At 46.4% G+C, this 288358-nt stretch overlaps 3 protein-coding genes and 1 long non-coding RNA gene across 18 annotated transcripts in view; 1 reads left to right on the top strand and 3 right to left on the bottom strand.

Moving 5' to 3' along the window:
• WWOX (WW domain containing oxidoreductase) overlaps positions 1-16063 on the bottom strand; it is a 1024395-nt gene extending 1008332 nt beyond the window's left edge. For 12 of the 14 annotated variants that reach the window (XM_089320572.1, XM_089320573.1, XM_070062786.2 and 9 more), the window contains exons 1-4: positions 13166-13463; positions 7082-7146; positions 6243-6300; positions 1763-1941 (exon numbers count right to left, since the gene is read on the bottom strand). In XM_089320572.1, coding sequence (XP_089176698.1) covers positions 1763-1941; positions 6243-6300; positions 7082-7146; positions 13166-13272 — 409 coding nt within the window. In that variant the 5' untranslated portion in view covers positions 13273-13463. Of the gene's footprint in view, positions 1-1762; positions 1942-6242; positions 6301-7081; positions 7147-13165; positions 13668-15846 lie in introns of those variants that run through there. The other 2 variants (XM_089320578.1, XM_002711692.6) reach the window with 2 other exon arrangements.
• A 35187-nt stretch (positions 16064-51250) lies between these two features.
• On the top strand, positions 51251-155996 carry LOC149121026 (uncharacterized). 2 transcript variants are annotated; one of them, XR_016224858.1, is made up of 3 exons: positions 51251-51409; positions 52997-53124; positions 155042-155996. It is a non-coding gene; the product is annotated as an uncharacterized LOC149121026 (long non-coding RNA). The 2 variants fall into 2 exon arrangements; XR_016224859.1 differs by lacking the exon at positions 155042-155996 and adding an exon at positions 72614-72894.
• On the bottom strand, positions 57888-67824 carry CLEC3A (C-type lectin domain family 3 member A). The gene is made up of 3 exons (XM_002711652.6): positions 67642-67824; positions 62460-62543; positions 57888-59554 (listed from the first exon to the last, which is right to left on the bottom strand). The coding sequence occupies exons 1-3, from the start codon at positions 67754-67756 to the stop codon at positions 59163-59165; spliced, it is 591 nt and encodes a 196-aa protein (XP_002711698.1). The 5' UTR covers positions 67757-67824; the 3' UTR covers positions 57888-59162.
• Positions 107309-277245, bottom strand: VAT1L (vesicle amine transport 1 like). The gene is made up of 9 exons (XM_008257643.5): positions 276414-277245; positions 249632-249761; positions 242279-242494; positions 194078-194220; positions 184128-184231; positions 181518-181573; positions 177799-177993; positions 111605-111688; positions 107309-109841 (listed from the first exon to the last, which is right to left on the bottom strand). The coding sequence occupies exons 1-9, from the start codon at positions 276644-276646 to the stop codon at positions 109743-109745; spliced, it is 1260 nt and encodes a 419-aa protein (XP_008255865.1). The 5' UTR covers positions 276647-277245; the 3' UTR covers positions 107309-109742.
• Positions 277246-288358: the final 11113 nt, after the last annotated feature.

The raw sequence follows: 288358 nt of genomic DNA, 5'->3' as shown, positions 1-288358 counted from the left end.
AACTGGCCTCAACACCCACCTCGGCCAGCGACACCTCCTGCCGTGTCCACAATGCAAATCACGGACATCAGGGAGGCAGGCCTTAGGGAAGGAGCCGACTGTCAGACGCAGGGAGTTCTCAGCGTGGCTCCAGAGGTTTGCGGGCCTTTCTAACCAATGCTCCTGGTTCTTCTCCACCCTGCAGATTCTCCTCTCTGTCCTGATCACACAGCCGACTGGACACAGCTCCATCAGTCCTGAACGACAGTGTCAAGATGCCGGCTTCTCAGTCTTGGAGAGCGCACTAGCTGCCTTCCCAGGACTACTAGCAGCAGGCAGATGCAGCAGTGTCAACACTCAGGTAGAAATAACCTAAGTCACACACACGACTCATTAAGAAAATGGTCTACCAACATGATTCAAGCCAGGAGGTCCTCCAGCTGAATGTCAAACAAAAAAAGCATCGTGCCTAAGTCCTTTCCTTTCTCCTCAACTACTCTGTGCTACACAGGTCCACGCACGCCCACGTGAGAGGGCTCCGTTCATTCCACACGCCACACTGCTCACTGGATGACAGCCTCCAGTCACGAATTCTAACAGTGCATCTCTAGTTCTGATGTTGACACCGATGTAGAGAAGGCACCTGATGTACAAGTGCACAAAGCAGGACTGAAATACTCTCAGCCCAGGATGATGTCCGAGCGATGATTTTTAAGTAAGTCCACTTCAATTTACAAAAAACTTCCATTTGTTTCTGTACCTTATTAGACAAGTAGAGTCAAAAGTCCTGCTCTGTTAGACTTGTGACCCTGTACTATACAACAATGGATGCTGTAAGAATGGATTTTTACCTCCCGTGTTTGCCCTGATGATGCCAGGGAATGCTTGCAGGCTTGAGGAGGAGTCATTCAAAAGAAAGAAAGAGAAACAAAGAGTGCAGGGGATAAAAGCTATGAGAAAGGAAACCAATGAGGGGGAACTGAGGGGGGAGGAACTACGGGGGTGGGAGGTGACAAAAGGACAGGGAAAATGTGACACAAGACAGCAGAACGCAACCCCACTTCTTCTAACAGTAAACCTGAAGATGCAGATCCTTACTCAAAGCAGTTGGTTCTCACTGATTCTGATATTCATGCAAATGGGCCAAACAAAATCAAACTCTGGACAGTGACATGTGAGTATCTGCAGGGCTGCTGTGCCCCCAAAAGCACACGACGCTGAAGGCAGGGCACCCTCCTGAGCCGCCTACCTCACGATGGTCACTGCAGTTCATCTCTGGCCATTAAGAGGGTTAATTTAGAGGGTAAGACAAGGACTGATCTCCAGTTTTATAAAGAAATAAGATCCTATTCCCAAAGGAAAATGATATGCTCACTGACCAATCGAAACCCACAGTACCCTTTGTTCCAAAGTCATGACAGGTTGCTGCTCCCCGTATCCCATTACCAATCAATTCTGGTTTGAATAACCCAGGTAATTGGAATATGTCCGTACACCACACAGACCAGGTCAAAAACTCGGACAGAGCCTCTCGTCTCTAACCCCTGAATACCAAAATAGCCACGATCTTTGCTGAGTGCTCAGCTTGCAGAGACTTCAAGGTCGGCCCTACAAAGCCTTCCTTGGTAACACCAGGATTTAAAAGAGGCTGTGATTTTAATGAAATGATAGCTGGAAAGGTTGTAAATGCATTTTTAAATTAGAGAATTACTGTACAAAATTTCATTACAGTTAGATTTAAGTGGATTTCATTAGATAACATATCCATACATTAACAGCCTACCTATTCCTGAATTAGCTCCAGTTACCACGACCACCTTGCCAGTGAAGTCCCGGCCCTGGAGGATTTCCATGGCCGTGGTGCTGCCATCATATCTCTGTCGGGCGGTTGGCTTTGTTGGATTATCATCCACAGTGAATGCCAGTCTTGGGTCCAAGTAGGTGGTTCTTTTATTTATATGACTGCAAAGAAAAAGAAAGAGAAAGCAGTGAAGACTAGCACTCACAAAAAATAAGATAACCTCATAGTTGAGGCATCATTTCTGATGTCCTAAAGGACTTCTTGAACCACAGAGAAGTGGGGCCCAGGCCATCTGCATTCGGGCCTCTAGGAGGATTACATTCCTCCGGGAAGCAGTTACAGGGTCCTCTCCCTCGGAGCTGCTGTGGGATTCCACCACCACTTCATGGCCACTGCCTCATCACCTCCATCCAACAGAGGCTTCCTGAGAACGCTTCAGGTTTCTACCAAGTCACGTAGCTGTGGCTGGGAGATCTGTCAGCCACTCTTTGGAGGAGATGCCAGTTAACTCTCTGAGCCTGGGACTGGTTAAAAAAATAAAGTGGAAAACCCAAAATAATAAAAGTCTTAGCAAACTGGAATCTGCATAATAAAATGCTGACAATTTTCATTTTTGTGAGTATGCTCACACTTTCTATAAGCACTCTAATTTTGATTGGAGGTGATATAAACCTTGTAGAAGCAATATTAAAATATATTGCAATATACAAAGAGGTTATTCTTTGTAATACTTCTTTTGCACTTGAAATCTATTATTGTAATTTGAGATAAAGACCTCAAACATCTTAGACACTATTAAGGATCTTCCAGAAACTGATTTGATAAGTTAAAATGTATTTTACTATGTGTGTGTAATATCAGACAGCTTAAAATCTGTATCCATTACCCTATAAACACCAAGATCCAAGAGTAATTACACTTGTATGTTAAATACAAGCACAGGCTTCCCGAGGAGCACCAGGAGCTCAGTGCGGTACCTGGACAGCAGCACGGGGCCATGCTGGAGCAGGCTCACATACTCACAAAAGCCAAAGCACTACCTCTTCCTCACTCCTCAGGGACATCCCCTCCCTCGGTGGTTGCAATTGGCTTTGGCACAAGGATATGCACCACAGAAGCCAATGTGGGCTTCTTCCTGCCCGCCAAGAGCTGGCTCTTCTATTAACCCCTGCAGTGGGCTCACAGGAGTGATGGCTAGCAGTAGGTGCTAGTTTTGCTCCAAAGTCCTTACCTGTTCCTCTAGATCAGACCAGGAGTTGGCAAACTATGGCCAACTGGCCCAACCTGGCCTGCTGCCTGTTTCTGTAAATACAGTTTTACTGGGACACAGCAGTGCCCAGCATTTATATATTGTCTATAGCTACTTTAAGCATTTCAATGACAAAGTTGAATAGCCGTATGGCATGCAAAGCCTCCATCATTATCTAGCCCCTGCTGTACAGTGGACTAGGGGCTATTGACTAGAGCACATCAGAGTGCTCTGGAAAGCTGCGAGAGCACAGCCTGGCGGTCCCACCCCAGAGCAGCTCCTTCCAAAGGTGCAGGTGCGACCTCTGCAAATGTGCCATTCTGACTGATCGCCAGGTGATCCTGATGCTGCTGGCTCAGCAGCTACTCTTCAGAACTTCTGCTCAAAGCCAAGAGCTGGAGAGTAGCTGTCCAGACGTTGTGTGTGGAGACCAAGACTACACAGCAGAAACTGGTGTGATCACAGCAAAGTTTTAGAAATTCTCTGACGACTTTACTTGTTAAAAGGCCAACCATGTTAAGAGAAAAATGTGGAAGAAACCATTCATAACATTCACCAAAAGGTCAATATCCTTTATTTCTTGAGCAATCAAACTTGTATACAGCAAGGTACACAAAGAGTTTACAAACTAACAAGCAACAACACACATCCGCTCTATCCAACAAGCCAGACTATCTCTTCTTCCTGGGCTGCCCATGATGGTCGAGAGACTCATCTCAAGATAATGGGTAAAAGTTTTCTCCTGCAGTGCCAGCATCCCATATGGGCACTGGTTCAAGTCCAGGCTACTTTTTTTTTTTTTTTTTTTTGACAGGCAGAGTGGTGGACAGTGAGAGAGAGAGACAGAGAGAAAGGTCTTCTTTTGCCGTTGGTTCACCCTCCAATGGCCGCCGCGGCCGGCGTGCTGCGGCCAGCGCACCGCGCTGACCCGATGGCAGGAGCCAGGTACTTCTCCTGGTCTCCCATGGGGTGCAGGGCCCAAACACTTGGGCCATCCCCCACTGCACTCCCTGGCCACAGCAGAGAGCTGCCAGGCTGCTACTTTTGACCCATATCTCTGCTATGGCCTGGGAAAGCAGTGGAAGATGATCTAAGTCCTTGGGCCCAAGCACCCGCGTAGGAGACCCAAAAGAAGCTCCTGGCTTCGGATCAGTCCAACTCCAGCATAATGGCCATTCAGGGAGTGAACCAGCAGACGGAAGATCTCTCTTTCTCTCTGCTTCTGCCTCTCTGTCTCAAATAAATAAATCTTTTCACAAAATGGAGAAAAAAAAAAAAAAAGCCAGGGCCCAGTTGCTCCCAACATTGCAGGCCCATCAAGCATTCAGGTTTATTCAAAAACTACCTGTGCCATTTGAACTTGTTACTGTAACTACACTATTTAATGAACCATTACCATGTGGACTGTTAACATGTGGACTGTAAACAAACTGTCAGTCTATGAAAATACCACTGAATGTTCTGCAGAGCCTCAACCACAACTACCAAAATAAAAAAAAATTGAGGGACCAGCTTTTGGAGCAACAGTTCAATTCCAGGCTGTTCTACTTCCAATCCAGCTCCCTACTAATGCATCTGGGAAGGCAGCCAATGCTTGGGCCCCTGCCTACCATGTAGGAGACCAGGATGGAGTTCCAGGCTCCTAGCTTTGGCCTGGCTCAGCTCTGGCTGTTGCAGTCATTAGGAGAGTGAACCAGTGGGTCAAAGATCTCTCTCTCTCTGGCACTGGCACTGGCTCTGGCTCTCTCTCCTGTTGCTCTGCCCTTCAACTATGTATTTTTTAAATAAAGTTTTGGTTCAATTCAGTTCAGTGAAAAAGCTTAAAATTTAAAAACTCTAGAAAGATATAGCATTCAGATTCTTTGAAATGTAAATTTTTCCTCAACTTTAAAGAGGGCAAAAGCAGAAACTGCAGATCATATACTAGGAGAATGCATGGGAAAGGAGGGCCATACTACGACCCAAGGAACAGACTCTCATTCCAAGAGTGGGCCTATCCTGTCACCAAAGGCCTAATAAACTTGAATCAAATATTAAATGTTAATATTATATATACTTTCAAAAAAATCCTGCTTCAATCAACTTCTATTAACCAACGAATCCCAGTCCTACCAAATATGCCAACCTCTGACTGAAATATTGACCACCATGAAACACGCATTCCCTTCTTAACTCATGTGGTCCAGAGAGCAGAACCTCACGCAATTGCTGGGCTCAAACCCTGGTCTGTCATGAGGAGCCGTGGGACCCTGGACACTCATCAGCAAGTAACCAGGGACCATAACGAATACTATCCACAGAGTACTGTGGTGCTCATGAGCTCATACTGCAAAAAAAAAAAAAAAAAAAAGTCATCAGAACCACACCTCCGGCCAACGCCACAGCTCACTAGGCTAATCCTCCGCCTGCAGCGCCAGCACCCCGGGTTCTAGTCCTGGTCGGGGCACTGGATTCTGTCCCGGTTGCTCCTCTTCTAGTCCAGCTCTCTGCTGTGGCCCAGGAGTGCAATGGAGGATGGCCCAAGTGCTTGGGCCCTGAGCCCGCATGAGAGACCAGGAGAAGCATCTGGCTCCTGGCTTCGGATAGGCATGGTGCACCGGCCGCAGGGGCCACTGGGGGGTAAACCAACAGAAAAGGAAGACCTTTCTCTCTGTCTCTCTCTGTGTCCACTCTGCCTGTCAAAAAAAAAAAAAAAAAAAAAGAAAAAAAAGAAAAAAAAGAACTACACCTCCCTTATGCCGTGTATAGGTGGTTACAATTGCTGTTACTGGAATTTATTCTAAGGATGCAATCAGAGATGTGTGAAAAGGTTTTACAGATAAGCATCCTCAAAGCATTACTTACAGCCATAGACTCCCAATAGCAGGACTTTAACCTCCATGCCCAATAGACACTGATCAATTGTATCTATAAAACGTTAAGACTCAAGAGCCACTGAAGTATCATCTTCCTAACAAACCAAGATATGAGAAAATGCTCACACTACAGTATTTGGGAAAGCAGGTTACTAAATAGTTCAGATAGTGTATTTCCCACTTCTTTAAAAAATAAAGCATGTGCACAGAAAATATATTCAAAGAATAAATCCAGAAATCGTTCAAAGCAGTTACTCCCGCTGCTAAGATTACAGGCATGCACTACTTTGTATTTTTCTACAATGTGAGATACATGTAATAAAAAATGGTCAAGAATTCTATCTACATAGGCACTTACTCAACAAAAAACACTTGTCCGTTCTCATCGGTTTCTTGTTCCCATCCATACGGCAAATCTGAAACACAGGGTAGACAGACAGGTCGAAGTGCGGCCAGGTGAATGGAGCCCCAGCCCCCAGGCCAGGACCAGAGGCCCCTCTCCAACCCCTGCTCCCTGGGTCCATCCTTCCCAACCAACGGTCGCCTCAACCCATCTCGGTCACACGTTCCAATGGAGGCAGCTGCTAAGGGTCCATCACCCACAGCCAGGCTCCGCCTCCCCGTCTCTTATTTTAGCCAAAACCCGTTTCTTTCCTGGTTAGTTCTGATTGCTCCCCCCAGCTGCTGCTCTTGCTGTCAATCTTACTTGACGCCAAACCATCATGAATACTCCCTGAACTGAGCCCACAGAATGTGTTTCTTCGTACGGCAGGCAGCCGCCATCTTTCTTAGGCTGACCCGTGACGCCTCACACAATGCAATAGAGCACTTCCTTTGTATTCCTATGTGCAAGCTGTCTCCAGCTAGACCCTCGACTTCCTCCACGGCACAAGCCAAGGACAACTTCACCAACAGTACAGCTATGGCAAAACTTAGTAAACTGTGAGTCAAGAGCCCGAATTACTGTAATTCTTTTGTGCTCAGGTAGAAAGTCATCCTCACTCCATGGCACCACCTCAGCACCCCCTTGCCAAACCTCACAAGCTCTCAGAGCAGGAGCCCAGTTCCTGTAGGGTTCTCTACCCGACAGCCTTCCCAGACTGACACAGTGACCCGCCACTCCCTGCCTCGTACATCTTCCCTATCTAACGCATGTTTCAAACACAAGACTCTGCTCTATCACAACAACATACAAACCTCCTGCTACGCGTTTTCTTTTTCCAGTTTTCGGATGCTCCCATTGAGTCTTCTCCTCAGTGTGGCTGTCAAAGAAAAAAAAAATCCACCATGCAATCGTAAGTCAAGGTTCACACGTCTAAAAAGTAAGCAACTGTGTTACACCATTTCTCCCCCAGGTAAGTCTCAGTGCCTGCCTGTCTCTCTCGGTAACATCATACACCAGGAGCAGAAATCTACACAACATGAACTCTCCTGTGTGCCTCAAGTGAGATTCCCGAGGTTGGACAAAGACGAAATCCTGCACAGGTGCCCTGTGAGCCTTGGAAGGTCGGGTGTGAAGGCAGAGGGAGAGTGTTGAGTGAGTGCCCGGCTGCAGTGAACTGGAGAGCCTAATCAATCACTCCCCACTCCCAACAGTCAGCACTTTGTCTTGTGGTTGTTTTAGTTTTATTTCAGGAGACAGGGACACAAGCCATGCCCCATTTAGAATGCTGGTATTTAGATACATTTCTGTATGATGCTGACTTTCTTCCTACAGAAGTAACTTCAGAGTGTGCTCCTCGGCACTGATTCCTAGAAGTAGTGAGGAATGCCCTCGGGCGAGGCACTTGGCACAGCAGATAAGACACAGCTTGTGGATGCCAGCAGCCTCCACCAGAATACCTAGGATGGACTCCCAGCTCCACCTGCAAGTCCAGCTTCCTGCTAATACACACCCCAGGAGGCAGTTGTTGATGGTTCAGGTACTTAGGTCGCTATCACCTACATAGGAGACCTGGGTTGGGTTTCAGGTTCCTGGCTTTGGCCTGGCTCAGCCCCAGCTGTTGCTGGCATCTGACCAGTAAACCATTAGATGAACAATCTCTACCTGCCTCCCTCCCTTCTCCATTGTTCTGCCTTTCAAACAAATAAACCTTTTTTAAAAAAACGCAGTCAGGCAGTCCTGTGGGTCACCGGCCTGTGCACCTCTCTCCAATCACTCCTCCTTGGAGGCTCCCTGTTTTCTCCAGTAAGAAGCAAATGATCTTCACACTGACCTCTGGGGTCTCCAAGAGCAACCTGTACACGAAGGCCTGCACAGAGCACTCCCAAGTGCTATTATTTGGAGGTGAGTAATTACACAAACTAGCCTGATTTCTGAGCTAAACTCAGAGTTTTATGCTAGAACAACACAGCAGAGTTTTAACATAATGGGCCAATGACCAGAGGCAATAAGGTATGCAGGAAAATGTTCAGTTCCTTTAGAAGGCAAGAGGCGGGGCCGGCGCCATGGCGCAGTAGGTTAATCCTCCGCCTGCGGTGCCGGCATCCGATACGGGCACCGATTCTAGTCCCGGCTGCCCCTCTGCCAATCTAGCTCTCCCTCTCACTGTCCGTAACTCTCTCTCTCAAATAAATAGATGAAATCTATAAATAAAAAAAAAAAAAGTCAAGAGGCCAGATGTTTCAAGGGACATTCTAAGGGGAGCTGAATTTCCTGGAAGTTCACATACTCATGCCAAAAAAGGACACAGTACCATTTCACCACTGACATACCGGGGGCAAAAGGTAAATCTCCCCTTCAGTTATGTTAAAGAAAGGGAATACAGAAACCATAAATTTTATGTAAAATTTTGAAAATTGCAGGTAAGGCCTTTTTATAAACTGCTGGCTTCCAATCCATTTTTTGCCAACTCTCCATGGCTGGGCCTTGTCACGGCACAGGGACAAGGACTTAGGAGTCACAACGCCTGAGTTCCTGGTACTCGCTTGGTCACGGCGCAGGGACGAGGACTTAGGAGTCACAACGCCCGAGTTCCTGGTACTCACTTGTTCAGTCTCCCTGGTGCTACACCCACCTCCCAGAGATGTTGAAAAGGCGAGATGCACCTGACACCTGTGACCATGCTTGGAGGACAATTAAATCGTTATAGGAGCAGACACTGTGAGTAGCAGAGAAACTCCTCCTTCTTATATCAAGCAACATCTAACCCTAGTTGTATGAAGGGTGGCTCAGACTTCCCAGGAAGTACTATTAGGCACAATGGGAGCACTTATATCAGTATACCAAGACATCGGCAGAAATACGCAACTTTGCTGTTCCTAGTCTCGCTAGGCCTCATGCTTGCTCAGGAATCCTCAGAGGGTACAGCTACCCCTGCCCTGACACCATAGCTGCCTTGGTCTCAAGGCACGCAACCACGGGGCCTGCAGCCCAGCTTCCACAATGTCTGCCACCCAAATACCACAAGGCTGTGTTTTACCTTGACAGCAGAACGCTGAGACTCTCAGAGCATCCGGGTCTAACAGACCCTCAGACGCCATGCGGCACTGTGCCCGGCCCACAGTGGGCATGCAAATGCAAAGAGAAAGAAGGAATGCTTCCCAAAGCAGCTATAAAACTCAAATAGTTTTATTTATCAGAAAGACATCTGAAGAACAGAACAACCCACGTTCTTGACCTATACCCAGGTTTCTTGCAACTTGGCACCATGGTCCACTCTTCTCAGCCATGTCCCTGCAGGTGGACCCAGAGCTAAATGCGGGGAAGAGAGCAGAGTTCGGTCCTGCGGACTCCGCAGCCGTGCTGCCCCTCGCCAGCCACGGGCCCCGGGGGAAGCTGGCTAACGTTCCTGTGTCTGTGTCCTTGTCGCTCAGATGGGGATAGTGACAGCCTTTCCTTCTGGGAGTTGCACAGGACCCAGCGAGCACGTGCAGAACTAAGAAAGGCATTCTTCAACCGCATTTAAATACGTAAACATGAAGATTCACTCAAAGGTGTTCATCTTCATTGTGACCTTAAATGACGTCTTAATGAAGAGGAAACCATGGCCGCCTCCCCATCTTATTCTCCCCTAAATAGAAGCCCACTATTTTTTTCCTTTCAGTAAGTTTGTCATTTGAAGACATAATTAACTGTAATCTTAACTTTAAAACCAAAGCAATCAAAATTTAATTTATACTACGTTACAGGAATTCCACTTTCAGACATGCTCTCGCAGGGCTTGGGGGTTTGTGGGCATGGTTTAAAAAGAGCACAGAGGGGCTGGCACCGTGGTACAGCAGTTTAAGCCTCTGCCTGCAGTGCCAGTTCAAGTCCTAGCTGCTCCTCCTCCAATCCAGCTCTCTGTTAATGGCCTGAGAAAGCAGGGGAAGATGGCCCTAGCACTTGGGCCCCTGCACCTATGTGGGAGACCTGGAAGAAGCTCTGGGCTTCAGATAGGCCCGGCTCTGGCCATTGCGGCCATTTGGGAGTGAACCAGCAGACAGAAGACCTTTCTCTCTGACTCTCCCTCCCTCCAACTACCTCTCAAACAAACAAACAAATCCAGAAAGACCTAGCTCCAAGAGAGGGGAAGCAGCCGTGTGGACAGGGGAACGAACGGTCTCCGGCCAGGACCAGGCCGGCCAGCACCCTAGCTGCCTCGAGGCCTGAGCTCTGGGAGAACACCCAGGGGACCCAAGAGGCTGCAGCAGCCCTCCTGGCCCTGATCCTCACCCTTCTGTCCCCATCCCCCAAAGGCACTGCTTCAGGACTGTCAGGGGCCAGGGAGCAAGACGCACAGCCGCAGCGGTGGAATGTTCCGGAGACGCCTCCTGCAAGCCCAGCCTGGTGAGCTTCCGAGCCATAACACACGTGCCTTTGTGGCCTGTGAGTGCACCCGGGGGCACGCAGGAAACCAGGAGGGCCCAAGCGCACCTTCCCCAGGTTACCAACAGGGGTCTTCCTAAGACCCCAAGGTCTCAATGCAGACCAGCCCTGCTGCAGGAGGAGGAAGACCATTTAAAAGAACCAACAACTGGAAGGGTGGGATCTCAGAGTCCATTAGCAAAGTTTCCCAGACCCCCGCAGAAAACCAAGTATCACCTCCCGAGTCAGAAGGGAAAAGTTCAGCACGCTCAGCAACAGGAGAGACCAACAGGGACTGCGGGGGACCCAAGTAAGCATCAGCCAGAGCTTCCGTCAGCCCCAACACCAAGAACAGAGGGTGGGCAGGACGGAGAGATGGGCTCTCCAGCAAGGACCCAGCTGGGGCCAGCCAGCAGTCCATGTAACCAACAGGGCCAGTCAGGCCACTCTGAGTCCCGAGACACTGGTGGGGGTCGGAGGAAGGACTTTCAGAAGCCCAGTGCCCCCCTGAGTGCCCAGGCCATGGGCCATCCAGGATAGCAGCAGAAGGGAAGAGCCAAGGCCCTAAGGTAAGGCTGGGGGTAAGAGCAGAGGGGAGAGGCAGGCTGTAGCGCGGCTCCAGGACAAACCTGAAGGAAGGCAGGAGGGGCTGTAGGGCGAGGCAGTCCGCGAGGAGAGGCCCCACTCAGGGAGGGAGCCAGGAGGGGACCCAGAAAGCAGTCGAGAGCACCTCTGTACCCCCAGAGCCCCACACGTCCTCTGCCCACAGGCACCTGCAGCTCAACTCCACCAGGGGATTTACCAGCACCCCCCCACACCGTGGGTACTGGCAGGTCCCCAGGGGCTAAAGGCGGGAGAGACAGGTGAGCAAGCGGAGGTCGGAGGTCCCTGCCCTGAGGGCGCTCACAAGCTGGAGGAGGGAGAGGAGCCAACAGGAAGGTGATGGATGCCACGGGCTGGGGAGTGCCCAGGCCAGGAGGGTCTCCCATGAGCAGTCGCAGCGCAGCTCAGCTCCAAGCGGTGCAAACTGCCCTGCCCACGGAGATGCCCCGGGCAGAGGGAACAGCAGTGCCTGTGCGAAAGCTCGCCTGGACCCCAGCGACAGCCCAGGGACCGCCTGCAGCTGCCGCTGCCCCTTTAATTCTCCAAGACCGCTCCCTTGTGCAGACACAAACCTCCACACTTGGGGGGCCCCTGAGCCTGATGGCACAACCCAAGCTCCACGGAAGGGACTCCACGGACCGGGTTCTCCCTCCCCTGCCTGCATCCTCACGCTCCTGCACAGGCCGGGCCTGCGGTCTCTACTCCCCCCTCCCCGCCCCGGGCTGCCCTGCTGCCCCCTTCAGCCACCCCTGCTTCCACCATGCTCTATGATCAGGCTCCCAGGTGGCCGCCCCAGGTGACCCGCCCAACGCGTGGGGGACAGACGGGCTGCTGCTCAGGACACACCCAACATTGTCTGTCGCTCTGCCCTTGGAGAGGGGAGCTCCTTACAGATGAACACAGGGCCTGGAACTCAAGATCGCTGTGTGTCCTAGAAGAATGAACTCAGCCGAGCTTGTCTTGCTCTGCTCTGCTCCCCACCTGGCCACGAAAGGCAGCGGCGTGTCGCCGTCTTGGGTGGAGCAGACTCGCTGGGAGGATTTCACAGCCTACCGGGGTAGGGTGGGGGGGATGGGCCCAAATGCATTAAGTCACCATCTCTGGAATCAGGGACCCGGGAGAAACTTAGTTCTCCACGCCGCCAGGCGACGGGTGATCCGCCGCACCTGCAAAGCGCAGACAACACAGCTCCCCGGGAGCGGGGAGTCCGCTGAAGTGCGTTCTCTACAGAGACCCGAAATGCCCCAGGTGCCCCTAACACCAGGCCAGGGCGGGTGCTGGCACAGCCGCAAAGCCACCAGCACAGGCTGCTTCTGAACAGAGTCTCTCAGGCCCCGTGCGGACTGCTGCAGGCGCACGCCCTGGACTATGGACCCATTCTGCAGATGACACAACTGAGACTACAGCCTTCCTTCAACGGCCCGCGGGCACACAGGTCTCCCAAATGCTCCCCGGCGACGAAAGCTGAGCTGCGCAGGCCATTTGCGGGGAGAAACACACACACTCCTGGGCTTGCAACCCAGATCTCCACGGAGGGCACTGGCCATTCGCCATTTTTGGCTGGGGGGGGGGGGGGGGTTCATGTTTTTTGTTTTTTTTTTAACGTCTCCATCTGTCAGGGGCGGGGGGGGGGCCAAGCCCCAGGGGTCACTGCTGCCCCTGCAGTGCCGCCGCCTCAGCAGCAGAGGGCGCGCCCGCACGCTGCCAGGGGCACCCCCGCGGGACCCCCGCGGGACCCAGGGCCCACAAAGGGGCCCGGCCCCTTGCGCGGACCCCGCGGACTCGCGCCGGCCTCTGCGAGGCGGAGCGCGGGGCCCGCGCGGGCGGCGTCCCGGGCGCCAGAGGCCGTCAGGGGTCCCGGAGCGTCCCAGGCCCGGCGGCCCCCTTACTTGGCATAGTACACCCAGCCGTCCTTGGTGGTTCTCTCCTCCCAGCCCGGGGGCAGCTCGTCCTCGCTGTCCGTGTCGTCCAGGCCCGCGTAGCGCAGAGCCGCCATGGCGGACACAGGAGGCGCGCGCTCGCCCGGTCCCCTCAGCCGCCGGGTCGCCTAGCCCAGGAACTCACTCCCGCTTCAACCGAGCGCCGCGCGCGTCGGGGCCCGACCGCTCGCGCCTGCGCCCTGCGCCCCCGCGGCCGGCGAAGCCGACTCCGCAGCTTCGATCCAGCCTCCCGAGTTTGCCGGCTGCCGGCCCCGGAGCCTGAAGAGAGCAGCGGTTGGGCACGGAGAAGGCGGCCCCGCCGCTCGGCTGAAAGGAAAAGCCGGAGACCGCTCCGGGAGGCAGGTGACGGAGCGGAGCTTCCTCATCCACCTGACAGCAGGGAAGGGGCGTGCGCAGCCAGTCAAGGGCCAGGACTTCGCCCGTTGCTGGGCGACCCGTAATCACTTCCGCGTTGTCCTGACCAATCCTGCAGGAGCCCCGAGCCGTGGGGCATTCTGGGAAATGTAGTCCAAAGCCTAGCAGGACTGGAAGGTGGTGCAGCTTCCTGATGGAGTGGCCAGGGTTCTAGCCTCTGAGTGTTTCAGAGCCTTAAGGACAATAAACGTTTCTGGTTAAAAAACCAACCAGGGCTTCTCATGACCCAGAATGATTCACAGGATTTTTCTGTGCCTATAAACACAATTTCATGGAACCTGGAGGACTTATAATCCGAATTCCTCTTGCAGCCATAGCACGGTTCTACTGATAACAGTGGATGTTGCTTATGAGGCATTTAGTGCAGGGTCTGGGCCACCAAATCATGAACTATGTCTCCCACATACCCACACTTCTGTGACGTGGGCACAACTCAGGAAGGGTGGACAACACCCAAGGAGGCATGGCAAAATGATATATTAAAAAAAATAAGACGGGTGCCACAGCTCACTAGGCTAATCCTCCACCTGTGGCGCCGGCACCCCTGATTCTAGTCCCGGTTGGGGCGCCAGATTCTGTCCCGGTTGCTCCTCTTCCAGTCCAGCTCTCTGCTGTGGCCCGGGAAGGCAGTGGAGGATGGCCCAAGTGCTTGGGCCCTGCACCCGCATGGGAGACCTGGAGGAAGCACCTGGCTCCTGGCTTCTGATCGGCGCAGCGGGCCGGCCATAGCGGCCATTTGGGGAGTGAACCAACGGAAGGAAGACCTTTCTCTCTGTCTCTCTCTCTCTAACTCTGCCTGTCAAAAAAAAAAAAAAAAAACCTTGGTTCCCAGAGCTGTTACAGGGACACCTACCTTTAACCATGATTTTTCTACCCTAAGTTTCAGAGAATGAATATTCTAAGGAGCCAGGTGTGTTGCCTTATGTCTTAAATCCCTAACGTGGTTTTGGTTATCGGATTCTGCTCTGCCTGCTCTTTGTGAGACAGCCTTGCTTCGCTGTCCTTGTCTAAACAAAAGCTCACTGGATAAATAAAAAGCACCTTTTCGTTCTACCACGCCGGCCGTGTCATCTCGAACCTGCCGTAGCACGACTTTTCTTAGGTCCCTGTCCGTTTATATCGGCTACCATTAACTTGCTGTTCTGCTTACTTGACTTCAATCTCATTCCCTTATCCCCTAAGCCCACCTCTTCCTGTGCTACAAATAGGAAATCAGGCCACAAGGTTCCCTGACTATGGGGATGGGAGTGAATGAGGTCTAAATGATTAGCCTCAAGTTCTTCAGTCACCTGCACCCTCTGACTGTTTAGATTTACTTGCTTTGCCTTGGTACCTGTTGCCTGTGGCTTGGCCTCACACCAGACAGTGGTACAATATGGTGTCCCCAAACCTGGTAGAATTCTAAGCTTCTGGACCAATCCTTTGCTGCTCTTAACACATTAACAGTCCCCTCCACTGCAATGAGACTTTCTCAACCTCAGTGTTACTGATATTCAGAGCCTGATAATTCCTTGTAATCCCATGGATGTTAGGATTCTTTGCTATCCTGTGCATTTTAGGCTACTGAACAGCACCTCTGACTTCCAGCATTTTCCTCTCCCATTTGTAACAACCAAGGATGTCTCCAGAAGTTGTCGATTTGGGCTCCAGCTGAGAACCACTGATCCCCACTGATAGTAATTCAGGGAATCACTAACTTGTGAACCAAGAGAATGAGGCTGAGAAGCACCAGAGATCCCATTTCCAGCAGAAAATTCACGTGGGGCTACTTGGACCTTGCTGGCTGCCAATCAGGCTCTGATTGTCCAGTTCTGTAGCCTTGTCTGGGTGCACCTGCCCCCCAAAGTTTCAGCCCACCTGCATGTCAGAGACCAGAACGGCAGAAGCCCAGGTGGCAGATCCGGGCAGCAGTAATAGTCCCAGGTGAATATCATAATCTCATTATCAGCCCGCCTCTTCCCACAGCTCATTGGCTGGGCTGTGCCAGGTGATGAAAGATGACATTACAGACATTTAGGAACTTCCAAGGGCTCGCCTGCCAGATTTCATACTTTACAGTCTTTTGGCTTCACTGAAACATATTGCTTGAGTCAGGTGCCTTTGCTTGCAAAGAGCACAGACGGATCTAAGGGCCAGAGTTCACGGTCAGAGTGCACATGAACTGAGCGAGTGTTACTAGGGCTAAGGTATGAGGGGGTGTAGGGACAGCTCTGTACCTTTCCTCCCTGTGGCTTCATGAGCTCTTGCATCCCCTCCACACACAACCATGGGCTGCAGTTTTTGCGCGCTCCTTCCCAGCTTCCTTTATCTCCTCGTAGCCTTGCACAGGGCTTTAACTTTCCTCTTGTGAGGCTCCTTCAGGAGACAGCCCTAGCCTCTTGATTAGGAAGATTAGAATGGTTTGAAGAGACATGTTTGAGAAGAACATAATGTCCGCCAAATGAAAGCCTCAACCCAACTGAATCACGTTGATGATAAGCAAGGACATTAAAAAAAAATGCTCAATGTGTGTTTATACCACTGCACACCAGATGGCCCCATGTGCTCACGATTTTAAACACCAAAGCCAGTTCCCAGTAAGGATTTTCACATTTGAACTTTCCTTTTTAATAGCTTGCTTACGCAATAACTGAGACTTTATGGGTATCAGATTGATCAGCTTTTAGCGAATGCAATTTGACGTAACTCAAAAGCATTGCATGCGGGGGGCCAAGTTCAGTGTAGCATTCCTGGAACCACATTTCTTTATTTTTCTTACCGTGAAGGTACTTGTTTCCCTCCCCTGACACTCTCATACCCAAAACACGCCACTATGTCAGCAAGGCTGATTTAACTTAAATCACCATTGTTTGGGGAACTAAGCCTGCTCTGTTTGTGCCAAACTCAATATACTAATGAAATCTGTGGGAGTTCCTGGCTCTTCTGATAAGGTTCTCATTGAGAGGCAGCAACAGGAAAAATATTGAGCAGGATTTGTAGGACAAACTCTCTTAGTGTGGCTTTATTCAGGTTGATTGTGTTAATATTTCATTACTCATGCAAACACAAAATGTCTTTGATAGGAGGCAGACGCCTACAACACAGAAATACCAGTCAGTTAGAATAAGATTGGCAGGTACTCAAGGAATTAGGGTGTGAAAGTGCTAAGTTCAAGCCAAGACCTATAGCTATACAGTGACTGGGAGAGGTTTGTGTTTTAGGGTTTCTTGTAATTTTTTTCTTTGAAATCCAATGAATATCAATTACATGCTGTACAGCAGTAGCCAAGTTCCTTACCTTCCCTTATCTTCCTAAAGAGGAAAATAATAATGTGCCTACCTCAGAGCCATGTTGGGAGATTGAATGCGCCAACAAATGTCAGGGTCACATCAAGAAAATAAAGCAGTATTCACACATTTGGAATTTAACAGAGGGAACTCATTACACAACGTGTGGAAGAGCTGAGAGGACAAATGCAGGTGGGAGATGGACAGGAGCCCAGGGAGGACATTTTTGTAGCTGCAGGGTATGGCTTAGGTGCACAGCCACAAGGATGTGGGGACACCCTGCAGGATTCTGGGAGAAGGGACAGCTACTGGTGCTGGTGGTGGGGGAACCCTCCAGAAGTCATCCTGGTGGGAGAATGGTCCTGGTCCCCCTTCCTGTCCTCCAGGCTCCTGTCTCAGGTGTGTTCCCATTGAGTGAACCCACCTGGAAGCCACAAAGCTTGGGAACCTGGGAAGCAGCATGTGTGGGAGAAGGGTATGAAGGCAACAGGTGGGGAAAGGGACTGGACCAGCATCGGGGCTTCAGGTGCTCCAGGTGTTGGCTGCAGCTGCTGGTTCCAGGATGGGGGAAGAGGGGAGGAAGCAAGAGGATCACCTGGAGCCAGCAAGGTCAGGGGCCCTGTAATTAATTAATTTCTTTTTTTTTTATTTGACAGGTAGAGCTATAGAAGACAGAGAGAGAGGTCTTCCTTCCATTGGTTCATTCCCCAAATGGCCACTACGGTCAACTGATCTGGCCGATCTGAAGTCAGAAGTCAAGTGCTTCTTCCTGGTCTCCTATGCGGGTGCAGGGCCCAAGCACTTGGGCCATCCTCCACTGCCCTCCCGGGCCACAGCAGAGAGCTGGACTGGAAGAGGAGCAAGCGGGACTAGAACCCTGCACCCATATGGGATGCTGGCGCCACAGGCAGGGGATTAACCTACTGAGCCACAGCGCCAGCCCCAGGGGGGCCCTGTAATTTCAAACTCCAGAGACATCTGTGGAGGGAAGGGCAGGGCATGGCAGGGGAGGGGGAGTTAGTGCTACAGAGAATTACTCTGGGTGTGCTCCACTCTGGCCTCCTAAGAGGTTTTCTTCAGACTCAGAACAAAGGGAGCCTTTGCAGCTGGGGAGTGAGGCAATCAAATGTGCAATTAAAAAAAAAAAAAAAAGCTTTGGTTATTCATTTGAAAGGCAGAGGATTAGGCTCTGCCCCCTCCCCTGCCTCTTCCCAGCTGCTGACTCAACAAATTTTGCAAACGTCCTCCCTTCCAAAGAAATGCACCAGCCAGAAGGGAGTTGAGACAGAGGTCACCTCGTGGTCTGGATGCTTGTCTTCGGACAGCAGGACGGGCACCTCCCTAGGGGCTGCGTTTGTCTGCTCATTTGTACCTTTCATTCATTTGTTCAGCTAAACAACAACCACCCAATCAAAGTGGAGAGCAACACACTGCAGACAGGTCAAGGACTGATCCCTGCTGCTGGCCCTCAGGGAGACAAAGGTGTAACTAGCCCAAGGCCTGGAAGGCAGAATAAAAAATGCTAAGTGAGGGATGACAACCCATTTTAGGAGTAGAATGGAAGAAGTGATTTGCTCATTGTGATTTTGATGGAGGGGATTATAGAAGGGGCAGAACCTTGAGCTGAATGTGAAGGTGGGGAAGTGAAAGTCTGACACCTTTGGGACCTTGGGATAAGGAGCTTTCTCCAAAACCTTGTTAAAGACCCCCTTAAGAGGGACAGCACAGTGGCGCAGTGGGCTAAGCCAACACCTGCAGCGCCTGTGTTCCATATGCATGCTGGTTCCTGTCCTGGCTGCTCCAATTCTGACCAAGCTCTCTGCTATGGCCTGGGAAGGCAAGGGCAGATGGCCCAAGTGCTTGGGTCCCTGCAACCACTTGGGAGACCGAGAAGAAGCTCCTGGCTCCTGGCTCCTGGCTTTGGATTGGCCCAGGTTCTGCTGTTGGAGCTATTTGGGGAGTGAACCAGCAGATGGAATAACTCTCTTTCTCTCTGTCTATAACTCTACCTCTCAAATAAACAAATTTAAAAAAGAAGACCCTCTACTGCTCACTCTGTGCCACTCACTTCTCTGAGCACTTTACGCCTTTGTCCCTTCTCATCTTTAGAAAGCTCCCTTTGCTGGGGGTGTGCCACTTACACTGCCTGTATTTTTAAAAGGAATCTGAGACATGGCGGGATTAAGCAGTTTGCCCCACATTGCCAAGAACGGGTATTGGAATCTGTGTCTTAACCACCACACAATGTAGCCTCTTCTTACCCGAGCATTCACTCCTGGTGATGAATTCGTCTCCACATCCTCCACCTGCCTCCATGTCTCCATCCCTCATCACACCTTAGATTGGGCATCTCAATAATGTCAACAGTAGTAGTGAGGTTGACTCGATTTTACCCTTGCTTTGCAAAAGAAAGGAAACATAGGAGAATTGTGTATTGTAAATTGTAAAACCTGGACTACTCCCCCCCACCCCCATTAAGCTAAAATTGATTAAGCAGAGAATGCTCAAGTCTGGTGTGAAGAGGGAATACAATGACGGCAAATAGTTCCCTGTTTACTGCAGTATGTCTGCATACTCCTGCCTTGGCTAGGTTTGCACATTGCATTTCTGGGTCTGCATCTGGCGCTGAAGTGGGCAGATTGCTTTGGTTGAGCAGTGGATGAAGTGGAAGAGCCTTGGCTTGGAGGTCAGCTCATCTCCCTACGCCTCCCAGCATTCATAAACGCTGGTCAGTTACGGGCCAGGCACTGGCAAAGGCTGTCTTCTACTGTGTTTCTTCCACAGCCCTCTCCTGCTGACGCTACCATTTTTCTATTACTTCATGAACATGCAAGCCTGCTCTTTCTTAATCCCTCCACTGTGTGAAGTAAGTTCTGGCGTGCGTCGGGCTTGTCCTGGACTCTCTTCATGATCAGCTTCCCATCAAGTGCAAGCCTTATTCTCTGGAATATTATTCTCTTCAATATTCTGTGGAATATTAACACTAATTTTAACACTACAGCTGTGAGCCAAGTCCATCGGGGGACATGGGTCCTTGCTCTGGCCTCCCTGTAGTTGCTGTGTCGCCTTGGCCAAGTCTCTCCGCCAGAAGTCTCTGCATTGCAGCAGGCAGAATTGTGCAGGCCTGCACCAGTGTCCACGTGCTGATCCCCAGAGCCCCTGCATGTGTTGTTCCCTGGCCCAGGGGAATTACGGTGGAAGATGGAGTGCAGCTTGCTCCTGGGCAGACCTCAAAGAGGCCAGTTGCACTGGGTTGTTCAGGGGGGCCCAGGTAAGCACAGGGGTCCTTAAACGTGGAAGAGAAAGGCAGAGGAGGTTCTAGGTCGTGTGAAATGGGAAGGCTGTGACCCACTACTGCTGGCCTTAAAGACTGAGAAAGGGAGATCTTTGTAAGCTCTGGGTGTTGTTTAAGCCACTCTATTAGTAACTGTCACAGCAGTGACATGAGATGAATACATGTATCACTAAAGAGATGGGATTTTAGGGGTCAGTGCTGTGGCACAGTGAGTTAAGTCGCCAGTTGGGATGCTGGCATCCCGTATCAGAGTATTGGGTCATGGTCCAGCCACTCCATGCTTCCCGCTACTGCACCTGGGAAGCAGCAAACAATGGCTCAAGTATCTTTGTCCCTACCACCCACATGGGAGGCCTGGATGAAGTTCCTGACTGCTGGGTTCAGCCTGGCCTGGCCTAATCTCTGCTATTGTGGGTATTTGAGGAGCAAGCTAAGGAGGAGATGAAAGATCTCTGTGTGGGGGTTGGGGGATGGGGGTTGTCTCCCTCTCCCTCTGTCACTCTGCCTTTCAAATAAAGAAATACTTTCTTAAAAAAGAGATGGGATTGTATATTTAACAAACTCTTAAATATATGATTTTATAAACTTTTTTTTTTTTTTTTTTTTTTTTTTTTTTTTTTACAGGCAGAGTGGACAGTGAGAGAGAGACAGAGAGAGAAAGGTCTTCCTTTTGCCGTTGGTTCACCCTCCAATGGCCGCCGCTGCAGCCGGCGCACCGCGCTGATCCGATGGCAGGAGCCAGGTGATTTTCCTGGTCTCCCATGGGGTGCAGGGCCCAAGCACTCGGGCCATCCTCCACTGCACTCCCTGGCCATAGCAGAGAGCTGGCCTGGAAGAGGGGCAACCGGGACAGAATCCGGCGCCCCGACCGGGACTAGAACCCGGTGTGCCGGCGCCGCAAGGTGGAGGATTAGCCTATTGAGCCACGGCGCCGGCCTTGATTTTATAAACATTAACAAAAATTATTAAACACCAAAGAATCTGCAGCCACTGTTTTCCCATTCTATAGCTTGACAAAGGCAACTTTCTGGGTACATGCTGAGGGCTCATTCAATAATTAATGCTATTATTAATTATTGAGAGTCATTGTGGGCTTTCATCGTCAGTGCTTGCATCTAATGTACTAATACCCCCCACTGAATGACAAGGGCTACCATCCGACAGACACCATGTTGCAAGCACTATGCTAACCACTTACCAGGAATTTTGTAAATCTGCTAGGCACCCTATGAAGCAGGTACAGTTCTTATCCTAGCCCTACTTGGCAGTTGTGCCTAACAGAAGCAAAATTTGCTTCTGAATCAGAGAAGTGGCATCACCATTCTAGAACTTTCATTCCAGCTTTGTACCACGGTACCATACATGCCCCAGGCTCCAAACAAGACAGTGTTTGTGCCCTGTAAATAGGAAAATACCTTTCCCAAATGAAGGGTCCTTACTGCTCTTTGCTGATGTACCAAGCTCAGAGGGGCCTTTGAAAGGGCAAGGGGTCGAAAGGAGATTGCTCTATGGGAGAGACTTTACGCTGCCTTTGGTTTAGAAGACTTGTTTCATTTTGTATCCCAGCTCAGGATTACAGAAGGGTTTTCGGCCTCCCTTATGCCAATGAGAACATCAGAACTAAAGGACATAAAATGTCACGACTATGGTTTTCCCCTCAGCTAATCCTGGAGTCAGAATTCCCAGTGAGTGCTTACCACAGCCCTAGATGTTTTGGGCTCCAAATTTCCAGGAGGAAATTTCAACTACAGCATTTATCTAATAAATGCCAGTTACTTGGACTCTGCTTAATCCTAGAGATAGATAATAAGATAGCTTATTCAACCCAGATAGCATCTATCCTTACTATAGAATGAATCTTGGTTCAAGGGCATGTGATTATAACAACCTAGAAGCAAAGTGTCTTTAAAGTCAAGTGCATACCTGTCTCACCCCTCCACCCCACCCCTTTCCTTACTTCCAGCTGGAACATGAATGTGGTGCAGAAAACGCGATCAGCTTTCTTGGACCATGAGATGGGAGTCACGTATAATGGAACTTAAGAAATCTAGGGTAAAGCCACCACCTGCAGTGCCGGCATCTCATATGGGCACCGGTTTGAGTCCCGGTTGCTCCTCTTCCGATCCAGCTCTCTTCTATGGCCTGGGAAAGCTGTAGAAGGTGGCCAGGTCCTTAGGCCCCCGCACCCACTGTGGAAGACCCACAAGAAGCTCCAGGCTCCTGGCTTCAGATGGGTGCAGCTCCGGCCATTGCAGTCAACTGAGGAGTGAACCAGCGGATGGAAGACTTCTCTCTCTCTCTGCCTCTCCTTCTCTCTCTGTATAACTCTGACTTTCAAATACATCTTTAAAAAAAAAAGAAATCTTGGAAGAACCTAAGTCCCTGAGTTTAGGGAACCTCCACGCCTTCCCTTTACTCCTCAGTTTCAAACTTACACAGGAGAATAATAGTGGATGTTTAAGTTACTGTGAAGTTGAGCTCTCTTCCACTTGAGCTAAACCTAAATAAGGAAATTACAGCACATGCACTTCTTGTATTTTCTTTTTTTTATCTATTTTTATTTATTTTGAAAATCAGTTAACAGAGAGAGAAGGAGACACACACACACACAGAAAGAGAGAGAGAGCGCCCACAGTTGTAGCCATTGTGGCCAGGGCTGTGTCAGATCAAAGCCAAGAGCCTGGAGCTTCTTCCAGTCTCCCACGTGGACACAGGGGCCCAAGGATTTGAACCATCTTCCATTGCTTTCTCAGTTGCATTAGCAGGAAGCTGGATCCAAAGTCAAGTAACCAGGTCTTGAACCGGTGCCCATAAGTGATACCAGCATCACAGACTCTGGCTTAACCCACTATGCTACAACACTGGCCCCAAGTTTAGATTTCCAGATTCCAGAATGTTCTGGCTGTAATTATCTCTCCTGTTCTCTGTCCCTATGTGTGTATTTACCAAAGCAAAATACAAACTACTGCACTGAGTCATTATCACAGCTTTCAGGAGAAGGTGGCTATAAATGTAGGTGTCCAGCTTCCTTCATTAAATTTTTGAGAAAGTTAAATAGAATAACAAATAGGGAAGTCCTAGTATAATGCCTCACAGAGTACAGGCACATAGTAAATGACAGTAAATATGATACTCAGGTTATCATTGTTGTTGCTTTATCCGAAATGTTTTGTCTGATGCTCCTATCTACAAGCCACACAATGCAATTTGGAAAAAAGAAGGACTCCTACCATGTGTATAGTTTGTAGCTACACTAATCAAAATAACATATATTCATTGATTAGCTTTTCATAAATCAAGAGGATATTTTCAGTGACAGGGCATTTAAAATAGCCCAACTTAGTGCCTCTAGGCAACAGAGTATGTTTTATTGACCTAGAAAAACTCAAATGCAAAAAGCCTTTTCTCTGTCCATTTCCACATGGGCGAGGTGCTCAGAACTGTGATGCAATTGGACCATAAAGACCAGAGAGATGGGCACTGGGCCTATTTCTCACTGCTGGAGGCTGGGGGCGTTCACACTGCAAAGTTAGGGGAGGGGGATGGTGTCATGAGTTCGAGAGTCAGACCAACTTGCTTTTGAACTTTCATGCCACCTCCTATCTGCCGTGGGTGCTTGAGTAAGAATCTTAATTCTACAATTCACACTAGTTCCACTGGAAAAAAACGACGACGAGCTTGCTTCCTGTATCTTGAACATTCCCAGTCTCTGTTCATCTTCCCCTAATCTTTCCGTGTCTGCCATTATTTTAGTCCCTGAAGCATTCTGCCTGTCCCACAACTGCTGAAAAGAGCTCAGTTGGCTCCCAGCTGGGGCCAGTAGAAGTGGACAACTGTGTGCGGGTCTGGCAGTGCCACTAGCTGGGGAGCTTCCTCATACCTTAGTTTTCCCATTGGGAAAATGGGGGTAATGTTTTCTTCTTTTGGATGAAGGGTAATGTTAATGGCTCCCTCTTGTGGGTGTGTAGATTTTATGAGATGATGTAAGTGTTGGGCTCCTGAGAAGGGAGGACCCAGCAGGCCACCAAAATACTCCATAGTATATAAGAGATGAAAATTTCATATGATCATACTATTTTCATTTATTTCAAAGGCAGAGAAACATACAGAAAGAAAGAGACAAAGAGAAACCTTCCATCTGCTGGTTCATGCCTCCGAATGCCCACAATAGCCAGGGCTTGGTCAGGCTGAAGCCAGGAACTCCCACTGGGTTTCCCATATGGATGGCAGGAATCTAAGTACTTGAGCCATCACCTGCTGTCTCCCATGGTGTGTATGAGTAGGAAGCTGGAACAGGAAGTGGGGTCCAGACTCAAAGCCAAGCATTGCAATATGGAATGTGGGCATCCCAAGCAGCATCTTAACTATGGCATCAAACATCAACCCCAAGATTTTAAGACACTTTAATACAGATAAAATTATTTTTATGTGTTTCTGATTGTCCCTCCCACAAGGGAAAAACCCTATGAAGTGTGTGCTGCTGTTTCCGTCCTCACAGAGATGAGCTGAGACCCAGAGAGGTTAAGCAACTTTCCAGAGACCACATAGTAAGCAGAGAATATGCCTTGAAATCAGGTCCCCCAACTTGTAATTACAATGGTAAGCTGCCCTGCCCTTCAGGACTGCACAATCTGCGAGGAAAATGGATTCTACCTGGTGGTCTCATTGCCTCCTGCACACAACTCCACTTCTTTGCCTCCCCCTGTCCCCAGAGAAGTTCCCGCCCCTGTTACCACACAGCCTCCTCCCACCAGAGTAGATGGATTTTAATTAAATTCACAAGTTATATTGAGAACAGTTTAATCTAGCTAAGACTCTCTTTGGCAGACCTAGAAGAAGAAGGCGCCTAAATTAACTTTTCTGACACACAGAGATTATTTTGTCACAGAACTCAAAAGATTTTATGGATTAGCAAAGGGTATATGTCACATGCTCACTCAATTTTTCAGATAATTGGTCTGAGAAATTTTCTCCTAAAGACACCCATTACAGACATTTTTTCCTGGAAACCAGAAAAGTTACCTACACCCTACAGAGAACACAGCTGTACACTGTATCATCAAACACTCAGATCTGAAAAAGAAGGGGGAAAAAGAATTTAGTGATAACATAACAGCACATTTTGCAAGGGATATTTGTGTCATTAGAGATTGAAGGCTCTTCTGTGGACAAATGTCAGGGATATCTAAGTTGAGGTCTCTGATGGTACATTACATCATGCTAGTGCAGACCCACTGGGACACCCACCAAAAGCTGTTCCCCTCATCCTGCTAAAGGAGCCATGAATTCCTCTGGCAACAAAGTGCACCGCCCCTGAGAAGTGATCCACCATTAGTCCACAGTCAGTCAAAGCAGCCTATTCCCTTTACTGAAGATTTGTCAGTGACAAGGCTTGGAACCCAGTTCTGGTCAATGAGATGTTAGGGAAGTCTTCTGGGAGCTTTTGGGGAGATTTTTCTTCCTGGAAAGAAGGAAGCTTTGGGAAATGAGATTTTTTTTTTCCAGTTGGAACACTCTTAAGTAAACATGTGGTGCAGAAATAAGACAGGCAATGTGGGAGTGTGATCAAGACATTTCTGATACACTAATCAGTAATCAGGACAGACCGATGCAAGTCATGGTAATCAATGTATTTTCTGGTTGGGGCCACATTGCAATGGCTACACAGCCAGCGTTCCCCAACAGATATGCATCTCCTTTGATGGAACACAAAGAGGTAGTCTTTTAATGCATAGAGTCTGCCTCTCCGATTGGCAATGAAAATCCCATATGTCAAATCAGGGTTTGGCATGCCTTTCTTGACCATCAAGCACGTTTGAGTAAAACACAACACATTGTAGTCAGATATAGTGAAATGCAAGCACTTTTAAAAAAATATTTATTTATTTTGAAAAAGTAGAGTTGGTTGGGGCCGGCACTGTGGTGCAGTGGGTAAAACTTCCTCATGCAGTACCGGCATCCCATATGGGTACCAGTTTGAGTCCCAGCTGCTCCACTTCCAATCCAGCTCTCTGCTATGGCCTGGGAAAGCAATGGAAGATGGTTCCAATTCCTTGGGTCTCTGCTGCCACATGTGAGACCCAGAAGAAGCTCCTGGCTCCTGGCTTCAGACTGGCCCAATCCCCAGCTGTTGTGGCCAATTGGGGAGTGAACCAGTGATAGAAGACCTCCCTCTCTCTCCTGCCTCCTTCTCCCCCTGTGTAACTCTGACTTTCAAATAAATAAATAAATCTTAAAAAAAAAAAAAAAACACCTAAACTCTAACATTGTGGAGTAGTGGGTAAATAGTGGGTAAAGCCACCACTTGCAGTGCCGGCATCCCATATGGGCACCAGTTTGAGTCCCGGCTGCTCCACTTCAGATCCAGCTCTCTGGGAAAGCAGTGGAAGATGGCCCAATATCTTGGGCCCCTGCATCCATGTGGGAGACCCAGCAGAAGCTCCGGTCTCCTGGCTTCAGATCAGCACAGCTCCGGCCATTTCGGCCATTTGGGGAGTGAACCAGCAGATGGAAGATTCTCTCTCTCTCTCTCTCTCTCTCTCTGCCTCTCCTTCTCTATCTGTGTAACTCTTTCAAATAAATAGATAAATCTTAAAAAAAAAAAAAAAAGCTGAGTTGAGAGTAGTAGTTGATTTAAGTAATGTGAGAACCTTGGAAGTGCTCTAAAGTGCCAATGGTTATTTAGAATGAAGGAATGGTCCTCAGGTCAAGGTCACTGTGGGACTGGATTGGTGTCCTCTCCAAGGCCACAGATTGCCGCAAAGGAAAGACTGTCCCTGTAGAAACACACACTGTGAGGGACAGTCCTGCCCAACTTCCCATTCAGGAAGTAGCATCCCATGATCCCAGCCACAAAGCCATGAGCCCCATAGCCAAGGTTGACTCTGAAGATTCTGTCCCCAAATAGCTGTTGAATCTGCCCCAGCTCCAAGCCCTCATCATTCTTCACCTTCAACAGCCTCTCATTTTTTCTCTTTTCCAGCAGGATTACCCATTAAAGCTTAAATCAGACCTTGGTCCTGGCCTTCTTAAAACTGCTGGCCAGCGCTGTGGCTCACTTGGCTAATCCTCTGCCTGTGGTGCCGGCACCCCGGGTTCTTGTCCCAGTTGGGGCATCGTATTCTGTCCCGGTTGCTCCTCTTCCAGTCCAGCTCTCTGCTGTAGCCCCGGGGAATGCAGTGGAGGATGGCCCAAGTGCTTGGGCCCTGCACCCGCATGGGAGACCAGGAGGAAGCACCTGGCTCCCAGCTTCAGATCGGCGCTGCGCGCAGGCCGTGGCAGCCATTTGGAGGGTGAACCAATGGAAAAAGGAAGACCTTTCTCTTTCTCTTTCTCTCTCTCTCTCTCTCACTGTCTTAACTCTGCCTGTCCAAAAAAAAAAAAAAAAAAAAAAAAAAAAAAAAAAACAATAAAACAAAACTGTTTGCTGTTGTGCATCAGGTAAAATCCAAACATTTGGTGATGACTCTGTGCTCTGATTAACCTGGTCTCTGTTTATGGCTCTCACTTATTTGGTAACATTCCTCCCTCCCCCCATCCTCCAATCACTACACTTTATTCTTTTTAATTTTTTTTTTTATCAATACCTGGAACACTCCAGGCTGCTGTTACAGCTTAGATCTCAGTGTAAATACTGACGCATCAGAGAGACTTCCCAGCGTCCTCAGTGCAGTTCCATCTGCCGAGGCCCTCTTCCCAGACAGGAACCCCGGCACATTCCAGGGTTAGGAGGTGGATGTCCATGCCACACACCACTCCGAGTGCTGAGATTTCCCAGTGAGCAATGTGAATGCAAAGTCCTCATTGTTCAGGGCTGGAGATGGATGTGAACTAAACCGACGTGATGCCTGCGTTTGGGGTTTGCAGTCCAGACAAGCACTCCACTAGCAACACGCTGTGACATGTGCCATGAAGGAAACACACACGTGTCTGAGGTGAGGAACAACCTGGGGACTTTCTTTAGATCGGGAGGGTCAGGAAGAGCCGCCAGTCCCTGACGTCCTGTTTGCTGAAGGCACCCATGAATGAGAGATGGCTTTCTCCTCACAGACGTTTCCATCTACCTCCTTTCCTGGTTTCCGAGAATCACAAGGCAATTCATGTTCCCACTGCAGCCGTCACAGTGCGGAATCGGGCCCGATTCCTCGAAATGGTAGATCACTGCCCAGAATTGCTTGGTTAGAGGGTGACTCATGCTCTGATGGGTCCTTGTGATACACACACACACAAACACACACACTGATGGATCCTTGTTACACACATACATGGCTTTGATGATCCTTGTTACACACACACACACACACACACACAGAGCTGTTTTGGCATGGAAAGGAGAAATGTACAACCGTTTTGATTGAAAAACATTGCGTTGCAAGGAGCTTTTGTCTCTATTTCCCTATAAAACCCGTACTCTTTCTAAAGGACAATTGTTTCTGGTGGTGGTGGGGTTGAGTGTTTATAGTGGAAAAGGCCACTTTCCCAGCCTGTTGTCCCAACAGGTGCCTTTGACCTACAGTCAGCAGGCAGTGCTCCAGGGTTAGCCTACCTGGGTTAGATCCCTGAATCACCAATTATGAGCAGGATGTTTGTGGCAATGTAACCTCCAATGCTTTAGTTTCACTGTCAGTAGAATACTGCCTGCTGGGTAGGGTAATTGAAATTGCATATGCAAACCACTCTGCGGTTTGCTGGGGGTGAATTTTGTTCTACCTGTCCCAGCTGCTTCCTGTGGATTCTGCCCTCCCTGGGACAATCAAGACAGTAAATGGCCACAACTGCTCCCTGCACAAGCCCCTTGTCAAAGGGCACAGCCCAGACCTATCTCTCCTAGTTCTGCAGCTGGCTCCTCCTCTTAGACTGACTCCAGGTAGATGGGGTCACTTGGTAACACATAAATTGATGACTAATGTGGAAGTTTATATTCAAATCTCAGGAAACTTGTCCTTTAAGGGACAAGAAAATTTACTTGATTTACTGAAGTTGCACCTGTAAACATTTTATATAATCTCTGCATTGAGAAAGCAGAACTACTAATTTTTTTTAAGATTTATTTATGGGGCCTGCGTTGTGGTACAGTGGGTTAAAGCCCTGGTCTGAAGTGCTGACATCCCACATGAACGCGGATTCTAATCCTGGCTGCTCCTCTTCCAATCCAGCTCTCTGCTTTGGCCTGAGAAAGCAGTAGAAGATGGCCCAAGTCCTTGGGCCCCTGCGCGCACATGGGAGACCTAGAAGAAGCTCCTGGCTCCTGACTTCGGATTGGCTCAGCTCCAGCCATTGTGGCCATCTAAGGAGTGAACCAGTGGATGGAAGGCCTCTCTCCCTGTCTCTACCTATCTCTGTCACTCTGTCTTTCAAATAAATAAAATAAATCTTTTAAAAATAGATTTATTTATTTGATTCAAAAGTCAGATGACAGAGAGAGAAAGAAAGATCTTCCATCTACTGGTTCACTCCCCAAATGGCCGCAACAGCTAAGATTGGGCCAGGCCAAAGCCAGGAGCCTAGAACTCCATCTGGGTCTCCCACATAGGTGGCAGGAGCCCAAGTACTCATGTTTTCTTCTGCTGCTTTTCCAGACACATTAGCAAGGAGCTAGATCAGAAGAGGAGCAGCAGGAATTCAAACCAGCTCTCCAACATGGAATGCCGACACCACTGGAGGGCAGCATAAACCAGTGCTCCTCAATGCCAGCCCTGTTAATTTTGTTGTATTTGGCAAGCAATCAACCCAGTTGGGTTCAGATCACTAATTTAGTCTTACCTTCTGTTTGCACAATTCCACAATCAGGTTGGATGTCAAGGTACTACTTTTAAATGTGTTCTTGACATATGCAACTCCAGGCTGAGCCCAAGATTTGTGTCGGTTCATACACAGAATAAGGGTATCTCCCTTCTTCATTTCTCTTTTTTCCAGAATTTTCTTTAGTTCCCAAGGGCCCATTTTCTTAGTCCTCTGGCCAGAAAAACAGGACTTGACAGAACTACTTTTTAAAAAAAGAAATACACAAATATAATTCATCTATTTTAATATAGTGGCAGTATTAAAAACTTGTATTTCAAAATAAAAATACAAAGTAAATAGTTTAAGATACTCTATGATTAAAAAAATCCTGACACCCTAATGTTACCTTACGTGGTGACAAACACTCTCCCTTGACCAAAATGCTGGTCAGGTTCCTCTGGGTCCTCTGCTAGACAGCAGTGACCTTGGGCTTTCCTTTCTGTCCTTGCAGAATGCAGTTTGAGAGAGAATCCTGCTAAATCAGTGAAGGAAAGTGGAAAATCACCTCCCTTGAGTCTCACCACCTTTGCTATCTTATCTAATCCAGGTCTGTCTTCCACAATACTCCTATCAAGTCAGTTTATCCTTGGTATTTCCTCTCGGTAATTTTCCACTCACTGACTCCACCCTGCTCCTTGGTGACAAATCCCATTTGTCTTTGTTGAAGTCCCTCTTGTCTCCTCCATTGCAAGATCCTATTGCACTGGGCCCTATACCTATTGCCACAGCGCTCCTTGAATAAACTGTGCCTCACCATTTTTGGCAAGTGTCATGAATAATTTTTCTTTAACAACAGTAAAAGGGTCCTTGCAATTGTGATTAAATTAAGGATCCTGAGATTGGGAGATTTTGCTGAGTTATCCAAGGTAATCACAAGGGAACTTGATAAAATAGAGAGAAATAAGTTAGGGGCTAGTGCTGTGGCGTAGTGGGTAAAGCCACTGCCTGCAGTGCTGGCATCTCATATGGGCTCCAGTTTGAGTCCCAGCAGCTCCACTTCTGGCCTAGCTCTCTGCTATGGCCTGGGAAAGCAGTAGAAGATGGCCCAAGTCCTTGGGCACCTGCACCCGTGTGGCTGACCCGGAAGAAGCTCCTGGCTCCTGGCTTTGGATGGGCACAGCTCTGGCTGTTGTGGCCATCTGGGGAGTGAACCAGCAGATGGAAGACCTCGCTGCCTCTCCTTCTCTCTCTGTGTAACTCTAATTTTCAAGTAAATAATAAATAAATCTTTAAAAAAAAAAAAGAAAGAAGTCAGACTCATGGAAGCACATGTAAGGGCAGAAGCAAGAAGGTGAAGTGATTGAAAACAGAGGCATGAGCTAAGGAGGGAAGTGATCAGTAGAAGCCACAAAAGGCTAGAAAATGAGGTCTCTCAGAACTTCAAGGCTGGCGCTGCAGCTCACTTGGCTAAGCCTCCGCCTGCGGCGCCAGCACCCCAAGTATTAGTCCCGGTTGGGGTGCCAGATTCTGTCCTGGTTGCTCTTCTTTCAGTCCAGCTCTCTGCTGTGGCCTGGGAAGGCAGTGGAGGATGGCCCAAGTGCTTGGGCCCTGCACCCGCATGGGAGACCCAGGAGGAAGCATCTGATTCCTGGCTGTGGATTGGCGAAGCGTGCTGGCCGTAGTGGCCATTCGGAGGGTGAACCAATGGAAGGAAGACCCTTAAAAAAAAAAAAAAAAAGAACTTCAAAAAGAACCAGTAGTGCCGGCATCTGGATTTTAACAGATGAGACTGATTTCTACTTCTGAGCTCCCAAACTGAGATAGTAAATCTATGTGTGGTGGAGCCGGTGCTGTGGCATAGTTGGTAAGGCTGCCGCCTGCAGCGCAATAGGAAACTAATACAGCGATAGGAAATTTTTTATTTAATTTATTTGACAGATAGAGTTAGATAGTGAGAGAGAGAGACAGAGAAAAAGGTCTTCCCTCTGTTGGTTCACTCCCCAAATGGCCACCACAGCCGGCGCTGTGCTGATCCAAAGTCAGGAGCCAGGCACCTCCTTCTGGTCTCACATGTGGGTGTAGGGGCCCAAGCACCTGGGCCATCCTCTACTGCCCTCCAGAGCCATAGCAGAGAGCTGGACTGGAAGAGGAGCCACTGGGACTAGAAACCAGCGCCCATATGGGATGCCAGTGCTGCAGGCAGAGGATTAACCAAGTGAGCCACGGCACAGGTCCCAGCAATAGGAAACTAATACAGCTGGCTAAGCTTTCACAGTGAGTGCAACTATTTCCTCATTCATAAAAGTGAGGGTATTAACAGTTTTCTCTTTAACCAGGGCTAATATGAGGATGACAAGTGAATCCATGTGCAGGTCATAGACTGGTCCCTCAAAACTCTCAAGGAACTATCTCTAACAGAGGCCTCTTTCTGACCATTGGCAGACTTTCTCATCCAGTAACAAAAATCAACCCTACAGAAAATTATTTAAGTGGCTAGTTTCTCAGTCCTCCCAAGGATTGTGCACAGCTAATATCCGAGATGCCAAGTGGGGAAGTTGATTTACTTCGCAGCTGGGGGTGGGGGTAGGGTTTAATTCTTCAGGGATACTATTTAAGAAGGGTTGCATAGAGGATACGAAGATGAACAAGCCTCCCTGTCATAATCAGCTCACGGTTACAGATGGATATTCGTCTGTTTCCCATGGCTGTAACCAAATATCTGAGACTAGGTAGGTCGTAAAAACCAGTAGCTTATTTGGCTCGCTGTTTTGGAACTGCAGGCTCTTGGAAAGGCCTCCTTGGCTGGATCACATCATGGAGGATGGATCCATGGAGGTAGAGAGCAAGGAAAATACGGGATGCTGGTGAGTGAGGAGGCACCAGTCCTGCTCCTCTCTGGCAACTAACTCATGTGAGAACTTACTCAGGGTCCTCCTCTCCAAAGGCAGCGCCCCCTAGCAACTTCTCACTGGGTTCCATCTCTTAAAGGTTCCATACCACCCCAAAATATAGCCACAGTGGGGACCAAGCTTCCAACACATGAACAGTGAGGACAAACTACATCCAAACCATAGAAATTTTGAGGTCACATAACTGCTCCCTCAATTTGACTAAAAACAGAGCTAATAGTAACAACAACAACAACAATAATGATAAAGAGTTGACAGAGCCTGGGTGGCAAGTTGAAATGCTAACCCAGGACAGGCACATAGCATAAGTGAGTGTAGCTGGCTGGGAGTGGCTGTTGTTCAAGCGTGGGGATAACAAGCATACAGGCAGGTGTTCAGACTCACAGTGGCCAGAAAACAGCGATTGTGGGGCCTACAGAGAACTGGGGAGCTGATGGTCACCTAAGGAGCCAGTGTTTCTCCACTCTGGCTAACTGGGCTCAGATCTTCCAGGCCTTTCAAACATGCTCCAAACCTAATGGAGTACACAGTTAAAGCAAACCAAGCTCTTTTCCCAATTAGACTGAGACTAGAAAGTGTTACTGGGAAAGCAAAGGGTCCTTGTCTTTATGCAAGAAAGAATTCAGGCGTGAGACGGAGGGCAGTGGAAAGCAAAATAGCAAGGTTTATTAGGGTAGGGACACCTGTAAGAACAGATGGGCACCTCTCCAGACAGAACAGTTCACATTTACGCTGGGGTCTTTAAGGAGATGGGTCTTGCCTTCTCGCCTTTTCTCTCCTCCTCTCCTTCTTCTCCTCCTGAACAAAAGACTTATTCAGTGTAAATATGAAAAATTCCTTTCTGAGTTTTTCCCCTGAAGTTATCAGACAGAGGAAGGATGTTTATCAGGCCAGGTAGAAGGGGCGGGACCCCCCCCCCCCCAAGGTCACCAGGATCTGGACAAGACTTTGAAGTGCAGATACTGGACTGTACCTGGAAGGTTATTGGGGTGACTTTGAGATGCAGATGCTGGACTACTGTAGATGTTAATTCCTTAGGCCTTTGTCACACACACATAAGCTAATTTCTGACTTCCTACCTAACAAAAGGACCAAGGAAACTTTGAAACAGGGGACCCTTATATGATTTGTTTTACTCCTTGGGAAAAACATCAGGGATTGTTACCCAGCATGATTGTATATTGCCTTATAGTCAATAATGGAAAATCAATAAAAACAGAGAAACCAATTGCCTAGGCCTACCTCTAAAAATTCTAATATAAATGATCTGGACGAAGAATCAGACGTTGGTGTTTTTAAACGACAACAATCTAAATTGACGTGTAGTATACATATGAAAAGTTCACAAGTCAAACACACAGCTTTTTGAGTTGTCCCAAAGTGAACACCTCAGCAGAATCATGGTTCAGGTTAAAAAGCAAACAAAAAATAACCAGCATCCCAGAAACCCTGCTTGGAGAATTCATAGCTTTTAAAAGCTCTCCAAGTGATTGTAAACTTCAACTGGGATTGAGATCTATCACTTTAGGGGCTGGAAAACAGAGCATTTTCATATGCGCACAGCTCAGAGTAACACCTAGAAAGCAAAGGTTCAATAACGATTCAAGGAATGGATGAGTGGATGGTTATAAATGCACATAAAGTGGTAGTACAGATACTCAGGTAACAACAGCCTCCATGTTTCTTGACTATAAATTGATTATAGTAATGCTTGCTTTCACAATATGAAAATGGAATAGAGCATTATTCTTGTCCCTATTATATCAACTATTCAGTCTCTGCCCATTTTTTTTAAAGATTTATTTATTTATTTGAAAATCAGAGTTACACAGAGAGAGCAGGAGTGGCAGAGAGAGAGAGAGAGAGAGAGAGAGAGATCTTCTATCTACTGGTTCACTCCTCAGTTGACTGCAATGGCCAGAGCTGTGCCAATCCAAAGCCAGGAGCTGGGAGCTTCTTCCATATCAGAGCTATGCCCCATGTGATTACTTTCTTTAAAAAAAGATCTTATTTGTTTACTTGAAAGTCAGAGTTACAGAGAGGCAGAGGCAGAGGCGGAGACAGAGAGAGAAAGAAAAGTCTTTCATCCACTGGTCCACTCCACAAATGGCCACAATGGCTGTAGCTGAGCCCATCCAAAGCCAGGACCCGGGAGCTTCCTCTGGGTCTCCCACACAAGTGCAGGGGCCCAAAGACTTGGCCTTCTTCCACTGCTTTCCCAGGCCACAGCAGAGAGCTGGATCAAAAGTGAGGCAGCCTGGACCTGAATTGGCACCTATATGGGATGCTAGCACTGAAGGCGGCAGCTTTACCCACTATGCCACAGCGCTGGCCTATAATTATTTTTGGATGCTGGAGTTTTCTCCCTGGTTGAGATAAATTTACAGAAATGTAATTATTGAATCAAAGGGTAGCAATAAAAGTAGACAGTTGGTACCATGGCCCCAAATTGTTCTCCAAAAGGACTGTTAAAACCACAGAGGCCGAGTGCCTTGAATGCCTCTAACTTGGAGGTCACACCATCGTGAGTTTGAATCCCAGCATCCATGCTCACTAGCTCCATGACCTGGAATAAAGTCATCTATTTAAAATAAATAATAGATGTACAACAGTAGTGTAAGGAATTAATAATATTCACAAGACCTCAAAAATTATTAAGATTAAAAAATAGGCACAAGGTTCATTTCTTTGGGTAATAGTTGATTTGACAATTTTTTTTCTGATTGCCCTTTCTAAATGTATTTATGTTATGTGAGAGGCAGAGAACTAAAGATAGCTCACTACAAAATACCCCAGACAGGTAGAGGTGGGGCTGGGAAGGTGCAAGCCTGGAGCCTGGGACTCAATCCCCATCTCCCACGTGGGTGACGGGGACCCAACTACTTGAACCATCTCCTGCCGCCTCTGAAGATTACATCAGTAGGAAACTGGAATTGGAAGCAGAGCTGGGCTTGAAACCAGACACTCAGGTAGTGGATGCAGTCGTCTTAATCACGAGGCCAAATACCCACACCCCTCCCCTCTGTGCGTTAAAAAGCTAAGAAAAAGGCCAGGATTTGGGGTAGGGGAGCTTGGAAGAAGCCTCACTGTGGTGGGGTTACACAAATTCAAGCCCTGCTAAGAACTGGGAATACAGAGGGAAACAAAACAAAACAGGTAAGGAGATAGCATGAAATAAAGAATTACTAAACGATTAAATCACTGCTAACCGTGACGAGTGGTGATGTAGGTGGTAGTACCACCAAAGGGTATGAAAGGTCTCCAGACTGCTAGGACCATCAGGGCTCTTAGCCTGAGAAGGGGCACACAAGTCAGCAACCGCTTGGGAACCGTGCTTTCATTTGCGCTGCCTACCTGCTGGCCTCAGCGCGCGTCTGGGAGCCACCAAGGTGCGAGGTGGGTTCAGGACCCCCGGAAAGGAGGCGCGGGGACCGCGGGGACCGACGGCACAGAGGCGCAGGAGCTGGACCCAGTCCGCACGCGGGACCGCGCGGCAACGCTGGTGGCCAACAGTGGACTCGCCGGACGCGCCACTGCGTTTGCCGCTGTCCGCTCGTGCGGGGTGCTGAATCAAGACGTGCGGGACGGCCGCAGCAGGTCGTGCTGAGCCTCCGCAAGGCCCCCTTTCGCCTCCAGTCCCGGGATGGACCTCGACATCCCTCAAGGCTTATGGAGCAATGGGACTTTTCACTGGGACTGACGTCTTCCAGGAGCCCTGGCCCCGCTTTCTGTAGAGGAAGGGTCAGTCCCCTGGCTTCCTGCTTCTTCCGGGGACCACGGAGAGGAAGGGTCGAGGGAGAAGGATAGTGTGACTTGCCCCGTCTTAGCTTCTGGACCCTCAAATATCGGATGGTGACAACGGATGGACACTGTGTATCCTCTCCCTCCCTGGAATTTAGTAAAGCCACAGACATCGAAGCAGCTTTTAGACTGGGAGCAAGCAACTCACATGTTGAAGCAGTTTCATCATCTGTAAAACGCAGGTACTATTTCAGAATTTCTAGAAAGTGGAACAATAGTCTCACTTCACTAAAATCTTTGTGACAATCGAACAAGACAATGCAAGGAAAAGAATGCTGCACGGTCTCAAAGGAGATGCTTAGAAAATGATATGTACTACTATCAGCTGCCAGCTGATTTCTAAGAACTGGAAGGTTAGACAAATCATTTTTTTTTAATAAAAGCAACTGCTCAAAAATTAGGTTTCAAGTGACCATCGGAAAAGCAGATAAATTTTCTGAGTACTCAACAATGTAAAGTAAATTAAAATGACAGTACCTGTTCAAGGTGTAGATTTAGCCGGAAGGAAAAACCTAAATCAGCCCTGGAGTTTCCGTTTGAAGAATGGACACCTCCAACTTTAATATTTGATGCCTTTTAGCATGATATCTGCTGAAGAAAAAACAAGGTATTTGTAAGTCTTGTAACAGTTTTGCTTTTTCACTTGTGAAAAACTACATGGCGGGCAAGGGTTGTGGCATAGTGGATAGCTTGCTGCCTGCAATGTCAGCATCCCACATGGCCACCGGTTTGTGTGCAGTCTGCTCCACTTCCTCTTTCAGTCCAGCTCCCTGCTTATGGCCTGGGAAAAGCAGCAGAAGTTAGTCGAAGTGTTTGGGTCCCTCCACCCATGTGGGAGAACTGGATGAAGCTCCTGGCTCCTGGTTTCAGTCTGGCCCAGCCCAGGCCATTGTGGCCATCTGAGCAGTGAACAAGTAGATGCAAGGTTCTCTCTCTCTCTTTCTCTCTTTCTATTTCTCTCTCTCTCTTTCTGTAACCCTGACTTTCAAATAAGTAAATCTTAGAAAAAGAAAGAAAGAAAGAAATCCAAAGGACTCTTTTCCTAAATCCAGAAATCACCACAGAGAAAAGCATGGCCCTATTTGCAGGCATCCTCAAAGAAGGACATTCTTCATAAACAGAATCTTCAACTTCAGAAACAGGAAATTCCCCTTCATGTTTAACATATATCCTTCATGCTAGCTCTGAACTCCTACATTTCCCTATTGTCTTTGGAAAGTTTCTATTGCTTTCTGAATTTCAGAGTATTTTTTATGTTATTTTAACCTCTCAATATCCTCCTTTATTGAGAAAGTTTTGTGTGTGTGTATGTGTGTGTGTGTGGGGGGGGTGGGTGTAAGTGTGCGTATCTCAAATGGGTTGACTTCTGTGTAGTACCAGTAATGAGAAAGTGTGAGAAACTTAACTTGTTCTTTCACCAAGTGGGAAAAGAAATCAAAAGTGATGGCCAAGTTCACCTTGGTATGATAGCAATAACCCAAAGATATCCAAGATCGTGTTGGTCATAAACGTCTCTTCACAATGTCATGGGCACAGGCCAAACTTTTATGAACTCTAGACATTTATTCAAGCATGCCTAGTTTGGTTGAGTTTAGACATTTTGATATTTGTTACAATTTTCTACATTAAGAAAGTATTCTTAACCAGATTAACTTTGCAGTCATCAAAGGTCAAACAACTAATTAAAATTAGCAGCAGCCCTAAATGAATGAGTAACAATGACAAAATGAAGAGAGAGATTATCTCGGGTTGGCAGGCAGCTCTCTAAATAAAAGAGCTATGTCATTAAGCAATACAATTTACTTGCCTAGACTGCCCATAAATAAAAGGTTCCTGTGGTTTAGCAGTTGCTGGGTTGTTGGAGACAGAGAGAATAATCACTCTCAACATCAGGTGCAATGCAGCAAAGTAATTAAGGCTCTGAGCTCAGACAGATCTAGGCATGAATCAAGAATCTTTTACTTATCAGCCAACTGGAAAACTTTCCTAAGTCAGCCTGGGCAAGTTGACTTCTCCTAGGCTCATCTCCTCTCTGTAGGTAGGAATTATCACAGCACCTACCTTCAGGTTACTATGAGGATTATAACAATATTCAGAAACCCCCTAGCAGGTGCACAGAAAAAAATGCCAGCAATTTTTATCTCCTTTTCTTGCATAGTTTTCCCAATCGAAAAGATGACCCCCTTCTCTATCCTTTACTCCAGCTGTCTGCTGAATTCTCCAAGGGGGATAGAATAAGAGCAAGCTCCCTGGAGGTTGGATTCTCAGATCCCATGTCCTGTGCACTCAGTTGCCATGATGAACACTTGGAGGCAGTGTGCTGTAGAGGAAAAAAAGTAGGAGTCAGACAACCTGAATTCATAAGGGCTCCACCAGTGGCTACAGGTGAAATTGGACAAATTTCTTAACTTCTCAGATATTTAGCATCCCCCTCTAAATATTGTGCATATTTTCTCATGTTCAAATAATTATTGTTGAAAATTGAATGGGATGAGAAATATAGATGTACAGTGCTTGGCACAAAGTAGATGTTCAGTTAGCACCGGGTTCTTTTCTACAGCCGATTGTTGGGGTTATCTTTTCTGAGCTCTCCCCATACAGGCTTGGATAGGGTAGTGTGATAGGCAAAAACCCATGCAGAAGGTAACAGTTTCTACTGAGGCACTGCTATATAGGATGCAGGTGAGAAAGGAATGGAAAGGGGATACCTTGAACACTAAAGTACCTTTTCACATCTTCAGTTTCCTCCCAGGGAAAGAAAACATCTAACTACAGCATTTCTCTCAAGCCCCTCAACTCTGAAAATTCTGCCTTGTTGGTAATAGCTAATCTCGCCCTCCAAAGCAAATGGAATGGATGTGGGAAGGGAAAGGCAGACAGCCCTTGCTTCAACTCTCTCTTCTTGTCATCATCCTCCTCTGATAGTTCCAACCCTGAGATAGGAACCGTCCCCTCTCCCATATGTAAAAAGAATGTCCTTAACCATTTACTGCAAATTCCTTAAGGGAAGAGCCCCAGTGCATAAACAAGACCAGGCATGTGCATGGGATTTTCCAATATACATCACCCGTATCTCCTGTGTGAGCAAGGATTTGTTCTTCAAATTCTCCTAATTTGGTTGGGCATTTGGTGTAGCAGTTAATAGGCTGCCTCAGAGTTTCTGGATTTGAGTCTTGTCCCTAATTCTAATTCCAGCTTCCTGCTAATGTGCACCCGGGGAGGCAGCAAGTACTTGGGACCCTGCCATCCACATGGGAGACTCACATTGTGTTCCAGCTCCCGGCTTTGGTTTGGTTCAGCTCCACCAGGCATTTTGGGAGTGAGCCAGCAAATGAAGGATATCTCTGTCTCTGTCTCTCTCTACCTGGGTTGATTCCATATGTTAGCTATTGTGAGTTGAACTGCTCTAAACACGGGAGTACAAATAACTCCTTCATATGCTGATTTCATTTCCTTTGGGTAAATTCTCAGGGGTAGGCAGGGCCTCATCAACTTTTGTTCAGAATCTCTAATGTTTTACACTATTTTTATTAATCTAAAGAGAACAGATTTCATGCTTTCCATAGGTACAGTTTCAAGAAGACAGCCACATTTCCCTCCTTCCCCACCTCTCCCCAAACTTCCCTCTCTCCCTCACTCCACACTCTTTCTGTTATCAGTTTTTGCAAAGACATAATTTTTTAAAAAAGATTTATTTATTTTATTTGGGCCGGTGTCGTGGCTCATTTGGTTAATCCTCTGCCTGCGGTGCCTGCATCCCACATGGGTGCCAGTTCTAGTCCTAGTTGCTCTTCTTCCAGTCCAGCTCTCTGCTGTGGCCTGGGAAGGCAGTGGAGGATGGCCCAAGTGCTTGGGTACTGCACCCGCATGGGAGACCAAGAGTAAGCACCTGGCTCCTGGCTTCGGATCAAAGTAGCTCCGGCTGTAGCAGCCATTTGGGGGATGAACCAACAGAAGGAAGACTTTTCTCTCTTTCTCTCTCACTGTCTAACTCTATCTGTAAAATAAATAAATAAATAAAAGATTTATTTATTTTATTTGAAAGTCAAAGTTACACAGAGAGAAGAGAGGCAGAGATAGAGGGAGAAAGAGAGAGGTCTTCCATCCGATGGTTCACTCCCCAGTTGGCTGCAACAGCTGGAGCTGCGCTGATCTGAAGCCAGGAGACCGGAGCTTCCTCCAGGTCTCCCACATGGATGCAGGGGCCCAAGGTCTTGGGCCATCTTCCACTGCTTTCCCAGGCCATAGCAGAGGGCTGGATGGGAAGAGGAGCAGCCGGGTCTTGAACCAGTGCCCATATGGGATGTCGGCGCTTCAGGCCAGGGTGTTAACCTGCTGCACCACAGCGCTGGCCCCGCAATGACATAATTTGAATCCACTCTACATTCATAGGCTTCATTCACCACTAACCATAATATTCAACAAGTAAAAAAGTAGGAAGAATCTCCAATTTAAGCCATCTAATCTCCATGCCTAAACCTTGTAGCCATGACAGATGGTTGTTAATTCTTCATGGACTTCTGGCAAAACATGTGCAAATAGTTAAACTGCACAGATTCTGGAATTCAGCTGTGTCTTCAAAAGGAACTTCAGGCTTCTCAGATACCAAGGTTTATACCCTTGCCACACAGTCTGTATAGTTAAGACCTTTTTGCTATGTTGCTTGGAAGGCCTTTGAATTTTCCAGCTGGATCCGTGGGGAAGAGCAGGTTTACAGACCTCTCACCTAGCAGTGAGGCAAGCTGGGGAGGGTCATTGGAGGGATGCCACCTCTGAGAGCCCAGACTGCCAAGGCAGAGTCACACTTCTACTTAAGAGAGTAGGAAGGGGAAGCTTTAGTCCTTATTTCACAGGTTGTTTCTAAAACTCTGGATTCTTGAAGCCCCAGTGTGATATTTACTCCCCAAGACATCAAGCTGAGATGCTCCAGGAAACCCAAGTCCATTGTTGGGGAGCAGCTGCTGCAGATGTCATCCAGGGATGATTTGGGAAATCCCAACTCAGTGCGGGTCTCTGCAAATGTGTGAATTTTGCACAGGTGTTGAGAGTGAGGAGGTTGCAGTGAGGCTGAAGGGTTCAGATGTCACCCTTGGTCATTTACTATCTGCAAGGGGAGGAACTACCTTGTAGTAGGTGCTGTGATGCAGCCTAGACTCCCCTCCTAGGGTGCAGGTACTCCTTCCTCCAGCAGTGACTCCTGGTTGCTCACAGCTGAAGACCCATCGAGGAATTGTCCTTGAGTGAAGGAAGCTGCTTCACCAAGACTGCACTCTCCCTAGAGAGCCCTGCATCCTGGCATCTGTGATGAAGGGCAAAGACTTGGTCTGTTGCCTCACTTCTGGGCCTCCCTGAAGGCCCATCTGAGCTTAGATCCTCCCACAAGAACATTTGAAGCTGCTGTTGTGACTACGTCTTGTTTCAACTTCTCTCCCCACCCATCATCACGGTCCCCATTCCCTCATAGGTGTGGTTCCTAAAGACACTCCCCAACAACCCGGCTCTATGCCAATCTTATCCATGAATGTATTTCTCCAGAAAGTTGACTCATGACATTCAAGACTTCAGTGTGTTATTCTGTATGTGGCATGACTGTATCTACATCAAGGGGTCCTTTGAGAATTCCGTATCAAATCCATATCAAAATCCAAGGTGACTTCTTTGCAAAAAGAAAAGCACCACAGAGAAAATGGCAAGTTGACCCTGAAATTCACAAAGATACAGAATAGACAATCTGGAAACATAAAAACAAATTTGAATATTTCATACTTCCCGACTTCACAACTGACAACAAAGCTAGAGTAGTCAAGACAGAGTGATAGTTGCATAAGGATAAAGAGATCAATGGAATGACATTCAGAGTGCAGGAATAAACTAGTGTTTGTGGGGAATTGATTTCTGACAAGGATGCCAAGCTCATTCAATGGGGAAAAATAGTCTCTTCAACAAATGCTTTTGAGACACCTGGACATCCTCATACATCACAATTAGCTTGGACCCTTTCTTCTTGGACACAAACACAAACATTAGTTCAAGATAGATCCAAGTCCTAAATACAAAAGCTTAAGTTATAGAACACTTGAAAGAAAACATATATGTAAATTGTTGTAAATTTGGAATAGGCAATGGTTTAGACAACAAAAAAGGAAAATTGAAGTTCATCAAAATTAAAAATGACTAGGGCTGGCAATGTGGTACAGCAGGTTAAGTCACTACTTCCAATGTCAGCATCCTTTTTGGAATATTGGTTAGAGTCCTGGCTGTAAACTTTTGATCCAGCCCCCTGCTGATGTTCCTGGGAAAGCAACAGATGATGGCTCAAGTACTTGAGTCCCTGCCATCCATGTGGGAGACCTGAGTGGAGTTCCTGACTCTGGTTTCTTCCTGGCCCAGACCTGGCCTTCATGTCCACTTAGGGAGTGAACCCAGTGGATGGAAGATTCTGTCTGTCTGTCTCTCTCTGGTCTACTCACTCTCTCTTCCCCTCTCTTCCACTGTGGCAGATGGTTCCCATGGGGAGATGTGCTCTCTACAGAAACTCATTCTGGACTACGTGGTGGAGTCTTGGAATGCTTATGGGGTTAATGTTGCCATCACAAGACTGGATCACGCACAGGTAAGCCAAAGAGGATATTTCATATTCCATTTTTTCTCATTTGCCCTGTTCTCAGCTGAAAGATTGATCATTGGCTTCCTGATGATTCACAGATAAGGCTTTACTGCCTCCTGGAAGTCTGCATTCAGAGAACTCTCAGCTAGGTTGTTTCCAGGATATATCACCTAGGTGACCTTCCCACCTGGCTGCACAATGACATCTTGGCAGGCTGAGTCATCAGCATAGGGAGTGTGGGAGCTGTGACTTCTCTAATCAGTTTGTGCTAATGCAGTGAACATACCTTGGCACTAAGCCAGAAATGCTCAATCTTTGGGTAAAACATCGATCATCTCAAATAAAATTGGAGAATCCATTATGCTTTGTTCTAAAACTGATCGGGTGTCTTACACACATTAGGTAGTAACTGGAGCAGTCCAAACTGAGAGATGGCATGTGCATCAGTCATTTTTCAACCAGGATAAAAAGAGAGCCAAACCTTGCAGTGTAAAATTGAATTACCTGGGCCTACCCACCCTATCTGAAAATATCCTTCTTGAAGTCTCACTTTCATAATCCCACAAGCTGTCTAGGAATCACAAGATTTTACATAGTCCAAAGGACTAGGATGTGCCAGTCGGGCTTCCATGTTTGTCTTCATGGAAGTCCTTAAGGCATGTGTCTTAGGAGTCTTGGTCACTTTAAACCTGAACATTGCAGAAACTAGGCTTTCATCACTAGAGTGTCCCCTAGGGTAGCTAAAACTTATAGACCATCAGCATGAAATTGACTGACACAACTGAGCACAGACGTTTAAGTTCGAGGACCAATTCTGTTTTTGAAATGTTTGGGTGTTGCCAGGACATCTCTAAAAGACTGTGCATATTGGTCTTTCACAAGATTTCTGTAAAGGATTTGTAGGTTATTCATGCCTGGGTAGCCTGGCCCAAGATATCTGGCAATGAGATAAGAGTTGAGACTTCCAACAGCAATTCTCAGACAATAGAATTACTGGTCCATCTGTGGAGGAACAAGATAGGGAGCCAAGCCGGCACCGCGGCTCACTAGGCTAATCCTCCGCCTGTGGCGCCGGCACCCTAGGTTCTAGTCCTGGTTGGGGCGGCGGATTCTGTTACGGTTGCTCCTCTTCCAGTCCAGCTCTCTGCTGTGGCCCGGGAGTGCAGTGGAGGATGGCCCAAGTGCTTGGGTCCTGCACCACATGGGAGACCAGGAGGAAGCACCTGGTTCCTGGCTTCGGATTGGTGCAGTGTGCTGGCCGTAGTGGTCATTTGGGGGGTGAACCAACTGAAAAGGAAGACCTTTCTCTCTGGCTCTCTCTCACTATCTAACTTTGCCTGTCAAAAAAAGATAGTGAGCCACATTGCCAATGGCCAATGATAAAATCAATCAAACCTACATAATGAAACCTCCTTGAAAACCCATGAACAAGGGGGTTTGTAGAGCTTCCATGTTGGTGAACGCACTGAGACGTGGAGCAGGTGATGCCAGGAAGGAACATGGAGGCACCACATCCTCTATTGCAGACCTTACCCTGCGCAGCCTTTCTCTTCAGCCATTCCTGATTGATTGTAAGAATTTTCCTGAGTCCTTTGAGTCACACCCTGGAGACAGGTAGGTGTCCTCAGACATCTTAAATCCGTAGTTGGCTAAGCATGAGTATGGGTAGCCTGGGCATCCCACTTGTAGCTAATGTCTGGCATTTCCGAGAGTCTGAGGTCATGGCATGGAAGTGATTGAAGGCTGGTGTTGCTCACATCTCAGATTCGATCTGGTGCTATCTCCAAAGGCTCATTTTCCTCCATAGATGGTATTGAATAATTTCTGAGTTTACTCACCATTCCAACTGAAAAAGTTCTCATAGACTGCTAGCTAGTGGGTTAAAGTTACACCCACAAGTTGTTTTTAAAAATGGGCGGAGACAGGGGCTGGCACTGCGGGTAGTGGGTAAAGCCACCTGCATTTTTTTTTAAAGATTTATTTCTTTATTTGAAAGTCAGAGTTACACAGAGAGGAGAGGCAGAGAAAGAGAGAGAGAGAGAGAGAGAGAGAGAGAGAGAAGAGAGAGAGAGAGAGAGAGAGAGAGAGAGAGAGAGAGAGAGGTCTTCTATCTGATGGTTCACTCCCCACCTGGCCACAACGGCCGGAGCTGTGCTGATCTGAAGCCAGGAGACCAGAGCTTCCTCCAGGTGGTACAGGGGTCCAAGGTCTTGGGCCATCTTCTACTGCTTTCTTAGGCCATAGCAGAGAGCTAGATCAGAAGTGGAGCAGCCAGGACCTGAACTGGTGTCCATATGGGATGGCAACAATGCAGGCAGCTTTACCCACAGGGCTGACTCTGTGGCACAGTGGGTTAACTAACGCCCTGGCCTAAAGCGCTGGCATCCCATATGGACTCTGGTTAATCCTGGAGATAGATAATAAGATAGCTTATTAAACCCAGATAACATCTATCCCTAATACAGAATGATATCTTGAGTCAAAGGTATGTGATTATAATAACCTAGAAGCAACATGTCTTTAAAGTCAAGTGCATACCTGTCTCACCCCTCCACCCCACCCCTTTCCTTACTTCCAGCTGGAACATGAATGTGGTGCAGAAAACTCGATCAGCTTTCTTGGACCATGAGATGGGAGTCACGTATAATGGAACTTAAGAAATCCCAGGGGGCCAGCACTGTGGTGTAGCAGGTAAAGCCGCTGACTGCAGTGTTAGCATCCCATATGGGTGCCGATTCAAGTCTCAGCTGCTCCACTTCTGATCCAGCTCTCTGCTATGGCTTGGGAAAACAGTAGAAGATGGCCCAAGTCCTTGGGCCTCTGCACCCACGTAGGAGACCTGGAAGAAGCTCTTGGCTCCTGGCTTCGGCTCAGCACAGCTCCGGCCTTTGTGGCCAATTGGGAAGTGAACCAGCGGCTGGAAGACCTCTCCCCCTCTCTCTGCCTCTTCTCTCTCTGTGTAACTCTGACCTTCAAATAAAATAAATAAATCTTTTTTAAAAAAGTAATCACACACAAAATTAATCACAAAGCTGTTCATCAAAAAATTAATCCTAGGGATATTAATTACAGCATTATTTGAAAATAAAAATGTAAATAAAATTTCCTTTTGTTTAAATACTTATTAAATATTTATCTTCAAATGTTTAGATTAAATTTCAGTCATCAGTATAATCAAAACATTGCAATCATACGTGTATAGAATACTGGGGGGGGGGCAGTGTTGTGGCATTGTGGGTTAAGCCTCTACCTGTGATGCTGGAATCCCTTATGGGTGCTGGTTTGAGTCCCAGCTGTTTCACTTGTACCTGGGAAAGCAGGGTAAGATGGCTCAGGTCCTTGGGCCCCTGCACCCACATGGGAGACCTGGATGAACCTCCCAGCTCCGGGTTCAGCCTGGCCCAGCCCCGGCCATTGCAGTGATCTGGAGAGTGAACCAGCAGATGGAAGAAGATGTCTGTCTGTCTGTCTCTCTGTCTCTCTCTCTGTCTCCTACTCTCTCTGCAACTCTGACTTTCAAATAAATAAACCTTAAAAAAAAAAAAAAACAACCACCTGTGGAACTGAGGTTGGTGTTGGTTGGTGTTTGAGACACAATGGTTAGTTAAGTTACCACGTGGGACACCTTTACTCCATATCTCAGTGCCTAGTTCAAGTTTGGTTATTTCGTGCTTCCATCCAGCTTCCTTCTAATGCAAACATGACATCCCTTTACTAATTTACTGTGTGTTCCCTAAAAATATGTTTCTTACATAAAGAGTGTAACTATCAAAATCAGGATGATCCAATACATTACTCCTCAAGGCATGTTCATGCTCCACACATGCCCTTGGTAACGTGTGAAGTGTATATTTTAGGGCTGTTCAGTATTCTGGATGTTTGTTGCATTAGGGAAGAGTGTGAAGCTCTGATCCTACTCAATGTCATTTGATAGGAATTAAGGGTTGCAGCCAGCATTCGGGCACAGACTGTTAAGGCCCTATTTCCAATGTTGACATCCCGTATTGGAGCACTGTCTCCTATCCCGCTTCCTGCTGATGTGCCTGGGAGGGCAGTAAATGACAGCCTGAGTGCTTGGGCCCCTGTGACCCATAGGAGAGACTTGAATGGAGTTCCTGGCTCTTGGCTTCCAACTGGTCCAGTCCTGGCTGTTATGGGGGAATGAATCAGAATATCAAAGATCCTTCTCTGTCTATTGCTCTACATTTCAAATAAATAAATAAATAAATATTTTTTTAAAAAGAATTAGGGCTTTCCTTCTCCCTGGAGCCACGCGCTGATGTTGAACTCCTGCAGTTCACCACCTTGGTTGGGTTGCCTGGCAATAGCCAGAGCTGTGCTGATCTGAACTTCCAGCTTCCTGCCCAAGTATCACATTCTTCCTTGGTGCCAAGCACAGCTCTGATAAAGGGGAAGCTTGATGATAATGACCTATATCTTGAGCTAATGTTTCCAAAATTGAGCATCTTCACCCAACATTAACCTGAAAAATAGCAGAAATCCTTCTGAGAAGCTGTAGGTTAAGTGTTCTTTAATGGTAGTGAAATATGAGACTCTTTCTCTCGCTGCCTCGTTTCCATAACTTCTTTTGCCATTTCAAGTAAATTTGACCTGGAGTCCGTAGAACACCTTTCAGGGAAACTATCTATAAATGGATGTTCTTCATTTGTTATGAGACATTTCTTTGTCTACTAAGGGTTACCATTTCATGAGTCTTTTGGACGCTTTTTTCATTTTTGTCTTTTCCAATTCTCCTCTGACTCCTGTTGCAGCAAATGAATTCATTCCTCTGTCTGAATGGTCAGGGTCAGGCCCGTTTCAGTTGTTACATAAATGAGTGGGGACATCAGAATCAGCCTATTCATTTCCTACAACTGCTGGAAGAAATGGACAAACCCTGGGTAACTGAAGGCAACAGAAGTTTATTCCTTCACAGTTTAGGAGAACTACTCGGTTCCTCTCTCCGAGCTTCTGTTGTTGGACATCTTTGAGGTGCTGCATGGATCGTAGTTGCATCTCTTCCATCTCTGCCTGTCTTTGTGGTTTTTTTTTGGAAATTTTTTTTTCTTTTTTCACTTATTTGACAGAGTTAGACAGTAAGAAAGAGAGAGAGACAGAGAGAAAGGTCTTCTTTCCGTTGGTTCACCCCCCAAATGGCCACTACGGCTGGAGCTACACCGATCCAAAGCCAGGAGCCAGGTGCTTCCTCTTGGTCTCCCATGCGGGTGCAGGGCCCAAGCACTTGGGCCATCCTGCACTGCACTCCCGGGCCACAGCAGAGAGCTGGCCTGGAAGAGGAGCAACCAAGACTAGAACCCGGCACCCATAGGGGACGCCAGTGCCGCAGGCGGAGGATTAACCTAGTGAGCCATGGTGCCGGCCCCTGTGTGCTTTGCTTCTTCTGATACCTGTGTCTCCTCCTCCTCCTCTGGTTCACTCCCCAGATGGCTGCAATAGCCAGAGCTGTGCTGATCCGAAGCCAGGAACCAGGAGCTTCTTCCAGGTCTCCCACGTAGGTGCAGGGGCCCAAGGACTAGGGTCATCCTCCACTGCTTTCACAGGCCATAGCAGAGAGCTGGATCAGAAATGGAGCAGCTGTGGCCTGAGGAGGCAGTGGAGGATGGCTCAAGTGCTTGGGCCCCTACACCTGCATGGGAGACCAGGAGGAAGCACCTGACTCCTGGCTTCAGATCAGCATAGCTCCAGCCGTAGTAGCCATTTGGGGGGTGAACCAATGGAAGGAAGACTTTCCTCTCTCTCTCTCTCTCTCTCTCTCTCTCTCTCTCTCTCACTGTCTAACTGTATCTGTCAAATAAATAAATTAAAAAAAAAAAAGTGGAGCAGCTGGAACTTGAACCAGGGCCCATATGGGAAGATAGTGCTGCAGGCAGCTGCATTACCCTCTACGCCACAGCACCAACCTCCTCTTGTCTTCTTCTAAGTTGTCTGTTACTGGATTCAGGCCCCATCCTAATCCAATCTGACCTCATTTTAAAAGTATTGTGGGTCGGCACCACGGCTCAATAGGCTAATCCTCCACCTAGCAGTGCCGGCACACCGGGTTCTAGTCCTGGTCGGGCGCCAGATTCTGTCCCGGTTGCCCCTCTTCCAGGCCAGCTCTCTGCTATGGCCCAGGAAGGCAGTGGAGGATGGCCCAAGTACTTGGGCCCTGCACATCATGGGAGACCAGGAGAAGCACCTGGCTCCTGCCATCGGATCAGCGCGGTGTGCCTGCTGCAGCGTGCTGGCCGCGGCGGCCATTGGAGGGTGAACCAACGGCAAAGGAAGACCTTTCTTTCTGTCTCTCTCTCTCTCACTATCCACTCTGCCTGTAAAAAAAAAAAAAAAAAAAAAAAAAAGTATTGTGGACTGAGTTGTGCTGCCTCTCTCTGCCCCACCTCCAAATTCCTATGCTGAAGTTCCAACCTCTGGTGTCTCATAATGTGACTGTGTTTGGAGATAGAGCCATGAAAGAGGTGAGAAGGTAAAGTAAGTTAACATAGGTGGGGTCTAACCTAGAACAACAGGTGTCCTTATAAGCAGAAGAGATTATAGAGACAGAGAGTGAGAAGGCCAGGACCAACACCAGAATATGATGTATGTAAGCCAAGTAGAAAGGTCTCAGAAGAAACCAACCCTGCTAGCACCTTGATCATGGACACATAGCCTCCAGAAATGTGATACAATAAATTCCTCTTGCTGCAGCCACCCAGCCTATGGTAATTTGTTTGACATCCAAGCAAACTAATATGGTTTGTAAAAACCCTGTTTCTGGGGTCAGCATTATAGCACAGTGGGTTAAGCCATGGCTGAGGAAATCTGTATCCCATATAGGAGTGCTGATTTGAGTCCCAGCTGTTCCACCTGTGATCCAGTTGCCTACCAAAGCAGCAGGGTACTTGGGCTCCACATAGGAAGCCCAGATGGAATTCCTGTCTTCTGGCTTCAGCCTGGCCCAGCCATGGACATTGCGGCCTTGTGGGGAGTGAACTAATGGGTAGAAGATATCTCCCTCCCTCTCTCTCCCTGTCACTCTGCCCCTCAAATAACGATTTTTTAAAAACTTGATTTCAAAATAAAGTTATAATCAGAGGTTCTGGATAGAAATGAAATTTGGAGGTCATTAAGTGGTAAACTCACCCTATTAACATGGAATAATTATGAGAAATTAGTGAGAAATAAGTTCAGAAATAGTCTTTAAAAAAAACCAAAGATTTATTTATTTATTTGAAAAACAGAGTTACCGAGAGGCAGAGAGAGAGAGAGTGGGGGTGGTGGGGGGGATCTTCCATCTGTTGGTTCACTCCACAAATAGCTGTAACAACTGGAGCTGGGCCAGTCCAAAGCCAGGAGCCAGGAGCATCTTCCAGGTCTCTCACATGGATGCAGGGACTCAAATATTTGGGCCATCCTCTGCTGCTTTCCCAGGCCACAGCAGAGAGCTGGATGGGAAGTTGAGCAGCCAGGAATCGAACTGGTGCCTATATGGGATGCTGGCACACAGGCAGTGGTTTTAAACGCTATGTCACAGCACCGGCCCCAGAAAGATAGCGTTAAGATCAGATCCTGGAGAGCCTTGAATCCCAGAGTGAGGGGTTTGGCTTTTGTTCCAGGTGTACCAACTCTGCAGAAGTGAGAAAGAAACACGGGAGAAGTTTGGAGAGGAATCTCCACGGTATAGATGGAAAGTCGGTTACAATTCCTAGATCACTCATCCTTTTGAAGACACCCAAGGTGTGTCAGATTTAGGGACTCGATGACCTAGAGTGGGTGGGGAATTCCTTCAGGATGTGCCCAGAATTGTGAGAAAGGTCTTCTCCTACACTAACCCCTGTTACTAGGTGGTGGCTGCTCAAACGTGGCTCTTGGAATGCATGCATTAGATTAGTGATGTCTGCTGTGGGTGAAAGCGGGGAGACAGGGGGATGCTATGGTTGAATGTTTGCCCCCTCCAAAACTCACGCTACTCTAATAGGATTGGAAGGTGGTACCTTTAAGAAGTGGTTAAGCTGTGAGGGCCTGCCCACACAGGTGGGGTTAATGCCATTATAAAAGGTTGAGTTTGGGCCCCTTTCAAGCTCTCTCCCTATGCTTGAGGTTCTTCTATGAGGTGCTGCAGGAAGAATGACTTTCCCAGGTGCTGGATCCTCAATCTTGGACACTCCAGCCTCCAAAACTGTGAGTCAATTCATTTCTGTTCCTTATAAATGACTTAGTCTATGATACTCTCTCACAACAGCACAAAACAGACTAGGAGACACAGGTGCCAAGTATTTGATCTGATTCTTCAACCCATTGGATTGGTTCTTGTACACCTGCCACAGCTTGTTCAGAGTCTAAGTAATTGTGGTACAAGCAACCGTTTTTGCTATAATGTTGAGAATTTTGGACAACAACCTTTGAAAATATTCTGTAGACATTTATAGTGAGAATTCTCATCCCTGTACTTGGTTGATTCTGAACAGTGGCCTGGGTGATGCAGGGTTAGAGGGGCTTACGTGAAAACCACTTCAATGAAGGTGTTTGAGTTATTTCCTCCATTTCAGGGGACATTGAAAGGTTTGTGGGATAATACAGTTAAAAGATAAGTTTATTTTGGTGCAAAATTTTAGAAATCCATGCATAGTTTCTTTCACAGTATGTTTCTTCCAGAAGCTTTGGAAAATACCTTATGAGCTCTGAAAGTTTTTACTCACTGCAAAGCTTTGAGCGGCCTCTCTTGGCTCAGCTGTTAGTTGTTGATTCTTGAAACTTGGTAGCCATTATCACCAAGAATGTATCCCAGGATAATGCACCAGGTTGGGGCTATAATGGGTGAAGTTTTGATACAATTCTGTGGTTCCTTTTCTTTTTTAATAAATAAAACTTTTTAGGCATGCAAAGGGCTGGACATAAATAACAGATTTATTTGAGAAAACAGGAAAATTGTTTTTGAAGCTTTGTGTTCTTGGATAAAATGATTTAATCAAATTATTAGATTCCTTTATTGTTTTAGTATACTTAGTATTATTCTCAGAACCTGAGATATGGAGGATAGAATTTACACCTTAGCCTTGAAAGCAGGAAATATTTTTCTTTATTCACAAATGCTTTAATGCATTTATTCAGTCAACAACTTTTTTATTGAACCCCTGCTAAATGTGGGCTCTATCCTGTGGATAGAAATTAATAAGCAAACATTAATACATTAATAATAAATAATAAATGAAGCAAAAATGAATTCTCCAATTCCTGACCTCTTGGACAGGAGAGATAAATATAAAATTTCATCCGTAAAAACAATTGAAACGGCCAGCACCGCGGCTCAATAGGTTAATCCTCCACCTTGCAGCGGCGGCACACAGGGTTCTAGTCCCAGTCGGGGCGCTGGATGCTGTCCCAGTTGCCCCTCTTCCAGGCCAGCTCTCTGCTGTGGCCCGTGAGTGCAGTGGAGGACAGCCCAAGTGCTTGGGCCCTGCATCCCATGGGAGACCAGGATAAGTACCTGGCTCCTGCTATCGGATCAGCGCGGTGCGCCGGCCGCAGCACACCAGCCGGGGCAGCCATTGGAGGGTGAACCAATGGCAAAAGGAAGACCTTTCTCTCTGTCTGTCTCTCTCACTGTCCACTCTGCCTGTCAAAAAAAAAAAAAAAAAATTGAAACAAGTAAGAGGTTGGTGGTGCTATGGAAACTTAGAGCAAAGGGGCGGGGGGACTCTGACTCTGGCAGAGTCTGCTATTTAAAATTTTCTATTTCCTCCATTTCCTTTTCTTTCTCATTAACAGAACCCCAATTCTATTTTGGGTAACAAAATACACAAGAAAAATGACCCTTTCCCAGCCATTCATGGATTAAGGTATGCACCCAACAGAGTTACAGCCACAGAGACTCAGCCAGCGATCTGCTGAAGGAGGTCAGTTACAAGAGAACACAGCAGGCTGGTGATGCCACTCTGCCTTCCCACCTTGGTTGTGAATGTGCTGTCTGGGGCCATGGCCGACAATTTGTGATTCTAAAGAAAGGCCCACGGAATTGTAGAAATGTTGATCCTGACTTGACTGAGCTGCTGAGACAATGCTAAGAATTGCCCACAGTAAGAGTTTTTTTTCATAGCCAATAGAAACCCCAGTTTGTTTAATCCACCCTAAGTCATAGTTTCAGTTACCTGCAGCCAAGTGTGCCCCTGAATGCTGCCATTGGAGCTCAAAGTTTCCCTGACGAAGTTTTAATTAACTAAAGCCTGAAGAATGTGCAAGATTTAGCTAGTTGAGCATGTAAGAGCTTTTCAGCAGAGATAAAAATGAGTGCCCTATCTTGTTGTAGGAGGCAAAGTGATGCCTAGAAAGGTTGGGAATAAATCTAGAGAATGCAACATTAAGGAAGGAGAGGTGGAGAGGGATGAAACGCAAGACTTAAAGCCTTTCCAGGTCATATTAGAGTTTAGTTTGTTTATTTAAGACTGAGACAGACTAATGGGGGGGAGGAGAAAGGGATTTATTTTTAATATTTTTAGAGATTTATTTATTTGAAAGGCAGCATTACAGAGAGGCAGAGGCAGAAAGAGAGAAGAGTGGAGAGAGAGACAGATGACAAACCAACCTTCCACCAGCTGGTTCCCTCCCCAAATGGCCACAGTGGCTGGAGCTGGGCCAATCCTAAGCCAAGAGCTTCTTCTGGGTTTTCCATGTGGCAGCAGAGGCCCAAGAACTTGGGCCATCTTCACTGCTTCCCCAGGCACATTAGAAGAGAGCTGGATCTGAAGTGGAGCAGCCAGAACTCAAACTGGCTCCCATATGGGATGCCGGCATTGCAATTGGTGGCTTTACCCGCTACGCCACAATGCTAGAGTTTAGTTGTTTCTTATTCTTTTTTTGAAAATTTATTTATTTATTTGAGTTACACAGAGAAAGAAGGAGGCAGAGGGAGAGGGAGAGAGAGAGAGAGATAGATCTTGTGTCTGTGGTTCACTCTCCAATTGGCCACAACAGCTGGAGCTGGGCCGGTCTGAAGCCAAGAGCTTCTTCCTGTTCTCCCATGTGGGTTCAGGGGCCCAAGGAGTTGGGACATCTTCCACTGCTTTCCCAGGCTATAGCAGAGAGCTGGATCGGAAGTGAGCAGCTGGGACTGGAACCAGCGCCCATATGGGATGCCAGCACTTCAGGTGGGCTTCACCTACTATGCAACAGTTTAGTTTTTAATCTAAGGAATTGGAAAGCCTCTGAAAGGTTAGAAGTAGGAGAGATGCATTTGTCCATTGTTAGACAAATGCAGTAAGTGTTGTGAATCATTTAAGGTATTATGACGGCACAGGGGAAGGAATGTCTTTTGGCAGATGTCCTATTGTGTAGAATCTTAAAGAAGGAGGGGAAATTCACCAGAAATGTAAAATTCATCAATGATACAAGTGGATAACAATAGTTCTACACGGAGGAAAGAGAAGGACAGTCAGAGTTCGGCTGGTGTGAATCACTGGAGTGCAACAGGTCCTCACGAGTGGCTTAGATTAAAAGCAAAAGAGGTAGAAATTTAAAGTGGAGGCATTGGTAAAATATGCATATCTGTGTGAGTTGGGATGGTCATATATAATTTTTTATCCAGACTAGGAAACTTTCAGAGGGAAGAAAATGTGTTAAAAATTCCAGAACAATTGGCAGTCACCAGCAATGCCCTGGGTAAATTGGAATGTAACCTAAGGTTACTCTATTCAGTAAATGAGATATATTGAGCAACTAGAATAACTGGCTTTTAATCAGACATAATTTGCATATGCCATCTCCCTAGATACTTAAAAATGCAGTTCCCACTTCTCTAGAAAACTCTCACAGATGCCAAGAGCCTGCCTTTGGAATTGCACATAATAATTCCAATCTGTACTGTTGAAAAGAGTTAAAATTGACTCCAGTTTTTGAAGCCATGCAGTCAATTTCCATTTTTTTACAGTGGACTTCTCTTTGTTCATGGAACTCTACTTCCTATATCTGTGAACCCACATTCTTCCATTGGACTGCAGATCTTTCCAGCCCCAGCTTTCTTCATAGCTGTGTTAATCAGAGTTGTTTCACTTGTGACAGAAACCCAGCCATGGGAGGCACTTTCCGGCTCCCCAAGTCAAGCTCTCCACCTCTCGGGCATTTGGAAGAACTGCACTTGCAAGTCCCCCTGTGAGTGGAAGTAATTCTAGGGCTGCTGAGCTTTGTCCAGAGCTCTCTTATCCTCTGCTGTAGAAGCTGATGGGATTTTACAGAGGTGCTGCTCCAGCGGCTCCCTCCCAGAATAGGTACAATTATGAGAGTCTTAGAGCAAAAACATAGGTACAACAACAGAGTGTTCTTTTTTAATGCATAATAGATTTGAAAATTGTGAAATAAACCATTGCTGTTTGCAGTCACTTGGGATTTGAGATTGTTACTGTGTCAAAACCTAGCCCATTCTGGCTGACATACCAATTCAAAGTAGCTGTAATGAAAAGAGAAACTTGTATCACTTGGAGGGTTTGTTGGGTAGCTCATGGAATCCACAGAAATAGAAGTCAACGCCTTAGGGGTTTGGAATGATAGACTAAGCAGTAAGTAAACTAACCCTCCACCCCCTTTATTTCCTTGCGCCTTCATTTCTCATTACTGATTATCTTTGTTTTGTTTGCATTCATCTAGAAGGAATAATTCTATCAAAAGCCTTAAATTCACTTTGTCCTGATGTATCAGGTTCATTGTAAAGTGTTTCATTGCCCCCAGTGTTCAGATGATAACCACCAGAAATGATTCTAATTGGCTCTGCGTGAACTGTGGATGCCTCCTGGAACCAACCACGGGAGGAATGGAAGTGTCAGCTTTGCCTACTTGGCTGTGTACACAGGCTTTTGACTATTGGTGTGTGTTCAATCTGTAGTTCTTTGCAGAAATTTGTTGAAATCATAGCCTACTTTATGGATTCCCATTTAGGAAAAATGAGATATGAAGAAGATGCAAATCTACTTCACTGCCACATGTTCTTGGAGCTGATAATATTGTCTTAGTAGGCCCCCATAGTCCTGCTCCCCCTCTGAGTTCTAGAACTTAGTTTGTCTCTCATGTAAGCTAGCACAGTGCTTTACAGTCCATCAGAGTAAATAAGATATTTATCTAGCTAAAATTTGGCAAATGTTATTTACAATGGGCTCCAAAGACTAAACTGTGTGGATTTCATTGATTAAACGTACCCTTTCAGGTGATGATATCAAAGTTCTAACTAATCTGAGAGCACAAAAGTCTTTCTAAGTTTAGATAAGAAGTGCTATTCAGCAGTACTAGGGAAGAGAAAGGCACCATCAGGCCTTGCACCAAGCAAGTTCTCCTTCAGATCACTAAATTGAGTCTATAATTGGTGTTTAATTTAGTTGGTTTTTGCTCTAAGCCTCTCATAATCATGTGACTGGAAGCATTGGTGGAAGGCTAAAGAACTTCTATCTGTGTTATTATTCACACAGATGAGCTGTAGATCCTGCTAGATCCTACCCTTGACTTTTGTGCTAAAGGGAGGGAACACTGCTGGAATCAGAGACTGAAGATAAATATTTAGAGCTTTGCTGTTCACACTTCGATCTGTGGTCCAAACCTTTGGCATCTACTTGAGGCTTGTTAGGAATGCACAATCTAGCCTCAGCCCAGGCCTATGGGAACTGCAGTAAAGGAGAACACTGGGTGCTTTATAGGTTTGTAAGATAAATGTTTGAGAAGCACTGCTCTACAGAGAATCAGTTTCCTGGTGAGGTGTGCAGGGTCCCAGCTCTCTGAGTTTTGAATATAACTGACATCTGTCTGCAGAAAGCCAAGCCTTGGCCCTTGGGATGACACTTGTGTGACACAATTGTCGCTGTCCTCCTATCAGGAAGTTATAAGAGACATTGCTTGTTGCTTATGGGCAATTTCTGTCTTGCTTCAGGATCCTCCTCCATACAATTGCTGGGAACTTGGAACTCCCTCCAGGTCTCCCATGTGGATGGCAGGGCCCCAAATACTTGGGCCATCTTCTGCTGCCTTCTTAGGTACATTAGCCAGAATCTGGGTTGAAAGTGGAGCAGCCAAGACTTGAACCTGCACTCTGATGTGGGATGTTGGCATCCCAAGTGACAGCCTAATCCATTATGCCACAGCAGCCCCACTACAATATTTTCTTTTTGGATTTATTTGTTAATTCAAAAGAGTTATGGAGAAGGAGAGCGAGAGATTGAGATCGAGATCTTTCATTCTTTCATCTACTTGGTTCACTCCCCAAATAGCCACAACAGCCAGAGCTGTGCTGATCTGAAGCCAGGAGCCAGGAGCTTCTTCCGGGTCTCCCCATGGGTGCAGGGGTCCAAGGACTTGGGCCATCTTCCTCTGCTTTCCCAGGTGCATTAGCAGGAGGTGGTTCAGAAGTGGAGCAGCTGGAACTTGAACCAGTGCCCATATGGGATTCCTGCACTGAAGGTGGCAGCTTTACCTGGTACGCCACAGTGCTGCCCTCTCTCCAGTGCAGTTCTCTTAGAAGTTGTCTTCTTGTCCCTGAATTGCATCTTTTATTGCTTGGTAAGCTTATTCTCCTAGTACATCTGAATCATGATTTTGAAAACCAGGGGGTTTTCCCCACAAATTCTGCCAGGTTTCCTGTAACTCCATGAAGCGTCCACAACATAATCAATATGCAAACACATCCACCTTGATAGGAACCCGGGCTTTATTATCATACACTGAAAACAACTGAAACTTAATTCCAAGCACATGCGGTGAATGCTGGCAGGGAAGGTTATTACTCACAAAACACATTTAAGATTTAAAGAAAAAACGATATTTACTTGAAGAATAGAATATGTTTAAAATTATTTACTTCTAAAAGTCTATTTCCCTTAAGCCTAAACTGCAATTTCATCTTAATAAAGTTATTATATACAATCTAATCAAACAGTTTAATGGGAATAGAATTTGGCAGAATTAAAAATTGCATAGATGTGACTCCAAAATAGTATGATTTAAATCTGATTTTCAAATTCCAAAGATAAATTGTTCCTAAAAGACTTAAATATATTATGATGATTGAAAAATTCATAAGTATATAAAGAATATAAAAAAGGAAACTAATATATATTCATACAAGTAAGTTTTCTCTCAATTTTACATAGAGAAGAGAGTAAGGAAGCTAAAACAAAAGAAAAATAGCTTTTTCCTCCCTCTTTATCCATACAGTCTGCTGTCCACGCCCTGCCTTAAGGTAATCCATTTAGGACAGAAGTTATAATATAATGCTGGGAATAGAAAAAAAAATGCTATCTTGTCATTTCCTGATGAACTATGATTGGGAACTTCCAATGGGTTTAAGAAAGCATAGTTGGTTAAGTCACAATCTCTTCAGACCTCTGTCTTCTGCTATGGCAGATGAGACACAAATCTCGCTTGGAGACTCCGCAATTTAGAGAAAGGGCTGTGGACTGACAAGTATTGTTGCCAAAAGGGCATACACAGGCTGGGTGTCAGGCAGAAAAGTCTTTGGATGGTATCATACCCAGAATCTCTGGTTGAGGGAATTCTCATCAACCAAATATGTGTTACATTTTAAGAAGTAAATCTCCTGGGTATTCCCAAGCTTGCTTTCCTGGATTGAAGAGATGTGTAGCTATTGTATTTTTAAAATTAACTCAGTGTATGCAGGTGAATGGGACTAGGAAAGTAAAAGGAGGATTTCATAGCGTGATGTGCAGAAGCTGCTAAACAGTGTGCACTGGCTAGATTGCTATTTTCTGATCCCCTGTGGCCCAGGGAGGGCAAAATGGCAATGCAACGTGGTGGCAACATCAGCTGACTCTGTTGAATTGCTACAGACATTGGCTTCCATGTTGTAATTTTTCAATTAATAATCATGAGGTTGACTTATTCTTGGGTCCAATCAGACTATAAGTCACAACCCATCTTGCTTGGAAGATTGTTTTGACAGGGCTTCTTAAGGGATAGTAAACTCACAGATGTACCTCTTAGTGCTGCGACAGACCTCATCACTCCACTTCCCCTGAGCTGACTGGGAGAACAGGACACAGTTTTCCCGCTTGCCACCATTAGGCTGTGCACGGTCCCAGTTGATGAAGGAGATGGTGGCTCCATTGACGTCAACAAACTTGCCATCTGAGACCATGTCATTGATGCCCAGCCAAAAGTCATTGACCCCTGGCATGCTCCTTTTACCATAGTCTCGGAGGGCGTTGATTTCGTCAGAGTTCCTGGGGATAACCAAGGTCCCTCCCTTGGAAATGCAGTCTTCATTGGCTTCATGGTAATGCTTCAAGCCTTCTGAAGCAAGGTAGCATTTCTTAAGATATTTTGTTCCTCGGAGACAGACTGTGAGGATTAAAAATTTGACATATTAGGGTCTTTTTGGTGTGCAGTATGCCTAGGATTGGACTTGACCAATGGCAATAAATATTTGGGTAATGAATGACGGATGTGATAATGATAGATATTTATTCAAGAGTTTGTGTGTGAGACATTGTGCAGGTGCTTTACATGAATGAACTCGTATAATAATCACAAACAACCCATGATGTGCTATTTCATTACCTCCATTTAATAAACAAAACTTTTTCCTCCCTCCCTCTGTCTCTGTCCTGCTTTCTCTCTTTCTTTTTTATATTCTTAGAATTGTAGCTACGAATCTGTACTTTTTGTATTAATATCACATTAATGTGAGAAAGTATCAGATGGTAAAAAAATTTAAAAAAATTTTTTAATTAAAAATTTTTTAAGAGAAATTGCTGAGACTGAACTCTACAACTGGCTGGGATTGGGCAGGCTCAAAGCCAGGATCTGGGTACTCAACCCACTTCTCCCATGTGGGTGACAAGGACCCATGCTGCCTCCCAGGGTCTGTAGGGACAGGAAACTGGGATGAGGAGTGGAACTGGGAATTGAACCCAGGAACTCTGCTGGGACTGTCTTAATGGCTAGGTCACACATCCTCCCTGCCTCCTCCACACCCATGTATGACATGGAGGCTCAGAAAATTGTGACTTACAACACCTTGGCATGCCAATTGTAACTTAGATGGCTTGTAAGGACTGCCTCACCCCCAGATCGTGATCTTATGTCTTGGGATTCTTTGATACACATATTACTAATATTGTGTAGATCCAAATGTGCTGAATTTCCCTGAGATTTTGGAACTGGATGGTAACTATTTTTAAAATTACAAAAAATAACAAGTCCGAGTATATGTGAATGAAGTGGTTTCCTTAGGCAGATAACTGAACCCTAGTAATGTTGTTTAGGTTTCTAGAATTACCCACATATAAAGGAAGCTTTAGGGGATAGCACTGGTGAGAGAAGCTTCACAGCCATGGAGTGGATGAGCCATAGGGCTCAGGTCTCATCAGTGACTTTGACCAGCTGTGCCTTAGTTTCATCATCCGTAAAGTGAGCATAGTAGTAATAGCGCACCTTGTTGGAGCAGTCAGCATAAACTGGATATGCAGTGGAAGTTGTTGGAGGATTAAAGTCTCAAAGTTAATAAGGTATTTATGGTGTACAACTCGAAGTAGGGGTTTAAAAACACTTTTCCTCTTCTGCATAGACATTGCATTTCTTTTTTTTTTTTTTTTTTTTTTTTGACATTGCATTTCCATTGGATTTTCTTTGCCTGGACTGAAACAAGAGTATGTCACCTGTGTGATAAGGCAACATTGCTTACAGTAAAAATGGCCGCAGGTTGGCAATGTATGTGTGGCTGGAAGTTAAAATAGTTGCCAGAAGCTGTGTAACGCCAGTCTTTGCTCAGGATGGGGCAGAGCTCCTGCGGGAGCCCTTTCCTCTCTACTTTGGGAGTTGCTGCTAGGGAAGCTGGCTCTGTGGGTAAAATCTTTGTAACAGGGTTGTTTCCACACCAACCAGTGTGGATCTTGTTTCCTCACTCTCGAGGGTGAGGAAGAAAGCTCCCAGATCTTAGAGTGTACGGCTGTGTAGGCTGCGGAGAGCTCTTCAGCTGTGCAAAAGGAACAGCAAACACAGCCTTGCCGGCAGGCTGTGGTTCTAACAGGTGTTCTTCCATGAGCACCTGATGGCAAATGTGGCCTGAGTGAGCCTCGTGAGTTTGTTCTGCTGAAGCTCGGTGGATCTTCCTGTGGGCGTCTGGTTAACATCGACCAACGTGAATCCCTTCAGTCACATAGTGGTATCTTCATTACTCATTAGAGAATAACTCCTGACTGATTTTTTTTTTTTGACAGGCAGAGTGGACAGTGAGAGAGAGAGACAGAGAGAAAGGTCTTCCTTTGCCGTTGGTTCACCCTCCAATGGCCGCCGCGGCCAGCATGCTGTGGTCGGCACACCGTGCTGATCTGATGGCAGGAGCCAGGTGCAGGGCCCAAGCACTTGGGCCATCCTCCACTGCACTCCGGGGCCACAGCAGAGAGCTGGCCTGGAAGAGAGGCGACCGGGACAGAATCTGGCGCCCCGACCGGGACTAGAACCCAGTGTGCCGGCGCCGCAAGGCGGAGGATTAGCCTAGTGAGCTGCAGCGCCGGTCCTGATTTTTAAAAATACGTTCCTGGTATATCTGTGAAATATGAAGGAACTTCAAAAAGTTTGCAGAAAAATGGAATTAAAAGAGAAGTTGGGGCTGGCACTGTGATATAGCAGTGCCAGCATCCCCTAAGGGTGCCAATTTGAGTCCCAGGTGCTCTGCTTCCTATTGAGCTGCCTGCTAATGCACCTGGGAAATCAGCAGAAAGTGTGTGGGCCCCTTCTCCATGTGGGAGAACCCAAAGAAGCTCCTGGCTCCAGCTTTGGCTTGGCCCAGCCCCGGCTGTTGCAGCCATAAGGAGAGTGAACCAGTGAGTGGAAGATCTCTTTGTCTCTGTCTCTCCCTCTCTGTCTCTGTAACTCTGCCTTTCAAAAAAAATAAAATGAATATTTTAAAAGGTAAGTTGATTTTGCTGCCAAGCATTTCACATGCCCACATGTTTTCTATGAATTGCATTTTTTGTGAACTTTTTAAAGATTGCCCTGTAGGGGTGGATTTAAAAAATTGTTTGGCACCAAAATAAGCTTATCTTTTAATTCTGTTTTCTATTAACTTTTGGAAGTGCAAATATTAACCCACTGTACCACAACACCTGCCCTATCAATGTTTCTTTCAAAAAGATGTCACCCAGATCTTGACACATGGCCTAGACTAATGAAAACCTCTGGCAACCACCAGTCCGCTCCCTCTCTCCTTTTGGGGCTAGGCACCTATGCAGTAAGGTCTTACCTGTCTGCAGGGCTTGCATTTCCTTGAGGGCATTGACTTCTCTCCAGAGCTTTTCAACTTGGGTTTTCAGGTCTCCATCCTTTTCTGGGAGGAAGTTTAGGGTAGGCAGAATGGAACGTATATGATTAACGTCAAATAAAAGACACAGAAATAAAGCTTTGGAATGCAGAATTAAAAGCAACAGTGGTTTTGATGGACCTGAGTCTAGTGTGCCTGAAGAATAATGTATGAACATAACTTGCCAGAGAAGATGAGCAAGGGCTTGGTGGGGATCCTTCTGCAAGTTTAGGGCTCCTGTCTGTCTGTTGATCTCATCCTGTGGCTTCAGGCTCCCTGACTTGCAGATGCATCTGAGAGTGAGCTCTCTCTCAACTTCCCTGTGTGTTCCCTGGATGATGCTTTCCACAGCTCCTCCCTGTTTACCAAGCTTAGTTGTTGCCTTTTCCGAGGAAACTTCTGATTACGATGTCAATCAGAGTCCCTTCTGTGGACCTCTTTCACTCAAGCTTGCTTGGTTTTCTTCAGAGCCCCTGATCCAGTCTGTACTTTATGGACTTTGATCTGTCTTGCCATCCCTGGTGCTGTGGATGCTTCACACAGTGCTAGGTGATAGTGCTCATCACAGTGGTTGAATGAATAAACAGGGTGTACAAAATACTTTCACATTATTTTCACTTTATCTTAAAAAAAAAAAAAACTGAAGGGAGGAAAATCAGATCCCCATCGTAGAATGAGGATGAACACAATGAGCTCAGTGGCCTGGCAGAAGTGCTGTAGAACTCAAACTCAGACTTCTGTGGGACCCCTGTCTGTACAGTCCCCACGTATGTGATGGATCAGGCATAGTGGTTTCTAGCAGGGTTAAGAGATAAAGGACCATGTGAAAATATACCTATATAGGTATATAGCCACTTATTTAATCTTGAATATCCCTGGATGAGTCTAAAGAATCATTCTGGATGTTCATGGCCAATCTTAGCTATAAGTAAGTGGGGGAGAATGAGCAATATTGGCTAAATTGCAATTCCAGACATGATGGGGACTTGGAAATTGACAGCTTGTGAGATTCTCAAAGTCAGGAATTATAATAAATCATAATGAACAATAAAAATATTGTCATCTACCATATACTGTGTGCCTGGGGATTCTTTCAGTATTCCTCTGCGGTAGGCACTTTATTAGCTCTGTTTGACAGAAGAGGCAAGAGAGGCATAGGAAGCCAAGTGAACCTGTGGGAGTCACCCACCCAGCTAAGGCGGTGCAGAGTTATTATTTAGATTGCCCTTAATCCAAGCCTATTCCTTCCCATCTGTCCAATCTACATAGATCTTCTTGGTCCCTTCAGACAGAGAGGGTAATTAAATCTTGTGAACTGTCCCCAGCTGCCTCTGTGGGACTACCATATGGAGAATCTGTTTTCTGTCTTAGGTTTTCCAGGACAGTGTGAATCCAAATGTGTCAATGGTCTGTGTCCTTCAACCTAAGTTTTACTAGCCAGATGTTTCTACACTAAAGTTAGGAAATATCTTCTGAAGTCTCCAGGAGGAGCCCCTGTCACTGTTTAGCTTCATGCTATGCATCAAAGCATCCAATAACTCAGCTCAGAAATGGAATAACCCAAGGATGTTCTTGTGAGGTCATTCAATCCAGAATAAAAACAAGAGTTCATTTAGAAAGCAAAATCACCAGCTGTTGGGGTCCAGGTGTGCGAAGCTGCTGAAGACATGCTTCCGAGCTGCAAGTTGCCAACTCTACAGGTATTGTGTCCATCCTGTCAGGTTCTTGCTTATGGATATATGTGTATATGAGAGGGAGGAAGGAAGGGAGAAGGGGAATAATTCAAATCAATTGGTTCATTCCCCAAGAGCTGTACTAGCTTGGGCTGAATCTGGGAATGAGGAACTCACTCTAGGTGTCCCAGGGACCCCATTATTTGAGCTGTCACCTGCTGGCTCCCAGGGTTCACAGTTGGAGGAAGTGGGATTCGAGAATTGGGATCTTGGACTCAAACCCAGGCACTCCAGTGTGCAAGGCAGGCATGTTAACCACTAGGCCAAATGCCTGCCCCCATTCTGTTTAAATAAGTGGCCTCTACTGGGAGACCATAAACATTGTAATTAGCTTGAAGGCAAATTAGTTAACATTAGACTCCTGAGAGATCATTAGGAAATCATTATCCAGGTGACTTGTCTTCAGCTTTCATCCTTTGCAGCTAAGTGAATGTGTTTTGTCTATAATAAAGGAAGGCAATACACAGAACAACTATTAAACAGTAAAAATTACATTTCATTCATTAATGCAGCATATAATTTGTTGAGATCTAGCAAGTAAGTACCAGGGAAATTTTGGTTTGGAGTTAAATTGCTCAATTGCCATTTTGAGTCCCATAAAAGGCTCCCTTTCATTTTATGATGGTTGTTCTCAGAAGTAGGTACAGTGTAGAAATGCAAAATCAGTCCCTAGAAGCAACAACCAACAAAACCGTGATAAAATGTTGAGTTGTCAAGGTGTGTTGAAAGCATTCTCACACAATGAAGACAGTGCACGGTTTAGGGTTAACACTGGGAGAAACCATTAGGAAGTGTTACCAACTTGGAATTTTCCTTTTAGCAATGTCCTATGTATGCATAGGGGCCGGCACAGTGGCTTAGCGGGTAAAGCTGCCACCTGCAGTGCTGGCATCCCATTTGGGCACAGGTTCGAGTCCCGGCTGCTCCACTTCTGATTCAGCTCTCTGCTATGGCCTGTCAAAGCAGTAGAAGATGGTCCAAGACTTTGGGTCCCCGCACCCACATGGGAGACCAGGAGGAGGCTCCTGGCTCCGGATCGGCACAGCTCTGGCCATTGCGGCCAACTGGGGAGTAAACCAGCGGATGGAAGATCTCTCTCTCTGTCTCTCTGTCTCTCTCTCTGCCTCTCCTACTCTCTCTATGTAACTCTGACTTTGAAGTAAATAAATAAATCTTTTTTTAAAAAAATAAGTATGCACAAAGCAGCTCATTGGGGATGTTAAGTCAAGGGGAAATGTACTGGAAACCACAGAAAATTTCACTAAGAACAGATTAAATCATGACTCACCCAAACAGTGGAATATTATGCAACTATTAAAACGAATGACAGGGCAGGTATTTGGCACAGCAGGTGGGGTCTGTTTGGGATCCCTGCATCTCACATTGGAGTACTTGGGTTCATGTCCTGACTCTGCTCCCAATTCTAGCTTCCTGTTAATGCATACCCTGGAAAGCAGCAGGTAATGGCTCAAATACTTGGATTCCTGCCACCTGTGTGGGAGACCTGGATAGAGTTCTTGGCTCCTGATTTGAGCCTGGCTCAGCCCAGGCTGCCATGGGTCATTTGGGGAGTGAATCCATGGGTGGAAGATTTCTGTATCTGCCTTTCAAGTAAATAAAAATAAAAAGAATTAAGATATTCTAGTTGGAATCTAAGGGAAACTAGTTCTCCCCTTAAGAAAAACAAAATGCTAAGAAATTCCTTACATTGATTGCTGTCCAGGATTTAATAACAGAATTACTTACATGCATTTTATACAACCAGTTTTTATTTTGTTACAAGTTTTGTATAGTCAATTCTGTTTGTATTTACAAAAGTACAAATGTTAATTGTGTACTTAAGAATCTCCAGGCATGTTATCATCTAGCAGTTAAGTAAAGAATGCTGTGTGAGAACAGAGCAAGAGGGAGAAAATGGCGTTCAACTCTGAGTTAATAAATTTTGGATTTATTTCAAGGTACTTAAAATAATAGAAAGGAGAGAGGGGTAGGGAAGAACCTCTGGGCAAACAGACCTACTGGTTTACTTCCTGTAGATCTATTTTCTTAATTTTGACTAGCGTCAAAAGTCAGCAGACATGGATCCTAGGGTGGTGATTTCTAAGGTGTGCACACAGTGGGTTAAAGAAAAAAGTATGTACAGGCATGTGTGTAAGCGGAGGGGAGAGAACACATTTTCCCTGTTCATTCCCTTTCCTTGTATCCCTGCTGAGTGGTCACCATTTCCCAGTACAAACATCCACAGAATACTTGCTCCTTCCCCTGCCTTCATCTTTAGTATATACGTGAAGTACTCAGGTCATATTTTTAATCTTTAAAAGAATAAAGTACAGTATCCATAAGGAAAAAGTACTCAGGAAACCTTGCATCAGACCTAAATTTTGTAAATCAATGCCCCATAGAAATCACCAGAATACAACAGAAGACAAGCCCTCTTTTTACCCACCCACCCTTTGCTGTGTCTGTGTCTCAGCAATAAGACTTGTACTTTGTTGGGGATTTTTCTTTGTTTACTCTTTAATGAAGTGGAATTAATAAGAGTATAGTTCCATAATATTTGCATTGAAACATGTTGCCATGATGCAGAGGGTGAAATCAAACATCATCCTGTGTCTTGATACTTTTTAAATTTGCTTTGGTTTCAACATATTATAGATAATTTGCCATCATCTTCATTTTTTGCAACATTTTTGGAAGCTTTTTAACCCAGTTGAAGCCATTAAAAATTTTAAATTGGCTTAGAGACTCAATTTCCTATCAAAATGCTTTCAAACAGTTACTGACATATTGACATTTTTTTTTAAAGTTAAATAAAGATTCAGTTTCTTTTGCATGTAAGTTTCACGACATATTCTTACAGGACCAGGAATGTGGCAACGTAATGATAACCAATGACAAAAAAGAACTTCACAATGACCAATAGCTCAATCCTTGCATACACATTCCATAAAGCTATACCTGTCTTAGAAATAAATTAGAATGGAGATGTTCAAATGCTACATTGAAACAGTGCACTCTGATAATCCTATGTTCTGCCTGCCCCGATATCCGTAATACCAGTGTTCACATACCCGAGTTCACTCCCTCTGAAGAATGTGCGACGTATGAAATCCACCTGATAGTGGACACTCCCTGTAGAAGTTTTTTACATTATGAAGTATTTGTGTGTGTGTATAAAAACCCCAAGCACACACACAAACATACACACACACAAATCTTGCCACATGATTTCCTTAAATATCAGACTGTCCCTAAGAAGTGAAAGACCACCAGCCCCCTGCAATGCGCCACACACACAGCAGCGAGTGCTGCCACTGAGGACGTGAGCACGGCCCAGCCCCTTCCCACGCTGAGGAAGCCTAGAGTTCTGCTAGACTGAAAAGTCCCCTTACCTTTCACTCGGCGTTTGCTGTGCTTCCTAGCTTTTAATCTGGCCGCGTGGCTGGTGGTCTGGTCCAGGAGTAGGGTGATCACCAGGATACAAATTACAAGTCCAGTCTTTGCCATGGCTCTCAGGCAAGTCTGCCAGCCCCGCTGAAGCTGCTGTGGAGTAGTAGGTGGCACAGCCACATGTCACTCTGGAGTGCCCGGGGCCAGCTTTATAAAAGTGGCTGTGAAGGTTGGCTGAGGTCCTGCTGACGAAATGTTTGAGTGGCCCAGCCGGCTGCAGCATAAGGTAGCTCTTTGTTCTCATCTCACATATTGGGGTTTTTATTTGTTTTTTATTTCTTCTACATTTCCTAGTCGAGTTGCCTTCTCAGAGTGTATCAGACTTAACTAAGGATTTTTCCTTATTTATTTGTTAATTTAATTTAAAGCCCGGGAAGCTTAGGGTCTTTGGCCCCATATTCTTTGACTTGAGGTTCTGAAATTTACTAAGTATACTGTAAAATCGATATAATTTCACTTCAGGGCAAAAAAAAAAATTACCAAAAAAAAAAAAGGGTGGGGGGGAAACACATCCAAAGCAATGCATGTGTGTGCGTGATGTGTCATCACCCTACATTTACTTAAACCAGTGTCCCACACACACTTGTGTCAGCATAGCTCAAGTGGACTTAGGGGATTGTTTGCTCAGTGGGATTTATGGAGACAGTTAAAGTGGATATTCCACAGTAAAATCTTAGACTCCCTCCACTGGGGTTTTGTGAACTCACCAAGAACTACAGTCTTGGGACAATATATCTTACAGTGAAAAGAAAATTAAAAAGATAAGCTACTTCTATAATAGCTAATATGTAAATAACAGTTATTTTTCATATCCCCTCCATCGAACAATTTTTTTCCCTTAAGTTACCCCTGAAACATTAACTTTGACTTCCAAGTATATTATAAAAAATAACAGCAATGTGATGAAAGACTCCATATTATTATTGTTCACACCTTAACCATGGGCTTTAAGGCTAAGGCCTAGGGGCCAGATAGGCTTTTGCTCCAAAAGCTGTAGACTTTCATGCAGGTGTGTCGAAGGCTGGCTGAGTTTGACATACAGCAAAGCATCAGTGGACTCCATGTGGTTGTCTAGATGAGTAGGGGTGGACAGGGGCCAGCGGTTGCAGCAATGAGAGGTCTGAAGTGAAAGAATCCAGGGGTTACTTTTTCCTTCTGAATCTTAGTAAAGAAAACCATATTCTCACCCATCTTCATTTCCTCAGCTAGAATGACTTTGTAATCTATCTGTGTATTAACACCACTGTCAGGACTGGTGCCGTGGCTCACTAGGCTAATCCTCCACCTGCGGAGCCGGCACCCCGGGTTCTTGTCCCGGTTGCTCCTCTTCCGGTCCAGCTCTCTGCTGTGGCCAGGGAGTGCAGTGGAGGATGGCCCAGGTGCTTGGGCCCTGCACCCCATGGGAGACCAGGAGAAGCACCTGGTTCCTGGCTTTGGATCAGCGCGGTGCGCCGGCCGCAGCGCGCCGGCCACAGTGGCCATTGGAGGGTGAACCAACGGTAAAGGAAGACCTTTCTCCCTGTCTCTCTCTCTCACTGTCCACTCTGCCTGTCAAAAAATAAAAATAAAAAAATAAAACCACTGTCAGAGTACTGAGGTAAATAGTATGACATAATTTAGCAATGTGAGTGTGAAATGAAAATGATTTTTTAAAAGATTTATTAATTTATTTGAAAGGTAGAATTACAGGGGGCAGAGGCAGAGAGAAAGAGAGGGAGAGGTGCCTTCCATCTGCTTGCTCACTCCCTAAATGGCTGCAACAGCCAGAGCTAGGCTGATTTGAAGCCAGGATCCAGGAGCTTCCTCCAGGTCCCCTACGTGAGTGCAGTGGCCCAAGCACCAGACCATCCTCCACTGCCCTCCCAAGGCCATAGCAGAGAGCTAGATAGGAATTGGAGCAACGGGGACCCGAACCAGTGCCCATATGGGATGCTGGTGCTGCAGGTGGCAGCTTCAGCAGCTACACCACAGCGCTGGCTCCATAAAAAAGATTTTTACTTGTTATTACTTTACCTATAAGGGTAGCCTGTACAAAAGCATTGAGAGCATTGCGGAAACAGGCTGGTCTCTGTTCACATCACTTCCTTCATTTATTGACCATGTGATCTTAGTCAAGTCAACTCTGAGTCTTTATTTATTTATTTTTTTGACAAGCAGAGTTAGACAGTGAGAGAGAGAGAGGAGAGAGAGAGAGAGAGAGAAAGAGAAAGGTCTTCCTTCCATTGGTTCACCCCCCAAATGGCTGCTACTGCCAGTGTGCTGCATCAATCCGAAACCAGGAGCCAGGTGCCTCCAGGTCTCCCATGCGGGTGCAGGGCCCAAGCACTTGGGCCATCCTCCAGTGCCTTCCCGGGCCACAGCAGAGAGCTGGAATGGAAGAGGAGCAATCAGGACAGAATCTGTTGCCCCAAACAGGACTAGAACCCCGGGTGCCAGTGCCACAAGCAGAGGATTAGCCAAGTGAGCCACAGCACCAGCCTACTCTATTTTTTTAATAAAGATTTTATTTATTTATATGAGAGGTAGAGTTACAGACAGTGAGATGGAGAGACCGAGAGAAAGGTCTTCCTTTCACTGGTTCACTCCCCAGATGGCCACAACGGCTGGAGCTGCACTAATCAGGAGCCAGGCGCTTCTTCCTGGTCTCCCATGTGGGTGCAGGGGCCCAAAGACTTGGGCCATCTTCTGCTTTCCCAGGCCATAGCAGAGAGCTGGATCAGAAGTGGAGCAGGCAGGAGTAGAACCAGTGCCCATATGGGATGCTGCGCCGCAGGCGGATGGTTAACCTACTGTGCACAGTGCCGGCCCCATGAGTCTTTATTCTTGACAGTTGGGCTAGGAATGCTTGCTTTAAAGGGCTGTCGGAAAGATGGCATGAAATAATGGTTTACAGAGCACTTAGCACAATATAGACTATATAATAAGACCCGTAGTATTAATTATAATAGTGTATACAATGTATGGAATTACAAGTAATTTAAGTCTTCAGAGTAAGCCTGTAGGATAGGCATTTTCCTCATCTTACAGGCGGTTGACAGTGAGCCTAAGAAAAATTAAATTGTTTTGTCTGATGATAAGATCCCAAGGGCATTAGATATTATAATCTAGTTTTGATTGACTTCAGAAGATCTGGGCTGTGAAAATGTGCTTTGGTTTAAATAGAGCAACAAGATGAATGCTTTCCAATTGATCTCATGCTTGACCCAAAAATGTTCTTTACCATTCTCCCAAACCCTTCACTAAGAAAAGATGTCGGGTAGAAAACTCAAGGTTTCTCCTGGGTGTTTGATCTGCATTGTACTCAAGCTAGACTTGCAAGGTCAAGATGTCTTTTTTCTTTAAAATAAATCTATATTATTTTTAAGCTTTTCTTCCTTTATCATAAAGCTTCTGGCACTTTTTTTTTTTGACAGGCAAAGTTAGAGACAGAGAGAAAGGTCTTCTTTTCTGTATATTCAACCCCCAAATGGCCGCTATGGCCCCTGCACTGTGCCGATCAGAAGCCAGGAGCCAGGTGCTTCCTCCTGGTCTCCTGTGCGGGTGCAGGGCCCAAGCACTTAGGCCGTCCTCCACTGCATTCCGGGGCCACAGCAGAGAGCTGGACTGGAAGAGGAGCAACCAGGAAAGAATCCGGCTCCCCAACCTGGACAAGAACCCAGGGTGCCGGCACCACAGGCGGAGGATTAGCCTACTGAGCCGTAGCACCAGCCTCTGGCACCTTTTTGATTTGTTCTTCTGCAAGCCATATCCTAAAGCCTATGCTGCATTCTTAAATTAACAGACTTGATTTTTTACAATAGATCTACGTTGACAGAAAAAAGGAGCAGGAAATAGAGGGCATTCCCATATATTCCTGCTTCCCACCCTGACCCCTCCCACTCTTTCTTGTGTAATCAGCATCTTGAATTAGCGTGGTGTATTTGTTACAACCAATGAACAAGTATTGCTGTGTTGGTATTAATGAGAGTCTGTAGTTTACATTCCTGTTCACTCTTGGTAGTACCCATTGTGTGGGTTTGGACAAATGTCTCATGACCTGTATCTACCGTTAAAGCATCCTACCGAGTGGTTCCCTGAAGCTCACATGTTTGTTCTGATTAAAAGCTTGACAATTTGCCTCTTCTTCACCTTTACTGCTGGGTGTTCCTATTACTTGAATCCTCTGGACTCTCACTAGATGATCCTGTTCCTTTTTTGTGGCCTCAAGTTCTCTGTCTGGGGCTCCCACAGTTACCTCCCAAGCTTGGCTGGCCTCTCTTCAGACTCGGTTCCCCTTTCCCATGTGACACTTCCAGTTGGGTGTCTCAGATACATGGCAAACCCACAAGTCAATGACTAAACTCTGTATTCTTACCCCACTAATGTCCTTGAGCTGTCCATGTCGCAGTTTTGTTTCCGTCATCTAGAAAGTGGGCAATTTGGAAACCTGAGGGTCATCTTTATGCCCTTGCCGTCAACCCCCCTCTCTATAGCCTTGTCAGCAGCAAGGGCTGTGGTTCCTCTCCCCATCTTCATGTCAGTTTGCCATCTTTGTTCTCTACTGCTCATCCCAACCCAAGTCACCAAGATCTCTTGTCCTAGCCCATGTCACCTCAGCTCTATCCAACACAAATGAATGCTCCATGCATCAGTAAAGTGAATTGCCACTCTTCTCCTTAAACCCTCCAGATTTCTTCATCATGCTTAAGATGAACCCAACCTTAATAAGGTTTATGAGGCCTTTGTCCTGATGAGGCTTTACCTGGCTCTACTTGGTGATATTCTCTGGTCACAGAGACCTTTTGCCATCTTTTGAATTGTACCCAAGTTTCTTCCTCTGCCCTAGTAGTGTCTTTGCACATGCTTTGCCTCTGTCTCTGCATGCAGTGCCTCCCACACTTGAACTTTATGTTCATGTCACTTTTTGTCTTTCAGGTCTGACCTGATGTGTCCCTTCCTCAGACAGGACTTTTCCACCTGCATAATCTCCACAGGTCCTACCCTGCTGTTTGCCTTCAAAGTGCCCCGCTTTCTTGATAGCCCTTATCACAACTGGGTACTCATTTAAGATTTCATTGACTTAATCCATTTATGTGCTGGATATTGATTCTCCAAGCTCCTGAAGGGAGGCTATGTGATGCTTGCTCAACTATGCATGTAGTTATGGTACTTGGCACATAATATTTGCCCAATAAATATTTGCTAATGTGTAGCAGGGAAGATTTGATTTGCTTCCTTCCATTCCTACCTCCTCTTGAGACTCAAGCGATAAGGCACTTGACCAACGAAGGGAAGCAGCAAGTCAACCCATGGAAGAGTGAAGGGACTCACCTGGTGCAGCGCCACTTGGAGTCATGCTAAGAAACCTTCCTTCTCAGCACAGGGGAGTCTCTGATGTCGTGTAGGTGCTTGACCTCGAGATAGACAGGGATGGGGACTTTCCCTTAACATCTCTTTCTTTTACAGGGATTCCAAGTTCAATCCAGTCTCCTTCATGGAAGAAACAAAAAACAAACAAATAAACAAAAAACCCATGAAAAACAAAAAATAAAAACCAGAAACAAAATAAACAAAAAAAAAGAAGAAAAGCTAATTGGCTGATATGGTTGGTTGGGAGAAGAGGTAGGGAGTGGAGGGTATTGGGGGTACAGGTGAATCTGAGAACATTATCAACAATCAAAGACTGCTGTCCTTGTTACAAATGCTGACTGACATTTGATGTGGCCTGCTCCATTTAGGCGAAGCCCCTCCCTCAAACAGTCAACAAGAAAAGCTGTGGAATAGCAGCAAGCTGAACAAAACTGCATCAAGAGCTGTGCACGTGCACATATGCCTATACACACACAGAGCTACATACACACCACAGGTAATGAGAGGGGGTAGCCCCTTCCCCACCTTGCCTTTGGGGAACACAATCTTCATTTCATTTTCCTGGATGCTGAACAATTCATTTTTTGTAGAGCAGGATGATGTCACTAGCTCGTCTCCTGGGCTGGATCTGGGTTTCTGAAAGGGCTATTTAAGAAGAAGCAGCACATTTTTAGCCAGGGAATAGGAACTGTAAAAATACTGCTTTTAGACAAAAAATGTTTTGATGAGGATTTTAAAGCTGTCACCAAGGTTTTATTTTCTTTAATAAATTGCTGTTTGCAGCACAACCCCTGGCCACCCTGTGTAACTGGTGTGTTTATTTCACTGTTGCTATTTTAAAGTTGCTCTAAGCTGTTTTCCAGAGTCTCCAATCCAACCAACAAATCCATCCGGCCTCACTGCTATTTGTCTATTAATACTCAAGGCTGAACACATTTGCAGGCTGTGGTCAGAGGTTCAAGGACAGAATTTAAGAGAGGTGATAGGTCTGAACTTGACTATAGCACAAGGGAGACTGAAATGCATGAAGAAAATATCAGCCTGCGATATGTGCAAAATGGCCTTGTTTTCACTTGGGCTGTTACAGCTATGATTTGCTCAAAGTGTCACAGAATTTAAAGACCATGTTGGTGACAGGTTTTAGGAAAGTGGGTAATGAGACACAGCTAATTTGAAGCAGCATTGACTAAAGAGCAAGAACTGGTGGCTTTTGATTAAAAGTTCAGATGTCACTTATTAGTTGTCACTTATTAGTTGAGTTCTTACAACTAAAGCCTATATAGGAAATGTGCAGAGAGCCACATCTCATCACAGTAGGTGGCCAGAGTGCTTGGGCTGCCTTCAGTGTTGTCATACAGATACATGAGGCATTGCACCTGCATAAGGGTCTCAGACTCACTCCTGCCATGATGCCAGTCCTACAAAGTGGGTTTCAGTTACACCCATGCTAAGCATACTCCTATGATAGAACTTCTAACACATGCAATTCTTTCACCTGCCCCATATTAAACCTTGCACATAGACTTGTCTTCTTCCCTGATATCTGGATCAGTGCTGTCCTCTTGAAGTGCTCATTGGGCACATGTGGCTGGCTAGTGGCTGCTGTGTTGATAGCACAGTTCCATGTTGAACAGAATGGCTGATGTTTAGAGGGGCCCTCACAAATGCGCTTTATGTGAAATGGTTTGACTAGGAAGTTTCAGAGTCAGGAGGTGACTCAAATTCAGTTATTCTTACTCAAGACACTATGGTAGAGGTAGAATTTTTGGGGGTCAGTTCAATAAGTAAGCTATTAGTGTGTAACCTTGTAAGAGTGAAATGACTATTCTTAGACTTCTCAACATATTTTTTTTTATTTACTTATTTGAATGGCAGAGAGAGAGAGAAGGGTGGAGGTGGGGGAGAGAGAGCGAGCTCCCTTTACTCATTCACTTCCCAAATGGCTACAAGGGGCTGGGCTGGGCTGGGCTAGGCTGAAGCCAGGAGCCCAGAGCTTCTTTGGGGTCTCCAACATGGGTATATGGGTGACAGAGGCCCAAGGACTTGGGCCAACTGCTACTTTCCCAGGTGCATTAACAGGGAGTTGGATCGCAAGTGGAGCAGCCAGGACTTGAACTGGAGCCCACATGGGGTGGGGGAGGGCGGTGCCAACACTGCAGGTGGTGGCTTAACCTTCTGTGCCACAGTGCTGGCCGCAGATTTCTCAACTTCTCACTTGGATCTTCTATTAGAGTTGACTGAAGGAGGACACCCATATCTTGGGGAAGGGGATTTGAGGGTTTATGGGCTTACCCAGGAGATCAGTGTGAAAATTTCTGGTAAAGCCAGGGCAGTGGGATTAGGATGGTGAAATCTCAAGTTCAAGAGAAACAGGCAGTCATGAAGTTCAGCTTGATCCTTGAGTTCCTGATATAATATACCGAAACATCTCTGTTTTGAACATTTCCCACTGTGGGGAATTCACTACCCAGAAAGGCAGCCAGTTCTGTTCTAGAAAGTTCTGTCTTACATAGAAAGCATTTGTCCTCACTTCTCCCTTCCCCTCCATCTCACTGTGACCCACCCTCTTTCGTGGCAATGGGTAAGGAAAGATTGCTGTACCCAAGTGAATTCATGAAGGAGCTTCTGCCCGGGTCACTGGGGCTCCACTCTGGGGACATGCAGCTACTTCTGTGAGTTTGTTTCCATTTTGATCTCATCTTGAACCAGTTCCCTCCCCTCTTCAGGACTCAGTGTTTCTCTGGCTCCTTCCCATCTTGTCTGCTTGTGGGGTCTCCCAGACATGGTGATGAAGTTGCCCTGGAACAGCCAGACTCCTCATTACTTCTTTGCTTTCCACAGCCACTTGCAGTAATGGAAAGTGCACCAATGACACCATCTAAACCTGGAGTTGAATCACAGTTCTCTCCTTTGCCAGCTCGGTGACTTGAGCAGCCTCATTAATCTCTGTGGTTCTCACTCTCCTATAAATTGGGGATCACAATGACTATTTACCAGCAATAGTGGGAAGATTAAAATGCTATGAAAATAATCAGTGTAATGACTTATACCTGTTAGAGATGTTTGTGGATTCACTTCTAATAATTTCTTCTTCTCCTTCCTTCTCCTCTTCTTCCTTCTCCTTCTCCTTTCCCCGCCTCCTCGTCTTCCTCCTCCTCCTCCTTTATCATCATCACCATCATCATCTCCTAGCACTCACCAACTTCATTTTGAAATCCATTTCTTTCTTAGCACCTAACTGACCCCATCTGGTTGCATCTTCTGTCCCATTCTCTAAGCACTAACTGCAAGGAACAGCCCATTTTTTTTAAGGAAGGCAAACATTCAACCTGGTTTTTTCCTAGGTGTACTGACATTGCAAATTTATTGTGAGTTTGGCCTGGCTGTTCTGCCAAGATTGTCCGAGAACACAACTAAGTTAGTATTCACCCCCTTCCACCAAGGGCAAGGGCAGCCCACAGTGGAAAAATCACCACAATTCCTCTCTGTGGGCCTCCCAAGCTGGACCTGGTGGAAACAGCTTTCAACGTTCAGGTGACAACAACAAGATCCTTGTTCTTCCTTGGAATTCAGAGACTTGCTGACTTTGCCTGTGCTTGGAGCAAGATCAGTGAAAATTGTAGAGAGAACCATTGAAAAGGGTTACCTTTCTCAGGATTAACTAATTTTTTTCAACTTTTATTTAATAAATATAAATTTCCAAAGTACAGCATTAGGATTATAGTGGCTTTTCCCTCCATAACCTCCCTCCCCCGCCCAACAACCATCCCATCTCCTACTCCCTCTCCCATCCCATTCTTCATCAAGATTCATTTTCAATTATCTTTATATACAGAAGATCAACTTAGTATATACTAAGATTTCAACAGACTGCACCCACACACACAAAGTATAAAATACTGTTTGAGTAGTAGTTTTACTGTTAATTCGCATAGTACAACACATTAAGGACAGAGATCCTACATGGAGAGTAGGTGCACAGTGACTCCTGTTGTTGATTTAACAATTGACACTCTTATTTACGACGTCAGTAACCACCCGAAGCTCTTGTCATGAGCTGCCAAGGCTTTGGAAGCCTCTTGAGTTCACACACCCCGACCTTATTTAGACAAGGCCATAATCAAAGTGGAAATTCTCTCCTTCCTTCAGAGAAAGGTACCTCCTTTGATGGCCTGTTCTTTCTGCTGGGATCTCACAGAGATCTTTCATTTAGGTCATTTTTTTTTTTCCACAGTGTCTTGGCTTTCCATACCTGAGAAACTCTCATGGGCTTTTTAGCCAGATCTGAATGTCTTATAGGCTGATTCTGAGGCCAGAGTGCTGTTTAGGACATCTGCCATCTATGAGTCTGCTGTGTATCCTGCTTCCCATGTTGGATCATTCTCTCCTTTTTAATTATAGCAGTTATTATTAGCAGACACTAGTCTTGTTTATGTTATTCCTTTGACACCTAACCCTATCATTATGATCAGTTATGAACTTAAGCTGATCACTTTGACTAGTGAGATGGCATTGATACATGACACCTTGATGGGATTGAATTGGAATCTCTGGTATGTTTCTAGCTCTACCATTAGGGGTAAGTCCATGTGAGCAAGTGCCAAACTGTACATCTCCTCCCTCTCTTATTCCCACTCATATATTTTACAGGGATCACTTTTCAGTTAAATTTTAACACCTAAGAATAATTGTTAATTAAAGAGTTCAACCAATAGTATTAAGTAGAACAAAAAAAAAATACTAAAAGGGATAAAATAGTAAGTTGTTCTTTGACAGGACAAGTGCTAATCAAGTCATTGCTTTTCATTGTGTCAGTTTCACTTCTACAGGTTTCCTTTCAGGTGCTTGGTTAGCTGTCACCGATCAGGGAGAACATATGATATTTGTCCCTTTGGGACTGGCTGATTTCACTCAGCATGATGTTTCCCAGATTCCTCCATTTTGTGGCAAATGACCAGATTTCATTTTTTTTTTTTTACTGATGTATAGTATTCTATAGAGTACATTTCCCACAATTTCTTTATGCAGTCTTCTGTTGATGGGCATTTAGGTATTTTGGTTGATTCCAGGTCTTAGCTATTGTGAATTGAGCTGCAATAAACATTGAGGTACAGACAGCTTTTTTATTTGCCAATTTAATTTCCTTTGGGTAAATTCCAAGGAGTGGGATGGCTGGGTCATGTGGTAGGGCTATATTCAGGTTTCTGAGGAATCTCCAAACTGTCTTCCATAGTGGCTTTACCAGTTTGCATTCCAACCAACAGTGGGTTAGTGTCCCTTTACCCCCCACATCCTCGCCAGCATCTGTTGTTAGTTGATTTCTGTATGTAAGCCATTCTAACCGGGGTGAGGTGAAACCTCATTGTGGTTGTGATTTGCATTTCCCTGATGGCTAGTGATCCTGAACATTTTTTCATGTGTCCATTAGACATTTGGATTTCCTCTTTTGAAAAATGTCTATTGAGGTCCTTGGCCCATCTCTTAAGTGGGTTGTTTGCTTTGATGTTGTGGAGTTTCTTGACCTTTTTGTAGATTCTGGTTATTAATCCTTTATCGGTTGCATAATTTGCAAATATTTTTGCCATTTTTTCGGTTTCCTCTTCACTTTCCTGACTGTTTCTTTTGCAGTACAGAAACTTCTCAATTTGATGCAATCCCAGTTATTAATTTTGGCTTTGACTGCCTGTGCCTCTGGGGTCTTTTCCAATAAATCTTTGCCTGTGCCTATATCTTGCAGGGTTTCTCCAATGCTCTCTAATAATTTGATGGTGTCAGGTCATAGATTTAAGTCTTTAATCCATGTTGAGTGGATTTTTGTGTAAGGTGAAAGGTAGGGGTCTTGCTTCATGATTCTGCACATGGAAACCCAGTTTTCCCAGCACCATTTATTGAATAGACTGTCCTTGCTCCAGGAATTGGTTTTAGATCCTTGATCAAATATAAGTTGGCTGTAGATGTTTGGATTGATTTCTGGTGTTTCTATTCTGTTCCATTGGTCTATCCATCTGTTTCTGTACCAGTACCATCATGTTTTGATTACAACTGCCCTGTAGTATGTCCTGAAATCTGGTATTGTGATGCCTCCAGCTTTGTTTTTGTTGTACAAGATTGCTTTAGCTATCCAAGGTCTCCTGGTTCTCCATGTGAATTTCAGCATCATTTTTTCCAGATATAAGAAGAATGTCTTTGGTATTTTGATTGGTTTCACATTGAATCTGTAAATTGCTTTTGGGAAAATGGACATTTTGATGATGTTGATTCTTCCAATCCATGAGCATGGAAGATTTTTCCATTTTTTGGTATCCTCTTCTATTTCTTTATTTAAGATTTTGTGATTCTCGTCGTAGAGATCTTTGACATTCTTGGTTAAGTTGATTCCAAGGTATTTGATTGTTTTTGTAGCTATTGTGAATGGGATTGATCTTAGCAGTTCTTTCTCAGCCGTGGCATTGCCTGTGTATACAAAGGCTGTTGATTTTTGTGCATTGATTTTATATCCTGCTACTTTGCCAAACTCTTCTATAAGTTCCAATAGTCTCTTAGTACAGTTCTTTGGAGCCCCTAAATAAAGAATCATATCATCTGCAAAGAGGGATAGTTTGATTTCTTCTTTCCCAATTTGTATCCCTTTAATTTCTTTTTCTTGCCTCATGGTTCTGGCTAAAACTTCCAGTACTATATTGACTAGGAATGGTGAGAGTGGGCATCCCTGTCTGGTACCAGATCTCAGTGGGAATGCTTCCAACTTTTCCCCATTCAATAGGATGCTGGCTGTGGGTTTTTCATAAATTGCTTTGATTGTATTGAGAAATGTTCCTTCTATACCCAATTTGCTTAGAGTTTTCACCATGAAAGGGTGTTGTATTTTATCGAATGCTTTCTCTGCATCTATTGAGATAATCATATAGTTTTTCTTCTGCAGTTTGTTAATGTGGTGTATCACATTGATTGACTTGCAAACATTGAACCATCCCTGCATACCAGGGATAAATCCCACTTGGCCTGGGTGGTTGATCTTTCTGATGTGTTGTTGCATTCTATTGGACAGAATTCTATTGAGGATTTTTGCATCTACATTCATCAGGGAAATTGGTCTGTAACTCTCTTTCTCTGCTGTATCTTTTTCAGGTTTATGAATTAAGGTGATGCTGGCTTCATAGAAAGAATTTGGGAGGATTCCCTCTCTTTCAATTGTTCTGAATAGTTTGAGAAGAATTGGAGTTAGTTCTTCTTTAAATGTCTGGTAGAATTCAGCAGTGAATCCATCTGGTCCTGGGCTTTTCATTGTTGGGAGGGAGTGTGGGGAGCAACCCGGACTAGACTAAGTTACTGGAATTAAGACTTATTCTATGCATCTGCTCTCCCACAATATGGCGCTGAGAAGGGAGAAACAGCTTCTACGCAGTTGCCTCCAGTTCAACCAATAAACTGTAGGACCTGCTCCTGATTGGAGGAGAGCAGCGTACTCGGCGTGTGGGTAGCAGAGTTGGGATTGGTGGAAGAGGACTATAAAGGAGGAGAGAGACAGCATGCACCAGGAACATCTAAGGGGAACACCTGAGGAACACCTGTGCAGCCCCAGAGAGAGCCGGCCGGCGGTGTGCCGCTCCCCTGCGGAAGTGGGGAAAGTGGCCAGGGGGAACCGCCCTTCCACGGAGGTGGAAGGGTCAGTAGCCAACCCGGGAAGAACCAGCAGCAAACCTGGGGAGGGCCGAGCAGACGAAAGAACAGCGCAGGGTTTAGTGTCGTTCCTCCACGAAGACGGGGAGCGACATAATGGTGCCGTGACTCGGATATGAAGCCTAGGCAGGGTTTAGTGTCGTTCCTCCATGAAGAGGGGGAGCGACAAGGGAGGATTAACTAATTTTCTTCCTATTAATCTTTTGTCCTCTGTGAGCTGGTTTCTTTTGGTCTAAATGGCACAAAAAATGTGCTTTCTGAGGCTGAACACCTGAATGGGTAAATCATGGAAATTGTCCTTAAATCATGAACCAAGGAAATTGTGTCCATGATCCATGTTTGTTGTAAATAACAGGAAAATGAAACAGAAAGGTGAATTATTCATAATTAATCATTATTAAAGAGAAATATGGGAAGAAATGGTAGGCAGAGGCTGTGGAAACAAGTTGACTATTACGTTCAATGGTTTGAGAGTTTCAGGGGTCTCACAGGTGGATTTGTTCAGCTGGAGACTGTAAACAAAGATTAGGCCCATGGGTGAGGTACAGGAAGTTGTATTAGGGAGTCCATAATTTGTTAACGGAGAATAGATAATGTATTAGTAGTGGGGAACTCCTGTGATGAGTTTGAAGCCAGGACATGCACCTAGGGAAAAGAAGAGACACAGAGAGAAAGTCAGAGACCCACATATTTAAGGGGCAGGTGGAGACTACAGGGAAAGAAAGTTGGTAGTCAGAAAAACTGGAGAAAAACTTCACTTTCCTTTGTGGACTCAGGAATCATTTTTTGAAGGTAAAATATGTGTTTTTAGGGAGCAGGGAGGAGACAGAATTGGCAAATAGGTCAGAAAACTGAAATTTTAAAGAGACAAAAATACAGGTTGGTTTGAGGAATTAGAAAATGACCTCAAGTGATTTGTAATGCATCAGATGGTGGAAGCCACATTGCAGTAGAAATTAAAGGAGTTAATTTTAAAGGCTGAAACGACAATACATAATATTTTCATGACTTGGGATGGAGATGACTTTCTTTCGAAAAAAATATATTTTTTTATTTATTTGAAAGGCAGAGTTACAAAGAGAGGAAGAGAGACACAGATCTTCCATCCATGGATTCATCCCCCAAATGGCCGCAAGGGCCAGTGCTAGGCCAAGCTGGAGCCAAGAGTCTGGAGATTTTTTTTGAGTTTCCCATGTGGGTGCTGGGACCCCAGCACTTAGGCCATTCTTCTGATGCTTTTCTCAGGCCATTAGCATGGAGCTGGATGGGATTTGGAGCATCTGAGATGTGGATGGCAGCATTACATGCAGAAGGCTTAACCTGCTATGCCACTGGGTGGGCAAATGGCAGCATTCAGATACTTCTGCACTTTCTGACCATGATGTCACCTGTGCATATCCCCAGTGCACTCAACACAATGTATCTAAAAGGAATGTGTTGGGACTTGCATTATGGTGAGGCCAATTAAGGCACCACTTGCCACAACAGCAGCTGGTTTGAGTCTTGGCAAGCCCTCTTCCAGTCCAGTTCCCTGCTGATGTACCTGGGAAGGCAGCACAAGACGGCTCAAACATTTGTCCTCCTACCAACCACATGTGAGACTAGGATGGGGCTCCAGGCTCTTGGCTTCTGCCTGGCCTGGCTGTTGCAGCCATCTGGGAAATGAACCAGCAAATGGAAGGTTTCTCTCTCCCTCCTTCCCCATCTTTATCACTCCCCATCTGTCACTCCCTCTGTTGCTCTGCCTTCTAAATAAATCTTAATAATAATATATAAATCTTAATAATAATCAAAAAAAGGATTATGCCAATCTTACCACCAGGATAAAAATGTAAGAAGCCAGTTTCCACTTTGTGTCTTTGCTCAGGGGGTGGAGGAGTACTTCAGACCAGGGAGAAAGCTGCAGGCCTAGTGGAGAGTTGGGGTAGTATCCGGAAACACTGCTCTTTTTCTCAGAGACAGAGCTTTTAGGGATTTAGAACATGAGCCAGCTTTTCTTTCCTTTCAGGAAACCAGCAGCTCATCCCTGTCTGGTAAACAGCAAGGGAGTCAGCGTGTTATTAGTGTCTAGTTTTCGTCCCAAGACTCCTTGTCGGCTTCTGGTTTTTCCCCCATCAGCAGAGGAGCCATCCAATTTGCATTGGATGCTGCTTTTGGCTAAAAGGTCCCTTTAAGTGGAAACCAGACACAGGAAGCACTCTCAGGACCAGGCTGTTTGGATGTGGGGAAGCGAGTTCAGGGGACTGGCTGATGTCCCTGAAAGACCTGCATTCACCATGCCTGCTTCTTTCTGGAATTTATTTCTGCTTGGGCAGACTAGGCCACTTGTAAAACACACACCAGAGAGCTGGGATTATTTTGGAAAAATCCAGCACTTGCCTTGAGTGTCCCTTACTGGGATTTATGGAGCAAACACAGTCTTGGACCCGAGTTTATCAACTGTAGTTTAGAAGGAGTCAGTAAAATAATTATTCCTAATAAGCAAAAATTGAAGAAGGGTTCCTCAAAGAGGATTGATACATTGGACTTTGAAGCCATTATTAAAATTCTGTTGCAAAAGGGCATTGATCGACATGGAAATATTCCTATTATATTTGTAAAGGGAAAAAGCTAGTTCATAAAACAGAATGTATGTGGTGGGAAGTTCTGAGTACGGGCATGTGGGTAGGGGAGTAGCCCCAGAAGAGGGGTGTGTTGAAAGAGTAGTAATGGCGTGCTAAGTTGGTATCTTTTCCCTGCTTTGGTTTTCTAAGTGTTCTGCATAAAACGTAGATGAATGTGTTGACTCTAAATGCAACACTTTTCTCGTTGGGTTGTTAGTTTGGATATTTAATGCTGCTCAAAGGCCCATGTGTTGAAGGTTGGTTTCCAGAGCCCTGTGTAGGGGGTGGAAATTTCTTCCTCCCTCCCTCCCTCCCTCCCTCCCTCCCTCCCTCCCTCCCTCCCTTCCTTCCTTCCTTCCTTCCTTCCTTCCTTCCTTCCTTCCTTTCTAGATTTATTTATTTATTTGAGAGCTAGAGTTACAGACCAACAGAGAGGAGAGACAGAGGTAATAGTCTTCCATCCACTGTTTCACTCCTCAAATGGCCGCAGTAGACAGAGCTGGGCTGACCCAAAGTCAGGTGCCAGGAGCTTCCTCTGGGCTTCCCATGTGAATGCAGGGGCCCACGGATTTGGGCCATCTTCTACTGCTTTCCCAGGTCATCAGCATGGAGCTGGAACGGAAGTGGAGCAGCTGGGACTCAAACTTGTGCCTATATGGGATGCCGGCACCACAGGCAGAGGCTTAACCTACTGAGCCACAGTGCTGGCCCTGAGGGTGGTAATTTCATCTCATTATAGTATTCAGGAGGTTGGCATGTTGGGGGCTCTGGGGGATAGGACCTAGGAAAGGGGTTCTCACGAGAGGGTTAAGCACTCTCTGTGTCCTGGCTCCTCTGCACACTCTCGACCACCCTCACCAGACACCAGGCCAGCGGTACCACTTGACCTTGGACCTGAACCTCCAGAACTGTGAGTTAAATACAGTTAGCTTCTCTCAGGTATTTTGTTGCTGACTAATGCAAGCACAAAGAAGCAAGCCAAAATTCTAAGCGTACCGCTTGCTGGCTTTTCACCAAATGAAAGTGGCTGTGCTGCTGGGGCTGAGATGATGGAGCAGGATACTCCCAGCATCCCAGGTACTTCTTTGTAACCTCTCTGAGTCAGGACGCCCCAGAGGGTAAGCTACAGTGGCTGTTGAGGAGACAGTTCAGCTGGCTTCAGTGACCGGGGTGCTTGAAAAAGTTCGTGGAAAATTGAATTAAAAGATAAGTTTGTTCTGATGCCAAAAATTTGAAATCCAAGTGTATTTTATGAAAAAGGTATGCATGGGTTTCAAAATTGTTGGGCAGCAAAACACCTTTTAATTCCATTGAAGTTTTTGGAGGATCCTTCCCCAAAATCTCCTTCCTAGAATGCTTCCAGTTATGGTGAGATAGCAGCTTTTTCTGTGAGATCTAACAACATCCCAGTAGGAGGCAGTGAGAGACAAGGGAAGGGTTCTAGCTCATGTCCTGGGGTTCTCTCTGTTGGGCTTCGCTTCCGCTTGATTTCCATCTTCCTTTCTCTATTGCTGGTCCTGTGGACCTCAAACAACCTTACAGATTGTTCCCCTACTTACATGAGCTCAAATCCCTGTAGTAAACCTGTGTGTGTGTGTGTGTGTGTATGGGTGTGTGCCTTCACTGATGGAGCTGGTACCCAACAGGAAGATGGATGATGGTGGCCTCCATGAAGGTTCCCATTGGTTTGTCCTTTCTGATATTCATACGTCTGTCAAGGGCCCCACTCTATTGAGCAGAACTGATCTGCATGAAAGACATATTATGGGAATGGCAGTGTGTGGCTTCCAATTAGGTCATTAAAGACATTATAACTCACTTTGGTCTCCTGGGTTTCTCACTCTGGGAGAAGCCAGTTGCTTTGATGTTATTTCTTGTCAATAGAAATCATTTCTGAAAAAGCCAGATTTCTAGCTTGTCATGGACTTTGCTAAATATGTCCCAGGGATGCTCAATTGACCTGTTGGACAAGACTAATAAAAAGAGGTATTGACTATCCAGCAAATGAAATGTTCCACTCCGAGTGAGAAGTCCCATGACGGGAGTTGAGATTTCTCCTTTACTTTGTATAACTGGCAAGGCTCGATTACGTATTAATCAGAGTGTTGTGGAGACAGGGCCAGAGTATGGTGACACAGTTGTGGCTCATACATAACCTAGGGGTGATGTCCCTTGCTGCTTCCTCAGCAATCAGAGCACCATTCCTGCCCACTCCCTTCCCAGGATCGCTTGTCCCGTCAAGAATAGGTGGATAGCAGTGAGAGGAAGATGCTCTGTTGGACCGTGCTGTTGGGCCAGAATGGAAAAGACCATTCATTAATCTGGATGAAATACAGCACCTACCTACCTGTGCTTTGAGATTTGTGCATTTGTTAAACATTCATGGGTCCCACCATGTGCCAGGAAGTGTTCTAAGTGCGAGGATTCAACAGTGACGACTGAGACAGAAATCTCTGCCTTGTCACACTTGAATTCTAGTGATTGCTGGCACCACTTTGAGTGTTATTCCCCATAATCTCCATCAAAGCTCAAAGCAGCTGTGAGAGGTGATGTCTGTATACTGCTCCCCATGGTGGACCCAGCACCTCTTAGACTTCTAGCAACAACGCATCTGCTGTGAAAAACAAATTCTTGAGGGTTTGGGTGGACAGGAATGGCTTCAATTCCAATATTCCAGATAAAACCACCAAGAAATATCTTATCCTCGGGCCAGGCTTCAGTCCTCTCTGGGACTTCGCAGACAGAACTCTCAGCAAGACTTGATGTCCCCCTGCTGGGACTGCAGAAGAGACAGTCCCTGGCACCCAAAGATTCTCAGGCTGTCTGGCCCCCACCAAGAGTGTGCGGCAGTAACAATGATGCCTTCAGAGGCCTTGGCTTCATGGGTTGTAAACTCAAGTGTGTTATGGGGGGGGAGGGACACACCTACTTACTGCTTGTCCCATGGCCCTCCCCTTCTGCTTCCCTCTCATTCCTGACTTTCAGTACATACTTATTGGATATCCTGCTTTCCATGGCTCAGGAATATGGTCTTACTAATCCTCCGCACAGGGTCTTAGAAGGCTGGAGTTGAGGCAGTGGCTGGGATGTTTTCCCCTGGAGGCTTGGCTGGGGAAGGTTCTTCCAAGCTCACTTGGGTTGTTGGCGGGATTCCCTTCCATGTAGTTCTATGACCAAGGACTCCATTTTAGTGCTGTCTGTTGCTCAAGGTCACTCTCAGCTCCTATGGGGTGCTCATGGTTTCTAGCCATGTGGCGCACTCATGACACAATTCCCTACTTCTTCAGAGCCAGCAAGGGAGGATCCCTTGGCGCAGTCTGCCAAGATGGAGTCTTCTATATAGTCACCCAAGCTAGGGAATGACAACATCACATTTGCCATGCTCTCTGGTTAGAAGCAAGTCACAGCTTCTGCCCACATTCAGGAGGAAGGAATTATATAGGGGTGTAACTCTCCAAGGGTCATCTTAGGGTATATATGCCACAAATCCCTGCTCTATGGACCAGATGCTATGCCCCACACTGAGAAATAACAAAGAACAAAAGAGGTATGGTTCATGCTTTGTTGGAGCTTGCATTCTTACTTGTTAGGAGCTTGTGTGCTTTGTGAGCCCATGCTCCTATCCCCTGTTTCTCTGTTTTTCCTTGCTGGAGTTGGTGTTCTTAGCAACAAAAAAGAATCCTGGCTGATACAACCTTAACTTTCAGGTAAAATAGATGTATAGATGTTGGAAGGCCAGGATTCTATCACAGGGCTCTTTCATAGAGGGGGTAGGACTTTGGGGTGAATTGCCTCTTATTCTGGGGTGAGACTATATGGGCGGAAATATCTCTTATTGTGGTTCCACTTTTAGCAAAGCATCTGGCCTTGGGCAGAACTTCACCTTCTGAGCTCCACTTTTCTCCTCTATGAGATGATGAGTGCCGGCCCTTTCAGGATCTCCTGCACCCTTCCCTGAGGTGTTGTGGAAGGCAGAATAATGACCCCTCAAAGATGCCCACAGCTTAACCTGTGGAACCTGTGACTGTGAGGACAAAGTGGACTTCCCAGATGCACAGAATACATTTAAGTTAGCGATCTTGAAATGCGCATCGCCCTGGGTTATCCGAGTGGGTCCAATGGAATGGCAGGGTTCTTTTTTTTTTTTTTTTTACAGGCAGAGTGGACAGTGAGAGAGCGATACAGAGAGAAAGGTCTTCCTTTGCCATTGGTTCACCCTCCAATGGCCGCCACGGCCAGCGCACTGCGGCAGGGGCACCGTGCTGATCCGAAGGCAGGAGCCAGGTGCTTCTCCTGGTCTCCCATGGGGTGCAGGGCCCAAGCACTTGGGCCATCCTCCACTGCACTCCCTGGCCACAGCAGAGAGCTGGCCTGGAAGAGGGGCAACCGGGACAGAATCTAGCACCCCGACCGGGACTAGAACCCAGTGTGCCGCCGCCGCAAGGCGGAGGATTAGCCTAGTGAGCCAGGGCGCTGGCTTGGCAGGGTTCTTACTAAAGATAGAAGCAGGAGGTTGGAATTAATGGGAAGGTGGTGTGATGGCGGAAGCAGAGGTCCAAGACATACCATTGCTGGAAGCAGGCACAAGCTGAGTTCAGGAGGCCTCTGGAAGCTGGAAAGGCAAGGAAACAGATTACGGCAGCCAGTTCTGCTAAAATCTTGCTTCTAACCCAGAGAGATCCAAGATGAGCTTCTAATCTCCAGAACAGAAAGATAATAAATTTCGTTTAATTCATGTTGATAAATTTATATTGATTTATTATAGCAGTAATTGTGTATTATTCAGATTTTCAGTACTATAATACCAGAGATAACTAACTTTATAAAGAGAAGAGTTTTATTTAGCTCAGTGTTAGGGAATTCAAGTCCAAGACTGGGCAGTGCCATTGGTTTAACCTCTGCGAGGGTGCCAGGGCCATGTGTGGAGGAAGACACACTGTTGATGACAGAAGGGCCTCCCACTGAGTCCCAGCCCCTCCTTAGCCCAAGTCTTCAACATCCTGGCTTTTAGGGAACACTTAATGCTCAGACCATACGAGTAGCAAATCAAACTAATCCAGGGCTGTTCTGATGCTCGGTCGCACTGTGTAAATGTATGGCATGAGTGTGTGTAGGGATCAGCTCCTGCCAGCACTCAAGAACAAATTCGTAAGTATTTAGAAATTTTGCAAGTTCAATGTTCAGTCCTTGATAGCATAAAGTTAACCATGGTGGGATCATTTATACCACAGAACTGTAGCTACGAATAAGAGCTTTTATTCCAGAAACTGGATTTGCCATCATACCACTGCATGTATGGGAGTAACCAGACCTGAGTAGGGGTAAACGTGAGGGTGAATTTCAGAGGACAACACGGGAAGGCAGGGGCTGTTTCATGTTCACATCTGAAACAGATCTTTCCCTATGTTTTGCCAGTTGTGGATTCTCAATGTAGTTAAGGGGGAAAAATGTAGTATGCTATCCTTTAACAACTGGCACAGATGGAAGTCAATCGTCCAATGCTGGCTCACGTAGAAAATCAGCCAAGAAGCCATCCAGGGGCAGGAAGATATGGGATTGCAATTGCTCAGAAATTAGCTATGTGACCCTGCAGAATGAGCACGACCTTTGTGGAGTTCGGCTGCCTCAGCTGCAGGATGGGGATCGTGCCTACATAAGATGGTGTGAAGATCAAAGAGCGATAGAGCAGAAGTTTTGTAAAGTGTGAAATTCCACCTAAATAGGCCACGATCATACTCAAAACTGGCTGAGAGCCTTCTGATGGTTTTTAATGGTGTGTGTGTGTGTGTGTGTGTTTCAGGGAACACCCAAATACTGTGGAATTTAAAGTATTTTTACTTTGAGGAAGCCCATTCTAGAATTTCTCAATATGAAATTCCAGGAATGGGCTCCTAGATGAATGTGTTTTCACACACCCCACCCCCGTGGTGACTGATTGATAATCAGCCCTGTTATATGGCGGGAAGCGTCTTTATGGGGAGTTACCAGCCTTGATGTAGGACCACGTGTAAACCACTTCCCCCTTGGCCCTCAGTTTCAGCACTGGAAATGACCTTACTAGTGATCAGCAGGGTTCCTTTCAACACCATCAGGCAGCAAAGTTCCTGGCCACACCAGACGTAGGTGCAGTAATTCTTTTGCTGGATCAAGGAAGGAGAGTGGAGTGGAGATGCAGACAAATTAGCAGTGTGTCCTTGACTGACCACCAGGTGGCAGGAGGCTCCTGACAAGTCCAAGCTCAGGCGAGAACCTGCCGTGATGAGTCCTGAATGTCCTTCTGGGCTGGGGGTCCTCCCTGGTTGGGAGAAGCCAGCAGGTGCCTTTCACAAAAGACCTCCCATTTGTGTTTTTCAATTTATCTACACATGCATTTGATTAGATAGGACTGAAACAAACTTCCATGCAACCACGTATCTGTACACTTTTTTATACCATTAGCATGTGGTTTTTAAAATGTATGGACAATCTCAAAAGAGAATTGGCAAGCTGCACCCTGACCTATGCAGCCAGGTGTGTGACAGGGCCTTCTCCATGTGAAACGACACAGAACCTCCCAGTTCTTTTTATTTCCACCATAAGAAGAACCTGGCTCCTGAAAAGAGTGTTCCAGAATGTGCCAAGATCACAAGGGCCTGGTGCCTGTGCGAGTACAGGATCCTTGGAGTCACCAGGCACCCTCAGTCAAATCCTTGGAAATACACCAGTCATTATTTCCACTGACTTTTCACAAGCTCCACTGCCATCCACACACAGAATTCAAGTTTGAGAACCACTCCCTTGGGCGCTCTCAGCGGCCTTTCAGGGGCTCTCAGGAGTGCCCTCCGAGGTCCAGAGGTGCCCCAGCCACCCTCAGCTTCACACACATGTACATATGTGTGCATGCACACAAACATGGCTTGTTTGTGTTGGTTTCTGGATTAGGATGCATGTCCATTGTAAAAATCCACAGGGTATAAAAACCAATGACAGAGAAAATAGAAATCTCTGTGGTGTTATGGGCCAGGAAGAACTGCTATTAGAAATTGGCATTTTAATGGCTCCAAACCCCCACGTCTGCTAAAATACAGCAGATGTTTTCTCCAAAAGATCTTCATAGAGGAAAACAAGGCATTCACCCTCATCTAACAAAGATCTCCTGCTTGCTTTATGATCAGACGTATTTTTCCCTCCGGGCAGAATCAAGCCTCAGTCCATCTCAGTGTGGATCTGCAGCACTCAGAGATCAAATTGTCCAACCCCTGAGGTCACAGGGCTCCTAGACTCATTTCAGGCAAGGAGGTGTAATAGAATCCACATCGCAGGTCAAGTGCTTTGCTTATCACATCAGTACGCACTGTGGAGAGTCCAGAGTGCAAGTTCAAGGACTTTGTGGAACAATTCTCTTGCTTCACAATGAAACTTGAAGCTTGTGAAATATATACTTGTCACTCTGTCTTTTGAGACTTGCTCCCCTTAGTGAAGCTGAAATTGTCCAGCTATGCTGGTGGTGGTTGTTTGAACTTCTATGAGCCAAACACTGAGCTAAGTGCTTGGTGTACATGATCTCAATTAACTCTCATGACAGCCAGCTGGCTGGTGGCCATTGTTAGCCTCATTCTACATGTAAGGAAAGTGGTGTGGTTACATAAGTTTACACCAGTTTTCCCAAGGACCCACAGATAGTCAGTTAGTGGTTGGGCCAAAATTTATGAAGTCCGTGTAGTTTGTGTAGCTGTGCCCTTAGTCAATTCAGTGCGTTGGCCATTCAGTTGTTCTGTTGCTTGCCTGTGGACAATCATGGTTGGTTTCTGCTGTTCTTCCTAAAGGAGAGTAGACACTGCTTGGCTCATTATGTAGGATTGATTACTTAATTCTCTCAGCAGTATTGTAAAGTGGGTGTTTGTCCTATTTTGTAGTTTGATAGGAGAAATCCAGGTGCAGGTAAAGGAACTTTCAGGTGAAGTTCTAAACTGATTGGTCCAGCCTGCCCTTCCCCTCGTGAGTCCATCCTCTGGGACCCGAACTGTTGAATAATCTTCCTCTGGGCAGGAGTGGGGCCTGTGATTTGCTTCAACCAAACAGAGTACCACAAGTGTAAGGGGATTTTGCAGAGAGTTAAAACCTGTGACCAGGTGACATCGTATTAATAAGCAGTTTATCAGATTATGTGATCTAATCTGGTGAGCGTTTAGAGACAGGGCCCAGGCCCTCCACACAGGGAGAAGTAGGCTGCCATGGTGAGAGATGGCCTGTGGGCCCATGTGCATGGGAGAGGAACCTGGGTTCCAGAAGGGAATATGGGCACCGCCTGCCGATGCCTTTAATTACAGTGGCAATGTCCTGTGCAAAGGACCCCACTACACCATGTCCAGGGTGCTGACCTATGGAAGCTGCAAAATTATAAATGTGTGCTGTTTTAAAGCCTGCGAGTTTGTGGTGATTTGTTAAGCAGTAACAGAAGAAGAATACAGGGAATGTCTGCCAACTACTGAAGATCACTCATCACACAGCCAAGTAGCAGAGACTCCAGACCGTGTGTGCACAGCTCCAGAGACCAGAGGCTCAAGCCCAGCCATCCCCCATGGCACAGGGCACAAATGAAGCTGGTGTTTGAGCCATGTCTGTCTGTCTCCGAGGAGTCAGTCTTTCCACCAGGCTCTACCTCCTTCTCACCTAACGCTGTGGGTCATGTCCACCACAAGGGCGATTTGTCTGTGATGTAAGCACATGCTACCTTTGAACTGAATCTTCCACTAGCCAACAAATCTGCAAATATTTACTGAGTGTAGCTAGAGTCTCTTCCCGACTTGAGAAAATAGACAAAAATATGTAGCTTTTGCCATGAAATAGACAGGTGTTGTGAAAAATAAGAAACTTTTTGCTCATGAAGCAGTTAGGATGATGATGTGGGGTAAACTTGGGTGATAGGGTGCATGTGCGGCCTGCTTGCTGCACTGGGGACTTTAACAAAGGGTGCTCTACCCCACGTACCACTGGACACCTTGGCTGTGAACTGAGGAAATGAAGTTCACATTCTAGTTGTTTTTGTTTCATTATGATTTAAACTTAATTATATTTCAAAATTGGATTATAATTCATATGGCATCAAATTCATCATTTTTAAAAAAAATTCATTCATTTATTTGAAAAATAGAGTGAGATTTTCATTCACTGATTCAAACTTCAAATGGCTGTGAAGTCTGGGGCAGGCCAGCCTAGTGGTCAGGAATTCCATGCTTGCCTTCCATACATATACTTGAGCCATCACCCACTGCTTTCCAGGCACATTAGCAAGGAACTGCATTGGAAGAGGAGCTGGGATGTGAACCTGACCTCCAATATGGGATGCCTGCCTGGCAGATAGTCGCTTAACCTGCTGTGCTGTAGCAATTGCCCCAAATTCATTTTAGCATGTATGAGTCCATGATTTTTAGTATAGTCATAAGTTATACAACCATGACCACTACCAAATCCCAGAAGATTTCACTGCCCCACAAGGAAACCCATGCTCATTGGATGAGCCCCTTCCTTGTCCATGGTCTGTCTATATTTCTATAGGTCTGCTTGTTCTGGGCATTTCATATGAATGCAATTGTACAATGGATGGCTTTTGTGTTTTGTTTCTTTCAAGTAACATCAAGTTTTCAGGGTTTATTGATTGGTCCAGTTGGGTTTAAACTTCAGGATGCATCAGAATCTTGTGTGACGATCTTATGAAAATGTAGTTTTCCTGGCTCCTCCCCTAAAATTTTTGGTTCAGATGGTCAGGACTTGGAGTCAAGAATCTCCCTGTTTGACAAGTTCTCATGGAGGTCACTCAGGTGACAAAGCTCAGTCCAAGGCTTGTCCCAGGTTTTCAAGACTTGAGCCTCAGTCTTCTCTGTCTCCTCACCAGACTGTGGGATTCTCTAGTATCTTTCTAGAACTTTCTAGAACTCCACCTACTGCCCCCAATTCTGAAATTAGCAAGAGGGCATTAAGTATAAACACTTTTTTTTTTGACAGGCAGAGTTAGACAGTGAGAGAGACAGAGAGAAAAGTCTTCCTTCCATTGGTTCACCCCCCCAAATGGCCACTACGGCCGGTGTGCTGCACTAATCCAGGAGCCAGGTGCTTCCAAGCACTTGGGCCATCCTCCACTGCCTGCCTGGGCCACAGCAGAGAGCTGGACTGGAAGAGGAGCAACCGGGACAGAATCTGGTGCCCCAACCGGGACTAGAACCTGGTGTGCCGGTGCCACAGGCAGAGGACTAGCCTAGTGAGCCGCGGTGCCAGCCAGTATAAATACTTTTGGGATTGATTCCAGGACATGTGGGTCTCAGTGGTGTAGCTGAGTCTGGTAGCCTAACAGTTAAGTCATGGGTGTTGTGAGTTTGGGTCTGCCAGGCATAGGGTTTCCAAATTTAGGAAATAAAAATGCAGGATGGATACCAACTTAATTGGAATTTCAGGTAAACAACAAATATTTCAGTTTAAGCATGTCTCACACTATATTCAAGACATGTTTGCACTAAAAAATTACTCATTGTTTGAAATTCAAATATTACTGACCTTGTTGCAGCTGAAAACCCACCAAGGTGCCCCTTCCATTACTGTGGGGCAGCGTAGCTGAAATACTGACAGTGTTTCAGCATATTGACACCAGAGTCTGGATTCTGGCACCATGTTGCTGGCTGTGGGACCAGGGCAAGTTTCTTCTTCTAGTTTCAGTTTCTCCATCTACCAAAGGAGAGCATGTAGGCTGGCGAAAGGATGAAATGAAGAACTCATGCAGATGGCTTAGCTGATGAATAAACGGTGTTGGGTATCCCTAAGATCCTAGTACCACAGTTGAAAGTTCAGTGGTGTGGCTATGGTATTGCTGAAGTCTATCCTTTTCAAAGTACCGGAACCATCTTGGGAGACCCCTGGGGGAATTCTATCTTGGTTTTGGGACTGCAGGTACTTGGCAGCTTGGAGTGGCGGACAGATGGTTTCTTTCTACATCCAAGTCTCCTGGTGTGGGGAAAACAAAACTTCTGTCCTGATGATTCATTGTGGAAGTTGGATCTTGCCAGCATTTAAATAGAAACAGCTGGCTGGAGAAAATATTGTCCCCACCCAGCAGTAAGATCTGTTTCAAAACTGTTGGTCTTACAGACAAAACCAGGGTATTCAATTTTACGCACTGGCACGACTTCTCAGCCAAGAGCCACGCAGGGAAGTCAGATGCCCAGGCCTCCTGCCTCCCTTTGCTTCCAGTTGCTCAGTGGATTGAAGTTGTTTGAGTCTTGGTGCTCAAAGGCAGCTTTTCCCAAAGTGTGGATCTCATACCGCTGGGGCACGTGCATTACAGAGCATTGATCACCCTGGGAGAGTAATCCTCCCTTCCCAGTGCTCTTTCAATCTTGATTATGCTGTCAAGCAGGCAATTTTAATTCAATGTTGGCATATCTTTTAAAATTTTTCTAAAGCTTGCTAATCTCTTTTTTATTAACAAGAAACTGGTCTCACAATCAGAGGCTTCAACAGGCAACAGTGTTTAAACCAGATTCTAAGTTCTATTAATTTTGTTAGCGTTCTACTAGTAACTTTTAAGTTTAATGTGATTTTCAACTACAGAAAAGTTGTAAAAATAGTAGAACTCCTTTAGACCATATTCCTAAATTCTCCTCCTACTTAGATTTTGCTCCATTGGCTGTATACTCTCCATTCTCTCTCCATATAAAAATTCTTTGAACCCTAAGCGAACATTCGCAATATTGTTCTACTTTATATCTAAGTACTAAAGTGTGTGTTTCCTAGAAATTGATGACATAGACATAATGCACTTAGAATCAAGTAACATGATACTTGTACAATGCTATGATCTAATCTGTATTTCATATTCAGATTTCATCAATTGTCCCAATAGTGTTCCTCCTCCCTCCCTCCCTCCCCAACCCCGCTCCACTGCCTCAGTCAAGGACCCAGTCCCAGATCACATTTTGAATTTGGTTGTCATCTCTCTACTCTTTACTTTTCTTTAGTTTGTAATAGCTTTTCAGCCTCTCGGGCCCTCTTGACCTTACAATTTGTGAAGAGTACAGGCCAGTATTTTTGCTTTAGCTTCACTTTTTAGAATGCTCCACTTTTAGATTTTCCTCTTAGATATCCTTTTAGATATTTCCTCTTGAGCCCGTATTGGTGGTTTGTGTGTTTTGGTGATGTTCCCTTTGATCCCTTGGTTAAGGTATAGCCTGTGAGGTCTCTGAACTGTAAAGCTACAATTTTCCACTTTGAGATTAGGAAGTAAATTGCAGGGACATGTTCTGAGACTAGGTAAATGACATGTTTCTCAGCAGACTTTTATGTGCAGTGGATTTCCTGACTCCCTGGTTGCTTCTGTATTTATTTGTCGGTATTCAACTGTAATTTATAATTTTTTGGTAGACTTAAGGATTTTTATATTTCAGGAATTCATGATTGATTTTGATGCTCAAATTTTTCCCAGAGTTGATAAGTGGGAACCCCTAACCTGGCTCCATTGTATTAATGTTGATGATTGAGTGCTTTAAATTCATAATAAGTGGTATTGGTTTTTTTTAACTGTGGTAATAAGTTTTAAAAGGTTTACCAGCAGTAAAAAAATACATTGAAAAGCCAGTTGACTTAAAAGAAATAATAATTATATTGATGATAGAGTGGGTCCACATATGACAAAAATCACAAAAAGTCGGTATGCAAATGATATAAATTTGGAAACTACTTCTTTTGTGCATAGTGGCTCTTCCTTATCCCCCTTTTGGGATACTTCGAATATTTGATCACTGTGTTCCAACTAACAACTTAGAATGTTTCACATGTACCTGTGTTTCGGCATGCATGCTCTGTCTCTGCCTCTTACTTCTGATCAATGGTGAAAATCCTTTGCTGGGTTACACATCCTGAACTTCTTTGGGCAATAGAAGCGCTGGCTGTATGAGTACAGTCAGGAAGCTGAACCATCCAGAGCTACAGTTACCAAGGTATTCAAGGTCGGGTTTAAAGGATCTCTTAAAAGTCAGATGGGATCTTGGGTTGTCTGCAGCAGAAATCAGGTTTGGTTTTTACAGAATCAATTTTGAATATTCAGGCTTGGGGAGGACTAGAGACCTGGTCAATTCTGGGTCCTGGTATCATGGACTTCTGGGAGCCTCCTGAGGATACCACCTGCAGGCTGAACAGGCTTTGCTTATTTTCCCATGTTCTCATCTCTGCTTTTCTTAAGCTTCAAATGACTGAAACATCCAGTTGGCCTTTGCTGGGTCAGAAGCCCCTTTTGAGTGGAGGAGGCAAGAGATCCTTGGTTCATAGAACCACTAGCATAGCATTCAAGTGGGAGAAGTCAATCCCAAAAGGAAGATATATTTGGGGAGATTTCTTTTTTTAACTTTTATTTAATAAATATAAATTTCAAAAGTATAGCTTTTGGATTATAGTGGCTTCCCCCCACCCCCAATAATTTCCCTCCCACCCACAACCCTCCCATCTCCTGCTCCCTCTCCCATTCCATTCACATCATGATTCATTTTCAATTATCTTTATATACAGAAGATCAACATAGTATATGCTAAGTAAAGATTTCAACAGTTTGCACCAACACAGAAACACAAAGTGTAAAATACTCTGAGTACTAGTTATAGCATTAATTCACATAGTACAACACATTAAGGACAGAGATCCTACATGAGGAGTAAGTGCACAGTGACTCCTGTGGTTGACTTAACAATTCACACTTTTGTTTATGGTGTCAGTGATCACCCTAGGCTCTTGTCATGAGTTGCCAAAGCTATGCAAGCCTTTTGAGTTCGCCAACTCTGATCTTATTTAGACAAGGTCATAGTCAAAGTGGAAGTTCTCTCCTCCCTTCAGAGAAAGGTACCTCCTTCTTTGATGGCCTGTTCTTTCCACTGGGATCTCACTTGCAGAGATGTTTCATTTAGGTTTTGTGGGTTTGTTTTTTTTTTTTTTTTTTGGCCAGAGTGTCTTGGCTTTCCATGCCTGAGAAACTCTCATGGGCTTTTTAGCCAGATCTGAATGCCTTATAGGCTGATTCTGAGGCCAGAGTGCTGTTTAGGACATCTGCCATTCTGTGAGTCTGCTGTGTATCCCGCTTCCCATGTTGGATCGTTCTTTCCTTTTTAATTCTTTCAGATAGTATTAGCAGACACTAGTCTTGTTTATGTGATCTCTTTGACTCTTAATCCTTTCATTATAATCAGTTGTGAACTGAAACTGATCACTTTGACTAGTGAGATGGCATTGGTACATGCCACCTTGATGGGATTGAATTGGATTCCCCTGGCATGTTTCTAACTCTACCATTTGGGGCAAGTTCGATTGATCATGCCCCATACTGTATCTCTCCTCCCTCTCTTATTCCCACTCTTATATTTAACAAGGATCACTTTTCAGTTAAATTTAAATACCTAAGAATAATTGTGTGTTAATTAAAGAGTTCAACCAATAGTATTAAGTAGAACAAAAAAATACTAAAAGGGATAAAGTATTAAGTTGTTCATCGACAGTCCCAACAAGGGCTGATCATGTCACTGTTTCTCATAGTGTCCATTTCACTTCAACAGGTTTCCTTTTTGGTGCTCGGTTAGTTGTTGCCGATCAGGGAGAACATATGATATTTGTCCCTTTGGGACTGGCGTATTTCACTCAGCATGATGTTTTCCAGATTCCTCCATTTTGTGGCAAGTGACCGGATTTCATTTATTTTACTGCTGGATAGTATTCTATAGAGTACATATCCCATACTTCTTTATCCAGTCTACTGTTGATGGGCATTTAGTTTGATTCCAGGTCTTAGCTATTGTGAATTGAGCTGCAATAAACATTGAGGTACAGACAGCTTTTTTATTTGCCAATTTAATTTCCTTTGGGTAAATTCCAAGGAGTGGGATGGCTGGGTCATGTGGTAGGGCTATATTCAGGTTTCTGAGGAATCTCCAAACTGTCTTCCATAGTGGCTTTACCAGTTTGCATTCCCACCAACAGTGGGTTAGTGTCCCTTTTTCCCCACATCCTCGCCAGCATCTGTTGTTGGTAGATTTGTGTATGTGAGCCATTCTAACCGGGGTGAGGTGAAACCTTATTGTGGTTGTGATTTGCATTTCCCTGATGGCTAGTGATCCTGAACATTTTTTCATGTGTCTGTTGGCCATTTGGATTTCCTCTTTTGAAAAATGTCTATTGAGGTCCTTACACTTATCTTGTGCTGGGCACTCATTTGAGCATTAAATACACTGAAGCCTGATATGTTTTAATGCTTCCTCTTTACAGAGGAGACAAGAAAAGGCTCAGAGGTTCAGTAACTTGTTTGAGATTGTGCATCTGTTTTTTAATTTAATTTAATTTAATTTAATTTAATTGACAGAGTTAGTGAGAGAGATACAGAGAGAAAGGTCTTACTTCTGTTGGTTCACCCCCCAAATGGCCGCTATGGCCAGAGCTATGCTGATCTGAAGCCAGGAGCCAGGTGCTTCCTCCTGGTCTCCCTGCAGGTGTAGGAGCTCAAGTACTTGGGTCATCCTCCACTGCCCCCCCCCCACCCCCGGGCCATAGCAGAGAGCCGGACTGGAAGAGGAGCAACCGGGACTAGAACCCAGTGCCCATATGGGATGCTGGTGCTGCAGGCAGAGGATTAACCAAGTGAGCCACAGCGCCAGCCCCTGAGGTTGTACATCTGTTAACGACAAGTCAGGATTCAAACTCAGTCCGTATGTTTCCAGAGTCCCTACATTGGACCACAGAGCTGTTAGTAATGTACCATCAGTTCTTGGTAGGCAAAACTAGGAGCCCACTCCACCTTCATACCATAGAGAAATACATACTTTCATTCATTCTCATTTTCTCTCTCTATCTCTTTCTATTTCCCCTTCTCTCTCTCTCCCTTTCTCTTTCTTTCCCTTTTAGGCTTCTAGGTTTTTCTAACAATTGGTGTCCCTGTCTGATAGCACCTTCTAGCAGTGGGATTTTCTTGGTTGTTTATCTCTGAATCCTTCACCACATGTAACACAGGACCATGCACAAAGGCCAACCTAGCAAATATTTGTGGAATTGAATTGAATCTCCTTAATATTGCAGAGACGAGGGTGGGGGAGAGAGGGAGAGAATGAATCAATCCTGAATAAGAACAGGAGCTTCTGATATACTCTCAATTCATCCAGTTAATAACTAAATACTCTGTCAATCTGATGTACTGGATTTTGTGCCTTGCTGGTTGATCAGTTTCAGGGGCTCATTGGGATACGCAGACTTTGGCCCCCGAACAAAGGCTGTAATCAGAGCACCCCTACCATCAGCAGTCAACTTGACTGAAGCCTGTTGTGCAGTAACAGGGATTTGAGCCTGTTTTTGCAAATAGTAAAGAAAACAACTATATTGTGCTTCTTGGTATTGGTCCGATTCCCTGTTTCCCTGCACAGCCCTTTAACTCATCAGGGCTGGTGGGCCCCTCCCACTGGCCTTGGATGGAGTTCTGCAGAGTCAGGAAAACAGAAATAATCCCTGTTCCTCCCTGAGAACTGAGAAGGGCGGGCCCCAGAAGTCATTTTAATTGTGACACTAGCCTAGCTTTTGAATAGTGTTTTCCGACTTGTTAAGTAGTAGTGTACATTTTCAGTTGCTTGGGCATTGGAGTGAGCATGGCTGTCTTTCTGGGCTCAGATGCTGGAAATTGGTTGCTAGCTTGGTTTAGGCATTTTATTGAACTTCTTGGAGCTTCTTTTTCCCAGTAAAATGGGGTTAGTACCATGTACTTTATTTTTAAATTTTACTTTTATTTTATTTGAAAGAGAAAAATGTTCCATCTGCTGGTTCACTTACCAGTACCCGCAGCAGCCAAGGCTGGGCCAGGCTGAAGCCAGGACCCCAGAACTCCATTTGGGGCCCCTGAATGAGTGGTAGGGATCTAAGCATTTGAGCTATCATCTGTTGCCTCCCAGGGTGCACATTCGCAGAAAACTGGATTGGAAGCAGAATAGCTAGGGCTCAATCTTGGAGGTGGGTTTTTCAACTACTGCACCACATTCTTGGTCTGATACGATTCACTTTATAGGGTGCTTTGTGAGTGGTCAGTAAGTTAATATATGTAAAATGTTCTTTTTTAAAAAAGATTTATTGGCCGGTGCTGTAGCTCACTTGGCTAATCCTCTGCCTGCGGCGTGGGACACTGGGTTCTAGTCCCGGTTGGGGCGCCAGATTCTGTCCCGGTTGCTCCTCTTCCAGTCCAGCTCTTTGCTGTAGCCTTGGAAGGCAGTGGAGTATGGCCCAAGTGTTTGGGCACTGCACCTGCATGGGAGACCAGGAAGAAGCACCTGGCTCCCGGCTTCGGATCAGCACAGTGCGCTGGCTGTAGTGGCCATTTCGGGGGTGAACCAATGGAAAAAGGAAGACCTTTCTCTCTGTCTCTCTCACTGTTTAACTCTGCCTGTCAAAAAATAAAGATTTATTTATTTATGTGAAAGGCAGAATTATAGAAAGAAAGGAAGAGACAGAGAGAGATCTTCCATCTGCTGGTTTATTCCCTGGGTGGCCCCAACAGCCAGGAGTTTCTTCTGTATTGTCTATGTGGGTGTTGGGGGCCCAAGTGCTTGGGCCATCTTCTGTTGCTCTCCCAGGCCATTAATAGGGAGCTGGATCAGAAGCAGAACATCTGGGACTTGAACAGGTGCTCACATGGGATGTCAGCATCACAGGCAGAGGCTTAACCTACTATACAACAGTGCCAGCCTCAAGCTGCTATGTTTATTTGGGTTCCCCAAGTACTTCGCAAGCAAAGAACATGGGTGGAAGCGGTTTATTTGGAAGGTGATCTCAGGAAGCAGGAGTCGAGACTGGGAGAATAGGAGGAGGTAGGGAGGAAAACTACCCAGGTCATGCTAATAACTGAGTAACCATTAAGGGGAACCAGGCTCAGTGCTACCAAGGGGACTCATGTGCAACACGCATCAGACTGTGACACAGTAGGACAGGAAGCAGGGGCTTTTATCCCACTGGCCCCTGTCCTCTGTTGGTTGAGACTGCCCTTGAGGATGTTGTTTCCCAACTCCATTCTGCAGAAATTATGGGTTTGCCTTATGCTAAATAAGCCCACAGGCACAGAAGAAGAAATATCAGTGCGGGTACTTGAGGTGGAAAGCTGTTTGCACCCAGGACTGACTACAGGTGAACTCTGATGTACCAAGACCTCATGTGGTGGCTTTTGAGGAGGACTGTTGTGCCGGCGCCGTGGCTCACTAGGCTAATCCTCCGCCTTGCGGCGCTGGCACACCAGGTTCTAGTCCCGGTCGGGGTGCCGGATTCTGTTCCGGTTGCCCCTCTTCCAGGCCAGCTCTCTGCTGTGGCCCAGGAGGGCAGTGGAGGATGGTCCAAGTGCTTGGGCCCTGCACTCGCATGGGAGACCAGGAGAGGCACCTGGCTCCTGGCTTTGGATCAGTGCAATGTGCAGGCCGTGGCAGCCACTGGAGGGTGAACCAACGGCAAAGGAAGACCTTTCTCTGTCTCTCTCTCTCACTGTCCATTCTGCCTGTCAAAAAAAAAAAAAAAAAAAAAAAAAAAAAAAAAAAAAAAAAAAAAAAGGAGGACTTCAGATTGCATCTGACACAAGATAGGAGTTCTGTACTATGGTGGAGTGGACTCAGGGTGGATGGCCCAACATCTCTTCCACGAGGGGCTATCATTATGCTACTTGTTCTGGTAGTATAGGCTTGTCAACCAGGTTCCTTGTTAGGGTTTGAACACCACTGGGCTTCCCACACTCATGCAGACATTGAAACTCCCAAATCTTATGTTAATGGTAAATGGATTAATGGTAACAGTTGATGGATGAAGGTGGTGCTTGATCAAATTATGTGTCAGAAGGTGAGTTCCTTGGAAGGTGATTGGATTGGAAGAAGTTGCTAGCAAGAGGCCCATGATGGAATTATCATGGCATTCCAAGGAGATTCCAAGGGTAGATGAAGAGTGTGTTTTGTGTGTCTCTGCTTTATGGTTCACCATTCAATCATCTTCTGCTAACCTCTGTCTTCACTAGATGCCAACACCAATGGGACTGTACAATCTTGGACTCTGAACCACCAAATTGCAAACTAAAATATACCTTCCTTCCTAAGACAATTCTCTCAAGTATTTCGGTTGTACTAACAGAAAGGTGACTAATACATTGCCCATCCCACCATGGCCAGTCACATACAGAACTGGTAACAAGACCCAGGCAGGCCAATCAGGATAAGCATCCCTCTGCTTCAACAGTTGGCTTCCAGACAGGCTTGTGACCCAAGGTGGACTAATCAGAGCCTTCATGAAAGCACTTTGATTGACCCTGGAGCTAGTGAAGAGTGAGTTATTTTTCATTGCCAAGAGGGAGGGGATACTGTTGCCAGGAGGATATTAGTGAGAGCTGCTGGCCCTCATTTTCCTCTGCTGCTTGCTGTCACATGGAGTCCCGGGTTCTAGACCGGACGCCTCTGCTTTCTTACTGAGCAAACATGGGCAGGTTCCCTAATCTCTCTGAAGTTCAGTGCTCGTCTCTGTAAGAGCAGATGATACCAATGCTTACTGCTCAAGATATTCTTGCATTTCAGTTGGGGTATGTGTACTAGTAAATGCTAGTGTTGTTAATTAAATTTCACATGAATGAAAATGTGACTCTGACCTGCAGCAGTGTTTGGAAATGACCCCAGTCTCTCAGGATGATTGTGAGCATGGCAAGTGGGATGCTGCCTCTCTATGTGATCGTTTGTTCTCCTGGGGCCTCCCATGAAAGACTTTTCAGCTGCTGGTGAAAATCCAGGACCTTCAGTACCTCCTCCTCCCCTGTTCACTGTTCCTGAAAGAGAAAGCAGTTCTTTTCCTCTAACTCCTGCCAATTTAGTGGTCATCTTAACTCATGACCAAATAGACTATGGATGGACTTTGGAAAACTGGCTAGTGAACTGTCGCTACAATATGGTACACCATCTGTTACACCTCTCACAGCTGGGCCAAGTAAAATGGTGATGTTCATTTTGGGAAAATTTCCCATATTTTATTTCTTGACACCATTCTCCTATTAACTAATCCGTCTACCTTTAGTATGAAATCCAGAACCCTTGAAATAATATGTAGGGATTTCTAAAATCCAGTCGTAACAATCTCTTACCTGTTGATGCGTGCAGTAGCTACATGGACCATCCCATGAATCTGCCCTGTGCTTCCCCACTGACAGGCCTTAAAGCAGCTCTGCTTAGCAGGTATTAGGAGCTTTGCTCATTCTGCTCATGCCAGTGAAGGTGCAAACACACCCGCACCTGTGGTCATACATGCACACACACTTTGCCACCACAAACAAATGGAAGGAAAATACTGGATGCTATACATACTCTGTTTTCAAAAAAAGGATGAAAAAAATCTTAAAAAATATTTTAAAAAAGGTTGGAGGAGGGAGCTGTTGAGCATTTCCCAAGCATGCCATAGTTCCCAGCACTGGCAAGTGACAGTAGGGAAAAGGAACTGTTCATTGAGTGCTTACTGTGTACTAGACAGTACACTGTGTGATTTTGCTTCCTTATTCTTGTGAACATCTGTGCATCTTTGAAGACTTCACTCAAGCATCGCCTCCTCTAGGCCACACTTTGCTCACCATCTCCTTCCACTGTAGGGCTGGCTCCTCCCTGCTTTACATCCCCACTCTGCCCTTTCACATGGCCTCTTTGAAACTATATTGTATGTCTTGGTGTCCATTTCTGCCCTGTCTCTGGAATTGTCTGTCTAAAATGGGAGCCACCAGTCACAGGTGCTACTGAGCGTTGGAAATGTGCTTATTTCAAATGGAGTTGTACTGTCAGGAGAAAATATACACCAGATCTTGAAGTCTTAGTGTGAAAACAGAAGGTAAACTAGCTCATTAATACTCTTTATGTGGATTGTCTGTTAAAACAATAACATTCTTGATTCATTGGATCAAATACAATGTATTAAAACTAAATTTGTTTCTACTGTCAATGTGTTACTTACTAGAAAGCTTAACTTGGCATGGGGCTCACATTAGATTTCTACTGGATGGAATAGCTCTAGACTATGAATTTTTTGAGGAAGAGTCTGTGTCTTATTTCCTTTCTATTTCTAGGACCTGGAATAGGGTCCCATGCTCAGTGTATGCTCACTTGAAATGTGGTGAACAGACAGTATGGTATGACAAAGAGCCCAGATTCTTCTAGTTTCAATGAAAATGAGACCTGAAATTTGGCAAGATGGTGCCAGTGAAGTGTTGCATCCTGGTGGCTGGTGAGGTGTTCCGTCTGTCTCCTCTGAGCATGAACTCCAGTCTACAAGTGAAGAGAACAGTTAATCAGACATAAAAGCAAAACAGAAGGGGTGGTGTGAAACAAGGGGATGGCAGGTCGAGGGAGTGGTTTCCAAGGCTGGAATATAATTGTGGAGAGCCTCAAGAGCTTCCCCCTGGCTTCAGAAGAACAAGTAAGTTCCCAAGACAAGTTACACTAGGAGCTGTGGGCACCACTTCCCCCTCCCCCTCCCCCAGCTCCTAGGCACGCCAAATGGCCCCTACGGCTGTATCTGCAGCCACTGTCTACTTACAGCAATGTGCTGGATGCTTGGTTCACACAGGGGCAAGACAAGAGTGGCAGGCAGGCAGGCAGTGCCTTTGCTATGGGAACCTTCCTCAACCAGTGGCGCATGGGGACTGATGGATGAACACAATAGCTCGCTCATCCTTCAAGTGCGACCCTTTGGACGTGCTGACTGTGGCCCGTAGTCTCCTGTGGTGGCAACCGTCTCATCAACACATCCGAATCGGCTTCCTCCGTTTCCTCTCTCTTTTCTGCTTCCTATTTGTGCCGCTTGGGATCAGCTTCCCAGCCCTGTTTACGTGCAAATCCTGGTTTCAGTGTCTGTTTCTGGAGGAACCAAACCAATGCTAGGGAGGTCAAGGTCACTGCCTTTGGGCTTGTCTCACATCTCTCCTCCCTTCGCACCCTACATTTTCTATCCATCATCATCTCCACATCCAGGGCTTCAGGCCACACCATTGCAAATCTTCATTCCTTTCCTTGGAGATCCAAGATTGTAAGATCCAAAATTGTAAGATTGTAAGATTCAAAGCTCCTCCCTCCCCTCCTCTCCAAACCTGCCACCAGCTTCTCCTCTTGTCTTTTACTTATTCCTAGGCACTTATAGTTCAGCTATACTGTTCTACCCCTTCTTCAAATATGTCTTTGAAGATTTCTCACCTCCTTGCTCTTACACAAGTGTTTCTCGATGCCCAGAGTGGCTTTTGTTTTCTTTAAAAGAATTTGTTTGAGAGGTAGAATTACAGGCACAGAGGGAGAGACAGGGAGAAAGGTCTTTCCACCAGTGCACTCCCCAAGCAGCGACAATGGCCAGAGCTGAGCCCATCTGAAGCCCGGAGCCAGGAGCTTTGTCCGAGTCTTCTACGTAGGTGCAGGGGCCCAAGCACTTGGGCCATCTTCTGCTTTCCCAGGCCATCAGCAGAGAGCTGGATCGGAGAGGAGCAACCAGGACAAGTACTGGCACCCATATGGGATGCCTGCATTGCAGGCAGAGGCCTAGCCTACTATGCCACATGTCAGCCCCCAGAGTAACTTTTAAGTGTTCACCCCCTTATCCAAAGTGCTGGAGATTATTATTTCCAACTGTGAGCAGGCCTCCTTCCCTTTCTGAGAGTTGTAAGTGGAGATGTGGATTACAGTTTTGATTCCAGTTTTTGTTGCTGGACTGCTTGAATGTGACAGGGGCCCCTTGCTGGCTGTGTGCAGCCACGTTTAAACAGAACATGAGCATTAGACAGTACATACATGAACATGGAATGACTTCATCAGAATTTCAGTGACAACGGGATGGACTTTGCTGTTTTGTAAATTCATGTTTAGATATGTGGCATCTTAGTAACATGGGGTGTGGCTCGAGTTTGTTGACTTCCTGTTGAGAAATACGGTAAAACACAGGACAGCCTCCTCAGTCCCGAATGTCTCTTTCATGAAATCCTTGCTCTTGGAAATTTACTTTTATGTATCTTGTTGATAACCTTGGGGATTTTACATCATGAAAATGAAAACCATTGAGATGTGTGAGTTTTAAAATCAACACTTCATGGAACACTTGGATGGAGGGACAGGACAAAAAAATGCTGCCTCGACATGCATATTAGCTGCTACAAAGCAAAACAAATTTACAAGCACAGCCTTGAAATTGGAGGGAAGCAGGATCCCTGAGGGGTTTCTAGAGAGCAAGGGCTGACCACTTGAAATGCATGGCAGGTTGCTTTTCTTTTACCCTTTACTGAAAGCAGTAGGCCCGCACTGTTATGAGCATGGTCTGAAGTGGCAGAGGTGAGGCTTGAACTTGGGGAGTTCAGGCTCTATTACCTACTACCCGTGTGATCTTGGGTGAGTGCAGGTGCTCCCCAGCACATCAGTCTTGCCACTGTATCTTGGCAAATGGAAGATTTTTTTCTCCCAAAAGCTATCAGGAAGACAGGTGCATTAGCACATGCATAGCTCTTTCAGCAGCACAAGGTAGGTGCCTTATAAGTGTTAGCGGTTGCATTTCTTTTTAACTATGCTAATGTACATCATCATCATCAGCATATGATGTTTGAATAATTCTTTTATCTAGTGGTTCTAATGCTGGAGCGAAACGGAAGTTCTTTTACATTTTTTTTAAAAACTAACTGACAAAAATTGAATCAATCACATACAACATGTTGTTTTGAACTAGGTACACATTGTGGAATAGCTAAATCAAGCTAATAACACACACTTCACCTCACATATCCATCACCTTGAATGCATTTTTAAACGCTTGTTTATTTCAGCTTCTATTTTCCCCATGGGAACTTTAGTGTCTCATTTAGGAATGTGCTCTCAGGTTTTAATTTTTCCTTTTCAGTTCCCCCTTGTTTGCATGTGCATAGCGGGGTAGCTCATCCAACAAGTGTTCATTGCAGAGTAAACAATGCCAGCCGGGGTTATGCTATGCTGAATACTTTATTATATTTTATGTAAACATAATTTGCTTTGTAGGCACAATATAACAAAAGCTCTAAAGCCACAAATACATTAGACAATGTTTCAGTTCACTCCAACGAAGCTTAAATTACAGAGAAGCCTTCCCAGTTCTTTTAAGGCAAACTGAGACGATCTTCACACTTGCGAGAAGAAAGCCACCGTGAGGCGGGAGAGAAGGGGCTCCACACGAGAGGATGTGAAATGACTAATTTCAGCTTCCTTCTCCCCAACCTTCCTGGCAGAAATTGGTCTTACTGGCCAAACTCTAGCTGTCTCTTTCCACATTCTGAAAGAGGAGAGGTTTGTTGGTTTTCTAACCAAGTGGCACGTGTCTGGGTCCCGGATTAACTTGCTAGTTAAGCGGATCGGGGAGAAATGACTTTCCGTGCTTCCGCTCTGGACATCAGCAAGGTGGAATTCCCACTCCCCGGAGGAGGACAACATGGTTTTACATTGCTTCAGCCCTAGAAGATAGATTTCTGACCACCTCCCTAGGATTGTCCCTCGGGTATCTTTGTTCCAAAGACTCCCTTTGCTTTTTGGCATGGACAAAGGAAAAACACAACCAATAATACAGCATTGGGTGAAGGTGCTGGGTGGATAAGTACCCACCATCTCTCTAGAGGCCCTAGCATTGGGATGCCGAGTCCTGGGGTGCAGAAGAGGAGGATGGTGTTGGTGTCCTTTCTGAAACTCTCTCATGCCTTGGCTCCCTTAGGGCAGTACCCTCTCTTGTCATTGTATTTCACATGTACACTCACAATGAGGAGAAACTCCCTTTAGATAAATATTTGGCATAAATAAGTCATCACCCCAAGCTTAGGAGAGGAACAAGGAACTTGGTGCATGAGATGATGTTTGTTACAAAAGGCTTTGGGAGCCAAACAGGTGACTGTTGAAACACATTTATTCCCATCACTTGGGGGAAGAGGTGGGTCCGCCCTAAAGCTTGTTGGAGGAGAAACTGGGCAGTGCAGAGTCTCCCTAGTGTTTTCTGGAATGCAGAGAATCTTGGGGTGCTAACCGCATGAGCTATTAATGTTTCCAACTGGGTTTGTGAGTGAGGCAGTCAGTCTGGCCCTTTGGCAAAAAGGCCTGGAAGGAGGGAAAGAGTAGCCCCTTGAAGACACGCGAAGCCCAGTCAAACGGGGCGGGGGCGTTTCTTAAGGGTCTAGGAGCCAGGCGATTGAACAAGAGCTTGCAGTCAAGTAATCTGGTCCTTGATTTCCAAGGCACAGGGGCCCCGTGGTGTCTGCAGATGGTTTTCTCATCAGAGGAGGGGGCACCTGCACATTTGGCATCAGGTGCTGAACAGCAACCTTTTCTGTCACTGGAGTTTGTTACCTGTTAAAACAGGCTTTGGCCACAACCGGGACAGAATCCGGTGCCCCGACTGGGACTAGAACCCCGTGTGCTGGCGCCGCAAGGTGGAGGATTAGCCTCGTGAGCCGCGGCGCTGGCTGGCAAGAAAAGAGAAACTCAGGTTTTTCTCCAAACATGGCCTGCAAGGGGGCTCTTCTTGGGGGACCCATTGTGTAGGTGGCTGTTTAGTGCCAGGGATTGAAAAATAGCAGAATTGCTGATAACGATGGCAAGTACGCAACACAGGGGAGTCTCGTGAATGATCCCACATGTGGTGGGACTTCTTAAAGGGGGGTTCTGCTCAGGAGACACGGTTTCCAAGTAGAAGTCTCTGGTTGGTTCTCAGATGTGTTTGGATCAACCCATCTTCCATCCCGAAAACACCCCATACCATTCTTGCTATGCTTATGAATAAGAACCAGTGAAAGAAGCAGCCCCCAGAGGGTGAGGGGAGAGTAACTCAGACCTCTGATGGTGAGATAACCCAACAGACGTAAGGGAGTCACCTCTCAGACCGAAAACAAGTACTACTTGGAGAGTTTCAAAACCTATGGGCTCAGGAAACATCTCCTGGCCTGCCCTCTTTCTGTCGGCCAAATTGGCAAGTGCTCTTGTTAGAGGCATAGGTGGCCGGCAGCCGAGAGTGTCACTGGCCTGAACAGCTCCTGGACGGCCCTGTGTGATGACACCTTCCCGTCCAAACTCACCTTTGCCCGTGTCTGGCCTGTGGGCTTTTGTTACTTTGCAAGACTGTTCTAGAACTGTCGAGAAGGACCCAAAGATGGACAGCTTTGATACGGGGGAGAAGGGAGAGTGTAACACACAGGGCGCAGAGGGACGTAATACTGCGTGGGATGGGTTGGCACTTGATTTCAAAAACAACAGTGATCAACAGCTTTTTAGCTCAGCTGACTGCAGACAAACACAACACACACTGGACTACAGCATCAGTTCACCGAGCGCAGAACAGCTTTCTCAGCCAGGTCCTCATCTCCTCCACCAGCCTACTCAACCTCCTGCCTGGGTCCTGGGCTACTGGATGAAGGGCGTCCGCTCCTTGTTCTCGCTGTCTCCCTCGTGGTCCTCCTCCTCTTCACCGGCCTCGCTGGTCTCTGTGCTGTCGTTGGCCATCTGTAATCCAACAGGGCTTGTTAGGGCAGCCTCTGCTAACTGCCACCCCCACCCCCAACTCTGCCTTCTCTGAGCTTCTGACTTTGCTGGAGGAGAAAGTGCCTCTGTGGACCTTACTGGCCTGGTCACCCTAACCCTAACCCTAACCCTAACCCTAACCCTAACCCTAACCCTAACCCTAACCCTAACCCTAACCCTAACCCTAACCCTCAGCATCTGCTGAGCTGAGCAGAGAGCAGTGCGTTCCTGTGGGGCCTGAGCCTTGTTACTGTCTCCTTTGCCATCGGGTGCCAGCCCCAGGAATGACCTCCCTGGAGCCAACCTGGCCTGCAGGGTGCTCTGCACTGAGTGTCTTCCCTCCCTCTCTCCCTCTCTCTCCCCATCATGTCTCCTCTTCCATTGGGATGGATGGTGGTCTCAGATGCTCCAAATACCCACTCTACCCCCTCTTCTTTAGGTGCCGAGGTAAAAGCCATGCTGAAGTTCAGAAACAGGAAGGGACATATGCCCAGGTGGGTTCCTGAGACCAGGCTATAACCCTTGCTCTGATGAAAATCCCCCCAAAGACTCAGCAGGCTCTGGGTGGGTTCAGGCACTGTCTCAGCAGAGGAAGTTGGTGCCAATTATTTTGGTTAAAATCAATTAAGCTTCCCGGCATGGTTCCAGAGCCTCTCCTGCGGCTGAAATAGACTTGGTCATGTGACTAAAGGCCACATCATGGGAGCCCAGGAGACCCAGGACACCATACCCCTTTTTCTTCCTGCCCTTATCCCCTCATTCCAACTTCAAACAGTCCTGGGGCCTATCAAGCATTTAATAAACCATATCCACACGGTTATTGGTCACTCAAACGCTGGAAAATGCCCTCTTATTAAACTGTCCTTCATCAACCGGGATGGGGATCCTGCCTCACTCCACTCTGGTTATAGAAGCCAAAGAAAGGTTTGTAAAATTGCACACTTTGGACTGAACTATGCAAGACATTTCCGACTTTTGTCTTTTCAAAAGGAATGGTACAGCTGCAAGACACACGGGTCAGCCAAGAAGAAAAGGCCTTTTTCTAAGAACCTTCTTTGTTAGGCCTCGCCTAGAGGTTGGGCTGTCATTCTAGCTGACTTGTGGGGACATACCCACCTCCATGTCACAGGCAGGGCACCAAAGCTCGGGCAGCAAAGTACCGTGGCCTGGTTATTACCTGGAGCTCAGAGCTGGGCTTGGAACCCATGTAGTGTGCTGGTCTGTGCATTGGTCTCTGCACCAGGCACTCCCCTGCCTCTGTAGCAGGCCTTGTGAGAGCAGACAGGAGCCATGCTGGCATGCTGCCCTCTGGTCGTGGCTCTCAGAGATAAGGGTTTTGTTCCAGTAAAAGAAATGAAACTCAGCGGCGTCATGGCGTGGAGGGAGCAGTGGCAGAGGCAGCTGGCACCGTTCTGTTGGGCACGTGGATGTGGATTTGTCACACTTTATCAGGAAATCATCCCACCTCGGGGAGCCAAGACCTTGCACCTGTGATAGGCTGTTCTATTTCTCTGTCCTCTCCTGTATATGCCCGTAGATTACTCTTAAAACGCTATCAGGGAAGCATCTGCTTGTCCTCATTAGCGCTCAAGCTGGGGCTGCTTCCTCATCTGTACTCATTGGTTTGCCCTGGTCTCCCCCACCAGCCCCCCAGCTGCCTGTGTTGCCGTCTGTCCCACCTGTGCTGCAAGCTGCAGACCCCTACCTTCTGTGCACCTGACGGGGTCCCTCTGACTTTGACTCACCAGTGGCGTCGGGGTCTTTTCCACATCCAGGATTAACTTGCCGATGTTCCCTCGGTCGTGGATCCGCTGCATGGCCTCTTTCACCTGAGAGAGGCCGGGAGAAGCAAACGCTGGTTAGGCCAGCAGTGACCCAAGGGAACGGGGCGCCCGGAACGCACACCGACCTGCACCCGCCAGAGGGCGCTGCGGCCCAAGCCAAGAGGCTAAGCCGGCGACGTGGGCGCGATATGGGGGTGCGCACCAGCCTGGCCGTACCTCTCAGATGCTGCGACCCTGTCCAAAATAATTTAAAAAAGTGAGGTGTAAAGGTTGTCCAGAGTTACCGAGTATTGCACGGTGCAAGGGGGCAGGGCATTATCAGTCATACTGAATTTCGAATGACCACTTCAGGGTGTTAACTTCCATTCTGAGCCTGGCTAACCTGACCCAGACAGTCCAGAAAAGGGAACTGTAGGGGGCGCTCTGAGCGCCGACGGGCGGGGGTGGGCTCTGCAGGGCCAGGTGCTGCGCCCCTCTGCCCGCCACAGTGGAGTGAAATCTAAGTGAACCCAGCGTCCCCTGACTAAAACAGCAAGGGCAGAGGGTCTTCAACAGACGCGGCCTAAGTGTTTGTTCTGCAGCCTCAGCTTTTAACATATTTATATTCATTCACCTAGTCCACAGTCAATGATTTACAAAACCAAGGGGGAGGTACAGGGCCTGCCTTAGAGAGCTCAGCCTGTGGCTGCAGCAGCCGTATTTGCTGATAGAAAAGCTCAATTTGATGGAGCCCTGAAACTGTTTATACTCTGCTTGCTTTTCTGGAACTTCCTACTGAAGACATAATTCAATTTATGGGAGAAAAAAAATCGCACAAAGGGTGGTTGGTCACAGCACTGCTTTTAGTGGCAAAAGGTTGGGACAATTCATACGTCATAGAGACGTCCCAGTAAGGAGACGATGGCTCTGGTCATCTACTCGGGGGAAATGCTGTGCAGCTGTTAAAGGATATAAAGATAGAAAGTTCCTAACACTCACACACACATGGATGAATGGGAAAACAGACACACATTTCATTTACATCTCTAAAAACATGGAATTTTCTGGAACATCTAGAAAGGGATATGGAGATATGACAAAGAAAGTAGGTAGGGAAAATGAGTGTTTTTTAACTCCAGTGTCCAGATACTGTTATTTGGCAACATGGTGTAACATCAGCATTTAGAATAAATTAATGCATCTTTAAATGCAGTCTTTGAGTAACCAGGCGCCGGTTAGCATGAAGACTGATGGTTTTGTGTGGCTGCTAAGCTGCCTTCCCCTGAGGTACAACCCAGTGCATTCCCGCTACGTTGCTTATGCCGTGGTGGTTGCTGTTGGAAGAGCTTTCACACTCTGTCCTGACAACACCCACTTCAGTTGTGGGTATCCATGGAAGACGCTCATGTGTTCCAAAACCCGGATGCCCAAGTCCTTGATAGAAAATGGTGCAGCCTGTATGTGAGGCTTCACAAAGTTCCTGGAAAATGTGCATCTTCTTCTGATTGCTTTTTTTGTATGAATTTTCTGAAGACCCCTCATATTTGCATCTAACCCATGCACTTCCTTCTAAATGCCTGATATAATTTACAGATAACTTGCAATACCTAAGATGGCATAAATCCTATGCAAACCGTTCTTAGACGAGTGTGTAGGGAATCACAACAAGAAAAAAGTCTGTACATGGTCGGTACAGATGCAACTTGGGTTTATAAATATTTTTGATCAGCGGTTGGCTGGATCCATGGCTGCAGAATGCGCAGAATCAGAGGGCAGACTGTCCTCGCTGAGGGTCCTACAAGTGTGGCGGATGGCTTCTGCGGTGGCTCTTGGAGATCTCCACCTGCTGGTGCCCGGGCCCCGAGGGGACTCTGCTCTGCTCTGCTCGAGTGTAGCTGGACCTGGAGACTTCCTCCACTAGAACCCAGCTAAACGTGACGGGAAGTGACTTCCGGGAGCAGGTTATTAAAGACTGTGGCTTCCATCTTTCTGTGGGTCATATTGTGTCCTTGTTTTGAGGACAGAAGCAGCTGTGTCATGAGCTGCTTTGTGGAGACAACACATGGCAAGGAGCTGAGGACTGTCTCGAGCCAACCGGAAGTGATGGCCTCAGCCCCAAAGCCTTGAGGAGCTGGATCCTGTCCACAACCACCGAGAGAGCTTGCAATCAGCCTCTTATAGCCAAGCCTTTTTTTTTCTCTAAAGATTTCTTGTATTGATTCATTTTTAAACCATCATTAGCTTCAGATTTTTTTTAAAGGTTTGTTTTATTTATGTGAAAGGCAGAGTTAGAGAGCAAGGGTGAGAGAGAGAGATTTCATCCATTGGTTCACTCCCCAGATGGCCACAATGGCTACGGCTGGGCCTGACCTAGGAGCTTCATCTGCGTCTTCCACATGGGGTGCAGGGGCCCAAGCACTTAGGCCCTTCTTACTGCTTTTCCAATCTGGCTCCCTGCTGATACGCCTGGAAGTGGAGCAGCCAGGATTGCTCCATATGGAATGTCTGTGCTGCAGGCAGCGGCTTAACCCGCCATAGCACAATGCCAGCCCCTCTTATTTATTTGAAAGGCAGAGTGACAGAGAGAAAACAGAATCTTCATCTGCTGGTGCAGTCAGACCCCCAGTGGCTACAGCAGTCAGGTCAAAGTCAGAAGTCTAGAACTCTATCTGGGTCTCCTACAAGGGTGTCAGGGACACAAGTGCTTGGGCCAGCAACCACTGCCTTCCCAGGCTCATGAACAGGAAGCTGGATCAGAAGCAGAGCCACTGGAACTCCAACCAGTGCTCCCGTATAGGATGACGATGTCACAAGAAGTGGTTCAATCCACTGCACCACAACACTAACCCCTAGTCCAGCCTTTAAATGAGACCACAGCCCAGCTGGCATTTTGAGTGAAGCCCGGTAGGGGCCAAAGACCCCAGCCAGGCCACCCCCAGAGGCCTTGCCTTTAGAAACCGGGGGCATCCTAAATACTCCTTGAAGTGTTGGGGACAAGTGCGGTAATAGTAGCTAATACACTTGCACACGTAATTATTACCTTGTAAGGTATCCTGGATGTCCATTTTACAGATAAGTACCCTGATGTTAAAACATACAAACAATGTACCTGATGATTACATGGCTGCTGGTGATAGATCTGTGGTTCTGACTCCGTTCTGCCAGACGTCACAACTGACGTTTTTTCTCCTCTCCTCCGAGACTGTGCCGTTTGATTTGCTACCCAAAGGAGGAGCAAAGCGGGAGCTACTGTCTCACATAAGGGCTCCCTGGAACTCAGTTGTTTATCGCCCTGGCAAATCATTAAACACCTGGGAACTCCGAGGAGATTAGGTTCTGGTTTTTAAGCTGCTTCTCCAGTCAGAGCCCAGGGAAAGGGAAAGCTGTTTTCTCAGCAGTAGAAGCTGATTGTGATGCTAGGGGAAAAGCCCCCTGCAGGGCTGCCTCTAATCTGCATACTTTTGGGACATTTCTTTCCAAAATGAACTGACTTGAAGCTCCTTGTGTGAGGAACTGATAAAGGGCCAGGAGTGTTTGAAGAGACCGTTTGTGTAGCCTGTCCTGCTGTCTCACTATCAGAATTTCCATCATCTTAGTCCCCTTGGGCCGAGCTTCGAGATGTCAAGGAGCCCTTTGGATGACAGCGTGGGGTGGGGGGAGGAAACTCCTGCTTTTGATCCTTCCTTCTCCTACAACAGGGCCTGTAGTATTTCCGATGTTGCTTCATTGTATCCACACCCTAAGCCTTTTGGGCAAATACTTGCTGCAAGCGAGGAGCCCAGAGATGAAAAATCCAGTGGTCTGGCTCCAGCTGCCACCTGAAGGGTGGGAGAAGGCTGAAGAGCCAGACCCGAACCTGGCACAAGGCTCTGCTGGCTGCACCCCAGAACCACCCCCGACAGCCGAGGGCCAGGGTAAAGGCTGCGGGAAGAGGCTTTGCTCCTACAGTGCCTGTTTGTAAAACAGACGTAGACAGAAGATGGTGGCGACAGGCTGCAGAAAAAGCTGTAACACCTGGGAAGACTGTCTCCCTTGTGGCTGCACAGAGATCTTAGGAAAGCACCGGTCCGCTTAAAACCTGCTCCTTTGTATTGGTAAGAGAACTGTGCTAGGTCTGCACGATCTAATCCAGGAGCTCTCAGCAGGTGGGGCACTTGAGCACCTGCAACCAGACTGGTCCACGCCTCTGTGCAGCGCGGCAAGATACATGGGGGGAGGGCAGGTGTTTGGTGCAGTACTTAAAAATGCTGCCTGGGATGCCTGCACCTTATACTGGAGTTGCCTTGGTTTGAGTTGTGGCTCTACTCCCACTCCCAGCTTCCTGTTCATGCACACCGGGGTGGGCAGCAGAAGACTGCTCAAGTCCTTAGGTTCCTGGCACCCACAAGGGAGAAGGGAGACCTGCGTTGAGTTCTTGGCTCCTGGTTGCTAGCTCTGGCCTGCCTGGCTCAGTGGTGTCGCTTGTGAGCATTTGGACGGGAGAGGTTTCTGTCTGTCTCTGCTTTTCAAATAAGCAAATACAAATTAAACAACACACATGGGACCAAGATGTGGTAATCACACACACACACGAATGATAAAGATCAGTAAGAATGACCGACACTGTTGAAATGACAACATTTTAGATGTATCTAATATGACACATTAAATGCTCTGGATCTGGCTGCTGGAACACTGAAAGCTTGGCACGTGGCTCGCATGGTGGTGCTGCTGGACCACACTGGACCAGGCGTTTCCGGAGCTGATGGCCATTGCCTTTGCCAGCTCCACTGCTGTCCTTCGGCCCCCCACCCCCACTCCCACCACTTCAGATGTGCCAGGCTCACCGGACTCTCGGCTTTGCCCTTGTGTGTCCTGGTCTCCCTGTAGTGCTGTGATCTGGAGTTAGCTCAGATTTTTCTGTCAACTTAGACCCGAGCCTTTCCAGGCCTTTGCTGTGTGATTCTCACTGCTGACTTTGGCTCATGTACTTCTTCTCTGGGCTCTCTTGCCACCTTGGGTGTGCTTGCAACATCAGTGGTCTGCTACCCTAGGCTATTTAATTACTTGAGAGTCTTAGAGGGGGAGAGGCACACACACACACACACACAGAGAGAGAGAGAGAGAGAGAGAGAGAGAGAGAGAAATCCTGTCTGCTGCTTCATCCCCCAATGCCTTTAATAGCCAGGGCTGGATGGAGGCCAAAACCAAGAGCTTGGAATACAATCTAGGCCTCCCACATGGGAAATTGTCTGGCAGGAAATACTCGCACTGGAGCTAAGGAGAGAGGATGGGGGTGAAGAGGCCCAACCAGTATCATCCTGAGTTGAGTGAGTGACTATTCGAGAGTTTGCCATGCACTTGTATGTAGGTGAGTCCGTGAATGATCCAGGCCACAGTGAGAAGGGGAAACCTTGGGGAACTTTCATTTCCTCTCCTATCTCCATTCCTAAAACATAGGTAGGAGACTGTAACATGTCCAGGGATCTCAGAGGCAGGGATAGGGCGAGCTGGGGAAGCATGATGGCCATTGAACCTGGACATGGCAACTTAGGGCAGATCCAGAAAAGTGGAGTGGACAGAAGCTGGGTCACTGTGCTCCAAGGACATCCCTTTACCAGCATTCCACAACTTTTGCCACCTATATTTTTTGTGTCTTTGTTAACAGTCTCATAGCCAAGAAATAGTCTCATCCCCCAAGCCCATCCTCTTTGTGGATCAAGCTGTCACCCTCAAGGTTAAAGACAGACCTCAGCATGGGGACCACAGCATCCTGGTCTAGAATTTATTGAAAAGCTTTTCAGCCTGTGTAACTGGGCTTATTAGAGCAGAGCTCCTGACTTGTGCAGTTAGCCCTGATGGGTTGCCACTGGTTCATGCTCTAAACAGAGTCTGTGGCCATCTCAGAATCTGAGCATGAGCCATGGGGAAAGTGTGATTGGTTCAGACCACATTAGTGGAGGAGCAGTAGTTAGGGTCGCTCTTACTTCCACCTCCAAGGAACTAGGAGAGGTGGGCATTCTGGAAGACTCAAGGGCTACAGTCTTGGGGTTCTGGCCATTCTCTGTGGTGCTCCCTTCATCCATTCTCTGGATGTCTCTGTTCATTCCCCCAGTTTACTGCATCTGCTTGGCCCTTTGTCTCCTGGCATCCAGCTGGACCTGGCTACTTGGAGATCCTGGCAGGAGGTGAGAGGACAGGAGCAGGGAGAGCTTAGGTGTTTCCTTCTTCATCCCTGCCTGAGACAGGTGTCTGGTGGAAGTCACGCCCCTTTGCAACCACAGCTCCTACTCAGGGTGGTTAGAACATTCTGACTGCTTCTAGCTTCTGGACATCTCAATGTCCCTCTTGATTCCCCTAACCCTGATGCATCTCAGCAAATGCTCCCTTCATGCAAATGTTTTCAAAAATCCTACAGAAGTGTGCTGCTTGTTCCTTGTTAGACACTGGTACCCATATCCATGATGTTCTTTTTTCATTCAACAAACATATTGATCATATATTTGGCATTAAGCCCTGGTAAGAAGATGGTGAGAAGAAGAATAAACAAAAGATCCCTTGCTCTTACATTTCATGGATTCAGATTTAGTCAAAGAAGGACTCACCGATTGTAAGAGCCACTTGATAATTGTTTGGATGGTGCCGTGAGAATGTGGATAGGGGATTTGTGCTCATCAAGAAGACCAGGGAGAGCATCTGTGAAGAAGTAGTTAGGTTGGGACTTGAAGGGTGAAGAGGAAGTCAAGAGGGCAACAGGGCCACACCACGCACAGGGAGCAGATGTGGAAGGAGAGACTAAAAAAATGGCAGTGACCTTGGGATCGTTGCGGATGTGGAGCAAGGTGCTGGGCAGTGAGCCTGGGGCCTCGGTGCTGCCTTATGAAGAGTCTGCAGAATGCGGTCACCCACAGTGCATTCTAGGTTGCTACTATGCACTGGTAGCATGCTCCACTCCCCTCCACCTGAGCTGCTGGCTTACACTTATGCGATGAGGGTTACCAATGCTCAGTCTTTGTTTGGGGTCTCACTTAATGCTTCATAATATTCAATTTCCTTTCGAACGGTGTGAAAGGCACAAAGTCATTAGGATACAAATGACACTACTTAATAACCATAGCGCTTGGCTTGTGCTGTGAATAGTAATAAGCACAGCCACCTAAAAGAGGGAAAAGCCAGAGACAGATAATTCCACAGATCACTGTGCCTTTTAGGTGATACATTAAAAGCTTTGAGAAAGAAGAAATGAGCAGTACTATCATGAAGATGCCCATCCAACAAAGTCATCTTTGGAATATTACTCATGAATGACGTCCACCCTGGGAAGGACTGACAATTGCTGAAAATATGAAGTCAGTGTTTAAAAGTAACACGTTTCGGGGAGGTATTTGGCGTAATGATGGAGACAGTACTTTGGATACCAGTGTCCCTTTCTGGAGTGCCTGCTTCAATTCTTAGCTCCACTTACAATCCAGCTTCCTGCTAATGCAGCTGCTGGGAGGCAGCAGGAAATAGTTCCAGCTCAGTGTCTCGGATGACAGTGGTGCGTGTGTGCATGTGTGTGTGTGTGTGTGTGTGTGAAGAGCTGAGATATCTTCCATCTGCTGGTCAACTCCCCAAATGCCCACAATGCTTGGGCTGGGTCAGGCCAAAGATGAGAGCACAACATGGGGGTGGACGATGCTCAGGCACTTGAACCACCCACCTGTTGATTCTTGGGATGCACCCTGGGAGGAGGTGGATCAGAACTGAAGCAGCCAGGGCTCAAACCAAGCATTCTGATATTGAATACAGATATCCCATGCTGTGGCTTAGCTGCTGCAACAAAATACCCACCCCTCAAACTTAAAATACATATTTTAAACTGGTTCTTGTTTTGAATCTTTCAGCAAAGTCCATAGGTTAGAAAGTGAGGCTATTTCTGCTTGGAAGACCCTAGTTCCTTAGTAATAAGGTAACCAGCTTGCTTCCCAATGAGATTGATTTTATTTGTTCATGGATAGATAAGTATGTCATTCCATGAAACCTGAAGGTTTTTCCCTGGAACTGTCAAATGGAAGGACATGTGGAAAAGAGTTACAACTGTAAGGAGCACTAAGACCCATCAGAGCCTGGGAACTTCTCCTGTGGGTTGCCATCACTTAAAGGCATGAAAGCCACACCTGCTGACATTAGGGAAGGCATAACCTGGAAGGCAGCAGTGACTTCCTTAGGCTTGGTGACAGTGGGTTGCATGGATTTGGGGTATCTCAGTACTTAAGGGAATTGAGACACATTGGCCATGTCACCTAGACAAATGCAAGAGTTAGTGGGGCTTGTACACAAAATTAGAGGTATCTAACAGAGACTGCATCCAAGCCTGGGGTGCACTGGGAACTGAGAGTGGTTTAAAGTACACAGTGGACTTAAGTGTGAGACACATTTGCAACAAGAATACCCCTGCAGGGAGCTGGCTGTCCCCTACTTGGATTAAAGAGCAGTTCTATGGAATCTTTCCCCTGAAAGAGAAGGAAGGAGAGTGGTGCAGCCTCTCTCACACTAAGAACGTAGTAATTTGAGAGTCATACTCACCCACAGGTTGTATTAAGAGAAGGTAAGGGTCTGAAGGAAAGTGCTGAACCCCAAATCAGGTAACCATCAAGGGAAAAGCAGAGGTGGTGAATCCATGGGGTGGTGGGGAAGGTGGTTCACCGTCATCACAGCAGCTGACACATAAGTGCTATCAGGTGCTGCACAAAGCACCTTCCAAGCATGATCTCACTTCATTGTGTCAGCCCTGCAGGGTAAGTGGGAGCTTGTCAGGCTGTCAATCAGGGGTACATAAAAATACCCCCCCTTCTGCTTGAGTCTCTATTCTCATAGAGGGGAGCTGAGATGAGAATGAGGTTTAGTGAAGCCAACAGCTTACTCAAGGTTATAGGAAGGAATCCGAAGAGGCTGGGGTTCAAACCAAGCTGGGTTCAACTATGAAGCTCGAAGCACTGTTGCTAGGTGTGGGATGGGATGGGATACAAGCAGGGGCGAGGGAAGAAGTGGGAGAGGGGCTGGGTCCTGTGTGGAAGCCCAGTCATACATTATTTCCTCTCGACATTTTTTTCAAGATTTATTCGTTTATTTGAAAAGCACAAATAGAGAGGGAGGGAGGGAGGTTGGTTGGTTGGTTGGTTGGTTGGTTCCATCTGCTGGTTCACTCTCCAAATGGCCAAACAGCCTCCCACATGGCTGCAAGGAGCCCAAACTCTCGGGCCATCTCCCACTGCTTTTCCCAGGCCACTAGCAGGGAGATGGATTGGAAGTGCAGCAGCCAGGACACAAACTGGTGCCCATGTGGGATGCCGGCACTGCAGGCGCCAGCTTTTCCAACTTTGCCACAATGCTGGCCCCCCTCTGCACTTTCCTTGTTCCTGGCTGGTGATTCTTACTCCATTCTCTCCTAAAAGGTTTCCCAGCATAGGAACTCAGGGAATTTGGCATCTGATAATTCCTCACTGGGGGTGGGGGGAGGCATCTAGTACAGTGCAGTAACCTTGGCTTCTACCTACTAGATAGATGTCAGTTGTGCCTCCCAGTTGTGACAAACAAAAATGTTTCCATGCATTGGCAAAAGTTCCTTGGGTGCAAAATTGACCTCCATTGAGAATGACAGTTTGATGAGAAATTTTTTTCCAACTCCATCCCTCTTGTTGGCAAGGGCAGGCACTTGCCTTATCTCCCCCAAGCCACGTAACTTGGATGGGGACTTGCCCATAGAGATTTGGTCCTGTTCTATGCTCAGTGCTGGCAAGAATGTGCAGTACACAGCTCAGAGATGCTCAGTACCAGAAGCGCACAGCATGGCCTCTGAGTTAAGATGCTCACTGGTTATAGGGCCGGCATTGCAGCACAGTGGGTAAAACCGCTGCCTGCGATACTGGCATCTCATGCAGATGCTGGTTCATGTTCTGGCTGCTCCAGTTTCGATCAAGCTCCCTGCTGATGGCCTGGGAAAAGCAGCAGAAAGATGGCCCAAGTGCTCGGGGCCCTGCAACCCACAAGGGAGACCTGAAAGAAGCTGCTGGTTCCTGGTTTTAGCCTGGCCCAGCCCCGGCTGTTGCAGCCATCTGGGGAGTGAACCAGAGGATAGAAGGCCTCTTTCTCTGTGTCTCTCTGAAGTTCCAACTTTGAAATAAAAAAATCTTTTTTTTTTTTTTTAAAGCCCTTTGGTTAGATTTGTTCTTCTCAAAATACAGGTTGAAGACTGCATACATTAGAATCACATGGGCTTCTTTTTTAAAGACTTTTTTTTTATTTTTTTATTTTTTTGTGGGGTAGAGTAAGCTTACTCTCAAATGCTCACAGTAGGCAGGGCTGGGCTGAAGCTGAAGCTGAGAGCAGGGAACTCAATCCAGGCCTCCCACACGGCTGGCAGGGACTTGAGCAGCCACTGCTCTTCCCAGGGGTTGCATTAGTAGGAAGCCGAAGTCAGGAGCCAGAGCCAGGACTTGAACTTGGGGACTCCACTGTGGGATGCAGGCACCTTAGCTGCTGGGCAAAGTGCCTGCCCTACATGTACTGCTTTTCAAATGTGAAGTGTTGGCCTCACAATAGACCAATTTGTTGATACTGGCAAAGCACCTGCTTTTGGTGCTCAGGGGCTCTGAGGGTTTGAATCTTTGAATTCAAACAATGCCTCCTGTAACTAATACTGAGTGCTCACCAGGAGTCCCCCCATCGTGCTTGGGGAAGTTGTGGGAGGAACAAGAAAGAGAAGCCGGCTGCTTGGCTGACATGCTCAGGAGAGGGTTTACAATATTTCACTTCTGCATATCCGGGTAGGGCCCTGTTCAATATTTGGACTGAAAAATCCCAGCATCTAGGAAAGCAGAGAGCCGCAGCTGTTCCATTCTAGGGCCACAGAGAAGGCAGCGGATCTTGGAGTTGGTTCTGCACAAGCATCCAACAACTTCGCTTGTGCTCAGCGCATGAAGAAACCTTCAGGATAATGTTTTGCCATCAATGAAACCCACTCACTGGGGTCCCACACTCTGGGGTCCTCCAAACGACCCAGTGGCTGAGCTAGGTCTGCTGATGGCAGGAGGGGCTGATTTCCATGATGCGGACACAGGACATGGGTGAAAAGGTGGAACCAGCAGGCTACCAAAGCCACCCACAGCCCAGGGCATCTTGGGTGTGAAATGAGTAGAAACCTCAGAAGCAGAGCGTAGCAGCTGGGCCTGTCTCGTCTCAAAAGGAGACAGCAGAATCTGGTGTGCACCAGTGCCTAGTGGAGAATGCACATCCTTAAGAAATGCAAATCAGTACTGTGCCAAGTGAAACACAGGTCCAGCAATAAAAACTGCATTTGTGGAGCTGGCGCTGTGACGTAGTGGGTAAAGCCACCGGCTGCAGTGCCAGCATCCCATATGGGTGCTGGCTCAAATCCTGGCTGCTCTGCTTCTGATCCAGCTCCCTGCTATGGCCTAGGAAAGCAGTAGGTGATGGCCCAAGTCCTTGAGCCCCTGCACCTGCGTGGGAGATCCAGAGGAAGCTCCTGGCTCCTGGCTTCAGATCAGCCCAGCTCTGGCCTCTGGGGCCATCTGGGGAGTGATCCAGTGGATGGAAGACCTCTATCTGCCTCTGTCTTTATGTAACTTTGTCTTTCAAATAAATGAATATGTCTTTAGGGGAAAAACAAACCTGCATTTGGCTATAACTACAGCCAAATAAATAATTATCTTCTTATGGAGGAGAACCCAGAAATAATGCCTTGGAAAATTAGACCCAGTCTATAGCTAAACTAACCATTCTTTCATTTTTTAGAACAATTACACCCACGTGGTAACGCTGGGGAATTACATTCACTTCTGGGGCTGATGTTCCAAAGTAACACTAACTGGATGACTTAAGACAACAGAAATGTTCTCCATCACAGTTATGGAGGCAAACTGCATCCATAGAGTGGCTAAGGGGATTTATAGGATCTCCCTGTAGGATCACTTCTTCCCGTTTCTTACTGAAATAATAAATTGTATAAGTAACTGCATAGCTAGTGTGACAGCATCTATACAACACACACACAAATAATATCTGCAAGAAATAATGTTGTTAAAAATGAACACGAGTGGCCAGTGCTGTGGTACAGTGGGTAAAACTACTGCCTATAGTGCCAGCATCCCATATGGGCACCGATTTGAGTCCCAAGTGCTCCACTTCCAATCCAGCTCTCTGCTATGGCCTGGAAAAGCAGTAGAAGATGGCCCAACTCCCCTGCACCCATGTGGGAGACCTGAAAGAAGCTCCAGCTTCCATCTTCTAGTTCACTCCCCAAATGGTCACAAGGGCCAGAACTGGGCTGACCCAAAGCCAGGAGCCAGGAACCTCCTCCGGGTTTCTCACGTGGATTCAGGGGCCCAAGCACCTGTGCCATCCTCTGCTGTTTCTCAGGCCATTGGCAGAGAGCTTGATTGGAAGTGGAGCAGCCGGTACTGGAACTGGTGCCGCAGGTGCAGGATTAACCCGCTGTGCCACAGTGGCAACCCCACCACCAACTTAACTTTGATCACCACCACAGGGAGGCAAGGTTGCAGAGCCAGGACTGAGGGAAGACTTGTGGTAGCGCAGTCTGGAGATGTGTATGGAACTCCACAACAAAACCAACAAGGAGCACCAAGCTTCACAATGGCCAGGACAAACATTGCCTTATCCTAGTCAGCGGCCACACAGCCCAGGTCAAGATGCCCTTCCTGGGGTGCCCATTGCTACACAGAGAGAAGGAGTCTAAGAAGAAACGATCTCTCCCACTTCCTCCTCCTCTTTAATTTCCCCTCTCCAGGCCCCCAGAATCCACACATGATCTTTGCTTGCAGAAGGACGCCCCCTGCTGTAGCCAGTCAGCTGAGGTCTTTGTGCTAACTTCTTCGTGTGTACCGTCTCCCCTCTCAATACCCATCCAAGGCTGCCTCATTGTCCCCACAGGATTCTTTTTCTAGTTCCCACTGGGTCTCTGGGTTCCAGCTTCTGCATGCTCCCCTCTGCCCGATTCTGCTGCCTCATTCTTGATTATTGGTAGCCACAGTCTTACATCTTTCATGTCCTAAATGCTTGGGACTGTGTTGTGAAGGCAGTGAAGACAATGACAGTGCTGTTGATGCCTGACACTGATCACTTGCACATGAACTAGCTTTGTGCTCTGGGTCAGGTGTTTCCCATGGACTAGTCTGTCTGCTCCTCATCCTAACCCTGTGATGGATGAACCTTAATGATTCTCATCTCACATTTATGAGGGTTGTGGAGGCCAATAAACCTGCCTCCCACCACCTGCATAATAGGTGGAAAGGCTAGATTTGAACTGATACTGTGTATGAAATATTTACAGATAAAATTATGCTAGGTCTGGGATTTAACTTAAAAGGCACCAGAAAGATATGGGGAAGGAAGGCAAACAGGGAACCACAATGACTGCCGGTTACTCATCCTGGAACCGTGGTGATGGGTACCTGGTGTGAAGGCAGAACTGGCGAGAGTGGTGTCAGGATTCTAATAGCACTGCTCTTGATCATACTCTGAATTTTCCAGAAAAGAATTTACATAATATGAATTGGACCCTTTCTTCCTCAAACAACTATAACAAGAACTCCAGCACCCAAATGCTGACCTGTCATACTGTATTGCCAGGACCCAGGGTGTGTGTGTTTGATGACATTTTGTAGCCCAAGGCATTTGGGTTCCTTAGAAGCTTGGTCTTGGAGAAGTTGAGAGTGTCATTCCAGTCTCTCCAGGTGGGAGAAGATAGCCTTTCCATCAAACAGCCCATCTTTGCAGAAGTAAAAAGTCCTACCTGCTACAGGCCAGGCAGCCTGCAGAGACGCTAATGCACAAGCCCTGCCCTGGAGAAGCCCGCAGGCTCAGAGAGGAGTGAAGAGGCCTGGAGATAGTCCCAGTAGAGCAGAGAAGAGCTGGGCTCTAGGGACAAATGAAGAGGCGGTGGGCTCAGGGGAGGACGTGACTCAGCTCAGAAAAGTGGCATCTGCACAGTTTTGAAGAGTGTGAGGCATTTTTCCAGGGAGAGAAAGTGTACTCTCTTGCATGAGAACCAAGTCCTGGGGAATTGAGTGGGGGACATGGTGCGACCTGGGCACCGTGTGGAGCTGTGTCCCTTGGGCTGTCTTCTGCAGGTGGTAGGGGGTAGGGAGTGGTCTCTGCATGGACTTAATCAGAGCTGGGCCCCGCGCAGGCATCCTGGAGAGCAGGCAATAGAGGCAGAGAACCTGGAAACAGAGGTTATTGGCAAAGGGAACAACCACACTGGAGGCGGGACGGTGAGCCATGCTGTTGCATCCTGCTTCATCTTTAAGGTCATTTGATTCCCTAATCGGTGAAGGGATTTTCTCAAATGATCTGTGTTTGGGGAGATTCTCCATCAAAGAGAGATGGCATCGTGGTCCTTTGATTTACCTTCATCCATTCTAATTAGTGATGGAAGCAGGTGGTCGAGCCAGCCCTGGAATCTTCCGTGTGTTCGCTCTGTCCCAGCCTGTGTGACTGTAAAGTCCGATGCTCAGTTATCTTTGCCCGTTTGCTGAGGCACACGTGGGAAGAGAAAAGGGCTCCCTTCATCTTTCTTGCCTCTTTCCTGCTTGCTGTCAGCTGTGGTTTTTCTCCCCCTAAGCAACGAGGAATATTTATTAGCCTTGAGGTTGTGTTGCCATGGCAATGAGACAAAAACAGTCTCAGTATATTAAGGAATAAAAGTAAGTGGCCAAGGGAGGCAGCGTCTTCCAGCAACTTCTGTTCCTGCTCTGAGGCCGACTGGGCGATGTGTAAGGGAGAGGAGTGGGCAGATTTCATCACTCTTATTCCACACTTAGGTTCATGGAGGGTCAGATCGGGTTGATCCCCAAGTTGTGGCTTTGTGTGATGGTTGGATCCTCTGGAGTCACATGACAGGCTGGGTCTGGGAAGATCCCGTAACAGATAAGTAGTTTCAAAGAACTTGAGGAGGCAGTAGTGATTTCCCCATGCTAATAAGGAACTGAAGTCATGTTCATGCCAAATAGTAGGAAATGTTTGCAGAATCTTTAACAGATTTTTTAAAAAGATTTATTCATTTGTTTGAAAGGCACAGTTACAGAGAGAGGGAGGGAAGAGAGGAGGGGAAGGGAGGAGGGGAGGAGAGGAGAGGAGAGACGAGACTTCCATTTGCTGGTTGACTCCCCAAATGGCTGCAGTGGCCAGGGCTGAGGCACAGCAAAGCCAGGAGCCAGGAGCTACTTCCAGGTCTCCCATGTGGGTGCAGAGGGCCAAGCCCTTGGGCCATCCTCTGCTGTTTTCCCAGGAGCACTAGCAGAGAGCTGGATTGGAAGTGGAGCAGTCTGGTCTACAACAGGTGTGCATATGGGATGCTGGCACTGCAGGCCATGGCTTAACCTGCAGCACCATAGCACCAGCCCCAAAAGATATTTTTTAAAAATTTATTTGAAAGGCAGAAAAGAGAGAGAGAGAGAGAGAGGTTTTTTTTATCTGCTGGTTCACTCCTGAAATGTCTGGGAGAGCTGAAGTGTGTTAGGCTGAAGCCAGGAACCCAGAAATCAATCCAGGTCTCCCACGTGGGTGGCAGGGACTCAGGCACTTGAGTTATCACCCACTGCCTCCCAGGGTGCACCACAGCAGGAAGCTGGAATTGGAAGCACAGGCATCCCAAGCAGTGTCTTAACCACTGTGCTGAGCCCTAGCCCCCAGGGCATACTTTCCACTACTTTTATTGAAGCAGTGATAGTTTATGGAAAGAAAGTGACAATTTCAAGTACCTTCTGTCCAAGTGGATACACAGTGATCTCACCAGGTACAGATAACATGAGTCACAGTTTTTGGATTTTCTGTGTGCCAGAGCGGTTCCAAGCATTGTGGGAGGAACAAAAGCAAGTTCTATGGCATGTGCCTCCACAGATTGGATGGATTAGGTCTGTTAGCTTCTGGATGGTTATGAAATTGAACACCTTGAATGGCCCTGTTACAAGCCAGGTGCTCCATATGTACACCCGCCAGACAGGTCTTTGTAGAACGTGAGTCTATAATTAGCCGCCTCCTTCTTCATGACTTGGGATTCCATGCAGGCTTTAGAGAAATTATCCCAGGGATGAAGGAAGCTCAGGAGAGTGTTTGGTTTCTCCGTGTGTGTGCAGGTGGGATCAGCTGAAATCTAGCCCCATCAAGGTCCCATTTGCTGGGGTTTTGCATTGTAGTCCTTTCCTAGTGTTCACCGGTCTGCACAGGGTCTTTGCATAAAGAAACGACAAGTACAAGTGCCTCTCAGCACCCACGACTACTTAAGAAACTGAAATAGATCTGGCGTAATAACGCTGATGAAAATAGCTGAGCTCTGTCTCCTGTAGGCAATAGTGATAGTAATGATGCCAATGACTGTGTTTATTGCATTCTGAGAGTGAGCCAGCAGCAGCCAGCTGACTGGTTTACAGGCATCCTCTCCCTTAAGCTTCACAATAGCTTTGTACAAGCTTTGTAGAGGTGCATACCTTACAGGTGATGAAATCAAGGATCCTAGAACTGAGCAAGACCAAGGTCCCACTCAGCTGAAAAAGAGGGAAACAGACTGCTTACAACAGTCTATCATACTCCCCACAATTGGACACAGTGTTGCTAACAAGCCTGAGACACCTTGGGCCTTCTGCTGGGGGAGTGTGAGATTTAGTTACAATCTCTTGGTGCTTGGGCACTGCTCAGAATGCGAATACAAGGAATTTCTCCAGTATTCCAGTAGCATAAATGCATTTTCTAAAAGGACCAGCTCACTAAGTTCTGAGAGCAGAATTTTGCTCCTTGGCTAATTCTTGGCTGTGGGGCTGCCCCTGTGTATTGCGTGAGATGTTTGGCACAATCTGTAGTTACTACTCACTAGATTCCAGTAGTACTCCAATTGTGAGAGCCAAAAATGCCACCAGACACTGCCATCTGTCCCCTGAGGGACAAAATTGCTCCCAGTTGACAAGCACTGCCTTTGAAGTAGATGTTAGAAGTAGGAAGTTAGAGGGGCCGGTGTTGTGATGGAACAGATTAAGCCATCACCTGCAGTGCCAGCATCCCATATGGTGCCGGGTCTAGCCCTGGCTGCTCTACTTCTGATCCAGCTCCTTGTTAATGTGCCTGGGAAAGCAGCAGCAGATGGCCCATACATCCATGTGGGAGACCTGGAAGAAGCTCCTGGCTTCAGTCTGGCCCAACCTTGGCTGTTAGAGCCATTTGGGGAGTGAACCAGCACATGGACAATCTCTGTCTTCCTCTCTCTCCTTTTCTCTCATTTGTAACTCTGCCTTTCAAATTAACAAAATAAATCTTTAAAAAAATGACATAGGAGATTGGAGGGGAGCCAAGTCTGTGGCTAGGCATCGGGTAGACTAACGCTCTAGAACCAGAGCTCTCAAGTGACACCAGCATTAACGCTTCTCTTTAAACAGTGTTCACTTATTTGCCCTGGTTCTGCATCAGCATTAATGCTTCTCTTTAAACAGTGTTCACTTATTTGCCCTGGTTCTGCAGACGTGAGGGGGTAGAAACAGATCCCGACAGCGCACCAATAGCTGCCATTTGCTATTTAGGAACCCATGCCCCTTGCAACTGGGAATACTACTGCTTTGGTGGTCAAGTGATCTAGCTGAAGACACGCACCCAGAAGGGCCAGCAGGGCTGAGATAAAATCCAAGATGGCTGCTGAATCTGAATCGTGGTCTGGAATTGTCCACAGGTTAGTGAGCCTGGGACCTCCCTTAACTTATTGGATGAGGGGACCGAGAGGGCTGTGATGCAAGGTGCTTGTTTGTCCAGAGGATTTCTTCAGAGATTCTACATCACTGCTGCCACTGCCGCCGTGACATGTGGGGGCTACTGATGTCTTCACTGTTTGTCCCCTGCACGGTGGTGGAATGTTGTGCTTAATTATTGATCGCATGAAGAATTGGTTCCGATGCGTCACTAGCACTTAAGTAAAGGCTCCGATGCTAAGCTGGTAAGCTACTCATCTTTCTGTGAAGACTGAAGCGTCTTCTCTTCGTCTCATGGTAACCCCACGGTGACAGCCAATAAAGAACATGAGAGGGGGAATTATCAGGGAGAGGCAGGGAAGTTGCTGAAGCACACAAAAACCTTGGACAGGAACCCAAGTTTGTCTGGCTTGGAAAGCCTGACTCTTTTTGTTATTTTTGAAGGGCTGAAGTCAGTGTGGAGGCTCAACATTGCAGGCAGTCTGACTCGAAATGACTTAGAAGGAAGCCTTGGTCAGTCTTCTTAAGCAGCCACAGTTCAGAGGAGGGAGAAACAAGAGGGTCTGGCCCCCGTGAGACCTGCAGTACAGTCATGACTTTGACACTGGGAAGGGATTTTGACCTTTGTAAATCACTTCACTGTCAGCCGGCACCGTGGCTCAATAGGCTAATCCTCCACCTGCGGCGCCGGCACACCGGGTTCTAGTCCCGGTTGGGGCACCGGGTTCTGTCCCGGGAGTGCAGTGGAGGATGGCCCAAGTTCTTGGGCCATGCACCCACATGGGAGACCAGGAGAAGCACCTGGCTCCCGGCTTTGGATCGGCGCGGTGCGCCAGCCGCAGCACGCTGGCCGCAGCTGCCATTGGAGGGTGAACCAATGGAAAAGGAAGATCTTTCTCTCTGTCTCTCTCTCTCACTGTCCACTCTGCCTGTCAAAAAAAAAAAAAAAAAAAATCCTTTCACTGTCTCGCCCTCAGCGTTTCCACCTGAAATAGCATGAGGGGTCACCTGACCCCAGGTAAAGGTGTTTAAGACTGACTGGAAGATCGATGGGTTGTTTAAAGATCCATGGGAACTCTCTTGCTTCCTCCTCTGTGGGGTTCTAGCACCTTCACCTTCCCTGCCACAGTGGCTTTGCTAGAAATGATTGCCTTTGGGGAAGCTTGGGCAAGCAGAGTGCAGCCAGCTGGCCACCGTGTTAGACCCTGGATGGCAGAGACTCGGGCTGGAGACCACGTGATCTTTCTGCATGTAGCTACAGGAAAGCTTGTCTTCCAAGAGCCTGTCCCCAAAACAGAGCACCTGAAAGGATGATTCAGAAATACCAGCCAATCAGCATTGATCCCATCCACATAACACGTACAGAGGCACACCTCGTCCATACCTGTCAAAGCTCACTGTTAGGGAGAACAAGGCAAGGACTGCACAGAGCAGAGAAGTGGAGGCTGCTGCAGGCACATGAAGTGACCACTGCTGGCATCCCAAGAAGATGGTCCCCAGCTTTGCATGGGGAGATGGGATTGAGTTTTAATTCCTAGGGGCTATATATACCACACCTTCTCAGGACGGGAATCCCAAGGCCCACTCTAGGATCTCAGTACAATAAGCTCATCTGCCCGAGTGACCCAGCTCAATAAATTCTGGGAGCGTCTTTGCCATTGAGAGTACACGGCTCCTTCTCTTCCCACTGCCCATCCCCCCTGCACCTTGACAGACACGAAGAGATCAGTATTTGGCAAATCTGGGCTTGTGCTCAAGCATGGGATGGAAAGAGTTTAGTGGAAATGGGCTAGGCTTTGGAGCTCCTATCCCCATCTCATCATGTCCAAGCAAGCTGCCCTTCAACATGTCACTCAAACTCTCAGCCTCAATTTTCCCATCTGTAAAGGGGTGCAACAATGCCTAACTTGTGAAATGGTTGTGAGGACAAAAATGAGATAAGGGGGTAAGGCCACAAGCACAGAGCCATGCACACAATAGGAACTCAATAGGTAACAGGTCCTCTCCTCTCTTTATTGTATAGGAGCAGGATGTTCAATGTCATGGCCAACATGAAAGTGAACATTAACAGCAGAGATGACTGGGTCTTTCCAGACACTGAACAAGGAACTCAGGAAACACCTGGTGGACACTGATGTCTTTGTTTCCCTTTTTCCTCTTGAATGCTACGTGGATGAGTTTGGGGGCAGAAAGCGTGTATGGGGAAAGAAGAAAGGCAACAAATGCACAAAGGGTGTTTCAGGCCTCAGGTGGTGGGCGGAGAGGAGCTGCACTCCTTCAGCTGGGCGACGACGCGCTTGCTGGAGTGTGTGAGGGTGACCCGGCAGTGGGGTGGACACGTGGACTTACACCTGCGTGTCAGTCTCATCACCGCCACTTCACAGTCCTGTGACTTGCCGCTCAAAAGTCACTTGTCTACAAAATGGGAAGCTGTGGTGTCTAGGACCTGCATGGTCCTCCCATATTGTCCTACAAGAGTGGTGGCTGAATCTGCCGGTGAACTAGCGCTTGTACTGGTTCATGATTCACGGACACTGTGCTTGTTTCTTCCCAATTCCGAGCTCAGGGAGGCCGGGTTGGTGGCCCCACATCAACTGTGGCGGGAATATTACACTGTGGGAATTAGCATTGATAAAAAGAAAGTAGCAGACACAAATCAGCGTCTGATGACAGGTCACTGCTTGAATCTAAGTATGTGTGGGTGAACAGGATGAATAAGAACAGAGACTCTCATGGGTAGAGAGTGACTGCAAATGCAACCACGCTGTCTCCAGGCCTTCCTGTCCCCTGACAAGCACCACCACCCCAACCCCACAGGAGGCGAAGCCTCATCTTCTGAGGACCACAACTACAAGGGCCTTTGCTTCATCCAGGTGGCACCTCCGGAGAAGAGACACGTGAAATAATACACTAGTAACACATTTAAAAGAATATCCTGGCTGGCGCCGCGGCTCACTAGGCTAATCCTCCGCCTTGCAGTGCCGGCACACTGGGTTCTAGTCTCGGTTGGGACGCTGGATTCTGTCCCGGTTGCCCCTCTTCCAGGCGAGCTCTCTGCTGTGGCCCGGGAGTGCAGTGGAGGATGGCCCAAGTGCTTGGGCCCTGCACCCCATGGGAGACCAGGAGAAGTACCTGGCTCCTGGCTTCAGATCAGCGCGGTGTGCCGGCCGTGGTGGCCATTGGAGGGTGAACCAACGGCAAAGGAAGATCTTTCTCTCTGTCTCTCTCTCTCACTGTCCACTCTGCTTGTCAAAAAAAAATAAATAAATAAAAACAAACAGAATACTACTTATCCATCATGAACAGCTGAACGTAAAAAGTAAAATAAAAAGAAATGATTACATTGCATCCTATCTTGATGCGGCTGCCTGCCTGCTGACTCTAGTCCCCGGGCCTGTTCCTGCTTTGTTAAAAGGAAGTGGCAAGAGGGTTAAAGCAGATTAGCAACCCACTGGGAGTCTACTGGCGATCTAATCAGGAGGACTGGAGGAGAAATGCCAAGGAAATAACTTTCTCACCGGGTGATTCAATGTGAGGCTCTTCCGTGACCAAGCCTCTCCCCAGGAATCACACATGAGAATGGAACGCTCCTTGGAAAACACATTAGATGATGCTGGAAAGTTTACAGGTAAAGAGAAAAGCCATTATTATGTTTTAGTTAATCACGGATGTATGACTGAGCTAAATGCAGGACAGAGATGGGTGTTGGAACTGACTTGGACTAACAAGAAATAAATAGTCAAATTTTCAGGAATTTAGCAGGTCTGTTGGTAGCACATTTGCCAGACTGAGATTGGCCGTGATGGGAATATTTACACCATGGAAACTGATGGGTGTTAACCAGTTAGAGCTCGTCCATCCCCAGTATTCGCTGGCATACCACTGGCTGAAGCTCTTGGGACTGGGAGCTTGTTTAAGTTCTTCGGGCGCTAGCCTTGGACTTCTGGAGCTGTCCATCCTCCTCCTCCTGCCTTGGAGAATTTTTGTGGAAAGACTTGAGAAGCACTGAGCAAGGTTGTTAAGTCTGATGATCTCATTTCCATGATTGCATCTTAAAGAAGAGTGATAGTAACTGTTGCCGAGCGACGTGCTGCCATTGATTGTTGTATATAAAGCAGACTAACAAGCCTTCCTTCCCGCCCACAATCTTCAATGAGCTATTTTAGCACTGGCCCTGCTAAATGCTTGAAATTTAAAATGCCCTGGGAACCCATCCATTTCTGAGGGTATAATGACTATCAGGAAATAAAACCAAACAAACCAAGATATAAGACGATAAATTGAATGCTGAGTTTTCAACCTTTTATTCCCTCAAGGCACTACTGTTTAATTTCAAACCTTTCTGTGTATTGGAGGGGAGAGGGTGTCCAGAGTCTGAAGCCCTTTGGTTTTTATTACTCAGGAATCAAGAGAAAGACTGAACCCAGTTGTTAGGTGTAGGGTAAAGGGTGGGCTCAGGAGGTATGTTCCTGTGTGACTGTTGTTAGCAAACAAGTGGTATGGTGGCAAATATGCAGCATCAAGAGCTCTGAGCGAGACCTGCTTTGTAGCACTTGCTTCTGATTACAGTCATCGGTGTAACTACTTCCAAACCTGCTGGTTCCGGGCTATGAGATAACATCACGGATGCACAGCCAGAAGGAAATGTATGTGAGCCGTCAGCTCCCAGGCCCTGGCGTATCCTAGCTCTGACACGCCCCTGAGTGTTGTTCAAATAAATCTCTTCCATTATTTCAGAGAACTGGCTGGTGCTCAGCCCTACAGAGAGGTAAAGACAGGTATTTCCCCCAAGGTAGCATAGAGATGTGGTGGTGAATACCAGTCTGCAATGCACAGGTTACCACATTGCACACTGTGGGTGGAGCCTGTAGGAATCAGGAGTGGCAGCAAAAAGTGCTCTCAGGGCAGGAAGCAGCCAGAAGATGCGGGGTGTCCAGATCTGAGCACCCCAGGGACGCAGGTAGGAGATATTTGACCTGTACCTCCAGAAATGGGGAAGGGATCCTTGAATGCACACACCAGCCAACACACCCCTCTCTCCAACCTCATACTCAGCTTCCCCTTTTACCTTCCTCTGTTTTTTTTTTTTTTTCCTAGTAGACCACCTTCTAACATAAAAACAAAAACCAATTCACTTATTACATTTAATGACTTTCCTTCCTCACTCATGCACCCCACACAATAGAATGTAAGCTCTAGGAAACAAAGCGGGTTCTTTTTCTTTGGTCGGTTTTGTTTTTGGATGTAACCCAAAGTGCCTAAAATAGAGTCTGGCACACAGCTGGAATTCAGTATCTGCTGAATCAGGATCCGGTGGGCAAGAGACAGAAAGCGGCAACTTCGAACAGTGGTTCCAGCTGCAGTATGCATCAGGGCCAGTAGGTGATCTCCAGTGACTTCTGGTCCTTTAGGGCCAAGGTGGACCTCAGGCACTGGCCTCAGTGGTCTGCACTTAGAGATACCCAGGCTCTAGTCAGAGGGTGTGAGCCACGGAACGCAGTGGAGGATGGTCCTTATGATTTAAGTCCACCCTTTCTGGGTTATGGCAGAAGCTGGGTGCATCTGCCAGGGTTGCTGGTCCAGGAGACGTGGACCAAGCTTTATCTCTTCCCTGGGAGGGTTCAGACCCGCTTTGGTGACAGGTGGATTTCCTGGTGGCTGCCACCACCACCAAGTGGACTTGAAAGTGAAAGCAGTGACCATCCTACCTATTCAGAGCAATGTCTTTTATTTTTAGAATCATACCTTTTCCCAATTCTCAAACCTCTGGTGGCTTAGCATCTCATTTCAGAACTCTGGTTCTGGCCGGCGCCGTGGCTCAATAGGCTAATCCTCTGCCTGTGGCGCCGGCACACCGGGTTCTAGTCCCGGTTGGGGTGCCAGATTCTGTCCCAGTTGCCCCTCTTCCAGGCCAGCTCTCTGCTGTGGCCTGGGAGTGCAGTGGAGGATGGCCCAAGTACTTGGGCCCTGCACCCGCATGGGAGACCAGGAGAAGCCCCTGGCTCCTGGTGGACATTGGAGGGTGAACCAACTGCAAAAGGCAGACCTTTCTCTGTGTGTGTGTGTCTCTCTCACTGTCCACTCTGGCTGTCAAAAAACAAAACAAAACAAAACAAAACAAAACAAACTCTGGTTCTGTCCCAAATATTTGGGCAGGCCCCTTAGACTCATTGTCATCCTCAGCTCATGGGATATCACTGTTAGTTTAGGGCTCCAGTGGGCTCCTGGCATAGGATCAGCGCGGTGTGCCGGCCGCAGCGCGCTGGCTGCGGCGGCCATTGGAGGATGAACCAAAGGCAAAGGAAGACCTTTCTCTGTCTCTCTCTCTCACTGTCCACTCTGCCTGTCAAAAAAAAAAAATATATATATATATAAATAAATTTTAAAAAAAAGAAGAAGAAACACAGGTAGGATGCTCTGGAGAATGGAGTATCTTTGGATGTCAGCGATGTGTTAGTGCCGAGGACCTCAGAGTTTCACATCAGAATGCCCAACAGCCCTGCAAACCTGTGTTACTACTCCAGCGTGGTGGCTGGCAAAACTGAAGCTCAGGGGGCTCAGATGTTCTGTCCATGGCCCCAGGCAGTGAATGCCCCAGGTGGGCTTCACGTTCCAGGAGCCAGGACTGATCTCTGAGCATGTTTTTCTGCAGCCACGACTGTGGGTACAATCGGCCAAGTCCCAACCTCTTTCCCATATTTCTCACTTGCCATTCTCCCCTTCATTCTCATTATCTCTCCCTTCATCTTTTTGTACGTTTGTGAGATTTGAGAGAGGAGTAGGATTTTTTTCATTAACATCATAAAATGTGGAGCAGAGGAAGCACTGTGCACGCTGAGAACTCAGTACAAGACTCCTGCTGATTAAGGTGTTAAAAAATCCCGGTGTTCCAAAGAGGCTGCTTGCTTCCGCTTTTCCAAAGCGTTGTAATTCTGTAGAACATTCATTCTATTACCTGTACTGCCAATTTATTTCATTACCCATAATAAACACTAATGACATTTCTTAATTACACTCCATAAAAATCTCAGTTATCACTCTAGAATTATGTCGGATTAGACAAAGAGACATTTCATACAACCAAAAGAGATTTCACTCTGCAAATGAGTTTTTTACTATTTCTTTTTAAGAAATGCCATATATGCAGGTGAATCATTTTGCTGATTTTGGTCCAAAGTTAGAACCCAGTGGGATAAACTAAACTGGATGGGCAGATAGATGTGAGAAGAAAGGGCTGCCTGGAGAAATAGGCCAGGGGGTCCCAAGGGAACCAAGTACAACACCTTGCTCTTTTCACTCAAAGACGAAAACTGGTTCAGGGACCCTTTCAGAGGGAAAATTAGAGGAAGGTCTGTTAAGCAGCTGTGAAATTGTTCCCCAGCCTGCAGATTCATCCCTCATACCTGGGCCTGCACAGCACTTCATGGCCAGACACAGGACCTGCCATCAGCTAGAATCTCCTGCTTGTCAGTGAAACTCACAATTAAGTACTTTTCCATTTTCCAGTTGAACAAATAAGCCGATCCTTTCTCCCCGCGTCTTTTCTGCTATAAATCTTCCATGGTCGGCACTGAGCAGCGCACGTTTCAAAGCACTGTTCCACATGCCACTGTGTTCTCTTCCTATGGTGCCAGAACAAATGGCCACAAAGGCAATGCCTTACCCCAACACACGTTTAGGATCTCGCGGGTCAGGGATCAGAAATCCGTGATGGCTTACCCTGGCCTAAAATCAAGGCGGTGTCGCCTGGGCTATGTTCCTTCTGGATGCTCTGTTCCTTTGGATTCCTCCTGTATTCTTTGTCTTGTGGCCTCTTCCTGTGCTTGCAGGGAGGCCTGGCTCTAAATCTCTGACTCCCACACCCAGCTTCCCTATCTCAGGGACTCTTGCGAATACAATGGGACCACTAGAGTAATTGGCTCACATCTCAAAGTCCCTTTGTCATGTAAAGGAACCCATTCACAGGTTTCAGGTATGAGAATGTGAGCACCTTTTCTGGGGTCTGGGGTGAGGTAGACCTTCGCTTTCTCGCTGTCTATAATAACCATAATCATGCTGTCTATAATAACCATGATGCACCGTTTGTTCAGGCTCTCTTTTCCCCTCCATCTTTTAAACAATCCACTGTTAAGTCTGACTGGCTGAATGTCCAAAGGAGAATCTGGATCTAACCACTTTGCCCCTGCTTTTAGACCACAGCTATTCTGGCCACCACCAGCTTTTGCCTGAGTGACCTCAGTAGCTCTCTAATTACTCCCCCTCCTGGTACTGTCCTCTCCTTCCCCAGAACAGTCTACTCTGCACAGAGGAACCAAAGGACAAACGAAGAAATAAATAAATCAGGCCAGGTGAATTCATTGCTCCAAGCACTCCAATGGCTCCCTCACCCATTCACGCCCTGTTTAGAAAATTCCCAGGCTCCCTGCTGTGCCCCCTGCCCTCAGACTGTGCACCAGCTGCCTTCTTCTCTGACCGTAGCTATGGTTGCATTCCTTGTTTACTTCCTCACTCCAGCCTTGTTTACCTCATTGTTGTCTTCCAGATGGACCCAGCCCTCTCCCACCCTAGGACCTCTCCCTCCTTATCCAGCTCTGCTCAATACTGGGTCTGTCTACCCTCAGGTTCCTGTCCACATATCACCTCTTCAGGCTGACTCTCTTCCCAGAAACAACTGCCTTGCTCTTCACCTGTCACTCCATCTCCTCTCCTGCTTTTGCCTTCTCACCCTAGAATATGTCACCAACTGAAATGATCGGGCTGTATGTTGATTGTTTTATCCCCAAATGAATTCAAGTTCTGCGGGCAGTGTCCAATGAATCCCCCCCATTCAGAATAGTGAATGGGGCATGGAGGTGTTTAGTATACATCCAATAAATGGAATTTGGATTGAATCAGCCCTCACAAAGCCTTGTAAGGTGAATACAGTTTTTGAAATCAGAAAGCAAGGGGTTTAACACCGGTGTTGTCACTTACAAGATGAGGGAATCTGGGGCAAGTTATTTATCCTGTGCTGTAGTTTTCTCAATTACAAAGGGGCACTAAAATGCATTGCAGGCTTACTTTTAAGTTCAAATGAGATGGAATGATGACATTTCAAGGTTTATTGAACAAGGTGACAGTTGAACTGTTCTATCACGTTAGTTTCCTTTTCCTCTCTTGGCCACTGTAATGAGTGAGAACTTAAGGGCTTGAGATACAGACACTTGTGCTTACCCACTTTTGCTTCTCCTCCTTTCTGGACTCTTGGGAAGACTACATTTCCCAGTCTCCCTAGTTAGGTGGGGTCATGTGACCAGTTTCAGCCAGTGAGATGTGTGTGTGGCAGAATACTTCCCAAGTCCTTGAAATCACTGCAGGGTCCCTCTGTGAGCTGTCTCAGCGTTTCCTGTTGAACAAAGACCCTCTCTGTTATTTCCCTTTGGAATTCTGTGAATCCATGGAGACCAGCAGGAATGCGGGTTGGTGGGCAGAGCAGGGAGAAGGGAAATTTGGGAGTGCTATGGCCAGTATTAAGTATGAGTGACTACATCTCAGGGATGGCTCTGCTGGTAGGCGGCAATGGCCACTTGTTGACTTCTCTAGACTCTGTCTCCACTGTTAGTTTTAAAAGGTAAAAACTGTCCTGCTCATCCCCCAAATTTCAGTACTGCACAGTGATATGCTTGTAAAGAACTTATTATCCCAACTGTGCTGGGACAATTGTGCTTTTTGAAATTTTATTAAATGAGATACAAAGAAAAACATTTTCATAGTCAGCTCTGGGAAAATGCTATATATCCCATCAATAAGAAGTCCTGCAGGAATGACTTGGTTTACCCTAGTGTTTCTTAATCTCTATTTCAAGCTTAGCGGATGCATTTTCTGCTTTCCTCTTCTCACTTTGCAACAAAAGAATGAGACTCTAAACATTATCCTGTACCAAACGGATCAGTGACTGAAACTCTAAGCAAAATAATGCACAATAACCCCCTGTCAACCAGCTAAAACAGACATGCCCCCAAACTTCTCGGTAAAGTTACAATTTCTGCACATTAGGTCAGATTTTTTTTTTCTTATTAGTTAAAGTCCACAGTTACTTAGATATAAAGTGATAAAGTGTGGACTTCCCCCTAATATTTTTAACTTAAATTTATTGGTTTTAACCCTACCATGTGCCAGAATACACTCAAACCAATGTATTTCTTTTTGTCGTGTGATTTGCATATCCCCTTGGAGATTTATAAGCTGTCACTACATATGCAGACTGTATGATTTCCTACTGGAGTTCTACTCTCTAATGGTCTGCATTTACATTAATAAATTTTCTTCCTCTATAAAATCAATTTTTAAAAAGTGCATGGAATATGCTTTCTTGCATAGAATTTCTTTGTAAAATCGTTAAGTCTCATATAACTGGTGAATTTTATACATTAGTAAGCATAGTATTTTGACCCCAGGACCCTCCCTCCCTCCTTTCCTAAAATACCTTTGAACTTCTCATGGCCTCCTGCTTCATGGAACACACACTGCAAAATCTGGGGTAAAGGTTAAATCTATGTAGGCAGCCGTTACGTGTTCCCCAGAGGTAACATGCGTGGTTGGGGGCAAGTTATTTCCTCTCTTTGGGTCTCAGTTTCCTTATTTTGAAGAGGTTTTGAATTCATTAAAGCCCAGAACCTTTTACTTCCGACACTGTGTCATTCTGTGTGGGCTGATGTCATTTCATACGAAGCTAAGCTGCGTCAGTCCGAGCCACCCCCTCAGCAAAGAATGTTCTTAAGAGGCAGTAGGTGAGGTGAGGGGAAATCTCATAAAAGGAGATGATTCTCTGGAGGAGAATGTTCTAGATTTGAACTGCAGCTCCCCCACAGAAGGGCTGTTTGCCCTGGGCAAGTGGCTACTTTGTGACATCATCTGTGCACTAGGTGGTAGCTTTGGGACCCACAAGGAGGGAAGGCACACACTTCCGGGAAGGGAGAGGCCTACTTCTGGGGAAAAAAGTCCTTGTCAAGGTACCTGCGGGTGCCTAAAAGTCAACCAATGAGGATCAGACCCGCCTCAACCTTTAACCCCCATGCCCTGAATCTATAAAAGGAGCTCTCCCAATCTCTGACACATGACTTCCCCGGCCCCTGCTGTGTTGCTCTGTTGGGACCGGGGAACCTCGCCGGGGAGCGGAACCCCAATCAAAGCCTGAAATGAATTGATTTGTCTGCCTGGGAAGATTTGTTATGTGCCGGACACCTTGAACTAGGTATGACACCATTAGCACCCTCTAGAGTTCTGAGAGTTACAATGAGATGAAATTCACAGCTCTCGGTTTAGTGCCCGGCATATCATGCATACACCATACATGATGTTGGTTACTGCACTGGATCCTGGCGAAGCCAGAGGACCCAGTGTCAGGAGAACACACAGTTTTCCAGCCACTCTTTCTGGACCAGAAAGGATGCTCATTTGCATGCTCCCTTGGACACTGTGATGTTGGGCAGATTCACCCCGAGAGGACGTGTGAATCTCCCAAGAACGAGAGTGAAGGGCGTTCTTAGTGGTAAAGGTTTTTAACATCTGAGGATCAAGTTGGCCCAAGTACTGAAGGGTGCTCCATGCTTTCCAGAGGGTTTTCTTGAGTGCCAGGCAACTTAGCGAGATGCAAGTGGGGCACGAGCCCTGAGACCTCTCTTGCATGCTATGGCTCAGGTGATTCTCAAAGCATTACCTACATGCCATGGCTGAGAGCCATTCAAAGGACACTGTGGTGAGGGACAGGACCAAAGGATGGAGTAGGAAGTGGTGGCCATTGTGCAGCAAGCAGCTGTAAATGCATCCCCAAACACCAAAAGCAGTGACACTGGGGAAAACCTAACGGCAGCCCTGGAGGCTGTGCCTGGCTGGGGAAGACAGGCACCACGGGCTGGGGGTGGAAGTCAGTGGTTTATTTCAAGAATATTCAGGAATACAGAAGGGGGTGGGTGTTGGTGGGTCATTCCAGGGAAGGATAGGGCAGCTGCGCTCTGGGAAAGAGGAGTTGTTGGTGACTCATCCCAGGGAGAGTAATGAATTTGAGCTAGGAGGTGGCTCACTCCAAGGACAAGAGTATGCATGGGCTGTGAGTGTGGGCTGCGGGGACAGTGGGAATTCAGGTGGCTTTATGGGAAAGACGTGTAAGAAGCAGCACTGTGTGCGCTGGCCAGGAGGCTGGCTTGAAGGGCAGTTTTGGAATCACTCTGCCAACTGAAAACTTACCACCTGAGTCTTCTCAGACAATCTGCGTAACTGCTAAGTGTTTCCCACACTCTGTGATGGGGAGAAGTACAGTACTTGCCTTGTGTCATCTTGTGGGTATTGAAGCACTTCGTAAGAATGAGGTGGCTTCTGTTTCCTTCTGTGTGGCGTCTGCCTCTCCAGAGTCCTCATGAGTCCTGATCTGCTGCCCTCTCCCTCTGAAGATGTCAGTGGCTTGAGATATGCTGGCTATTTGGGGAAATGGGGCTCTTTTCTTCCACTTGAAATTTACTTTCATCTCTTAGATGTTCTCTGGAACACATCCATGATTTTGCTGGAGCTGAGAATTGCTGCTAAGGCTTTATTTATGAAGTATGAAAGGCTGAGGGAAATTCAGCATGTCTGGAAAGTCCTTAGGGAATAATACGAATCTATGTATTTAAAAACACACGTGCAGAGAGCTCTCCAAACTCCTGTTTCTACCACTGCTGACCAATGTGGCTGATCTTTCTCTCACTAATGACCCCAGCCTGGAGAAGAGTACCCCATTGTTCAGGTGGCACTGAGTCAAGGAACTAATTATTGAAGGAGAGGGAGGGGAATTTCTGGAGACAAAGATGTCACATTCCATCCGTCCACAGAATGCAGAACGCAAAATGCAAATAAAGAGCATTCAGCATGCATCAGCATCACCCTCAAGTGACCTACAGGACTTCAGCTCTCATTGGCAAAAACATTTCTTCCCTTCCTGATGCCTCTGCCAATTAAAGACATTTTGCACTGTCATTTTTATAATTGATTTTGGTGACTCATGTGATCCACGTCATTGAATGGGGGTTGATGTCAAACCTTACTTCCTTGTTCGTAACTGTTTCCTTAAATAAGAGTCCCTTTCCAGGTCACATGTGGAGGGAGAGTGTCCCCCCACAGGGCGACTGCAAGAGGAGTGGGGCACAGCTGTGTCTCTGGGCTGACAGTGAAAGCTTAGAGCTCTGGGCAGAGAAGTTGTATGGTTGGAAGAGACATTGGATGTGGGGAAGGACTTGAGAGGGCTGCAGAGTCAACCTTATTTTTTTATCTTGAAATGTCTTAGAAAATCTGGCCGCATTTCTCTGTACTTAATCAATCACTGCATCTTTCAGTTGGTCCCCCAGTCCCTTACTTTTTCAACAATGGACCACGGCAGGAAAGGATCACATGAACCTGGACCATTGATCATCAAAGAAGCAAATAAAGTATCCAGTCAATTTCATGGTCAAGGTCATTCGAAGCAAGGAGTTGGGGAGGGTGGGTTGTGGATTAAAGAAAGACGATGCTTCAAGATTTTCAGGTTGTTTTAAAGATTTCTGAAAAGGCACCATTCTGTGACCCAGCAACAACTCCACAGTCCCACAATCTCTTCTATTCTTTCAATTTCCTCTAGTCTCTCCTTGAGACTTGACGTCATCCACGGGGCCAGGGAAAAGCAAAATTGATTTTAGGCAGAAGAACTGTGAAAAATGGTCTGGGTTGGTCTCATCTCCTGCTGAGTTCATTTTATTAAATGAAGCAGAGAAAACACTAGAGCCTGGAAAGCTGAAATGGGGCCTTTTTTCAGATATTGACTTTGAGCAGAGAAAAGCAGCTTTTAGGGAATGAAGTGCTATGCATACATGGACACACACTGTTAATCCCTGCGACAATCCTTTCCATTAAGCAGTATTAATGGCCTGATTTTATAAATAGGAGGCTGAAGCTCTGGCAACTTGATCAAGGTCAAATAGTGACTATTTGGGAATGAGGGAAACCAGATTCAAGTAACTAGAAGGCATAGAGAGTGCTGGTCACTCCTGTAGCAAGGGCCAGGATTAGAATAAGGCCAGAGAGAGACTGAGGGTCACAAATTTAAGGAAGTGCTTACCTAGGCAGGAATACCTTCAATGTTGCACCCTGACCACCTGGTTTGCCCTCCCCTGGTTGTCCCTGGCCATAACCGTTGGCTGGTGGTAGGCTAGTTAGCTGTTAACTCAGAATCTTCTCTGAGCTAGATGTTGCCAGGACCACCCAAAACTCCAAACACATCGTGAGAGCAGGCGGTTGCTGCCAGGGTACACACGAATAGCTGTGTATCAGAATTCTTGTTATGGGGGAGGCCGATTGGTTGGCATGGAATCCTTCTAGTAAAGTAAAACGGGACAGAGACTGATCCCACTCTTTCCCTACCTGGAGCTTGACTGTTTGCTGATACCAGGTCTTGAGGCAAAGGAAGACATTTCTCTGCTAGGAAGAGGGAACTGAATTTGAAGGTCTTGGAAGCTCAGTTGAGGGGATGTGAAAGAAGGGGAAGTGGGGGGAAGCTTTAACAAAGCTGAGGGCAGATGCCCAAAGGGCATGGTATGTGTGTTGGGGAGGGGGCATCTTATGGAACCCAGTGGAGGAGGTGCACTTGCTGCTGGAGTGGTCCTGGCTGAAACAGACCCTGTCCATGGGCACGAGGAAGAAACCAGATCATACACCCTAGGACACAGCAAATACTGAAGGAAGAGTTTCAGACTTTTGCAGATCACAGGATTGGCTGATGTGCCTGAGTCCCAAGGATTAGGGGAACCCCAGCTGATATCAGTCTCAGGTACTAATAGAGGCAATGAGGTTCCCAGGGGTTGAGTAGGTTGCCTAATGTCCCGTGGCTGGCAAGAGACAGTGGGGCCCCACCCCTGGACTGTCCGGTTTCAGAGCTGCATATACAGAGATCCTCATGTGCACAGGGGGAAGGGAAGGTGGGACGAGAGAACCAAGACCATGAGGGACACAGCTGGGATTGTGCGAGGGGACCAGCGGGACAGATGGGTCCCCTCCATGCCAGCAGGTGGACCAGTAGCTCACACTCACTGTCCTGGAGCAGTTTTCACAGTAGTCATCTTTTATATTGCTGGCAGTGTTTGCAAAAGCTGCAATCGCCAGTCAGGATGGCCACTCTGAGCCAGAAGGGGCCTAGGGAGATGTCCTTGCCCAGCCCTCTCATTTTACAGATTGGGATACAGGCCCGGGGGAAAAGCCACACTGGTTTATGGAAAATGCCCAAGACACAGCAGAAAGCGGCTGACAAGAGGGCAAGTTGGTATATTTTGTACATATGCATCCTCCTGGGGACACAGATCTAATATCTGATTCTAGCCCACTGGAGTGGGTGCTGTAGCCCCCTTCCAGTCCTCAGACCTCAGCTACTGCTGGCAAACGACCTCACAGCTATCCCTTCCCCCAGTGTTGTCCTCCAGGGGCTGAGGCCCAAGAGGATCCAGGCTCCAGGGCCCACTGCGGGGGGAGGCGCTGAGAGTTGAGAACTTGCCAGAGCCCCGCACGGAGGCCAGAACCGCTGGCTTTGTAAGGCTGCAGTAGCAACGTGTGGTGGTTCTCAAGATGAGGTGGATAGAGAAATCAACCCAGATCCCGGATGAGTAGGTCTGGCTGGGGCTGGAATGTGCATGCTGGAGCTGCCCAGCAGTTGCAGCCCAGGTGGTTCACCCACCACACTGTGGGGAGTGCTAGTGCAGTGACCAGTTCATGGCTTGGGGAGCCCAGCTGAGCTCCGGGTGTGGGGGGGATTTACCCCGCTCTGTATCAGTTTCTTCACCTTTCCAGTGGCGAGTGCTTGGGGTGTGCACGTTTAAGGAGAGCCCCTTACAGGTGCCCAGCCTGGTGGAAGAGCACCATCAACTTGCACAGCCTGTGCCCCTGTTTTGGGTGCTGCTTTGCTGCTCCTGCACTCCTACACCCTGCGCCACTGTCACACCCCATGTCACCCCTCCTCATCATATTGTTAGCTGTGACAAGCTGCTGGCAGCTGCTTGTCTCTTCATCATAAAAAATCCCTCTCCTTTCATTCTGAAGCCAAGGCAAGAAAAGAACACTCTCTTGCAGTCATTAATAAATAGCAGGTTTCTGACAATGGCTTAGGCTCCCTTTGTCTGCTCAACTGAAATGTGGCTAACTCTGCAGCCTTGATGGGACTGACCTTGGTAATCACTGTAATTCTGTGCCTTCAAATAGCTAAGCCTGAACATGGTGCTTTTAATCCTGAGACTTAAAGAGAGTCATGCGGATTTTATATATGCATGAAACACATAGGGCTGTACACACAGATGCACAGAGCCATACAGACATGGCCATAGACACAGACACAGAGACACACAGATGTATAGACACACACACAGACGTACAGAAACACAAAGAGATACATATAGTCATACAGATGTAGGCACACAGAGACATGGACAAACCCACAGACACATAGGTATAGATACACAGAGACACACATATGTATACACACACACACACACACACACACATACACAGATTCATCTTCATCAAATACAGCATTTCACATGCTGAAATTTACCAGATAATAACAACTCAGGGCTGCTAGGTGTTAATCTGAGTTTTTCCCTAAGGTACATACAATTCCTGATTGCTACTTAAGTAGGATTTGAGGTGACTTAGAGAAAACACAAATGCCTGGAAGTCTCAAAGAAAATGACTGAGGTAGGATAAAGAGAAAACAACAGAAGAGACATAAAGTTAAGTCAGGAGTAAAATGAGCAGGTAGAATACACACCAAAGGCCCTGTGTAGGCCCCCATGGAAGCCCAAGCCTGTCTCCCACAGCCCAGGCAAAGGGTGGACCGTAACTCAATCTAGGATTTGTGGTCCTCAGAACGGAGCAAGTGAGAGTTCCCAGAGACACACAGCTCTGGCTCCTGTTCTCTTCCGTGGGTGCTCACCAAAGGGATCTCTGAGGAGGCGCCAAGTCTGCAGATACCCTTATGAGGTACACAGTGGAAGTCTTCTTACCACAAAATCTCTCTGTGGAAGATGGGGCGGCCTCATCGCTGTGCAGTCTAGGAGGTAAGGCCTTGTTTTACAGTGTTCTTGGGTTCTAACTTGCTCCAAATAGGAAACAGCAGGACTCTGACAACCATCTTAACACTCTCATCCCTGACAGTAATAGCCACTGTGACCTCTAAGATAAGGGTTGGCCCCTGAATCCTTCCTAACACAGATTCCCACTATCAACCCACCGAAGTGGCACATGAGATAAAACTGGCTTGTCATTACTGATCTAGAGTAGTGGATATTTGTGTTAACATCTGATGAACTCACTCCATGTATGTATGTATACATCAGTTTATGCACAAGCAACACACATGTACATATTTACATTCATATACATATCACGTGCACATGATGGTATTTCCAAAAGTCCATGAAAAAACGGGAATTAAAAAATGATTGCACTTGCTGTGAACTGTTTGAAGTCCTCTCATATGCACACATGTATGTCTTTTATGTGTACGCATGTATTTAGATCCTCCGTCTTCTGACTTTTGTTTAGTGTGGGGCTTCACGTGCTGAAGAGGTCTAAGGAATGGCTTTGCTCCCCCTAGCAATGGCAGCTGTGCACTTTGGCATCTACTCAGCTTCCTCCTCCTCTTGCTGTACGAGTCCAGCAGGTGTCAGTGTCCATGCCTGTTTCCCCTATCTTTGGGACCTTTAGAGCCCAGATAACATCAGAAGCAGTCAAATCTGCACAGAGCAGGACTGCAGGCGGTGCTCAGTGAGGCACATGCTTTGGGAGCCCCCAGCAGTCTCTGCTGTGATCACTCAGCTTTTCCTTCTGTGTCTGGATATGGTTTACATTTTAGATAAACGAGCTGTACTGAACCCATCTCGATAGTACCAGGTGCCTCTTGCCTTTTGAGTTCTTACTTTCAGAGCCCTTGTTCTGCAAACCCAGGAACCAAGGAGCTTGAGAACCATGAGTACATGGTTTCCTCTGTCCTCTATTTCCCACACAGACTCCCTTCAGCTCACGCTACATGAGAACCACCCCATGAAGAAGCGAGACCCGAGAAGGCAGCTCAAGTTCATCCGAAAACACTTGCATGTTCTCACATCCTGTTCGTCCCACCCCAGCCTGGGGTTGGCCAGGGGAAGGGAGTAGGTGTTCTTCAGCCCCAAACAGCACATCTCCAATTAATTCCAAATAAGCCACTTGATGACACTGTTGTGGAACACCTCACATTGCAGCACCAGCCTCTATTTCTGTTAATTAGAGGATGTTTGGTTTCAGCTCATAAACCTGGCATGGTTTCCAATCAAAATAGTCTACCAATACGAGTACAACACCCTGGAAAGCCCGGTCTGGTTTGCAATTCAGGAAGCACAAAGGGGTTTTGTGTTTTCCTCCCTGGCAGCAGGCAAAGCATCCGGAAACCCACACACACCCCTCTCAGAACTACAGAAGGACTTTTGGCCATTTATTAGTGGCTGCTTGGTTCCAATGTCCTTCCATTTCCCCCACTGACACAGCCTCTGCTGCGAAAGGTCAGAAGGATGCCTTGGTGTCACTAGCCGAGACTCTCTCGAATAAATAAGAAGCTAGATAACAAGGAATGATGGATGATTCCTGCTTCCCGAGCAGCTTAATTTCAACTAAGAGTCATGCCAAGGTGCAGAGAGGAGAGGGAGAGGGAGAAAGAAAGAGGGGGAGAGACAGAAATTCCACGGAGCATGCATTTACTGGGAGTCTATTTGGGGCAGGTATTGTGTTATACATTCTGAGCCCTGAGTTGAATAAGGGAAGCTCCCTGCTTCCAGGGAGCTCAGCGTTGGAAAGAAGAGATGCAGGAGCGAAGTAAGAACCGCCCATGCTGAGCGGGGAGAGCAGGTGCGTTCCCTTCCCATTTTAGACCCTGTTTTCAGGAGTGGACCTGGATGTTGAGAAATGACTGGAAGAGAAGATTTTCTCTCCGTCTTACAGCACAGTCAGCGAAGTGCACCATGGGTAGTGCTTAGGCTCAAGGCAGGCATGGGGACCTGCCATTGTGTTGAGAGTCACAGATGGACAAGGAGAGCAGGGGTCAAGAGAGGGGATGGGGTCTGAGTAGGATAAGCCTTTGCCTGTGGCGCTGACATCCCATATGGGTGGTGGTTTGAGTCCTGGTTGTTCCTCTTCAGATCCAGCTCTCTGCTGATGGCCTGGGAGAGCAGCAGAAGATGGCATAAGTGCTGGGGCCCCTGCATTCACACGGGAGACTTGGAGAAAGCTCCTGGCTCCTGGATTTAGATCGGCCCAGCTTTGGCCATTACGACCATTTGGGGAGTGAACCAGCAGACGGAAGACCTTTCTCTCTGTCTCTCCTTCTCTCTGTTTGTAGCTCTGCCTTTCCAGTAAATAAAAAAATAAACTCTTAAAAAAAGAGAGAGGGGACAGGCAGTACAGAGACAAGTGGTCTGTGAAGAAGTCTTAACTGAGGGAAGACAGAGGGTGGAGTTAGAGCAGTGGCTTTGGGAGCGAGAGAATAACTACATTCAGGAGAAATTGAGCAGGAAGAATGGACAGAACTGAGGCTGAACATGTGTCTGCAGAGGAGAGGTTACTACCTTGGCTTCCTACACGGACAGCAGTACCGTTAATTGGGCTGTAATGAGAGGAACGTTTCTAAAAGTCTGCATCAGTACTTAGCTTATTGGGCTCAGCGCATCACCTTTTCATGGCCTTTGAGACACCTGCAGAACAAACAGCTTGCTGGGCCAGCAGGGGTGGGGGTGACGGAGGGAGGCAGAGCAATTTCTTGAGCCAATTAGCAAGTCCCTTCATGCCTCTGCATTGCAACTCCACAGCTCCCCGTTCACACATTTATTGGATGTGAAATTCTTCCAAGTGTGTCTTTTTGGTAGAAAACATTCAGGCACATGCCTCTGCTCTTTATTTGCCTGATTCCTGCCTAGATGAATGGTAACAGTGGAAGGTTTCTTCGGATGATGGGGCCAGGCAGTCTCGACCTAGAAAGTCTTGGATATCCCGAACTTCAGTGTCTAGCTTTAGGTGATTGCCATCCCTGGGGCTCCCCCAAGCATAAACTGGGCGACACCCAGGGTCTTGGAGCCCTTGGAGCCCATGCATCTGCCCTCCAAAGGCAGAACATATAACACACCCACTTCGTCTCTTCTACCTTCTGAGAAATTCAGTGGAACCAGAAAGTCAGGGAAGCTTAGTGAAGGGAATCTCGGTTTGATAAACAGATCCAAATTTCTGTACCATGGTATAACAACCCTTCTGAGCCTCAGTCGATCTTATCTGTAGCCCTGTAAACCCTCTACCAAGAATCCAAATGCAATGCAACTCTGCAATACTGCTCCGAGCTGGATTAAAACCACCTTCTTAGCTGCAACGATTCAAAGTTGAACAGGGATCTCTGGGAGTGAATTAGGGCAAATTTAATTATTCCTGTTAAATTTGCAGTGGGACCTGGGTCCCTTTAGCAATGTTTATTTGCCAATATCAAAGGCGATATGATTAAAGGCACAGCTTTAATAAAAGGGAATACCACTGAAACGAAAAAGCACATGCACACTTTTCTATATCAGAAACACATCTTAGAGCTCAAGACGGCTTAACCCTCCCTTTTTCATCTTTTCCTTCTCTCCCGGTTCTGTTCCCCTCTTGGTCCTACCTCCTGCCTGTCATCTCACTACTAACTAGGAAGAGCAGCTTAAACTCCCTCCCCCCTCCCCCTTCTCCCTTCTCATCCTTCCAAATTGGTCCTTAATCAATGTAGCGAGGCTGCCATGATAGCTGTAAGGATTCAGCTCACACTTCAGAGGCTCCATGTGGCCACGGAGATAAATTACTCAATATTATCTCTTATCTAAATCCTTGCCAGTGCTGGTGGATGAATAATAAACGTTGATTCATTGAAGTAATATGCAACGATGATTTTTTTAAAAATCAAAGCAGTGTTCGTTAGGGCTCCTGCCTGGCATGGCTATTACTGTGAGAATGACTAATGTCACCATCATTGCAATCGCCACTCATCAGAGGGAGCTCTTTGCTCAGGAGGCCAACAACAAAGCAGAGAAATGGTGGAGGTCACTTTGAAGATGTGCCTGTCTTAGCAAAGAGCAAAACTAGATGTGGCATAAGAAAGATCCCTTTAGAAGACTAAAAATAATAAATAAATTAATTTAAAAACAACCTTGCCGTAAGTTTGATGGAAAACCTCATTCTTTCTTTGTTGACATTTCTACCCGTGATTTAAAAAGCAAAATACCAATTTATGGAACTCTCTTACCTATATTGTTCATTTTCAGAACCCTAAGTGCAGAGTAATACGATCCCCATTTTACAGGAGAGGAGACAAGAACTTTCTGAGCTTTGTAGTCATAGAGTGGCTAAGTGGCACAGACGGACTTGAACTCTGATCTTCTGACTCTGAGTCCCTGTGCTTTCTGCTGTGCCAGGTGGTAGGGACCCTAGCACAGGGTGAGGTGCTGGGGACGCCTGTCTGCCCAAGAACATGCAGTGAGTTCCTAACGCTGAGTATGGTAAGCTCCAGTTGACCTGTGGGCATAGCGGGTGCTCCCAGCGGTCTGCCCGACCCCACATTCTTGCCGATCCCACAGTACAGACAGCCTGTTTCTTCGTCTCAGACTTTCTCTTGATTATGGTGCCTGCACAGCAAGCTGCATGTGTCAGGAAATTAATGTTCCCCACCCTGGAACAGCTCTTAGCCAGTGACTGCCAGTGCTCTGGTCTCCTGGGTGGGATTCCTGCCTCTCATGGTACCCCAGTGGGATTCATGGCCCATTAGCCACAGGGGGAGCTGACTTGATAACATACCTTCTAGAGACTGGCTGCCTTCTCTCCCTCCCATTCCCATCCCTTCTACCAAGTGTGCTTGTGAGCCCTGCTTGTACATCCTGCTTTGGCAGGCCTGTCTCGGGGCCTGTTTCTGGTTGCTGAGCCCCTCTACGTGGCTGCGTCTCTTTTCCACTTCACTTACCATTAGCCCTCCACTCACTCATCCCTTCCCGCAGGCTGGGTCTTGCAGTTCACGTTCTGATGGTTCATCAGCAGTGCCTTCTCCTGCCCCTAAGCCTTTGCTGTTTTCACGCACACTCGCTCTGTGCTCCCTTCATGGTCTTGTTGCAAGCCAGCTCCTCCGCAGGGCTTTCCCTGATGAGTCCCCTACAGATCCACTCCCACGCCTTTCAGGAAAGTCCTCACATTGCCGGTGCCGCGGCTCACTAGGCTAATCCTCTGCCTAGCGGCGCCGGCACACTGGGTTCTAGTCCCGGTCGGGGCGCCGGATTCTGTCCCGGTTGCCCCTCTTCCAGGCCAGCTCTCTGCTGTGGCCAGGGAGTGCAGTGGAGGATGGCCCAGGTGCTTGGGCCCTGCACCCCATGGGAGACCAGGAAAAGCACCTGGCTCCTGGCTCCTGCCATCGGATCAGCGCGGTGCGCCGGCCGCAGCGCGCCAGCCGCGGCGGCCATTGGAGGGTGAACCAACAGCAAAGGAAGACCTTTCTCTCTGTCTCTCTCTCTCACTGTCCACTCTGCCTGTCAAAAAAAAAAAAAATCCTCACATCACCCACCATTTCCCCCTCATGCTTCTTTTACCCATGTGACTTGATCCCCCCCCCCCCCCCGCCCCGTCCAAGTAGACTTGAAGTCCCCGTGTGCCAGGGAAGAAGCAGGGGGAGTGACAGCAACTATTTAACAACAGACTGGCTGGGAAAAAAAGTATCCACATATGTATTTTGCAAGTTTATGATGAATTTTAACATCATAGAGAACGTGTAGTAACCCATGTGCAAATGAGCATAAGACCTACCATACTTTTTAAAATTATCGCTAATATAAAGAGAACAGATTTCACACATTTCCATGATGATAACCATACTTCTCTTCCTCCCTCAAGCCCTCTCCTTCCTAGTCCACATAATCAGTTTCTTCCCAGAGACTGCCTTTGTTGATCTTTGCCAAACTCTTTTATTCATAGACAACCTGTGGGTACAATTCAATCATGATCTGACAAATTGAGTTGGAGCCCCATCCGGTTCCTCTTTATGCAATAAATTTGGTGTCATTAAACCTGATATGTGATTGAAACAATTACTCGCTCTCATAGAAATTCTATTCACTGAACTATAATCTCAGCTTCAGTCCTAGAGGAGACACATTTTAAAATTTAATTTGCATTATTCACATTTTCTCCATTATTTTCTTAAGCCTAGAAAATAAACAAAATGTTTAAATCAATTCCTGATTGTAGCATTTGCCATTTTCCCTGGTGTAACTACTCCTACCATAGCTCATTGTCAAGCTACTAGAGGGACATCATTGAACATGGCCCTGGGATACGATCCATGGTAGCACACTATTACGCTTCTACCTAATAGTTCCAATAAATGCAAATAACCTCAAGAGCATAGAGTCAAAGACAGTGGATTAATTAGGACGTGATGAGTTTTAAATGTATATCACCTTTGTTCTTATTAAGTGGTTTAAATATGTTTGCATAGTGTAATATATAATAGCTTCAGTGTGTGCCTGACTCACAAAGTTCCTGACCACTTAACAGTTTGGCTCTTGTGAGCTGGTTTGGGCCACTCTGGCACAACACTGTGTGTTTTGTAATTCAGAGTCTAACATGTTCTCGATTACAGCAAAAGCTCTCTGAACACTTGCTGTGTGAGTGAGCGGCTTTAGTTTCAAAAAGGCAGCTGGCCAAAGAGCTTGAGAACATAAGGCGGCCTCCAAGCATTTTTTCAGCAAATGTTGTTGCTGAACAGTGGCCTCTCTGCAGAGGGAGTCCCCCTGAAGTTCATAGAATTGATCCTGGATCTTTTGCCCTATTTGTCCTACATTCCAAAATTTGCCACATTCCTCCTCACCTCCTGATTGTATTTCTGAATAGGGTCTCAAACGTTCCCTCTGGCTCGGTTGTCCAGTGTTGTCATGGGCAGCTCCTGGTCTGTTTTCCTTTACTCAGGAACACATCTCCTGCCAGCCTAGTCGGAGAATGACACATCCTGTCTACAGCGTTCCCACGGGAGCCACTCTCAGGGAAGGCTGAGTTGACAGGCAGACACGTGCAGGCATGGAATGGGTCAGAATCCCAGTGCTGCGGGTACAAATCTAAGCTCCTCCATTGAGTGGATCGTGGTGTTGGACAAACTACTGAGCCTCTCTGAGCCTCTGCCTCCACAGTCAGATTGCGTGTGCATAGATGGATGGAGTAGATCCTGGCAGAGTGCCCAGCACTTAGTAGCTCTAGAAGTCTGTTCAATTCTCACTGTAGACAACCAAGGAGGTAAGAATTGCAAGAAATCTACAACCAATTCAGAAGGAACTGTCATCACTTGGTTTAAATAGAACTGTTTAAATGTAAGCTATTTTCTTCTCTTTCCTGTCTGACTTGGTGATTTTGGACATGCTACTTTACTCCTCCGTGCCGCACTTTCGTCTCTGTGCAGTAGGGATAAATGATGCCATCTGCTTCATACGGTAATCAGTGAAACTTGGGTGCTTCATAGAACATGGTCCAGGAGCTGGTGTTGGGTGAAGCAGCCACCTGCAATGCAGGCATCCCATATAGGTGTCAGCCCATGTCCCAGCTGCTCCACGTCAGATCCATCTCCCTCTAATGGCCTGGGAAAAGCAGCAGAAGATGGCAAAAGTGGGGTTCCTGCCAACCATGCAGGAAATTTGGATGAAGTTCCTGGCTGCTGGTTTTGGCCTGCCCTAGCTCAGGCCATTGCAGCCATCTGGGTAGTGAACCAGTGGATGGAAGATCTGCCTCCCGATGTCCCCCCTCTCTATGTGTTTCAAAACAAATAAATCTTTTTCTTTTTTTTAAAGAACAGGGTCCAGCACACAGTGCACGGTTATCATGCTTATTGTCATCTATTCTTGCTGTTATCACCATCTGCTGCCCACAGCCTTCTCTGGTTCTCCTCTCTCAATTCCACTCTCCTTTTCTTCTGTCAAGCCAGGGAAAGGTCAAGGCTGTCAGACGGTGTGGGAAGTGTTCTCAGCTGGCTTTTTCTGAACCCCGCAGCTTCTATTATCTGGGCTTTTTCACTTGACAATTAATCATGGAGAGCCTTGCGATGGCTTCTCTATTGTTGTCTGAAGCCATTATTCCAATCTTTCATTGCTACTCTATGCTTTTATTACCATTCTCTCTAAGCAGGCACTAAAATCATTGATGGTGAGAAACATAGTTACGGGCTTTTGCTTTTGATAGACTTAAATGGCCCAGCTCAGGGGCAAACATAGTACTCGGCACCGCTTAGTACCCCTCTCTAAGGGTTGGGGAGAAGAGCTAACATTTATGAAGTTTCAGGCATTGAGCTAGGAAATTAAGAGCTGGGGACATCCAAGTGAACATGTATGCCCCTGCCTGTAGGAAGCACGTAGCTTGATAAGGAATTGGACAGGAAAAACAGTTTCATCTGCATTTTGGAAGTACACAGGGTACTGGGATTATACAAGAGGGAGCTGGGAGGTAGATAGGAGCTGATTAGAAAAATGAAAAATGATGCTGAAGTAGTCCTATGAAGCGTGGAGCTCCTGAGACAGGTTTTGCCTGCATATTGTTTTTCTAAATAGTCTCTCCATAAACATTCCCGTAAGTTCTGATATATTTTTTTTTTTTGCTCCAGGTATATTGCATCAGAAGGTCAAGCATGCATATAACCCAGGCTCCTGCACGTTGGAGACGAGCCAACGTGAGCTCTGTGCCACTCCCCATGGAACTTGGGTCTACCAAGGGCGCTTCTGCATTTTCAATGACATCTTGTTGGTAACTTGATATTGCTCATGGGAGGACTATTTATACCATGGAAATTGTCAATTACCACACATCAGCACTTTCTATCTCAGGGCTGGTTGTTAAAATGCTTACTAGCATATCATGGTGTGTAGCTCCATTTGGGAGATTTCTCTGCTGTCTTCTATATGATATAACCATCCATACAGGTCTTCCTCTCTTCTCCCACAAAAGAAATTTCCTATCTGCTATACTACATACCTCCTGTATATAAATTTAAATCTTCTGAGCCCCACTCAGATTCCAGCTCCTGCTGTTGGGACCAGTTCCACACAGACTTTGACCAGCATCATGCAGGTGTGGTCTGATAGTGCCCTGGGTCCTGTCTGCACCTTTACTTTGCCCAAAGCTGTCTATGATTTGAGAACCCACTCACAGGCATGCACAACTCGGGAATAGTGGATGGTAGTACCTCCGGGATCATCCTTTACTAGTGAGAATTGATGTTAATGACACATGCTCCCCCCTTGGATTTCCCAAGAGGACAACTCTGAGCTGCATTTCCTGTATCCTCTGGACAGGGATCAAGCACCAATCATAGCAGTAGTTGACTTTGATAAGACATCTTTCTTTCATTTCCTGAAAGCTCTCCTTCTCACTGTTTCTCTCTGGGATCATGTCTGAGATGAATTCCTGCACATTAATCTGTCTCCCAGGATGCTAGGCTAAGTAAGTCATCCTCGCTATGGGTCTGCTGTTGCGTCAATCACATGTCCATCCTGCCTTGCTAACCACAGTGATAAGGAGGAAGTGGCAGAACCAGGTCAAGTGCAGCTTCCTCTCTGAGGCCTTACCTGTCTCCCCCAGACCTGGTAATATTTTACTCCCCCCGAAACCCTTTGAACATACTCATCACATTGTGTTATAATTAACACAAAGATTGACATGTCAGCTCTCTCTCCCTCCAGATTCTCAACCCTAAGATAGTGGGTCTTTGTCTTCCTCACCTATCTCCAGCACAGAGTAGGCACCAATAAAAATTTGATGAGTGAATGAAGGAAGCACTTTAAAGAATGTGTTAGCATCTCTGTGGAGAGTCGTTCATCTCAACACTTCTTGCTGGGTATAAATAATGGCGTAGTGAACTCCTGATGTGAGTCAAGTTATCCAAAATTCCCCAAGAGTGATGTTCAGGGAAAAGTCCAACAACACATGCAAGGAAAAAAAGAAAAACCTGTAGTAAACACCAACTCAGACCTCCTAAATTCAACCAGACGCTGGCAGGGTCACGGAGAGAAGCAGCAGCCGCTGCTATGGACTATTGCTAACGACTGTTTTTTAAGGGGCGTGTTTTTCAACACTGCGGGCCTGTGATAAACTCATACACACTTTAGAAGCTGCCAGAACAAGGGTGAAGAAAGTTAGAGAGTGAGTCATGTTTGCAAAGCACTGAGGGATGGTACCTGTAACACAACAAGTCTCAATTGCATCTAATGATGTAAACAGAGAGTAACGAGGCAGAGAAGCCTGCTGCCCTGGAAAACAGAACACAGACAGCCAGGCCCTGAAAAATGGTAGCCAAATGGAAATGAGAAACAGGAACACAGGTGTGAAGAGAAACGAGGTCTCAGCAGGGTGGGCAGAATGAGTCCAGCTTTGCTCTCAGCTGCCTCCTCCAAGGGACGTAGGGAGAAACCTGCTTGTCAAATTTTTAGCTATAAAAAGTAAGGTTATATCTTGGAAAGAAAGAAAAGGTAAATAAGAAAAACTTCAGCATCTCCTGGTGCCACTGCTTTTTCTTGATTTTGCCTCAAATTCTTTTCTTCTGTAAAGAGAATGAAGCCATCCCGACAAAGCTAGTGTTTCCTTTTCTTGCTACAGGAAATTATTTCAAAACTCAGAGCACCTATAACATTCAATTGTGTGCCTTAGTTGCCAACAAGAAGCATGCAAAGAAAGCGTGACCCGTCACTGAGTAGGAGAGTTTCCAAGCATCTTTCATAATGACACAAAGCAGAGTTAAATTGCTCTCGTTTTCCCAGGAACCACTCCCTGTGTGGTGCTTGCAACACCATACTGTATCATGAATTGATATTCTCCTGGAAGATGCATTGATTTTCTTTCTCCAGGTCCTTGCCCCCAAATTTGTTTAAACAGCAGGTGTTCAATAACAACAATATATAAGTGAATGAAAAAAAAAGCAACCATATGTAAATTATAAAAAAAAGCGGGGGAGTATTTTCTTAAATAAAAAATGAAGGAAGGAGCGGTGGGCATTGTGTCACCCTGGGTTAAGTGGCTGCTTGGAATGTCCACATCCCATATCAGAGTGCCCAGTTTGGGTCCTGGCCGCTGTGCACATCTGATCCAGCTTTGTGTGATGCACATATTGGGAGGCAATGAATGATGGCTCCATTGCTTGCATCCCTGCCACCCAAGTGGGAGACCAAGATGGATCTCCAGGCTTCTGGCTTCAGTCTGGCCTCGGCCGGGCTGTTCTGGGCATTTGTCGAATGAACCAGAGGACAGAAAACCTCTCGACAGTCCCTCCCTCTCTATTTCTGTCACCTGCCTTTCAAATAGAAGTTTTCAAAAAGTCAAGGGAGGAAAACAGAAACAACAAACAACACCAAAACAGCAGCTAAAGCACATATGTCCTTACCCAGTATTCCTACATAGTTTAGAAGGGAAGAAGACTGATCTAAGTCTCTTGCTAGGTAAAATTTAGAAAGTATTCTAGACTGAATGACTGTGTAAGTCATATGTTGAAACCCTGACCGCCCATCCAGAGACAACAGCACTGGGGGACAGAGCCTTTGGAGATATGGCAGGGACTCAGGGTTAGATGAAGTCATAAGGGCTTGGCCCTCCTGTCTGACTCCACTATGGGAGGACACGGTGGGAAGGTTGCCACCTGCAAACCAGAGAGACTCTTAGCTAGGAACCACATTAACTGGCACCATGATTGGCCAGGACCCAAACCGGGCACTTTTTATAGCCTCTAGAACCTTGAGAATCCTTTTGTTTCAACCACCCAGTGGATAGCACTGTGTTTTAGAGGAAGTCCAAGAAGGCTAATGAAGGGAGGATATAAAATGATAAGCCAAAGATAATGTTAAAACTAAAAACTGTTAGAAATAAAGCAGGGTAGTCTGGTAAATGAATCCCACCTCTGAGCAGATAAACCACTGTATTGTTAATGAAAAAGGAGAACGAATCAATAACACCAGGAATAAGAGAGATAATGCGTATATAGAAGCATGTTTCTTTTGATAGGGGAATATAGTTGTTATGTGTTAATATCCTTTAAATCAAGTGGTATTGCATAATTGCTTCTAAAAATAAAAAATACCCAGAGCTGGTGCTGTGGCTTCGCGGGTAAAGCTGCTGCTCACATTGCCGGCATCCCATATGGGTGCTGGTTCGAGTTCCAGCTTCTCCACTTCTGATCCAGCTCTCTGCTATGGTCTGAGAAAGCAGCAGAAGATATCCCAAATCCTTGGGCTCCTGCACCCACGTGGGAGAACCGGAGGAAGCTCCTGTCTCCTGGCTTTGGGTTGGCCCAGCTCCAGCTGTTGCGGCCATTTGGGGAGTGAACCAGTGGATGGAAGACCTCTCTCTCTCTCCCTCTCTCTCCCTCTCTCTCTCTCTGCTTCTGCCTCTATGTAACTCTGCCTTTCAAGTAAGAAATAAATAAAGCTTTAAGAAAATAATAATAAATACCCAAGTTAAACCCCCAGGAATCAGGATGGCAGGACTAGATCAAGTGGCCATCAGCAACTCTTCTGGGAGACATCTGGGTTTGCTTTTACCATTAAAACAAAAAAGATTTATTTATCTGAAAGGCAGAGTTACAGAGAGGCAGAGAAAGAGATCTTCCATCCACTGGTTCACTCCCCAAATGGCCGTGATGGCCGGAGCTGAGCCGATCCGAAGCTAGGAGACTGAAGCTTCTTCTGGGTCTCCCACGTGGGGGCAGGGGCCTAAGGAGTTAGGCCATCTTCTATTGCTTTCCCAGAGAGCTGGAACAAAAGTGGAGCAGCTGAGACTCGAACCAGTACCCATATGGGATGCCGGCACTGTAGGTGGCGGCTTTACTTGCTACAGCACAGCATCAGCCCCTGCTTTTACAATTTTTGTGGGCCCTGACCCAATCCAACGATCCAGTGCTTGATTAAGAATAGGTCTTCAGTAAACAGTAGTGTTCTTATTTTTAGTTTCCATTAGCAGTTCTATTAGTGAGCTTTTCATCACTGTCAGTAAACCTCTGACACAGGCTGCTTATACAAGAAGGGAGCTACTTTGATTTGTGGGTTTGGAGGTTCCCAGTTCAAGATCAGGCAGGCCCCACTGATTCAACTGTCTCATGAGGCTGGTGGACAGCAATGCTGGAGGAGGAGGAGTGGTGACCAAGCCAGGAAGCAGAGAGAGAGCAGCTGGGCCTGACTCAGGCTTTTATAACCAATCCTTTCTTGAGAACTACCTTCTGAGCACATGCCCCTGTGACCCGAGGACCTCCTAGTCATCCCACCTCCTATACACCACAACTGGTCTGGTCTTTACTCTGTTATCACCATCAGCCCATGACTTTGGACTTTACCATCTGCATGACTTCAGGAGCAACATTCTATTTACGACATGGCTATAGTGTATGCTAATTTTCACTCTCAGAGAAATGCAGGTTCAGACAGACTGCATTGTATATCCTAAGTACTTACTGCAAAGTATATCCCCAAACTTATTATCTTAAAAAATCAATTTGTTTTATTTGAAAGAGAGATAGAGACAGACAAAAGGAGGGAGAGTGAGTAAGAGACAAAGACGTCCCATCTACTAGTTCACGCCCAAATGCCTGCAGCAACCAGGAATGGGCCAGGTGTTCCATTTGAGTGCCAGGGCCCAAACTCCTGGAGACACCACTCGCTGCCTTGCAGGATGTACATTAGCGGGAAGGTGGGTTGGAAGTGGAGGAGGAAGGAATTGAACCAGGCACTCTGATATGGGACAGAGTGTATCATAACCACTGCATCAAATGCCCACCCTTTCCAACATCATTTATAGAAGCAAATCCATCTTTAAGACTTGAGCTCTAAGTGGAAAAGCATGGCACACAACAAAGGGGGAGCATGCATGGTGGAGGGGACTATGGGTTTCTCTCCGTACTTATTATGCACAATATCTGTTGTAATTCACTCAAAATTCACAGGTGTGGAAACTCCAGCACAGTGAGGCTACATTTCTTGCCAAAGTCACACTTATTAACAGACAGATCTGAGACCAAACCTAGGAGATGTCAAATAAGAACACAGATACATTGTTCTTAAAGAATTTTTGAATAAAGGGAATATCATACATTAAAAGCATTATCAACTACAAGAATATAAGGCATAATCTTTTTATTCCTTTGATGTGTTATTTTTCATTTCTGTTTTTGCCAGCACTTTTTCAGACAAGGTCATCACTACCTTCTATAGCATGGTGAGGGTCTTAGACTTCTCCAGTAAATATAATGCATTTGTTTTTAGCTTCATTTGAAAGCATTTATCAGGTTAAGAAAAAAACTCGGTGATTGCAAAGAACAAAAAATAGCTGTTGAACTTCACCAAATGCCTTGGTATCTACTGAGATAATTTCACGGTGTTTTATGGAAATGTGATAAATTACAGAAATAATGTGATTCACTATTGTCCCGTGACATGCACAGGTGAGGTTAGTTACTGAGAATTATTCCCATGCATTTCTTATTTCACCCATGGTTCCCTGCTCCCTTTGTACTGAATAGAATGCAAAGAACAAAAAGAGAGAAGATAAACTCACTGGCCAGTAATTCTGGCAGTTGTGTATGCTTTTTTGCTTCGCAGTTAGGATGTCAGTAAATTACACATAGATGCTGAGTCCTCCGTATGCAGAGGTCCTGTAGCTGTGGGTTCAGCTAATCATGGATCAAAAATTTTTTTAAAAAAAGATCGTATGCCTGTACTGAACACAGAGACTTTTCCCCTCAGCGCTGTTCTCTAAACAATACATTAGGAAAAGTATTTACTATTTTACATTTATATGTCATTAGGTATTATATGTAAGTTAAAAGTGGCTTGAAATATATGGGAGGATGTGCATAGGTTATCTGCAAACACTACACTATTTTATATAAGGGAAGGAGCACCTGCCAGTCTTCTGGGGGTCTGTAGAAGCCCTGGAACCAATCCCCTGTGAACACTGAGAGATGACTCCACGTAAGAAACTTGGATGTTTTTAGTAGCTGCAAGACCTCCAAATAAATGGTGTGATATTATGTGAAAACATCGTCATGCACAAAGCAGAGCTGGGAAAACTGTGAATGTATTTGGATTGAAAAACAGTGGCTGACAGCTTTTCAGAAATGCCCGTGAAGACAGCCACTTCCTTGGCAACCATAGGGGAGGTAAGAAGTAGCCAGGAAACGCCCCAAACAAGAACACTCTGGAGAACCCTTCTTAAAATCAGCAGCTTCCCTTGCTTAGAGTACTCGAGGTGGGCTGAACATGGGTTAGGGGCAGGGATGGCCAGTGTGGTTCATTTGCTGTAGCCCCTATGCTTGGGTAAATGGGATTGCCTGTAATGTTGAGCTGAAAGAGATCTGACAGTAAGATGAATCCTGTGGAAATGACTAGGGTGGGTAAGTGGTGTCTGCCATAGGCTTTGGCCAAAGTACTGATGACACCTAAGCTGTGGAGTTTGCCACACCTTGTCTCAAGGGAGGCATATTCTACTTACTGTCACAGGAGAATGAGTAAGCAGAATCTGGTACAGGTGTTTGATAGAACTCAGGCAATAATTCTTTCAAACAATTCTGTGACCATGGAGGAACAGAGCAGAAAATGCATCAGATGCAGAATGCCAGGTAAACTACAGGACAGGCGACATTCACAGTCTCATTTCTGTGTCTCAGAATCACATCAGCCCCATCCCTGGCTCCTGTGGTTGTCACCCTGCTAAGCATTTCCAATTCCAGCCCATACTTCACCCACTAAATGTGATGCTTCCACAGCCATAAACTTGGAAATGAATCTAGTTCCTCCACTTTCCTCCACAAATCCAAAGCAAATATTGCCTCTATTTGTGACCCTGATGATAATAAACTCTTAATTTGCACACACAGGCTCAGGAGCAGAGCTGGGGCTCTTACAGTGACAACTGCAGGAGGGAACAAAAAAAGATACAGAGTAACAAAGCCAAGAATGAGGCACATTAAAAACAATAGCAGTGGTTTTGCTTAGGATGACACAATCATGGGTGATTTTCATCCTTTGTTTCTCTTTTCTAAATATTGAATATTGTGGTTGTACACTGTGTAATTTATTCTTTTAATTGCAAGAAGCAAAATGGTGCTTAAAAAAAAACAACATGCTTACACAAACACACATATGTAGCAGCACCCACAAGATCTCCAGAATATGAAACTTGGCTTGGGGGACCAGCGCAATGGCACAGTGGGTTAATCCTCCACTCGCAGCGCTGGCATCCCATATGGGCGCTGGTTCTAGTCCCAGCTGTTCCTCTTCTGAACCAGCTCTCTTCTGTGGCCTGGGAAGGCAGTGAAGGATGGCCCAGGTCCTTGGGCCCCTGCACCCGCATGGGAGACCAGGAGGAAGATCCTGGCTCCTGGCTTTGGTTCGGCGCAGCTCCAGCCGTTGCGGCCATTTGGGGAGTAAACCGGCAGATGGAGGACCTTTTTCTCTCCTTGTCACTGTCTATAACTCTACATCTCAAATAAATAAATAAAATCTTTAAAAAAAAAAAAAGAAACTTGGCTTGGATCTCTGGCTCAGCTATGTCATATGAATTACTTTGCTTAGTCTGAATGAAAATCTAATTAGTGGACAAAGCACCTGCCCTGCCTATCTCTGTGGGTTCACTGTGGGGCCTGATCCCTGCAAAGGCAATAAAATGCTGTGTAAAAACGGATGTGTAGTGGGCTATGGCCCCTTTGAACTGTTACCTCTGCCCTTCCCAGCACAGCTTTGCATGCAATGGCATGTAAGGTGAGAGTTTGTTTGGACTATGTCCATTTGCTGGCCTTTATGCCACTAAGAAAAGGCAGTGAGAGCTGGGCATTTGGCCCAGCAGCTACAATACCAGGTGGATGCTCAAGTGACTTCCACTCCTGTTTCTGGTACCTGATTTCAGACCCTAGAAGAACATGGTAACAGTTCAGACAGTTGGGTCTTTCCATCTCCATGGGAGTCCTGGATTCAGTTCCCATCTTGGGCTTCAGTCTCAGCCTAATCCCAGATGTTGAAGGTGTTTGGGGGAGTGAGCCAGTGGATGGGGACTCTACAGACCTGTCTGTTTTTCTTCAAATAAATAATTTTTTAATGTAGTGAATTAGAATCCAAATAGCTGGTCACTCGTGCTTGGGGTGAGACCAAGAGGACAGCGGTGATGCTGAAGCACTGGCCTTGAGTCGAGGGGATTTGTTCTCCCACCTGGAGACGTGCGTCCTGGAGGAGGCGGCAGCTTGCCTCACCTCAGACTTCTCATCTGAAATACGGGCATAGTTTCCCCATCCTCAGAGGCTGATGTGAGCATCCCGTGGCACCAGCTGCTGATCATGGGAATAAACCCACGAGGTGTTCACTGAGCAAACTCACGAAATGGAAATGCTTAGTTGTGCATGTGCTAGGGAAGCTATGAGGCTGACACATGCTTGGGAGGAGACAGGGAGAGGAAGAAATAAACTATAGTTGTAGCAAGTACACCCCCGTGGTAGCATTTATATCCATCATGCGGTTTGCTGCTTAGACATTGCTTGCAGTAGTCTTTGGCACAGGTAGGAAAAGCAAAGGTTATCATTTCCATTTTACAGATGTTGAAACGAAGGCTTGAGGCTCAAGGTCTCCCATCTGTAATCACAGAAGTCTTTTCCCCCATGAGCCGGGATGCCTCCGATCACAGAGACGGGGCGACCAGGATGAGTGGCTCAAGACAGAGTCATCTAGCACACTGTTGGAGGGGTGGAAAGCCTTTGTTTGATCCTGGCCTCAGGAAACAGCCACCATGAGTCCTGTGATGTGATCTCATAGATCTTGGCTGTGTGACCTCACCCAGCTCACTTTGCTCTCTTCAAGCCTCAGTTTCCCAGTCTGTAAAATGGGGGAAATAATAGTTCCTCCCTTACAGGATTGCTGTGACTTCAGATGCGCTAATGCCCAGAAAGTGCTCAGCACATTGCCTGGCTCAGGGCAAACACGACTTTAGCCACCGTGGTTATTTGTCATTCGTCCAGGGCCCTGCAGGCAGCTGCTCGCTTAGAGTTTATTAAATGACTAACAGGAGCTTGGCACTTTCCTGGCAGCGTCTCCCAAAACAAACTAACAGTTTAGTAATCAGAAACGAAATGGTTGGAGAATTGGAGGAATCCAAACACCAGCATGTGTTTATCATTTGTGCCGTTAGGAGCTTCTGTTCCATAAAGCAGCTCCCCCAAATGCCTTTGGAAATGAGCAAAAGCATAAGGAAAGAGCACAGTGAGTCTGTTCACATCATGGGGGCAGGAACTCAGAGCAGAAAATGCCAGACGAAAGAGAGGCAGGGGCTCCACCATTGCACGCCTTCCGAGATGATACTGGAGACGACTGTGTCAGGGCTGTGCCCTGAGAGCTCGCCACAGGCTGCCTTGGGAGGTCTGCCCAAGCACCCACTCCATGATCCTGTGTCAGATGCTGGAAGCGAAATCCAGGACAGAAAGAAATGAGCTAACTTTCCCATGGACACACAGCCGTAGCTGCAGGAGGAAGGACTTACTCGGGAACCTGCCCTTTTAACCCTTGGGCTGAATTTTGTCTCTTTAGCCCTTTACAAATCATTTTCCCTTTTTGATTGCATCCAACTCAAATTGTATCTGGATTACACTGTGTCCTTCCTGTGAGCTGGTGTTGTGGTGTAGCTGCTAAAAGGTGCCTGTGATGCCAGCATCCCATATGGGAGCCACTTTGTGTCCTGGCTGCTCCATTCTGATCCAGCTCCCTGCTTGTGTGCCTGGGAAAGTGACACAGGACGGCTTAGGCCTTTTCACCCATGTGGGATACCCAGAAGAGGCTCCTGCCTTCGCCCAGCCATTGTGTTTTTCTGGAGAATGAATCAGTGGATGGAATACTTGTCTGTCTCTATTCTCTCTAACTCTGCCTTTCAAAAAAATAAATCTTTTAAAAGGTTGTGTCCTGGGCTGGCACTGTGGCTTAATAGGCTAATCCTCCGCCTTGCGGCGCTGGCACACTGGGTTCTAGTCCCGGTCGGGGCATTGGATTCTGTCCTGGTTGCCCCTCTTCCAGGCCAGCTCTCTGCTGTGGCCCGGGAAGGCAGTGGAGGATGGCCCAAGTGCTTGGGCCCTGCACCTGCATGGGAGACCACGAGAAACACCTGGCTCCTGCCTTCAGATCAGCGCGATGCGCTGGCTGCAGCACGCCGGCCGTGGCGGCCATTGGAGGGTGAACCAACGGCAAAGGAAGACCTTTCTCTCTGTCTCTCTCTCTCTCACTGTCCACTCTGTCTGTCAAAAAAAAAAAAAAAAAAAAAAAGGTTGTGTCCTTCCCCTCCTCCCCAAATCCACACATTGAAGACCTAAGTCCCAGGGCCACAGACTGTGACCAGGAAACAGATGTTTGTAGATACAATTTGTTAAGAGGAGGTCATACAGGAGTAGAGCAGAACCTACTCCAGTATGACTGAAGTTCTATGAAAAAGGAGTCAGGGAGAAATCACCCCACCACTGTCTGAGAATGAGGGTCAGTCGTTCTAGGAAAATGAGGTCACAGGGTCCGGACAGCAAGCTAAGAGTCCCCACCTGTTGGTTCACGTTCTTATCCCATCTATTTAGGCTCACACTCTGTAGGAGATGAACCCACTGGGACAAGAATAACAGAATCCTGGGCAGCAGCCAGGGAAGTGGTGGTACTCCCAGTTTTCAAGGATGAAACAGATGCTCCAGAAGGGAGTGGGTACCGGAGGGGGAGAGCGAGGCAGTAGCCTCAGCATGTGCACCTGCCAGGATACAACCTTCTCCATGCATTCGGCGATTTAAAAGTAGGTGCTCATGTTCAAATGCAGTGTGGCTCTTCTTTTAGCCAATTTAGTGACTAGGGAAGAACCTGCAATTAACCTATCAGTACAGATACCTTAGAAAATACTGGAAAGCAGGCCTCTATTGCCTTCTTGAAAATGAGATCCATAAAGCGATTTCTCCATCACCTTTAAAGGCAAATAGATCATCTCAGCATTTGGAGGTGGTAGAATCCTGGCCTGGGCCACACAGCCAAGATTAGCTTGCATTGATTTCATCCCTGGCTCACAAGGAAATCCAGTTTGGATGTATTTCCAGCCAAGTGACATTTGTGAAGGCAAGAGCGATTGTTTTCCTCCTAACAGGAATCTGGAGCTGAGCTCACAGACTCCTAATAAGGAGTGCTGAGTTGAGAATAAACCTAATTGTGCAACATAGTCTGGTCGTCAGTGTAGACAAAACGGTCTGGTTAGAGCCTCAGTGGGAGATGCCGCACCAGTGATGGAAATGCATGGCTAAGGCCCCAGAAATGTTTTGCATGACACAGCCTGTGTTCTCCTGGCTTGCCCTGAGTCCCTGACACCAAAGATCCAAACTCTAGGCGGGGGTGGGGAGGATATGCATCAGCCGTGCATTGTGAAAATCATCGCTGCTACCTTTCAACGTTGACTCTCTGTGCCTTAGGAATCCCTCCAGTTAGGAACGGAAGGACCATGTTGACATTCTTGCTGTCTTGCGTGAACATGTCAGGCCAAGAGGCACGCCCCAGGGTCTGAGAGTGGAAATTCCCAGCTCAGGGTTGGGGTAAGAGGTGTGTGTGTGTGTGTGTGTGTGTGTGTGTATTGGGGGGTAGAGGAGCCAGTGTCCTGCCCGAGTCTCGAGAGGTGACTAGAATTTTTTATAGGCAGAACAAGTTGGAGGGACAAGAGGCAGAGCTGACAGCACTGACACAGGCAGGGAGGCGTGGAGGCGCGGGTTGCTGGAGAACAATGGGTCCATCTGAGTAGATCCCGTCTCCCCTCAAGCCTGGCCTCCCCAGCTCTCAGTGCTCGGGCTGATGTACCTTTGATCTGTGCTGGATGCACCAGCCCCCCTCGCTCTTAGCTCCAGGCCTCTGCCCAGGCTGTGATGCAAGCCTGGGTGTCACCACTCATTCATCTCCCTTCTTGGCTTTCTTTCTTTTTCTTTTTCTTTTTCTTTTTTTTGACAGGCAGAGTGGACAGTGAGAGATAGAGACAGAGACAGAGAGAAAGGTCTTCCTTTGCCGTTGGTTAACCCTCCAATGGCCGCCGCAGCCGGCGCACTGCGGCCGGCGCACCGCGCTGATCCGATGGCAGGAGCCAGGTGCTTCTCCTGGTCTCCCATGGGGTGCAGGGCCCAAGCACCTGGGCCATCCTCCACTGCACTCCCTGGCCACAGCAGAGAGCTGGCCTGGAAGAGGGGCAACCGGGACTAGAACCTGGTGTGCCGGCGCCGCAAGGCAGAGGATTAGCCTAGTGAGCCGCGGCGCCGGCCCCCTTCTCGGGTTTCACTCACTGCCTGTGCAGTTGTCCAACTATTGAGTTCTGCCATGGCCTTGTAAATGGTTGTGCGTTGTCCACTGAGGCCTCTTCCTCTCTGATGTCCCCTCTCATGTCAACTCTAACCAGTCCTATGCTCTCTCTGTTTTTCAACGACTAATGTGCCTTAGAGGGGCCTTCAGCAAGTTCATGGGAGATACGAATGGTACAAATGCGTACATGAAAAAGCCGTGCATGTGTTTTAAAAATTTTCTAAAATTTTTATTAGAGCGAGAGAGAGAGAGAGAGGAAGGAATGGGGATGAAATGGAAGAGACGGGAGAACATTCCCACCTGGCTGACTCACTTCTGGCTAGGCCTCGGCTGGGCCTGGTCAAAGCTGGAGACTGGGAATGCCCTCCAGCTCTCCCACGTGAATGGCAGGAAACCAACTACACGAGCCATGGTCACTGCTTCCCAGGGTGCAGGAGGCTGGAGGTAGGGGCCAGAGCCAGGAATTGAACCTTGGCATTCTCATGTACATTCAGGCATCTTAACCAGTGTTTTAGCCACTAGGTTAATAACTGCCCTTGAATTTCCAATTTTTTTGCATCAAAACAAGCTTTGCTTTTATTTTCATTTTCCATGAACATTTTGAAGTGTTTGTAGCTGTATCAGCAAATAAATGATATCTGTAAATTGACTTTAGATGTAACTCATGTATATAGACAATTCACTAATTTAAAGTGTGCAATTCAATGGTTTTTTAGTATATTCACCACACTGTGCAGCCGTCACCACCATTCATTTTAGAATATCTTTATCCCTCCAAGAAAAGCCACATGTTAGCAGTCCTTCCACATTTCCCCAACTCCCCCGGCTCCAGGCAAACACTGGTCTATTTCTGAACAGACCTCCTCCGGGGACACTGCTCCTCTTGGCTGTTTTCCAAGCATTTGTTCTGTTCAATACCAAATGGGAGGCTTACGCTGGCGGTCAGCCTGTCCTGCCCACACGTTCCCTTCCTGACCTTTAGCATTCGGACTTCTGTCCTCATTCTCCTGAGAGGGCATTCAGAACATCAACAGTGACCATGGCACAATCCAAAGGCTTTTCCTCCAAGCCAACACTAGGGAGCTGTCAGGTGGCCAGAGTGGTCCCTTTACTACTGCCCATGTCTGGACACCTGGTCCTCTGCTTGCTGCGTGAAGGAGGCGCTGAGGTTAGGGTTCTGCCCTCGTCCTCCACAGTGGAGAGGTTCATGTAAGGGCTTGAGAGCCTGCCTGTCTAGCTTTCAGTGCTGGCTTTGCCATGTACTAGCTGCATGACCTTGGGCGACTTAACTCATCTCCATACCCTTCCATTTCCTCGTTTGTATCGGTAGCCATCACTCCATGTTATTGTGGAGACGAAATGAGCTAAGGAAAATTCAATTATAAGCAGGGAGGTAGGGCCCGTATAACCTCCAAAGCCTCACTTGCACCACCTGTAAGACAAGTGATACTAGCACCTGGGCCTTGGGGTTACATGAAATCAACACATACAGCACTTAGAGCAATGCCCGCCGAATCGTGATTCATCCAGTGGTGTTACCAGTAGCAGCAGTCCGCCGGCCCTCTTCTCTCACTGTGGCTGAGGGTTTGGGTTGCCTCTGGACATCTCCACATGCATATTGTATCATCACTTTAAATCAAACTCCCAGCAACACCCACTTATTTCCTTACGTTTGCTCCTGTCACGGCTACATACATGGTAAGGCTGGCATCCCTGCTCACGGTCTCTCCGGTTCAGCAGCCCTTGGTCGTCTCTGATTCTTGCTTCTTTTCGGTCTCTCGCTTCTGCTCTCCTTTCTTTCCAGTGACTCAGATTCCTTCATTTTTTTCCCATACCACTGCTCCCCTTCCCCCCACACCTTGGTCATAGGCTTTCCAATTCAGGCCTTAAAAATTCCTGTCCCCAGTCCATCCTCCAAACCATTGTGCACCTGACACAGTGCACATTGCCTGCTTCGGGGTGAGGCTTTGAACATACTCCCCCTACTCTGAGCTGTGCCCAGGCAGGAACTTCTAGATCTGTAAGGGAGGTCCTGCCAGCTCCTTGCCATCTGCCATGGTTCAGCTGGGTTTCCCAGCCCGCTAGCTTGAGTTGGGCCCCCTGTGTCAGATGCTTAGCACCACCCTGTAACTTCCCAGTCTGGTGTTGGCGTGGAAGCCTGTGGCATATTTGTACCTGACAGTGCCCTACACACACACACACACACACACACACACACACACACTGTCTCCTGAGGCATTCAACTCCCTTTAACTGGTGTTCCACATTAATCTACCTTTTCATTAAAGGACCGTCTCAAATCCAACCCCAGATTCCACCACCCCACTTCAGACAGACCTGTCTCTGTGTATAGATGTTGTGATGGCTTAGAATAAAACACACAAACATCCTTAAAGCACAACTATTAGTGTGGAGGTAAAAATGCAGGTGACACCAGATGGGGAATTAGGAATGCCTAAATTAAAAAGTGATTGCATTTGGGCACTGATGTCTACCATGGCCAAGGCAGGGAGACTTGGAAGAAGGAAAGGTATAATTAGCATAGTTTAGTAAAATGTAACCAATCAAGCCAGGTTTTCAAGGGGTTGCAAACTGTCCTACCCTTAAAGAGAAGGATGACATCATCTCCTGGAGCAGCCCCATTAGGACTTTGTGCAATAGGAATTTCATCTATGGTTGTGCTGTCCAATTTGGCAGCCACGAGGCACATGTGGTTTTTAAGCACCTGAAATGTGGCTAGTGACACTGAAGAGCTGAAGTTTTAATGCTTCTTAATTTTAGTAAGTTGAAACAGCTTCATGTAACTAGTGTTACCAGAGTGGAGTCATGGGCATTCCACAGTCATGGACTTTGATGCAAACACTGTAGAATACTACAGATACTGTCTTTTTGCAAAAGTTTCTAAAAATTGTTAGGGTATACACGCAGCTGTTGGTGTATTATTTTTAAATCACTTATTAGAGAGACAGAGACAGAGACAGACAGATAACGGTCCCATGCATTGGTTCATTCCCCAAATGCCCACCGTCTCTGAGGAACCAAGGCTGGGAGCTAGGACTGCAATCCAGGTCTCAACATGGGTGGCAGGAACCCAGTTATCTGAGCCATCACCTGCTCCCTCCCGAGGTCTGCATTAACAAGGAGCTGGAGTCAGCAGCAGAGCTGGGGGTTGAACTCAGGTACTCTGATAGGAGATGCGGGCACCTGAACCTCTAGGCCAATGCCTGCCCCTCTGTGCACTACTCAGCAGCAGATGGGCTGTGGCAGTGTTAATCAGAGGTCACAGCTGTCCAGCCCAGATGCATATCTTTACAGGGATCACATTAGGGGCCAGGGTGGGGGTCAGGGAACTGAGAGGAGGGAACAGTGCCATGCTGCTTACACCACACTCTCCGTCAGCTGTCCCACACCCAGGCGGTCAACTCTCGCTCTTCCACCTGTCAGCAAAGGTGTCCATTATTTGAATGCATTGCTCAAATCCACCATTCTTCTCTCATCCTCAGCCAGCAACCTCTGCTTGGGTTAGCCCAGACTTCTCTCTCCACCCCGCCTACTCTGTACGCACTCCCGCATCTGTGATTTTGCTCACACTCCTCCTGCTTGTAATATCCTTTTTGTAACTCCGAAATTACTCAAGCAATTTCTGTAAACCACCTCTGAACATCTGTTCCTCCTCAATGTGGTTCTTTCTCATTTTCAAGATTAGTTGCCATTGAAACAGTTTCTGTGATGGACTACTAAGCTATTCTCTGTTTCATAAGTTTTAGCTTTCTCTCAAATCATAAACTCGTGGGCAGGAAGCATGTTGTCTCTGACTTCTGTAGACTTTAAGTCCTAAAGTAGTATGAGCACACAGTAGGTGCTCAACAAAATTCCTGCTGCTTGGTTGACAAACAGAAGTGTGCTTTGCCCCTCTCCCACCTGTAGATCATGTGGAGAGGTTAATTTGTTTTCGCCTCAATGTGCAGTTACATATTGGATATGTGGTAGCACACCTGAGGCTGCAGTATTCCCACTCTGCTTTCTGTATTAAACTTACAATAAAGTCAAAGACGGATGGCTAAAAAGAAACCCTAATTGTCTCTGATATTATTAGATCTTCTAGTTTGAGGGCTGAGAGAGCCCAAGAGAATCTTCTTTTAATACCTATGGGCTTTATATTCCACAGCTGAAATTATAGAGATGGCTGTGCAGCAATTTTGTGCAATCATTTACCAAAGGGGAGAGAAAAAAATCATTCTGGTCTTCTTTCTTAGGTTTGCAAGTAATAAGCTTGCAGTACTCTCTTCAAGCCCGGAAGAGCTGTGTGGGCTTCATTACTAGTGCTGTATGGTCCAACTGTAGCTCTAAACAGATGCCTATAAATATTGCAGGAAAGAGCCCTCAGAAAGTTGGTGGGTGTTACTAATGAATGCCTGTGAATGTTTTTGTTGGCAAACAGGTAGCAGCTGTCTATCTCTTCTCTCTGGAGGACTCACCTGCTATGAGAATCTGTATTCCTTTGGTTTTCGGGTAATGGTTTTTAACTCTTGTTTGCTCATCGGCAGTCCGTCTGTCCGTCCGTCTATCTCTATCTATCTATCTATCTATCTATCTATCTATCTATCTATCTATCTATTTATCTATCCATCCATCCATCCATCCATCCATCCAACTATCTAGGAAACAGAGAGAGTGAATTCCCATCCACTCATAATAGCCAGGTTAGGGATGAGGCTGGAATCAGAAGCCCAGAATGCAAACCAGGTCTCCCACAGTGACAGGAACTCAATTACTTGAGCCATTATCAGTGTTTTCCAGGGTCTGCTCAGGAGCTGAAGCCAGAACACAAACTCAGGTACACTAGTATGGTATATGAGTGTCTGAATTGCTGGGCTCACTGCCTACTTCCAGGGTTTCTTTGGAAGCAAGTGGTCCTCATCCAGGTGTGATTTTGTCTGTTTCCACTGTCCTATGCACTTGGTATTAGACAATGTCTGGAAATGTGTTTTATTACCTTAAGTGGCAATAGAGGATGCTACTGACATCTAACAGGTAGAGATCCATTAGGTGTAGAATGCTAACCATTCTAAAATGCCCAGGGCAGCCTCCCAACAACCAAGAATTATTCAGGCCAAAATAGTAATTGCATCCAGGCTGAGAAACCCTATCTGAAGGGAACAACTTAAATTACTTAGGATAGCTTGTTCATTCATGCATTTATTCATTCACTCACTAATTATTTCCTGTTAGGAAATATCTACCTAGTCATATTCCTGTGCATTGATGGAGTCAGTAATTCATTTTTAGAATATCTATCTATTAAATGTTATTTATTTGAGAGAGAGGGAGAGGCGAAGGGGGAGGGGGAGAGGGAGGGAAAGGGGGAGGGGGAGGGAGAGAGGGAGGGAAAGGGGGAGGTAGAGAGGGAGCGGGAGAGGGAGGGGGAGACAGAGAGGGAGAGGGAGAGAGAGAAAGGCCCCATCTACTGGTTAAGTCCTCAAATTCCTTCAACAACTTCCTGCTACACCTTAAGCCAAGAGCTAGGAACTCAGTCCAGGTCTCCCACATGCGTAGCAGGAACCAAATCACCTTCACCATCACTGCTGCCTCCCAGAGTCTGCATTAGCAGGAAGCTGTAGTCAGGGGTGCAGCCAGATACTGAAGCCAGACACTATGAACTGGGACATGGGTATCTTAACTGTTGGGCTAAACCCTCAGCCTGTGTAATGTGTATTTATGCAGCATCTACTGCATGCCACGCAGCGAGATCTAGAACATGAGTCCAGATCTTTTGCAGCACAGAGTATGCTTTCTAGTGGAAAAGAGACCAGGGTCTGAATAAGTGAACAAATGAATGGGCACAGTGATCTCAGGCAGTGGTAAGCACCATGGACAGCATCCAACAGAGTAAAGGGAGGGAATGACCAGGGCTGAGCTGGCTGCACATGCTACCGTTTTCAAGAGGCTAGGGTGTGAAGAATGGCCTCTCTGTATTGGTCATATGGAGCTGAGACAGGAGTGATGAGGAGCAAGCAGCCTGGCCACAAAGCTGGAGGAGAAATGTTCAAAATACAGAACACGACAGGTTCAGAGGCTCCAGTCAGGGAAGGCTTGGCTGGGTTCAACGACCAGAAACACACCTGGCTGAAGCTCTAATGGAGCAGGTGAAGTGGGTGCAGTGAGGTTGATGAGAGAGGCAGAGTCCGGCTGGACAGGGCCTCACAGGCATCAGTAAGGAGTTAACTGGAATTTCAGGTTCAGAAAGGAACCATGGGAGGCACGGATGGAACATGAGATGGTTTAAGCGATGGGAGTCCATGGGAGCTGGGCAGAGAATCCCCTGCAGAGGGCCAGGAGGGAAGTGAGTACCCAGTCCTTGCTGGAGGGGTCCAGCTTAGACAATAGTACTAAGAGTGGCGATGGAAGGAAGGAAGCGGATTCAGTGTCAAGTCCTGGACTTGCCTGCATGTGACACAGGACCCCATAGAGCAAGCTGTGGCCTGGGTTTTCCTGGCTGCAGTTGGTATAGAGTTCCTAGTTAGCCCTGGAGTTTTGGCTCCGTATCCTCAGTGGACTCAGTCCTTGAGCCTGTTCTGACTTTGCTCCCACGCACGTGGAGCTGTGTTTTCCTCTAGCAGGGGTGGTTGAGAGGAGTGCTGGTGTCTTCTGTGTATCACACATCCTGGTCAGACGCTCCCTATGAGAGCAAGGCTGCCCCTTTGGCTTGTGGGTCAGTGCACCCTTGGATTGAGACCATCTTTGACTGCTTGATCATTGGACCCCTGCAGTTGCCCAGGACCCTGCCTCACAAATTCTGCTTCTTCCATAGCAGAAAATTCTCTGGGAACTATGTAGTGTCACTCCCTGCCTCTGATCCCTGGGAGGCCCCCCGTGGCACTCAGAGTAAAACCCAAAGTCCTAGTCAGGCTGTCCTCGCGCCATTCCCTCCTTGGCTCAAAATAACGCATCTTTGGAATTCACTGTCATCTTTCTTCCCTCATCCTTTGCTTTTGAGGTCTTTTTCCTTCAGCATTGTACCTCCATGTGCGAGTTCAGAGGACAGCTACCCAAACACCTTCCTTCTTTAAATCAGTCAACAGCATGTATTCCCAAGGGGCAGGATATCTTTCCCCCAAAGATGGGAAAATTGGCTCTTAAGAGAAGAAAAAAAGTACTTACTCTTTTAATGTAAAAGGCACATATAGAACATAAACATACACACACATGCAGAGTACTTCAAAAAGTTTGTGGAAAATGAAACGAAAAGATAAGTTTACTTTGATGCCAAGTTTTAAAATCCATGCCTAGTTTTTTTTTTATAATAAGCATTTTCCAAGAACTTTGTGAAGATTCCTTATGCTCAGACTTCATTTTTTTTCACATCAAAATAAAGTTATCTTTTAATTCTATTTTACATGAGCTTTTGGAAGTACTCACAATCTCCCTCCCCTTCTCACTCTTAAGATTTCATGGGGAACCAATGAGGCAAAAAGATACATATAAAGCTCCTTGAGGGAGTCACAATGAAAGAAGTTGAAAAGCTCTGCTCTGTAGAAACTATGTTTCTACGCTCCACTTACTCTTTACCACATACCCTAGTTTATTTCCTTTCAAGGACTTATTATAGACAGCAGTTACCCTGTGGACTTGTATTTGCTTAGGTATTTTCTGTTCCTTCCAGCTCTTCTGAACTTAAGCTCCATGGTATCCAGGGATCTCGGCCATCTGTTCTCCATTCTGTCTCCAGCATCCACACAATTCTGGGCACACACCAGTCATTCCCCAAGTTTGTGATTCAGTAACCACCGTGATCAAAAATGACTTCTAATATTAGAACAATAACCCACAGGGACAACTGGATCCCTCCTGGATTTCAGTCCTCCCTTAAATGCAACCGGATTTGTTGGGCTTGTTTGGGCACTGAGTTTAAGTCTAAGTCCTCTTCCCTGCCCCATGGACAGAATTAATCTCTTAACCCTGGACTCATGCATTCCTAGTTTTCTCTCCTCCCTAACCCTAGAGAAGCCAGTTTCCATGGTGCCCAGTCCTACCCTGTTCCTCTGAAATACTATGGTAAATACAGTCTAGATGCTGGGGTTGATATCATAAAAAAAAATATTTCGAGAAAATTTTAGCAATAGTCTAACCATCTTGGCTATTACACAGCAGAAAGCATGGATGAGTATCTGATTTGATTTAGCAATAAATTGAATCACAGCGAACAATCAGCAATAGGAAAAGACTGGAAGGAAGTAAACCAAGATGCTAATGATGTTACTCTTCCCTGCACTGTGGACTGGCTGTTTATTTTTTCCTTATGTTTCTGGTTAGTTTATGAATTTCCTGTAATGAGCTTGCATTCCTTTTATCAAAATAAAGAATTCTGGTGGATGGGTTTTTGTAGTGTTAGAGACATATACAGGCACGTTGCGGGATCAAAGTTCTAGGACCAGTGTATTTGATTACACATTGATCACCCCAAAAAGACTTTCTGGGGAGGATTTCTGTGTGCAGAGAAGCCGCTGGATTTGGGCCCACTAAGTCTAGCAGGCAAACAGCAGTACTCTTCTTGCCAGAAATACACCCACCATCTGCTCCATAGAACTCTGCATTTGTTAGATTTTAAAAAAGTCTCCGTGACTCCCCAAAACACACCAAGAATTGTTATACCATAAGGCAACTCATCCATACATACTGCAAAGCAAACAAACAAGTGCATTTCTACATCTTTTGTGTATTTTTCAGGGCCTTCATGGCTCCTTAAAGCCAGGGTTACAAAATCATGACGTACAAGGATTTCCTGAGGGATCTGCCTCCTGAAATCCAAGCTACTTCCCTATTTCTCCTCATAAGCAGCTGCTGTTATTTGACATCCCAAATGCTCAAGTCTCCCCCTGCATCCTGAAGGGTTTTCTAGACCCTGCCTCCCCCTAGTGAGCCTCACACGAACCAACACAATGCATTCATGCTTCAGTATCTATGTGGGCTACATTAGGGGTTCTTAATTCTTTTGTAATGGAGGGCTGCTTCCAAACAGAACTTTTGTCAGATCAATGAATAGACTCAGTCCAACAATTCAGCAATAATGATAGCGTCCACCATAGCTTAACAAGGTCTCTCGGAGTTCAAAGCATCTGGGCTCAACACACAAATCATTTCAGCTCTAAGCTATCACCTGCCTTGACCTTGATCTCTTCTATACCCACAAGACAACAATATACATGACACCGCAGCAGTATAACCAAGGTGAACTGAGCACATCCATCAACCATCAGTGGCCACTTGGTGAAGGTTCATGTCCCAAATGAGGCACGTGGCCTGGGAACAATGGAGGAACTTAAGTAGTTCTTACATCCAAAGTCCTTTACTATGAGGCAATGACTTTTTACGGTCCTCATTTCAAATAAATGTAGATAAAGATCATATAGCAAAAGATTATACAAGGGTACTTCAAAATGTTCATGGGAAAACAGGATAAAAGGATGTTTGTGGGCCGGTGCCATGGCTCACTAGGCTAATCCTCCGCCTTGCGGCGCCAGCACACCAGGTTCTAGTCCTGGTCGGGGTGCCGGATTCTGTCCCAGTTGCCCCTCTTCCAGGCCAGCTCTCTGCTGTGGCCAGGGAGTGCAGTGGAGGATGGCCCAAGTGCTTGGGCCCTGCACCCCATGGGAGACCAGGAGAAGTACCTGGCTCCTGCCATCGGATCAGCACGGTGCGCCGGCCGCAGCGCGACGGCCGCGGTGGCCATTGGAGGGTGAACCAATGGCAAAAGGAAGACCTTTCTCTCTGTCTCTCTCTCTCACTGTCCACTCTGCCTGTCAAAAAAAATTAAAAAAAAAAGGATGTTTGTTTTGTGCAAAATGTATAGCAATCCCCAAATAGTTTTTAATATGCCTTTCTCATAAGCTTTTTGAAGAGTCCTCAAATGAATGGATTTCAATACTTTTTACACTAAAATAAACTTATCTTTTAGTTTCCATTTCCCATGAACTTTTTGAAACACCCTTGACTTTGGCTGCCCACACTTGCCTGGACTGAAAATAGGTGGTTATTTGCTGAGGGAAAGCCCCATCCTTACCTCCTCCAGGGCCCACAGGGAGTCAACCACGGGCTTGATCTTCTTCTGGTTGTACAGCGCTAGGAGCTTGTCCACCACTCCTCGAATGAGGCCTGCTCGGCCCTGTTTGAAGAGCAGATTTAGCAGGGAAAACCCTGCAATGACTTTGTTCTCTTCGTACAGCTTGATGGGGTTCACTTTCTCCACCTGCCACCACTGAAAGGAGAGATGGTGCTGGGTTACTGACGACTACACACAGGGCCTCGTTGCCAACACGGTCAGGGGAAACTGAACTGCAGTGGGGCAGACTCCAGCTGGCCAAGAGGCAGCTCCTGCGGGTATACTTTTTTAAATTTCCTATTTCTTACTCTAGACACTGCTATGAGTGTGTGAGAGACAACAGACAGTGGTGCTGATAAGCTCAGGCTCTAGGTAGGAAAGAAGAGTCCATAGCCAATGACAGGCTGAGCATCCCCAATCTGAAAATCTAGAGTCCCCAGTGCTGCTAAGTCCAAAACTCTCTGAGCTCCAGCATGACGCCACAAGTGTAAAATTCCACACCTGGCCTCATCTGACTGGTCACAAGCAAAATACAAGCATGGTAAAAACAATGTATAAAATTACCTCCAGTCTATGTATATGGTAAAGCATGAATGAAACATAAGTGAATTTGTTCTGAAGATATCATGTTATTCCAAAACCTAAAACATTCCCACATCTGAAACACTTCTGGTCCCAGGCTTTTTGGATAAGGGACACAACCTAGACCTGGCCCCATGCTGCTACAATGTTACTGATATGGTTTGCATCATCAGCCCTGGAGCTGAGTGCTGGCTCTGCAGCTTATTCACTGTTACCCTTTCTGCTTCATTTTTCTCAGCTGAGTACAGTGGCAGGATGTGACCTCCAATGACTCTGGAATCGCATTTTTAATTAAGTGTAAAGCATGTGTCTCAGTCAGTGGCGGTGGTGAAGTGATGTTGGGCTTGGGGAAGGGAACAGGGTGACAGAGAAGTTTACAAAGGGTTGGGGCACATGGTAAGGCCCCACACTGGAGCACCATTCTGCCTGTAGGAGCAGCTTTGCTAGCAGGGGAATAATGGCAAGACAAACATTGGGGGGTGGGGAGGAATTTATCAGGCAAAGTGGAGTAAGGGAGGGTAACATAGGAAGAAGGAATGGCATGAGGAGCAGAGCAGTGTTGGGACTAAACCAGTGGTCCACAATTGGAGACACTTCTGCCTCCTAGGAGAGGCCTGGTGATATTTGCGGATACGCTTGGTTGCAGTGATGGATAAGGCAATTGCCCTTGGCTTTAGAAGCCAAGGATGCCACTGAATATCCTATCATGCCCATGGCAGCCCTTAAAGAATGACCCAGCTCGCAGATCAATAGCGGTGAGGTTGAGAAGCCCCGGTCTGAAGTCCTGGGTGGGGAACAAGCAACTGGGGAGTGTGTGTGTCTCCGTGCTGTCTCTCATCTCCCCTTTCAGGTGTGAAAATAAGTAAAATGCCCATTGACAACCTACAGAAATGGTTTTTCCTTTCCAAAAAGAATTCAGGAGGCTCACAAAAATAAAGGATTTTGCTAAAAATTTTTTTGTTTGTAATTGGGAAGGAAAATAAATGTGGGAAAGACAGGTCAGAAACCAGGCTGAGGTTCATACAGATAATTCTCTACCAAGGTACTTTTGCAAGGGTCTGGGGGTAGCTCAAGAAAAGCTGTGCATTTGGCCATATTTTGACAAATGGTTCCTAACCTGATTCACGTGGAATCCACAATTGCCACATAGCTGTTGGTAAGAGAGTTTAGAGCCAAGTACTCAGTGTGGAATCCATCCCAACTCTGCCACTTAGTAGCAGTGTGACTTTCAGCAAGTCACTCGACCTCTCTGTGCCCGGTTTCTTCACTGTACCTCCCAGGGTCATTGAGCAGAGTCAGGGCATGAGCTAGGAGCGTCAGGAACATAAACAATTTTTATTATGATTTGAATTTGAAAGGGACGTTTTTGATGTAGAGAGTCTGGGTCTGGGGTCAGACTGCTCTTCAAATGTGAATTTCATGTGTTAGTGTCACACTGTGGCCTAAAAGCCGATGGCACCTGTCACGAAGAACGAAGGGCAAGCTTTTCAGATGCAACACAGTTCCTAGAGCCGAGGGAGAAATCCCTGACTGAGTCTAAGTGTTTGTTTTTATTGCATGTGTAGAACAAAGTTTTTAGAACTTTCCAGAGCGAAGTCACATCCCACTGTTTGGCATGGCGTCTCTCCAATCTGCTTTTCATTAACCAGAGCATTGGACCAGTTCTCTGAAAGGGAGCAGTGTTCATTCTTGACCTCCAGCCACTACGCTTTCTGGTAACGGGCAGCTGTGTTTTGGGCAGAGGAGAATCGGTCTCCTGCTGGCCATGTTGTTACGAATGCCTTCACTGAGCGCAAGCACACTGCAATTATTTTGTTAACATTGTGTTTGTCGGGACTGTGCATTTAGGGGAGAAAGGGAAAACACTTCTGATAATTGCATGTGATTTGGGAGCAGCGTGGCTACTCACAGCAGTCTCAGCATCGCGTTAATTACAGGCACAGCAACAAAACAGCTGCGAGTGGACAGCACCGTGTTCAGGGGACACTCTGCAGACAGCAGCTTCCACTGCACTCTGTTCTTCTTCTGCATGAAATGTTCTTCTTCTCCAAGAAATGTTGGAGCCCAGATTATCCTTGACCCAGACGTTCAAGCCCAAATGCAAATGGGAGCCCTTTGGTTTAATTTTGGGAGGGAAGTTTCCAGCAGCCAGAGCTGGCTCTTAGGGGGCATGTGAGTACCCACAGAATGAATGTGTAGAATGAATACTGTGCTCCAGATACCTCTGCACCATGCTGCCCTGTTCCATTTCAGCCACCTGTGCTCACACCATCCTGAGGTTTGAGAGCCATTTAAAGTGCCATGTTGATAAAATGTCTTGCCTGTTCTGGGTTTGTCCCCCTCAGTAGAATGTAAGGGCCAGAAGTCCACTGTGATACCTGGTGCCTGGCTCAGTGTCACATGTATCAGATGCTCAGAGAATGTTTGCAAGTGAGCGAATAAACTCATGGGCTGCATAATTTGGAGGCTGGAGTGGTTTAGTTCCTGGAAGTACAGCGCTGGGAGGGAGTGCACCTCTGAGTAGGTGCCTAGTGGGGTGAATGCCCAGAGAAGTGGCTTGTCAGTCAAAGACAAAGTATCTACTGTATTCAGAATATGTTCACTCGAGACAGTGCTTTATGAACTTGCCCTTGCCTAAAAATCATCCTGGGAACTTGTTAAACTTGTAGGATCCCCACTTTTGTCTCTTACTTGGTAGGATGAGATCACAGAGAACCTCGACTACATGGAACCCATAAACCTGGTGAGAAAGTGACTAAACTGGAAGACTGGTTTCTCTAAGAAAGAAATAAAATGCTACAGCCGAGTTCATTTTGAACTGATGTTTGGAAACGCCAACACCTAAGCCATCTCTGCTGAAAAACATCAAGGCTTTTTGGGATTTCACTGACACTCCTACCTCTGCTTCATTTAGGCCATAGTAGCCCAAGCCTTGGTCCTGCCTGGTGCCGTGAGCAGAGAAAGGACACAGGCTGTACTGAAAATGAATGATACAAATAAAGCATGAATAGGATTAGGTGAGTGTGTAAAGAAGAAGGAGCTCACAGCATGCACACCAGCACACCACCACAGCATGTTTCACCTGCATGGATACTTACCGATTTGGCAAAGCTGAAGAAGCTCTTGGTCTCTCCGGTTACCATGTTGGATGAGCCTGCAAATAGAAGAGTCCCAAATCAAGTCGTTGCTAATGAAAATCAACACTTGTTGATATGCGTGGACAAATGGTACTTGTGAGATAGACTGGCAAAAGCTGTTTTTTTTTTTTTTAATTTGACAGAGTTGGACAGTGAGAGGGACAGAAAGGTCTTCCTTCCATTGGTTCACCCCCCCTCAAATGGCAGCTATGGCCAGAGCTACGCCAATCCAAAGCCAGGAGCCAGGTGTTTCCTCCTGGTCTCCCATGCGGGTGCAGGAGCCCCAGGACTTGGGCCATCCTCCACTGCCTTCCCGGGCCACAGCAGAGAGCTGGACTGAAAGAGAAGCAGCCAGGACTAGAACCGGTGTCCATATGGGATTACGGCTCTGCAGGCAGAGAATTAACCAAGTGAGCCACGGCACCAGCCTAAATCAGATATAATTCAGTTTTGCCAGATGAGGGGAGTGGGGATGGGACATCGAGTTGACTATTTTAGTGAGGTGTCCCTGAGACAGAGAGTGACATCTTTCCTGGTACCCATTTCATTATATTGGAAAGCTGGGTCAGTAGCAAGAGTATGATCAAGGGCAAGGTTTTAATATAGTAATGCATCGCTGAAACGTCTTCCTTTTTTTTTTTTTTTGGCGAGTAGAAAGGAACTCCTGTGTGAACCTACTTTAGGGTTTTGAATTTGATTCCCTGGCAAGTGAGAGGCCTGGGGTCGTGATCTAGGCTGGCCATTTGAGGGGTGGCAGAAGAGGCAGATAATTTCAATGGGTGGGAAAACCAAAGTACGGTTGACAGCAGGTGAGGGTGGAAATCAGTTCAGAAGCCAAGAAATGATGCACCCAGTGCCCAGTATGTCATCTCCAAGGAAATCTAGGCAGAGGGGTGAGAACCATGGGAGACAAATGGTGTGGGAAGCTGAGTTTCAGTAACTGGAACCAGTGAGATTCAGAGGGCAGGTGGTGGGTGGAGTAAGATTCCCTAGGATGCTGTCTCGATGAGAACACGCCTTTGTGGAGTGATGGGAGAGTTCTCACTGCTGGGATGTTCAGATACCACAAACTGCCTTTTCAACAACTTCCCTGGCCTGTCCTCAAAGATTCAGGAGTGAGATATTCTCATAAAACAGATACTCAAAGGAAAAAAAACCACAGTTTCAATTTTTTGACCTGGGTAAGCTAGTAGTTAACCACTGCTTCTGCTTTGATGTGGTGTCTACCACCTGGAATTACAGAACCAGATTTTGATGATTTAGTGACCAAATTATTAATCTAATGAATTAGATAATTTTGAGATAATCAAGTTGAATTACACCAAAATGACGTCACAGACCTGGGGCAAAAACAGAAGTTCCTGTACATGACAAGTAAGGCTGAATAAATTTTCCATCTGCATTTGACTCACAGGTTAGTCATAGCTGATAGCCCTGAACTGTGCATTAACTCTCCTAAGTGTTTTTCATCCATAATAGTATTAAATTATGCATCTGTTTTCAAGTATATATATGGCCAGGATCGAAATCACCAGAACATTCCAGCAATGGAATGTTCACCTGTCTGGTGAGTGTGAGTTTCTTTCTATTATAATAATTTGATGACAAGAGAAAAATGCTTGAATGTTTATACCCCACAAACATCTCTTTTATAAGCTCCTCAGCTAAGAGCAGGGAAATGAGTAATTTTTTCCCAAGGTATCCAAAGTTTGGGCTCAGTTCTCTTGTGCCTATAAATATCTCTTTTATAAGCTCCTCAGCTAATAGCAAAGGATTTTTTTAAAAATATAAGCTACCCAACAGTGAAGCTCTATTTCTATTGTACCTACAATAGAAGTGCCAAGAATTTTAAATATCAGATAACTCTTCTATCACCTTGTTTTAGAACATGACACATGGCTTTTGTTGACCCCGTGGAGAGACTAATGTTTAATTTAGTTTGCGTGCCTAAGACAGAGAAGAGAATGAGGCTCTAGACACTCATTTGCCATAGTTGTTCTGGAGAAAAGTTGCACCCAGTGGTTTTTTCATAAATCTCCCTCAGACCCAAGAACACAGAGGTAAATATGGAAGCAGATGGAACTGGACATGTGCTGAATTCATTTAGGACTCACAGGAGAACCTGGAGGCAGGAGAGCCTGGCCTTTACAACTTCAGCTCCAATGGGGAAGAATCCCCCCTTGAAACTTCCATGTCCTACCTCCACTTCTCCACTGCACAGCAGGCCCTTCATGCCTTCATTTTTGAACTTCCTTTGAAGCCGTTGGTATTTTCTACCTGTGACAACTTCCATGGGTCAAGTCCCTTAAACAGCTCATCTCAGTGATCACATTTGCCTGGCCTTGCTGTATCCCTTTTGAAATGGTAGCATAGAAGGCACTAGGCACCTAAGTTGTTTTGTAATTGAAAACAACTATAGTGATACGATAGAAAACACCGAAAAATTAAACACCCACAAACTCCCTACCCCAACATATCAGCTTGCTTCATTTTTCATAGCCCTTTGCCTTGTAGGCACAAGCATAGCATCTCCTGCTGCTGACCATGGTCCTGCTTCTTTGTAGCACTCACCATATAAAATGTATGTTCCCAGAGGTTTGAGAAGACTGAGGCCTTTCCCGGTATTGTCCCCACACAGGCAATCCAAAACAATGTCCACACCTTCAGAAGAAATTCTAAATGGTAAGAAGACAAGGCAGAATTACTGCAATGCATCAGGAAGCTAACCACCCAGCCCTTTCCCTTTGGGTCACATTGTTTGACTCACAGAGCCAAGTCACAATGAATACGGCAGAAGCCCAGGGGGTACTAGTCATTGTCCTTGAGCCACCAGGGCTAATCGGGGGCTGCAGCTCACTACCACCACTCGGCATCACAAGAGTGTTGTACCTCATCTCCCTAACCCAGGAAAAGATCCAGATTCAAAATTCGAAGTGTGGTTTCCAACAAGTAAGTATGGCTTCCACGCTAACTTAAAGTAGAAAAAGACCATAAATGAACCCATCATAAATCAGGGAGATCTGTATCATAATACCACAGAACAGCTAAGACCTGGCTGGTAGCTGCTACCCGCAGCAAGCCTGGGGTAGGACAGTTAATGTGGGCATTAGAACCAGAGGGTCTGGGTTTGTATGTAGCTGCCTCCATCAACTTCTCTGAGCCTTGGCTTTCTCTTTTGCAAAGCAGAATTACTATGTTTCTTTGTAGTAAGAATGAAAAGAGGTAACCAAAAAATACTTGGCTTAGCTTGCCATCTGACAAGTGCACAGTGTCTATTTGTGGAGCAAAGGCTATGTGGCAGGCTCTGTCCATTGTGCTAAGGCTGGAGTCACAAACAAAACCATGTTCCTGGCTTCCTGGAGCTGATGATGTAGCAGAGCCGTGTTTTCCTCTCTTCTCAGAGACAGAAGAAATAAAGGCACATTTATCTGACCTGCAGACATCTTCAGGTCAAACCTACAACTGACTTTTAGAGGAAAAGGGTTGAATTGAAGCAATCTTCCTACAGCAACGGAAGGTGGCAGAGTAGGGGAAACCCACGTTTGCTCTCTTAAACAAACAAAATGTTTGCTGATCTCTTGTTCTATTCATTTATTTATACATTCATTGATTCTCTTAATCACTAATGCACTTAGCAAACACTTGCTGAGCTCTGCCTGCTAGAAGACATGACAGGAGAGAACTGGAGACTGTAAGGGAGGTATTCATGTGCATGGAAATTCCTATCATGGCTGTGCTCTGCCCTATTCTGAGAAGGACAGCGCTCTCCAGGTTTCTGAGTTTGCAGGATTATCTCATCTGAGCAAGGATTCCCCCCATGCTCACCCCTGCAAAGTGCAGGCATGGTCAACAGCTAGGTCCTGGTTCAGTCGTCACTAGGAACCTGCAGGTGCATCTCCTGGACTCAGACACTGAGGTGGCTGTCCCATGTCCAGTGACAGCTGAGTCTTGTTGGGAATGTGTCCTTCCAAAGCCCTCGAGTCATGTTAAAAATCTAGCCCATCACCAAGACTCATCTAAACCATCAGCTTAGCTTCCTGCCTAATACGGCTGACACCTGCACTGGTTGGACTTCTGTTGTCTCACCTGGAAGTTCAGAACCAGGGAATTGGGACAGCAGGTCTCACACCTTAGTGTACAAGGGAACTGCCTGAAGGAACTGTCAAACACAGGTGGTAACTGTTCACCTTGTCTGTGACTTTCTGATGTAGCAGGTCTGAGGGGAGTGCTCAAGATGTAGATTTCTAACAAATGCCGAGGCGCTGCTGCTGGTCCCAGCCCCACACTGGGAGAGCCACCGTTCTAACTCAGCTACTCAGGAGCCAGCATATTTTATTAATTATTTTGTGCATTGAATGTTCAGTGCTGAGCACCACACATGGCACTGGGGGATGGAGTGGCAAAGTCAAACTTGATTTCTCCTCTTTGCAGACACATTCACCAATAATCACCAAAATAAAAATGAAGCTGAAACGGGTGTGCCACAAAAGTGCGATAGAACTGTGCACTGGGGGTTTTCCCAACCAGGGTTGCCAGAGAAGGCATCTCTGAAGAATTGAAGGAGATAACTAGGTAAAGTGTGCAGAGAACAGCATTCAGGCAGTGAGAAGAACATGTGCAAAGGCCCTGGGGTGGGAGGGAGACTGGGAAGCAGCCAGTGTGGCTGACAGGAGAAGATAAAGGGGACTTGCCGCAGGTGGAGCACGCACACTCTGTGGTATGTCCTAGGCTGGGGCCTTCCACCAGCTGATAAGTTTTGCCACCTGGCATGTGATGTGCACCAAGTAACTATCTTCCTGTCTCCGTCGTTGCTGCCTGGGTCTGCTTTATGCCAGGTTTGCTCCCTCTGGAGGGAGTGGAGCTTGCTCTGCTTCTACCAGGCAGCCCTCCTGGGTGAGCCAGTCCTCCCCATGAGCTCCATTTCTCCAAGACCTGTCCCCTGGCTGCCTGATGACTTCCTGAAGTCAGGGACCACTTTGCCAAGTGTAGGCTGTGCGTATCTTCGAGGAAACCCCTCATGGATCTGCCCCAGTACTGAGTTTGCACTTCTTCCCTAATGCTTCTCATATCTGTATTCTACTGATGGGTTCACATCTCTCCAAAACTGCCAAACACACTTCCTTGTATTAGCCACTCCACATCGCCTATTGCCCTATCCTCTAGGCTCTGACTCTGCAGAAATGCAAAGGCTTCCCACGGCAGGGGTAGACCTACAAATTCCTGCCCACTCCCCCATCCACTAATAGCTCAAGGCATTTTAGCTTTCTGACTGTTCTAAAACTTTCCTACCTCAGGGCCTTTGCACGTGCTGTGATTGCTGCCTGGAAAGTCTTTCCCAGCTCTCCCTCGAGTCGGCTCACTCGCACATGGGCTCCCCAGGGGAGCAGTAACTAACCTCCCATGGGAGTCAGCAGCCCTCACCCTCAATTCACCTACAGGTTAGTTCCCTGATGCATAGGTGTCTACTCTGGGGATAGTTTTTCAGTATGTATCTTGTGCTATAATCATTTTATCTACTTGCTTACTTATGTGTTGACTGTGTCTTCCACCAAAATAAATGAGCCCTGTGTGTCAGGACCCAAATCATGCTGCTTATTGTTCCATTTGTGGGCCCTCTCGTTCGAATGGATGTAGTGCCAATGCTCAATAGGAGTATGTTGAGTGAATGTATGAGAGATGCGATGAATGGATGAGACATCAGCACAGCCGTCCCACATCTCTAGCCCCAAGCCTCCTTGAACTCTCTCCTGTACACTGGCTATCTCATAATTAGTCTCCACAGCAGGTGTTGGGCACCTCTCCCAAGCTTATGCAGCTACCACTGCTGGCACCCAGATCTAGGTCTAGTCAGACATCAAAGTGGAAGGATTTTTCACCACTCTCAATCTAAGACTTAATAAGCATTCGAGCAGTGAGATTTTGGAAGCATCACTCTGGCAGGCAGTTCTGGGAAGCTGCCAGTTGATTTTAGTCTTTGAAGAATTCAGTGTTGTCTTAAAATAAACACATATGTATCCAGATTTTGATCTTATTTTCTTTTCATGTGTATTTATTTTTGTATAACTGAGGAGGGGGAGGTGTTAGATCTTCCATCTACTGGTTCACTCCCCAAATGCCCACAACAGCCAGTGATGGGCCAATTTGTAGATAGGAGCCCAGGACTCCACCCAGGTCTTCCACATGGATGGCAGAATGCCCAAGCACTTGAACCGTCATTGGCTGTCTCCTGGGATAGATGAGGAGGAACCTGGGTCAGAAGCAGAGGAGTCGGGATTTCAATCAGGCACTCTGGGGATGCAGGCATCCTAAGGGGCAGCTTAACCTTCTGCACAACACCCAGCCCCAGAGCTTGACCTTGCTCTTCCAGATGTCCAGCCCAAGAGGGCTCCGTTTTCAAGCTATTTTTCCTCCGGATTACGGGAGAGGCCCAATGTCAGGGTCACAAACACTTGTCCTAGATTTTCAGCCACTGGACAACCATTGCTGAGTACTTCAGTTGAGGCACTGGGTGTGCAGAGCTGGGAGGATGTATACGAAGGCCCATTTTCCCTCACATCTGGGGGCTTGTGGGCTCCTAGGAAAGGCCAGTGTTGGAATGTGCCCCCCCCAGGAACGATGTGTAGGGAACTTAATTGTCATTGTAACAGTATTAAAAGGCGGGATCTTTAAGAGGGGCATACGCCCTGAGGACTCTGGCCTCGTGATGGATGAATTAAGGAGTGCGTGTGCTCTCCTGGGAGTGAGCACCTAATAAAAGGCTGAATTCTGCCCCCTCTAACCCTAACGCTAACCCTAACTATAATCCTCCCCACCTCTCCTTGGGCATCTCTGCAGCTGAACCACATGATGGGAGGGGGATGTACGTGCACAAGGGCCACAGAAACCACACATCTCCCTCCGGCTGCATCTTTTGGAAGACTGGAGTGGGTGAGTCAGGATAAGTAGGGGAGATGGATTCTGGGGTGGGGGAGAAGCTGAGCAGGGGCAGATGTCTTCTCCAAGGACCTGAGGGTGGCGGCGCTGGGGCCACCGCTGTGAAAGCATTCCAGCAGACACTGCTGCTTTGAGGGCAGGAACGTGCCTTCGGGTAACAGTGCTCCATCCCCATCCCATCCTCCCACGCTGAGTACATGGACCACACTGAACCGGACTCCGCTGGGGCCATTGCACAGGGCCCTGGTCCCTCCCAGCAGCAGCCCTGGGAGCAGCCCTCCCCGCAGTGGGCTCACAGTGGAAAGCCCCTGAGCAGGGCTCTGGCCGGAAGAAATGAAATCAGGCGAGGCACAAGCGCCCCTCCCCACCGGCCCACCCCCATCTCTGGCCATGTGCATCCTGCCTGCGTAGGTATAATAATTACATAAAACATGGAAGGCTGGAGCGGAGGTGCAAGCATGGTGGTTTCCACGCCAGCTTTCTCCTGCTGTCATAAATCTCTGTGGATTTTAAAAGGAAACGCAAATAGCCCCAGCTCAGGGATCCTCTGGCCAAATTCTGCAGCGAGATATTTTGGAATTGCTGAACTCAGAGCTTCCTGTGTGTCCTTCCTTTGTCCGCACCCCCCCAGCCTCATCGCTCCACTGTGAATGCTGCCTCTCTGCTCCCTACCCACGCGGGCCAGGGAGGAATTCACCCCCAGGGGTGGTCAGTTCTGATAAAGCCATTACTCATGGGGGAGGGGTGAGTCCTGCCTTTGGCCCTGCCCTTGCCCCTATCCAGGGTCAACTCTCCTCTTTATGACCCTGACTTCCACTCTGCCTCTGTATCTCTGAATGCACTTTTATCTAGATGGAGGGGACTATCGCAGTTCCCCCTCCCACCATGGCTCTGCTCCTTTCTGCTACTCACACCCATACTCACTCTCACGTGGCTGTGGCTGTTGCCGTGGCCGGGGTGCAGCTGGCCCATGGGCCGCTGAGGAGCCAGGCTGCCTGTTGGAAGGCATGGGGCAAGCAGTGTGCGATGCTAGGATGCAGGAGAGGCGTGGGTGAGGGCTCCACAGCCTCTGTGATGTGGCATCTGGGGTGCCATGGACATCTCCTTCATCAAGTGGGGCACACCCCAAAGCCAGTTCACGAATGTGCTTTGGGCTTCCATTTAGACGCTGCTCACCTGTGTTCTCCTGTGGGCCCTGTTAGGGGTCCAGCAACCCCCCGCTGAGCGATCGGACCCACTAGTCTACAAGCATCAAGTCAAGAGACCCGCGTGTCTGGCTCACTGCTGTGTCTCTGCAGCCGTCTGCCGACATCAGTAACACTTGAATGAATGAATGCATGCATGTAAAGGCGGACATAATACAGTGTACCCATTTCCCACCAGATGAAATTTAAACATGCTTTTTTTTAAGCATTTTTTTTTCTTTCAACAGCCTCATTGAGACAAGAAGTGACCTGCAGTAAATTGCCCATTAAAGTGGACAGGCTGGTGAGCGGTGACGTCTGTCCTCACCTGTGAAATCACCAATCCTACCCCGATATAATCGACATATCCTTCCCACCCAGAAGTTTCAAGTCATCTCGTCCCGCAAGAGGAGTTTGGTAAAATAGAAAGTGCATAGACTCGCACAGCTTTGAGGCCAGATCCCCTCCTGGGACTGGGCTTCTCTAACTGGAAATGAGGAATTTTTGCCTTGCAGGACTGCCTCAGGCACACACAAAGTGCTGGAATCAGGAGTGGGCAGGTAGCCTAGTGGTAAAGGTGCCGGTTAAGATGCCCACGACCCACATCAGAACCCAGCCCTGGGTTCCGCTCCTGATTCCAGCTTCCTGCTTGTACAGACCCTGGGAGGCAGCAGGTGGTGGCTCAAGTAATTGGGTCCCTGCCACCCACATAGAAGACCTGGTTTGATGTCCTAGCTCCTGACTTAACCAGTCACAGCTCCAGCGGTTGTGAGCCTCTGGGGAGTGAACCAGCAGATGGGAGCGCTCTGTCTCTCTAATTAGTTGATCTGAAATGCTCTCATCACTGGTCAGCAGCGTGAGAGGAGACCAGAAAGGGCAGCTGCTGTTGTCTGCACTGCCCTGTCCCAGCTGCCCTTACTGCCCACTCCCCCAGCACCTCCCTGGGGCTGTGCCTCTCAGGCCTGCGCTGACCTCTCTCTCCTTACTCCTGAAGCCCTTACAGACAGATGCACACAACTCAAAGCTTCCACCTCTTGCTTGCGTTCCCCCAACACAGAGAGTAAGTTAAGTCTGTATCATAAACATTTTTTTCTGTTACCCTTATAATGCCTGGATAAGGCTGAGAGGCATTCAAAAGAGACTTACTGGCTGGTTTATAAGAGTTTTCATCTCAAAACATTTTATTACATTTTTCTAGTTCACCATACATGTAGAAGTGGAACAATATTAATGATCAAAAAATAAAAGGGAATCACCCTGCATTCCCTTCTCTCCCTATTGCATGCTAGGGGGTGCATATTTCCCCGTCCTTTCATTGGATGTCCATATGCACGAGAATTTGCACAAAGCTATGATCACCGTGTAGCTGGAATTTGGCATTCTGCTTTTCTGTCAGTATGCTGTGCTGCCATAGGCATTTTTCCGTTTTGTGACAGCCTTCATAATTGTCATTTGTAAGGGGCTGCATAATGCCGAAGTCTGTGGGTGCAGCATAATCTGATCTATTTCTCTTCTGCGCACAGCGGAGGCTGCCTTGGAATTTTCACGGTTGCAGACAATGCCAGGACTCTCCCTGGCAACACAGCGCCGGGCTGTGACCAGGAAGCAGAAGCAGCACCTGGCCTTGCCACAGGCAGCTTTGAATCTGTAGCTTTTATCTCCTGCTTGATTGTTTCCCGAGGGTAGGGCTACTGGGAAAGCAGGCATAAACGTATTCTTAGGTATTTGACATAATTCCAGGTCTCAAGATAAAAGCACAAGGATTGCTGGGATTGCATCTGCAGGAAGGTGGCGGTGGGTGGGTCTCAGGTACGCTAGGCTCTGCTCTTCTGACAGCAGGGAAATCACCGATTCAGGTGTTCAAGGAACAGGGCAAGGGCAGTGAGCAGACGGCGGCCGGAGTGGTTACCTGGGAAATGGCCAAGGCAGGGGCTGGCTGGGTACGGCTGTCCTCTGTGGGGAGAACCGCCATCTCCTGACCCTCTTCTCCCACTACTCCCACGTCCTCCCTCCCCTGGCTGCACTGGCCTCTTCCAGACTCCCAAATGCACCCAGGACCATAACACATGCCCTTCCCTGGGCAGCTTCTCGTCCTTTCTCAGCCTAAACCTCATCCTTTCATGGATGTTAACATCTGGGTGTTCACCAGCACCTTGCATTTCTCAAATGTGGGACTCTCTGGATTCTCTAGATAGTCTGAATTTTTTAAAATTTCATTTAAGGTATACACTTTTCATGTATTTCATATATACAGACTTAGGAACATAGTGATACTACCACCCTATCCTCCCTCCCACCCACACTCCAACCCTTCTTCCTCCTCCCTCTCCTATTCCCACTCTTAGTTTTTACAAAGACCTATTTTCAGTTTACTTTACATTCATAAGATTAGCCCTACACTAGGTAAAGAGTTCAGCAAGTAGTATGAAGAAAAAAGCACTGTCCCTCAACATCTCCATGCTGGAGCTGGAGATCAGGGATTCTCGAGGTAGTTATTGCCTGATCTCTTTTCCTAACACAGAACCTAGCCTATCACAGATACTCGAGCATATTTGTTAAGCAGGGGAGTCCACGAATCAGTGAAAGCCTGCTTGAAAAAAATGTCATTTAAAAGTGCAAGAGAAGATAAGAACGGAGAGTAGTTCATTTTCCAGACCATAGCTTGGCAGACTCAAGTTAAAAGTGTTGAGAACTGCCAGAGAGTTCTGAACCAGTCAGATGGAAGTCTTTAAAATCATCCGGCAACCTCTAGACATGCGAGAAACAGAGGGTGGACTTCTCATAGCTATCTTTCATGCTATACGTTCATGTCCTGCTGGAAACATTGGGACAACTGTATGTTGTATGCAAATCGCTACTTCAAAATTTTGAAACAGACCAGGAAATTCAGACCATGGGAAGACTCTCCTTGCTAAGCATGGCCCAACTTTCACCAAATCTGGTCTGAATCTGTCACTTTAGTTAACCAACTCTCATCCTCTCTGACCTTTAAATTTTGCATCTAAATCTGTGAGTTGGAGGGAACTGTTTATCCATGCTAACTGGGCAACTTAACTGTTCCTTAAAATTTAGTGCTGGAAAGTGACCACATTGCAGTAACAGCTCTGGGCCATCTCGAAGTCCCCGCAGGAGCTCTGAATAGAGCAGATCCTGACCGTGAGTGGGGAGCCCTGAAGAGCAGCAGCAGTGAGACATACAAATCATCTGAAATCTTGCTGCTAACTGGATTTTCCACCAAATCACTGTGTTAACACCCACCTGATCAATAACTTCAGGATCACAGGTGGGACATGGATCAGGTGGCAAAGCCTGCTGATGGACATCCCAGCTTCATGCCTGTCTTCATTCTCTGCACCAGTGATTGTCCAAAACCCCAGTCTGATCGTGTCACCACTTTGGTCCCTCAGGGGCTCTTGGACACACCCAGGTGGGCCTCCACACTCCATGGCTTGGCATATGAAGTCTTCATGTGCACCTGGTATCTGTCTCCTTCCCCAGGCTCACCTCCTGCCTCTCCATCCCTTACATCCCCCACCCCAGGTGCCCCTTTTCCATTCATAACTTGCCCGGGCAACCAGACCTCCTGGGACTTGTACCCCCATTAATCTTTCTTGCAGTTCTCTCAGCTTCAGAGGCACTTGCACACCTCAGTATGCATGCACGAGACATTCCCTTTGTAGAACAGACCCCTCTGTACCCTGTTACTTCTACAGGTGGCCTCTCCAGTTGGGCTTCACTCTTCAGAGAAGCACTGTGTACACAGCAAGGGCCTGAGCTCCAAAGTCAGAATGCCCGGTTTGAGTCCAGGTTTCAGTGTTTACTAAGCCGTGCAGGCCTGCCTGGGCACAGCGCTAAATGCAAGGTTTCCAGTTTGCTTCCAGTAAGGTGTGGCCAAAGGACCTGAGAACTAGCAATAGAATATGAGCAACACAAGTATTCCTTCTGGGACTAACCCAACAAAGCTCCCATTCATGATGCTTCTGTGCTGTTTCCCCATTTACCAGCAGGAAGCAAAGGATTGTAGACCCAAGACAACAGGGGCACAAAAACCCTGGGTCCCTGACTATTTCCGGAAGACCATCCACCAACTATCCACCTTAGTTACATGATTGAATGAGAAATAAACATCTGTGTGTTGAGACAGTGCGGTAGCAGCTAGCACTGCTTTAATGTTTTGGCTTTGCAAGTTACTCAGCTGCTTTGTTCCTCAGGGATAATAATAGGATTTAAGAGGATTACATGAGCTAAGACATGTGCAGTATTGGGCAGAGAGCTAGGGATACTAAGCTCCCCAATGTATGTATGTGTTCTATCACTGTTCTTAGCTGCCTTTTAAATGGATGCAAGTGTTCTTCAAGAGAAAACCAAGGGCCAACCTGGTGCTCTCCAGAGCAAACACCTTACCTTTTTACTTCTTGCACATAGTCTGCATTTCTGTCGAAGAGGTGGGTCACCGAGTCTTTGATTGCTTCATGCTTGAAGGTAGAAGCTGTTCCAAAGACAGTCACATTGGGGATGGTGGAGCACAGCTGAGCCACGGCCTGGCCCTGCAAGTGAAGTACAGTAGGCAAGTCAGCCATCAGAGTCACCATCTAGCTAGCAGTCCTGCTGGCTGTGGAGCAGAAGTGCTCATCTTTGGCATTGCTGACATCTTTTAGCCTTTGTTGGCCGATAGATGCATTGTAAGATGCTTAGCAGCTTCCCCGGCATCTACCCACTAGATTCTAGTATCCCCATCCTCCAAGTTGTGACAACACAAACTGTTGAGATATTGCAAAATGTCCTTTGGAGGGCAAAAATCTTCCTTGGTTGGGATCCACAAGTGTGGAAGAAAGACAATGGGGGTCATCCACACCCCAGGGCCTAGACTGACTATTATTTAACCACAGTGAGTGACAATATTGCTACCTACTCCATAGATATCTCAGAAGATGTCTTGGAGTTCCCAGTAGCAGACCATGACACAAACATTTGAATGTGAGTGCTTTATTTGTAAGATGGTCTCAGGAAAGAATATGGGATTAACACAGATGAGGAAGGCAGTCAGGAAAGAACTTGCTCTCAGGACCACATCCATCAGGGACTACTGGGGCTCGTACGTGCTAGGGAACTCCATGAACAAACGTAGAATACAGTTCAGATGATCACAGCTGAGGGGTGAGGAGCCCAAAGTATTGATCCAACAGATTTCCATGTGCTATTGATTGAGGGCTTCTTCTCCACCAGTAATTCTCACATACATCTGGCTCATCTTCACATGTCAAGGGTGCCCCCACGACCAGATGAGACCCCCATAAGCAACCTTCAGCATGTTGAGTTGGGTGTAGACAAGATAAGTATGACTGACAGCATCTGCTACAGAGAGGGTTAAATGAGGGTTTACGTAACACAGACCAAGGACCCAGCACAGAACGAAACACTTAGTAGATACTTCATAAATCTTAGTTATCATTCCCCCTAAAGGGCTTATTATATTCAGAGCTGAAACATCCAGGCATATAAAGAAAAGGTCAAGATGAGTTTTAAATATTCAACAGCCCAGGGGGAACTCACAAATACAGTGAGGAGTGGTGATTTTCCCTATCTTTTTCAACATGGTCAAAATTTAAGTTGTTGGACAAAATACTGTGACCACATTCATTCAAAGATCTTCCAATAAAATCCAATTTGCTGGTAATTAAGTTGTATTCTAGAGCCAGGCAGTATTTTCCCAGTGTTCCATCCACCATCTTCAGGGAAATTATTCTACCAAAGTCATCTACAATATTAATTTCCGCCATCATCTTATTTTCATGTCTTCATAGTGGTGGACTAATTCAGGTTGGCAGGTCAATTTATGGAAATGTTATCACCAGTTGCAATTAAAGACAACACTGAGAGAATTACAGAATGTCAGAATTGGAAGATCATCCAAGTACCTTCTCCCCATCACTGCTTTATAGATGCGGGAAAGGACACTCGAAAGGTTAAGGCCACCTAGTTTTTCAGAGGCACATCTGGGATTCCAAGCAAGGTCTCCTGACTTCTAGTTATTGCCATTTTCTATTATGCCATGCTGTCTCCTTATTTTGACATTTTAAGCTAAGCAGACTTTTAAATTGCTCCCTAAAATAGATATGTCACTGGCATGCTTACTTGGAGGTCAACATTTCAGAGCCTGGGCATGGACCTGACACTCTAGACAAAGCACAGTTCTCTGTTCTAAGAATAACTTGGTATTTGTCTAATTTTTTATTCTAGATTTTATAAAACAAAGAGGGGGACTATGGTTTCTTGTGAATACAAACATTTGCAAACACAGAATTTCTCTAAAACTCACTTGTCTCACAGTGACAGCTCCACGTTGATAGGGCTTGGGATAACCTTGTTAATACTGCAATGGCAAACTAGAATTTGACCCATTTTATTTGTCCTTATAGTCTCATCTGTCCTGTGTCCTTGGGTAAACATGGCTTTTCGTCATTTAACTTTGCTTTAAATGTCCATGTGTCAGATTCTTACTGCTGTAGATGCCAGAGTATCAGAAATGACTAGCACATCATCTTCTCTGGTTGCAAGCTGGCCATGGAGTTATGGGTTTTCATATCTCACTACCATTTTTGATAGGTGTCTCTACCTGGCTGCCACCAAAACTGTACATCAAACTCATGGCTGTCTCCAAATACATTACTGCTTATGCTGGGATTAGTTTGTGAGGGCTGCTGTAACACAGTTCCACGCACCAGGTGCCCTAAACAACAGAAATCTTTTCTCCATTCTGGGGACTCAAAGCCCAAAATCATGGTGTGGCACAGTTGGTCCCTTCTGAAGGCTGATCTGTTCTAAGCCTTTCTCCTTGGCTTGCCAATGACCATCTTTTCTCTGCATCATCTTCCATCATTTTCCATCTATGCCCATCTTTGCCAAGTGTCCCCTTTTCACAAGGATATCAGTCATACTGAGTGAGGGCCCATCCAAATGACCCCACTTTAACTTGATGACTTCTGTGAAAACCTTGTCTTCAAATAAGGTCACATTTTGAGGTCCCATGGGTTAGGACTCCAATCTGTGGACAGGGAGGGGCCAAGTTCAACCTGTATCACTCCTCTCACTAAATTCCCCAGTTTGGTGGGTTGCACGATACCATTCACCCATCCCTAAAGCCAGGAACCTGGGCATCACCTTGGACTCCTCCTCCCTCACCCCCACAGTCAGGGTCTTCTTTCTTTCTCCCTCTGTGATGGTCGCTTCCAAGGCTGGGTCTTCACATCTACTTTCCTGGATGATAACAGCACCTTCTGCCTGGCATCGCTGCATCCTCGTGTACTCCTGTGCCCAAAGTGACTCTTCCCAAACACAGCACTCAGCATTTCACTATTCGTTTTGAAATTTCCCAGGGCCTATCATGACTTTCAGAATCCAATGCACACCCTTGAGTTTATCTGTGATTGGATCCATCTGCTTCATTAGCTTATTTCTTTCTACTTTTCCAATATTTGCTCCCTACAACACATCGGACTTCAGGCACTGCTGATCAAAACTTGCCATCAGCCTGGTGCTGTGCCACTGTTCTCAGAATGAGCCTTTAACCTTGTTTCACTAATGAGATAGCTGACGTTGACAGAACTGCCTCCTCCAAGGCTATCAGAGTAGATCTTGGTCTTCTTTGCTACTGGCTGCTGTGCTCACCCACTGAGCAACATCTTGAAACTTCTATTTGCTCGTCTTAAATTTGTGAGCAGTTATGCCATAGACAGTCTGGGATACTTGTGGAATTATACAATACAATGCATCAAAGATTTAGAATGGTACATTCTCAGTAAAAATTGCTATTACTGCTGTCAAAATTCCTCTTAGCATTATTATTATATTACCACTAGTAGCTTATCCACTGTCATCAATCAACTCCTGAATAGTTCATGCTATTTTAGTTTCAATGCCAGTTTTCTTGCATGCTTTTGCCCTTCCTTCCTCTCTCTCCTTCAAATACAGTGGCTCCTCCTTAGGCATCTCCTCTTCCAGGAACCCTTTCCAGTCTCCCAGGCAGAGTTGGTTTGGTGCCCCCACAGGTCCGGGTGGCTCCTTCCCCAGGTAAATGACCCCCAAGCCTTCTGTCTGGGAGCTCTGTGAAGCGGGGACTCTGAGAGACTCACTGTGTCTTAGGCAGCTCTGTACCCCAGCACCCAGGGCAAGGCCGGGCACACAGTAGGTGTATGGTAGCACTGGCTGAATGGGTGAATGAGCACCTGCAGTAGGGCAGCCCTCCTGGGCTTTGGCATTGTGCAACTGAAATACAGCACACAGTGAACACATGCATGCTCTGGCCCAAGCCAAGCCTTTCCACTTCCATTTTCAAGAGAGAGATATTTGGGGTTCAAAAGAGAAGATGTGATGAATCTGGGTTATTTATAAATTTACATTGTCATGTATAACATACCAGTGTTGTATAGTAAATCTTGTAAGTATATGAAATGTAAACACAAAACAATTATATATAATTAGAATAATGTACAATTAGCATTATGTACTGGTATTAAATGTATTGCATAATTAGTGTATATATTTAATTATATATGTATTCAGTAACAGAATTATAGTAATATAGTTTATATAATGAATGTGCTATATAAACATAATATATAATATAAGTATATATTTATATAAAATAAATATATGAATAATATGTTGAAAACACAAACTCAGTATCTTTTGGGAGCCCTTTAGTTCTCCATCAACTCTCTGAGGTAACAAAAATCTCTTAAAGATCCTAAATGATTATTTTTTAAGATTTACTTATTTGGTAAGTCAGAGTTAGAGAGAGAGGAGGAGAGACAGACAGAGAGAGAGATCTTTCCTCTTCTGTTTCACTCCCTAAATGGCCACAATGACCAGGACTGGGGCAGGCTGAAGCCAGGAGTTTTTCCAGGTCTCCCATGTGGGTACAGAGGCCCAAGCACTTGGGCCATCTTCCGCTGGTTTCCTGGGCACATTAACAGGGAGCTGGGTCAGAGGTGGAGCAGCTGGAATTTGAACTTGCACCTTATAGAAAGTTGGTATCTCAAGTGGTGCCTTTACCTGCTAACGCCACAATGCAAACTCCCTCGATAATCTTTCAAAATAAACAATACCCACTATTCTGCAGTTCAGAGACAAGCGCTTTCCCTCACATGGTCGGAAAATCTGCACCTCCCTCTCTGGCTCTCAAGGTGAGTCAGGAGCAGCACCTCATTTATCTCTCCTCTCCTACCTGCTTACCACAAAGCATGGACTCAATAAACATTTGGGGAAGACAGTGAACTTTCAATAAAAAGGAATTTGCCATTTAATTCCAGACCCAGCACATAAAGTGAACAAGACAATATGTTTCCCCGGCACCAGCAGTAAACGGAGGTTTGCATGTACTTGTTCTTAATTGACTCTTCTTCCCTCTTTTGAACAAAGGATCCTGCTCCAAGGGCTTAACAATATCGCAGTAAGAGCAGCAATTTCTTTTGTTCCACCATGTGCCAGGTCTTAAACAAGCGCTTCAATAAATCCTTAACCCACTTTTACAGGCAATATTTCTTGTTTCCCTTTTACACCTAAAAGTGGGGATTCAAGGAGGGAAAGAAAGTTGGTCAAGACTGCATGGCTTGTAAACGGAAAAGCTGCAGTTAAACCCAGGTATCCCTGACTCCCACCCACTCTGCTAATGAATCTTCTTCTCCGTCCAGCTAAGCACTCAAGTTGTCTCAAGTTGTTAAACCAGAGACTGAAATCTCAGAGAAAACCAGGGGTGCTTAGCATCAGTCTGGAAGGCCTCCTTGATCCACTCTTGGGAGACCTTTGTCCCAGGTTTACATGGACAAACAGACACTCAATCAGCTTTCCATCCACTCACTCCTTGCTCCAGGGCTGCAGGGATCTCTTCAAGCAGAGCGAAGATAGAAAACATGGGGACAGTTGTTAGGGAGCCGTTTTAGGATGAGCTGTTACTCCCACCAACAGACTAGTAGTTCAAAGCAAGATGTTGTTCTAGAAAAGCTTGGCACAGTAGACAAGTGACTAGAGAAGTGACTGCATCCCTATAAAAGGCTTAGTGTGCTTCCTGGTGCATATTAAATACAGAAAAAGTGGCAGTTTTTAGCTGTAACAGAATTGGAATAGGGATGGAACCTGGCTAAGATTCGGGTTACCCACTAAGGGGGTGTTGACAATAGATAATTCTATCAGTGCACTGGGATTCAACATTCAGCATAAGGCTTCAGTTAAGAGAAAAGGCATGGATGAGTGGTCTCTACGATGTAGACACTGTCTATCTCCGCAGCCTTGTTTCTCAAGAACTCTAGCTTTAACCCCATTTCTTCCAAAGCTCCACTTTCTCTCCCCAAAGCATCCTTGCACATACGTGGCCCTCTCTGGAACCCTCTTCCCTGTCTTTTCTCCCAGCTGATTTCTCATCTCAGCCCCTCTGAGTCACTCATTCCATCACCGCAGGGCTTTGACGAGTGCCCCTAACACATCAGATGCTGTGAGAGGAGCTGGAGATGGGAAGGTGAGCTGCTTATTTGTGGTCTCTGTCCATTCTAACTGAGATATGCAGATAAAAGTATAATCACATACGTAAACCATGGGAGTGACAACATCAATTCCAACCACTGGAATAAGACCATTTGGGGGCATTGCATGTTTTGAAAATACACAGGAAATGGGGAGCATGCATTAAAGTGAAGGGTAGGCCCTGTTGGGGAGAGACCGGACTAGGGAAAGGAAAGTACTTCCTATGATCAAAGTTCTCGTTCTGAGATGTGTCTTGTGATTGAGATGTGTCTTAAGTTTATCTATGACTCAGTGCAACCGTTTTTATATTTATTGATTTTAAAATTTATTTATTTGAAAAGTAGGCACACACACACACACACACAAACACACACCTCTTCCATCCACTCGGTCACTCCCCAAATGGCTGTGATGGCTGGTATGGACCGGGCTGGAGCCAGGAGCTTAGAACTCTATCTAGGTTTGCCACATAGTTACATAGGCCCAAGCACCTGAAGCATCTTCTGCTGCTTTCCTAGGTGCATTAGCAGGGAGCTGCATCAGAGGTGGAGCAGTTGGGACGTGCGACTGAATCTGGTGCTATGATATAGGGTACCAGCTTTGTAGGCAGTGACTTAACCTCTGTGCACAATGCTATTCCCATTTTAAAATGGGGACTTAGACTTGATGATCCCTATCATCTTCCCAGTTCCTAAGATTTCCAAGTCACACTGACCAGTTCTTAAGATGGGCCAACAGAGGTCTAAGCCTCCCAAGGTGAATGAAAGTTTATTCACTGCCCCAAGTTTGATGAAAAATGGAACTTTCCATGGTGAATCTGACATTTCCAAGATCACTTTTCAAATAGAATTCTGTTTCTCTCTAGCTGCTTTCACTTTGAAACAATTCATGGAAACCACTGATCGCTGTTTTTTATCCATGTAAACCTGAGACAAAGATCTCCAGAGAGTGGATCAGTGAGGCCTTCCAGACTGATGCTAAGCACCATGGTTTCCTCTGAGATTTCAGAGACCCAGGGACTGAAAAGAATTAGCAGAATGAGAGGCGGAGCCAAGATGGCGGAATAGTGAGGGCGTGCACCGACAGTCCGGGAAAAGATACTTTAATAAAAGTGGAGTTATGGTAGCCTCAGGAAAAGGATCAGGGAAAAACTGCAGAGGAAACTCTTCTGGATCTAGTGGCTGTGACTCGGAGGACCTAAGGGGAGAGCAAGGTGGCCCACTGCGTGGAAGCTGAGCCGCGGGAGCCGCCAGGGCCGCTGGACCCACCGGAGCTGCAGAGTCTGCGCACCAGTGCTGGAAGGGGAAGTGAGCTAAAAACCTCTCGGTAACCTGAGACATTGGTGGGGAAAGGCAGAAAAAGCCTGCAGAGAACGAGGCCTGAAACCCCATTGGGGAAAGTTCACCAGATTGGCTGGAGGAGAGAAAAAATCGAATAAATAAGGGGAACCTGCATGGACATTTAGCCTCTCTCTCCACTCACCTTACAAAGCTGAGCAAGACAAAGGGCAGGCGCCGTTTTACGTAAGTAAAGCAGTGTGCGCCATTTTGCATATGTAAAGCTGGTGTCTCTCATTAGCCAAGCAGAAAACCCTGACTCTGGTAAGCAAACGAATACCCACAGGAGCCAGATTTCATACATCAACTACGCTCAATTCCACTCAGCTGTGTGGAATTACTTCCCAACTGAGTCAAAAAAAAAAAAAAAAAGAGAGAGAGAGAGTGAGAGCAAGCAAGAGAACAATCAGGGTGAATCACCTTTGGCACACCCTTAACCCTGTAGAACCAGAGCTCTCTGGCCACACCCATCACAGCTTCTAAGGATCCATCAAGAGTCCATCTAGAGTCACAATATAACGAGAAAAAACCAAAGAATATCTCCAATGTGACAAACAAACACAAAAGCCGAGGTAACAAGAACAAGGAAGACACTATGACACCCCCAAATGAAATAGACACCCCAATTCAAGATTATGAAGATGATGAGACAGAAGAAATGCAAGAAGCAGATCTCAAAAAATTGATAACAACATTAAGAAGTTCTCAAAAACAAATTCTCGAACTACAGAAATCCTTAATGGACAAGATAGAAAATCTCTCTCGTGAAAATGAAATATTAAGGAGGAATCAAAATGAAATGAAACAACTAGTAGAAAATGAAACTGTAATAGTGATGAGAAATCATAATGAAGTGAAAAATTCAATAGATTAAATGACAAACACATTAGAGAGCCTTAAAAACAGAATGGGTGAAGCAGAAGTGAGAGCACAGGAAAATATACAATCAAACCAAAGAAAAGAAGAGGAAATTAGAAATCTAAAAAATATTGTCAGGAATCTTCAGGATACTATTAAAAAACCCAACATTCAGGTTCCAGGAGTTCCTGAAGGCATGGAGAGAGAGAAAGGATTAGAAGGCCTTTTTAGTGAGATATTAGCAGAAAATTTCCCAGGTTTGGAGAAGGACAGAGACATTCTAGTACAGGAAGCGCATAGAACCCCTAATAAACATGACCAAAAGAGATCCTCACCACAACACGTTGTAATTAAACTCACCACAGTGAAACATAAAGAAAAGATCCTAAAATGTGCAAGAGAGAAACGTCAGATTACTCTCAGAGGATCTCCAATCAGACTCACAGCTGACTTCTCATCAGAAACCCTACAAGCTAGGAGGGAATGGTGAGATATAGCCCAGGTACTAAGAGAGAAAAACTGCCAGCCCAGAATATTATATCCTGCTAAGCTCTCCTTTGTGAATGAAGGTGAAATAAAGACCTTTCACAAGAAACAGAAATGGAAAGAATTTGTCGACACTCGTCCAGCCCTGCAAAAGATGCTTAAAGATGTGTTACACACAGAAACACGGTCATCAGTATGAAAGAAGGTAAATGAAGGAAACCTCACACCAAAAGATCACAGGAAGATCAAAACATATATCAGAAAATATCTTTGGCAAATGGCAGGGCAAAGCTACTACTTATCAATAGTCACATTGAACGTTAATGGCCTGAACTGTCCAGTTAAAAGACACTGATTGGCTGATTGGCTTAAGGATCAAAACCCATCTATTTGCTGCTTACAAGAAACACATCTTTCCAATAAAGATCCATACAGATTGAAAGTGAAAGGCTGGAAAAAGATATACCATGCCAACAGAAATGAAAAAAGAGTGGGCGTAGCCATCTTAATATCGGACAACATAAACTTTACCACAAAAAACTGTTAGGAGAGACAAAGAGGGACACTATATAATGATTAAGGGATCAATTCAACAGGAAGATATAACGATTATCAATGTATATGCACCTAATTACAGGGCACCGGTTTATTTAAAAGATTTGTTAAGGGACTTAAAAGGAGACTTAGACCCCAATACAATAGTACTGGGGGACTTCAATACTCCACTCTCAGAAATAGACAGATCAACAGGACAGAAGATCAACAAGGAGACAGTAGATTTAAATGATACTATAGCCCAAATGGATCTAACAGATATCTACAGAACTTTTCATCCTAGACACAAAGCATTTACATTCTTCTCAGCAGTACATGGAACCTTCTCTAGGATTGACCACATACTAGGCCATAAAGCAAGTCTCAGCAAATTCAAAAGAATCAGAATCATACCATGCAGCTTCTCAGACCATAAAGGAATGAAGTTGGAAATTAGCAACTCAGGAATCCCTAGAGCATATGCAAATGCATGGAGATTGAACAACATGCTCCTGAATGAACAATGGGTCATAGAAGAAATTAAAAGAGAAATCAAAACTTTTCTGGAATTAAATGAGGATAACAGCACAACATACCAAAACTTATGGGATACAGCAAAAGCAGTGTTAAGAGGAAAGTTTATATCAATAGGTGCCTACATCAAGAAATTGGAAAGGCACCAAATAGATGAGCTTTCACTGCATCTCAAGGATCTAGAAAATCTGCAGCAAACCAGACCCAAATCTATTAGGAGAAGAGAAATAATTAAAATCAGAGAAGAAATCAACAGGATTGAATCCAAAAAAAATTACAAAAAATCAGCCAAACGAGGAGCTGGTTTTTTGAAAAAATAAACAAAATTGACACCCCATTGGACCAACTAACTAAAAAAAAAATAGAAAAGACCCTAATCAATAAAATCAGAGACGAAAAAGGAAACGTAACAACAGACACCACAGAAATAAAAAGAATCATCAGAAATTACTACAAGGACCTGTATGCCAGCAAACAGGGAAACCTATCAGAAATGGATAGATTCCTGGACACATGCAACCTACATAATCTGAACCAGGAAGACATAGAAAACCTAAACAGACCCATAACTGAGACAGAAATTGATACAGTAATAAAGGCCCTCCCAACAAAGAAAAGCCCAGGACCAGACGGATTCACTGCTGAATTCTACCAGATATTTAAAGAAGAACTAACTCCAATTCTTCTCAAACTATTCAGAACAATTGAAAGAGAGGGAATCCTCCCAAATTCTTTATATGAAGCCAGCATCACCTTAATTCCTAAGACAGAAAAAGATGCAGCAGAGAAAGAGAGTTACAGACCAGTTTCCCTGATGAACATAGATGCAAAAATCCTCAATAGAATTCTGGCCAATAGAATGCAACAACACATCAGAAAGATCAACCACCCAGACCAAGTGAGATTTATCCCTGGTATGCAGGGATGGTTCAGTGTTTGCAAGTCAATCAATGTGATACACCACATTAACAAACTGCAGAAGAAAAACTATATGATTATCTCAATAGATGCAGAGAAAGCATTCGATAAAATACAACACCCTTTCATGATGAAAACTCTAAGCAAATTGGGTATAGAAGGAATATTTCTCAATACAATCAAAGCAATTTATGAAAAACCCACAGTCAGCATCCTATTGAATGGGGAAAAGTTGGAAGCATTCCCACTGAGATCTGGTACCAGACAGGGATGCCCACTCTCACCATTCCTAGTCAATATAGTACTGGAAGTTTTAGCCAGAACCATGAGGCAAGAAAAAGAAATTAAAGGGATACAAATTGGGAAAGAAGAAATCAAACTATCCCTCTTTGCAGATGATATGATTCTTTATTTAGGGGCTCCAAAGAACTGTACTAAGAGACTATTGGAACTCATAGAAGAGTTTGGCAAAGCATCAGGATATAAAATCAATGCACAAAAATCAACAGCCTTTGTATATACAGGCAATACCACGGCTGAGAAGGAACTTCTAAGATGAATCCCATTCACAATAGCTACAAAAACAATCAAATACCTTGGAATCAACTTAACCAAGAATGTCAAAGATCTCTACGACGAGAATCACAAAATCTTAAATAAAGAAATAGAAGAGGATACCAAAAAATGGAAAAATCTTCCATGCTCATGGATTGGAAGAATCAACATCATCAAAATGTCCATTTTCCCAAAAGCAATTTATAGATTCAATGCGAAACCAATCAAAATACCAAAGACATTCTTCTCAGATCTAGAAAAAATGACGCTGAAATTCACATGGAGGCACAGGAGACCTTGGATAGCTAAAGCAATCTTGTACAACAAAAACAAAGCTGGAGGCATCACAATACCAGATTTCAGGACATACTACAGGGCAGTTGTAATCAAAACATGATGGTACTGGTACAGAAACAGATGGATAGACCAATGGAACAGAATAAAAACACCAGAAATCAATCCAAACATCTACAGCCAACTTATATTTGATCAAGGATCTAAAACCAATTCCTGGAACAAGGACAGTCTATTCAACAAATGGTGCTGCTGGGAAAACTGGATTTCCACGAGAAGAACCATGAAGCAAGACCCCTACCTTTCACCTTACACAAAAATCCACTCAACATGGATTAAAGACTTAAATCTATGACCTGACACCATCAAATTACTAGAGAGCATTGGAAAAACCCTGCAAGATATAGGTACGGGCAAAGACTTCTTGGAAAATACCCCAGAAGCACGGCAGTCAAAACCAAAATTAACATTTGGGATTGCATCAAATTGAGAAGTTTCTGTACTTCAAAAGAAACAGTCAGGAAAGTGAAGAGGCAAACGACAGAATGGGAAAAAATATTTGCAAACTATGCAACAGATAAAGGGTTGATAACCAGAATCTACAAAGAAATCAAGAAACTCCACAACATCAAAACAAACAACCCACTTAAGAGATGGGCCAAGGACCTCAATAGACATTTTTCAAAAGAGGAAATCCAAATGGCCAACAGACACGTGAAAAAATGTTCAAGATCACTAGCAATTAGGGAAATGCAAATCAAAACCACAATGAGGTTTCACCTCACCCCGGTTAGAATGGCTCACATTCAGAAATCTACCAACAATAGATGCTGGAGAGGATGTGGGGAGAAAGGGACACTAACCCACTGTTGGTGGGACTGCAAACTGGTCAAGCCACTATGGAAGTCAGTCTGGAGATTCCTCAGAAACCTGAATATAACCCTACCATTCAACCCAGCCATCCCACTCCTTGGAATTTACCCAAAGGAAATTAAATTGGCAAACAAAAAAGCTGTCTGTACCTCAATGTTTATTGCAGCTCAATTCACAATAGCTAAGACCTGGAACCAACCCAAATGCCCATCAACAGTAGACTGGATAAAGAAATTATGGGACATGTACTCTATAGAATACTATACAGCAGTCAAAAACAACGAAATCCGGTCATTTGCAAGAAAATGGAGGAATCTGGAAAACATTATGCTGAGTGAATTAAGCCAGTCCCAAAGGGACAAATATCATATGTTCTCCCTGATTGGCGTAAACTAACTGAGCACCAAAGGGGAAACTTGTTGAAGTGAAATTGACACTATGAGAAACAGAGACCTGATCAGCTCTTGTCCTGACTGTTGATGTACAATGTAATACTTTATCCATTTTAGTATTTTTTTTTGTTCCAGTACTATTGGTTGAACGCTGTAATTAACACACAATTATTCTTAGGTGTTTAAATTTTAACTGAAAAGTGATCCCTGTTAGGAATCTGGAAAGCATTATGCTGAGTGAAATAAGCCAGTCCCAAAGGGACAAATACCATATGTTCTCCCTGATCGTTGACAACTAACTGAGCACCAAAAAGGAGACCTGTTAAAGTGAAATGAACACTATGAGAAATGGTGACTTGGTCAGCCCTTGCCCTGACTGTTGATCAACAACTTAATACGTTATCCCTCTTAGTATTTTTTTGTTTATTTGTTCTACTTAATACTTTTGGTTGAATACTGTAATCAATACACAGTTATTCTCAAGTGTTGAAACTTAACTGAAAAGTGATCATCGTTAAATATAAGAGTGGGAGTAAGAGAGGGAAGAGATGTGCAATTTGGGACATGCTCAAGTTGACTTACCTCAAACGGTAGAGTTAGAAACATAACAGGAGATTCCAATTCAATCCCATCAAGGTGGCATGTACCAATGCCATCTCACTAGTCCAGGTGATCAATTTCTGTTCACAATTGATCATAATGATAGGACTAAGAGCCAAAGAGAGCACATAAACAACTAGTGTCTGCAAATACTAGCTGATAGAATAAAAAAGGGAGAGAATGATCCAACATGGGAAGCGAGATACACAGCAGACCCATAGAATGGCAGATGTCCTAAACAGCACTCTGGCCTCAGAATCAGCCCTTAAGGCACGTGGATCTGGCTGAAAAGCCCATGAGAGTATTACAGGCATGGAAAGCCAAGACACTCTGGCAAAAACAAAACAAAACAAAACAAAACAAAAAACAAAACAAAACCAACCCTACATGAAAGATCTCCGTGAGTGAGATCCCAGTGAAAAGAACAGGTCATCAAAGAAGGAGGTACCTTTCTCTGAAGGGAGGAGAGAACTTCCACTTTGACTACGACCTTGTCTAAATATGATCAGAGTCAGTGAACTCAAAAGGCTTCCATAGCCTTGGTGACTCATGACAAGAGCCTAGGGTGATTACTGATGCCATCAACAAGAGTGTCAATTTGTTAAGTCAACAACATGAGTCACTGTGCACTTACTCATGCAGGATCTCTGTCCTTAATGTGCTGTACATTGTGATTTAATGCTATAATTAGTACTCAAACAGTATTTTTCACTTTGTGTTTCTATGTGGGTGCAAACTGTTGAAATCCTTACTTAATATATGCTAAACTGATCCTCTGTATATAAAGAGAAACGAAAATGAATCTTGATGTGAATGAAAGGGGGAAGGGTGAGGGAAAGGGAAGGGTTGCGGGTGGGAGGGAAGTTATTGGGAGGGGAGCCACTGTAATCCATAAGCTGTACTTTGGAAATTTATATTCATTAAGTAAAAGTTAAAAAAAAAAAAGAATTAGCAGAATGAACTGTGGATATAGTAAGAAGGTGCTTGGAAGACATGATGAGAAAAGACTTTTTCCTTCCAAAGAATTGTCATCTTCACAGATGCATTCAGATTGGCAAAGATAGCTGAAGAGTATCACGAAATCTAGTACACTGGACACTTGAATCATCTTTGTATTTTCCTTATGACAGCACAAACTTCCACAACGGGATTCAGGCACCAGGTCACAAACATTTTTTAGATCAATGCTGTCATTTGCCTGCTCGACAATTCAGTTGACTCAATTGCTGAAAGAAGAAATTCAGATCCCATTGTGTGGGTTGATCCACGTGACCCACGATCAAAGGCAGCAGAGAATATTTCACATTCTCACCTACTGTGCTCTACAGATCAGTCAGCTTTTCTTCTTCTTTGTCTTGTTTGGGACTACAAAGCTGTTGACCTGTACACGACACTTGCTGTAACACACAGATGCTGGCAGTATCAATAGCAAGAAGCTAGAAGGATGTGTGGCCAAAATAGGAGAGAGGGAAAAAAAAACAGAGTGGGATGGGTATTTTTTAAAAATATATTTCTCAAAATATAAGTAGGAACCAATTTTTTATTTTCTTGTCCACACTTGGTAAACGGTACCTTTTACTTTTCCTCTTGTATTCATTGTTATAAATCACTGCCTCTCAATGTGTGGTGTGTCATAATCAATAGCATCAATATCACTGGGGATCTGCTGAAATACAGATTCTCGGTCCCTGCCCAGATCTACAGAAGCAGAAACTTTAAGAGTGGAGTCCTTGCCATCTCAGGTGTCTAAAAACATTTTATGTACGAGAGAGAGAGAAACAGAGAGAGAAATATCTTATATGCAGGTTCACCACCCCGTACACATGCTTCCAAGGACTGAGGCTGGCCAGGGCCAAACCCAGGAGCTGGGAACTCAGTCCAGATGTCTCACATGGGTGGTAGGAACTCAGCTACTTGAGCCATCACCTGCTGCCTCCTAGCGTCTAAAAGGATAGGGAGCTAGAATCGGGCACCAGAGCCTGGTATTGAACCCAGGCACCATGGTATGGGATATAGACATCTTAACCACTAAGCCAAATGGCCACCCTGCAATCTCAGAGGATTCTGATACAATTCAAGTTGAAAAACACTGATGAAAATTATTCTTGATGGTGTGCTCCATGGGATTCCGATCACAAGGCTCCTATAATGCTCTAAATATCTCAATACAGGTATTTTATTTAAAACGCAAATGAGGCCTTATAATTACTACACAGTTTAAAAGTTCGCAGGAGGATTCTAATGGGCATGCCCCTCTGTAGAGGCTTCCTCCCTCTAATTTGCTCCATTATGCCACTGTAGCAATCCACTGTAGCAGTCCACTTCCTCTTAGCCTTGTTGAGGTTGACATCACACCCCATGGGTTCAGTGTGTGGGACTCTGAGATCAGGATATGACTAACACAGTCTCCTGTGACAAGAACACAAGAAGAGACGTTCTCATGCTCACCCACTGTGTCTAACGCTTGGACATGCTCAGCCTCCTGAGCTGTAGGCACAGCTGCTGCTTGCAGGGTTTTCCTAGTCAGTCTTAGCTCTGCCCTGTCTGTTGGCTGCCAATGTGACTATTCAACATTTTCTTTTTCTCAGACTGCTCTGAGCTCATTGCAAAGGCAATGGGGTGAAGAGGTGAATAGAGAAAATGGGTAGAGGAGGTTGCTTCATTCAACCTCTTCTGCACAGAGCTAGTTGAGTGGCAAGCTGGGTTCCAAATGCTCTACAAATGACAGTGCATTCCGTCTTCATCATGGCCTCTGTGAGATGAGTGCCAGCTTATCCTCACTTTCCAGACGAAGGAACTAGAGTACGGAGAAGTCCGGTAATTACCCAAAATCACACAGCAATCACAGAGCCGAGACATGAACCCACGCAGTCTGACTCCAGCTTCTACAATCTTCAGCACTGCTCTGCAGGCTATGAGGGAGGAAGGATGAGAAACCATGGATTCTGGTAGTGACTCTTGCCAACCATTGCACCAGGGCCTTCACACCCATCTCAGGCATCGTTGTATTCCCTCCATGAAGAAAGACTCAGAAAGGGAAAGAACACTTTCTGAAGGTCATCCTCCTTGTCACTAAGCCCTGGTTCTCCGTGCTTTGCCACTGGCCTCCAAAACCATGAGACAGAAGATGGGGTGGCACAGGGATTTCAGAGCAAGGTGAAGCTCCCAGTCCCATCCGTGAGTCAGTCCTAGACTCTCACTACCTGGTCAACTTTCGGCAAGTTGAGCCTGGTTGAGCCTCAGATTCCTCCTCCCTAAATCAGGGGGTGAGAATGGATACTCCCCAAGGTCACGTGCAGACCCAAGGAGGCGACACAGGTGCTGTGATTCACCCAGGATTTATCCAAGCATGTGTACAATAGCTGACTCCTCCCCAGTTACCCTCCAAAGTCAGTTCTTCAGGAAACCTTTCCAGAGATCCCCAGGTGCATTGATATTTTCTGTTTTACCGCAGGCTCACTCACATCACCACTCAGGTATCCTCCACTTTCTCCTACGACTCTTCTCTTCTGTCCTCTTCTTCCTCTATCCTCCGCCCTTTTTCTCTACCACACTCCCTCTCTGTATCTCCCAGTATCTCCTTTATCTCTTTGTAGCTTCTCCTAGGCTGTAAGCTGCTGAAGGGAGGGACCACATTGTATTTCCTTCTGTATCCACAGAGTCTGCTGCATAGGTCTCGGTGACTGTGTACTGAGAGGAATAGATAGAAGTCGGCTGATCAAAGAGCAAGGTTGGCTGGTGTGGCGACTCACTAGGCTAATCCTCTACCTTGTGGCGCCGGCACACGGGGTTCTAGTCCTGGTCGGGGCACCGGATTCTGTCCCGGTTGCCTCTCTTCCAGGCCAGCTCTCTGCTGTGGCCAGGGAGTGTGAAGAACCTTAAAAATCAAACCAAGATGGAGTGACTTAAGCTAACACTATTAAAAACAAGAAGTCACCTTTGCCCCAAATAAAAAATTAAAGTTTAAAATTATAGCCCTAAACTTTTTTCCCCCAAAGCTAAAATTAGGTGCAGCTATAAAAATAAGGGACCTTATGCTTAGCTAGCTGCGACACTTGTGCCTGGCTGTGCTAAGACCTAACCCAGTTTGTATGCCTCCTAATACTCAAATAACGGTGTGGGAAGCAGGACGCTGCTCTCCCACAAGGGGAACAAAGGGAGCAAGACATCCCCTCCCCCCACAGGGTGAACAAGATGGCGCTGGCAGGGAAAGGAACTACTAAAGAAGTAAACAACAAAATGGCGACGAGGTGCATGCCTCCCGTGTGATCCCATAGCTGATTGGATAGAAGATGCATGCCCTTCACATGATCAGCTCGCGGATTGGACTGCTGTGTGCATGGACTCTATAGTGCTTTTGATTGGTCGCTGCGGGTATATAAACCGTGTGGCTTGTACTGGGGGTGCTCTCCGGACTCCCGAGTTCAGGAGGCCTGTCTGAGCAGACGCCGAATAAATCCTCTTGCTTTTGCATCAGCTGGTCTGGAATCTGAGTCTCTGGGGTGTGCCTCTCGATGTGTTAGCATCCTCATTCTGAGGGTCTAACAGAGTGCAGTGGAGGATGGCCCAAGTGCTTGGGCCCTGCACCCCATGGGAGACCAGGATAAGCACCTGGCTCCTGCCATTGACTCAGTGCGGTGCGCCGGCCGCAGCTCACCAGCCACGGTGGCCATTGGAGGGTGAACCAACGGCAAAGGAACACCTTTCTCTCTGTCTCTCTCTCTCACTGTCCACTCTGCCTGTCAAAAAAAAAAAAAAAAAAGGCAAGATAACCCAAACTACCCAGGATGTCCGGGCAACTAAGGGTGGAATGAAGGGAACATGTCCTTCCCGTGAAAGGGGAGACCTGGGAGGGAAGAAGGTCCAGATGCTTGTTTGGCTCACTATATCCCTGGGTTCGATGTGGACAAGCTCTGCCTCTATAAGAACATCCTTGGGGTGGCCTGGGTACAGATTTATAGCAAGATGGAGGGATTTATGTGCATGCCTGGTGCTAGTATCTTCTTGTCTTTTTTTTTTTTTTTTTTTTTTTTTGGACAGGCAGAGTTAGACAGAGAGACAGAATTATACACAGTGAGAGAGAGAGAAAAAGGTCTTCCTTCCATTGGTTCACTCCTCTAATGGCCGCCACAGCCGGCGCTGCGCCGATCTGAAGCCAGGAGCCAGGTGCTTCCTCCTGGTCTCCCATGGGGTGCAGGGCCCAAGCACTTGGGCCATCCTCCACTGCACTCCCGGGCCACTGCAGAGAGCTGGACTAGAAGAGGAACAACCGGGACTAGAACCCAGGGTGCCAGCGCCACAGGTGGAGGATTAGCCAAGTGAGCCACGGTGCTGGCCAAGTATCTTCTTTTCAACTATACACATCGTGTTGGGAAAAGAATAAGGGCAACAAGTGAAGATCACAGGAATAGTGTTAGGATAAAACAACAGATCTGGGCCTATGAATATATTTCACAAAAACCCATCAGAGACTCAGCACACAGTATGTTGTGGTACTGGTTGCTCCTAAGGTGGTTTGAAGATGCTCCTGGAGATAGACGGAGGTGGGCTTGCCCCTCCCTTTGTCCCCAGGCCTATGTAAAGCAGAGGTCTGCTCCTAAGAATCTGGTCACCTGTAGGGACAGAGATGTGTCCTGTGAGGGATTCAGCAGCAATGATTCTGGCTCCCCAGCATGAGCTTAGCTCCCACCCAGTGCCTGGAGCATGTGATCAGGTCCTCCACAGTGGTGTTTCCTGACCCCTGGTCATCAGAGCACAGCACACAGCCTCAGGGCTGAGGCAGAGTGAGGTGACCCTGCTTTCCTGAAGTTTCTGCTAGGGTGGTCCCGTGAGCCTGGCGCCTACTGGGATGAGGTTCCTGTGACAAGTCTTCCTTCTGTAGCCCAGTTCGAGGCCCATCTGGCTTCATTTCATGGTATATTTGATGGTCAATCCCGCATGGAGTACTCTTGTTTGAGGAATAAGGAGAGGCAGCCCTCAGGCAGTTGTGGGAGAGAAGCATAGGTGTGGCCTTGGAGAGGTAGACTGTAGGGGGTCCCCTCTTTCAGGCTGGCTCTGATGGGAGTCTTGGACACACAGGAGCAGAAACGGAGTCCTCATCCTACTTCCGCCTTCTTTGTATTCTGCCCTTTGAGTCCCTCAGAAGAACAGAAAGGGCTGGAGCACAGGCAACAAGGGCCCTACCCGAGGCAGCTCAGCATTCGGGGTCACACGGACTTTGGAGTCAGGCAGACCTGACCGTGGACCCTTGCTGCATTACTGATGGACTGTGTGACCTTGGACAGCTCCCTCATCTCCCTGAGCCTCCGTGATCCCGTTGATGAAATGGAGGAAGGACTAAAGCCACAAAGCATTGGATATATGCCCATATGCAACAGGCTAGTGCACTCCCGGTGGGCTCTGCACAAAGCAGATGCTTAGTTAATTCCAGCACCCTTTCTCTTGCTCCGAAGGCCACACCATTCTGTGCTGTGGTAAGCAGTCTACTAACATCAGGTCACGTGACTCTTTCTCAGGCCCTCTGGGATTCATGACTGTCAACTGCAGGGCAGGTAGCAGAGATGGGAAGGTGCCATCTGCAACCACAGCCACCACGTCCCTCTATCCACTGGAGTTTTGTGTGAAGTAGACTGATGGACCTGTACCTCCTGGTGGGCAGAGCTGTGAGCTCCTGCAACTGGAGTGAGGACATTCCTTGTTTGGGTGTTTTTGTGAAGGATATAGCCTGCCCACTGCATATTTTAACTCTACTAACCAATCCTTGTGGGGATCCTTGCAAACCTTATGTCTCTTATCAACAGTACTCTCCAAGTGGTGGAGGCTGTGCAGGACCACAGGACAGTCCACGCTGCCTGAGAGGCAGACTCCAGTGACCATGTGGCTGAAAGCCTGGCCAGGGAGCAGTCCAGCCCACCAGATGGCAAAGCCCCCTCCATAGGACTCTAAATCACAGAGGATCAGAGTCACTTCCAGGCTGGCTGTCTTCCATGTAGTGCATCTGGATAGATTTCCTGGATGACTGCATTCGCATAGTGGGATGCCGGATTCACATTTCCAGCCAAACTACAATTTGTACCAACAGTTTGGAGCTATGGATTTGATAAATGTATCTCTTTCAACAACAACAACAAAATCAAATTATTGTTAGGTAGGGTAACCATATAATTTATTGTCTAAATTGTTATTCTTGGGAGTGGAAGAGGATGCTACTATTAATTTTCCTTGATCAACAGACATAAACTTGAAGTATCCTGGGAAAAATAGATAATGTAGTCCTTCTAAAGTTCAGTCAAGGAGGAGAAATGCTAGGGTAGCTAGGGTAGCCAGGACAGAAGTGAATCGGTGAGACTCGGATTCTGATCCTTGGATCTGTCACTCATCACTTAAGGGAATTCGACCTAGCTCTTCTGAACGGATAGTCTTACATATCTACTGTTGAGGAAGAGTTTTGTACTATTTGTGGAATTTTTTACTTTTTGGAGGGTTAAGCCCATGATTATAAAGTAAAGTAGAAGTATGTCATTATAAAAAATTAAAAGAACAGGGCCAGCACTGCGGCTCACCAGGCTAATCCTCTGCCTTGCGGCGCCGGCACCCCGGGTTCTAGTCCCGGTCAGGGTGCCGGATTCTGTCCCGGTTGCCCTCTTCCAGGCCAGCTCTCTGCTGTGGCCCGGGAAGGCAGTGGAGGATGGCCCAAGTGCTTGGGCCCTGCACCCCATGGGAGACCAGGAGAAGCACCTGGCTCCTGCCATCGGATCAGCGCGGTGCGCCGGCCGCAGTGCGCCAGCCACAGTGGTCATTGGAGGGTGAACCAATGGCAAAGGAAGACCTTTCTCTCTGTCTCTCTCTCTCACTGTCCACTCTGCCTGTCAAAAAAAATTAAAAGAACAAGAAGAAAGGAAGAAGGAAGAAGGGTGAGAGTGAGGGCAGGAGGGTGGGTGCAGTGAGAAGTACCATTATGCTCCTACATCTGTATATATGAAATTTGTTCACCTTATATAAATAAAATGATTTTAAAAAGCAAAGTAGCATTACTACTCATCCAAAAAAAAAAAAAAAAAAAGAGAGAGAGAGAGAGAAAGATAGGGTATTGTCTACCTTCCTCATTGCATTGAGATGCAGGTACACAGCCTTGCAAGGGATCAAGAACAAAGTGGAGCTTAGGAAATAAACGCTTATTTCCCCTATGCCTGTGTTTACACATCTCTTGTAATGCTTGTGTCCTGAACACAGGAATCAGTTAGCTGACCTGCAATGGTGCCTGGCAGGAGGCAAGCGCCCTTCCTTGGAATGATTGTTTTCACAGCTCAGCAGTCTGCCTTCATGCCTTGTTCTGAGTGTCTGAGCTTATTGAAGACACCTCACTAACCAGGCTTCTCACCAGGAACAGATCCCGACCTTGGTTCGCACAGCTTCTGATGTGATCAACAGTTTCATTTGAAAACACCTGCCCTGGGCACGAGCTACTGAAACTCTCAAATCATTGCTCTGCTCCCACCATCCCTCAGAGATTAGACATCAAGACACACATTGCAACTTCAAATCCTGTGACTGAGCTTCTGATACAGGCAGGAGAGAGCCCATCACAGCTGGAAGGTGACATCAGATGCTTCTGGATCAGAGGAAGTTTAACAGTCCTGTTGGGAACTGAGATGCAGTGGTCAGGCGTCCAGATAGGGGTTCCCACTGGGATGTTTCGTCCCATTCATTTTATCCTTCCCACCTCTCCATGGTCAGACACACTCTCTTGAAACAGCAGTCACCTTCTTAAAGCACTTTGTCCTGTCCTTTCACTTAACGGTTAACATACAAAGTTAACTCTTTGTAGATGCAATAAGAATAAAGTTATTTCACTCCTAATGTTTACAAGCTGTCTCTCTTAACCAGGAATACCAATGCTGTGGCTTTAGTCACCTCATCAGCAGCCCCTGACATGGTGCCAGGATCATGGAGGCTATATAACCTGGAGATGAATGAACAAATGAATCATGAATGAATGATAACCTCTTCACATTTTTCCCTTCCTTGACATCTTGGTGAGGCAATACTCTCTTCCTTTCCTGGAACCCTTCTCAGTGGCCCACAAATTTCACATGATAATTTCTCATTTCATCCAGTCAATACACTCATGTGCCGTGTACCTGGTGCACCTACTTGATGCTGCATCTTGTTGCCAGGTTCCAGGGACCCTAAGGAGAATGCTCCAGAGAGAGACCTGTGGAAGTCCTCCTGATTACGATCACTAGGTGCAACTGAGCAAGTCACAAAAGCATTCAGAACATTCATTTTTACACACACACATGGTACTAGTACCCTCCTCAAAGTGGGTGTAGAAGTGAAGGAGATGGGGATAGACATTTGGCACAGTGGTTAAGATGCTGTTTGGGACATCTGCATCCCACATCATAGTGCCTGGATTCCAGTCTTGGCTCTCCTCCCAATTCCAGCTTCCTGCTAATGTGCATCCCAGGGGACAGCACGTGATGCCCTTGGTGGTGGCATTCCTCCTATCCACATGAGAGACCTGGATTGAGCTCCTGGCTCTCTGCTTGAGCCATCCCAGCCCTGCCTGTGTGGGAACTTGGGGAGTGACCAACAGTTGGGAGTTCTCTCTCTCTCTCTCAAATAAATATAACACACACTTTAAAAAAAAAGGAATGGAGGATATGACCCCTGAAAGGCTTTACAGCCTGCTAATATGCAGCCAATATTATGTTAAGAACTACCTTTGCGTTCCTGTCTCTCCAGCATGATCTTGGATCAGGCAGTCCCACATGGAGAGCTAAGATGGAAGAGCCAAGATGAGCACTGAAACTATAGAATTGGAGACTCTCAAGACCTAAAAATGTTCTTGGCTCATCCACTCCAGCCTCCTACCTGGTGCAGGAGGAGGTCCCCAGCAGCTTTCACCAGAGCTATTTCCAGGATGAAAGCTAATGAGATGGAAATGGAGAACTGACTGCCTCCCAAGTTAGCCCATTCTATTTGGAGGTCACTCTAATTGTGTAGAAAGCCTTGCTTATATTATGCTATCGGGAGCCTCCCTGTGAATTCGGCTCCTGGGAAATCTGGCATACAAAGCAGTACAGTGGTGTGGCTTGTAACGTTTTTTATTATGTGGTTGATATTTCCAACATTATACCTCATCTGGTTCTGCTCTTTCTCAGTGTAAGCATGTACAATGCAGCCAGCTCTTTGCGGGGTGCAGTGGTAAATGGAGCTGCATCCAGTGGACAATGGCCTGTAGGGTGGCAATCCTCTTGGATGTGGCCCAGTGGGCTCACCTCCCTCCACTTGGGCATTGACAGTTCTGGGTTCCTGTGTTCACAGCCTACTTTTGTATAAGACCGTTTTGGGGAGCACACTTGAATGGATCAAAAAGATCAAAATAACACTTAAAAAGGAGGGATGACAATCATGGTATAAAAATATCTCATAGTCTATCAAGGGACCCAAAGTAGTCTTATTCTTCCCTCGATTTTATAGCTCTCACTGGCCTCATAGGACTCTCTTTACCCATGAGCTTAGGACAGGTTCCCTTACAAACAGATGATATTTCTTAGGCAACAGCTCCAGTGGAGGTTTCTCTCCTTGCTCATGGCAGGTTGTATCTCATGTTACACTGAGATCCACACTGTCCACACTCCAATGGCTGGCTGGACAAGTATCCTTAGTTGTACCAAAAGTCAGGTGGCACAGGTGGAGTGAAATGTGCTCCACCTTGCCGTGGCTTGGGGGTACCCTGTGATGGCAATGTGATTCAAGGATCCTGAGTTTCTATGTCAGAAGCATGGGGGGTTAAGGGATAGGGGGTTGGTTTGGCTTTCATTTCCTTTCATCCTCCACCTACTCACTGTTTGGCCACGAAATATTTGTAGGTTGCACTCAACAAAATTATAAAGGTAGCCGAAGGTAAAGCACTCACACATTCAGAATTTCTGGTCTACTTTCCAGTCCCTAAAGCTTTAGCATGACTGAAAGTGTTTATTTATATAAGCACTCACACACTCTGTACATATTACTAAGTTCTCCTGATACACTTAAACATTAGAGAAGGAAAGGCCTCATTTTGGAGTGGAACATTCTACTACAAGCTCTACTAAGCACTTTTTTCTTTTTTTTGACAGCCAGAGTGGACAGTGAGAGAGAGAGAGACAGAGGAAAGGTCTTGCTTTGCCGTTGGTTCACCCTCCAATGGCCGCCGCGGCTGGCGTGCTGCGGCCAGTGTGCTGCGGCTGGCCCACCGTGCTGATCCGATGGCAGGAGCCAGGTACTTATCCTGGTCTCCCATGGGGTGCAGGGCCCAAGCACTTGGGCCATCCTCCACTGCACTCCTGGGCCACAGCAGAGAGCTGGCCTGGAAGAGGGGCAACTGGGACAGAATCTGGCGCCCCGACCGGGACTAGAACCCAGTGTCCTGGCGCCGCAGGTGGAGGATTAGCCTATTGAGCTGCAGCACCGGCTCTACTAAGCACTTTTAAAAAACTGTTGATTATGAAAGCAACACATATTCATAAGAACAATATTTAGAAAATACAAAAACCATAATAATGTTATAACTATAATGTCACATCTCAGAGATAAATAGTCTGTATAATTTGAATTATTCCAGTAGTTTCCTAGTATGTATTCTCAGTATTTGGCTATTTATAGAGTGTAATCACACTGAATAGACCCCTGTGTACCATGATATTTGTTTCTTTCTAAACTTATAATTGTGAATATTTTTGTGGGTCATGAAAATCTTTTTACCTAATAATTTTTAACAGATGTGAAATACTCAAATGCATGGATATGTCATGACTCCTCTTAACCAATCCTGCCTTAGGAATTTATGATATGACACTATTATAAACCACATTTCAAAGAATATCTTTATCTATAAATCTTTGGCCTTAAGTTTCAGAAGGCAGTTTAAATCTGTTGTATCCACTATCATATATTTGTGCCTAGCACATTGTTGAACAAACTGCAATTGAAGTGTTTGAAGAGAGACTGGCTATCAGCTAACTCAAGTTTACTTCTTTAGATGATATTGCTAGTAGTTAGTGTAGTACCCTGTATTTTCTATGATGACCCGACTAGTATGAAAATACAGGGTCCAAGGGCCCACAGAGTTCTAAAGAGCAGCAGAGCCCTGTAGCCTGTAGCCTGCAGGAGGACAGAGTGGAGCCCTCTGAAGGCTCTCTCTGCCTCGAAGAATGCATTTTTGTATTGGGAAATCAAACACGGACACTGCCTTACTGACTCACAAGCTGTTTTAAGTAATGAAACTGTGTCTACACGTGGCTCGTGTTTTTGACGATAAGGTACTCATTTATTAATTCTACATACTTAATGTGTCTCCCCCTGTGTAATTAACAGCATCATTATTATTAAACAGATGCTGCCTGCCCAGAACAGATGAAGTTCATCAATTTAATTTGATCCAAACATTGCCCAGAACCCACTCCATCTTAGACGCTGGGCTATGTGCTGGAGGATCAGAGAAGCCCAGGACCCACTCTAACTTCACGAAGACCCATCTAGCACAGGAAGATCAGGGGAGTAATCATAGACTACTAAACCTGGCATAAAGAGGCTGTTCATTAGCACACAGCTGTTGGGTTGATGGATGCATGCATGCATGTATGTGTGTAGCCTGGGGTGGGCAATGTGAGGTAGTGTAATGGATACAGAGATAGGAGAGCAAGGGTGACTTCTAGAAGGAGGCAGCATTGAAATGAGGCATAGACGTTGGCTGGAAAATGTTGTGGTACAGTAAGTTAAACTGCTTCTTGGGATGCCTACATCCCATACTGGAGTGCCAGATCGAGTCCTGGTGCATGTGCTTCTGGTCCAGCCCCCTACTAACATACCTGGGAAGCAGCAAATGATGGTTCAAGATCTTGAGTCCCTGCCATTCATGTGGGAGACCAGGATAGAGTTTTGGACGCCTGGCATCTGCCTGGCCCAGCCCTATCTTGCAGTCATTTGGGAAGTGAACCAGTAGATGGAAGATCTGTGTGTGTGTGTGTGTGTGTGTGTGTGTGTCTCCCTCCCTCCCTTCGTCTGTTACTCTGCCTTTCAAATAAATAAATCTTTAAAAAAATTCTGCCGTAAGTAAAGGAACACACTTCAAGTAGAGTAAATCATTACCCAGTAACATCAGTCGTTCATTATCAGTTAAGTCCAGGAGACAATTGTATGTGCTTTGCTTTCACATGATTGGCAGTGCAGCTCTATGACCTTCCAGCAGATACAACATCACTAGAGGGCAGGAATTTTTCAGCTTAATTGTAACAATCTGGGACCAGTGTTGTCCATGCAGTCCATCACTGACTGAAATGTCATTATGCGACACCTGTCTCCACACAGGTGCACATGGGTATGCACATACATCACACACACACACATACAGAGTCTATATAGATGGAGAGATCTACTTGCTACTTGGCTGTGAGCCCACCTCCTATATAGATGGCCATGGACACACAGCCTGTTCTATTTGCCACTGCATTCCAGATGCCTGGCTGGTGCTATGCCCGAGAAAGGTCCTACGGGTGACCGAATGAGGTCCACCACTGGCCACCTGCATTTTCTGGTGGAGGCAGGCAGAGGATGGCAGGTACCCCTGTCAACGCCCCTACAGACCCGTGCTTCCAGTTATAGCTGTCTGTCCACACCGTGAGGTCACGTGACTGAGGAGGAGCCCCAGGAACAAGGAGGAAGACTGCCCTCTGCTTGGCCCTGGCCTTGGCACTGAACTCACGCCTTTTTCTCACCATGGGGATGGGTTCTGGAGAACAGAGCTCCTTTCAGTCACTGTTCTTGAGGCTTAAAATACTTGCCCTCCTTAGCGCATTCCTGACTGGACGTGTCTCCTAATCGCTTCAAATCTGGGCTTTCAATCTCACTGCTGTAATTAATTCCCTGGAAGATTTAGAACTTTCTGTGGGAGAACTCAGCGATCCCTGGAAAGGAAGCTCTTCTGGGTGAAATATGTATTTTCTAAAATGGTCACCACTATGGAGGTTGATTTCCTGTGGGGGCCCCGGAGATGAGGGGTAACACACCCACAGGTCTGTACTGGGGTGGCTCTTGTATTCCCACCACCCTGCTTACCCTCATGAGCTTCACACCTGCTCTGTCACTGCCCTGCTGGCTTCTCCAAGGCCAACACAACCCCCATCAGAAAAGACAGCTTGTAGCAAGGTCATTTTGATGCTCCAAAAATAGGTGAGTGGTCAGAAGCTATAAGCAGATGGGTAGAACTGTGCCTGCTGCCTCCTTCTCATTTCCTGACCTCTCCTTGCTCTCAGAAAGACCCATCCGGGTTGAGTTCCACCTCCATCTCTGCCAGCCATGTGTCGTTGGATGACTGCTTTACTCTAGTAGGTCTCAATTTTTAAAATCTCAAAATGAGTTGACAGTAACAGTCCATACCTTGTGGAGTTGTTGTGGGCATGAATAAAATAATGAATGCAAAGCACTCACCAGCAGACTTGTGAAAAATTGAGCATGGAGAAATACATCCCTGTGCTTAGTTTTCCACATGTGTTATGTATATACATTAACACAACAGTATTTTAAAATTACTATTTGGTATTGGAATTCACTCATCCATCAGTTTATCCCTTCAAAGCATTATAAATAAAACTCAGGAAGTGAGTTTGTGAGTATGGACAATGGAAGGACTGGAGAAGCTGACATCACAGGGGAATCAGGGCTTTGATCTTTATTCTTGGCCACCGCTCTCACTCATCACCACCAGCTCCTCAGCCTGGGGCACTTGCAATACCTGGAGCTCTCCGGAGTGCCATGGCCCTGGCCAGCTGGAAAACTCCCATGTCGCCTTCAGGACTCTGCTAATGAGTCATCCCCCTCCCCTAATGATTAGCCATTGTTTCCTGAATTACTTCCAGGGGTTCTATTATTGCAGCCCTTGCAGTCCATTCTCACGTTCAATGGCTGGTAGGTCTCCTGCAGAGACCTGAGAACCTTCTCAGTGCAAGCTCCTGTCTTCTCCAGCTTTGTCTCTGCAGGGCCTTGAACAGGGCCTGGCACAGAGCAGCCAGCCATCGACATAACTGGGTTTCTTCTGACCCTCAGGTTTGTTCAGCCCTTAGAACTGTTTTCCAAGTTTCCCCCTTGAAACACAGTGACTAGCCTGATTTTGAAAGTCCTGATGATAACAGCCTGGATGCCACTGTGTCGTTCACATAAAGGAAAGCACGTCCTTGCAAGAGGTGAGGCTTCCATTACCAGGACACTTGCCTCCAGAGGAAGCATCCTCCAGGCTCTTCCAGCCATGCAGGAGGCCCCTGTCTTCAGTGAGACAACTTGCTGGAACTTTCTGCCAGCTCTCTGATATACAGAGTATACCCGATGAGGTCTGACACTGATGAGAGAGAACTGGAGGTAGTGCTTGATCCCTTTACTACCTTGAAACCGCCACGGTTGGGTATGAAGATCTGTCCTGTGCAGTGGGTCCAAGAAGGAGTGTACACAACGGGCACTCTGGCCTCCTGTGGAGCTATATATGAGCATTTCTGAATGCTCATGATAAACAGGTATTTGTTGCATTTAGGGATGTTTGACCTAATGATAAATTTTCACAGCCAGGTTCACCTAAAGTTTGAAGCTGGAGTTGTTGTAAGTTAATTTAATGTGGAAAGGATAAAAAAAGCACATAAGACAAGCATGCGTCTGTAGTTTGGACATTTGCATCTTTCAATCCATGCTGAGCGGTCTAGCAATGCTACTTACAGGGAAAAGTCGCTTCGGGGGCATTATGGGCAGTGCCGTTGTTGACTACTTTAGACCCATTAAATGAGTTTTGTCAAGTGAGAAAACTGAGCTTTAGAACTTAAGATGTGTGCCCCAGGTCACACAATGAGCAATAACGGGCAGGAATTGAAACTACACCCACATCCTAACCAATGTCCTCTCCTACCACCCAGGTCCACACAGTCATTACAAAGGGGCTGTGTATTACATGCATAGAACTGGTCTACTGTGTTTGCTCCTGCCGTACAACACCCAGGAGCGAGGGCATGAGTGGCAGACAGGTTTTATGGACTCATAATAACAAGTGAACCTGAAGATGAACGGCCTCCAAACACCTCCCAAGGGACTTGTTGCTTTACACAAAGGAATGTGACTGACAGGGCCCAAGTACCAGTTTTATGCCACAACAGGAAGTGGGCTCTTCTACCTGCTGGGCCCTCAGCCAGAGAGGCTGGGGATCAGAAAAGCTCGAAAAAGAGGTCATAGGTTTGGTTTTGACGCAATGGGTGCCCTTTTGTGAGAAATTTCCCATCCAACCCCCTTCCTGCTTAACAAATGGGTTGCCAATCTGCTTTTTATTACCAGACTCTAAAATATGTACAAGGTAATTATCCTACGGTCTATTGTCTCTGATTTGGACACAGTCACAGGCACCATTTATTACAAGCCCACTGTGAGCTGGTATGGTGCTAATGATGCTGTGTATTATCTCATTAAAATTCCCAGCCACCTGGGAGGCAGGAGTTCCTGTGCCACTTTCACATACAGGAGGCTGAGTCTTAGGGACGTGGTGTGACTGGACTATGATCATCCAGTTAGGTGCTAAGGTCATTTCTACTGCAAAGGCTCTCAACTTCTATGCTATAATAAACATTCACTAACTCAGAAGGTTGAAATCAATAATAACACATCCTTTAAATCTATGTTTAATGTGATTCACCCATTACAGTGATGATGCTACCTGACTCTCACGAAGCCTCTGAGAGAACCGTTCTGTTCCAACGGCTCTAGATCCGATGTTCTCAGACTTGAGCATGGCCCATGGCATGGCTAGCTAGAGAAGTCCAGCGAAATCATTTGTCTCGCCTTGCTGAGGCAACCACAGATGTCAAAAGTCGATAAATCTATAGCAGGCTAATTTTTAGGCTGATAAATTTTATATGGGCCCCAAATAATGTTATAAATACCCCAATAACCCTTGGCAGAAGAAAGGTTCTGCACCTGGTACAGTCTCCAGGAAAGTTCAGCAAAACATCAAATGCTGGTCCCATCTTGGAGTTTCTGATTCTGAAGCAGGTCTGAGTGTGCATCTCAAGAACTGGTATTTCTTTCTCATTTGTAAAGATTTATTTTATGGCTTATTTATGTACAAAGAGTGACATAGAGAACACACCCACACACATGGAGGGAGAGAGACCAGTCTTACATCTGTTGGTTTACTCCCCAGTGAACAGCTAGGGATGGGAGAGGCTGAACCTGGGAGCCTAGAACTCCATCCAGGTCTCCCACGTGGGTGGCAGAGGCCTAACTACTTGGGCCCTCATCCGTGCTGCTCTCCCGGGCGTGAGCTGGATCACAGCAGAACAGCCAGGGCTCAAACCACTGCTCCCATATGGGATGCTGGCATCACAAGCAGTGGCTTAACCTGCTGCATCGCAATGGTGGCCTCCAGACACTTGTGTTTCTAACAAGTTTGTGGATTATGTTGATGGTTCAAAAACCATTTTGAAATTTTACTGCTCTTTCTATAGTAATTCACTGAAGATTCACATCAATGCTTTGATCTCATTATGAAGGGTGAAACCAAGGTCCAAATGAGCTAAACAGCTTGCCCAAATAAAGAGAAGTTCACTGCTAATCTCTCACTGATGCTCCTCTTCTTCAAGCTACGCTGACAATAACTACACTTTCTCCCTCCCTCCTCCCTCTTTCCCTTCCTCCCTCTTTCTCTCTCTCTCCCTCCTTCCCTCTCCCTCCCTCACTCCCTCCCTCTCCTTTCCTCCTTCCCTCTCCTTGACAGTATGCCAAACCCAACCATAGACAGCTAGAGGCCAGCCCCCAATTACTGAAAGCACATTATGAAGTTGTTCTGATGCTTGGGCTGGTATATATCCTGGGTTTATTAATAGCTAGAGGAGACCAAATGGTCTAGAAAGAAACAGGTATTCACCAGCTCCCTGTCCATCCACCAATTCACTCTTAGAATTTACGAACTTCCTCTGGGCACTCAGCAGAGCTCTGGACAGGACGGCACATTCTCAGAAAGGAGAAGCTGAGCTTTCTGAGTTAAATGTTCTTACAGTCGCAGCACAAAGGCTAAACCAGAGTCATCACTGGGAAATTCTCCCAAGAGGCCGGGTAGAGAGACAGGATTGCTTGGAGTTTGGATAAAAAGCCTGATAATCGGAGTGACTGTCACAATAATCTGTGTAGGCAAGTTTCCTGGAAAAGGACTCTAAGGGAGACCTGTATGAATGGGGCTTACTGGAACATGCTCTTAGGAACAGCATCCTTAAAGAAGTGAGAGGCAACAGTGGATACAGAGAGAAAATGGGCTGTGCTGCACCTGCAAGGTGTGCTTCATCCAGTCCCAGAGGAACTCTGAAGTGGGACTAGCCTTCCAGACTTGTTCCCCCTGAGCCAAGGGCCTGGCTTTTGTAGTCATTCGTCCAACAGGGATTCGATGGGGGCTGTAGCAGAAACCTTGACCAAGGCAATCCCTTCCCCTCAAGGCTACTTCTAGAGAGTTCCCAGAAACTAACACTCCTTGCAGCTGGAGAAAGTAGTACCTTGGTCCTGAACCATGGTCCAGAGGGCCTATCACAACATCCACTACTGTTTCATTAGGTACTGTTTACTGGGCATTGTGTACATGTTTTACATACATCACAACACCAAGAGGTGTAAAGTCATTACTGTATTAAACATGGGAAGCTAAAGCACAGGCAGGTAGTTTGAAATCTGTTGCAAAGACTGAATGTTTCACTGCTGTTAACTGGCTCTCTGACTCCATAAGAATTTTCAAAAGGGGATTATGGTAGGGTCACAGGGTTAGAAGAGGGGATAGTGGTGAGGAGAACCAGAGGTAATGAAGTTTTCAACTGGAAGCAGAGACTGGGAGCATCCCAAAGAAAATATAGGATCACCAGTACAGGCAGACAAGGATGTAGACCACAGAGTCCACCTAATGCTACAGAAGAAGCACCTGGTCTGTCTCACTCTACAGAAGAAAGCCCAGGTCTGCCTGACTATGAAAAAGGAGGGCCAGGTTTACCTCATCATACAAAAGGAACTTTGAATCTAGCTCATCGTGCAGAACAAATCTAGATTCTACCTCATTTAAGAGAAGAAACATGGAGTCTACTTCATTGCACAGAAGAAACACCAGGTCTATCCTATCTTCAGCAAGAAATATTGGATCTTACAGAAGGAACTCATCTTACAGTAGAAACACAGAGTCTACCACATTTGCCATAGGAAATATTGTGTTTAGGAGAAATCTGAGGCACAGGGTAGGAAGCAGTTTGTTCTGGAACCCAATATCTTGATAGAAGAGCCAAGGACACAGCCCTGGATGCCCGACACAGACAGCTTCCTCCCAGTGCTCTGAGATACCCTGGAGCAGGATTTTGGTACCCCGTCATCTTGAAATCATGTGGCTTTCTCATTGGCCTGCTCCAACCTGTTACTCCCCCTAAAGTCCCCAATGTAGGAACTTAGAAAAATGCCAACCATGAAGTAAATCTCTGCTCAAAATCTACTGATTCATGTGGCTTTTAGAACAAGGATAGGGAGAAAATCATCAATGAACATGGCCATGATGTTCATGTACATAACACGGGGTCATGTGCCAGCCAATCACCATCTTTTTTTTCTCTACTCACCTCCTCTCTTGCCATACTTTGGTCAGTTCCTCAAACATGCCCAGGTCCCATGTTGGTGCCCATTCTTGTAACATTTGTCCCTTCTACCTTCACTCCTTGTTCCTTTCTTCCTCCTCATCTGTTAAATAGCATTTCTAAGACTAGTTCTAAGCTTAGATAACTAAGCTCAGTCATCTCTGATCCCCTAGGCAAGGGCATAGGGCATCCTATTCTACAGTTACAGTATCCTTTATCCCAGTGCCTTTGATGATCTGTGTCCTTGTAGGTCCACGAGATTGCAGATTTCAGGAGAGTGGGACAGACCTGAGGGTACTCTCTATGGAATAAGCAGTGATGAACACAGTTTTCCCCAGGGCTTGTACCTGACAGAGGCTGAAATAAAGTGGGGCAGGGAGAAATAGAAGGAACAAATGAGGAAGAGTGAAAGAAGTGAGGCAAAAGAAGAAAAACAGGAAAGAGAGCGGGCACAAAGAGTAAGAGAGATGAAATGAGCCAAGTAGAGAGAGTAAGACAGAGGAAAAGAAAGAAACAGATAGAAATGGACAGAAAAAGAGGTTGACAAATAGCAGAAAGGAGAGTGACAGGAAGGAAGAGGCAGACATGAAGCAGCAGTGAGTTTGCTGGGGATGGGCAAAGAGGGATGGGGGTAGGGCAGGAAGAAGGGCTCCAGCTGGTGTGAGGAAAAGGTGGGACTCCAGTGACATCTCCCTATCCTGCTGTACAGCTGAGGAGCCCTCCTATATTCTGAGCAAGAGGGAAGCAAATAGAGACGGGGAACTGGAACTCATCACAGAGTGGCTATGGGGCAAACCCAATCAGAGTGACCAGCAGCCAGCCTGGGGGTGGGGCCCCCAGGGCCAGGGAAGGCATCAGCCTGAAGGGTGACAGTGGGAACTCAGAACAAGTGACTGCAGTGCACTGAGGCCGCTTCCAGCTCTGTGTCTCCCTCCTTCCCAGCTGAAAGGCTTGTTCTTCTTCATAAGGGCAATCATATTCTGAAAAGTAACTGTGGCCTTTCAGGTGTGTCACTGGGGAAGTGGATGGGTCCCCAGAGCCAGGTAAAATCAGCAAAGACTGGTCCCTGTGTCTGGAGTTCTCAGCATGTGTCCATGAGACCAGGAACCAGAGAGCTAAATTTTCCTTGAAGTCTAGTTAATTCTGTGTGTAAGGAAACTCATGTTTGGCAAGGGCTTTGAGACAATCTCCCTGATTCACGAGAGCACGGAGCAGCTGACTATCTGGGAGAGACACAAGGGAAGCAGAGACTGCTTTATCTGCCCTCACTCCAGGCTGACTGTCATATTTTCTGTTCTCTTCTTTCTGGATGTAAATGCCAAAGTACCATTGAGTAATATTTTCTGATTGGATCATCATCATAATAATGTGATGGTAATAATAGCAGCAATAAGAACAGCTTCCATAGAATGTTCAATGTTCCAGAGAGCAGGCTAAGCTTATTACACGATGCCCTTTAAAAATGTCATGTAGAGGGGCTGGCACTGTGGCGCAATGGGTTAACGCCCTGGCCTGAAGCACCAGCATCCCATATGGGCACCAGTTCAAGACCTGGTTGCTCCACTTCCTATCCAGCTCTCTGCTATGGCCTGAGAAAGCAGTAGAAGATGGCCCAAGTCCTTGGGCCCCTGCACCTGCATGGGAGACAGGAAGAAGCTCCTGGCTCCTGGCTTCGGATTGGTGCAGCTCTGGCCATTGCGGCCAACTGGGGAGTGAACCATCAGATGAAAGACCTCCCCCCCCCCTTCCTTTCCCTTTCCTCTCTCTGTGTAACTCTGACTTTCAAATAATAAATAAAATAAATTTTAAAAAATGTCATGTAGAGGTGGCATGTGGTGGCATAGTGGGTTAAGATGCTTTTTGGGGCACGTACATCTCATATCAGAGTGCCCGATTTGAGTCCCAGCTACTTTGTGCTTCCCATACAGCTTCCAGATAATACTCCTGCAAGGCAGTGGATGACGGCCCAGTATTTGAATTCCTGCCACTCACCTGCGAGATAGCGTTCTGGGCACCTGGCTTCAGCCTGGCTTAGCCCCAGCTGTTGTAGGCATTTGGGTAGTGAACTAGCAGATGGAAGAGCTCTGTGTGTCTCCTTCTGTCCCCCACCCCACCCCATCTCCCCCCACCCTTCCACTCAAATAAAATTTTAATATATTTAAAGAAAATAAAATGCATCAAAAGCTCCTGGTTAGGTGTTACACTCATTCTTCAGAGATGGAGAAACAAAGCTCAAAGAAGTTAAAGGCTCCACTCAAGGTCTCTGGCCTGGAGGTGAAGGAAACGAAGATAAAAAATGATGGAGGGCCAGCGCCGTGGCTTACTTGGTTAATCCTCCGCCTGCGGTGCTGACATCCCATATGGGCACCAGGTTCTAGTCCTGGTTGCTCCTCTTCCAGTCCAGCTCTCTGCTGTGGCCTGGGAAGGCAGTGGAGGATGGCCCAAGTGCTTGGGGAGACTGGGAGGAGGCACCTGGCTCCTGGCTTCAGATCAGCAAAGCTCTGGCCATGGTGGCCATTTGGGGGGTGAACCAACGTAAGACCTTTCTCTCTGTCTCTCTCTCTCTCACTGTCTAACTCTATCTGTCAAATAAATAAAAAAATTATTAAAAAAATCAATGGTGTATATGCACCATTGAGGTGTTCCTAACTCCATGGATGTGATCACATCCAGGCTCCGCCTGTGGTCCTTCCCTGCCTTCTTTCTTTTTTTGTTTTATTTTCTGACAGGCAGAGTGGACAGTGAGAGAGACAGAGAGAAAGGTCTTCCTTTGCCGTTGGCTCACCCTCCAATGGCCGTGGTGGCTGGCGCACTGCGGCCGGCGCACCACGCTGATCCGATGGCAGGAGCCAGGTACTTATCCTGGTCTCCCATGGGGTGCAGGGCCCAAGCACTTGGGCCATCCTCCACTGCACTCCCTGGCCACAGCAGAGAGCTGGCCTGGAAGAGGGGCAACCGGGACAGAATCTGGTGCCCCGACCGGGACTAGAACCCAGTGTGCCGGCGCCGCAAGGTGGAGGATTAGCCTAGTGAGCTGTGGCGCCGGCCTCCCTGCCTTCTTTCCTCCCAGACATTGGCACTCATCCCTTCTACAGATGTTTCTCAGGCAACACCAAGGTGCCAGGTGTTGAGCTTAGCGGTCAGGGTATAGGCTCCGCCTTGCCTTCCTGGACCTGGCAGCTGGAAGTTAACGTCAAGGGCAGCTCTGGTGCAGAATCTGCCAGGCTCCTGGAGAAGTGGGCTGTGTCAGCTGAAGAGCCTCCCTGGAAACTCTTAATGTGGGAAGTTATGGTAGCTAAATTTTGGTGGGCGGGGCCGGCATTGTGGCACAGTGGATGAAGACACATTGGTGTACAAGTTCAAGTCCCAGCTTCTCTGTTTCTGATCCGACTCCCTGCCAATATGCCTAGGTAGACAGTGGAGGATGTTCCAAGTACTTCAGTCCTGGCCATCCATGTGGGAGACCTGGATGGAGTTCTTGATTCCTGGCTTTGGCTTGGCCTATCTCTGGCTATTGTGGGCATTTGAGGAGTGAACCAGAGAATGGAAGGTTGGGGGGGGGGGTGTCTCCTCTATCCCTCTCTCTCTCTTCCAGTCAAATAAATAAATATACCTTTTAAAAATAACCTTCAGAGAGTATTAATTACGTGCCAAGGTTTGAACCTGCCCCCCATTCACAAGTAACACCCACGACCGGTACTAACATCATCCCCCTCGACAGAGCAGGAAGTTGCAACTAGGAGTGGTTGGGAAGGTGCAACTGGGATTAAACCCAGGGGATCTGACTGCACAGCTCATTCTCTGCTCCTCAGAGTCGCATGCTACCCAACAAGGAGGTATAACATTTCCTCAGAGTCCAGTACACCGTTCATGCTAACAAAATCGGTGATGCCTTTGCCTCCCTTCAGTTCTGTGATTCCACGCTTGTGCCTGCTAGTTGGAGCCTTGAAGGATGCAGAATCAGCAGAGCTGGGCCATGGGTTGATAGAAGGGAAAGTGAATGGGACAAACACAGGGGCATGAAAGGAGGTTGCATGCAACTAACACTGCCCACCTGATGCAGACCAAAAACTATGTAGGAAGAAGGGCCGGCATTGTGGTGCAGCGGGTTCAGATGCTTCCTACCATGCCAGCATCCCATATGGGCACTGGTTTGGGTCCCAGATGTTACACTTATCTTTTTTTAAAGATATATTTTGTTTATTTGAAAGGCAGACTTACAGAAAGAGAGTAAAGGGGGGAGGGGAGATGGGGTAGGGAGAAAGAGAGAGAGATTCTCTATGTGCTGGTTCGCTCCTGGCCAGGCTGAAACCAAGAGCCAGGAGCTTCTTCCAGGTCTCTCATGTAGGTGCAGAGGCCCAAGGACTCTTTCCCACGCACATTAGCAGGGAGTTGGATTGGAAGTGGAGAAGCCAGGATAAGAACCGGTGCCCATATGGGATGCTATACCACAATGCTGGCTCCCCAGATGTTCCGCTTCTGATCCAGCTCCCTGCTAATGCCCTTGGGGAAGAAGTGGAAGATGGTTCAAGTTTTCAGGCCCCTGTCATCCAGATAGGAGACCCAGATTGGAGTTCCAGGCTCTTGGCTTCAACCAGGCCAGCTAGCTCCAGCTGTTGCAGCCATTTAGGCAGTGAACCAGTGAATGAAAGAGCGCTCTCTCTCTCTCTCTTTCTCTGCCTTTCAAATAAATTCAATCTTTTTTAAAAAATAGGAAGAATATTTAGAATTTTAGACAACATGAGCAACAGCCCAAAGGCTGCTTAATAGATTAAAATTCACAAGATTGCTGGGAATGATTTTTTTCCACCTTGGGATTAACTCAATGACAGGACCTTCCTTAGCTCAGCAAATTACTCATTCAGAATATAGAAAAAGAGATTTGCAAAAGCTTTTTGATTCACAGATGCTTATTGCATTCATTATATGGCAGGGACCAGGCATAAGAATTGGACCCCGTGCTCTGATGGAGAGGCTTAAAGTTGGGAGGATGGAAGAAAGTAAGCAAACAAACTACTTAGTGACACTAGCAGCTGACAGTTGCCCCTGTCCTCAGCATCAAGACATCTAATGTGCACGGAGGCCCTCTGAGGAATAAATGTGTTGCTGTTATTCCCTTGTGTGAATGAAGAAACTGAGATGTGGAGCTTGTCCAATGGGGTGGACTTGGACATGGACTGTCTGAGTCCAGGGCCCAGGGCCTAGGCTGCATATGTTGCTCTTGGGAGAGCAGAGGAGAAAGACCACGAACCCTGTGGTGCAAAAAACCAGCCCCACAACTTGTGAAGCAGAGGAATGTGGTGGGCCCTCAGTACCCACAGGGGAGTGGACCTCCGAAGATGCTCAGGTTCCTCACGTAAAGCATCATTGTTGCATTTGACTTATGTGCATCCCACCATACAATTCATCTCTCAGTGACAGGTACTTGCAGAACCTAATACAGTGCAAATGCTACGTAGTCACTACACTGTTTTCTTTAGCAAATAATGACAAGAAAATGTCTGTGTTCAGATGTGATTTCTTTGGAAAGTATTTTTGATCTGCAATTGGTTAAATTCATGGATGTGCATCCCATGGGTATGGAGGGCTTTACTGTACTAGCTACCGACACAGGTAGTTCTAACAGGAGTTCCTGTTTCCCCTCTTGCTCACATAAAGTCCAATGGTACTGAGGCAGGACCTGGACAAGGCTGAGGAAGGAAGTGCAGTTATTCAGGGTCTCGGGTTCAGGGAGTCTTTTGCCATTTTCAACATGGGCTCCACAGGTTGACTTCTGCTCCGATCAGGAACCTGGGGAGAGGGACTGCAGAAGACCTTGCAGGAAGGGGCAGGCCTGGGAGTGGTGAGTACCACATGCCCCCTGCCCACTCAAACTCAGCTGCAAGGTCATGGAGCAGGCCGGCTGCCTTAAAAATGCTGTCCCAGGCTGGACAGCTGCTTGCCAGCAGCGATTCTGTCTCTCGACGCACAGCACAGATTTAGGTGATCAGCTGGCAATTTCAGCCAGCCACAGTCCTTGCATTCCTGAAGTAACCAGACACAGGGAGGCTCAGCCAGGGGCAGGAGGCGGAGGGGAAGGCCCAGATGGCAAGGGTCGTGTGTGCCAGGGAGCTAAGGAGACTGGATTTATCCAAGCATAATGGGAGATACTGTTGCTTATAAGCAAGGGGGGTGATTAGAGAGAGCAGAGTGTTGGGAGAACCATCTGGTGCAGGAAGGAGACTGAGGGCAGGAAGTCACTGAGTGCCTGTTACAGCAGCCCGGTGACGTGGGTGGGTGTAAGACACGCCCTGCTTTCTGGAACTCTCTCTCTGAAGACCTACCTCTACTTCTCACAAAGGTCCCGCTACCTCGTATGAATGGTCACCCCAGCTCCTCTTTTCACAAAGGCTCTCAGCTCCACTCTTTTTTTTTTTTTAAAGATAAATTTATGTATTTGTTTCAGTGTTAGAGCTACAGAGACAGAGGGAAGCAGAGAGAGGGAGGGAGGGAGTGAGGGAGGGAGGGGGGGAGGGAGAGAGAGAGAGAGCTCTTCCATCTGCTGGTTCACTCCCCATACGGCTGCAACAGCCAGGGCTGGGCCAGGCAGAAGCCAGGAACCAGGAGCTTCATCCGGGACTCCCATGTGAGCAGCAGGGACACAAACACTCAGGCCATCTTCCCTCACTTTTCCCAGGCCATTGGCAGGGAGCTAGATCTGAAGTGGGGCAGCCAGGACTTGAACCGGCACGCGTATGGGATGCGGGTGCTGCAGGCCATGGCTTAACCTGCCACACAAAAACGCTGGCCCCTCAGCTGCACTCTTGTCCAGCTCCACTCTGCTCATCATCCTCAGATCAGAGTGCACATGCCACTTCCTAGGGGAAGCCTTCCCTGATTCCATCCCCCTTTATCCAGGTCACTTCTCCTTCATAAACACTCACTTCAGCTTACATCTCCCTTTTATAGCAAAGTTATACATGTGGTTGTTTGATTTATATGCTCAATTTTCTTTTATAGCACTTCTTTTTTAAAATTTTATGTACTTATTTGAAAGACAGAGTTACAAAGGCAGAGGGAGAGAAAGAGATGAGAGAGAGATGAGAGAAAGGTCTTCCAGTCTCTGGTTCACTCCCAAATGGGCCAGGATGAAGCCAGGAGCCAGGAGCTCCATATGGATCTCCCATGTGGGTGGCAAGGGCCCAAGCACCTGGATCATCTTCCAGTGCTTTCCCAGGTGCACTAACAGGAGCTAGACTGGAAGCAAAGCAGCTGGGACCTGAACCAGCAGTTACCACAGTGAGTGCCAGTATCACAGGCAATGGCTTAAACAACTGTACCATAACACTGGCACCTACAGTGCTTCTTTTTGAAAGAAGAGAATCCATCTTACCTGCTATTGAATTTCCTAGTGCCTAATTCAACATCTGGAACCAAGGAGACGCTCACTGCATATCACTACATAGATGTGGGATGAGTGCATGAGTAAATGGATGGAATAAACACAGGATTTGGACATTGGTAGCACGTTACTTGGAGAACTAACCCTAATTCTTAGGAGGCTGGTTTGAGCAGCAAGGTAGATGCTGGCGCCTTTCATGACCAGTGACGGTTTTATGTTCAACAGAATGCACTCTTCTAGGGATGGTAGCACACAGACTTCTCTTGTCTGCGAAAAAGGTGTGGCTACCTTCTGCATCCATACTCTTCATCACACAGGGTCCTCACCCCACGTTGTCATGGTTGAGTGTTAAAATGATGTGTCGTTATCAGTCAGGGAGGGCCACCAGCACATGGGCCCATGGGCGATGTGGAGGAGCCTCACGATGCACTCCTCCCTTTTGTGGTTTCTCCTTTAGAACGGTTTGAATGACACTGGGAATTGCCCCATCCATAAGGAATAGAATTTAACCTTCGAATGGTATCCACTTAATGTTCTCTGAAAGTGAAAGTCTGCCTTCCTTTCAAGACGTGCAGCCCAGCACAGGCTGCTGTGAGCTGAGCTTCTCCCTACCTGTCCATCGCTTCCTCCAGTGTCTCAGTTGAATGCCTGTGGAGGGAACTTCATCTGAGACCAGTGGAGACTTGGGGATGCTTCATCCAGACCTTTCTGTGATTTGCAGTTGCAGCCAGCCTGGAAGAAGTGTCAGCTGTCTTTACAAGGTCTTTGAAATATCTTCTTGGTTGGAAAATTTAGAAGGTGCTATGGCAAGGTGGAGGAATATGCCCAGGTAGGAATGAGAGGATTAGAAAATTCATTCAGCTTAGCAGAAGCCCTTGGCTATAATACTGTCTTTCTTTCTCTCTAATGATTGCCTAGGCAATTTTAACTTTACAGAGAAATTAAAAAGTTGAAGACAGGGGCCAGCATTGTGGTGCAGTGGGTTATGCTGCCACTTGCCATGCTAGCATCTGGTATCAGAGTGCCAGTTCAAGTGCCAGCTGCTCCACTTCCAATCCACCTCCTTACTAATAAACCTGAAAAAGCAGTAAGAGATGGCCCAAGTGCTTGCACCCCTGCCACCCGTGTGGGAGAACCAGATGGACCTCCGAGCTCCTGGCTTCAGTCTGGCCCAGCTCTGACCACTGTGGCCATTAGGGGAGTGAACTAATGGATGAAAGATCTCTTTCTATCTGTCTCTTTGTCTTTCTCTGTCATTCATCTTTTTTCTAAAGATTTATTTGAAACACACACACACATACATATACACATATATGAATATGTGTGTAAACACACATGTATATATATGTGTATGTGTGTATGTGTGTGTGTGTGTGTATATATATATATATATATATATATATATAGAGAGAGAGAGAGAGAGAGAGAGAAAGTTCTTCTATCCACTGGTTTTCTCCCTAAATGGCCACAATGGCTGGGGCTAGGACAAGCCAAAACTGTGAGCCAGGAGCTTCTTTCCGGTTTTCCACATGGGTGCAGGGGCCCAAGCACTTGGGCCATCTTATGCTGCTTTCTCAGGCACATTAGCAGGGAGCTGGATCAGAAGTGGAGCAGCCAGTACTTGAACTGGTGCCTATATGAGATGTCAGTGCCACAAACAGAGGCTTAACTTTCTACACCACAGCACTGGCCTCATCATTCTGTCTTTGAAAATAATAAGATAATTTTTTAGAAAAATAAAAGATATTACAGAGACTTACTCTTTGCCCCAATTTTTGTTAATGCCAATGCCTTATATCACTGTAGTGCACTTACCAAAACTTGAAATTAACACTGGCTCCATACTATTAACTACAGATTTTACTGGAATTTCATTCATTTTTCTGTTAACATCCCTTTTCTGCTCCAGGACCCAATCCTGGCCACCATATTGGTTCACTTGTCATGGTTCCTTGGTTTTCTCTGGTCTTTTTCGGTTTCTCAGTCTCTGTGTTTCTCAGCATCTTGACAGTGTTGTAGAATACTGGTTGGACACGTTATAGAATTTCTTTCCATTTGAGCTTGTCAGTGTTTTGTCATGGTTAAAATGTAGCTATGGGTTTGGGGGAATAATATCCTAGAGGTAAAGTGCTGTTCTCATTGATCATCTCAGGGAGTTCACGTAGTCCCTGCTTTTACATCCAATATGTGACCACATGCAACTCAATGAACAGTTTTTTCAGCCCGTTTCATGTTTAGTGTTACGAATATAACACTCTTTCTCCCCTCTCTCTTCCTTTCTCTTCCATTCCATTCCATTCCCTTCCCTCCCTCCCTCCCTCCCTCTCCCTGTTCAACCCTCCCTCCCCATCTCTATGCAAGATATTTCAGTATCATGCTAAATCCTTCGTTCTCAATCCTCACATGATGTATACACCATTTCCATGGCCTCCTCGGTAGAGTTGAGGTTTGGGTTCAGGTTTGCCTGCCTCCTTCCTACCACACAGCTGTGCCTCCAGTACACCATGGCTCTGCCCAGGGAATGTGGCTTGAGGATGAGTGCACCCACACACAAAAACCTTAGCAGTTCTCCCATAACTTTCATGAGAGGGCTGGGGTTAGCCAGACAAGGAAGCACAGCAGAGCTCCTTAAAGGAGGTGGCATTTGAATTTGGTAAGAATGGCCTGGAAAGAAGGAACAGAGGCTCCAGGCATTGGTTTGACCTGAGTTCACTGTGACTGGAGGATGGACTGGAGAGTAGGTGGAGGAAGATGTTTCCCTTGCCTCATCTTTACAGAGACATTTTCTAGAGAGGATGTACAAGAGGAACATCTCATCTCCATGCCTGCCTGTTGCTAAGGGACATCCAGGTAGAGCAGCATCAGACACAGCTCAGGAAGCCCAACATGTGCCCTGGGACCTTCATCCACAATCATCTCAGCTCCTCTGACTGCTGGGAACGAAGGGCTCTGCCTGCAGGGATCTCTGCTCAGATGATGTGATGATAAAGGGAAAAGGACTTGGAAACCGGAAAGAACCAGATGTCAGCCATAGATGCAAGCAGCCTCCTCTTAACAGTAAGGTCACTGCTCAGAAACTGAAGGTGCTCGAAGTCACTGAGAGGCTGCGTTCAGTGGGGTTGCCAGCCAATTCTTTGGTGTTCCTTGCATGAGTCTCATTCCGTTGCTTATTTTGTTACTTTCCCTTTAAGGGATTGGGAGTCCATTTCTAACCAGGTTCTGAAGATTTGATTATGGGCATTACTGTCACAGGCCATCTGGTCATATTACCATCAGACAAAAACCGTGTCTTCAAAGATCTGAGAGAACAGGGGAGGCACTTGGGCGATTCCACTGACAGCGCAGTCTGCTCTGAACTGAATTATTTTCCTATGCTAAATTAAAGTTTCCTTAAAATCGACTAAATTTGGTGTTCCTCACATGTTGTCTGCAAATTCCCCATTTCAGCCTTTGATGAAAATCAGACGGAAGTCTTGATGCCAATTAGGACTGCAAACTTTACATAAATCCAATTTAGGTAAATTTCTCCTAATTAGGCTTAATCTTCTTTGTCGTCTCATCCCCGTGAAGTTAGGCAGTGTGAATCCCAGCCACAGTCTTTTGGTGTTTTAAACTTTCTATATTTAGCACTGGGTAGAAGTTGAATAAACAGTGATTAAATGAAAGGATGAGTCATCTGGGTTTTCTCAACCTTCTCGGTTGTTGGATGGAAAGAGAATAGGTTTTGGAATCAGCCGGTTTAGGGTTCAAATCCTATTTCTGCTATTTGCTAATTTGCTACCTGCATTTTCTTGAGGCCTCTGTGGGGTCACCATAGTTAGAAGAGGGAGGGAAGCAGCTCAAGGGAAGTATTTGTGTTCATTTACTAATGCTACTAATGCTACTGGGACAAAGCACCACAGGCTTACTGCCCCCATACCTCACTGATTTGTCAAATAACAATTCTGCAGGTCTGAAGTCCAAAATGGGTTTCATTGGGCTGAATTCAAGGTGTCAGCAGGTCTGTGTTCTCTTGGAAGACTCCAGAAAAAAACACATTTTGGGGCTGGTGCTGTGGCGCAGAGGGTTAATGCCCTGGCCTGAAGCGCCGGCATCCCATATGGGTGCCGGTTCTAGTCCTGGCTGCTCCTCTTCTGATCCAGCTCTCTGCTATGGCCTGGGAAAGCAGTAGAAGATGGCCCAAGTCCTTGGGCCCCTGCACCCACGTGGGAGACCCGGAAGAAGCTCCTGGCTCCTGGCTTCGGATCAGCACAGCTCCAGCCGTAGTGGCCAACTGGGGAGTGAACCATCAGGTGGAAGACCTCTCTCTCTCTCTGCCTCTCTTCTCTCTGTGTAACTCTCTGACTTTCGAATAAATAAATAAAATCTTTAAAAAAAAAAAAAAAAAAGAAAACACATTTCCATCTCTTCCAGCATCAAGAGGCACATGCATTCTTTGGCGGGTGGCCTTCCCCCATCATCAAAGCCAGCAGTGTAATACCTTTAAGGCTCTAACCAAGGAAATCAACCCACATCAAGATCCTTACCTTAATCACATCTGTAAAATTCCTTTTGGTATATAATGGAACAAACCCCAGGGTGCCAGGAGTTCAGACGTGGACTTCTGTGGAGGCTCATTACCCTGCTTGAACAGCAACCTTGCAGTCAGAGGCTGAACTTCACAGATCTGACAAAGGGTGATGGGAAGCACTCCAGCCATCTGCAGGGTGTCCCACGTGATGCATAGGACAGCAGCCATTTGTCTTGGGAGGAATCTAGTTCTAACTGTGTTGGGGGGTGGGGTGAGTCTCTGGTCTTTCTACTGTGGGGTACAGGGGATTATTCAGGCTCTCCTTAGAATTCCTTAGTTTCTATAAGATGGTGAGAGCTGTACCCCAGCCAGCTGAGTGTTTCACATACTACGGGGCTTCAAGAGGTTTATAGAAAATGCACATTGCCAAAAAACTATGCTTCAAAAATGTTTGCACCAGAATAAACAAATCTTTTAATTCCATTTTCTATGAACTTTCTGAAGTACCCTCATATTTGGACCTGTAGTTAGCTAGAAACCTTTCTCTAATGATTGGGAGAAATGTCCTTTGGGGAGATTTGCCCATATGCAAGAAGGGCAGTCCATCCACTCCTTTACACTACGGAGATGGAGCCAGAGCACAGCATTTCAGCCCTAGGACGTTTGCTTTCTCTGTATTTTGCTTTATGCTCTTGGGTGTTACCAGGATCACAGCATTAGTGAAAGCTGCATGGAAATATATGCATTTATTGTACTAGCTTTTTTGAGCATGCTCATTGAATTTCAGCCTACATTTATTATGAGAAAGCACAGAGAAATATCCTCAAGTTTCAGAAACCAGTACTAGTTAAGGGTTTCCCTCATAACTGCTTCACTTCTATCAAATGAATGCTAGCTCACACAGATGCGCATTCTCCCTATTTTTGCTAACCACTGAAAAACTAAGAGACACAATCATTGCTCACCTTGAATATAGCCTTAGGTCATCTGCATTCTGTGCATTAACTTCTTTTCCTGCCCTTATTGTTTCTTTTTCCTAGTTCTTCAACCCATTTTACATTTTAGCCATTATTGTTGGTAGGATCTTTAAACCCAGAATAAGGCATGATAACAACTCTTGTTATTTCCTGAGACTTTTTGTCTGTAGTGAGACACAGGCCTCTGGAACATTCCTCTTTGTTCCAGGAACAAACTAAGTTGAAAAAAATCCAAACATGAAACATCTTGAATGAGGCCAATGCATAAACACTGACTCTGGGCAGAAGTGAGTCCAGCATCATTGGCAAGACTGGAGCTTGTGTTGATAATATGAAATGACTCTCTAACACTTTGCATTCTGAGCACACAAAGATCAAAAATGCCAGCATTCTAAACAGCTTGTTTGCTATCAGCAGATTGCCAGAAACTAAATCCATTCCTTTGCTAAGGAATGCTTAGCTTTTATTATATCTTTACTCAGGGTCAAAAGACATCTGCAAATTTGCTACAGTAATTGAAGATATCCTTCTGAAGGCATTGCTAAATGTACATGGTTTGAGATATGAACTAGTTTTTTTAGAAAGGAAAAAATAGAATTATGCTTTATACTGCATAGAGTTTTGATAGTAGAAAGACAGGAACAAAAATACCCTCAGTATTAACGCAACCTCCACTGAAAGTATTTTTGACCTATAACCAATCATAAGATTGAATCTGGCATGTCAGGACCTTCTCTTTCTAATCTCTACATCTATAGAGTCTAAAACATTGTGCATATTTAATGAGCACTTGGGAGTTTTAATGCCCTCTGCTCTCACTCTCAGAAAAACTAGAGTTCCACCAAAAGCCCAGTAGACTGCTAGAGGCATGCAGTAGCACTGAATGAATGGCACAGAGACACATCCAAAGAAGGAATTTCCACTATCCCTAATGTCCAGAGCAGAAATTCAGATTTTAGTTGCTCACCCCCTTGGCAAAACACAAAAGACAGATGACACACAAAGAATTCCCAAGTGTAGTCAATCTCCTAGGTATGTACTTAGGGTTCTTTTTTTTTTTTTTTTTTTTTTTTTTTTTTTATGACAGGCAGAGTGGATAGTGAGAGAGAGAGACAGAGAGAAAGGTCTTCCTTTTGCCGTTGGTTCGCCCTCCAATGGCCGCCACGGCTGGCACGCTGTGGTCGGTGCACCGTGCTGATCCAAAGGCAGGAGCCAGGTGCTTCTCCTGGTCTCCCATGGGGTGCAGGGCCCAAGCACTTGGGCCATCCTCCACTGCCTTCCCTGGCCACAGCAGAGAGCTGGCCTGGAAGAGGGGCAACCGGGACAGAATCCGGAGCCCCGACCGGGACTAGAACCCAGTGTGCCGGCGCCGCAAGGCGGAGGATTAGCCTAGTGAGCCGCAGCGCCAGCCTGTACTTAGGGTACTGTACTTAAGCTGTCTCTTGGAATCCATGGAGATTTGTTCCAGAACCACCTTGTGGATACCAAGGTCTCAAATCCTGTACAAACTGACACAGTATTTTCATATCACCTGTGAGCATCTTCCTGTAAGCTTTAAATCATCTGTAGAATACTTATAATACCTAATACAATATAACCACTATGTAAATAATTGTCTTGTGTAGGGAATACTGACAAGAGAAAAGTCTGCACATGTTCAGTACTGATGAAATTTTTCCTAATATTTTTGATTCACTGTTGATCGAATCAATAGGTGAGGATCCCAGAAATATGAGAGGGATGACTATCATTCCCAGTGTGCTAGTACAATCTCTAGCCACCTTTCCCCTACTCAAGAAAATGTATCAGAACACAAATGAGTAAGAATGTCATCCATACCAGAACCATCTCAAATGTCCTGCAATGTATTGAAAAAGTAAGCCATCCACATTTTTTGGCATCTCATCTAATATTAGTAGTGTGTGACTTGTGAGGTATCTCGTGACGACTGACACAAGATTTCATCACGATACCAAGACCAAGGGTGCTTCTCAGGGAACCTTCTCTGAGGCTCACCTTGCCCTCAATACAGTCGTCTAAATGGGCTTTGCCACCCATATCAGTTCATATCAGAGATTATTTATACTCATACCAGAATCTCATTGTCAACTAAGCGTCACTCCACTTTCACCACCTGGCCCTCTGAGAAGAGTCATGAGCAGCCGACTTACCACACCACCGCCAGCCGAGTGCACAAGCACAGACATCCCTTCTCGGAGGTTGGCGACCTCAAAGAGCATCACGTAGGCTGTGACGAAGTGCACGGGGAATGCGGCAGCCTCAGGGAAGCTCATGTCCTCTGGGATCTTATAGACGAACTCCACAGGCGTGCAGACCACCTCTGCCCAGGCGTTGTAGTTGACAAATGCCATGACCCGGTCCCCAATCTGGGCGTGGAGAAACACAGAGTTAGTGGAGGCAAGTTCAGGGCAGAGTCTTAAGGAGAGACTGGAATTATAGGGAGCTGTCCATGGTATGAAACATCATTATTTCTCCTAATTCTCCTACGTGTGAGCTCAGTCAAAATTCTTCTGAGTTCTTTTCTTTTATGATTTGATGAAATAAATGACTTTAAAAAAGAAAAGTGCAGCAAAAATCAAATTTCCACTTAATGCTCGTAAGTCATGCAACTGATTTGAAGAACCGTTGACAACTCCTGCCCATGCAACTTCACCACTACCCTCTCCTCTCAGAAGCAGGGAAGATGCTTGGTGGAGGGCCCTTCCCCCCTCAAAACTCTGGACATCATTTATGTGATGGCAAGACACCTGGGAAGTATGCAAACACCTAATGAAAGTTGAAACTACTGAGAAGTTCCCTTTCTTTTGAAGCCAGATTTCGCCTGACCAGCTCTTGTCCTCCCTTTAAGGTTTAGGAAAGCCTTTCTCAGTCTCAAGTTCTGGGTGCTGGGGTATAATTGTAAATGAGGTACAGTTCATACTTTCCAGTTGTTCATATTCCCTAAAAATTTAATGCGGCAAATAATATGAGGGACAGAGCTTAGAAGGCAAGTCCGTTTGGAAATGATACTTTTGTACAGACTGAAGCCTCAAGCCAAAGACATGAAGCTGTAATGGTGATGTTTCAGACATTGGTCCAGAGATAACAGAGATCACTTTTTGTGCAGGGAAAGCTGGGCTGGGGTGGTGAAGGATGAAGCAGTCTGGAGAGGAGCTCTAGAACCCTGGCCAGGTCTGTGCATTTCGGAATGGAGCTACCACAGCCCCAGCTTGGCTGACACAGTGTTTCCAGGGCTGGGGGATGATGTGACAGAAAGAAAAGCAACTAATCGTGGTGCATTCGGTCCTGGGTGATGAATTGAGCTCAGGTAGATGACATCATTGGGGACATCACCAGCAAGGTTCTAAGTGGGCCTGGACACCTCTGCTCCAGCTGCCAGAGCATCCTCTTGGAGGGCTGGGTTAGCCCGACACAGGTGAGATGACTGGGTCACAGAAGCAAATTGTCTGTGCCAGTTTGTCTTCCAGGGCTCCCTTGCTAGCAACAAGAGTGATGCACAACCTGGGGCAAGCAATGAGCCAGTGTGATGATCTGATGGCTGGGCGTGGAGGGCTTTCTGTGTGCCTTGTCACATCCCCTTTCCCCATTTGGGAGGCTTGGCATAAATACAGGCAGGTCTCCCCCTCCCGAATACTCCAGAGTCTCTGGCAAGGGACTAGTCTTGCCTGGACTTATCTGTGTATTATCTGTGGCTGCAGGTTCCAGCTAACTTATTTTCTCCTCTGTTTCATATCCCTAAATATCCCTGGACTCCTTAGGTGTTAGAAGGAGGAGATTTTCTGTCCTGGTAGTGGCAGCAGTCTGTCCCAGGGAGGAGACAGTTAAGAATAAAACATCAGGGCACAGAGGATTAAGCCTCTGCTTGTGACACCAGCATCCCATATCAGAGTGCTTGCTCAAGGCCTGGCTGCTCCACTTCTGATCCAGCTTCTTGCTAATGCTCCTGAGAAAGCAAGAGAGGATGGCCCAAGTACTTGTGTCTGTGCCACCCACGTGGGAGACCCTGATGGAGCTCCTGGCTCCTGGTTTCAGCTTGGCCTGACCCTGGCTGTTGAGGGCATTTGAAAATTGAACCAGAAAATGTAGATCTTTCACTCTCTGTCTCCCCACTCCCCATCTTTGAAATAAACAAACAAACCTTCCTTTATAAAAGGGTAAAACACCAGCCAGTGATGACAACGTGGCAGCAGGGGTGGGGATTAAGATGATGTGAAAAAAGGAAAATGGAGTTGAGTTCCTGCACCTGCCCACTCTGAGCCCCTGCGTCTCCCCTGCACCTGTCGTGGAAAACCAGCAGGCAAAGCTTGGGGAGCTGCATCTGGGAGTCCTCCTTTCCTCGCAGGGACTTTGATCTTCAGCTAACTGTGTGTTCTTGTTGCTTTTAGGGAGATTCTAGGGCATCACTGGCTCTCCCAGCTGTCAGCAGCCTCAGCCAAGGCCACAGGAGTTTTCTTCCTGCTGATATTTTTGTAGAGGCAGAGGTACCATAGCTCCTGGCTCCAGGTGAAAATTTAGCCTGCCCTCTTTGGGGAGCCTCCCCCCCACTAAGAAACAATGCAAGAAGTAGATATAATACCCTCAACCTGGATTCTCATCTGGTTCTATCCCTCAAAACAGAGTGACCACAGGGAAGGTACTGAGCCGGTGTTTGCCTCGGGGAGTGCCTCTGTCCATCAGGGATTGCTTCTCGCTCTCTCTCTCTCTTTCTCTCTCTCTCTCTCTTTCTCCCTCTCTCTCTCTCAAGACTCAGCAGAAAGGTTGAGTGATGCAGTATGCATGAACCTGGCTCCTACATCACTTCAAAAAGACCATCCCGACTCAGGGCGTGCCCCTCACTTCCATGAAGTTCCATCACATCACTCATTTCTATGTTCTTCAAAGCACCTGTCCCCTCTAGCATCATCTCACTCATTCATACGTCCCATCTCTTTTGCCCACTCCCTCCCACCCCCAGTTACGATGACAGCTCCATACTCAGCTTACTGAGCCCCTCCTGCCTGGAGCAGTGAAGGCTCTCATTCAACACTGGTTGAGTGAATGAATGGATGAATGGACAAACACACCTAGAATACGATTAAGGGCGGGAGGAGGTCACTAAATGTGAGATTCTCCTACTGGATTTGGGAATCAAACACAGTCTTACGTGTTTCTTTGAGTTTTTTTAGGGGGATTTCTCCAGGGCTCTTGAGAATTTGATGAAAACTATACATCCTATCCAGGAAAATAACAAAAGCAAAAACATCTTCCAATGTGCACTCCCTCATCTTCTTCATGGGTGGACCCCTTGAAACCCACCTATGGAAATCTCCCATGGGGCCAGGGAGGCCAGGCTCCTTCTGTCTCCTCTTGAGCCAAAACTCTTGTGTCCCCACACACACCATGGAGTGTTTGCATCAAAGGTTATCTTACAGGCACAAGCTCTCGTCTAACCTCCCTTGTTTATAGATGAGGGAAACCGAGGCAATGGGCAGGTTGGAGCTCTGCTGAACTTGTGCCAATCACTCAGGGCAGGGACAGAACTAAAATTCTCTCGTTTGTCTTCCACCACCCCTTGTGGATTCCCTGGCAGTCTGGCTTGTTGTGATGTTTGTGCCAAAGCTCAGCACTGGATCATTATCACAGAGGACGTGGAGCTGGGTGCAGCAGAAAGCCATGCAACTCTAACGCAGAAGCCTGAACGGTAGAGATAGCAGAGGACGCCGTTGGGCATGACGACGTGCGTTATGTGGCAGGCATTTTCTGAAGGCGTCACATGTTTTAGCTCGTCTAATCTTTGCAAAACCGCTACAAAGGCATGGCTGGATACTCTGTTCTTTTTATCAGTCATGTACCAAGCGAGACACGATGCAAATAGAAAAACAAGAGCAATTTTCCCTTCTCAATGCTAAGTATCTTTCATAGCATATTATTTTTAAATGTGAATTATAAAGAAGTAAACTAATGCTAAGAATTTCCGTGAGCTGCCAAGTGCCAGTGGTATTGGATCCTTCTGCTCATTCTGTTATTTGATATGCTAGTTGCTTATATTAAAGTTTTCAAGTGCAGTATTCAAATTGCTGTGGTCAGAGGAAATTCTCATCAAATTCGTGGCTTCCATACACCCGTGGTTTGGTTTTGATATATTTTTCTTATAACTGACCACTGTTTTCTTTGTGATTTAGTTTTCTCTTCAACCCTTCCCTAGCAACAAAAAGCCTTTTATGTGATGGGTTCTGTAAAGTCCCTTTGGAGATGAAGGATCATAGATTTTACATTTAAATTGAGGCAAAAAGAGATTAAATCATGTGCCTAAGGTCATTCAGGTAAAAATCAGAGCAAGGATTTAAAACCAGTAAGGCGGTCTTACTGCAGACATGGATAATTAACTCATTACACCCCAGATGAGTGCTGCAGAAAAGATAAAGTTACAAAGGGCACGCAACAGAGGAATCCGGGAAACCTGGGAATGATAGTTGAAGTCTTCAGGTCTCAGTTTCCCCATTCTAAAATGGGTATAATATTAGCAAAGAGTTCTGATGAAGACTAAATGATATAATATGCCCACAGTGTACTCAGATGATGCATGGAAAACGAGGAAAGCCAAAAAACATTAGCTCATAAAAACAGCAGATTTGTTCCTGACCTAATTCACAATTTAGGGATCATAAGCTAAGCACAGGGGCCAGCATTGTGGCATGACAGGTTAAGCTGACGCCTGCAATGCTATCTTCCCATAGGGGTGCCTGTTCAAGTCCCATCTGCTCCACTTCTGATCCAGCTCCCTGCTAATGTGCCTGGGAAAGCAACAGATCACCCAAGTCCGTGTGTCTCTGGGGTACATGTGGGAGACCCAGATGAAGCTCCTGGCTCCTAGCTTTGGTCTGGCCTAGTTCTAGCCATTGCAGCCATTTGGGGAGTAAACTAGCAGATGGAAGATATTCTCTCTCTCTCTCTCTCTCTCTCTCTCTCTCTCTCTCTCTCTGACTTTCCTCCTCTAACTGAACTCTGCCCTTCAAATAAATGAAATAAATCTTTTTTTTTTTAAAGCTAAGCACAGATTTGCTATATATCATGAGGCAGAAGGAACAGCGCTGTGAGGAAGGAACCAAGGGAAAAGAGGAGCTGTCCCACTGGGAATAAGCGACCCAGTCTGGGAAGGGTTGAAGACCTAGTGATGAGTGTCAGGGAATCACCTTTAATGCAAGGATTTAGACCAGAAGATAACTACGGCTCAAGACTGACATCCTCGTCTTTACCAAGTCATGAAAACCCAGACATGGGCACAATGCTGTTGGGTAGCTGATGGCCTCAAGTACCAATGCGGAGTGTGATGGACAGAGTATTTCCAACACCTTGCAGTGGTGGAGTGGCCATCACAGCAGGGCAGACCACGCCTGAGTCTCTCATTCAATTTTGCTTCATCATTTCCATTTCATTATCAAAATGGCAAATGGTGGCTAAGCCATAGGATCGGCCCCAGCTTCCAAGTCTAGAGGCAGGCACCTGTAATATATATCCAGTTCACATCATTATTGGGTTCTGCTAAGAAAAAGAAATCAGTCCTGAGTGAATGAGCCCAAATTACTCCTTTGCTTCTGGGCCTCAGGCAACAACTTTTCAATCCTCTTGCAATTGATCAAACCGGGAAAGCTATTTAGTGTGCTGCTGCGTGGATTCTCATCTCCAACATGATTGAAAATCTGAAGTCAAAATTGTAGGGGGAATATTAGGATTGGTTTTCTCCCCTGTTCCACCCCGACTGGAAATGGTGTAGGTGGCTTCTTTCATTTGCTTGTGCAGCTGCAAGTCATTGGAAAAGAAAGGGCTTGAAGGGTGGGATGGATAGTAACTTGCAGGGCTAACCAGCAGAAGATAAATCGTATTTAAAGGAAAACATACATAAGCAAGTATAGTAAGATCTCCCTCTAAACCAAGTTTGCAGCATCACTGTTTACTGTTGTATTATAAAGTATTTGACTATTCATTGCTCAAAGTTAGAGTGAGTAGTCTGATTCTTTCATCTGGGGCCATGTGTAGGAGTGAGAGGCAGACAGTCTTTCTTATCTGCAGCACTGAGAGAGAGAGAGAGAGAGGGAGAGCGTGAGACAGAGAGAGAGAGGGAGAGCGAGAGAGAGAGATGGTATGCTGCTGGTTAGGTTTCCTACCTGGGGACAGACAATGTAAATTCTGTGAAGGGAAAGGAAGAGATAGTTTTCTTCTTCTTTCTCAATATTTTTCTGCTGTATTATCTGTAAACTATTGACCAAAAATACTGATAAATGGAATGAGATTTCCAGAAAGTCATCAAAATGAATTTGGAGCACATCAATATTTTCAGAGTACATTGAGGCTTAGACGCATTGAATCTGAGAAGCAGACTCCAATTCAATTCCAAGGGCACTTTGGCTTTGCAGTACATAGAATTCTTCTTCCTTTCCTCCACTTAATATTGCAGCATTTGGGGGCTGGGACCAGAAGAAAAGATCATGAGATTATGGGAAGCGTAAAAAGGTTACAGTGCCTTGAATCCAGTTGCTATGACTGCTCACCATACTTCTGAGCTCACAAAAAACTGAATCCTTGTGAATGTCACCTGCAGGGACAAAATATCAATCTCTACCTTGCATGGTTATGCCAAGGCTGAGAACGGGTAACTTCTGATGGGTTCAGTTGGTGGTTTGTTCTCAAATGTTGGCCCCTTTTGTCCTCCCCAGGGGAGAACTTAGTGATCAGCAAAAGCTCTTAGACCTGATTTGCACTGGTTTTTCTCCAAATTACTCCAACTTTGTACAACTGACTTGTCCACAGTTCTTCTGTTTTTATTGATCAGATTGTACTGGATTTGCTTTATCTCACCAGGAAGGGTCATGCATCTTTTCTCAAGTTAAAATTTTTCTATTCTGGAGAATATTGAACAAGCAAAGAAGCTATCATCATAATGTAATAAACCCCGTTACCCACTGCTCTGACCCTAACGCCATCAGTTTGTGGTCAGGGATGTCCCACATTCAGGCATCGTTGCTACTTGACTTTTAGAACTTTTTCATCCCCAGTGCTACTTCCTCCATTCCTGAAATAGGAATTTATAAATGCTCACCTAAGTGCATCAGTTAAGTGAATATTTAAAGGAACTGAGCTATAAAATTTAGAGGCCATTTCCCCCAAAATTTTGGGCTTTGTAATTGATTTTTAAGGTGATGTGAAAATGGGAGGCATGAAAGAGGGAAGGAGCCAAAATCCTTAGTTCATCCAAAACCAGAGTCTCTTACTCACTGTCTGTATAACATGAACAAGGGGCAAACGACAGGATCTGTCCAGCCCATTTCATCAGATTGTTACCAGGGGCAACCAACACAGTATAGGAGACAGGCATGAGACGTTTGCAAAATTCTATCATCACAAACATTGTTAATAAAAGCCAAATAACAAGAAAGAAATATTGATAATATGTGGCCTAGGTTATTTCCGACACACCTTTTGCATAACCTTTTAAATCTGTGATTACAGCAGAGCTGGCACATTACCTCATAGCCTTTCACGCTGTCTCCCAGAGCTTCCACAATCCCAGAGCACTCGAATCCTGGCACCAGGGGAGTCTTGGGAGGGTTGTCAATATTTCCTTGTCGCACCATCAAGTCAATGAAGTTTAAACCACTGTGAACAACAAATATAAAGACAAAACTTCAAAATGCGATTCAAAAACAGCCACACCCTGAATTTGTTTCCTTCCCTTCCCTTTTCCTTCTCTTGCTTTCCTTTCTTCCTTTTTCTTTTTAGCAGTGTCCCTAATAGTCACGCCACTTAACTAAATGTCAACAATAAAGCAAAATTCAATTATCTCCATGCAGACAAGTAATGCTTTGCTGGCAATGAAAACAACAGTTGCAGAGTTTACACCCAAATTCGAAAGATGAGCCCTTTGTCCTTTCTCAGAGTCTGTTTACTCTTATTTTAAAAGCACAGATTGGTGACCCTGGGTGTTGGACATTCTAGCACTTAGTCAAGGGTAAAAAATAAACTAAGAAGCGGTTATAAGCAGCCGGATACAATGGCCACAGCCAATTATGAGAAGGAGAGTGGAGTTCTGGTTTAAAAGGTCTCAGAACACACAACCATGTCTCCTCGATCATCACACATGCTTAAGCCAGCCCCGTGCATAAAGGGTGCTCACAGCAGTGGTCAGGAGGCATCACAAGCCTGCATTCTGCTCCCCAGCAGACGGTCGTCAAAGAAGAGAGCGTGGAGACAACCCCATGGATGTGGGAATAGTCGTGACCCTAAGCATATGGGAGTATCAAAGTGTTCTTTCAGAAGCCTATCACCAGTGTTTTGCAGTAACACATTATTTTTAAAATAAGAAAGTTATCATTGACATGTATCCAATCATCTCCACAGAAAACCACACATACTTGATGCCAGAGATGCTACCAATGCTCCGGTTTTATGTTTTGAGAACTACTCTTGAACATTGCATTTAACACTCCTTTCCTAATCACATGGGAAAATCCATTCCTGTAAATAAATGTTTTTCCCAACAGATGCACTTACTGTCTTCATTAACTACCATCAAAGGCAGACTTGGCTTAGAGAAACCAAACCCCTCTCTCTGACCCAAGCTCTGTCGCTCCCCCTCTTTGTGGAGGAACGACACAGGACCCTGCGCTGTTCTTTGGTCTGCTCGGCCCTTCCCGGGTTTGCTGCTGGTTCTTCCCGGGTTGGCTACCGTCCCTTCCACCTCCGTGGAAGGGCGGTTCCCCCTGCCACTTTCCCCACTTCCGCGGGGGAGCGGCACACCGGCTCTCTCGGGGCTCTCTCGGGGGCTGCTCAGATGTTCCTTCAGATGTTCCCGGTGCATGGGGTCTCTCTCCTCCTTTATAGTCCTCTTCCACCAATCCCAACTCTGCTACCCACACGCCGAGTACGCTGCTCTCCTCCAATCAGGAGCAGGTCCTGCTGTTTATTGGTTGAACTGGAGGCAGCTGTGTAGAAGCTGTTTACTCCTCTCCCAGCGCCATATTGTGGGAGAGCAGATGCATAGAATAAGTCTTAATTTGAGTAACAGTCTAGTCCCAGTTGCTCCCCACAAAGCTCTATCAGCACCTAGCCACAGCTTCCTTTCCAAGATGATTTGAGCTACTTTTTTATATTTTAAGATTTAGGTATTTGAAAGGAAGAGTTACAGAGAAGCAAAGAGAGGGAGGGAGAGAGAGAGAGGTCTTCCATTCACTGGTTCACTCCCCAAATGGCCACAACGGCAGAAGCTGAGCCAATCTGAAGTCAAGAGCTTCTTCCGGGTCTACCAGGCAGGTGCAGGGGCCCAGGGATTTGGATCATCCTCCACTGCTTCTCCAGACCATTGCAGAGAGCTGAATTGGAAGCAGAGCAACTGAGACTCGAACCCGTGCCCAGATAGGAAGCCGGCACTGCAGGCGGCAGCTTTACCCAGTATATCACAGCACCGGCTGTGAATACGTTTCTTTTTTTATTTATTTATTTATTTATTTTTAACAGGCAGAGTGGACAGTGAGAGAGAGAGACAGAGAGAGAGGTCTTCCTTTTAGCCGTTGGTTCACCCTCAAATGGCCGCCGTGACCAGCGCACCACACTGATCCGAAGGCAGGAGCCAGGTACTTATCCTGGTCTCCCATGGGGTGCAGGGCCCAAGCACTTGGGCCATCCTCCACTGCACTCCTGGGCCACAGCAGAGAGCTGGCCTGGAAGAGGGGCAACCGGGACAGAATCCAGTGCCCTGACCGGGACTAGAACCCGGTGTGCCGGCGCCGCAGGTGGAGGATTAGCCTATTGAGCCATGGCACTGGCCTGAATATATTTCTATAATGTGTATATATAGACTCCCAGAGGTACTTTGATAGTTAATAGTTATTCAGGCCATTTATTAATCAACATGTCCCCCAATAACATGGACAATTTCTTAAAATCTTGGAGACACCTGAATACAAATCCTAAGTCCACCTCTTCTACTTCATGTAACCTTGGATAAGTTGGCTAACTCTTCTGTGCCTCAATTGTCTCACCTGTAAGGAGGATGGGGTTATGGTAGTACCCACTCACAGGGTTGTTGTGAAAAATAATAAGAAAAGCACTTAATCATGGTGCCAGGTATGCATTCAATAGATCTTAGCTTTTAAATTCTATTTTAGAAGGCAGAAGTGTGTTTCTGAAAGACTCCCATTTAAAAAAAAGTTAAAAATAGTCTCTGAGCTGACATGGGAAAACTCTGTCTGTAAACTGACCTTCTGTAAAATGGCCCATTTTCTGACACAGTCAAATAAAGAAAGCATCATGTATGACAATAAGAGGAATTTCAACAGCCCAAACCAAGCGCTGCGTCTCACTCCGTGCATATTTTAGCTCTCTGGGTTTTCTTTCTGTGAAACATTATGATTTCCCAAGCCCCCGATGGAGAAAGGCTTGGCGTTCTGCAAACATGGCAGCCCCTGGGGAAGGCCCCATCCCAGCCGCTTGTTAGGCTGCTCTGTAAAGCAGTCGTCAATCACCACCCGGCAGGCACTGGGCCTGCTGACCGTAAACTGAGAGCCAGCTGCTTACTCTCAGGGACACAGGCTGAGACTGACTTTATAAAAGTGGTCCTGACCGGCGCCGTGGCTCACTTGGTTAATCCTCCACCTGCGGCGCTGGCTTCCCATATGGGCGCTGGGTTCTAGGCCCGGTTACTCCTCTTCCAGTCCAGCTCTCTGCTGTGGCCTGGGAAGGCAGTGGAGGATGGCCCAAGTGCTTGGGCCCTGCACCCGCATGAGAGACCAGGAGAAGCACCTGGCTCCTGGCTTCGGATCGGCATAGCTCTGGCTGTAGTGGCCATTTGGGGGGTGAACCAATGGAATGAAGACCTTTCTCTCTGTCTCTCTCTCTCATTGTCTAACTCTATCTGTCAAATAAAATAAAAAAAAAAAAAGTGGTCCTGACAGGTCATTGAAAAGGCCACCTATTTCCAGGATGCAGGTCCATCCTGAGAGTGACGATGGGTTAGAGCTGTTGACTGCAACACTGAGGAGGTGAACCGTTGTCACGGGACCTGTTTCGTGGTGCCCAACTACACCGCTGCTCTAGGTGTGATGGACCTAGCATTTGGCTGACAGATTCATTTGTGGCAGGACCTGTGCTAATGACTTTAGTTTCATTTTCAAAGGCTCAGTGATACTCCTATGAGCCATAGCCTATCACATCCATTTTTCAGATAAGAAAACTGAGAGCCAGGGAGCTTAAGTGATGTGCTTCATGTAACATCTTTAGAAAATGTCAGAAGGGATTTTAGTTTCAGCCATGTCTAGAATTTGAGCCCTCACCCAACATACTCTGCCTCCTCTTTATGGGAACTTCTCTTCCCATAGCTGGCTGAGGGCTCATGTCCAAAGCTTCCCTAACTCCTTATCTCTTCTCACTGTCAGCAGCTGATTTCACCAGTGGTGGGCCCAGTACTGGGGAGTGGCCATTCCTGATCTCAGGAGCAGCCTGTTCCTCAACACCCATGAACGAACGGACGATCTGGCCCAGACCTGGATGCTCTGTTGAAAACTGTGAGTTGAGAAACACAGCAGGCGAGCCATTTTGTGACAGAAAGCGTGTCGGGGAGGAACTGAGCTGGAGAACTGGCTGGCTGAGCTCTGGGGAGGTTTAACTGAAAATGAGAATAGTGAGAGAAGCAAAAGAAAAGAGAGAAGCATGATGAAGAGCAGCGGAACTGACCCAGCAGCCTGCGTGGGGTTGAGGCTGTACAGATTCCCATTGCCGTGTTACATAGAACGGGAGGATCCAGGCTGTAAACATGGTGAGGCCCAGCTCCATCAGGACTCCTGCTCTCTGATTTCCATGGGGTCCTTTGTCGGTTCACATGCATGTCGGTGTTACAACCTCTTTGCTTGGCTAACTTGTGTGATCTGATCCATCAAACGGAAGCAAATACCAACACCAGTCACCCATGGGGACAGGTGTTATTGACTCCACTTCCACTTTTTTTTTTTCAAGATAAAACAAATAACAATTGTTTAGAGATGTTAAGTTACCTGCCCATGGCCATATAGACAGTGAATGGTAAAACCATGGACTTCAGCTTGGGCCTAATACTTTCATTTTAGTTTTTCCACTGCAGCAGAAAAAAAGAAGTGTGGTGGTGGTGGGGGGTGTATTAAGCCATGTATCTTCATAATTATATTTGCCAGTATTCACTAAGATAATGTGATTTTTACCTGGAATTATTTTGGGGGTGGCAATGACTATACCTGGTGACTCAGGCACACATAGTGGTAATCTTCAGATGTCTCTCTTAATTTTTATGTAACTCTTCAACATTTAAGATCATTGCAAAAAAGAATGTTGAAAAGTACATGACATAATGTTCTGCTAGGTGTTCTTATTTTTCTCAGATTGGTATCATTGTAATAAATAACATATGACTTTTATTTTTCTCTCCATACAGAATTATTAGTCAGAGGCTGGTTTTAAAGGGTTATTACTGAGACACAGCATTTGGAAGAAATGAAGGCAGAGGTTTGAGGAAGGGATCATGAAAAACTCAAAACACAGGATAGATATGGTCCCTGATTTGTGACAGAAGATAATGAAATTTGTGGACAGTCCCTTTGCTATTTTCCCTATATTTCCATAGCATAACACTTAAACTAGCTGTATAAGTGCAAGTGTAACTGTTTTCTTAAATCCCTTACCTTTGATAGCTTAGCATAGTTTTGCAGTGTGTTTTCATACAGATCTCACTGAACTTTGTACCAATTCCCACAAAATAGTGCAGATATCATTATTCCCATGAAATAATGTGAACATTATGACTCACATAAGCTAAATGACTTGCCAGAAACACACAGTTAGTATATAACAAGGCTGAGACTTGAGTTCAAAGTCTTCAAACTCCTTGTTTATTATATATCACATGACACCATGAAATGTCAAATGCATTCATATGCAAGTGCATCAAATGTTACTAAAGTCAACAACTTCAAGATGAGACTAAAAGGAAAATGTAGAAGGAAACAGATGTAGATGCGTGGGTTTCAGTCCCTGCACTGCCACCGGTTGGCTGTGGACCTTGGCTGAATTGCCGAACCCTCAGCTCATACTGTGTTCACATGATGGTTCTTCTTGTGGGCTCTGCTTAAAATACCCTCTGAAATAGAAATACAGGTCGATAGGGAGAAAGGCTTGATGAGTGACCACTACACGTGTGCTTTGCCTCTCTGTAGAAGCTGAAACCCAGCTGTGGCCCCTGTTCTCTGTACTTTCTTTTCTGTCATCTATTAAGCTAGCAATGTCATTCTATAAAGTCTCATGAGAGATGTTCAGTTGTCTTCATTTCATATTCTGCCAACGCCAACAAATGTTGCTCCCTGATGATGCTACATGCTCGGTATTAAGATGTGGAGCATTTTAATCTCCATTACATACAGAAGAAAGGTGAAGCTCAGCTCATCCAAGATCAGATAGCAGGTGCCACAAATGGGGACTCAGCCCTTTTCATATGACGTCCATAGTTGACCACAAGAGTGTCATTCTGTTGGCTATACACAATGGTAGGCTGCTCTGTGTTCTTGTCCCCAAAGTTTGTTGTTTTTGATATGCTAATAATATCAAATGAAGACACAAATGATTTCTTAAAAGACACCACTAAGTGGATGGGAAAAGAATGAGCACAACTATAGTTGATTAGTGTTCCAATCTGAGATGAAAATTGGCCCAAGCAAGGAGCTGAGCAAAGAGAGAAGTAGCCATGGAGAAGATCCGTTGGCTTCTATTCTCCTAGTGAAAGGAAGGCGAGGGTTGCTCATCTCCAGGGAGTTTAGGTCTCTTGCCATCCTGTCCTTTCTCAGCTTGCCAGTATCCTCAGCATTGACCGTGGGCATCAAAACATTGCCACACAACATTGTGAATGGAAATTTCCTTCTCCCCACAACCTACTTCTTATAGACACAGACCATAGAGCCTCATCATATACTTTGATCTTATGCTCAGTAGAATCCCACACTTTGCCCCATCATTGGCCCAATTAAGAGACCCATTACCAAAGAAATAATCTTCAGAAATCCAGTGTTTTATTATTGAATGATATCATTGAGCATGTCATTTTTTATTTACTCATTTTTGCTTCTTTATGAATAGAAAAATTCTTCCTCAAATCTCAGCATGTGGATTAGTTGTATGGATCTTACAGGCCCAACATAACTCACTACATAAACTGGTGAGGGTTTTTTATAAATTTTGTTTTATTTTGTTTTGTTTTGTTTTTGCATTGACTATTAGAAAACTCTGAGCCAAATTTGGGTTATTTATCCTTTATATTACTTTAATGCTCTACTTTCTATTTCATTTAAAGTTCTGAATGCTTTAGAGTTTCCATTTAGAAATCTTACCAGTAAAGCGATTTTTTAAAAGATTTATTTTACTTATTTGAAAGGCAGAGTTAGAGAGACAGATAAGGAGAGACAGGGAAAGAGATCTTCCATCCACAGTTTGACTCCTTAAATGGCTGCAATGACCAGGTCTGGGCCAGGCCAAAGCCAGGAGGCTGAAGCTTCATCAGGGTCTCCAGTGTAGGTACAGGAGCCCAATCACTTGGCCATCTTCCACTGCTTTCCCAAGTGCATTGGCACGGAACTGGATCAGAAGTGGAGCAGCCAGGACTTGAACCAGCGTTCATAGGAGATGTCAGTGTTGCTAGTGGCAGCCCAGTCGGTGCAGCACAGGGCCAGCCCTGAAGTAGGTTTTCAAACTTCACTGTACATTTACATTCCCAGGAGGCTTGATAAACACGAAGTTTTGGACCCCTCCCTGAGTTCCTGACCATTCTTATAGAATCACTGATCTATCATTTCTTTCAAAACTAAGGCAAGTTCCTTCCAGAATGAGACAGGGTAAAAATTAATAGATGATTAAATGGATATGAAAATGAAAAGCTCTCTCTTTGTCCTCTAGGACAGTTGAATTTTTTGATCCTAGTCCAGAAGATTATGCTCACTCTGGTTAAATGTAGTTTTTATTAGATTAGGTTCATCATTCCAATTCATCTGTCTCTTTCTTAGATCCTAATTCCTTCATCCAAAAATTGGCACAACCCTCCTGGATTTTTATCCTCTGCAAAATGTGGTTATCAGGCCATTGGCTCCTATGTGAAAGTTGCTGAAAAAAATATCAGATAGGCCATCACATTCTTGTTACTAAGGTTATTTGTGAAGATTGTGGAAAGAATTTAAAACCTAAGGGTAGCTGGCATTCGAAGTTCATTCGACCCATAAGCTCTTTGATGCTATGAAATATCTTCCCAACACTTGAACTCACGTGAACTAAGGGCCCCGTGGAGGACAGGAGGCTTCATTCTGGGGCAGCAGCGTTCAGTTCCCTCCCTGCCACACTAGCAAGGGCTGAGCAGTGGGCAGTGTGGCTTGACTGAGCCTCGGTCCATCATTTTGGGGACACATGTCAGGATCATCAAGGCATGTATTTGTTTTCTAACTGTGCAGATCCCAGGCCCAGTTCTGAGTGCCTCTTTAGCCTGGGCACACGTTCCCCTCGCTGTAAGGGCTGCAGAGGACTGCTCTAAGAGTCCCCATGACAAACGTGCCAGAAGGGCTCTCACACAGAGCTTGTGGGTAGAGACCCTCCCCGCAACAAGAACCCAGCAGAAATCTGGAAACCCTCATTCTAATTTTTCTGATGACCGAGACTAGGGAGAAAAGGAATTGATTTGTGATTGGTAATCACAATCAATAACTTTTTGGGCATACTTGCTATGTATGAGGCATGATGGTAAGTGCTTCGTGTGCAAGATATCATCTAGTTTTATAAAACCATGAACAATGCTGAGAGACAAGTGATGTGACCCCCATTTCACAGAGAACCAAACTCCATGTGGCACAGTGAGGTTCACAAAGTCAAGGAGTGAAAGCCAGCCATGTGAACCCGAGGCCTAGGCTCATGACTACTGCACTTTGCTTTCCTTTTGAGATGTCATCACTCCATTTTCCCAAGGACAGGCCCTCTCCAAGCCAGTGGCACATGGAGTGTTTACTCTACATTGAGCAGTAAAGTAGGTACTGGGCACTCAAAGTTAACAAGTGAAAAATTCTCCTGGAGAAACATAATCATAAAAGCTAATTATAGGGGTAGGCACTGTGGCATAGTGGGTAAAGCCACTGCCTGCAGTGCCAGCATCCCATACAGGCGCTGGTTCCAGTCTCAACTATTCCACTTCTGATCCATCTCCCTGCATATGTGCCTAGGAAAGCAGTAGAAGAAGGCCCAAGGCTTTGGGCCCCTGCACCCACATGGGAGACAAGGAAGAAGCTCCTGGCTCCTGGCTCCTGGCTTCGGATCCGTGCAGCTCTGGCAGTTACGGCCATCTGGGGAGTGAACCAGCAGATGGAAGTCCTCTCTCTCGCTCTCTCTGCCTCTGCCTCTCTATAACTGTCTTTCAAATAAAAAAATAAATAAACTTAAATTTTAAAAACAGCTAATTGTTTTTTTTTTTTTTTTTTGGACAGGCAGAGTTAGACAGTGAGAGAGAGAGAGACAGAGAGAAAGGTCTTCCTTTTCCATTGGTTCACGCCCCAAATGACCACTATGGCCAGCGCGCTGCACCGATCTGAAGCCAGGAGCCAGGTGCTTCCTCCTGGTCTCCCATCGTCACTCTCAGGATGTACCTGCATCCTGGAAATAGGTGGCCTTTTCGATGACCTGTCAAGACCACTTTTTTATTTTTTTGACAGAGTTAGACAGTGAGAGAGACAGAGAGAAAGGTCTTCATTCCATTGGTTCACCCCCCAAATGGCCGCTATGGCCGGAGCTATGCCATTCCGAAGCCAGGAGCCAGGTGCTTCTTCCTGGTCTCCCATGTGGGTGCAGGGCCCAAGCACTTGGGCCATCCTTCACTCCTTTCCTGGGCCACAGCAGAGAGCTGGACTGGAAGAGGAGAAACCAGGACAGAATCCAGCGCCCTGACCGGGACTAGAACCTGGGGTGCCAGCGCTGCAGGCATAGGATTAGCCAAGTGAGCCATGGCGCCGGCCTAAAAACAACTAATTGTAATACAATGTGATGTATGGTTTTATTGCATATAGATAAAGTGCTTACACAGCCATCAGGATTTGTGCTAATATGTAAAATAATAGTGAAGTCAAAACATCAACCCTAGAACTTCTTCCTCATATCAAAACTAAAATTTAGGACCCACTAATCAACCTTCCCCTGTTTCTCCCTCCTCAGCCTCTGACAGCCGCCATTATACTTTTAAATTCTATGTGATCACCTTTTGTTAACACTCTACATATGGGTTCTGGAGTTCTATCACACAGTAGGGTGATTATCAGAATGCTAATATACTGCATATTTCTAAGTAACCATGAAAACCCCTAGCAGGTAAGATTTTTGATGTTTTCGCCAAAAGGAAATGTTCAGTGTTTGAGGAGAGAGATCTGTTTGCCCTGGACACTGCATAGTGTGCTCTTGTATTGAAATATCAATGGTACCCCATAAATAGGTATGCTCTTTTAATTACAAATATATTAACACCCAGAAAGAATTTCCACAGAGCTATCTTCTGCAGTCACCAAAGCTAAGTTCGCTTTAGCTTCTTGCCTCATCCTCAGGGTAGGCTGAAAATTGGACCTCACATTTTTCATCTCAGAAACAGGAAGGTAGTGTACCCAGTCAATAGGGCGCCATGTGGATTAAGGGTGACAGTAACTATAAAACAGTAAATCCCCAGAGTAAGTACTCCATGACAAGCAACTTCTGTCAGCACCGTCGTCACCATCATCATCGTCTTCATCACACAAGGAAGGGGTCATAGGTCAGATTCCTAGCGAGGCAGACCCTGAGATCTAACCGGGAATTCAGCAGGACAGGGTGGGGTGAGGGATGCACCTGGGCACAGGGAGAAGCTGAGGCCAGTTCCTGAGCCAGCAGGGTGGCTTGAATAATTCTGAATCAAGGCAAGGGATTGGGCTGTTCCCAGGTGAATCTTGGGCAAGGCAGCTTCCTTCGGCTGAGGGTCACTGCTCAGGAGGCCCTGGCCACGCGCTGTCAGCAGCCATCTCTCTAGCAGCCGGAAGAGTGAGCGCAAGGGTCCTCCAGGATGCTCTGCTGGCGTATCCCAGAATCCTCTGCAAGCAAGATGGTGTGATCTCCCCTTTGGAGTTCTGTTCCCTCATGGTTACAAGTAGTTAGCACTGGCAGTGAATATTTATGGAATCCCTTTACCTGGTGGGCCCTGGGGAGGGAAGATCTAGCTGTTCTTATGAGTGAGAAGGCAGACAAGAGAAGGAGATCTTTAGATAGGGACCATAGGGACCTGAAGAAATCAAGCCATCAGAGACAAGGAAGGCACAGAGACTAAGGAAAAGAAAACAGAAAAAGTTAGGAGGCAGATGAACTACTGAACGACACGCAGGATTGCTACACTACTTGGGAAAGTCTAAGAAAGAAAGGGTTCTCTCTGCATCTGTGGGAGGGATCACAGAACCCTGGAGGAGATGCAGGCACCAGGAAAAACATCACCAAATTGCAGGGCCAGTGCCGTGGCTCACTTGGTTAATTCTCCGTCTGCTGCGCCGGCATCCCATATGGGCGCTGGGTTCTAGTCTCGGTTGCTCCTCTTCCAGTCCAGCTCTCTGCTGTGGCCCAGAAGGCAGTGGAGGATGGCCCAAGTGCTTGGGCGCCTGTACCTGCATGGGAGACCAGGAGGAAGCACCTGGCTCCTGGCTTCAGATTGGCGTAGCTCTGGCCGTAGTGGCCATTTTGGGGGTGAACCAACGGAAGGAAGACCTTTCTCTCTGTCTCTCTCTCTCACTTTCTAACTTTATCTGTCAAATAAATAAATAAAATAAAATAAATTTATTTAAAAAAATCACCAAATTGCAAATAGGAAGCAGTCACCAGCACTGTGCCGGGTGAGCAGTGATCTCGGCTCCACGGCAGCCTCTCCCAGCTCGGGAGAGAGCTGAGCAGACCAAACACGAAGCTTCGCACTGAGTAGCAAGGGAGAGAGCGCCCTTCTTTATTCTGGTCTTGTCATCTGCTAATACGTTCACCAGAGCACTTCACTCCAATCCGCGCGGGGTCAGGCGGCAGATGTCTGATTCATTTCCTCATTTCCTGAGGAGCTGAGTTTTTGTTTTGGTTCCTTAATCTCAGCTGATAACTTGAAAATGCCTAGGAAAACAGGCATTGATCTCAGAACATCTTGTTTACGATGCTCTTCTTTTTCTTTTTCTTTTTCCCATTTCGGGTTGTTAGCTCAAGGCTGTGAGCATAGACTGACACAAATCCACCGTGGAAGAAACAAACATTCAGTGGCCCAGATAAGCACACCTCTTATGCAAATCTTAAGGTGCACTTCTTGTTTAAGAACAGCCAGCATTGCGCGGGGTGGATTTTGGGAGGGAGAAGCCAGCTACGTTCAATCGGAGGACAGGAGGCAAACGCTTCAGATGCCCCAGTCCCTCTTGTACCCATTGCTGGCCCATAGGTTTCTTTCTTTCTTCCTTCCTTCCTTCCTTTCTTCCTTCCTTCCTTCCTTCCTTCCTTCCTTCCTTCCTTCCTTCCTTCCTTCCTTCCTTCCTTCCTTCCTTTCTTTTTTTTGACAGGCAGAGTGGACAGTGAGAGAGAGAGAGAGAAAGGTCTTCCTTTTCCGTTGGTTCACCCCTCAATGGCCACTGTGGCGGGTGCACCGCGCTGGTCCGAAGCCAGGATCCAGGTGTTTCTCCTGGTCTCCCATGCAGGTGCAAGGCCCAAGGACTTGGACCATCCCCCACTGCCCTCCCGGGCCACAGCAGAGAGCTGGCCTGGAAGAGGAGCAACCAGGACAGAATCCGGCGCCCCGACCGGGATTAGACCCGGGTGCTGGCGCCGGAGGCGGAGGATTAGCCTATTGAGCCACGGCGCCGGCCCCGTAGGTCTCAATACTGGTGCCCTTGAGGTTTGTCTCCAGTTAACCCTGCCACCCTCTTGAACCACTATTTTTATTTTTGAACTATTTATTTAATTCAGAGAGGGAGAGGGAGAGAAACAAGCACAGGCTCTCCCATCCACTGGTTCACTTCCCAAATGCATGCAGTGCCACTGGACCGGTGCTGAAACCAGGAGCAGGAACTCAGCCCAGGTCTTTTGTGTAGGGAGCAGGAACCCGTTACTCCAGTCATCACTGGTGTTTCCCAGCGCCAACATTAGCGGGAAGCTGGAGTCAGGAGCCAGAGGCAGGAATCAAATCCTGGCACTCCTATGTGGAACGTGTGCATATTCACTGGGAAATTAACTCCTAGGTGGAAAATCCACCCCTAGCCACTATTTGTAAACAAACAAGCCACTGCAGCCCTATGGGACATGTGAAATTCTGACCCATGTGATTTTTTCTATAATCTATCATTTCACTTATTAACTAAATAATGCTGTTGTCTCACAACACGCCTCCTGTACACAGTGGCCATGAGGGCATCATAGTTTGGGGAAGTTGTACAAGTCCTTTGTTGCTACTAGGTCTGAGAAAGGAACCCTATTAAGATACTATGTGCATGTTAGTATCCAAAACACACTTCAGTAACATTTCCTACATGGAACACAATAGCCAAGGGAACACATTGACAGTGCAAATATCTACAGCAGGTTTTCAACAAAACAGAAAAGCATGATGCGAGTGGGGCCAAGTCGAGCTCTCCCAGATTCAAGACTAACCCTTCTGATTGTTGGACCTGGAGTTCTTTATCTACTCTCAGCCCCTCCTAGGAACACAACAGCAGTATTTATTCCTGAGAATATTTCTGAAAAGGTTACCATCTCTGTGCTCCACAGTTGAGGCTGACCCAGGCATCCATTTCAAATGAGTGCTAGGCAATGATGGGCATCATGGAATATTCAATATTGTCCAGTTGAAATTCAACAGATGCTCTGTGTTTGGGGGCTTGGCTGGGCACAAGTGTTACAGCACTGACAATGACATCTGTGCTTCTCGGGAGTTCAGAGACCAACAAATAAATAACTACACGGTGTGACAATTCCACAAAATGAGGCTTGCCCCAGGGTCATAAGCTAGCACAGAGGTTGGTGGTTAACTCATTTTGCTGGGGTCAGGTGCTTCTCACAGGAAAGCACTACTCAGGAATCAGTGTGTCCTTTGGTCCCCTTCTCCCAGTTATTCCACCTCCACCCTCTCCTGCTCCGTGGAAAGCTACAGACTTGATATCTTCCAGGCGAATCCACAGAGAGGCAGGGTCCCTATGGAGAACCGCAATATTTCTATTGTGACAGTTACTTCCTAGGATATTGCTGTTAATGACAATAATATTTAGAACACAGTTGTTTCAGTAGAAAGAAACAGGCGAGTGAAGGCTGAAACAGCCCGGTCACAGAAATGTTCTGGGTCTACGGTGTCCTGTATGGGAGCCACTGGTCATAGGTGGTCACTAAACACGTGCAATGAGGTTACCATGGCCAAGGAGCTGAACTTTGAATTTTTCCAATTGATATTTAAGTTGGATTAGCCTACGAAGGAAGCCGTAGCCAAATCCCTACTCTACTCTCTTCTCTGTAGACTAGGAGCAACTGTGGAAACCTGTCAGTGTTCAAAGCATAGCACAGGGCACATCAAAGGCCAGTGAACAATGATTCGTCCACCGAAGGTGCAAGTAGGAGTGATTCAAGCAAGCGTTTTCCTTCCTCCATCTCGTTAAGGGAATTATCTCTAAGCCATGCTTGACTGACTGCCTTGTGGTGTGTGCTGGAATAATGGTGAGGGGGAGAACAGAGAAGATCAAAGACCTGCGTGAATGGTGACGTGCCTTAGAAAGAGCAAAGATTTACTCTTGGAAGGCGAAAGAATAGCTGTGAAAAGTGAGCAAAGATGGATGCCAGGAGAAGAGATACAAGCACAAGGTGTTAACATCTGGACTGCAGGGAGCTTGGAGGGAGTAGGGGGCATGAGGGGGGAACAGAGATGGGAAAACCACATTTTCAGGACGTTTCTCTCTGTGGCACGAAAGGATGCAACTTTGATGTGTTGTGGAGGACTTCACAGTTTGATCGTATTGTCAATGACTTGGAAGTTAGCTCTCTATTCAAGAGCAAAACAGCTGCAGCTATCTTAAGGATATGACAGGAGGAAGATCAGGAAAAGATCAGACGGCTGTTCAAAGGGCAAAAGGAAGGGAGGGAGGGCAGGCTCCCAGGAGTGCTACTGGCTGCGGATAGAAATATGGAGGCTCACAGGGCTGGGAGGGTGGGAACTGCCTTTGCAATTTATTCCCTGTGACGGCTGGGTCCCTGAGGTCTGGCCTGTCTCTGGAGCCAGACAGAGAAGGTCCTTGAACCTGCATACTTGTTCAGGAAGGTGGGTGCATCGATGGCTATGTTGCACATCCCCGGTTCTGGCAGCAAAACACTGAGTCAAAGTTTATTACGAGGTCCCCAAGTGGAACAATTTTAGTGAGTTTAGCGAGAAGGATAAAGAGAATCCAATTACAAAATCATTCAGACCAATCACAGGAATGGTGGATTTAATAGCTCCCCATTAGCTGATTGAACTAGGCATAGCACAGATAAATGAAAAGCAATTTTTTCTGATCCTAGACAAGGGATGCTTTTTTTTTTTTTTAAGAAAGTCTGTAACATGATGGATGGCCTGTTCAAGATGCAAATGTGTCTGTGTTGGGAGGCAGGAGGGCACTATGGGAGTGCAGTTTGTAAGTCTCATCCAAGTTCAAGGAAATCACAGCACTCAGACTGTGTGAGCCCAGAGGACTGCCCCACTGTGTCTCTGTTTGCGTGGAGAGCAGCTAGGTCTCATGAGACCTACAGCAGCAAAGTGCCCTCCCTCTAAAGGGAGACGGAGAGAGAGACTCCAGGGTTGGATGAAGACACGTGCAGCAATGCATTCTCAATGTCGCGTTTGCCACCTCCCTGGTCACCTTCCTGCTTCATGGTTTGTGTCTGGGACAGGGCTGTAAAAGGTGAGTAAAAGGAAGAGAAAGTGTGGGAGAGAGAGACCCTAACTTACAGTCCAGCTATCTTTACCTTACTAGTTGTTAGCTCTTTAGAAATTTCCTCTACCTCTTTTTTATTTATTTATTTTTTCACCTTTGAAATGTTTGGGATCTCCATACAGAGATCCTTGGCACAGTACCTGTGGGCATAGAAAATGCTCAATAAAAGCCATTAGGATAGTGATGACGTAGATTAATGATAAGAATGTCCTTAAGAACAACCCCAGAGAGTGTAAGCCCAAGCTGAGAGCTTGATTCTAGCGAGAATGGAGAAGAAATGGGGACATATAGCCAGCACTGTGGCACCAGCATCCCATATGGGTGCTGGTTCGAGACCCGGCTGCTCCACTTCTAATCCAGCTCTCTGCTATGGCCTGGGAAAGCAGTATAAGATGGCTCAAGTCCTTGGGCCCCTGCACTCATGTGGGAGACCCGAAGGAAGATCCTGGCTCCTGGCTTCGGATTGGCACAGCTCTGGCCATTGCGACCAACTGGGGAGTGAACCAGAGGATGGAAGACCTCTCTTTCTCTCTGCCTCTCTTTTCTCTGTGTAACTCTGACTTTCAAATAAATAAATAAATCTTAAAAAATAAAAAAGACATGGGGACATACAGACTCCAGTGAATGGTAAAGGGAGCAGGACAGGGCAATAGGAAAGGGTCGAAATCAGTGAGGGAACCAGGATAAGTGTGTTTCTCGGCATCTGTGAAACCCTCCCTGGGGAGACCTTGCAGTCCTCTGGAAGTGTGGACAGTGGAGGCTGGGGCCTGACACCTATGGAGGAAGGTAGGAGCACACTCATGGAAATGCTGTCTGTTCTGAAGTCTGTATTGGACATCCAGGCTGATGGGGCTGGAGTATAGGAGCACTTCAAGAATGCCTGGGGAAGCACTCTTGGAATACAGTTATCCGGAGCAGTACGAGGGTTCTCTCTGAGATCTCTGGCCTGCAGCACTCAAGGGAGCTGATGTCAACCAGGAGAAGATTACAGTGCGTCTTGACAAGCCAGAGGCCCACAGCGCCCGGCTCAGGGGAAGCAGTTATCAGAGAGGGCAAAGGGTGATCGTCTGGCTCCAAAAGAACAGGGTGATCTAAGGAGAAGTAGGAATCCCTGGAAACACAGTTCCTTTCGTGTTCTTGAGTTCTCATGCAGACACCTGCCTGCTGGAGGTGTTGGGGGCGTCTGCCGTCTCTGGTTGGAGAAAGCTGATTTGAGGGAGGGGAGTCTGAAGCCATGCTCACTTGGAATGGCCAGGTCTTATTTTTTAGTGATGTGGCAACTTCTACAGAAGTATACAACTAACAGGGCTGGAAGGGTGGAAGTTGCCTTGGATGAGACTTACAAACTGCACTCCCATAGTGCCCTCCTGCCTCCCAACACAGACACATTTGCATCTTTGAACAGGCCATCCATCATGTTACAGACTTTCTTTAAAAAGCCCTGGGAGAAAGCTGGCAGCGCATTTACTCAGCCCTAAATGCTTATGGAGTGCCTACTCTTAACCAAGCACCTGGCTTGGTGTTCAACAGTTACTTGATAATAGCAAAATTTCTTGGAATTTCTAACATTACCAGACAGATTCAAAAGACAATGGGCCTTCAACTTAAAATATTATATAAGTAGTTTAATGTGATTCAACATCTTTGTGCTGAGATATAAGAACCCAGCACAGGGAAGGGAGTTGCCTTCTCCAGTCCCTTCTCTGATTCTTCACTTTTTCTGGGTAGACAATGGAGCCTCCTGTCTGCTTGTGATGGGCACCACTTTGACCAGTCCAGTGTTTCTCACCCTCATTTTCTGGTAACTGCCCTCCATTCCTTTTGGAGTATCTACCCCTCCCTCTTTCCTAACATACACACACAAACATACACACACAGTCCTGGTGGGGCTGTCCATCATGGTGCCCCATTTTTCTAGCCCAGGGTAGGAGTGTATCAGATATAAATGTGGTCAATCTCAGCTCTTCATTTCCTTAGGCAGGAAAGAGAGAAAGAAGAGCAAAAGATCTCTAGGAGCTGGTGTGTAATTTTCTTTTTTTTCTTTTCTCTTTCTCTCTCTCTCTCTCTCTTTTTTTCTTTTTGAGAGGCAGAGTTAGTGAGAGAGAGAGACAGAGAGAAAGGCCTTCCTTCCGTTGGTTCACCCCCCAAATGGCCACTACCGCCAGCACGCTGCACCGATCCGAAGCCAGGAGCCAGGTGCTTCCTCCTAGTCTCCCATGCGGGTGCAGGGCCCAAGCATTTGGGCCATCCTACACTGCCCTCCCGGGCCACAGCAGAGAGCTGGGCTGGAAGAGGAGCAACTGGGACAGAATCCAGTGCCCCAACCGGGACTAGAACCTGGGGTGCTGGCACCGCAGGCGGAAGATTAGCCAAGTGAGCCGCGGCGTTGGCCCTGGTGTGTGATTTTCAAAGGGCCAATCAGATCCTATCCTTGATAGATGAAAATTGGGAGAATACAACTCTCTTTGTGCTGGGGCTTGCTGAACTTGCATAAGGCAGCTGGAGCTAAGGGCTTCCCCTGTTCTCAGTCTCAACAAGAGACATCATTGGAGTAGGAGCATATGAAGCTGACTCTTAGAGAGAGAGAGAGAGAGAGAGAGGATTAAAGATGGGAGGAGAAGGGGAAGGAAAGGGAAAGTCCAGAACTCTAGGGCAGATTCACCATGCCAACCAGCCATCCAGCATGGCTGAGATAAAGAGAAGTCAGGAAAGCAGTGACTGGTCTTTCTTATGGAGACTTCGAAGCTTGGCCCGGTTTCAGGCACACAACTGAAGCACCATACATTTTGGTTCCATTTTTTCCTTTGTTCATCTGGGAATTATTCTTGATCTTCTTGCATATGTCATGACATCATGGCACATCCTGTGGTATTGTACCCTTTAGGGGAGACACTTGAAGTCTGAATGGGGGAATTCATTCAGAAAAATGTATTAAGTATGGAGAGATTTGCTAATTGTCCTATTTCTCTACATCTCCTCACCTGTTGAACACACTTTATGATGCAGGCATTATCGTTTCATTCAACAAATAATAAATATATCAATTTTATTGCTAGACACTTTAGGTACATTATATTTCTTTTTATGCTTACATGAAAAAAAAAAAACTTGGTGGGTACATTTGAGCAAACTGAGGTTTCAAAATGCTAAGTCATTTTCATAAGATTATACATAGGTAGCCAAAGTGATCAGAGCCAGGACTGGAATCCAAGCCTATATCCCTTCCAGCATTAACTATTTTATAACCAACAAACATGCTGTCTCCCATCAGGTTGGGTGTGTTGTCATTGCTAGACCAAGGAATGAGTCGTTATCATTCTTTGCACAGATGATAATTATCCTGCATGGGGATTTGGGGACTGCAGTCATTTGGCGAGGAGTTTAGGAGCGAGGAGACCCACTGATTTGGCTTGGGTTCTGTTCAGAGGCACTGTTAGCACTTCTCTGGCTTCAGGACAATGTGGGTGGAGATTTGGCCAGGTTGGGGGTTACTGACAAAAGAGACAGAAAACAGAAACTGATCATATGCTCTCAAGAAGCCATCATGGTCAAAGATAAAACAGCTCCTTTCATTGGAGCATCTGTTTTTGTCTCCTGGGCTTCAAATGTAAAATTCTCTCCTTTTAATACCATGTTTCAGCTGATTTTCTGTAAGCAGTCACACTTGGAGGACCCAAACTCATTTGTGACTACTGTCTGCCCTCCTTTCCTATGGAGAATCTCTTCTCGCTTCTAATGAAACTCTCTCTTCTATGACAAATGCCAAAGTGGAAAAAGATTCCTTTAGGAAAGAGAAAAGCCAGGAGCAAGGGGGCCCAGAGGTGCTATTATTTCATGGCTAGGTGAACGCCAGCAGCAAGCTCACAGGCTGTGGGATTTTCATACCTTTGAAAAAACAGCAAACTGAGTTCCAGAAGCTGAGTTGTCTATGCACCTCCAGCTACCAGAGAAATCCCTGCCACCACCCATGGGTGTGTAAGCAGAGGGCTGATGGGAGGGTGGCATTAAACAGTCCAAGTCCACTCCCAGTCCTGGGCATAAGATTTGAAAGCCAGCACCGTGGTCCCAGCTGTAAAAGTAGTCTGATGGGGAGCCAGGAGATGGCAGTTCTGTCTTTGACATCTGAGTGATTCAGGAAGGAAAATAACCCGTATTGAGGACCTACCATGTGCAAGACGCAGTAGGACTTGCACAGACTCTCCACCGTCCTTTGTAACAATACTTACAAGTGGCTTTTATCCCCAAGGTGAGGACATGTGCAAACTGGAAGTGCTTTTTGCTTAGGATCACACAGCCACAGGGAGGCAGAGCGTCTGGACCCAAATCTATCGTGGCTTCTCACTATCTCCACTCAACCTCTGAGTCCAAGTTTCCTCTTCTAGTTAAGAAGAATGCTAACTTCTGGGCTGTGTATCTCTTAGCATGTGGTGAGGATCAGATGCAGAGTCAGTGTGCAGATTGGGGTCTGTCTCTGCAAAGATGCTGCACACGGGGAGGACAGGGTGGGTGTGATGTGTGATTACTGTCACCCATTGCCTTGGACGCCATGAGCCCCCTGCCACTGGTTAGTTCCTGACTAGTGCCTGTGCAAGGGCACTTCAGAAAATATGTGAATAATCTGAATTAAAAGCTAAGCCTATTTGGCGCACACATTTTTTTGAAGTCTAGGTGTTATTTTTTCATAGACAGCATTTTTTTTTTTCAGGAACTTTTTGAAGACCTCCCCTCCACCTCCATAGGCATGATTTAAAAAAACAATTCCACCAAAAATAAACTGATCTTTTAATACAATTTTCCACAAACTTTATGAAGATTCCTGTATATTTAAGACCTGGCTATGGTGTATAGGAACCTACTGTATATCAGATGTTCTGTAAGCTTTTATCTCCATTTGATAAGTGAGACAATTAAGGCTTATGGAGCTAAGCAACTTGCTCAAAAACACGTGGTTGATAAAGAACACAGCAAAATGTTAACTCATGTCTGCCTGAATCCAGAGCCCAGTGCGCTAACGGACAGGTGGCTTCCCGCCCACGTCCACTTCCCAAGCACTGGGCTAATGAACCTTTTCCAAATGCACCCAGGCCGTCATTCCTGCTCTACCTTCAGGTGCTTCCTCTGGATTCCAGGTCATTTTTAATTTCTTAATTTTACCCCTCTGCATTTTAATCACGAGGACATATTTACTACTAACAAAAGTAATCAGAATCATGACAAGTCGGGTGTCTTTAGTGAATTAAAATGTTCCAAAGGGCATTATTAAGCTATTTGCAATTTACTTCTCTTATATTTTCCTGAAACTGTTTCCACTTGGATGCATCCTATTTCGGGTAAAATATTATTACAGCTTTTAATTTCTGAATCTTGACCTCTGCCCCACGTATTGTTGCCAATTTTCTCCTATTATTGAGGTTATTCTTTAGTAGCCTTTTTTTTTTTTTTTAAGAATTAGGAGGAAGAGAAGAATATATAGAGATACAGACTGAGGGAGAAGGGGTGCAGAAAGGAGAAAGGACAGAAGGGCTTCTCTACCAGTAATGAGATCACAATGTTATCGGGGAATGAGATAGCTAACCACAAGCAGAGGCACAAAAGGGGCCATCAAAATATACTTCTTGGTTTTCCCCTGAGACAGACAGAGGATCGCTGGTTCTGGGTTTCCTGTCTTCCTCCTTACTGGACAAGCAAGAAGCCATTGCATTACGGGACGAAGAGCTGGCATTGTCCCCATCCTTAGCCCTCATCAGCAAGGATACAACTAAGGAGAAAATGGAAACTTCAAAAATTAAAAAAGACCCCTGAGCTGGCTGGCAGCTGCATCTGTTCACCACCAAGTGAGACTCAAGTATGACTCAGCATCAAGTCATCACTTCCTGTCAAACCCTGATGCCCCCATCCAACACAGCATGAATCAGAACACTTTATTCCAGCCTCCAGGTCACAGTGGTTCCTGGCTTGGGCATTAGAGATTCTCTGCGCAATTTCTCCACTTTGCAAACATCTGTGTCACTTAACCTCCTGGAGTCCATTTGCTTATTTGAATAAACACAGGGAATATCATGTTGGTCCTATTTCATTGCATCAACCTTATTAGCGACAGTTTAATGCTGTGTTGTTTGGGGACATCTTGTACTCAGTCGTCAGTGTGGCAACAGCCCTATCAAGGTGAAGGAAGCAGAGGAAGGTGGCCCAATATCTTGCTTGTATCCCAGGAGTGATGATTGTTTAATCAGCATTCACATTCCAGCTCAATGGTCATAGCAATTTGTTCCTAGGTGCTTCCCCAAAACACCCCATTCCTCACAAATTTAGGGAAAATGAATGCGGTACAGAAATACAATGGTTATTTGGGCGTGGGGAAGCAAGCAGGATGGAGCTGCAAAATTTTTAGTCTTATCAACCTCATTTCAAATCAGGTATCCATGGCTATTTTTCCATATTCCTGTCTCTGTGTCTGTCTACCTCTCTGTGTCTCTTGGTCTCTGTCTCTCTTTTTCTTTTGTACATTGGTCATTGGGTCTCTCTGACTCTGACTCCCCCGTGTAAGGAATCCAGGAACAAGCAGACCTGGATTTTCACATGGCTCTTCCATTTAACAGTCTGTGATCCTGACCTGTCTCTGAATAGAGAAAGTAATGCTGATCTTGTTGAGTTGCCATTAGGATAAAATGAAACAGAGCGTATAGAGCAGGCAGCTCAGTTCTTGGCTCCTAACAACTGCTCAATAAATGTTACTTCCTTCCCCTCTATTTCCAACTTACTGCACCTCCATGACTTATTAGAATCTCACCAATCTTGGCTTCCTTCTAGTGTGGCCTGCCCTCAGCCCACTTTCAGATCAGCCAATGGAGCCATGACTGGCTGGAACCATTTTTCATCCAATTGGTCTCTTTCCAGCAGTTTCATATGGTCTCTTGTTGTAAATCACTCCGGGAAAATAAATGTCCCCAATCCATTAGTGCCTTTCTACCACAAGCCAATGTGAGCCACAAACCAGACAAGGCTTGTTAATGGCCACTTAAATGTATTCCTGCAGTCCAATCTGGAGACCCTCTGCCAGCCTCAGGTCCTGCCATCCCCTCTGCAGGACACACTGCCTTGTGACCAGGCTGATGAGGGCCACAAAGGCACAACTCCGCCCCTTATCAGTTAAGGGGCCACATACTCTGATTTGCCTAGGACAGGCCCAGTTTACCTCTGCTAGCCCAGAGATGTTATCAGTAATGCCCTCTTTCACTTTCAGAAGAGCTCCAGTTTACATGATAAGCTACATGGATAATAGTTTAGACCATCTATCAGCCACTTGTTATATGGAAAGCATCATCACCAAGGTCTTTACCCCTGAATCTCACTTAAGCTTCCTCACTACGTCATGAAAGGTGGTGCCATTTTCATCTCCTTTTTATGGGCTGGTTTACGCAACATGGCCAAAGTCAAGTGCTGTAAAAGGCCTTCTGTGGGTGGTTTGCCCCTCCCCCAACTGCCAGGGGTGCCAGCTACTCATGGCTCAGAGCTGTCCCTTCCCCTGCAGGACTGTCCTTAAGCAGAAGCCACCTGCCCCTGAGACAGTCCACACGCCCACTTCGGATGTAGCCCATTGCCAGTGACACGGAAGGCTCTCCTGTTCCTTGCTTCATCATGGGACATGTCCTTGACTGGCTCCACTACTGCCCCAGCCTGCTTCCCTTGCTTTTTTTGTCCTCAGTAAACCTCTTGATAAAGGGTCCTTGTGTCAGTCTCTGGCTCTAAGGAGTCAGATCCAAGACACCCATTTAGCAAGTGGCAGAGCAGGGACACATAGCTAAGAAGGTCTGACTCAGCCCCTAAGCAGAAGTGACCTGATCTTGCCTATATGACATACATGATTAGAAGGATAGCCTGCAGGTTGTTTGGTCATCAAGAAGCATAAATAGGATAGGTCCAGATATGACAAGAGTCTCAACAACAACCCTTCCTATTGGATGCCGACAATTGGCTGGCCTCTTTAATGCATCTGATCCTCTCATCCACAATAAGGTGAGGTTCCTCTCACTGCCCCCACTTTACAGATGATGAGACATGCCCAGTGAAGTCACCTGGGTAGGAAGAAGTGACATTTAAGCTTACATCCAAGTCCATCTTTCTCTAAGAACCACATGCTTTTTCCTCTTGCTGTGTAAACCATTCAATGAATTCTTGGAGAAATGGGTCTTCTCCCATTGAAGTTGATGGTTTTTTATAATTTGTTCGTTTATTTGACAGATAGAGTTACAGACAGTGTGAGAGAGAGACAGAGAGAAAGGCCTTCCTTCCATTGGTTCACTCCACAAATGGCTGCAACGGCCAGAGCTTCACCAATCCGAAGCCAGGAGACAGGTGCCTCCTCCTGGTCTCCCATGTGGGTGCAGGGGCCCAAGCACTTGGGCCATCCTCCACTGCCCTCCCAGGCCACAGCAGAGAGCTGGACTGGAAGAGGAACAATCGGGACTAGTACCCGGTGCCCATATGGGATGCCGGTGCCACAGGTGGAGGATTAACCTAGTGTGCCATGGCACCGGCCCCTAAAATTGATGCTTTTATAACAATTTAGAGAGAAGACTTCTCCCTCCAGCCCCCCATCCCAGCACTTTTGAGCACATATCTCTACTTTGTATAGGAAGCCATATTACTCTGGGAATAGCCAGAGAATGTTCCCTTAAGACAAAAAAGGAGAAAGGGAACCATGTTTATTGAAGAAAGGAAGGAAAGCAAAGCTAAATGCCAAAGGTTCAGAGAGGCAGATTGCATTTCCTGAGATTTTTCCACCAAGGGAGTCAAAATGAGACAAAAGGAGAGGTGGGTTTAAATCCTAACTCCACTATTTATGTTATTTTTGGGTGCAAATTACTTAATGTCTCCAAGCCCCAATTTGCTGCTCTATAATATAGGAAAAATACCTACCAGTCCATGCATTACAGAAAGTAAATGAGACAAAATTTGTCTATCTTTTTGCTTCTCTTCCATTATCATAAAATATACAGAGTAGAGTAACTAGCTTGAACTCTCATTCCAGCTCTGACTAACACTGGTTCAGATGAACCAGCAAAAAGCATATCTCATGTGTTGATAAAAGGTTTTCATTAAAAATAGAGAGCAGATAAAAGGTGGCTCTTCATCCATGAGGCCATCAGCTGATTCATAAAAATACAGAATGACTCATTCTGGATCCCAAGGCTAAAACTTACAATCAGTGAGCATCCTCAGCCAGCCACTCTCAGCCCAGTGAAGAAGGAAGGGCCCAGCGAGCCAGCTTCACAAGGCTGTTTCATCCTCCCTTGCAAAACCGATTAACTCTGCTTCCAGCTTTGCAAAAGAAAAATCAATCTGGGTACTTTGCAATACTGTATTCCACATGCACCCCCTTGCCTGCTTGGCTTTCTGAACAACTGGGGTATGGAATCTGCAGTCACTATGGTGTGTGTGTGTGTGTGTGTGTGTGTACGCACGCAGCTCCACTGAAGAACAGATTCGTGTGCCTGGTTTTGAAAAATCAATCTGCTGGCCTTCATCTTGACATTTATTATTTCAAAATGCTTCGGTTCTGATGAGCATTGATGCAGTTAGCATAAGGTTAGAGAACACGGACCCATTTGCATTGCCCATAATGCTCTTATCTTTAAGAACTAGCTGCAATATTTTCCACTCTCTGAATATACATTCTGACATAGGAGTCCTGTAACCCAATCTTCAATTTGGATGGGCGGTCATAAATCACACACACACAATTGTGTGTATATCCATGTGTATGTATATGTGTGTATACATATAATATTTTTGGTGTTGTGCTCAAGGAGGTACAGTTACCTATCTACAGTTTTAATTGCACTGAGTAGAAACTCTTCCACCAACCGGTGAAGAAAAACAGTGACTCAGCCATCCCTCCTCCACGTTCTTTCCCCAATCTATTCTTCTAGCAATAACTTTCTCAGGATGCTTAGTGCACCAAGCTTTGGGGATTTATTGTCAAAAGGGGTAGATATAAGCTCTACCTTCTGAGCCCCATCAGCTTGGATCAGGAAGAGTTCATAAAGAACTGTATAGGAGCCCCCCCCCCCCCGTTTGCAAAAGCCTCTTCCTGCACCCTAAAATCCCCAGAGAGCCCTGGAGTGGCGCTTAAGAGTGGAACACCACCAGCTGCTCACAGGACTGAAGCCAAGGAGAGATTAGTACCCAGTGCCCCTAACAGCTGCCTTCTCACTGGCACATGAAGCCTGCATCTGCTGTCAAGGTGGCAAAGGGAGGGGCATCTCCCGTACATTTTTCTTGCCTGGATTCTGGGCTTCAGATCTAACCCTACCCTGAGCTGGCTGCCGCTGCTGCAGCCTGAAGGGACAGACGCACCCCGTGTGAGCGCAGCAAACTCCCTCGGACCCCTCACAGGCTGTACGAAGTGCTGGGTCCAGGGACCTTCTCCCGGGAAGCCCTCTCCAGAACTTCAGGGAAAGGATCAGACCACGCAGTGCCTGCACGCAGGAGGTTTAAACATCCCGGGAAACCTCAGCTGAGCGTGGGTGCGGACTTCTCCCCCGAACAGTGCCGGTCAGAGGGCACACCTTACAGTCTGGCTCCTTCTGAGATGCGAGTTCGGAGCAGGTAGACCAGGATTCCCCCACCGCCCCAGAAGAAACACAGAGGAAGCTCCCGGGGGAGGGCGAGGGTTGGGCTGCAGTCCTGGCCTCACCCCTCCCCTGGCTGAGTCGCTCCTTACCTAACGGTCTCCTCCTCTCCCCACACCAGGCCACAGGAGGGAAGCGTGCAGGAGGGGGCACTCAGCCCCGCACCCTGCACCCAGCCCCATCAGGACAGAGCACCGAAGGTACAAAGGTTGAGAATGGAATCCCGGCCAGGCCACTGCGTGGCAGCTCAGTGACTCTGGGCAGATCCCTCAGTCCGAGCGCCAGTTTCATCACCTAGATGGCCTCTAACTCATGGAGTCCCAGAAAGTATGAAATACGATCGCACATGGAAAACTCGGAGAACGGCGGCTGGCACTCGCTAAGGCTACTGTCACTGTTACTTATCTAACCATGTGAACCCCCGACCTCCCGTGCGGGCGGGTCCCCCAGGAGCTCACTCCTCCCTCCGGCCTCCCCCGGACCCGGCCTGGGAAAGGTGGAAGACAGCTGTCAGCATCTCTCCAGCCTCTGCCGGCCGCGGGCCACAGGGCGCCTGGTGGGGACGCGGCGGGGGTCCCCGCGGCAGCGGCCGGGACCAGGCTCCCACCCGCCCGGAGCGCGCACGGAGGAGAAAGCGAGAAAAGGCGCGGATACTGGACCAGGCTTTGACGCGGATCTTGAGCTCGCCGTCCTGAGGCTCGGGCATGGGCTTCCTGGAGAGCCGCAGCTTGTTGAGCCCCCCGAAGCCGGTCAGCACCACGGCGCGCATCTCCTGGGCGTCCCCGAGGCGGTGCGAGCCGTCGCCGCAGCCGCCCTCCGCCGGCTCCTTGTTCGCCTCCTTCTCGATCATCTGCTCCGTCTCCTCCGCCTTCTCCACGCCTTCCTTGGCCATGGCGCGCGGGGACACGGGGCGCACGGGCTGCGGTGGCTGCGGCGCTGGGGGCTCGGGCTCCGCTCGCGCGGGTTCCTCCTGTTGAATGTGGGATGCTCGGCCGTGCAATGGCTGCAGCCTCTGCGAGCGGTGCCGCGGTCCACAGCCTCCGCCGTAATCCTCCTAAGAGCCGCGCCTAAGCCTGCCCCGCCCCCGCTACCACCCCTCTTCCCTGCCCAAAGCAAGCCTGGACAGCAGTCTCTTAACTAGTCACGGATGAGGCTGTTGGTCGCCCCCCAAATCCCGGATCCGTCCGAGATTCGTGGGTAAGACACGCCCAGAGAGGCCGCCTTGTCCGGACTCGCAGGTGCAGTACTTGGTTATATACGGCGCAGGCTCGGGCGCCTTGAAATGGACAGAGATGAATGTCTGGGCCTGGAGGCTGCCTTCCCGCGACGGGGTTGCCTTCTCTGCCCACACCGATCTGCGGGGACCGGCGAGCTGGCCGGGAAATTGGGTTGTTTCCCACACCGCCGCTTCCGGCAGGTGGCAAACTATGGAGGTTTCACCCTGAGCCCCGAAGGGTCTTTCCCTGCGGTCCTGCAGCCTCAGCCCGCTGCTCATTCAGCCGCATCCCCTGGGCGGCTTTAGGATGAACAGTTCTCACCTCCCACGCCATTTCGGGTCATTCCGGAGGTTCCGCCAAAGAACCCTGGGCCGGAACAGAGTCCTGTTCTGGACCCCAGAAGATTAAGGTGTCCCCCCTAGACACACACACACACACACACACACACCACACAGTAGCTGGCTTTTTGTTTGGCTTGTTATGCAGCCCTTTGCAAAAAAAAAAAAAAAAAAGAGAGAGAGAGAGAGAGCTCATAGAAAAACTTGGATTTTCTAAAAAAAAAAAAAAAATAGAGGGAGAAGGGTGGCTTTCTTGAGGCCATTTAAGGAGGGAGATGCAGTGGGAGCATGGGAAGGGTGTGTTCTCACTGCCGGACTTGGGAGATTCGCTCAACCCTCCTGAGACTCAACACCCTTGTCTGTAAATTGGGTGCACTAATTTTGCTTTCTGCCTTGTGCTAAATGGGGGAGGGGTGGATATGATTTCAAAGACACTGTGGTGCTTACCTTTGAGGAGTTCCAGCTCAGAGCCTGAGGCCCAAAGGACACAGTCAAGGAAAGGCTGGACATGGTGAACGACAGAGTGCGAGTGGTGCTGACCCCCTCCCCACACCCCTCTGCCTTTTTTTAAAAAGATTTTATTTATTTAAGTGAGAGGACAGTGAGAGGGAGAGAGAGAGAAATGTCTTCCTTCTGCTGGTTCACTCCCCAGATGGCCGCAACAGCTGGAGCTGTGCCAGTCCAAAGCCAGGAGCCAGGTGCTTCTTCCAGGTCTCCCACGTGGGTGCACTTGGGCCATCTTCTACTGCTTTCCCAGGCCACCGCAGAGAGCTGGACTGCAAGAGGAACAGCCTGGACTAGAACCGGCACCCATATGGGATGCTGGCGCCACAAGCAGAGGATTAACCCACTTCGCCACGACGCTGGCCCTGCTCCTCTGCTTTAAGTGCCCTGGTCTTCTAATCTTCAAAATGAGCGTTACATCCCTGCCCGCCGCACCTGAAGTCCCCTTGGACTGGAAGGCGTGCTCCACCTCTTTGTACTGGTGTAAATTTCCACTTCTTTCTCCCCTCCAGCATCTGTTCCTTAGAGAAGGTTCTCCAAATTCCAGGCTGGATCTGGATCCTGTATTTCACGCTCTCCGGTTAGCTTGTGTATGATTACCATGGTCACATCTGCTTTATTCATGTGACCTTCAGAAGTCCCACTGGGAAGCAGGAAAGTGAGGCAGGGAGTGACAGAATCCAGTGCAGGTGCACTGATGGGCGGGTTACCCCACTGGACAGTGAGTCTCCCCAGGGCTTAGACATGATTATTAAGTAGTAAAATATGCTCAGGAAAGGCTTCTGGAATGAATGCTGGAGCCAGTGAATGCAGCTGCTCTGTGGGAGTCCAGGGGCAGGAGCCATGAACTTGTCCAGGGAGTTGGAGAAGCCCTAGCCAAGGAGGAGAGGTTTGAGGTGGACCCTGGAGGATGAGACTGGTTCTTCAGGCAGGCAAGGCCACAGGCACCTTCAAACACATAGTAAGGTGACAATCTAAGTGACTTTGAGGAGACACCATGTTCACAGTCACTGGACGTGAGGCTGAGAGGTGGGTTAGAACTGGCTTTTTAAGGGGCACTCTTACCAAGTTATAAAATGTACCAATCATGGAGGCAATGGCACCACAGAAGGCCTAGGAAATAAAAGCAGTGCGGTGGGGTTATGGCAACCAGGTTAAGCTGCTGCCTAGGAAGCCCACAGCCCATACTGGAGTGGGCCAGTTTGAGTTCTGGCTACCCGACTTCTGGTCTAGCTTCCTGCTAACGCACCTGCAAAGTAGCTGGTCTGACTCAGGTACTTAAGTCCTTCCACCCACTGGGGAGAGCCAGATGGAGTTCCTGCATCCTGGCTTCAGCCTGGTCCAGCCCCAGCTCTGGCAGCCATTTGGGAAGTGAACCAGCAGTTGGAAAATCTCTCTCTCTTTCTCTGTGTCACTCTGCCTTTCAAATAAATAAGTGCTTTTTAATCATGTGATACAATTTTGGCCAAAGGGGAGAGTTTGCATTACCAGAATTGGATTTTAGGGTAATAGCTTTGGCACTCGGTGGATGATTGACAGAGTTACTGGAACTGTGGCGATCAGTTGGAGAAGACAGTGCAGGCAGAATAAATAAATAAACGAGAAGGCCATCCGCTGAGGCAACAGCTGCAGGATGGAAGGGGAGGAGCTAAGTGCTGAGTAGACAGGGCTTGCTTAGGGGACCGAACATTTGTTGTAAACCCAAGTATCCAAATTGTTAACCCTGTTCACATCGGGAGGCAGAGTGGTTAGGCTGGATACTGTCCGGAAGCAAGAATCTGAGTGCCGGTGGTTAATTTTGGAGGTGATCCCGGGGAACTCCACTTGCTTGGGAAGCAGGGAAGTGAGAGGCCATTAATGAGCAGGTTACCACAGTAGACAAGTGGGACTTCACCCAGGAGACCCTTGAGAGGCAGTGTAGGTAAGCCTCAGGGTTGTCCTGGCCAAGGAGTGAGGAAATACATGTGTGTTCACTAAATTCTGCACTTGACTGAATGAGAGTACCCCCTGGAACTGACAACTCCCTGGCACTTCCATCCTGTCCCTGCATACCCGGGCTGGGAGAATCCTTAGGCAGAGAGCTTGGGATGCTGTCTCTAGGAAGTGCCCAGCGGTGAGTTCCACAGGGGAGAGCCTGTTGTTGAGGATGCTGGCAAGCACATGTTATTGTCTGGGGAGTCTACCAGTGCAGACACTTTGGGTGGGTTTTGTAATTGGAGTCTCAGGAAAACCATATGAAGTAAGAATTCAAATCCTCACTCTAAAGAAGAACCTGAGTTCTCACATGGTGAGTTATCATGGTGAAGAGAGCCGAAAGTGGCCAGCGCCGCCACTCACGAGGCTAATCCTCCACCTTGCAGCGCCGGCACACCGGGTTCTAGTCCCGGTTGGGGAGCCGGATTCTGTCCCAGTTGCCCCTCTTCCAGGCCAGCTCTCTGCTGTGGCCAGGGAGTGCAGTGGAGGATGGCCCAAGTACTTGGGCCCTGCACCCCATGGGAGACCAGGAGAAGTACCTCTCTCCTGCCATCGGATCAGCGCGGTGCGCCGGCCGCGGCGGCCATTGGAGAGTGAACCAATGGCAAAGGAAGACCTTTCTCTCTCTCTCTCTCACTGTCCACTCTGCCTGAAAAAAAAAAAAAGCCAAAAGCTTGTGGTGAAACACAAAACTGACTCCACATCGATTCTGCCAACATCGTGCCATACAAGCGTATTTGGGTGGGCCCAAGCCAGTTCTGCCCCTGGCTGATAATACTCCGTGGCATTTTGGAATGGTCTCTGTTTTCTGCTCAACCTCCTAATATCTCTTTTCCTCCAAGGTCCCTTGTGTGGTGTTTATCACCAGTGTTTAGTATCTGAAGCTGGGTAACTGTAGGAGAGAGGCTTATTGAACTCACAGGTCTGGAGGTTCAAGAGCATGGTGGTACCCAAGTGGTTCTGGTGAGGACCTCCTGACGTGTAGCATCACGTGCAGCAGTGAGATCACACCACCAGACGAGAGGCCAGACAATGACTCAGGGGTCAGACTCAGTCATATAAAAACTCACCGTCCCAAGAACTCAGGGTCCCGTGAGAACTACCCCAATCCTTCTGAAGGTGACCCAAGGACCTCACGTTAGGCCCCACCTCTTGACATCACCACACTGAGGACAAAATGTGCAACGCAAGAACCTTAGGGAGAAAATACAAACCATAGCTGCTTGGTTCTGAGTGTCTTCCTTCAGCACTAGTAAAGGAAATCTACTTGGCAGTCAGCACACAGCAAGTTTAAGAGAAAGTGTTTGTCTTATAGTGTCTTAAAGGGAATATAATTACTCCCTCCAAGGGAATCTTTTGGCTGTTTACAAACCGCAGATTGTAACTGGTAGGCAGCTGATCGTCACAGGCACCTACCGGGAACACATCACAGGCCCTGAGGCTTGGCAAGGAATACCCCTTGTGAATCCCATCTACCTCTGCCATCAAATATTCCCAACTCAGCTCCTTTCTGTGGAACATAGCAAGAGTCACGCTGCATGGCATGTCTCCAAATAAACACCATAAATCAATTTTTAATTTATAAAATTAGATTATAAAATTGATTCCTTGGGCATTCATTCAGAGCCTCAGTAATGAACTTTACTGCGTCGTAGGGCAATGTTAAAGAGCAGCCACTGATGGTGAAACAGAGTATTACAGCTCAGCTGTAAGAGTATTACAGCTCAGCTTGGAGTATTAAAGCTCAACTCAGAGTATTACAGCTCAGCTCTAACAGTATTACAGCTTGGCTATAACAGAGTATTACACTCAGAGTATTAAAGCTCAACTCAGAGTATTACAGCTCAGCTTGGAGTATTATAGCTCAGTATTACACTCAGCTCAGAGTATTAAAGCCCAACTCAGAGTATTACAGCTCAGCTTGGAGTATTATGACTCAGCCAGAGTATTACAGCTCAGCTGTAACACAGTATTACACTCAGCTCAGAGAATTATAGCTCAGCTCAGAGTATTACAACTCAGCTCAGAATATTACAGCTCAGCTCTAACAGTATTACAGCTCAGCTATAACAGAGTATTACACTCAGAGTATTAAAGCTCAACTCAGAGTATTAAAGCTCAACTCAGAATAATACAGCTCAGCTCTAACAGTATTACAGCTTGGCTATAACAGAGTATTACACTCAGCTCAGAGTATTAAAGCTCAACTCAGAGTATTACAGCTCAGCTTGGAGTATTATAGCTCAGTATTACACTCAGCTCAGAGTATTAAAGCCCAACTCAGAGTATTACAGCTCAGCTTGGAGTATTATGACTCAGCCAGAATATTACAGCTCAGCTCTAACAGTATTACAGCTCGGCTATAACAGAGTATTACACTCAGCTCAGAGTATTAAAGCTCAACTCAGAGTATTACAGCTCAGCTTGGAGTATTATGACTCAGCCAGAGTATTACAGCTCAGCTCTAGCAGTATTACAACTCAACTATAACACAGTATTACACTCAGCTCAGAGAATTATAGCTCAGCTCAGAGTATTACAACTCAGCTCAGTATTACAGCTCAGCTCTAAGAGAGTATGTGTGTTTGTGTGTGTGTGTGTGAGAGAGAGAGAGAGAGAGAGAGAGAAAGAGAGTGAAAGGGAGAGAGAGAGAGAGAGAATGAAAGGGAGGGATGGAGAGAGAGAGAGAAAAGGAGACTGTGTAAGGGTCACATGCGGGAACTCCTCAAGGTATTGACCATCTGAGAGGGAGAGCACACAGCAGAGGTGAAGCTATGGGAAGGGCGGCATTGTGGTACAGCAGGTAAAGCCTCCACTTGCAGTGCCAGCATCCCATATGGGCGCCAGTTCAAAACCTGGATGCTCCACTTCCAAGCCAGCTCTTTGCTATGGCCTGGGAAAGCAGTGGAAGATGGCCCAAGACCTTGGGTTGCTGTACCCATGTGGGAGACCCAGAAAAAGATCCTGGCTCCTTGCTTTAGATTGGTCCAGTTCCAGCTGTTGTGGTCATTTGGGGGTGTGAACCAGTGGATGGAAGACCTCTCTCTCTACCTCTGCCTCTCTGTAACTGCCTTTCAAATAAATAAATAAATATTTAAAGAAGAGAGAAAGAAGATATGGGAAACTATCTTAGTCTGATTTTAGGAATATTTTTCTAAATCATTTCACAAGGATTGGTAATTTTATAGAGAAATGTATCACTTGGGGCAGATGGTCTATATCTTCAACTATATCTTTGAGTAATATTCTATTTTATCACCTTTGATACAATTAGGATCATTTATTATACATGCAACGTATATTTAACCTTCAAAACAATTCTTTGCAGTAGGTATTATTATCATTATTTTACAAAGAAAAATCTATATAAACTAAGTAGCTTTCCCCAAATTTTTAATTACATGCTACAATGGCTATGGCTTTATATGTTGCTCTATATTTCACTTAAAATTCCATTAAATAGGTCAAGAGAAGGGAAGTAAATTTAAAAGGTTGATAATAATATAAGAGAGGTACATGATTGTGGCCAATGGAAGGCTTGAGAGAAACCCCAGAGCCCCTAGTAAAGGTTGTGCCCTCTCATTTCTTGTAATTTGTGCTGCTGTTTGAAAGATAATGGAGCATGTTTTCCACAAACAAGTGTTATTCTCCAGTGAAGGACTGGAGAAATGTGCAGCCCACCCCAAATTTGCTACATCTCATAGGACCAGTCATCTAATTAAACTCCAATGATGCCAGAGAGGAACAGGAAAGTGAGCTGATATCTATTCATCACCTTCTGAGTGCTGGCCTCATCCTATCGCTAATTACTGGAGATAATGCTAATGGCTGGTGAACAAGACAAACATAATCTGAATCCCGATGGGGCCAGCAGTCTAGTGAAGAGGCATGTATTGGTCTACGTTGGATTCTCAGAAGTGAACCTTTCTAGTTCAAAGAATCAAGTGCAAACAGCTTGTTTGACAGGTGATCCCAGGAAGCACTAGTAGGGATATGCAGAACCGTGTCAGAGCAGGGAAAGCAGTCAATACAAAGTTCATAATCCAACAGGTGTTCACTTTCACAACTCGGGTTAACTCCTGCTCAGTCACTCAGCAGACACTGTAGAACACTTCAGAGCTAACAGTCAAGCAGGAAGGTAAATGGAATATTCACCAACTCCTGTCAATCACTGGTTTGAGAGATTCTAGCAGGTGCTAACCTGTTCTGTGCTTGGGAACTGGAAACTTGACAAAGCTGTCTAAAAAGACTTGCAGGTGTTAGCAGTTGGAAGCATGAGGACAACAATGGTGAGCTCCCAGAGAGTATAGGTGGGGGCATTGACAGCCTCTGCTATTGATGTTAAACCATAAGGAATCACATAAGTAACTGACCACTTCCAAGTTCAATAAATGCTGTAAAGGAAAAACACAAGTTGCTGATTATGAAAGTGGTGGTCATGTGTTAGCTTCGGCCATGATAACAACACACGAATGGACAAGATTTGAAGAAGATCTAGTACATCAGATTGGTATGGAAGCTCCACAGAGTCATCAAGGACCAAAGTTCCTTCCGCATCTGCACTCCACCTCATGCAGGATTGACCCCCTCCGATGGCGTGACACATAGCCGTCAGGCAGGCATTGTAGTCAGGGGATTAAGTCTTTGCTTGAGATGCTCACGTCCTATATCATCAAAGTGCTGGTGAGAGTTGTAGCCCCTCCGCGTCTGACACAGCTTCATGGGAGGCAGCAGGTGGTGCACCGCTCATGTGCTTGGGCCCCTGCCACCCATGTGGGAGATGAAGATGGAGCCTGGCCCAGCCCTAATTGCTGCAGCCATTGAGGGAGTGGCCCAGCACTCTCTACCTCTCTGCCTTCCAAGTTGGGAGAAAATGAAGTACACATATATTTAAAAAAAAATAGAAGGGGCTGACATTGTGGTGCAGCAGGTTAAGCCTGCTAGTTCAAGTCCCAGCTGCTCCACTTCCATCCGTGTTCCTACTCATGCACCTGGGAAGGCAACAGGTGATGGCCCAAGTATGTGGGACCCTGCCACCCACACGAGAGAAGGGGGTGGAGTTCCTGCCTCCTGATTTTGGCCTGTCCTAGCCCTGACTGCTGCAGCCATTTGGGGAGTGAACCAGTGGATGGTTCTCCCTCTCTCGGTGTCTCCTTCTCTCTGTATCACACAGCTTTCAAATAAATAAACATATAAATCTTTTTCAAAAAAAAAAATAAAGGAAAGGAAGCAAGAGAAGACAGGCAGAACCATGCCCATCCCTCCTCTTAAAAAAATACAGCAGTCACACTCAGGCCGCAGTACTGAGATGAGTGGAGCAGGCAAAACACCAATATCTTTCTTTTTAAGGACACTTCAGGGATACAACCTCACATAGCCACTTGCCACTTTTTTTTTTTTAACCAAAGCTCAGCCACATGGCTACTCTTAATGCAAGGAGGCTAGGATATATAGAGTCTTTTCTTAGTTAACTAACAACATCCCAAGTAAAAGTCAAGGTTCTGTAATTGATAGGGAAGGGGGGGGTGGATAAAACTGAATTCTCAATCTTACAGCAGTGTGTTGCATAGATTCTGCTGAAGGGCTTTCAACAAATGATGAACAGAACGTACGAAGAAGGAAGTAGAGATCCTATGCCTTTCTCCCCAGAGCACAATACAGCTCACGGATCCCAATCCCTGGGACAAATGCTGCCCTCTCAACAACTTTTCTTGGACATGTTTTTACCCTATTGGATTTTTTTTCTCCATAGAAATGAATTCAACTGCAATTTTATAATAGAAGTTAATGGAGGGCTGGCACTGTGGTGCAGCTGGTTAACACCCTGGACTGAAGCGCCGGCATCTCATATGGGCACCAGTTCTAGTCCCAGCTGCTCCACTTCGGATCCAGCTCTTGGCTATGGCCTGGGAAAGCAGTGGAAGATGGCCCAAGTCCTTGTGGGAGACTCGGAAGAAGCTCCTGGCTCCTGGCTCCTGACTTCGGATCGGCGCAGCTCCAGCCATTGTGGCCAACTGGGGAGTGAACCATCAGATGGAAGATCTCTCTCTCTCTCTCTCTCTCTGTCTCTCCTCTCTCTGTGTAACTCTGACTTTCAAATAAATAAATAAATAAACCTTTTTAAAAAAGTTAATGGAAAACCCAATTCCCTTTCCATCTGCAAAAGGAGTAATCAAAAGACTCTGAAAAAAATGTTAGTTCTTTTTTTAAAAGAAATATTTATTTATTTGAAAGGCAGAGTTACAAGGCAGAGGCAGAGAGAGAGAGAGAGGTCTTCCATGCGATGGTTTACCCCCCAGATGGCTGCAATGGCTGGAGCTGAACCAATCAGAAGCCAGGAGCTTCCTTGGGATCCCCACATGGGTGTAGGGGCCTAAGCATTTGGGCCATCCTCTGCTGCCCTCCCAGGCCACAGGAGAGAGCTGGATCGGAAGTGGAGCAGCCAGGACTTGAACCGGCATCCATATGGGATGCTGGTACTGCAGGCGGTGGCTTTACCTGCTATGCCACAGCTCCGCCCCCGTATGTTAGCTCTTTATTAACCTGCTCATGTATGAATAAAATTCAAAACATTTCACCTGCTCTGACCCTTTTATCTGTAAGTTCCTATTATCCATGGAGAGATGACGTTCTAGATTGTTTAGTCTCATTTGGTAAACAGGGCTGCACAAAGGAGGAGGAGAACATATCACATACTTTAAATCGAGTCAGTTATCTTTTTGAAAGCTGTTTCATGCTAAAAGATAACTTCTGAGTTATTTCTTTTACCCCTCCACCTGATTATTACCTAGGGTTTCCACCTGGTGGGACACTGTATGATTTCTTGTAGGAATCATCATACAATACTGCTGTCCGATTCCTCCAAACACTGCAGAGCTGTGTTTTTCCTGAAGTACTTTAATATAGATAATTTAGAGCGATGGTAATGGGATGGGATGTGAAATTCAGGTTCAGAAGTAATCAAAGCATTTACTCATCTGATAGGACTGAGGGAACCCAGAGGTCAAGAGTTCCTCCCTGAACATTTTTGGTCTCTTACAAATTGAGAGCATTTTACTATAAATCAGGATGAGCCAGCCTTCCAGCTAATTCAGTCTCCTGTTTCCCCGATGTGTGTGGTGTAGGCTAAGAGCTGTTTTCCCTGAGACGTTTCTTTCTCTTATTGCGTTGGCTCATATCCAGTTGGTGGGGTTTTCTCAGAGTGATGACTGCAAAGCTCTGAGACCTCAGTATAACTGAAAATAGTCAACTTTAAAAGGGCACATTTTGTCTTTGTTGTTCTAAGGTTAAAAGGTTAAAAGGAGATAGGGAACCATTTTTCAGGGGAGGAATCTATTTATTACTGTTAATATGTTAACATTAACATTATTATTAACATATTAACATTAGTAACATGTTAATATGTTAATATCATTAGTAACATGTTAATATGTTAATATGTCCCTCCGCTTCAAGAACTCAGTGGTGTACTTTACACAAAGTAATCAGGCATGGAATATTGTCTTTGCACCATCTGTCCATCCATCATCCATCCATCATCCATCCATCATCTATCATCTATCCATCTATAATCCATCAGTCCTCCTGTCCTGTATTCTTACTATGCACTAAGCAAAATGGAAGGATCACCAATCTTTATTTCCAAGACTTGTTCAGATCTTAGTTTTTCCACTTACTATCCTACCCATATAAATTTTATGCTCTAAGATATTGAAAAAGTTGTCCAAATTAAGTGAGAATGTGACTATCTAATTTTATGACATGATATGAAAATCTGCAAGGAAATACCATGGCAAAGTCTTTCCAGGATTATTTCCTATGCAATGGACAATAATTCCCTTTCTGCTTCATTCATGTGTAAGTTGGTACATGTCCCTAGCGAGAGACAGACACGTAACCCACAGTGTACAAAGTCCCAGAGAGGCAGGACAAGGTAAATGCAGGCTACATGTGTGGGTCCTGGGGTCAGACAAGCTGCAATCCCATCCAGGCCTGACCTCTTCCTGGCTGTGTAGCCATGGGCAAGTTCCTTAATCTTTCTGTTGCTTCATTTTCTAGTCTGTAAAATATGGGTATTGATATCACACTATATTTACAAATTTGTTGGAGAAATCTAAAATAAGCAGTCGGAACAAATGTCAATATTTGGAATAAAACTCTTTGCATGGTACTACTTTGTAACTGCCATTGGTATGTCCCCTAATATTTCAATAACTTTAATTTAAAAAGGTTAGACTTCTAGAATGTTCAGGCTTTTTCAAAGTCTATTCAGTGGAACAGTAGTTTATTGGGATGTTGATTGATGCTAGGGTAAAATGAGGTTCTGTGGCCAGATTAGTTTGGGGCACTGGGTCAAGTGTAGTTAAGCAGCTTTCATTAACAAAGATTTGGAGCCTTGAGTTAGCGAGACCTTTGAATCTCCGGGCAGAGACACAGAATGCAGCTTCATGCAAAATGACTTCTAGCCCTTTTCCCTTCAAGGTCACAAGACTTTGCTATCTGTTTCTCAGGAAAAGCTGCTCCAGATCCATCAGTGTTTGCTGAACGTTGGGAGAAAGAGTGGAATTAAGT

Source organism: Oryctolagus cuniculus, chromosome 18 (assembly GCF_051225735.1).
Source record: "Oryctolagus cuniculus isolate XC-2025 breed Fujian yellow rabbit chromosome 18, ASM5122573v1, whole genome shotgun sequence".
Lineage (NCBI taxonomy): Eukaryota > Metazoa > Chordata > Mammalia > Lagomorpha > Leporidae > Oryctolagus > Oryctolagus cuniculus.
The sequence above is the reverse complement of the archived record's forward strand: the minus strand, read 5'-3'. Positions and strand labels throughout refer to the sequence as shown.

Bases quoted from the DNA above. Each gene is read 5' to 3' on its own strand.
- CLEC3A (XM_002711652.6), bottom strand. From the start codon at position 67,756: ATGGCAAAGACTGGACTTGTAATTTGTATCCTGGTGATCACCCTACTC. The intron at 62,544-67,641 runs GTAAGGGGACTT...ACTTCCTCCCAG, and splicing joins CAGCAAACGCCGAGTGAAAG to AAAAGGATGGAGACCTGAAA. The intron at 59,555-62,459 runs GTAAGACCTTAC...TAATCCTCACAG, and splicing joins AATGCAAGCCCTGCAGACAG to TCTGTCTCCGAGGAACAAAA.
- VAT1L (XM_008257643.5), bottom strand. From the start codon at position 276,646: ATGGCCAAGGAAGGCGTGGAGAAGGCGGAGGAGACGGAGCAGATGATC. The intron at 249,762-276,413 runs GTCCAGTATCCG...TGTTGTTCACAG, and splicing joins AAGATCCGCGTCAAAGCCTG to TGGTTTAAACTTCATTGACT. The intron at 194,221-242,278 runs GTAAGTCGGCTG...CTTCACTTGCAG, and splicing joins ACTCGGCTGGCGGTGGTGTG to GGCCAGGCCGTGGCTCAGCT.